General features: G+C 41.8%; 22 protein-coding genes and 6 non-coding genes across 31 annotated transcripts; 14 read left to right on the forward strand and 14 right to left on the reverse strand.

Moving 5' to 3' along the window:
• Positions 1-6,027: 6,027 nt before the first annotated feature.
• Positions 6,028-10,048, forward strand: LOC102701342 (DEAD-box ATP-dependent RNA helicase 24). Its single transcript, XM_006649908.3, has 5 exons — positions 6,028-6,778; positions 7,741-8,969; positions 9,180-9,216; positions 9,301-9,718; positions 9,830-10,048. The coding sequence occupies exons 1-5, from the start codon at positions 6,196-6,198 to the stop codon at positions 9,879-9,881; spliced, it is 2,319 nt and encodes a 772-aa protein (XP_006649971.3). The 5' UTR covers positions 6,028-6,195; the 3' UTR covers positions 9,882-10,048.
• A 768-nt stretch (positions 10,049-10,816) lies between these two features.
• On the forward strand, positions 10,817-12,017 carry LOC102701620. The gene is made up of 3 exons (XM_006649909.3): positions 10,817-11,042; positions 11,129-11,173; positions 11,315-12,017. The coding sequence occupies exons 1-3, from the start codon at positions 10,935-10,937 to the stop codon at positions 11,756-11,758; spliced, it is 597 nt and encodes a 198-aa protein (XP_006649972.2). The 5' UTR covers positions 10,817-10,934; the 3' UTR covers positions 11,759-12,017.
• A 662-nt stretch (positions 12,018-12,679) lies between these two features.
• On the forward strand, positions 12,680-14,372 carry LOC102702834 (formin-like protein 20). Its single transcript, XM_040522368.1, has 3 exons — positions 12,680-12,887; positions 13,028-13,072; positions 13,202-14,372. Exons 1-3 carry the CDS (start codon positions 12,774-12,776, stop codon positions 13,961-13,963), a joined length of 921 nt encoding a protein of 306 aa, XP_040378302.1. The 5' UTR covers positions 12,680-12,773; the 3' UTR covers positions 13,964-14,372.
• A 9-nt stretch (positions 14,373-14,381) lies between these two features.
• On the reverse strand, positions 14,382-19,802 carry LOC102703110 (protein high chlorophyll fluorescent 107). The gene is made up of 8 exons (XM_040522367.1): positions 19,341-19,802; positions 18,993-19,136; positions 17,739-18,044; positions 17,585-17,644; positions 17,007-17,252; positions 16,251-16,361; positions 15,451-15,627; positions 14,382-15,226 (listed from the first exon to the last, which is right to left on the reverse strand). The coding sequence occupies exons 1-8, from the start codon at positions 19,752-19,754 to the stop codon at positions 14,792-14,794; spliced, it is 1,893 nt and encodes a 630-aa protein (XP_040378301.1). The 5' UTR covers positions 19,755-19,802; the 3' UTR covers positions 14,382-14,791.
• An 821-nt stretch (positions 19,803-20,623) lies between these two features.
• On the reverse strand, positions 20,624-28,113 carry LOC111828502 (uncharacterized). Of its 2 annotated transcripts, none has more exons than XM_040521522.1 (9): positions 27,677-28,113; positions 27,268-27,389; positions 26,922-27,048; positions 26,768-26,824; positions 26,616-26,690; positions 26,431-26,529; positions 26,289-26,362; positions 24,532-26,182; positions 20,624-21,527 (listed from the first exon to the last, which is right to left on the reverse strand). In XM_040521522.1, exons 1-9 carry the CDS (start codon positions 28,085-28,087, stop codon positions 20,949-20,951), a joined length of 3,195 nt encoding a protein of 1,064 aa, XP_040377456.1. In that variant the 5' UTR covers positions 28,088-28,113; the 3' UTR covers positions 20,624-20,948. The 2 variants fall into 2 exon arrangements, with proteins under 2 accessions (XP_040377456.1, NP_001347134.1); NM_001360205.1 differs by having other exon boundaries at positions 24,532-26,188; positions 27,677-27,994.
• Positions 28,114-28,540: 427 nt separating this feature from the next.
• On the reverse strand, positions 28,541-32,706 carry LOC102703384 (uncharacterized). The gene is made up of 8 exons (NM_001360204.1): positions 32,557-32,706; positions 32,169-32,236; positions 31,582-31,648; positions 31,190-31,344; positions 31,031-31,101; positions 30,831-30,899; positions 30,192-30,292; positions 28,541-29,138 (listed from the first exon to the last, which is right to left on the reverse strand). Exons 2-8 carry the CDS (start codon positions 32,231-32,233, stop codon positions 28,839-28,841), a joined length of 828 nt encoding a protein of 275 aa, NP_001347133.1. The 5' UTR covers positions 32,234-32,236; positions 32,557-32,706; the 3' UTR covers positions 28,541-28,838.
• A 12,243-nt stretch (positions 32,707-44,949) lies between these two features.
• Positions 44,950-53,216, forward strand: LOC102703952 (phytochrome B). Of its 2 annotated transcripts, XR_005811339.1 has the most exons (5): positions 44,950-47,392; positions 47,767-48,574; positions 49,791-50,084; positions 52,079-52,485; positions 53,145-53,216. XR_005811339.1 is itself a non-coding variant. In XM_006651253.3 (4 exons), the coding sequence occupies exons 1-4, from the start codon at positions 45,217-45,219 to the stop codon at positions 52,299-52,301; spliced, it is 3,501 nt and encodes a 1,166-aa protein (XP_006651316.2). In that variant the 5' UTR covers positions 44,950-45,216; the 3' UTR covers positions 52,302-52,824. The 2 variants fall into 2 exon arrangements, 1 of the variants encoding a protein (XP_006651316.2); XM_006651253.3 differs by lacking the exon at positions 53,145-53,216 and having other exon boundaries at positions 52,079-52,824.
• Positions 53,217-59,391: 6,175 nt separating this feature from the next.
• LOC102704231 (glycine-rich cell wall structural protein-like) lies at positions 59,392-61,745 on the forward strand. Its single transcript, XM_040521559.1, has 2 exons — positions 59,392-60,574; positions 61,738-61,745. The coding sequence occupies exons 1-2, from the start codon at positions 59,392-59,394 to the stop codon at positions 61,743-61,745; spliced, it is 1,191 nt and encodes a 396-aa protein (XP_040377493.1).
• A 904-nt stretch (positions 61,746-62,649) lies between these two features.
• On the reverse strand, positions 62,650-64,335 carry LOC102701900 (probable pectinesterase 67). Its single transcript, XM_006649910.3, has 5 exons — positions 64,013-64,335; positions 63,755-63,917; positions 63,455-63,661; positions 63,114-63,358; positions 62,650-62,927 (listed from the first exon to the last, which is right to left on the reverse strand). Exons 1-5 carry the CDS (start codon positions 64,276-64,278, stop codon positions 62,765-62,767), a joined length of 1,044 nt encoding a protein of 347 aa, XP_006649973.1. The 5' UTR covers positions 64,279-64,335; the 3' UTR covers positions 62,650-62,764.
• A 10,268-nt stretch (positions 64,336-74,603) lies between these two features.
• On the forward strand, positions 74,604-77,363 carry LOC102702174 (GDSL esterase/lipase At4g16230-like). Its single transcript, XM_006649911.3, has 5 exons — positions 74,604-75,186; positions 75,467-75,597; positions 76,126-76,371; positions 76,524-76,779; positions 76,890-77,363. The coding sequence occupies exons 1-5, from the start codon at positions 74,940-74,942 to the stop codon at positions 77,114-77,116; spliced, it is 1,107 nt and encodes a 368-aa protein (XP_006649974.1). The 5' UTR covers positions 74,604-74,939; the 3' UTR covers positions 77,117-77,363.
• A 6,175-nt stretch (positions 77,364-83,538) lies between these two features.
• On the forward strand, positions 83,539-87,568 carry LOC102702452 (probable enoyl-CoA hydratase 1, peroxisomal). The gene is made up of 3 exons (XM_006649912.3): positions 83,539-84,107; positions 86,589-86,871; positions 87,243-87,568. The coding sequence occupies exons 1-3, from the start codon at positions 83,686-83,688 to the stop codon at positions 87,342-87,344; spliced, it is 807 nt and encodes a 268-aa protein (XP_006649975.1). The 5' UTR covers positions 83,539-83,685; the 3' UTR covers positions 87,345-87,568.
• A 1,096-nt stretch (positions 87,569-88,664) lies between these two features.
• Positions 88,665-99,025, forward strand: LOC102704504. The gene is made up of 16 exons (XM_006651255.3): positions 88,665-89,016; positions 89,599-89,793; positions 89,886-89,960; positions 90,053-90,217; positions 91,215-91,378; positions 92,784-93,002; positions 93,917-94,043; positions 95,545-95,733; positions 96,290-96,376; positions 96,489-96,643; positions 96,849-96,968; positions 97,077-97,302; positions 97,741-97,800; positions 97,897-98,070; positions 98,155-98,264; positions 98,433-99,025. The coding sequence occupies exons 1-16, from the start codon at positions 88,834-88,836 to the stop codon at positions 98,596-98,598; spliced, it is 2,415 nt and encodes an 804-aa protein (XP_006651318.1). The 5' UTR covers positions 88,665-88,833; the 3' UTR covers positions 98,599-99,025.
• Positions 99,026-99,291: 266 nt separating this feature from the next.
• On the reverse strand, positions 99,292-100,969 carry LOC102704787 (UPF0481 protein At3g47200-like). Its single transcript, XM_040521977.1, has one exon. It carries the CDS (start codon positions 100,831-100,833, stop codon positions 99,586-99,588), a length of 1,248 nt encoding a protein of 415 aa, XP_040377911.1. The 5' UTR covers positions 100,834-100,969; the 3' UTR covers positions 99,292-99,585.
• A 3,522-nt stretch (positions 100,970-104,491) lies between these two features.
• LOC121054057 lies at positions 104,492-104,580 on the reverse strand. Its single transcript, XR_005811524.1, has one exon. It is a non-coding gene; the product is annotated as a small nucleolar RNA snoR109 (small nucleolar RNA).
• A 195-nt stretch (positions 104,581-104,775) lies between these two features.
• Positions 104,776-104,864, reverse strand: LOC121054056. Its single transcript, XR_005811523.1, has one exon. It is a non-coding gene; the product is annotated as a small nucleolar RNA snoR109 (small nucleolar RNA).
• Positions 104,865-105,050: 186 nt separating this feature from the next.
• LOC121054068 lies at positions 105,051-105,138 on the reverse strand. The gene has a single exon (XR_005811533.1). It is a non-coding gene; the product is annotated as a small nucleolar RNA snoR118 (small nucleolar RNA).
• Positions 105,139-105,187: 49 nt separating this feature from the next.
• LOC121054037 lies at positions 105,188-105,265 on the reverse strand. The gene has a single exon (XR_005811504.1). It is a non-coding gene; the product is annotated as a small nucleolar RNA R66 (small nucleolar RNA).
• Positions 105,266-105,553: 288 nt separating this feature from the next.
• LOC121054067 lies at positions 105,554-105,640 on the reverse strand. The gene has a single exon (XR_005811532.1). It is a non-coding gene; the product is annotated as a small nucleolar RNA snoR118 (small nucleolar RNA).
• Positions 105,641-105,691: 51 nt separating this feature from the next.
• LOC121054036 lies at positions 105,692-105,769 on the reverse strand. The gene has a single exon (XR_005811503.1). It is a non-coding gene; the product is annotated as a small nucleolar RNA R66 (small nucleolar RNA).
• Positions 105,770-125,028: 19,259 nt separating this feature from the next.
• LOC102702735 (calcium-binding protein CP1) lies at positions 125,029-125,923 on the forward strand. The gene has a single exon (XM_006649913.3). It carries the CDS (start codon positions 125,111-125,113, stop codon positions 125,627-125,629), a length of 519 nt encoding a protein of 172 aa, XP_006649976.1. The 5' UTR covers positions 125,029-125,110; the 3' UTR covers positions 125,630-125,923.
• Positions 125,924-129,413: 3,490 nt separating this feature from the next.
• On the forward strand, positions 129,414-145,943 carry LOC102703017 (protein SUPPRESSOR OF QUENCHING 1, chloroplastic). Its single transcript, XM_015835376.2, has 28 exons — positions 129,414-129,866; positions 130,680-130,780; positions 130,862-130,918; positions 130,995-131,089; positions 131,794-131,893; positions 133,276-133,334; positions 133,842-133,969; positions 134,260-134,401; positions 134,712-134,799; positions 136,138-136,216; positions 136,611-136,671; positions 136,790-136,865; positions 136,972-137,082; positions 137,703-137,798; positions 137,926-138,048; positions 139,323-139,520; positions 139,645-139,746; positions 140,106-140,170; positions 140,420-140,513; positions 141,363-141,520; positions 141,855-141,904; positions 141,984-142,105; positions 142,246-142,353; positions 143,269-143,361; positions 143,583-143,619; positions 143,964-144,211; positions 144,757-144,906; positions 145,587-145,943. Exons 1-28 carry the CDS (start codon positions 129,473-129,475, stop codon positions 145,758-145,760), a joined length of 3,309 nt encoding a protein of 1,102 aa, XP_015690862.1. The 5' UTR covers positions 129,414-129,472; the 3' UTR covers positions 145,761-145,943.
• Positions 145,944-157,250: 11,307 nt separating this feature from the next.
• LOC102705059 (transcription factor bHLH149-like) lies at positions 157,251-158,358 on the forward strand. The gene has a single exon (XM_040522381.1). The coding sequence runs from the start codon at positions 157,432-157,434 to the stop codon at positions 158,050-158,052; it is 621 nt and encodes a 206-aa protein (XP_040378315.1). The 5' UTR covers positions 157,251-157,431; the 3' UTR covers positions 158,053-158,358.
• Positions 158,359-188,715: 30,357 nt separating this feature from the next.
• Positions 188,716-192,510, forward strand: LOC102705331 (GPN-loop GTPase QQT2). Of its 2 annotated transcripts, XM_006651258.3 has the most exons (7): positions 188,718-188,905; positions 189,005-189,152; positions 189,304-189,530; positions 190,456-190,746; positions 191,048-191,253; positions 191,346-191,617; positions 192,054-192,510. In XM_006651258.3, the coding sequence occupies exons 1-6, from the start codon at positions 188,843-188,845 to the stop codon at positions 191,599-191,601; spliced, it is 1,191 nt and encodes a 396-aa protein (XP_006651321.1). In that variant the 5' UTR covers positions 188,718-188,842; the 3' UTR covers positions 191,602-191,617; positions 192,054-192,510. The 2 variants fall into 2 exon arrangements, with proteins under 2 accessions (XP_015689702.1, XP_006651321.1); XM_015834216.2 differs by lacking the exon at positions 192,054-192,510 and having other exon boundaries at positions 188,716-188,905; positions 191,346-191,765.
• Positions 192,511-194,044: 1,534 nt separating this feature from the next.
• LOC102703290 (probable NADH dehydrogenase [ubiquinone] 1 alpha subcomplex subunit 5, mitochondrial) lies at positions 194,045-196,928 on the forward strand. Its single transcript, XM_006649915.2, has 2 exons — positions 194,045-194,500; positions 196,376-196,928. Exons 1-2 carry the CDS (start codon positions 194,164-194,166, stop codon positions 196,558-196,560), a joined length of 522 nt encoding a protein of 173 aa, XP_006649978.1. The 5' UTR covers positions 194,045-194,163; the 3' UTR covers positions 196,561-196,928.
• Positions 196,929-197,513: 585 nt separating this feature from the next.
• On the reverse strand, positions 197,514-204,505 carry LOC102705613 (AP2-like ethylene-responsive transcription factor AIL7). The gene is made up of 8 exons (XM_006651259.2): positions 204,117-204,505; positions 203,859-203,941; positions 199,685-199,693; positions 199,505-199,593; positions 198,927-199,000; positions 198,782-198,832; positions 198,620-198,696; positions 197,514-197,950 (listed from the first exon to the last, which is right to left on the reverse strand). The coding sequence occupies exons 1-8, from the start codon at positions 204,503-204,505 to the stop codon at positions 197,514-197,516; spliced, it is 1,209 nt and encodes a 402-aa protein (XP_006651322.2).
• A 9,639-nt stretch (positions 204,506-214,144) lies between these two features.
• LOC121053785 lies at positions 214,145-216,348 on the reverse strand. The gene is made up of 7 exons (XM_040521561.1): positions 216,190-216,348; positions 215,888-216,113; positions 215,391-215,820; positions 215,135-215,169; positions 214,825-215,060; positions 214,556-214,748; positions 214,145-214,467 (listed from the first exon to the last, which is right to left on the reverse strand). The coding sequence occupies exons 1-7, from the start codon at positions 216,346-216,348 to the stop codon at positions 214,145-214,147; spliced, it is 1,602 nt and encodes a 533-aa protein (XP_040377495.1).
• Positions 216,349-219,061: 2,713 nt separating this feature from the next.
• LOC102703565 (adenylosuccinate lyase-like) lies at positions 219,062-223,041 on the forward strand. Its single transcript, XM_006649916.3, has 10 exons — positions 219,062-219,360; positions 219,450-219,629; positions 219,794-220,009; positions 220,091-220,273; positions 220,406-220,627; positions 220,818-220,934; positions 221,058-221,201; positions 221,566-221,667; positions 222,152-222,220; positions 222,703-223,041. The coding sequence occupies exons 1-10, from the start codon at positions 219,208-219,210 to the stop codon at positions 222,934-222,936; spliced, it is 1,620 nt and encodes a 539-aa protein (XP_006649979.2). The 5' UTR covers positions 219,062-219,207; the 3' UTR covers positions 222,937-223,041.
• A 6,170-nt stretch (positions 223,042-229,211) lies between these two features.
• Positions 229,212-230,326, reverse strand: LOC121053924. Its single transcript, XM_040522487.1, has one exon. The coding sequence runs from the start codon at positions 230,205-230,207 to the stop codon at positions 229,923-229,925; it is 285 nt and encodes a 94-aa protein (XP_040378421.1). The 5' UTR covers positions 230,208-230,326; the 3' UTR covers positions 229,212-229,922.
• Positions 230,327-232,711: the final 2,385 nt, after the last annotated feature.

Raw genomic sequence — 232,711 nt, forward strand, 5'->3', positions numbered from 1 at the left:
CATCTGTTTATTTCGAGAATCAACTGTCTAAAATATTTTCTATTATAGTACTCCAAACTAATTTGATTCATCTGATTTGTATCTAGTGGTAATAGATGTAACTGTCAAAGTTACAGTTGCTGTACCAACTTCAGCTGAACCGGACCCGAATACAATAACTTAGGGGTGTTTGTTTACTAAACTTTTTTTAGTCCATGTCACATCGAATGTTTGCTAATTAGAAGTATTAAATATAATATTAATAAAATCCACCATATACTCTGGACTATTTCACGAGATGAATCTATTAAGCCTAATTAGTAATGTTCGATGTGATGTTTTGAGTAAACAAGGTCTTAAAATCTGCTTCTCATGCGATGGGACATCATGAGAGTGTACCGACAATATATTATATATGTTTTATACGGTAAAAATTGTTAGTTAGTTAATTGATTATATGATTTAGATATATATTTAGATTTATTGTTATCGCTATAAATCTAGACAATTTTAAAAAATCTTATGCTATAAAACAAAAGGCATGACAATAGACAAGGTCAAGGTATATAATAATGAGTACGAGAAAAAGTGCTCGACCGATGAGTGCCCAGAAGATGTCTTACGGTTGTGTCAATGTGGACATGAGAAGAAAGAGGGAGGTGCCACTCACACATGTAGAAGGCGGTGGTGGAATGGTGGCGGAACTGCTACGATGCGGAAGGTCATGACTCATGACCAGGCAAGGTAAATCGAAGCAGAAGAACGAGTAAAGTATGAGAGAGAATATGAGATATAGAATAAAGGAAAAGGGAATTGGGATTTTGAGCGTCTCATAAGTGGGAATCAGGAAGGAGGGTGTTTTGTAAAATAATTTTTATGTTTGTGATGTTTCGTGAAGGTCTTCAGCGCACGTTTGACCGGACGTTAGAAAGATTTTTTGAACACGAATAAAAAATAAATGTTATAGCCCGTCTGAAAACCATGAGATGAATCTTTTAAGTATAATTAATCTGTCATTAGCTTATATGGGTTAATATAACACTTATGTCTAATTATGGACTAATTAGATTAAAAAGATTGGTCTCATGATTTCTTTCCTAACTGTGCAATCAGTTTTTATTTTCATTAATGTTTAATACTTTATTTATTTCATTAATATTTAATACTTTATTTAGATGTCTAAAGATTCGACGTAATGTTTTCAGAAAACCGCTACCTCAACATGTCTTTATCATTTTGACACAGGTGTACGTTGATAAGTTTTTGTGATGAAGTAAAAATACAGGGGCTGAAAAGTAAATTTGATCATGGTCATTCAATGCGCCACAAATCACTAGTCGTTGCCTCGTTGAAACCAAAGAGCAATTCCATGTGCACAACTCCTCGTGTTATATCTTAGGTATATGCTTATAGTCAAAAACATAAATTTAATATTGATTTTAGATTTTAATCATAATTATTTTTAATTTTTACTTTTAAATTGTAAGTATATAAAAAATTCACCTACAAAATAATTTTTAATCGTTAATAAATGGTTCTGCTTATACTTATAATAAACAAAACAATAAACATACCGTTGACGGTTTTGCTTTTACTTATCTATAAAAATGAGCAGTGATTTGGTCACCACCACTGCCTCACTACAATTTAACAATTTAGCACTTAAATTTTTGATATTAAAAACCAGTTAAATATATATTGATATCTACATATAAATTTAAATTAAGGTGACTATTTCATATAAGAAAATTTAATAATACGTCATAAAATCCATAGCAAAGTATGGGTATTTAACTAGTAACAAACAAAACAATAAGCATACAGTTGCAAAGGGTAATCATGCGGAAGTTTTATTTCTTTCTACAAATCAAATGGTCGAGAATTTTCTAGCTCCGGCCCAATACACTAATATGGGCACACAGGGAGTCGTTTTAAGTTACTCGCCGAAAAAATAGTTTTATTTTTGAATACATTTGATCATTGCCCTTACATAATTATTAATTATTTTAATTTTAATTTATCGTCAAATATACATTAAACATGACTTATAAAATTACGTAATAACACATAAATTTTTAGTGAGACAACTAAAAATCTCTGACACCAAATAAAAAGCCAAATAGAATAATATTTGACTACACTTATTTCATAACTATGGTTATCTAAAAACGGATGCGATAAAACCATAAAAGTAGTGCTATTTGTGTGGAATTGTGGATATATACAACTTAGCAATACCATTAAATATTGCTATTTGATAGACCTCTGTGCAGGAGTGGAGTTGAAACTCGTGGGCTTCGAAGAGTTCCTTTTTTTTTGTCCTTAAGAATCTACAGTTACTTCGTTCATTAGATTAAGGCGCCATGGTGCATCCTGTATGACATTGGTAGTACCGTATATCGTTGACTTTTAGAATTACGTTTGACTATTCGTTTTATTCAAAATTTATATCTAAATATGCAAAACTATAATACATAATTAAAGTTTTTATAATAATAAATTATATTATAACAAAATAATTATATAATTTTTTTAATAAGACGAATGGTTAAACGTGGTTCTAAAAGTTAACGGTGTCATATAAAAAAAATATGGAGGGAGTAGTTAATTAGTTGCCGGTCACCCAGGTTTGATGCGTTACAGATGCTACATGCATGGTCGAATTATGTTGTTCAGTGTTTTGTCAGGACATTGGATTGTTTTAGTAATAGCTATGTTTTGTTTAATACTCCACTAGCTTCATCCTTCGTGGATTAGCTCGTGGAGCAAAGGACCTTGTTCTCTCTTTTACCATTTGCAACGAGGTAGAATAAAGTGTGCAGTTTAATTATATATACTGTACAGAATTTTCTTTGCTTGACTGCGAGCACGGGTTATTCAGCCTCATCTCTCGCACGGTTTCTGCAGACATTCTCAGCTCCTAGCGTCACTTAATCGGTGGTTTATAGGTCTTTAGGACACATAATTAATCGGTTTAATAATTTTGAAAAGGACATATAACGGCATGCTTGCCTGTTACGAGAGAGATGGCCTTTATGAAGAGGAATATGCGACATCCGGGCCCATTACATCCATGATTCATGATTAATTGGTACCTACTGTAACCTATATATGTGCGTGTTTTCTAAATTAGTTAAACATATGTTTTTTAAAATATATATATATAAGTTGCTTAAAAATTATATCAATTCATTTTCAAGTTATTATAACTATTAATTAATTAATTGCTAATCCGTGATTACGTTTTTCGTGTCGGTTCATATTCATTGTTTCGTTGATTACCTCTAAAATAATTCTCCCATCACATATTTATTGTTTCTTTCGTCGACGAAAGGAAGGGTCAAAGAAACAGGGAAATATATCCGCACATGCAAACAGAATAAGTAAACAAGTAAAGCAGGGAAGGGTAAGACTAGCTAGAAACAGTGAAATGTTTCCGTTATTTTTCTTTTGTGACAATAAGAAGTTGGTTGGATCATTTTGAATCATTCTCTAAGCCTACTACGCCTACAAAATTGACCCGTGTTTGATTCATGTAGCCAATTTTATGGCAAGGTCTTTTTATAGTCCCATATGTTATCAACTTAAAAAAAATATATGGAGCGGTTATTTGCTAGTTACTAAAACATGGCTCACTTTTTGTTAGCCACAACTTGAAGAATGAGTTCTCAGCAATATAAATACCAATGCGCTAATTGTAGAAGTTTCTGATAACCGTGGCTTCTCACAAAATCTACGAAAGTCAGAATATTCTATAACCAACTTTACATATTCTAGAAGGCCGATTTTTTAATAGTTGTTTCTCAGAAACTTAAACTCTCTAAACAGGACCCTGAATTTCTTGAAGGGGAGAGCATTGAATCAAAAGTTAGTCAGTCTAATCTGAGTCACCAGAAAGTTATAGCCATATCAGCCGATTATGGTCCCTAAATGTACTTTTCGTCTTATTGACAGGATTAGTCTGTGGGCTGGTAGATACCTCCTAAATATTGTACCCACTTTGGGGCCTGAACTAATATAAATATTCATGTCACTTTTTCACTCTACACATCTTTACGAACACCTTGATATCCTACATCCCATATATATGATAGTCGAGATCTCACTACTTGACAAATCTATATTTAGAGACACTAGTGAAACCCTGATGGGTGAAATCATGTAGCTACAACTCCACTGCAACATAAATGGTGTTTTCCAAGATGCGCTAAGTACACCAAATAACAATTAAGGCTTTCTCAACATGGAAAATACTACTTTAACCCTAAAGTACTTAGGTTGGTCTAACTAATCTCGTGAAGTATAAAACCATTTATTATATGCCTAAAGTATAGAATCCACTATAGTGGTTTTGTATGTGGTTTTGTCGTATAAATGATGACATATCGGGGGGCTTGGTGATATACACCATCAATGAAATAGTAACATGATAATAGACCCAGTAAAGAATTTCTTTGGAGAAACTACGAATTTGCTACTTGTTTGAATCAAAATTGTAAACATGCCACTAGAAAATTGCAACCACTAAATTTGTCATTATAATGGTATTTTTTGCAATATAGATAAACCAATAATAAAAATTTGTCAACTATAGTGGAATTTTTGCAATATAGATAAACCAATAATAAGTTTGCAGACGCCCCTATTTTTTTTACATGTGAATGCTTAAGAATAAAGCACGTTACTGCTACACACATTATTTTTAGACTTATGAGTCAGATAGTGAAAAAGAAATGGTTGGATCATCTTAGGTTTAATGAACTAATCAATTGCATGCAATCAATATGCTATCACATGATCATCTATACAACAAAACATCCTATAAAACAACATGGGGGTTATATGAACTACTAGGAGCTCTTATACTATCTTATTTCATACTCTAGGCGTTAAGTAGATCAGCCATAATAGTTCAGGCTTATAGAGAGTTTTCATTTTCACTATAATAGGTAATATTGTTCAGATGCTTTAACGACATATCATATTTTTTAAGGGAACATAGAAACCATGTCCTGGATTGGTTAGTTTGATGTTTTTAGAGGATCTGGATTTTCCAAAAGAGATTCTTTGGGATTCTTTTCGCATGAGATTGTTTAGCTCTTATTACAAGAGACGTCACACTTACCCGCCGACTGTGAGCAGGAGGTGGGCATAGAGATGGCAACGGGTACCCGCGACCCGAGACCCGATGGGTATTTACTCTGTTAGGGTATGTGTATGAGCTAAATATATTACCCGTGGGTAAATAATTGGACAAATACTTTTACCCGATGGTACGCGGGTATGAGAACGTTCTCATGATCCCCATACCTAATAAATACCCGCAAGTTTAAATGCATATCATGGCCTAATATCATATTAGCCTAGTCTAATTAACCAAAATTATAGGTATTTAAACCATCCATTCATTTTTCACCACACTATATGAATGTGTGATGCCCTAAGTATCTGACGTCTATGCATATACTATATGGAAAATATGATATTTAGATTGTTTTGAACTTTTGTGGTTATATGGGTAACCTGATGGGTAAGGTTTATCCAAGCGGGTATGGGTATGGGGAAATTTTCTTACCCGTGACGGGTATGGGTATTTTAATGGTACAAAATTTTACTAGTGTGTATGAGTATAGGATAGCAATACTCGATGAGTATTTACCCATTGCCATCCCTAGGTGGGCAACTATATTTTAACTTTAGAACTAACTCACTCTGACTTTTATTTATGAATTTAAACATTTTGGTCATTGCGTAACAATATTGTTTGGCCATGTGCGGGTTAGAAAACACACGCGTTAATTAGATTATTGCTATACCCATCATCCATGATGTGACACCGTTGTCTGACTCATCAGAGCGGTGTGATCGAAAGGTCTAGCTCGAGTAATAATAAAAGTTAAAAAAGTTATAAGACTTTAGTTTGAAAGTTAAAATATAAAAAGGTTCGAAAAGATAAACGAAAATTCGAAGTGTCCCAAATCCAGCGACCTCATGTTACAAGCCCGTTCTGCGACGGTCCGTCGGTCCGTCGTGAATCCGCAGACAAGGCCCAGCCCACCAGCGTGTAGCGAGTCCTCGACCCAACCGAAATTCTGCGCGCTGCCATGCCATCGTCTTCCTCGGTTCCTCCCTCTTCCTCTCGTCGCAAACCCTAGCTCGCGCGCTCCCAGCCCGACCCGCCCGCTGCCTCCGCCTCACCTCACCTACCACCCGGCCATGTCGAAGCGGCCCAAGCTCGAGGGGTTCAGCATCCCCCGCCCGACCTCCTACAGCTTCGAGCGCTCCCAGCCGGCTCAGCGCCTCTACGTCCCCGCCGATGACCCCGACCTCGACGACATCGCCTTCTCCGACGACGCCGCGGCCACGTCGGACGCGCCCTCAGCGGATGGCGCTGGGGCAGGCGAGGCAGCGGGGGATGATGAGGAGATCGACCCGCTCGACGCCTTCATGGCCGAGATCCAGGAGGAGATTCGGGCACCGACGCCGGCACCCAAGCCCGAGGCGCTCCGGCGCACGGACTCCGACGACGAGGACGACCCCGTGGAGAGCTTCCTTCGTGCCAAGAAGGACGCGGGGCTCACACTCGCCGCCGATGCCATGCACGCCGGGTACGACTCCGACGAGGAGGTTTACGCTGCTGCCAAGGCCGTCGACGCCGGCATGATGGAGTACGACTCCGATGACAACCCCATAGTGGTGGACAAGAAGAAAATCGAGCCCATTCCGCCGCTTGACCATTCAGCCATCGAGTATGAACCCTTCAACAAGGATTTCTACGAGGAGAAGCCCTCGGTTTCAGGTTAAGCACTTGACCCCCACATAATGACATACATATTGCATGCCTCACCGACCTTATGAATTACAATAACGTGGGTTTCTGCTTTTATGTTATAAAGGTTAAGCAGGTCTTACCTGTAGTTAGGAAACTTGAAATAGGATTGGAACCCTGTGCAATTTTAGCATTTCTTATATCTTGATCTTGATGATTTTATAATACCTTGATTATGATTTGGCGTTGGAGATTATGATAGATGCTGCCACTTTGTAATTTCGAGAAGCATACACTAGTTTATTACTTTTTGCAATTTCTATGGCTTGATGCATGCACTTGGCAATGAAGCATTTTTTCAGTACATCATTATCCATAACCCCTTTGTCAACTGGTACAATGTACTATACAATATAGTTCAATAGGTTTGTTGTTTGTTGATTCAGCACCAGGAGTTGAGTTACTTTGGCACTGTCCCAGACTGGCTTGTGAAGCTACCTGCTAGATTCAGGGGCGAAGCCAGGATTTTTTGATGGGGGGACAGCCAAAGAGATCACAAGGCTAATTATTAACCATTGACGTGTGTGTGTGTGTGTAGAGTCTAGCGACGGTGAGTCGTGACTCACAGCTGCTCCGTGAGTTAGGGTCCAAAAACATATCTAATCACCTCCAAATTTCGATTTTGTATTGTTGTACTTTAGGAGAATACTAGCTGGAAGGTTGAGTCTAACTAGTCATAGGGCAAATATCACTTTCCCTGTTTCAACGGAAAGAACATCATTATGCTAGTCATACTAGCTTAGCATTGTTTGTTTCCATCCTGTTCTGTACCCTCCTGTATTAACAGGTCAATGCAATTGGAGTTAGGTTCATATTTGCTCATGTTCGATGTGGTAATCACATATAGAGAGAACAATTGATCATGACATTTACGGTTTAATTTTTTTCCATTCTGCCTTATATGAAACTGAAACCTTACTGTTCTCTTGTAGGGATGGGTGAGCAAGAGGTGGCTGATTATATGAAAAGTCTGGCAATTCGAGTTTCAGGCTTTGACGTGCCAAGACCAATCAAAAGCTTTGTGGAATGTGGTTTTCCTGTACAACTAATGAATGCCATTTCCAAGCAGGGTTATGAAAAACCAACTACAATCCAGTGCCAGGCTTTACCAATTGTGCTTTCAGGCAGAGATATCATTGGCATTGCTAAAACTGGTTCTGGCAAAACTGCTGCTTTTGTACTCCCCATGATTGTTCACATTATGGATCAGCCTGAGCTTGAGAAAGAAGAAGGGCCGATAGGTGTGGTATGTGCTCCAACAAGAGAACTGGCACATCAGATATACCTTGAAGCTAAGAAGTTTGCTAAGCCTTACAATCTTCGAGTTGCTGCTGTATATGGCGGGGTTTCCAAATTTGATCAGTTCAAAGAACTAAAGGTAGGTTGTGAAATAGTCATTGCTACCCCAGGGAGACTAATAGACTTGCTTAAGATGAAGGCACTAAAGATGTTTAGGGCAACTTATTTGGTTCTTGATGAAGCTGATCGCATGTTTGATCTTGGGTTTGAGCCTCAGATAAGATCCATTGTTGGTCAAATTAGACCAGACCGACAAACCTTGCTTTTCTCAGCAACGATGCCATACAAAGTGGAACGCTTGGCTAGAGAAATTTTGACTGACCCTATTAGAGTTACAGTAGGTCAGGTTGGCAGTGCTAATGAAGACATTAAACAAGTTGTAAATGTACTCCCTTCTGATGCTGAGAAGATGCCTTGGCTTCTGGAAAAACTGCCTGGGATGATTGATGATGGAGACGTGCTCATATTTGCAGCTAAGAAGGCAAGAGTTGATGAGATTGAGAGTCAGTTGAATCAGAGAGGTTTCAGAATTGCAGCACTTCATGGTGACAAGGATCAAGCTTCTCGCATGGAGACACTGCAGAAGTTCAAATCTGGGGTTTATCATGTTCTGGTAGCAACTGACGTTGCTGCACGTGGTCTGGACATTAAGTCGATTAAAACAGTTGTTAATTTTGATATTGCAAAAGAAATGGATATGCATATTCACCGGATAGGAAGAACTGGCCGTGCTGGTGATAAAGATGGAACTGCATATACTCTGATTACACAGAAGGAGGTGCGTTTTGCTGGTGAATTGGTTCATTGTTTGATTGCGGCAGGGCAAAATGTGCCTAATGAACTTATGGATCTGGCAATGAAGGTGAGTTATTGCTAACTTATGCTGTTATTCATGAACATTTTGTATTCTGTATCTCTATGCAGAGTAAGCCTGCATTCAACTTTAGTTGAAACACAATGAATTTAATTGACAAGCTGCAACATGTTGCATGCTATCACTAACATTTCTCCTAGTCGCTCTTGCATGAACAACCTATGTCCTTTTCTGATCCATTGGTGATTTGAATTGCAGGATGGAAGATTCAGAGCAAACCGGGATTCAAGAAAAGGTATGTCTTGTTTATTTCATCACAGGACAGATGGTGCAGAACCCTTTGAAAGAGGATTGTACTGACAATAGTTATCCTCATCAGGTGGGAAGAAAAGTGGCAAAGGAAAAGGTGGCGGTGGAGGAGGCGGCGGTAGTGGTGCCCGTGGGCGGGGGCGTGGTGTACGTGGAGTTGATTTTGGTCTTGGCATAGGCTACAATGCTGAATCAGGGTCACAAGTGCCTGCTCCAAGATCTGCTGCGGTAAATTCATTGAAAACAGGGATGATGCAAAATTTTAAGAGCAGCTTTGTCTCTGCCTCTTCAAATACACCAAGCAACAGCGCACCTTCAAGAGGCGTACCTCCCTCCTTTGTAAGACCGGCACTCCGTGGTTTTGTTTCTGGTGGCACCATAGGAGGAGACGCAAACCCAGCACGGGCAGTACAACCTGCGCCCTCCTTTGTCCCTGCTTCCAGACCTGCAGAAAACACTACTGAAAATGCGAACCCAACCCCCGAGAGGTGCGTTCTCTTTCATAGCCCAGCTGATAATTTTGTTATTAGCGGTGACACGCCTGTTCAATGTTTGTGTATGCTAACCATCGGTCAAAATTCTTACGTATTGGATTGCAGCTCGAGAGATCGTCCGAGGGAGAGAAAGCGACCATCGGGGTGGGATCGCTAGGCCTTGGGAGCCCCCATTGTACCAATTTTTCTCCATTTTTGCTTTGCCCTAGTGAAACATATCGGCTGTAACCTGTTACCTGTAGATTACATGACGTGAATGATGTATGTTTCTGGCGATCGTTTTTTCAAGCTTGTTGTATACTTATATTGCCCATTGCTCGCTGTGGAGTGCCCTCCCACCAACTGTTCACGGACCGTTTGCACAGGGGGCGCGGGGGCGATTGATCGGTCTTTTTATGAAAAAATAAAAAACCAAATGATATATTTATAATCGAAAAATAATTTGTTAATAAAAATATATATATATTCTTAATGATCTAAAAATCCAAGTTGAAAAATAAACTTTAGTAAAAAATGCCTAAAATCAATTTTAAAATTAAGGTTAAAAATTTAAATTTTGATTTATAAGTTTAGCAGAAATGAAAATACACTGGTGATAGCGTATGCTGGTGCATTTGTAACAGGTTTCCTTCGGATTAGGTCTGGCCGTGTTACTTCCTTCGTCTTTTCTTATATTCTTATTTGTTTTTTATGCACATATTTTCTTTACGGTTAAACTATGTGTATTTTGTGAAATGATTTGTTTAATTTTTAATTTGTAGTAGTTATTTGTATTGCTTATGCAATTAAATGGTTATTATAAAAAAATTCAAAAAACCATTTATTTTTTATCATCCTTCAGGGATAAAGAACACAGCGAAGGATGCATCGGCAGCATCGCTTTGGTCGTCCGCGCAAAGGTGTTGTACCGGCCGCCCGTTTCGGGGATATCCAAGGAGCCACTGACATGCGGGGGTCATCAGTCCCAGCTGGCCGGCGGTGGGGCGGGATTGCGGGAAGGAGGTGCGAAAAGTTTTCGTGTCCGCTCTCCCCGGCTTGGTTTCCCGAGCTCGCAGAGTTGCCACGGCCAGCTATAAACGATCCCCTGCGGTGTGTTCCGTGTACCCACCTCCACTCACGGAGTCGCGGGGATAGCCGATAGCAGGCGGGAGGAAGGAAGGGGGAGATCACCGGAAGGAAAGGAAGGCGTCGTCCGTGTGGCAGATCGGCGATGACGAAGCTGCCGGTGGACCTGCGGCAGCGGCTGACCCTCGAGGACTACATCCTCTTCTTCACCACCCGCTCCGGCCACGGGATCAACATGGACCACCTCAACCAGGTACCCGCCCTCTCGCCCCCTCCTCCCAGCGCCGCGCCGCGCACGCAACTCGACTCATCGTCTTCCTGCTTCTGGCCGCGTCGCAGATCATCTTCATGCACGGCTTCGTCAAGTTACACCGCCATAACAAGGTACCAAAACTCCCACTCACCTCTCTCTCTCTCTCTCTCTCTCGCGCGCGCGCGGTCTCTCTCCTCCATTCAGGCTCGGTTCGGCAGCGGAACCTGACAAAACTCCGTTTCGCATCTGACGCGTCGATTGATCTGCTGCAGCCGGTGATCGTGGACGCGCTCAACAAGCTCGACCTCATGCGCCCGCGCCGCTCCACCGTCGGCATCAACGCGGCCGCGCCCCCGCCGGGGGCCTCCAAGCCGTCGGACGCGTTGCTCTCCACGGAGGAGGCCAGGGCCGACATGGAGGACCTCGGTTGGCGCGAGTGCCCCGTCGGCTCCCTCCTCTCCGTCCGCGCCGGCGAGTCGCGGCCCTCCGCCACCCACGTTCCGATCGCCGCCATCCGCCCTGGCTCCGCCGCCGTGGAGTGCATCTCCCCGCCGGGCATACTCAGCGCCTCCTCGCTCGCGTCTCCCATTCCCGCGGCGGCGAAGCGGAAGCGGTGCAGAAGGAGCCAGGGCAAGGCGGCCATGATGGGGAAGAAGAGGCGCGTCGTGCAGCTCCTCACGCTCCCGTCCGTCGAGGACATGGCGGCCACCGCCTAACGGTGGCGGGGCTCTTCCATCTGCAGGGCGGCGTCGGCATGGCCTCTGCTTGCTTCGTAATCACCACTACTACTAAGTTAGGTTGCATTAGTTTAGTTTGGGTCTGTGCTTAGTGTTCTGCATTTTGCTTTAATGTTGTCTGTAAAATTTCTCCGGCTAACGAGAATCTATCTGTGCTAAAGGATCAAAACTACTACTTCTAATATGTGCTTATTTGGTGGTTTCACTTTTACGTGCATTGGGCGATTCATTTCATATTTTTCACCAAGATCTGGCTTGCAACGTTCGTTGAATTTTTTTTAGAATTAACGTTATTTTAATAAAAAATCATCCATGAAAAATTATAAATTTAGAGTCACGTCAAACTGTCTTATTATGATAAGACCTCTATCAAACGGTCAGCAGTTAACAGGACCTGTCGAACGGGTGGCCTGTCTACTTTCAAAGTTAGAGGGGACCTATCAAACTTTGTAAGTTATACAAACCCTGACATTCGACAGGCCTGGCTGACTCCGTAGTTGAACGAACGATGGAACTTATCAAACGCCCATAAATTCGTGATTTCCTCTAATGACTTTTACTTTTACCTTTTTTTCATTAAAATAATATTAATTCTCAGAAAAAAAAATTCCGGTTCGATTGCTCTTACCCGTCGTTAGTGCTGTGGGATGTGGCCTGATCTGGTATGCCAATTACCAACGAGCTGCAGTGAGGTGTTTGGTAGAAAAAACGTTCTTCCCTTATCTCTTGGGACCGCACTTGCTGTTGCAGTCTGGCATTTACCCCAAGTTGTCAGATATTCGTCACGCACTACATCCGTCCTCCCCTGTTTAGGCCTTCAGGTGGGTCCCCGGCACGGCCCCACCAACGTCTTCTGCTCCTTTGTGCAGCGCAGGTAGCGGAAAGAAACAAAGAGGGAAAGCGTGGTAAAAGAGAACAGGAGAGAAACAGAGGGAAGGGAAGAAGAGGAGGGGGATCTGTCGAAGAGAGGCGGAGCGACCTAACCTAACCTACCATGGGGAGGGGCCAAGCGAGGGGAATGCAGGGAGGGCCCCTGACACTGGAGAAGTACCACCGCTTCTTCGTCGACCCCTGGGGCACCCGCGTCACCATCGACCATCTCAACCACGTACGTCGTCTCTTGCCCTGTCTGGCTGCGCCATCGAACTACACTGTGTTTTCGTTGTGATTGGGATTGATGTTCTTTTTTTTGTTTGGCTGTCATGTTCTGTGCGCGCGCGCGGGCGGATCGCCGGTGGCCGGCGTCAGATCATCTCCATGCACGGCTTCATCAAGCTCCACCGCTCCAACAAGGTACGCTGCGTTTTTTTTTTCCGTTGTTGCGTGGTCTTTCACCCGTCGACACGTTCGGGTTTCGTTTTTTCTTGTTCGAGTGTTGTATGACGAGGCGGAATTTGGTGCTCATGTCGCGCGAGGGAGTAGGGCGACATCATGGGTCGCCTGGTGGGGCAGGTCGACCTGCAGTCGCCGCGCCGCTCCACGCTGCACCACGCAGCGGGCCCGTCGTCCGCCGCCGCCATCACCGCCGACGTGGCCAGCGCCGACGTGGACGCCATCGGGTGGACGGAGTGCCCCATCGCCTCCGTGGCCGCCTTCGCCGCGTGCCCCGGTGACGCGCCGGAGCCGGCGGAGCCCGATCCCCGGCCGGCCGACTTCGTCGTCTCCGGGCGCCGGGCGCGGTCCAAGCGGAGCCGCAGCTCAGCCTACGGTCACAAGCCCAACAACGGTCAATCGCCGGCGAAGGAGGAAGACGGGGAGTGGTTGCCGCCACCGTCGACTCCCCCGCGGTGGATGCGTTCTCCAACTCCGCCTCCGCCGCCTCCCTCTCCACCACCACAGGAGACGGGGCCACCGCCTCCGCCTCCACCACCACCACCACACGAGACGGGGCCACCGCCTCCTGCACCGCATGCGATGGCGCCTCCTCCTCCCCGACCCGTACACTTCGGCGCGTCGCCTATAATTGTGCCATGGCTGTCGTGGGGCTTGCCGTTGCCGGCGGTGCCACAGCCACAGCCGCAGCCGCTGTGCCCTGGAACGCCTGCGTTCACGCAGCATCTCCCGCCGGGACAGCCTCCTTTGTGGAGATCGCCGACGGTGCCGCCGTGTTACCCGGCACCATTCTGGGGCGCGCCCTGTGCGCTGCCGCCTCCGCAGCAGTTCTGGGGTGGTCAACCTCCGTAGCCGCTGCCGCAGCAGCCACCACCACCCACCATGCAGCTGCAGCAGCATCCGCCGCCGCCGCTGGCGGGGGCTTTCTGGGGCAATCCGGTGTTTTAGAGAGCTATATTGCAATCTTTTGAGTCAACACTGTCACACAGATGTACGAGACTGTTGATGCTAATTGCTCTTTGCAATCACGTGTTCTAGTAAGAGGCGAAGCGAGTTAAAAATGGCGTCGGGGTCATCTCTATTGCATAGCATAGAAAAATATGAATTGTCTCTATTGCATTGCATGAAAAATATGGATCGAAACAGTGCTTTAGTAGAGATTTTAAGAATTTCGTCGAAAACGAGCCTGGCTCCACCCCTGGTTCCAGTTTCTGTTCTGCTGGTTCGTAGTTTCGACGTCCTGACATGCAGTGAGATGAACGGTGCGCACAATTGGTTAACATAGCTAGCATTTTCTAGTTTTACAATCGCCTTGTGCAGACTGAACTATAACATAAGATGGACTGAAGTTGAATGTGCAGACTGAAATTCTTCCTCGTGCGTAGGAGAAAGGTACTACATACAAATGACACGTTGGCTTATGTACACAGCTACACTGCTCCTGGAAACATGATAGAATTACATACACGCCCAGCGAAAAAAGAATTACATACACGGATACACCTTGGTGGATAACATACATGTGGCTTCTAATGGCAGCGACCGTCTTCTTCTAACAGATGTACACAGCAGAAATGTATGTACTAAAATACTACCCTTACCTGTTAGTGGTCGATGGTTTGCACTTTGCACGGTGGAGATGGCAAATGTCAAATGCACATTTGCTCAAAGTTGAAAATTTTATGGAACAGGGAGAAGAGGAAGGGGTTTCCTGGGCAACCGCTGCGTCCTCCTCCTAGAAACAACTCCCCTTGGATCAGAACCCTCAAGCACAGCATCCAGCTCTGCCGGATCCAGGCCTAGCCTCCTTTTGATGAAGCCGTCTACGTCAAAATCGCTTTCTGGAATCTCTGCAGCCTTATTGCTCTCCTTGTCATCTGCGTTTGCAAGGTCCGAAGCATCTGATCCTTCTTCTCTTGAACCACCAGGGAACTCTGCACCAGCAGAAGTCCTGATGGTAACATTGCTTGGCTCTCCTGCGCTTTTCAGTTTGTCTTGTGCGGCGGACCCCGAAGGCTGGTCTATGTTTAGGAGCTTCTTCACGCTGTCTAAGGCAGGATCAATGATGTCGAGGAAGCCCATGACCCAGGAGGCATCATCCACGACCTCGGTACGCTGTCAGGATGGATAATGATTAGGTAGAAACTCCAACAAAGATGATGCAAACACCAGCAATTTGTTTTTAACGCGCTATTTCATGGATGATGCAAAGTATATGCTATCGTAATCACAAAACAAGGAAAATAAGCCCACTTTACATAACTCAAAACATGATTGCGCAAGATGCTCACTCCCGAGTTACCCAGTATTCATATCTAAAATAGTTACTCAGGACTAACCTGCTGAAAATAGAGATTCCGTATTTCTTCAGCTCGAACTGGATCGCCTTGTTCTTCCTCTAGTGCAGCCCATGTCATCCATGTTACCTCACTCTGAGAATTTATATTCAGCGAAGACCTCAGCAATCTTCTGGCAGCTGTGTAGTTGCCAGCCCGCTGTTCTAGGACTCCCCAAGCCTATGAAAATAGGGAAGAATATGTTTTTAAGTCTACAGAAATATGGCTGGAAGGAATGCCAATTTGACCTTTGTTTGTTTATCACAAATGCAGAAATATGAGCCCCCCTTGGACATTCAGGATAGGAGAAAGACAGGATAAGAAAAACGCAGGAATGAAGTAACATGCTTTTCTAATCCTACAAGAATTGAAAACACAAAAAAAAGAAAGAGGATCCCTTTAGTTACACCACAGGAAAAGTTGAACCAAAAAAAAGTTTCCAAGAGGTGTAACCTCTTGCTTATTTTCCTTTGGAATTGGTCATAGGAGTATAGTTGTATGGAAAATTCCCTATCTTGTTCCTATGCATTGAAGGGGTCTATCAAACAATGGCAAAGGAACTTGAATCCACCGAAAATCCTTTGCCAACCCTCCATTTTGAAGGAGCCCGCCTTTTGATCACAAATGTGTACAGCGGTTCCAGTAAAGAAGATACTTCACACATATAAGCTTTCATCTTCCAAAACCATGAAACTCATATATTCAATAACATACTACCATGTGAGAGGAACACCTATATCTATTGACCAAGCCAAAAAAAAAAAAGTTCAACATGGGCCAAATCTCCACCGATAGATTATTACCTGAAGACATCGAGCAGCACATTCATTCGTTGAATTAACTGACATAGCTCTTTGATACAATGTCCTTGCTGTCCTGGCATTTCCTTCTTTCCATTCCATCCACCCCCAAGCCTATAACATGATCCATCTGTTAGAGCTAAGCTTCAAAGATAGCCCAAATAAAAGAGGCTTCATAAACAAATGCAAACGTAAACATTTGCGAGAAACAGAAGGACAGATCCATCTGGAGATTTCAAATTGGTTTACTAGATGTGCACACTTACCTACTAGCAGTTCATACCAAATCTTGTTTCTTTACTCTGGCCAGCGACATGCAATGCTGACATAATTGTGAGATATATAGTGCTTTACACAAGTCTAAATGAGTGCATTTTTTAGAAAAGAATCTAAAGGCAGTATTTAATGGAGCCTAGCAGTTCATCGTTGCATCTGTCCATGATTGCACTCATTTAGGTTGTTACATAAGATCTCATGTATAACACTACCTTGAAAGTCACTAAAACAACAGGAATTCTAGGTTGTTTAGAAGTAAGCAATACATTCAGTGGTTGGATAGATTGAGAAAGTATAACTCCAAAATCCATTATATTTGTGGATAAATGAAGTAGCCCAAAATCCCTTATAATTGTGGAAAGAGGGAGTACTTACTAATATAAAGCCTACAAATTAACATAATCAAACTACAGAAAGTGTTAAAAAAACACATGTGGCTCAAATGAGTTATTAGAAACAGAGATAAGCACAGAAAATACTTACTATCCAAACTGGCTGGTGCCTTGGATCAATCTGAGATGCCTTTCTAAATAATACACGAGCAATATTTGGAGATGAGTAATTGTATTCTAGTAGTGCAAGAGACTGAAGAATCACAGGGTCCCTAGGGTTCACAGCATGACCAATCTTAAGTAACTTCCTTGCTTTGTCGATGTTACCTTGTTCTGCCTCAAATAGTGCCCAGACATGCCACGAAAATCTGTTCTTAGGACTTGCCTGAACTGCTTTCTGCAAAGAAAATTGAAGTTATACTTCATACTCAGTATTGTGTTTCACCGAAACCATCCCATGCAGACATGCAGGTGTGAATGGACTATGTAGGGGATCGCATTGACAGTGTATTGGAAATTCAAAAACTGATTGCCACACTATTACATTAATACATGGTTGTAAAAATATTTTGAAAAGCAACGTTCTCTGGGCTGGATTAAAGATTATTCATCTCTACATGGAATTCTTTTCTGAATTTCCATGGGGGAATGGATGGATCTTTGTTTAATATTACAAGTATGTGTACCAACACAAACATCAATGAGAACAATTAGAAAATAAATATTTACCTCAAAGAGTTTCCTTGCCATGGCATTGTTTTCTGCACGAATTTCTACCTGAGCCCATGCCTACTAGAAATTGCCATACATAAGTTCACAGTTTGGACCAAAAGATTATGCAGTTTTTTGCATGAAAATAGACAGTTATGAAGAAAATACTTACTAGCCAACTTGCACAGCTTTTGGGATTGCATTGAGTAGCTTGTTGGAATAAAGTCCGTGCTTGTTCAAAGCGCTCTGCTCTAGCTTCAAGCAAAGCAAGAGTTTGATAAATGTACTCATTTCCTCCACAATATTTTAGACCTTTTGCAAGCAGATTTCGAGCTTTTTTAATGTTTCCTTGCTTGATTTCTAAAATAGCCCACCCATGCCAAGCTGCAATATGCTTTGCATCAGCCACAGTAGCAGCATCAAATAGCTCTCGTGCCCTTCGAATATTCCCACCTTTGCGTTCTAGGACTGCCCAACACTGTATATTCAAAGCAAAAGGACATCAGTGAATTCTGCTTTCTTTGGATTTGTTATTATAATACTGAATTTCTACGGAATACAGGATATTATCATGATAATGCAGTGGACTTGTACGGTCAGTGCGAAATCGAGGCTTGTGTAGATGGTTCCAGCCGGTGTATCGCGCGAAATTTATTTAGACATATAATCAGAAGAGCAATTTTACAGTCCAACAAAAAGTATCTCGAGGTACCGGTACCTTGCGGTACCAAGTCGTTTACGATCGTTGGATCTAACAGCGCACATCCTACTCAGCTAGATCCAATGGTGAGAAATAATTTGGTACCTCGAGGTATCGGTGCCTCGAGGTACTTTTTGTTGGACCGGAGCAAATCTCTATTCAGAAAGTCCAAGAGATCATGTTTGACATATGAGTTAAATACTTGGAAAAAGGTGGAAAATGGCCATGATTTGAGCTGTTTACGTCAGTCACACTGATGTTCCAGTGAACAAAGTGTGATGCACTACCTCTATATTCATGGTACATGCTAGCCTCGTCATTTTGCTTATGCTTATAAGCCAAAATTTAAATTTTAAAACTTAAATTTAAAGTTAATTTTAAGGTTCTTCATTATATTTTATTTTCAGTCTTTGCTTTTGGATCGTTAAGAACACATATATAAAAATTTTACCCCTACATTATTTTTAATCGTCAATAAGCTATTTCGCTTACTCTTACTATAAGCCAAAACATGACAAAGGCATAGTCATCCATTTGGAACACTTTGGAAATTGAAGAAAACCCATAAAAATGTGAATGAAGTAGAGTTGGAACATCTCCAAACCTAGAAAATGAATATTAACATATTTCAGGGAATGCAAAAGAAAGTACCTCATGCGTTATATTTTTGTGTGGTACGGTTTTTCAAGTAAATTTTACCAAATGGGTCAGTGATCAGTTGCAAACCTGCCAAATGTACGGGTTTTCACCCTGTGTCGCTTGGCAACCCCTTTCATAAGCCGCTCTAGCTTTGTCAAACCTCCCCTGTTTATTGTATAGCTTCCCAAGTGCCACATATGGACGCCCGTCTTCCGGCCAATACACGATGCACTGCATTAGATACGGGGCGCAGCACCCATCAACTATTAAACAGCTCAAATTACGTGTTAAACACTATATAGTCGATACAGGGGAAAATTTACTTAGTTCATTAGTTCAGCTATACGCATTATCAATTCGCTAAGTTGATATTCCTGTGTGTTCATCCGGTTTCATTACGAGATATCCCCAATTCTCTAGTAAGTAGTAACACACCTTGTTGAGGAGCTTCTCCGCGTCGGAGAACTCGTACTTCCTTGTGTGCACCTTCGCGCGGTAGAGCCAGAGCTCGAGGTTGATGGGCAGCGGCCGCTCGCCGGCGGCCGCCGCGGCGTCGCCCCTCGCCGGCTCGAAGAGAGGCACCTTCCTCGCGATCTCCGACATTCCCCTGTCGAACGACCCATTCTCCCCGCCTTCTTCCTCCACCTCGTACCCTCCCGAGACCCTCTCGGGGCCCCCCGCCGCCGCAGCGGCAGCAGCCGCCGCGGCGGAAGCAGCCACCCGCGCGCGGCGGAGGCGGAGGGCGAGGGAGAAGTGCACGGACGGTGGTGCCTTCGCACTCTGGCTCGGGAAGAGAGACCGAAGCGGCGGCGTCGGCGAGGACGAGGACGGGAAGATCCGCATCGCCATGGCCCCTCGACGGAGGTGTGCTCCGCTGCTTCAGCCGTAGCAGGAAGCCCGCAGCGAGGTGGAGGAGGGCGGAGGCACGCGAGGCGCGGCCCTTTTGTGAAGAGGGAGGAGGCGGTTGCTTGGATTTACGGGATTGCCCTTGCGGGTGCGGTGCCATTAATGCCGTACCCGCGGCTGCAGGGGTAGAAGCGGGAGGCGAGGATTGGGGGTGGTGCGGGTTGGAGACTTGGAGGCGCACAACCCGCCACGTCGGCGTGGGAAGGAGCCAGTTCGAATTGCGCTCGCCGACGGGTGGGGCCGGCCAGGTCGGGACTCGGAGAGGAGTTTGTTTCACGATATATTTTTTTTGTGTCGGTACTGGGTACGTGTGGCGTGTTTATGTTCCTGAAAGCGTTTCGTTTCTGTTTCTCCCCCCTTTTTTTCATTTTTATTTTCGTCAGAGAGTATGTGTTCGTTTTGGAGGTAGACGAGGCCGAATGCCCGTCTCGTGTTTTAGACAGAAAAATAGAAGAAATTACTACTCAATAGTCAATACTATTTGTACATGTGATGGTGACTGGAGATATATCGACACAACAGCTACCGCATGATATACAACAATACGAGTGCATATCAATGTTCTAAAGATGCAATACGGAGCTAAAAGCACGTTTTTAGAACTAGAAACGTCATACCAAACAAAGCTAAAAGCACGTTTGCTCAATATCAACAGCTCCAAAGCTTAGGATATCAACAGCGTCACTCAAATATCAGGACCCGGTGCACAAGCGTCTAACTGGACGACATAACAGGTGAAAAATATAAAGACTTAAGTAATTTGGAAATAAACACCGGAAAATTGCATGAGAAGCAGAAATGTAACAGCAGAGCCTCACCTAAAATTCTGTATAAATGCCCATGGAACAGTTCAGTTTCCAATACTTGGCAACAGTAAGTCAATACTCTGTTGGAACTTGGAAGGGAGCGATCCATTACAGACATGCATAAATTCCCGTCTTTTCCCTCTTCATTTTCTGCCTTATTACTATGAAGAACTATGCTATATAATGTAGACACTATATGTATTACATAGGCAAAATTTTGAATTTTGAATGCTTTGTATATTTTCCCCACATTCCAACCATTACAAAAAGGATCTACAGTTTCTGAACCTGAATAATGTTTGAGCTTTGTTCAAGGTTCTACTCTAGCCTCTTAACCACTACAACCCCAAAGCCGTTTCCTTGCAGGTCGTGGATTCTTCATATCATCTACACTATATGTCGCTGCCAACAATTCTTTCCCGTGTTCATCTTCCTCCTTTTGGGGTGCAATGGGCTCTTTGAACCTTTCCCTTCTTTTCTGCATCTTTTTCATTACCTCAAGTATATGTTTATCATCGCATTCTCTTGTAGCTCCGTTGCTGCAATCAGCATCTTTCGATGTTGCATTAACCATCCCTCCCTGACCTGCTGAGCTTGCTTCTATCACTGACCTTAGCACTACTTTGCTTCGTTGGTTAAACTTGCTTCTTGAAGCAGTATCATGATGATCCTGTTCAATCAGTTCTCCCTCCTCAATCTCTTCACATTCTTGATTGATGCTCACATGTTGCTGTTTTTGTTGTATTGATTTCTCCAAAATCTGATTGCGTGAGATACGGTAGCTTCTTGGTTTACGCACTTTCTGATGTACACTCTTAAGTTTGGAACTGTGCAAATCACTGTCAGCAGGAAGACACCCCTCACTATCACTTTCAACCTCACGCCTTATCTCAATTCCTTGTCGATTAAACTGCAATAAGATGATAATGTATAGCATTGAGGAACAAAAGTTTAGCAGATTATGGGAAGACACAAGCAATGATAAGGTAAAGTACACTTCTAGTCCTGAAATAGCCAATACAAACAAATAGTAACAGAGCAAGAAATGAAAATATTTTTTTCCATGACTGAACAAACAATTGCTCTTCAAGACATTTCAAGCTATGCCTAATTAACAGAGATGGCTATGGCACAACCAAAGGATTCTAATAACACAAGAGAAAACTGTAAGACAATACCATGCTTAGCAAATCAGTGTGGAGAGATACAGTTTCCGTAGTATCAATATGGAAAATTAGTTGACATTTCTCAGTAGTTAGTCCATCAAAAATCATATGAAGATAGATCACAGAACACTAGAAGAGAGTTACAGACAATACTAGATGCTATGAAGAAAGAAATTAGGAGTCGCAAAAGTTGTATCTGGTGATGCAGCATTACCAACCATAAAATTATGCACGCATGGTAAGCTTAAATTTTATGATAGCAATGGCATATGTTAAGACCCAAATGGGTATAACTATTTATGAACATATCTTTTGGTGAGCAGGAACATACTGCCTGCATTGAAGAGAAGAAATAAGAACTTTAACACAAATGTAAAACTAAAACAAATTTATAGTTGAACTTATGAATATCCTGTTGCTTTTGTAGTCCAACTAACTATAGAAATGCTGTCACCCATTCTAAGCCTAATTATTGTAATGCATTTCTCGGCACCTCGCCAAAACCAGGTTTGCAAGACATACAGGAAAAAAAATTATGCAAACAGAATACTGTGAGTAAATCAGGCTAGCTAAATATACAGCTCCTTTCAACCATTATTAATCACTGGGCAAAAATATTGACATTTGCAAATTGATTCATCCGAAAAAGAACAGAGAATGGCTCATGTTCAATGTGTATGAAACATACAGGAAAACAGAGAAACGGATAATGATACTTCACAAACTAACACACACATCTCATTGAGTATTTCAGCATACCAATTTTAAAGGAAAAATTATAGGAGTGTAAATCCATCTTGTGTTATCAAGACACCCGTTAACAACCAAGCCGCAGTACTTTCATTATGACCCATAATAATAATATATGAACAATAATAATAACATATAATGTGAAACTATTTTGGGAGACAAAATCCAATAGCATTGTAATTTAGTCAATATACTATTATTAACTGCCCTGATGATTAAAATTTCAAAATATTTACTCATGTAGATTCTCAGGGCGTATTGACTTGGGGAAAATGTGGGATAGGACTAGGGAAATGGAGTAGACTAACACTCACCCTTGATCTTTACTGTCAAGGGTTAGCTCAACTGATAACCCAATCCCTATTCCAGATTGTAACCTAAATCTAAACATTCCCTGATTGAATATCAAAAACAATTTAGAAACAAAAACATAATAGTCGATCCCTTTGAAGTGAGTCTGGGCTCAAGTCAGTGCTTATCGGTGTAGTTGTAACGTCCAAATATGGACTGTTGTGTTAAATCAGGTACAATACTGTCATAAATAAACAAGTCAGGAGGTGTATCTTATCACTTCTTAAGCTTGGATCTGTATGATTTAATATTTTTGTCAAGATGGTCAGACATGAGCATTTTCACCCACAGATAGAACGAGGGAAAGAAGGTAGTTGATGTGGCTACATGTACAACATGGCTGTAAATGTATATTAACTGAGGGGAGGAGATGACTGAAATGCAGATATGCTGGCATGCAAACAATTAGTTAGGTTTTCGGCACACATTGGACACCAAACACTCCATCAAGCATTGAAACGCAGCATGTTGATAAAGTGTTATTATTAAAAGTATCAACCAACAAACACAGACACATATGATGTTAGCAAATAGTGCGAGAATGCGAGTGCATAGTCCATAGAGTTCGATGCAGCTGTATTAAAAAGAAAATAAAATTCAACCTTTTAATAGCATGAACTGATAGTCAACCTAACATTTAATGTATGAATGGATAGAAACTTTGAACACAACACATTTCACGTGACAAAAATTATAAGTAAACACAGCATGTAACACCAAAGAAAGTTTAGATGATATTTATAGTTGTTTTGCTGATTATACTCATGGGCTTGTGGTAACTTGTTGACACACTAGGTACAACGGTCCTGTCCATGCCCATGCAATGCCTTTCTACCACAAAAAGAGGATTCATCTTGCTAAATACATGATGTGGGGAGTGGATGCAATAACTACAATCTTCCAGAATGTACAAACTACAAACTTTACCAAATGGAGACTAACTAGCAGCTCAGTGAGTACTGATATAAATCGATTCAATTACTCAGCGAACAGGAGTATGTCAAATTGTCAATGCTGCAACGTGAAATCATGGGGCAGGATATGATCTCCCCTTTTCTGAAAGAAAATATCAACACTGGAAAAGAAGATTGAAAGCTGGGAGCATGAAAGTGGTAATGGCTATTAACTAGCAAGAGAATATCATAGAGAATGTCACACAACAGGGCAGTCCAAGATGAGGATAACAGTATTAATATGGATAAAGGGTAAGATATATGTCCAGAATGCAGAGGCAGAATTTAATCAGGATTATTTAATTACGGCAGTTAACCGAGACAAATGTACACCGGAACCGAGCCATGTAGGATCTCACCGCATCATATAGAAACTGTAGTGCTTTAAAAAGAGTGGGATAGATAATAAGTGGTTAAATGCTCTATATAAAAAGGAAAACATAATCTGCAAACCAAACTGAGGGCCTGACTTGCAATTTTCTGCTGCTCCATTACTACTGCAGCTTTATAATGTCTGATTTAGTTATGGAGTTTCAGGAGGGGATTGAAGCACTGTCTTTTTGTTTTCTTTCATATGCATGTATTAGTTGAATTCATCACAAAAGGAACAATTTAAGGAAAGATGTAAAAGGGAATATCTATTGAAAATTATATGTATGTACAACAATACCGACATTGCCTCCTCGAAGTTTACCTTTCTCTTCCTATGGATCAAAAGCAAGTTATCTGCGTCACTGGGCTGCAAATTCATGATCTCATGCCTTTTCTTATCATAAATGTTTCGAATATTGTCGTTGTTTCTCATATCATTGAGACTACACATAGCTTCTACATCAATCTCCTTTGTATAATTGTGCATCTCAGCAACATATCTTTTTTTACCACTTATCATAGATCGATCATGCATCCATCTCCTTCCTTTTGGATATGATGGATTGAAAAGATCTTTATGGTTCATGGAACCTTGATCAGCATAAACCTTCCTCTTCACTGGTTGAATACATTGACCAGTCTCAGCAACAGAACCACTATACAAAGCAGGTCGTTGAATGCCGTCAACACCAAATCCAGAATGATGCAGTATTTTCTTTCCATAATATCCATCACAGTTGTATTTGATTTTACCATTTTGGATTCTTTTGTTATCAATGAATCTGTTTTTTGAGCTCATACAGTTTAGATTTGCAGAAGGCACGGGCCAACCCTTCTCAAATTTCCTGTGGCTGGCATTTGCCTGACAAGACAATATAAGCCGGTCAGGATGTGTGAAATGCTCAAACACAAGATGTTCGGAATGTCTGAAATGCTCATCACTACTTTCTGCAGATTGACTTCTGTATCCATGCCTATCCTGAGGATGCAGTACCTTGCCAAATCTGTAATCAGTGTAGTGGAAAAACTCATCATCCCCATTATGGTCATGTCTGACTTTTCTTGTTTCCAGGTATTGTCTTTCTCTGTACATCCGTCCATCAGTGTCATCACAAAACTCAGCTTTTGGCATCGAAGGAGATCTATGTACATGATCATGGTGTTGCTGCCATCTCCTGGTGGAATAGCACTCTAAAATATCTTCATTATCATCGATCTCATGCCAAGATCGCCTATGTCTTTGGCTAGAGTCATCATTGCGTTGTTCATCATGTCTCAAAGCTATTCTTTCCAGAGGCAAGTAGTCTTGCTTTTCACACAATTGAATGTGAACTCGATAATTGTTGCCAAGGAAATTTGAGCTAGATCTTTCATGTTTATGCTTTCGAGCATATCTACTGGAGTAGTTATCTGTTGTGTTTTCTTGTATCTCAAACAGGGCACGTTTCCCACCAGCTAAACTTTGCCTCTTCAGTTCTTCTGTTGATCTATATCCAGATTTATGGAGATGGCAATCATTTTGGCGGTTATTAAGAAATCGACTAGAAATCCCTGCTCCAGCTTCATCAGTCCTCCGACGTTCAGTTATCTTGTGATATCTGACATCAGTAGGAGAGGGGGCATATCTATGAATCTCACCCTTGCTATTTTCTTGGTCTGATTTACTTGAACGATGGCAAAAATCTGATAATACATGCTCATCGTTATGGACTGTTTCCACATAAAAAGCATTGGAATTTGATTTTCCACGCTTCCTCTTAAAATAGAGATCTTCTGTTGACTCTTCAGAAAGCATGTCAGAATTATCAGGACTAGAAGATTGGACCCCCGCACAAGCAGAATCTCGTAAAACTGGTTTGCTCCCAGTGTACTCTGAGGAACCTCTCTTGTGCACTTCTTTATCAACCATCCTGTCCACCACAGAGCTAGTTTCCTTCGGACATTCATCACCACCGTGATGGTTACTGGCTGGCCTGCATCTATTGTGATTGAGAAACAATCAGCTTATTGATAATTTTGCAAAATACATATGATAACTTCCTTAAAACAACACCAACATGTGATTTCAACTATACATACCTTTTGGTAGTGTCATTTACTGTTGACCTGCCATCTGAGCCGGAGTGATTTGATGGTGAAAGCATCATGCTTACCTGGATGATTAGATTAATTGTTAGAAGATATGTAACTGCAACATAATACAGACCTTGACGCCACATACCTGTATCACATCAGAATCCCTTCGTCTTGGAGGCCACATATCTGCTGATGGAAGACGCTCTTGCAAACCACCTTCAACATGGATTGCTCTACCCTTTGGCTAGATGAGCAATACAAGTTAGCCATGACAGACTGCACATGAAGCACATATTGATCCATTCACTCCAAAAGCGAACTTGATAATACCTTAGCAAGCTCATTTCTGGAATAAATCTCCGACTTTGGCACTGACTTACTCAATCCAAGATTGTAATGAAACTCCTGAATGCAGATATATGTAAAATTGTAAATAATTATTATTTTCCAAATAGAATGGTCGAATTTTCAAGTTAACTCACCTGTTCCAATCCTGACGATTCCTTTGCAAGTGTTCTGGTTCCATGTCTGAAGTTTCCCTACATGACAAAGGTAGCTCTATTACCATCTCTTGGCTTAAAAAATCCTAACATAAATGTTGACAGAACAATAAATTGATAACACAGCAAAACCTACCATGTCAAGACAATATTTTCTCCACCCTTCTTCATCCATGCCAAAGTTGAAGTAGTCCGTGAGATCCACACCATGCTGTCTCCAAGGCTTCTCTTGAAATGCTTCAATGTCTATGTCAAAAACTGTCCTGAAGTAACATGCCATAATGTCCAAATCAGAGATCAATTGCAATTGCACATTTTAATTATGGGATACACATAGATCGAGAGGCCAACTTATGCGATAAGTAGGCATAACAAATAACTCTGCTATTAGCAGGAATTTCTCATGCCAGAGAGATCATGACTTTATGTTGATCCAGAAAACTATAACGATAATTGTTCTTGGGCTAGAAGAGGAATGGCACCTGTTTCTTGGTAAGAAAAAACTGAATTCCTTTTGAAATGCATGCTGGTGGCCTCGATCACCTTGTCCTGTGATCGGTGCTGCTGTTTTCTCGAGAAGTCCCTTCTGGTGAAGCTCACCAAGCTGGAACACAGAATACCACAATAAAAGCAATATGTTAATAGAATCTCTCCCAGCAAAATAGAATACATAACTCAATGTGATATTATGATATACCATTCATCCAAATTAGTTGCAGAATACAGATATAGAAGAGTTTTGCAAACACTACCATAAAAAATGCATAATCTTTCTATGCATCGTGCAACAGACTAATGCCGACAATTCTGGAATTTCCCCGTCACTTCCAATTTCTAAAGTTCTCTACAATTTCTACGACTATGGATTATTCACCAATTCGTGAAGCATACCTTGCCCCGGTCGCCATCAGTAGACGGACCTTTCACACAGCTACCCGAAACTTCCCCCTCCTCGCTCACCTCTGCCCACCGGTCCTCGCATCGGCCAGCAGTGGGAGGCGGCGACGCGGTGCCATAATCGTTGAGCACGATATGGAGGTCATCTTCGCTCTCCTCGTCGCTGCTGATGTACCCCGCAGTCCCGTCGCCCAGGTCCACCGTCTCGTTGGCGTCGTCCACCGCGTTGTGGGCGCCCGGCGCCTCGGCCTCGCCGTCAGTGGCCGGGTTGGAGCCTCCGCTCTCCCCGGCGGCGGCAAGCGCGGCGGCCACCTGGTCGTCGAGGTCGGCGTAGAGGTCCTCGACGTCATCGTCATTCTCCGCAGTGACGGTGGCGGCGGCGGCGTCCTCCTCTGCGGCGGCCATGGGAGGAGCTTGATGGCTAAACCATTGGTGATGCCGGCTGCCGCGAAAACCTTGACACGCTGCTGCTACAAAACCTAAAACCCTAACCCCAGGGGGATGGTGAACGGTGATGGGGCCTTGCAACTGAACAGCTTCCGGGTTCTCTTCTCATGGGCCTCGTCCGCTGCATCGGTTTGGTTTCCTTTGGGCCTAGCGTTGACTAGGGGTCCTGTGAATATTTAGTTCCTAAAAAAATTTAGCTCAAAACTCCATACAATTTTATTTTTAATTTGTTTTAAACTCGACCCTTAAATTTTATAGGCAAGTTGAACCGATTACCACCACTAGCCCTAAAAAATGGTACGAGGCCACGCGCCTGCTTAATCACGTTTCCAAATTCAGTTAAATGATGATGGCAAGTAAATTTAAGCCAATCACATGATGAAACACCTTAACCTTTGACGAAATTTATCTATATCCAAACATAAGAGGTCGATAGTGAAAGTAGTAGCATGCTATCGATAACAACGCTAAAACACAGCAATTACATGTATACATGATACAACATTTACAGAAAATATACCGTACAAGTATAAAAATCAAAATATTTTAGTCTGAGTCGTATGTATTTTCAGTGTCCTACACTAGATTACAAGAATCCGTCGACGTCTAGGTGTTTGCACCAGCAGCAAAAAAAAGAGTCCCTTGTTGGCTTGTTGCATCACAAAAAAAGGAAGTCGAGTCCATCAAATTCTTTTCTCCATTGATCAAATTAGAGCTGCTCAAGTGGTGTAAATTGGACGCTGTTCTTGTTCTTAGAAACTCCGTAGCCCACAAAAACGGATATACAGATTGCTACTACCGAAAGTAGCAATGCAAAGGCAGTTGCAGCATCCCATGAACGATTTGGAGCAGGGTGGTAATGCGCAGCTTCCAAGGAAGGTTGAATATCAAGAACCAACCAGTCGCAGCTGGCCGAATAATGGTCGGACTTGCTCCATGGTTTGCCATCGTCTGGGTACCAGAATGCTACAGACATGCTATTGGGCCCACCTATTGTGAACTGTGCATCCTGCATAGCCAAAGGAACAATTAATGAGTTAAGTGCCAAATGTAGTAGAAGAAATGTGGTAGAGTTGGTAATGATCCAATAAGTCTTCAGGCTGTTATTTGAGACGCTGAATTTTGATGTATGTCATGCAGGCTCAAAGTAGACCAAAAAACTGACATCATAGAAATAGATCATCCCAAGTAGAATGCGCTCGTGTTAGACACTGCAACAGCTCCACACATATGGGCAACCTTTGTTTCTTCTTCTTTTTAGATAATGACAGCCTTTGTTTCTTAAAAACACAAATCTGCTTTGAAGGGTTGTGTGCCACTGTGCCTTATAAATTAATATGTCCATAACAATAAGAGTCGGAAGGAGCTATTCGCTAGGTCACATCACAATGTAGTGAGTATATAGCAATCGGCCTTCTAAATGGGTTATCAATTCAAGTTCTGGAGTAAGATATGTGTATGTCATTAAATCCCTTATCACAAAATTAATCCCCCCTTTAGCATCTTCCGCTAAATGTTTAGTTCCCTAACTGCCTTCTATCTAGCGAACCAGCAACCAAACCAAAAACTATCACATTAATCAATTGAAGCTTTTAGATACCAAGCAACAAAAGCTATCATGTGACAAAATTGACATGTATTGCCCTTATTTAAACACCTTGTAAATGCCTGATCAAGTAATCGCATGGTCAAAACAATTAACATGTGAGCTCTCAGTTTTACAAACTCATAAGTCATAAGCAAGGAGGTGACATCTTAGGAAGGTCAAGTAGACCAGTGTTTAGAACTTTGCAAACAGATCATAATGAGGTGCACACACCTTAGTAAGAACAAGATAAGCAGGATAATCACCCAACTGTGGAAATGTTATTTAGACAAAACTACACTCGCAATGCTTGCAATTGCAGACTAGCTATTGCTGCACCAGAAATATGCACAATTACTTGTTTACTCAGTAACTTTGGGGGAGGGGGGAGGGGTATATGCATTTATGCACATGTCTCTAGGCATGCTTGTGCTCACGGAACAGTGGAAAAGAACAGAAAGAATGCTAGATAACTACCTGCTGAAACCGATCCATTGTTCTTAGGGGCCTTGAAAATTCAAAATAATATGTACCCTTCTCATCTTGTTTTCCATAAGGACTGTCATCATCCACAAAGCCTGGAGTAGAAGCACATGACAGTCAGACAAAGTTTTATTGGGTAGATTTCCCTTTTCCATCACAGCTTATGCAATCACAAAAAAATTTATTTGTTGACTGTATGAAACTCTAAATGGTCTTAAAGATAAAGTTTCCATATGCATGGTCAAAATCCATTAAGCACTATATTTAATAGCATGCCAAAAAAAGGAGGAATCGAGAAATTACTCCTTCCTATGTTGTTTGCCTCTGTTTCTGTATATCAATGCCTTAACTCCTCTAGATACCATGTGGCATATGAGCAGGTTTATATATCATATTAAAGAGAGATAAATATGCTTAGAGGTACCTTCAGTTTAAGAAATATCAATGTCTGTGTTTGCAGGGCAATAGAGATACCTCAGTTTTAAAGAAATATCAGCCGTTGATGACTTTAAAGCAGCGTAAAATATCTAAGTTTAAGGTATGCAGCAATGGTGAATTTGATGAGAATATTCAACACTGAATAGCTTCAAGGACAAAACCTTGAAGAAAGTACAGGAGGGACTCATGGCTTACCTGAGTGAAAGGTCAGTGAGCTATGCCACCATGCCCCATGCCAATCATTCTGAGCATTTGAATCATTCTCTGAAACAAATCATGATTCAACATTAAGTCAGACATGGTCGACGCAGAAATAACCATAAATATCTTTAATATTCTCTAGTGAAAATAACAAATAAATGATGATATTTTCTGCATTTTTTAGGTAGAGCTACCTTTAGGACCAATCCCGTCAAGGTATCGACAATGTGGATTCCATGCATACAAATCAACAAGATGACCGAATCTGCATAACCAAAGACCAACAGCAACTTTTGGAATGCTATCACACATAACTGCACGAACACCAACAAGAAAGACATAGTTGAAATTACCTATCACCTCCATTTCCATCTGCATTATCTATGTGATTGCCACCATAAAGACGTCCAGGGATAGCGCTTCCAACAGAAAAGTGCATAATGTCAACCTCTTGACCTCTGCAACTTTTGCTTGTGCACGACCCAGGCAAATCTTTGCACCCTCCCATCTAAAAAGACATACATCTCGACATTTGAGATACATGATGTAGTAATAGAGCAGCAAAAGTAATGTAGCAATATCCATATATACTCAAAAAGATGCTCAGCAGTCAGCAAATTGTTAGAAATAAATCTAACTACTTTGTGATATTACAGTAGTGGCAAACTGATACATATGTTGGAGAGCGCTTAGCACAAACACTATGACTTGAGATTTGGGAATAATTACAGCAGTGCAAACTTACATTATAGTACGTGGCTTTTTCTCCAATTTGGAACATCAGAGCAACAGAAGGGCACTTCTTGTTTTCGCTGCAATATTCAAAAAACAATCAAAAGCACGGTTACTTGCTCAGGAGTCAGAGCCACACATCTGAAGAAGCAGAGCTACATGGCTACGCCCTGAATTATTTTCTCCAAATTGATCATGAGTATCTCAGTCAAATAAAATTCCATGAGGCCATAGAGAAGACCAAGGCAATAAGAGAAAGTTATGCCGTGACCACGAAATACAACTAACTGAGCCTAGTGCATAAATCCCTATGTCCCCATCACCCACATAGCTACCGTTTTAGTAGATTAAAATAGAAAAAAAAGCTTTGGATTAGAGAGAGAAACGCTAAGCACCATGGCAGTATGACACATTGCTCGTGAACTAGTGAACAAATCAACATGGCTGTCCAATTTATCCAATCTAATATAACATCACAACTAAAAGAATAAGCATAACGAGCACTACAACCTCCACTATCAGCCTGCCATGCAGACCAATAGCCACTATCCACGGTTCCACGCTAGTGTATATCCGTACAATGAAAGAAGGCGAAAGTACCCTTTAGTGTAGGTGTAATCCCCATCAACTTTCAGCATGAAGAAAATGTTGACGCCATCATGCATAGCCTGCACATGACAATCCAAAAGTTAAAACTGCAGCGGTGCCACCATTTACTATGCATCCACCACACAGATCGCATCTTCCTTTGCAAAAAACGCAACGCTAGAGGAAGCAACCTAAGTTCGATACTTGCTGACAAATCCAAGATTTACTACCCCAAATGCTACACGATCACGAAATTTGATGAGACGAGTTCGGCCATCACCATTTGTCCATTTCAACATCCAACATAGCTTCTATCCTTGATGATCGACCTGATTTCTCAAGATCCCGTATGCTCCTGGTGATCGAGGCATAGAGTAGACAGAGTAACAGGGGGGCACACCTTGACGGAAACCTTGCCGCCGGCGTAGGCTCTGTCCTCGTCGGGGTCAAGAGCCGGCAGCAGCGCGAACTCCGACGCCTCCACGCCGTCCCAGTCCGCGGGGTGCCCGTCCACGGTCACCTCCCCGGGGCGGAACTCCGCGAGCACGCGCCCGCCACCGCCGGCGCAGGTGGGCGCCTCGCCGTGGTGCTCGTGCGCGGTGGCAGCGGCGAGGAGGGCCGCGGCCGCCACGAGGAGCGCGAGGGTCCTCATGCGCGGCGGCGGATCGAGGCGAGGCCTGGGCGGCGCTCGGACGGCGAGAACCGCGAGCTCGGGTCCGAGGTTTGATTCTATTCGTCCTGGCCCACGCGGCGGCGGCGTGGAGAAGAAGGCGCCCGCCTCACATGAGAGTTGGTTGAACTTGGTTCGGTTGGGACTTGGAATTTTCGTTTGCTTCACCCGTGAAGGCCAGAAATGACGTGATTAGCCATGTAATTTTGTCCTCGGTGCCGCGCGGCCGCGGCACCTTGCCAGGAGTGATTTGGGTAATTCAGTATTCCACGCTGAGATCTGGCCGTTTGACCAATTTGGTGGATGGATCTGCGAGGTGGAAAGGCGGTTTCCCGGTCGCTGAAATGGTCGTCACGGCCTCACATGATCACATCCGACAGCTCACAGAACGCCTACGTTGCGAGAGAGTGGAGCACCAGAGCTGCCAGGATTTAACGAACTAATAAACGTTTTATAAAAATAAAATAGCGTTTAGATAAAAGTTGATCATCTTATTTTTATAATATAGTTTCTAATTTTATATTGATTAATTTTATCGGCTATCATAAAAAATAATTAATCTTTTATCTTTATTAAAAAGATGCAGTCCAAATGGCAGCTTAAGAAGCCGCCCGTCAGCTCTGGAAATATGGTGCGCATTGTACGAAAGAAGTCTGGGAAAAACACGCCACTGCACGCGTAAATTGTTTAGACAATTATCTAGCTATCGAGCTTGCTTCCACGGCCCTTCAAGAATTTAGTCTGGCCCATGTTAGCTAGTACTCTCACCATATTATACAAATGTTACACGTTGATTTTGAACTAACCAATGTTTTAGGGTGCGTTCGTTCGAACATTTTCCCAATATCTACTAATTGTTTTTTTCTAAACACGTTTAAAAATAGTAAACAATTATGTTTCTCTATTAAAATTTATATAGAAAATTTTCTTTTAAATTATATTAATGTTTTAAGTTTTTATAGATAATACTTAATTGATCACACAATAATCTGCGCTTTGTTTTGCCGGCCTCCCCAAATGAGTTGTGGGTTAAGGGTTTTGGGGGCAACAATGTGCTGAACCAAATTACTAGCGCAAGGTGAGTTAAGTTATTAGTGTATGATTAATTATATATTAATATTCTTAAGTTGGAAAATATGCTTATTTTTTGTTTTAAAGCAAATTTTCCATAGAAGTCTTTTGCAAAAACAATAATTAATTGTGTGATAGTGTATAGGATAGATAAAATAGTAGAAGAAAATTTTTGAAAAAACATTTTTTTTAAAAAATAACTGTAGAGCAAATAACGCTGTGATTAAGTAAAACGAACATGGTCAATACTCCGGTAGAAAAAACAAACAGGAAGGGCAGTTTGAGCTTCAATACAGATTGGAAATGAACTTCATTTTGGAATAGCTGAACTTGCAATGGCAGGCTTTTAAAGCTTTAAGCCCAAACAGCTACCAGTACTCCCAAATTCCTTCTACTATTCCTTTTACTTACCGTTCTCCGAATCATCACTATTTTTACTCATATATTTATTAAAAAAATCAATGAATTACAATGGATATTTTTCATCATAAATATCTCCATATCATTTTTCATATATCATCTTTTAATTTTTTTTATATAGCAGTGATTCCATATTTAGGGCATGTTTACTTTGCAGCCATAATCAACTATACCAAATTTCACAGCGCTAAAATTTCTCATATTTTGGCATAGTCAAATGTTCGTAGTGTTAGAGGTGTTCGGTTTGAAACAACACAAATTTTTGGTGATGTTTTATGAGATAAGCTTTTCGGAGCTACCAAATTTTGGCATGGTAGCGAGGTCAAGATACGTACGTTTAGGTTGTTGGTATTGTTAAAATGCAAAAGTAAACAAAGCCTTAATGTATATACATATTTAAGGGATCTATTTAAGAATCCAGAGAGTATCATGCTGCCAAACACATGTCGGCACTTGTAAACCATCCATGCTGCCATGCGTGAACCATCTTTATCGAGTACTACAACGAGACGCTATTAGAGCAAGTTCGATAGTATAGGTAACTAATACCTTCAATTTATCTATAGTTAATTTAATAGTCAATTCATACAATACCTAGCTATAAAACATATAATATCATGTTCCATATATCATACACATTGTACCTTAGAGTTTGTATGTAGCTAGCTACAAATTTTTAGTCCACTACTCTTCTCTCTTAGAGCATATACAATAGCAGGCTATAGGCCAACTGCAATTATATTTTAAAGAGACAAGAGAGGAGAGAAAATAAGTAAGCTACGAATTTATTCTAGCACGGACTCCAATACATAATGTATGTATGACATGTGAGACACGGGATTATATGTTTTGTAGGTAATTATTGTATGAATTTGCTATTAGGTTGATTATAGATGAATTGAAGCTATTAGTTAACTATATTATTGAACTTGCTCTTATCTACTTAAAATATATTTATAACTGATTTACACCCTTCTATTATACCTGCCCACAGAGAATAAGTAGTCGACTCACATCTGTATTGCTCAATAGTCCGATTCTCCCTGTCTCTACTTACCCCTCCAGTTTCCCACTTTGCAACTCGCAAGATAAGGTTAGACCGTACTAATTCAGTTATGCGCTAAATTCCGTGTGGTGCTCTCGCTCGTATCATTTTTTCGCATCCCCTATCTTGTTGATGTACATACTGATAGATATCTCCCAGTAGAATACTGGAATATATGAACGTCAAAGCCATGTGATGATGTGAGATGTGAGGTCCACGTGCGTTCTTTTTTCGAGATTGACATTCATCTGTAATTGAAGTAGCAGCATTCTTAACGGATATATATATATATATACACAGAGAGAGATTCATTATTATCTATATGGTTTTAGGAAAAATTTAAATATCTTATATAATAAAACGGAGATAATTGGGTTATCTCGAAATATTGGCAAACAAAAAATAATTTATGAATAAAACTTTTATATATGTGCTCTTAGGGATATAAAAGCCAAGACTGAAAAATAAATTATGATTAAAAAACCCTAAAATAAACTTTAAGTTTAAGTTTAAAAATTTAAATAATGACTTGTAAGAAAACAAAAATGAAAAAAATGAAGTTGGATACATCACACGGAGCAGCTTAAATTAAGATCTACAAATAGGGAAAATAGTATTTTAGCAGGTTTGGTTCAAGAAATGGAACAATGAATTCACATCGCCATGATATACCACACGCCATGTTTGATATTCCGAGATGAATAAGATAAATATCAAACATGTACCTAAAAGTTAATGTGTCAAATAAAATAAACGGATGGGGTACAATCTCCACTATACTTTAATATACTAATCCCTCCATTCCAAAATACAAACATTTATATGATTCAAATGTTATATCATAATATAATCATTTCACATGATTCCAATGCTTTTAATCATTCCAATATTCTAGAGTGAATCAAATACTTAGAAAGAAGATATAATCAATTCAGAATTTAAAAAAATTACCACTAAAGTAATTAAAAGTAAATAATAACTATTTAATGTATGCTAACAATCTATAAATACTACTACCATATTTCATAATGTAAGATGTTTGACTTTTTTGGTTGTAATGTTTGATCGTTCGTCTTATTTAAAAATTTAGTACAAATATAAAAAATGATAAGTCGTGTTTAAAGCTCTTTTGATAATAGAGTAAGTCACAAGCAAAATAAATGATATTTTCATAATTTTTTGAATAAGACAAACGATCAAACATTATAACAAAAAGTCAAACATCTTACATTATAAAATAGAGAGAGTAATATTTTAGAATATGTGATATATTATGGATGGCAATGTGCAGCTAAGCCTCGGTAATCAGTACACGTGGATCCTGGATCCAAAATGTCATTTTCCTACACATTTTCGTTGCAGCTTGCCTTCAATTGCTAGAGGTGGACAGGGATGGAAATGAGAGAAGAAGCTAGCTTATCCGGTTGTTCTTTTCCCTCTATTATTTATTTATTTGCCACTTATGTTCAAGTTAATTGCATCCTAGTCGTGTCATTGTTGGCCGGCATTGGGCAAGGAAAATGAAGATGTCTCAATCCAATACCACATGGTTGATGGCGAATATTGATGCAAATAACGATAGTGCTTAAAACGACGTCTTTGACATGATTCTGTTCAGTTCCAAAAGGCGTGTAATTCTCCGCGGTGGCTCCAGATAGCGAAATTATAAATCCGTCACTTCCAATTAGACTATGCCCGACGTAACAAAACTCTTAAATATACGCTCTCTTGGTGGGTCATCTTCAGGATTTTAAAAAGGAAAAAACAAACGATATATTTACAAACAAAACATATTTTGCTAATAAAACTTTTATATACGTATTTATGCTATTATTATCGTGCATTATCGTGGGATAGTCTGTCCGTTGCTCGTCGCTGGCGAGGAATTTCCAAGTGGGGATCGCTCTGGAACTGCACTCATACTTTAGCGGGGTGGGTGAGGGACCAGCCAGCAGCGGGTTGCGGGCGCACGCCAGCCACAGCCGAGCCGACCCGGGTGGGTGCACGCCCCTCATGGGCCGCGGCGCCACGATTGGCCCGTCCGGGTGCCCGCACGTGGGGGGGCGCGGCGCGGCAAAAGGCCCCACAACCCCACCACCCCACGGACGGGGGAGGAGGAGGAGGAGAACGTCACGTCTCAGGCCGACGCCAACCCGGTGGATGCGGACCTGCCGCCGCGCGCCGATCGATTGGAAGGACGGGGAATGCCGCTATAGGCTATAGCTGCGCCGTCGCGATCCGCCACGGCGGCTCTCGTCCTGCGCTGCTCCCCGGGGGGCCTGGCTTTCCCGAAAGCCTGAAACTGAAAGGAAATCCCCGATTCCCAATGGCTTGTACTTCGCCAATGGGTGAGAATTAAGGAGAGACAGAAACGGGTGATTAGTTTGTCCCCGGGCGCTAACACAAGCTTATATTACCTCCGTCCCATAATGATTTTATTTTTCGTTTCTCCGTGTCCAATGTTTGACCATTTGTTTTATTTTAAAATTTTGTATAAAAATTTTAAAAAATTAGTCACGTATAAAATAATATTCATATTTTATCATCTAGTAACAATAAAAATATTAATCGCAAAAAAATTCAAATAAGACGAATTGTTAGACGTTGACACGTAAAAACGAAAAATGAGGTTATTATGGGACGAAGGTAGTACTACCTCTATCCCATAATAACATTATTTTTCGATTTATGTATCCAACACTTTGAACATTTGTCTTATTTGAAATAATTATTAAAAAACTTAAAAAAATTAGTCACACATAAAGTACTATTCGTGTTTTATGGTCTAGTAACAATAAAAATATTAATCACAAAAAATTTCAAATAAGATGAAGAGCCAAAATATTATATTTAAAAACTGAAAAATGATCTGTACGTGCTATACCCCGCGTGCAGCCTATGGCGGCGAGTAAACACATGTTGTGTAGATCTCGTAGCCAACGTGTGGGATTATAGATATCTATATCTCCGGATGACAGGATAGAACGGGGAATCGACCTTGTACAACGGGCTAGTGCTCGTATTCGGATCAGATCACAGCACAAGTGGTCATACGAATAACGTTCGCTTTGGATCATACATATTGATGTATGCATGCAGAAATTTCCATTTGATAGATGAGATGGAGCTAGTACAATAGGCAACTTACTGTAATAGTTAATTTAGTACTCTAGCTACAAAATGACACAAAAATGATCATAGTTAGTAGCCGGCTACACGCCTACACTATTGTCTTGCTCTTAATTAATGAACTTTACATCGGAGACTTGGACTAGGACCGCAAGAATAGAACTCGAAACTTAAATGCAGAAGAGCTTTACACACCTCCAGGCTACCATTCGTTCATCAGTTAAAGTAAAGAGAAAAAAAGCATTCGTTGACTAGTATGAGAACATTATTCCATTTATCATTACATTTCTCTATAATAATTCTATTTTTAAACTCTAACTGTCCTTGGTTGAGAAATGCTACTAGAGATTAGCATGAATCTGATGGCATATTCAAGATACTAGAGCTCTCCATAATATTTAACACGTTAATTAGCTAATAATGATAGTCTTAATAACAGCATAAAAATAATAATTAAGCTGCTCACATAATGCAGATGGGGCCACTGTCATCCATCTTTCGTGTCTTCGTGCAACACCGTCTCTTCGCAAGACAGACAACTATCCCTTTCTCAATTATTTTGGCTCAAAGTAGAATTTCTCAGTGATTCTTACGAATGTAGACGGCCAGTGGTGTTAACACATCAGGTAAAATCACACGTAATTGCTTATATCACAGTCAGAATTGGCCATTTTGTAGTAGTAGTGACGAAGAGAGTCAGAGGCTCTAATTGTTATCTTTACCTATTTAGCTGCCCAAGACGTGCACAACATGAACATGTGGTTTTCAAGGATCGATGTCTGGAGGTGGACACCAGCAGTACGGCCAATATCATACTCAAATCACACATGTAAGTACTAGTTGGTATGCTATATATGAAGACGATGTTAAGTTCTGGGATAAAGTGCAGTTGTTATCGTGACCATATAGTAGCAACTGTAACAATCTTGGTCATTTGTTTTCTGATCCAACATATCCACATGACTACTACAGAAACACCCGAATGGCACATCGTAGCTGTAATATTTTGCAATAGTAACCAACTTATCTTGGTCTTCTATTGTAGATCATATGACGTACATAGAACTGCTTAGGTTCATAGGTTGTAGTCACAATAACACCTTCACAAGATCCTAATCCGGTTAGCATCCGGACAAGGATCCTAGCCTGGGTGCTAACCTAACATTTGTTTAATGTTTGGGATATGCATAAAGAAAATAAATACTCCATTCATAACATAGGATGTTTGACTTTTTTACTTGCAGTGTTTGACCATCTATCTTATTCAAAAAATTATAAAGATATTATTTATTTTGCTTGTGAATTACTTTATTATCAAAATCACTTTAAGCATGACTTATCATTTTTTTATATTTGTACTAAATTTTTGAATAAGATAAATAGTTAAATATTGCAATAAAAAAAATCAAATATCTTACGTTATGAAACGGAGGTAGTATTTCCTAGTGAAAATGGACCTAAGCCTTGCTCAATGCCTCTAAAAAACCACCGACCTCATTAGCATATGGTAAAAGGGTATAGATGCCACACTTCTGTATTTAATGACCCTAGAAATACTCTCTTCAGTGTGATAGTTTTTATCGTTTTGGATAATAAAACTTATCATTGACTATGATTTCATATTAAACTATATAAATTTTTTAAAAATTACTTTTATTAAAGGAAAATGTCTGAATTACCCACTGCATAGTCCAAATTACCCCCTAAACTACAAAACTAGACATTTAGGACCCCCATTTTTTTAACCGGATGAATTACTCCTCTAGGAATTGTTTGGAGTAGTTTTGGGCATGAGATTGCACACGTGATGTCAATTGTAAAAAAAATAAAAATAAAGATCAGATGTGTCAACGTGTTATATCTTCTATTGTTGAGCGTAGAGAGAGATTGAGGGGGTGGGGGTGGGGGAGGGAGGAATTCATCTGGATTGAAAAGTTAGAGGTGCTAAATGTCTGATATTGTTGTTCATGGGGTAATTCAGACCATTGCAATAATTTAGTGTGCAATTCGGTTTTTACTGTCATTAAAATACTTTTTAAGATTAATCTATATACATTGTCCTATTATTTTCAATTAAACATTTTAAATTTTATTAATAATCAAAGTTTTTAAAAGGTTAACCGTACTTGTTGCAAAACAACTGGAACTATGGAGCTATAGAGAGTAGCATGCTTTGTCAAGCTCTAGAGGCTCATATTTTGACTTTTTAGTGGAAAAATACAAACATATTCATAAATAAAAAATAATTTATGAATAAAACTTTATATATGTGTTCTTAGTGATATAAAAACAAGGTTAAAAAACTTGGATGGAAAACTCTACAGTCAACTTAAAGGGGAAAAATATCAAATTTTGGCTTATAAGCCTATGCAAAAGCAAAAAGATGAAGGTGCTAAAATGTTCGTGGTTTCGCGGAGAATTGATTTATAACTCAAATATAGTTTTAGCTCATGTACTATGTCAGTTTTTAAACTGCTTGACACTTAAGACCACACTATTAAGTTTGTCATGTGACCATTGTATACCCATCTATCTATAAATTTGCTTTTACATAAAGGAACAAAGTTTACAGAGTGAAGTTTGAAATGGTGTTGCATTTAGTGTAATAATCCGACTAAAAAGTCATATATATTGAGTTAAAGTGGATTTGACTATACATTTTGTCATCTGATATTTGTAAGTTTTTGGACGGTTAGCATTTTAAGATTCATGCATAATCTCCTATATTAAATACCCTTCTCTACCACCTCCAAATCCCCAATCTAACCATCACTAGTAATGCACATCAACGTGAGCTTATGCAACACTTCTTTCCATCTAGCTTATGAGGGCACTCACAGTGCAGACCCAAGAGTAGTTTTTATCTGTATTTATTGCTATGCCACGTAAACAATTTACTGATATGATAGATTATTTATTGAAGAGAAATACAAAAATGAAGAAACTGGTTCTAGATTAAGACCCAATGTCTTCATGTAAAACAAGACTGTCTGTGAGAAAGACAAGTGTGCCATGTGACGATAAGATACAAAAGTTGCATTGGGTAACATAGTTTCTTGACATGATGTCTTAGAGTATAGAAACCATGGTAGTTTCTAGCAATATGAGTGCCCTCATAAGTGTTAATGCCAACAACATTGAGCCCCATTGGCTGCAAACTCCATGCCTTCTTCTTCACCTTCTCCTCATTGTCTTTCATTCCGTTATCTTCACCTGTCTTCATCAATTCCAATGATTCCCCCTTCGTGCTTCTCCTTTCCCATCACCACTGGTTGCAGCTGTTATCTTATATCACGTCTAAAAACTTAACTAATTTTTGAATAATAGCATGTATTAAATTATGGTCTAGGAACATCCAAAGTACACACTATGACAAACTAATACAATTACATCATCTTATAAAACAAATAAAGAACAAGTCTTAACAACGCAACGAAAAGAAAACTAGAAAGTGGACAACAACTGACAAAACAATTCTCAAGCGTAGCTACTCACCTAATCCTCCGATTGATCTTCATCAGAAGCAGCTCTGGCTTCCGGAGGAAAAGAGGGTAAATTTGTAAGGTTGAGTAAAACACTGTACTCAAACAAGCCACATGAGACAAATGCAATAATAATACATAGGGAATACAACGAAAACATTTATAAAGTATTTTTGATTTAGCATAAACGAAACATAGATAATTATTAATCAAAACTAAAGTAATCAGTGGTAGGTAGTACACCACACCGCACCAGGCCCAACCAACATTAATATTATGCTAAACCACACAATATCAACACCACTGATACAATGATAAACCATACAGTACTAGCTCCATTAATATCATACTAAACCACACACTAGCAACTTCATCCATCTTTACTAGCAAATTATTAACCATGTTTACTTAATTATAAAAATAGTGAAATTAATGCGAATCTTGATCAATCGCCTATAATCGTGGCATGTCTGTTCGAACAAATTTACTCTGATCAGAGGTGTACAACCCACAAGACATAACCCCATGTACGTAGCAATATGCCTCCATATCACTACGATATACTACGAGAAGGCTATGACAAGACCGCCCACATAACCCATTAATGACTCCTGCCGGGAACATGGTTCACGACTGTCGCTGTGTTAATCTTGACAATGGAGTAGAACAACTTGCAACGGCTAAGAATGACTGTCAGCAAAACACGATTACTGACTTACTTACGAGTACCAAATTTGCATGACGACACATTAACGACTTGCAGGGACAATGACAAAACTCACAAGAATTGAAACATGGGTTTGCATAGATGAAACTCATAAGAATTGAAACTGGAGAGGGACAGCCGACTCACATGAGAAGGATAGGGAGACGCATAAACAACCCGCAAGGCTGCTTAAATAGGTGGGAGAATGGATTAGATGGGAAATTTGGTGGGGACAAGTAATCTCGACAAAGTAGAAAACCTATCCTCGTATGAAAGAAAATGTATGGATAAAAAGGAAAAGAAATTGTATGAAAAAAGGAAACACTTGACCGACAAAAAATGAAGGGGGTGAGGAAAGGGCGGCGATGGCTAGAAGTGATCCGACCGACCAACGGCTAGGGTGGCCATGACTGCGGTTTGGCCTCGGCACATGCGCGTGAAAACCGACTTGGCCCCCAAAAGGAAGATAATGCCCACGGCCAAGGGAAAAGAGAGAAAAAGAAAAAAAGGTAGCTAGAATTTAACTAAACTTTGAATGACTTTTATGCATTGAAATTTTAATCCATTTTCTCTGCAAATTCCATTGCAAATCTCGTTAATCAATTTCGCACAACGAATACAATAAAAATATTCACAGCCTTTAGGTCCATTTAATTAGATAATTTTATTTTCACTCAGTTAGAAAAAATAATTTGTTTAGTTCTTTTCAATTATAATTCAAGCTTAGAAAAAAACTCAGGCAGTTACAACTTACCTATGTCTTCCGATGCTGTCAACCCATCCACTGTCCTCCTCCATAGTGGCGGAACTAAACCTGGGGCAATTAGGAATTAAGCCCTAGGCCTAGGTCCAAAACATCATTAAAATTATATAACATTATCATATAAATTTTATATATCACTAAGACCATGTTAGCTCAGCCCTAAGTTTCAATATTTTTTAGTTCTACCCCTGCTCCTCCATCCTTTGTGTTCCGTCTTGTGGACTGCTCATCTTCACTATCCATTTGTCAGTCCTTCGTCATCCTGACCCTCTCCAAAGCCATCATCGCGCCATCTACCTTTCTACTACTACCACCAATCCTGAAACCTAAATCATCGGTAAAGTTTTTTGGGTTTGGATGTCATCGGTGTTAGAGCAGCTCCAGTTTGAGCTAAGAGCAGGTACAATAGTAGACTATAGGCCAACTATAGATATATTTTAAAAAGATAAGAGATGAGAGAAAAGAGCATTGAGTTACAGATTTGTAGCCAGCTGCAACATAGACTCTAAGACATAATGTGTGTATGACATGTGAGATGAGATAGTATATGTTTTGTAGGTAGCTATTATATGAATTGACTATAGATAAATTGGAGCTAGAAGTTGACTGTAGTATTGAACTTGCTCTAAAATCGAACCATGCATATAAAAACAACGCACATTGTAGCAGTTTGATGATATGTATTGGGGATAAAAGCGACCTCCAAAGTTCACCATTTGGATATGTGCACAAATATTTCTCTAAGTTCACCATATCACTTTTCTAAATTATATTTTCAACTTTATAATAATTAATTTTATCTTTTATACCATTACATATCAATCGTAAAAATAAGAAAAATCCTAGTCAGTCTGCTCAAAAGAATCTAGTCTTAGGCCCCGTTCTAAACAACTTTTAAGCTGGAGCTTTTTTTGACATGTAAAACAAAAAAAATGCCATTGGTATATGTTCCATATATTTTTCCCTCAAAATATATCGTTTAGTTAAAAAATATGTGCTTAGCGAAAAAGGTGTATTAGCTCAGCCAATAAGCTGTATTGAACGCAGCAGTCATCGCCATATCCCTCTCATGTCTAGCCGAGTTCTCGCCGTCTCGGTCCGTCCCATGTCTAGCGGGAGATAGAAGACATTGCTCGGACCATCGGATGAACATTTGATGACATTCATAGAGGGAGTTGCTCCTGCTAAAAAATAACTGTCGTATCTGTTCGGTGTGCAAACGAGATTCAGTGACATTGTACCATGATATTCTGTTACGGATGTATAGGTACAAACACATACGAGTTTCTGTATCACCGAAAATATTATAAAACAATGTCCCTGAATCCGGATCATCGGATTAGGAATAGGCCGACTCGACCGATCCGTACGTGATCCAACAAAATCCAAGCGAAAAAAGAAAAAAAAGATTCACGGCGACCCGACCTCAACTTTGGCCTGCCCAATCGCAGTTCGTCGTCATCTTCAGCGCGAGTATACTCTTCTTTTTCTATCCCCTGATCCCTCCCCTTCCCTTTCCAGCCATCGCATCGTCATCGGCTCATCTCTCGTCTTAACGCAGCAGCAGCGCGCGACTGGGCGGCGTCCCACGCCCTCACCTCCCTCCGTTACTGCCTCTGCCTTGCTCCCCAACCCCAGCAGCAAGCAAGTCCACAGCGATGGCTCCGATAACCGCAAGGCCGGTGAGGTGAGGCGAGGCGAGGAAAAAAAATCGGACGCACCCGAGCGAGCGGACGCGGCCACCTAATCCGCAACAATCCACCGCGTCGGCGCCATGGCTTCGGGTAGCGGCGCCACGCCCACGCGCTCCCCCTCCTCGGCGCGGCCCGCGGCGCCGCGGCACCACCACCACCACTCGCAGTCCTCGGGCGGGAGCACGTCCCGCGCGGGAGGGGGTGGCGGGGGCGGGGGCGGCGCGGCCGCCGCGGAGTCGGTGTCCAAGGCCGTGGCGCAGTACACCCTGGACGCGCGCCTCCACGCCGTGTTTGAGCAGTCGGGCGCGTCGGGCCGCAGCTTCGACTACACGCAGTCGCTGCGCGCGCCGCCCACCCCGTCCTCCGAGCAGCAGATCGCCGCCTACCTCTCCCGCATCCAGCGCGGCGGGCACATCCAGCCCTTCGGCTGCACGCTCGCCGTCGCCGACGACTCCTCCTTCCGCCTCCTCGCCTTCTCCGAGAACGCCGCCGACCTGCTCGACCTGTCGCCCCACCACTCCGTCCCCTCTCTCGACTCCTCCGCGCCTCCTCCCGTTTCGCTGGGTGCAGACGCGCGCCTCCTCTTCTCCCCCTCGTCCGCCGTCCTCCTCGAGCGTGCCTTCGCCGCGCGCGAGATCTCGCTGCTCAACCCGCTCTGGATCCACTCCAGGGTCTCCTCTAAACCCTTCTACGCCATCCTCCACCGCATCGATGTCGGCGTCGTCATCGACCTCGAGCCCGCCCGCACCGAGGATCCTGCACTCTCCATCGCTGGCGCAGTCCAGTCCCAGAAGCTCGCCGTCCGTGCCATCTCCCGCCTCCAGGCGCTTCCTGGCGGTGACGTCAAGCTCCTTTGTGACACCGTTGTTGAGCACGTCCGAGAGCTCACAGGTTACGACCGTGTTATGGTGTACAGGTTCCATGAGGACGAGCATGGGGAAGTCGTTGCGGAGAGCCGGCGCAGTAACCTTGAGCCATATATTGGGTTGCATTATCCTGCTACAGATATCCCACAGGCATCGCGCTTCCTGTTCCGGCAGAACCGTGTGAGGATGATTGCTGATTGCCATGCTGCGCCGGTGAGGGTCATCCAGGATCCTGCACTACAACAGCCACTGTGCTTGGTTGGGTCCACGCTGCGTGCACCACATGGTTGCCATGCGCAGTATATGGCGAACATGGGTTCCATTGCATCTCTTGTTATGGCAGTGATCATCAGTAGTGCTGGCGAAGATGATCACAACATTGCACGGGGCGGGATCCCGTCAGCAATGAAGTTGTGGGGGCTGGTAGTGTGCCACCACACCTCTCCACGGTGCATCCCTTTCCCACTACGGTATGCATGCGAGTTCCTCATGCAGGCCTTCGGATTGCAGCTCAACATGGAGTTGCAGCTTGCACACCAACTGTCAGAGAAACACATTCTGCGGACGCAGACGCTGCTGTGTGACATGCTACTCCGGGATTCACCAACTGGCATTGTCACACAAAGCCCCAGCATCATGGACCTTGTGAAGTGTGATGGTGCTGCTCTGTATTATCATGGGAAGTACTACCCTCTTGGTGTCACTCCTACAGAGGCTCAGATTAAGGACATCATTGAATGGTTGACTGTGTGCCATGGAGACTCGACCGGGCTCAGCACAGATAGCCTTGCTGATGCAGGCTACCCTGGTGCTGCTGCACTAGGAGATGCAGTGAGTGGAATGGCGGTAGCATATATCACACCAAGTGATTATTTGTTTTGGTTCCGGTCACACACAGCTAAGGAGATAAAGTGGGGTGGTGCAAAGCATCATCCAGAGGATAAGGATGATGGACAACGAATGCACCCACGGTCATCGTTCAAGGCATTTCTTGAAGTTGTGAAGAGCAGGAGCTTACCATGGGAGAATGCAGAGATGGATGCAATACATTCCTTGCAGCTCATATTGCGGGACTCTTTCAGAGATTCTGCAGAGGGCACGAGTAACTCAAAAGCAATAGTCAATGGCCAGGTTCAGGTCGGGGAGCTAGAATTACGCGGAATAGATGAGCTTAGTTCGGTAGCAAGGGAGATGGTTCGGTTGATCGAGACAGCAACAGTACCCATCTTTGCAGTTGATACTGATGGATGTGTAAATGGTTGGAATGCAAAGGTTGCTGAGCTGACAGGCCTCTCTGTTGAGGAAGCAATGGGCAAATCATTGGTAAATGATCTCATCTTCCAGGAATCTGAGGAAATAGTAAATAAGCTACTCTCACGAGCTTTAAGAGGTACCTCTCACTTGTCATGTTAATTTGGTTGTTCTTCCCTTTCATGTTTATTTGAATAATGAGCAAAATATTTTTTACTCGATATCCTTTAATTACTTGCACCCCTCACTTGTCATGTTAATTTAGTGCTTACCTTTCATGTTTGATATGAATAATGCACACAATACTATTTATTCAATATTCTTTAATGACTTGACATTGAAATATATTTGATAATATATATTTCAATACCCAACACTGACAAAGCATATAAAGCTCATTTAGTACTTATATTATTCTAAATTACTTGTTCAATGCACCATAGTGAATTTATATTATCACAAGGGGAAATGGTAGGATTGGATTCATGATTTGTGAATTTGTTGCTCATGCAGGTGATGAAGACAAAAATGTAGAGATAAAGTTGAAGACATTCGGTTCCGAAAAATCTAAAGGGCCAATATTCGTTATTGTGAATGCTTGCTCTAGCAGGGATTACACAAAAAATATTGTGGGGGTTTGTTTTGTTGGCCAGGACGTCACCGGAGAAAAGGTGGTCATGGATAAATTTGTCAACATACAAGGGGATTACAAGGCTATCGTACACAACCCTAATCCTCTCATACCCCCAATATTTGGTTCAGATGAGAATACTTGTTGTTCGGAGTGGAACACGGCAATGGAAAAACTCACAGGATGGCCAAGAGGGGAAGTTATTGGCAAGCTTCTGGTCGGTGAGGTCTTCGGTAATTGTTGCCGACTCAAGGGCCCAGATGCATTAACGAAGTTCATGATTGTCCTACACAATGCTTTAGGAGGGCAGGATTGTGAAAAATTCCCCTTTTCATTTTTTAACAAGAATGGGAAATATGTGCAGGCCTTATTAACTGCAAACACGAGGAGCAAAATGGATGGTGAGGCTGTAGGGGCCTTCTGTTTCTTGCAGATTGCAAGTCCTGAATTACAGCAAGCCTTCGAGATTCAGAGACACCATGAAAAGAAGTGTTATGCAAGGATGAAGGAATTGGCTTACATCTATCAGGAAATAAAGAACCCTCTCAACGGTATCCGATTTACAAACTCGTTATTGGAGATGACTGATCTAAAGGATGACCAGAGGCAGTTTCTTGAAACCAGCACTGCTTGTGAGAAACAGATGTCCAAAATTGTTAGGGACGCTAGTCTCCAAAGTATTGAGGATGGGTTAGTATTCTGATCTTATCTTTTTTTAACTTGACTGACCCACACTTATGTCTGTGTGTTTGCAAATATCCAAGTATGGCATATGATGTCCTACTGTACTCTTGAAAAATGTATGTTTTGTGACCCTCTTACTTGACTTGTGCTAAGACTAGGTGTAATTTGATGTTTCAGTTGGCACTAATATTTGACCTAAGCATGGATGGAAAATAAGGAATGAAAGAAGTCCATTAGACCAACAGCTCTGATTGACTGTATTCATTTATCTGAAAAGTTCTCTTCTTTCCATGCTAGTTATCTTTTTAGATGAATACATGTGTTCTGAGCATATAGGCCTTTTGTTGGAATTTGGTATATTGTCACAACTCCTCTTGTCATTTTAGATATGATCTGCAACTAATTGCCCAAGTAGATCTCAAGCATAAGATTCATGCTATATTGTTATTATCCTAAGTAGATTGCTCTCCTCAACAGCTCAACCTTTTGGGCAACTGTTTGTTGCATGAAAGTCAACATCAAGCAGCTTACTCTAAAAATGCCATTGCCACCATTTAGTCCTTTTTCATAAATATGGTAACTATTTGTTTATAAATGCTGGTGTATCTTTTACTTGTTCAAAATTCCAAAGATCATTCTGATTGCCTTGCACTAGGGCCACGTTCGTTTGAGGGCCCGGTAAGTTAACTTACCCCGGCGCGGAAACCATAGTAATAGATTAGTACATGATTAATTAATTATTAATTATTAAAAAATATAAAATATATTAATATGATTTTTTAAAACAACTTTCCTATAGAAATTTTTTGCAAAAAATATATCATTTAGCAGTTTGGGAAGCGTGTCCGTGGAAAACGAGGGAGACAAGTTAACTTAGTGGGGGAGCCGTACATGGCCTTGATCAACTCCTCTCAGCTGCATTTGTAGCCAATGGGTGGCAAGTGCTTTTACCCTGAGGAAGTCACTAACTAATGCCACACATAAGCTTTTCATGACATTTATTAAGTCCAAGCACAGCATAATCTACCATAGTTCCAATTATGAACTCATGGCTTTGCTGTTCTTGTGTCATCTGGTGTTATTTCATTCTAGGGTAGAAGCACTATGTGTCGTTTTCATGTGCTGAGACATTTTACCTCCTTTATTGTTAAATTTGACCTCTTATAACTATTTTAACCAATGATTAGCTGAAAATTTATTTATTTTTGTGTTTATTAAACAGCTCTTTGGTGCTTGAGAAAGGTGAATTTTCACTAGGTAGTGTTATGAATGCTGTTGTAAGCCAAGTGATGATACAGCTGAGAGAAAGAGATTTACAACTTATTCGAGATATCCCTGATGAAATCAAAGAAGCCTCTGCATATGGTGACCAATATAGAATTCAACAAGTTTTATGTGATTTTTTGCTAAGCATGGTGAGGTTTGCTCCAGCTGAGAATGGCTGGGTGGAGATACAAGTCAGACCAAATATAAAACAAAATTCTGATGGAACAGACACAATGCTTTTCCTCTTCAGGTAAGCTACCTATCTTCATTTTCAATGTACTAGAAGGCAATACATATTTTTACCCAGGAATTTCTTGTATTGAATTTGGTAGAGGACAAGTTAAATATTGGGTTAAATTTATAGTCGCAATCACATTTGCTGTAGCATTGGAGGCAATATTTATTTATCAGGAACTACTGATACTCTACCTACATGCACTACAAAAATTAGATATCCTAAATAAAGTCTAGATATCTAACATCTGTATTATCCTTGTACATGGGTGACAGACTGAAGACCCCACGTCCCCACCTATTTAAGTTTAAAGCACACTTACCCATTTGGTTTTATCAACACTGACGTTTCGTGGGTTGGTCGGGTATGGTCTGAGGTCTGATAATAAACTTGGTTTGCTTTCTTTGAGTAAATTTCAGAACCCAGCTTTTGTGGCCTAAGTAACAGAAAACCTCAGGGCTTGCAATTTATGTCAAAGAGCCTTAGTTTTGAGGCAAAAATGCTTTATAAAGCCCTAGATTTATATGCAAAATACTTACACGCCATTATAATAAACCACATTTCAACAATATACTCACATAAATAGGATCAAAATTACACATTCCTACCATCTAATCTATTTCCTTACTACTGCACGAATGCAAAATGGCAAACTCCAAGACATGTGAACTGTAACTGGTTACATAAATGCACAAACAGTTATGCTGTCAGCAATGATACTTGTTGAGAAGGTGTCTAATGTGTGTATCTACTGAAAGAAAATACCCATACCATTTTGTACAAGTATTATGCATAAATACCATAGCCAACTGGTGGATATAGACATTAAATTTGTGGTTTTGTGAAACATTTGGGCCCAAAACCTGGGAATTAATTGAAATAAATGGCCAAAATCTGGGGTTTTATGTCACTAGTTCACCAAAAGCTGAGGATTTGCGAGTATTCCTTGTGTGTAATTAGCCTCCTAGGCTCCTAGCAACCGCTGCTAACAAAACAGTAAAGATATGATTCTAAAACTGGGTACTCATAAGATGTTTTTAAACCTACCTAGATTTATTCATGGATTAATGAATATATTTTATATGTGTCTAGATTTATTAGCATCCATATGATTCTAGGGAGGATAAGGAAATTGTATAACATGGAATGGAGGTAATAGCAATTACTAAGAATAAGGAAACTAAAATGATAGGGTCAATTAAACCTGGTCGTAATCCGTTGAAGATGGTTTTGGAGCTTTATCTTGTTAAATAGTGTCCCACATTGATTGTGAAAGGATAAAAAAACTAAGATATAAGTGAAGGAACCCCTTACCTCAATGGTTAGCTTTTAAGGTGGGAAAGGCCTTTTGCGATCCTACAATTAGTATCAGAGTCTAACTAGTTTAACATCTCTAGCCCGATGGACACAGGATGTGAAGATCTGATGGACTGTGGGTGCCTGCGGGGCCTGTATATCTGACAGACCATAGGCCTGTGGGGCCCATATACGGTGAAGGATCGAGGGACACCAATGTGTAGAGGGAGAGATTGTTGAATAGTTCCATATTAGTTGTGGAAGGGCAAATGGCCTAAGATAATAAGTGGAGAAGACCCTCACCTTAATAGCTAGCTTTTTGGGTGGAAAAAACCCTTTACGATCCTACATATCTTCGTGATGCTAGCCAAGAAGCCTTCATGCCCGTGCTAGGTGTGACGGTATGGTACTGTTCACCAGTGGCCATGGCTAGTAGTCTAGCACACCCTCATGGTTTACCAAAAAAGGTTATGTTATTGCAACAATGTACCTTTGTTGTAACATCGTAGTAAATAATAAAATTCAATAATTATTTCTTGATATTCGGGGAGCATTAAGCAAGGTATCATGATTGGCCGGCAAGGTGAATGATGCTTAAAATTTTGAATTTCTCAATTGTCTGTACTACTTTGTGCTGCTGCCTATATTGTAGAACCTAATGGCTCGGTGGGGAGGACCTCAAACTGACGCTTATCATCTTTCTGGTTCTGCAGATTTGCCTGTCCTGGCGAAGGCCTTCCCCCAGAGGTTGTGCAAGACATGTTTAGTAACTCCCGCTGGACAACCCAAGAGGGTATTGGCCTAAGCATATGCAGGAAGATCCTCAAATTGATGGGTGGTGAGGTCCAATATATCAGGGAGTCAGAGCGGAGTTTCTTCCATATCGTCCTTGAGCTGCCCCAGCCTCACCAAGCAGCAAGTAGGGAGACAAGCTGATATGGTTTAAGCTCGCTGCTAACCTTGCATAACTATTTGGTCAACCAGGTGACCTGATATCTTCTGATAGAGAACCCAGTTTATGAGAGTTCCAGAAATCAACATTTCATCTAAACTTTGGAGCTTCATCCGTGGTTCTCGGTGTCGAGGCCTGGTCACTCCTGTCCCCTGACATGCCCCAACTGTAAGTTCAGCTTTGGACGATGTTGTTCTATTAGAGTTCTATTATGGCGGCAAGTAATGCACACTGACTGTAATGTAACTCGTAGCATAGGCCCACTACCACTTGGTTGAAGTACATATATTCTACTAATGCTGCCATGTATATACATCGGGTTATATATGTACTATGCATAAGGAGAGCCGTGCAGCTCCCAGAGGGGTATTTTGTAGGGCTTCCCAAGCCTACGGAATCTTACTTGCTCAAAAAAAAAAAAAAGCCTACGGCATCTTATTAATTCTTATTAATCTTAACATATGTCTTCCAATTTTGATCATACCGTTGCTCGTAAGACCATTTTCAACAGCTTATCCAAATTTTATCATTCATATTGTCATTTAGATGACTATCTAAAATAATAGATTCTCTATTCATATTATGCATCACTCTAACAAGAGATCCATATTTCATCGTCTATATATATTTTATTAATATTTTATAATCACCTCCGCTCATGTTGACATTACTCTCTCCTTTTATGATTGGATGTTAAAATATGGATGGAGAAGAGAGAACATCTATGTTTTGAATATTTCCTTTTTAATATGGATGATACTATAATTTAGATGATGGGATAGATGATTTGCTGAAATCATTTTTTTTCTTACATCATATATTTTCAGATCGGATTATAGGATAGAAGATATGCTGCTTCCCTTTGAAGAGGGAACCGTGCGTATAGGACCGGTCCTGACTTTTTAGGGGCCTGATGTAAAACTAAACATAGAGGCCCCTATCATACTGTATGATTATATATATATATATATATATATATATATATATATATATATATATATATATATATATATATACACACACACTCGTGTGTATCTATGTGTGAATTATTGTTGTAAATATTTAAATTGTATTTAGAAATAATATTTATATAAAAAACATGGTACATGTTATCTAAAAATTTCTTCTGACGTTTTTAGATGTAAAATCATTGATAATGGCACCAATATCAATCTCATCTAATAATTTCTTCTCGATGCATAAAGATAAAACTAAATGATAGATGAATAAAGAAATTTTAAAATATATCGGTCTACGTAGTGGTAGGGGGCCTTGGGATTTGGGGGGCCAGGGTGGCTGCACCTCCAGCACCCCCCTCAGGGGTTGGCCCTGCCCACGTGTTTGCGAGCGTGTGCCATCTTTGCTTTTGTGACTTGTGAGATCCATCCGACTTACCTTCGGTTTTGGGCTAACTCTATCCATCCGACTTAAAATAATATTATATTTGTTTTTCTTGTTTATTTTAAATAAATTTATTTTAATTAATATTGTATTGGAGCTTGTAAAAGCTGGGAATCAATGCATTGAAATTATATAAGATGAAAGATGATTGCACGGGATTTTAGATAATTGGATTGAGATTTGTTAAAACGAAGATTATATTAGTCTTTTTGCTTTTAAGTTGGTAAATGTGATATTGGTGAAAAATAGGAGTAAGTCTTATTTAGGACTGCGGGAGTGTACTGTAAGCGCGAGCCGGTCCGCATGTGCAGCGGGCTTTGGTGAGACGGTGATGGCTTCAATCGAATCGATTTGACTGATCGGCTATATTCTGTATGTTTTGTGTGGCGAAACCGCGAAATGATTCCAAAACGAGAAAGGAGAAACGGTTGGGAGTTGGGACACCACGGATTCAGGTCCTCAGGAGCACGCTCTTGGACAACCGGCGTTTATAGTCGGTATCGTTTTCGATCCAGCTCGCCCCTCCTGTACCTACAGGCCATAGCCCTGTTTCTTGCTTGGGATATATAGTTTGGCCCTGTTTAGTTCGTGAAAATAGAACTTTAGTGTGTCATGTTAGATGTTTGACTGAATGTTAAAAAGGGTTTTTGACATGAATGAAAAAACAAATTTCACAGCTCGTCTGAAAACCATGAGACATCTTTTGAGCCTAATTAATCCGTTATTCACATGTGGACGCACTTGTGGCTGATCATGCACTAAGGCCGCGTTCCGTTGGAGTGGGAGGTAAGTTAGTTATCCGATACGGAAAATATAGTAATAAATTAGTATGTGATTATTTAATTATTAATTATTACAAAATATAAAATAAATTAATATGACTTTTTAAAACAACTTTCTTATAGAAAATTCTCGCAAAAAATACACAGTTTAATAGTTTGGGAAGCGTGTGCGCGGAAAACAAGAGGATTAGATAACTTGCTGGGGTGGCGAACATGGCCTAAGTAGGCTCAAAAGATTATCTCACAATTTCCCTCTTTACTGTGCAATTAGTTTTTTCATCTATATTTAATGCTCTATTTAGGTGTTCAAAGATACGATGTGATGTTTTTGAAAAAAAAATTAGGAACTAAACAGGTCATTTGTTCATGACCGTCGAAAGCGGTAAGACCACCGAGCGGTCTTTAGGAAGAGCATAGAATCGTCTTTTTTTTAGTTTTTATGTGCACGCTATTGGGGGGCTCCATCCTTGAGGGAACCTAGGGTGTGCGGGGAGATGAGGGCATTTATAGAACATATGCCACGTCTGATGTTGATTGTTAGGAAAATTAGATGCACAACAAAGATATTTTAGAAAATAACAATAACTGGCCACACCCTTTCCATGCAGATTACAATAGATATATAAAGAGAAAATCTAAGAAACCTAACAGAAAAAATAAAGCCTTATTAGAAAACTCCAATATCATAATCTGAATATATTACATATACATTGAAAATTTGGATCATATATCTAACAATCTTCTTAAGACTAATTTTCTTTGTAGCATAAAAATCATTAATCACAACTAGCTAATGTAGATAAAATCACCATGCACCCAAAACACAAATCCAAGCTTGAGGACACACTTATACTGAACATGGGCATAATATTATACTTCAAATTCACAACAGGAATAAAATGTTCAATCTATCATATGAATTGGTAAACTCTAACACAAATGTGAACACAAAATGAAGTACTTTGATCTCCTGATGAACCCCATGGTAGATTGGTCATGTGCTTGTAGCAATTCCTTTGGAATCATGTCACCAGAACTATCGCAGTGGATTACACTTCAAAACTCATCATGGGAATTGAATAATGAATTTGCTGGTGTGAAGTTATGGAACCCTCATAGAAATACAAAATGGAATATGCAGATCTCCTGGTATAAAGATGTGTGGTTGTAGAAAAATTCACGTGAATTTTTTTTGATAGTTGGTGCCTCCTGTGAGGCATGTCTTCGGCAGAGGAAGAGAGGAGGCACAACTCAAGGAATGTGTTGGGCAGATGCATACTACTGGCACGGGCAGAGTAGTGCCTCATGCTTACCTTGACGGGGAGGATTGCTCGCCACCAAGAGGGAGAGAAGTAGGTGAAGAGCATGGTAGCACAACTCCAAATCCACTCGATTCATAGATGCAGGGGGAACGACGACATACCAACTTTGGCTAGAGGACCACAATTCCCGCTACCTCCATGGGTCACTTCCTACCATTGTCGTTGCTGTCGCTAGAAGGTCATCTGTTGCGCCGCAACTCCCCACTCCTATCAGTGCACACTGTCAGGAGCTCGTTGACGATATCGCCGCCTAGAGCTTATTGACTAGTTGCCTCGATCTACAACGAGAAGGGGATGAAGGAAGGCCCTCTGCCTCGATCTAAGCCAAGGGGATGAGAGGGCTTGGGTGTGCAATGGTCGCTGGAGAAGGAGAGACGGGAGATGCCACCGACTGCGGAGCTTCTTATCCCCATGGTGTGAAGGAGAGGAGAGGTTGGCCGATGATGAATCGATGGCAGGGTCGGTGAGACAATGATGGAGAGGAAACGAGAATATGGAAATTGTAGTTTTTTATATTTGTTTCGGATCTTAGGGGTTGGGTGCAAATTTTAGACTTATTTGAAGCTGAAGTTAGTTGCACTGCAAAAAGGTAAATTTTTAGACGAGTGATTTTAGCTTATGTGACACTTGAGATCACTCTACTCAACCGAAGGTGTTTGCGCTATGAATGCCCTAATGCTCCATAGAGTTACACATAGAAACCTACATATATGTTATCGTAAGTGGTAGGCTCCATCAAAATTCAAACCGAAGATTTAGTCCCTGCAGTGTCTTTTTAGACTTTCTCAGCTGTTCCTTAGAAGACTACTAATTAAGGCCGTGTTTGAGACGACAAGATAGGAAAAAACTCTCCTCATTTTCATGATCGTGTTTCTTAAACTACTAAATAGTGCATATTTTTCTCAAATATAAAGTTGTTTGAAAATATTATTAATCTAATTTTCAAGTTTAAAATAATTAACATTCAATTAATGGTAAAGACTCACCTTGTTCTACGTATCTTATTCTTTCACTCCCTATCAATCTCATCAAAGATACCTGTTCGGTTTTATATAAAAGAACTTTAGAAATTTCATAAGAAAAACCATTCAAAATCCTTGTATCTGGTAAAATTACTATATGTTTGATTTTTTTTTTATCAAAACTACTGTCTTATGCGTAAGTGACTCACAATGCATTCATAACCATTGGTGGGTGGGTGCATAAAGATAAGAGGGTTTCTAGAGCAAGTGACTGTAAATGCTTGTAGCATATGCATGTTCAGCACCGAGGCACAGGCCTACTATTCTAGTTTTGTGTTCATGATCTGTATCATGGATTAATACTGATATATAAATGTTCATCTTATCATGCAAACAGCACTCAGCTAGCTGCATGTGGGGAGATTAAATGCTTTGCTGCAAATGGTGTGCAACCTTTTCTCCCTGTGCAGCTCATGCTTGGTTGCTTCCACATGGTAGTTCAGCCCAAGGCGTGGATTCATGCTCGTCATCTTCAACGATCATTGATGGGCATATGCTCGATTGGACCCATCAATCGGACCCAAACCGGAGTTGCAACAAATGCTCGGCTTTCTCATCGGACTCCAAAGGGGACAAATTTAAAAGATCGATCGCTACGTGGTCCAGTGTGCCGGGAGCATGCATGTGCCCCCCTGCAATTGCTAGGAAAACCACACAACCTGATCGGCCTTTACATGATTGCATTACTGAACATTTAACCAAATCTGCAAACTGAACGTATGTATATATACGCAACCCAGGTAATAACTACTACTCAGTATACTAGTAAAAAGGCCGCTCACGGTGGCTTGAGAATGTTCAAAGCTGGGCCATCATGGCCTGCTAAGCTAGCTGCTCAATCTCAAATTAAACTTCATATCGTCAACCTTAGTAGTTAACTCCTACTAGCTAGCTACCCTCCTGACCTGAATGCCGTCCTCACCTGCTATCCATACGGTTGTGATTGTGAATGACATAATGGCCGCATGCACCAGACGACCAGTTGCGCGAGTATATATGCATATGCATTCTTTTTTTTGTGAACACCATATATATGTGCACTCTGAAATTTAACTATCCGAGCTCATCAGACATATACAAACTCATAATTAAGCTGCACGCACCGTTTCCCGGCCGTCCTGCCGGCAGCACATATTAGGCCCTGTTTAGTTCCAAAATTTTTTCCCAAAAACATCACATCGAATATTTGAACACATAAATGAAGCATTAAACATACATGAACATTAAAACTAATTATACAGTTATGGGAAAAATCATGAGACGAATCTTTTGAGCCTAATTAGAATGTGATTAGCCATAAGTGCTACAGTAACCAACATATACTAATGATGGATTAATTAGACTCAAAAGATTCGTCTTGCAGTTTCCAGGCGGAATCTGAAATTTGTTTTGTAATTAGACTACGTTTAATACTTCAAATGTATGTTTAAAAACTCGATGTGATGTTTTTTCAAAATAATTTTGCAAACTAAACAACCCCTTATTGTCTCTGCCTCACCTCTGCATTCCACACAATGTAACACAGCTCGGGGCATTAGACGTGTTCTTTTTCCAAACAAAATATGTACAGAAATTACTAAAACAAAAGTCAAACAAATTTACTTCTTCAGTTTATAATAGTTAACATATGATTATCTTTTCTGTTAATTAATGGAAATGGAAGGGGTTGTTACCCTTCTTTCTCAAAAAAGAAAAGAGTTTATAATAGCTAACGATTAATTAGTCCTGTTCTAATGACTTTTTTCTTAGCCTGTGGCTCATAAAGATCACTCCAATATATAACATCTGATTTAAACAATACCTGCAGAGACCTACGTACAGCTCCATGCATTGCGCATTTACGTTACGTACGTACGTACTTCCCGTACTTTTCCGAACCATGCGTGCACATGCAGGCATGCACACAGCTGCTTGCAATCACTGGCAAACGCTAACCGATTAGTAATTGAAGTTGCCGTGAAATCGATCGATCGTGTGCGTGTGCGCCGGATGAATGCACGTACCCGTAAAGCATCCCGCGGGCGTGCGTTGCCTGCAGGCTAGCTGAAGACCTGCACTGTGGAAGAACGTGCATCTGCCCGGCGGAAGGACTCGCGCGAGCAGGCTGCATGCAGCAGGATAGTTCGGCGACGCGTGAACATAAATGCACCGGCGCGCCGCGCCGCGCCGCGCCGCACCTTCTCCGACCCGAACCCAAAATCGACGGCCCACCTCGCACGCGCAATCCCTGTTCATCTCTCTCGTCCTCGCTGGCTCTGTGTTTGGTCTGTCGAAGCTGAAACCGCCATAGTTGAGAGCGTCGTTGCTGTACAAAGCTCTGGTCCGCTGGAGTCTGGACAGTGGCTATGCTTCTCCCAACTACCTGCAATAACTCCACGCACACAGGATAGGCACTCTCTCCTTTGTCCACTCGGCCACTTGAATACTTGACCAGCTCGTATCAAAGGATCATCATGACCAGCTGCTTGCTGCTAGAGCTAGCTATAAAAGCGCGCGAACGTTCTTCAATTCGCTTCAAGCATCGGAGCAGCATCAACAGCTCAGCTCATGGGGAGAGCGGCGAGGCGTGCGCGGGCCTTGGCGCTCGCGGCATTGGTCGCGGTGCTGGTTGTAGTGGCATGTACAGAGGCGCGGCTACTGGAGAAGGAGACGTTGGGCGGTGGAGGAGGTTTCGGTGGTGGGGGTGGCTTTGGCGGTGGTGCTGGGCTCGGAGGAGGCGGTGGAGCAGGTGGTGGGTTCGGTGGAGGGCTTGGTCATGGTGGAGGTCTTGGTGGTGGGTTTGGAGGAGGTAAAGGTGGTGGCCTAGGTGGTGGTCTTGGCGGTGGTGGCGGTGCAGGTGGTGGTTTTGGTGGAGGGCTTGGCCATGGTGGAGGTCTTGGACACAGTGGTGGCCTTGGAGGTGGGTTTGGTGGTGGGAAGGGCGGTGGCCTCGGTGGTGGAGCTGGCGGAGGAGGCGGGCTAGGTGGTGGAGCTGGGGGTGGTCTTGGTGGTGGTGTAGGTGGAGGTGGAGGACTTACTGGTGGTGCCGGTGGAGGTGGTGGGCTTGGCGGTGGTGCGGGAGGTGGACTTGGTGGCGGTGGTGCCGGTGGAGGCGGCGGTCTTGGTGGAGGTGCCGGTGGAGGTAGTGGCGGTGCAGGAGGCGGGCTTGGTGGTGGTGCCGGTGGAGGCGGCGGGCTTGGCGGCGGTGCCGGAGGTGGGCTTAGTGGTGGTGCCGGTGCAGGAGGAGGCCTGGGTGGTGGTGCCGGTGGAGGCGGCGGGCTAGGCGGTGGGGCTGGAGGCGAGCTTGGTGGTGGTGCCGGTGCAGGAGGAGGCCTGGGAGGTGGTGCCGGTGGAGGTGGCGGGCTTGGTGGTGGTGTTGGTGGAGGCGGTGGGCTTGGTGGTGGTGCCGGTGCAGGAGGAGGCCTGGGTGGTGGTGCCGGTGGAGGCGGCGGGCTTGGCGGTGGTGCAGGAGGCGGGCTTGGTGGCGGTGCTGGTGGAGGCGGTGGACTTGGTAGTGGTGAAGGAGGAGGCCTAGGTGGAGGTGCTGGAGGTGGGTTTGGTGATGGTGCCGGTGCTGGTGGAGGTGGTGGACTCGGTGGTGGTGCTGGAGGGGGTGGTGGCGTAGGAGCTGGAGGTGGTTTTGGGGGTGGCAAAGGTGGTGGCTTTGGCGGCGGCCTCGGTGGTGGTGGTGGCATTGGTGCTGGTGGAGGAGCCGGAGGTGGTGCTGGTGCTGGCTTTGGCGGAGGCGCTGGTGCGGGTGGCGGTGGAGGCCTGGGCGGCGGAGGCGGTGGAGGTTTTGGTGGCGGTGGCGGTGGCGGTATTGGTGGAGGGATGTGAGGACATGCATGCGCACTTGGTTGCACGGTGCATATAGATGGGAGTATATATGATTGGCTAAGCTTGAGCTAATTTTGTACTAAGTTTTAATAATCTTGTTGATTTATGTTTATGATTTACCTATTGTTCTCTTATTTATAAAGGAATAAATAAATTGTTGCTAAGATAGTACATTTGCACTTTGTTCTAAGTTTTTGTCATTATTCGTGGTTTGCTTGCTTGTTATTTGGGTGGGTTGGGGTATAGGAGTTTATTTGTTAGGAACTTACTATGCATTGTGACTTATCTTTTGCGTGTTGCCTAAATAAGAATATATAATTATAGAATAATTTCATAGCATAGATTATAACGTTATATATCACTTCACAAACATACAACACTATATTTGATAGATACAAGTCATAAAAAACACGAATTCATATTAAACTTGTATGTTTTTAGGGATTGATTTTCATCTCTCAGACGAACATGTGCTCCCTTCTTATATATCACCTAAATAATTATAAAAAAATGATAATATGGATTAATATGAGATACATCACTTCTCAAGTTTAAATTCAAATTCTATATGTTGTAACAAAAAATAAAACTAGTATACACACATTCACAATTAATTTTTTATTTTGTTATTATTTGTATAAGTTAAATTTGAATTTGCATGTCTGTGAAGTGATATATCGTATATTAATCTACCTTATTATTTTTTTAAGAATTATTTGTAGGTGACATGCAGTTAAGAAGTATACCAATCTAAACAGTGATGCACATACTTTCCCATGGTTTTCTGGTGACATATCCCGTGGCGGAGAGCCAGGATTTGGCCGATGGGATGCAAAGTTAAGTGATGTCAGCTAGCATAACTTAAGCGAGAGTACGATGCAATGAAAGACTAATATAGTTTAATGGTGTAATTAAATGTTAAAATCTAGATGGGATATAATAGACATTTACTTGCTTTAGTACAAGTTTACACAAGGATCACCGAATATGAGGATATTTTCACAGGATGATCCATCGTGCATTGATTAATGGCAATGTTATCTAGCTAAATGACTTGCGCCTTTGCTCTTGATTTAGCTTATTGAGTTAAGTGTAACAGCAATGTACAAGAGTACAAGCAGATGATTAGCGGCCAGGTTATCTAGCTAAGTCATTGACTATAATTTTCATGGCAATATATATGGAAGAAGATAACCGAAAGTTCTGTTGCGCGAATGTTCGCGCGGGGCGCCTCCACGCGAATCCTTTTCTTTTTCTGGCTTTACCTAGATAGTTTTCTTTTATATTTTTTAACTGGTTAAGTGGGTCCAAGATACGTGACACTTTTTATAGTGTATAAGGTTAATTTTGGTGATTGATCAATTAGCTGGTTATTATATAGTAGTTTAGCCGATAAGGTATATTTATAATTGATCATCATAAATTCCTTCAAAGCCCAGGGATGCCATTCATCGGGTGTGGTCTAAAAACGATACCGGTTATCAAGCCAATAGAGTATTTTAGTGTTAATATTTTCTTGTATATTTAAATCTTGTTAGTTGTAGGGTCAAATTAACTGACACACCTATTTTTTAGTTATAATTTTAAGAATTTAGGTATTGCACTAAAACGATCTAGGAGTCTTATAAACCTTTGTGTGTGACACATCACAAATCAACTTTTGACGTCAATGTTATGAATTTTGTCATAAATCAAAATATTTTCACATAGGCTATTATAAAGTAATTCCATAGTTGAACTGACCCTTAGGTATGCTACTTCAAGTTAGTACATTGTCATTTCATATCCTACAACGCCCTTTAGACTAGCAATTTGCTTGTTATCAGGGCCAAATACATTATATTATGACTTATGATACATGCGCAAATTAATTTGTGATGTTGCACTGGACAATCAGACAACGTGCAGGATGCCTTAGTAATTAACTTCTCAGCCATAAAATGAGCAAATAAAGTTCAAGCCTAGAATCAATAAGCTAAATATGTCACATTTTTACTGCAAAACACCAAATCCTTCAATTGATTAGAAAATTGACACCATGGATACAACTAGCCCACGGCATGCATGAACATACATGTTGCTATGTGTTCTTTTAGTTGGCTGGTCAGTAGTAGAACGCCGGAAGCCACTCCTTGCCATTGATGAAGTCAACGGTTATGAACTTGTCAGCCTCCTCCTTGGTGAACTTTCGTGCCCATGGTACACGCTCCGACGACGCATCGGCAGCGCCCGGCCCAGTGCAGTTGTACTCCCCGAGTACCATGTGGCTGCAATGCACGCAACAATTAATAGCGCGCCACTGTTATACATGCATGATTGATCACTGTTGATGATTTCTTATCAAGCAATTTTATCATCCTCAAAGAGGTGTACTAAATTTTATATAGAAAATAGTCGTACGGTACCTTATAGTACCCTCTTTAGGATAGGAAAAATATTTTTTTAGCACTTACTCAGTCGGTCCATTGTAGCCGTAGTTGGTCCAACCGGCCGGGTTGATAGTCTTGGAGAGGTAGGTGTCAGCAAAGATGACACGCGAGTAGGCCTCATTGGCACGGCCTAGGTACACCTGGCCTACGCCGTACACCTTGCCCTTGATGAAGACAAAGCCGCTGCCATCTTCTTCCTTGCGGTCCTGTGCTGTGATGGACCCCTTGATCTCCGTCCGCCGGTCAGGCTTCACAAAGATCTCCGGGCACTACATGTGTGTGTTTGCTGATTATTCATAGTTGAAGAATGACATGAAAAATTCTTTACATGTATCATGTGTGCATGTACATATGGGATCTATTACCTGGAAGATAGACTGGCCGCCGCCAAAGATGAAGTCGATGTTACCCTGAATGTAGCAACTCTCGTAATAGTGGCGACCGATGTCGTCGAAGAGGGTATGGTGTGGGCTATAGAACGCACAGTGGTAGAAGGCCACCTTATCGCCGCTAACCATGGTAGACACCGCGCGTATCTCCGGGGTATTGGGCAGCCCAGCACGCGCGCTGTTCTGTGATCATTCAACCGATGTGCGAATCGTGTCAAGATCATTCAAGATTTAGAATTTCAAATACAATGAGAGGATTAGAACATAGAGATGGACCCTGAAGCTAATTCCAAAGACAATGACGTTGTTTGCGTGCACGGCGAATGCGGCAGACTCGGCATTGTGGGAAGAGGTTGATTCGTGGGTGATGGAGGTTCGGCCCTTGCCATTGCCCCTCATGAAGATGAACGGCTTTGTCTCTGGGATCACAACTTTCTCCCTGTACGCATTCATGCAAACCCTTTGTTATTCCAAAGCTAGACGGTGCAAAGAAACTTAATTAGGCGCATGAAAGCATACAATATCAATGCACACCTGTAGATGCCGGAGCGGAGATGGACGATGACCCACTCGGCATTCCCGACAGGCACAGCGTCAATGGCTGCCTGCACGGTTTTGAACTCGTCCTCGGGGCCAACGATCAATGTACGCTTGGCATTGATTTTGGAGGTGAGAAGGGGGCCATTGACGATGTCGTCGCTCTTCTTGGCTGTCTTAGCAAGTGTGCGGCCAAACGGCGAGACGAGCACCGCCACGGTGGCAACTAGGAAAGGGAGGAGGAGGAGATGCAGTCGGGCCATCGCTGTGGGTGTTTCACCGATCGAGAATGGTTAGGCACAGGTTAGTTTTCCTATGCAGTGCAGAGGATCGAGAGGGTGCCTCTTTAGAGGGTGCTCTATTTCTGGCCGCTCGCTGGCTTGGCTCGGGGAAAGGTTAGGAGGGAATGGCGGACAGGAGATGTTTCGCTTTTTTTGGTTTGGAAAACAGCTAGTTTGGTTGAAACGTCGTTGAAAACAACGCGACGTGACTACGGTGTTGGGCGCCAGCTTTTTCAGTGTGTTTACTACTCTTTTTTGTCCTACGCTCGATTTAGCATGCAATGATGTAATCCCTTCTCTCTCTACACCTCTGCACACAACTTATAGTACTCCCACACCTATCTCCATGCATACATGCATGTAAAGTTTGAAGCAAACTTTGATTATTTTCCTCCTAAATTACATATTTAATATTCTATAATCCAAGCACACCATCGTATTTATTGTAATAAAAAAATTCCGAAATATAGGATGATGTTTCACCTCAAATAAAATTGTTCCATCACTTAGTTATTTTTTTTAACTCACCTTATGAAATGTTTCAAGTAGACGCAACATAAAAAAATATTCTCTAACACTAATGACATCTACATTAAACATTGGGTTGCAACGAGTGAAATATTGAAAATATCACATCCAAATATATTTGCAAACATACATGATTTTTTGAAACATTTTTATACCATGTACTATGAGATATTGAGCTGTATCCATGGAAATATCATAAAGTATTTGCTGAATAAACATGAAACACCCCAAGAATGAACCATTTTTATATCATGTACGAGATATCGAATTGTAACCATTGAAATATCATAAAGGGCTTGCTAAAACATCAAAGAATAGTGTGCAACATTTGTAAATGAGTTAGTGGAACATCTAAGAAAACTTGTTGAAACAGTGAATTAACAATATGTGCAACATTTAAAAAGAACCATTAAAAAACTTAACATAAATTTTATCATAATATAATCATGTAAGATATTACTGTAAAGATTTTTAACGGTTACAAACTGAACGGTATTGGATCATATTTTCAAGATGAATCCTCGTTCTATATCTGTTGGCGCACGCATGCCATTTTCTTTATCCTCGGCATCTCCTCTCGTGCAGCCGTTCGCCCGGAACGCCGTTGAACCGAACCGCCCCTGGAATGCCATTCCGCTAACGCCGTGAGCGCCATTCGGTCGCTAGTCCGGCCGCCTCGGCCCACTTTGAGCCAGGCCGTTGCGCCATCTGTATCGCTTCGCCCTCCTACTCGAAGGCGAAGCCCCTTGAGAACCACCCCGTCTGAATCAGCACCGAGAAGGAAGAACGATGTCGTCAGCTCCAAGTCCGGTGACCCACAGCTGCACGCCGCCGCCTCCGAAAATTAGAGCAAACCGGTAAGTCCTAGTTTGATTCTTCGAGCAAAGACTATCCCTGGGATCATTGGATAAAAAAAGGTTTGACAGCCAGATCAAGTCTTCACTTTGAACCTGAAATTTTTCCTTCCACCGCTGCCGTGTTTCACCATTACCGCCGCCCACCGGAAACAATCCACCCATGGGAATCATATGGGTAATAATCAGTACACCTTCTTGAGTCAGGTGCATGCAGTAACAAACTACTATAACAAGTTTTTTAGCACACGGTGTCTATACACCCGTTACTTATATGTTATCTAAATAGTCAATACGTCTTTTAGAGTCGGGTGTATGTAGTAATAAACTACTGTAAGAAGTTTTTTTAGCACACGGGTGTCTATATACCCGTTGCTTGTATGTCATCTAAATAGTCATCAAAAAATATGAAAAAAAATTGATGAGATAGCTTGATATGAGTTATATCACTCCACCAACATGCAAGTTTAAATTTAACTTTTATAAGTTGTAGCAAAAATTACAAAAACAATTATGAATATGCGTATACTTAGTTTTAGTTTTGTTTATTTTTTTGCTACAACTTGTAGGAGTCGAATTTAAACTTGCATGTTTGTGAAGTGATATAACTCATATTAATCTTTCTTATCAAATTTTTTTATATTTTTTTGACTATTTAGATGACATGCAAGCACACGGATGTATATACACCCGTATGCTAAAAACTATTTCCCAACTACTATCCACACATCCCTCTACCAAGTAAACGGTTCCGCCACCCGCGCCGCCATCCTGCACAGCTCCGGCCATCTCTAGAGGTCATGCAACAGTCGGTAGTCATCGCCACCAAGCTCGCCCGCGCCGCTCAGCCAGCCACCTGCTTTGCCCTCCCCTGTTTCCTATCACTGCCAGCTGGGGTCCACCTGTAAGTAAAACGGCAAAAGTAAAATAAAAGAATAAACTGTTTTCTGTTGAACTGAGAATTAAACAAACTTGTGATATGCATAAAAAATAAATAGAACTCCATATAAGGTGAAGTTATGTAGTGCCCTAAAATCACCAAAGTTTAAAACATTGTTTAATCCGAATTTCGAGAAATTTTAAAAGATGAAGGAAGCCTCCAACAATTAAAAATGACCAATACTGAACTCAAATGGGCTCGTGGGTATTTTTAATAAGTTCCCCATGCCTCAAAGTATGTAAGTAATTTTTACTGGAATTTTCAGAGCACTCTAGCTAATTTTAATGCAACAAAAACCATTAAAATAGTATACTAAAAAGAAAAATTAATTTAAATCTCTCTCCCTCAACTTGGGCTGAAAGTTGGCCCAAGTCCTCCCACCCCTCCCCTCTATGGGCCCTCTCTCCTAGCTGGCGGCCCAGCTCTCCCTTCCCCTTATTCTCTCCCTCTTGGGCCTTTTTCCGGCCCACTCCGCCTCCTTCCGGTGCCACCCGGCCCAGCTAGCCCATGGGGAAACGCAGCACGCACGTGGTCGTCTTCTACCTCCAGACCGGCGTCGACGTCTCTCTCCCGTGAACCCTAACCAGCGCCGCCGCCTGGTTCACCTCGGCGGTTTCCCTCCAAAATAAATAGAAAAACGGAATCCCCACCTCGCCCTCTTAATTTCCCCCTTAATTCCTCACTTAATTGTGACTTAAATTGCCGGTTTTCCTCACTCTTTATCTCGCCGGCGTTTTCATGGACACAGTGAAGAAGCTGCTGGCGTTTCACCTCTCCCGCGACCTTCCACCTTCCGGGACCCTATAAAATGGAACCCCCTCGTCCTCCTCCTCCATTTGCTAGCCCTGGCCCGAGCTCTCCTCTGCCCTCCCACCACCATCTTCCTCCCTCCTCTCCCCGACGAACTTGGCGGGCCTTTGCCGCTGCTCTGGACGGCTTTGGAGGACGCCGTCTGCACCGTTGAGTTCGTGTGATTGAGGAGAACACCGGCCAACCCTCCGTTCGCTGGAACAACAACTTTCCCCGAGAACCCGTCAAGCCACCAATCGTCGTCTTTTTCGTGCTAAGCCGACGATTTATCACCCATCATGGTTACTGTTGCAGCGACCATCCCTTTCTCTCTTTATCGATTACTTATTATCCAAAATAAAAAGTCTAAAGTAACGAATTCGCAAATTGTTCACCCGAACAACATATAAAATGCAAATAGTTTTTCTTGGCTATTTGAACTTCGAATAGGATCCGTTAAAATCACTAATCCCCTCCAACGAATTAAAGAACCCACTTTTGTATTGTTTGGTTCTTAATTTTATCGTTGTCTTAGCCTTTTTGCTTCCTTTTGTCATTGGTCGTGTAGATTCCGTTGTTCCAGAAGACCCTCTCTTCGTAGCTGTGGAAGCAGAAGAATTTTGGAGCGACCAAGGCAAGTCAATCATCCCTTGAACATATTGATCCCAATATTGCGAAAATCTATGTTGTTTTAATCCCTATGCATTGCTTTATGAAATTATATAACGTTCACTGTTTTATTTAGTTATTATTCCTATAATCTTTGCTTTATAGCCAATTTGATATTGTTTGTCTATACCTTGTGAACCTTAGTAAAATTGTAAAATAACTAGTTTGACTCCCTATATGATGGACTCACTAGTTGCTTTTAGGTTGGCTTATCCATGCTTAGATTCAACATAGAATCACTCTTTTATATTTAAAATGTGGTAATAACTAAAATGTGGTTTAGATAATAAGTTTATGGCTGGTATAGTCAGAACTTGATGAATCCCTATTCAAAATTCTGAAAATTGTTTTTGGGTGGGGCACGAGGTGTATGGTTGTGTTAGAAGCACCTCGGCCGATATAAGGACCGGTCTTCGAGTCTCTGTTGCGAAGCATATCAGTACAACCACATGTCTAATGGGTAAGGCCTGACCGGAATGGTAGATCATCTCAAAACATAGGCCATTGGTACGATGAGTCTGGGGCCAGGGTTGGCTGATTCTGACTCGGCGCAAGAGGGGGCATGTCTCGTCCCGGGGATCCGGCAATGGTTTAATTGTTGGGAACCGGCGGGCTGCGAAACCTCAGCGGGTCCTTGTTTTGGGATGATATGCTTGAAAGGTCTTGTCACAACTTCTATCTAGGCACCGTGGTGGTGTTTGGCGCGTGGTAACACGTGTTGAATGTTGTGTCTTGTGGGTAAAGTTGTACACCTCTGGTCAGAGTTAAAAACTATTCGAATAGCCGCGCCCGCGGTCATGGGCAAACCTAGCAATGTACCCAAGTTAGATTTCTCTCTCTAAATAAAATGAATGGATGGAATTCTTGGTGTAGTAAACATGTGGTTTACCTAGGGCAGGTGGTTTAACCTGAGGTTTAAGGCCGGCAATGCGTGGTTTAGCGCAACCGTGGTAAAATTGCTTAGACATAAGTCTGGTTTTATAAATGGCTTTAAAATATTAAAATATTACAAACTTAGCTTTGTGCAAAAATGTCAATCATACTATGTCTTTCCTTTGTTTCCCAATGCATTTATATCATTTTTTCGATTGACTTGTTGAGTACGGTGGTGTGTACTCACCCTTGCTCCAAAAATCCCCAGAAGTTGGACCAAAAGAAGGTGACGGCTTTGGTTCCTAGTTCGCTCCGGCGTCAAGTGCCTGTGGCTGCCGTTGTTTAGCCTTTCGCTGTTTTATTTGTTTATCTTTGGTTGTAAGGGCGTAAGGTCGCCCATTTTAAGTACTCTATTTACGCTTCCGCAAAGTTTGGCTTGTAATAATCAACTATGTCTTTGTATACCTCGCCTTTCCTGGGACGAGGATTAATGCACTAAGCGTTCTGGAAAATGGTTCATTTCCGGGCGTGACAAGTTAATATTGTTGGATTTATATATGTGTGCAGAAAACTACAGTAATACAAAAGATGACAGGTTCTGTTCGGAAATTGCAGCTAATAACTATGCTTTAGGACGACAATTTTGTAATAGGAGGAAAATTCTTTATATATTATAGAATTCATAAGAATTACACCTTAACTCCAAAAAAATGACCAAACCGATTTTGCTTAACTCGGAAAAAGTTCCAACTTCATCTGGATGGACAAGTTCACATATAAAAGGCGCCTGATATGCATACTACTATAAGTGATAAAGTATAAATGTTAGGGTAAGTGTATAATAGATTCTAAGGTTTCATACCTAGGCCATTATGTAAGAAAATAGGATATTAAACTCAAAAAACTCTCTTTAATACTAAATGGTAAAATGTATAGGACATATGGGAGTATACATATAACAAACAGATTCTCTAGTATATGAAATTTTGTGTACAATGAAATAACTAAGGAAATGAATGTGGACTTCAACTAAACAAATTAAGTTAGTGAACTTGAGAGATTTCATAGTGTAATAATACATGTGGAACCATAGCACATGTATATTACAAAAATATTTTATAGACTAGTACTATAAAATTATTAAAGTTAGATATCAGTATACTTGCAAATGGGTAAAATTTATCAGAAGTGAATGATACTTTCTTTTTATATAACTCAAACATTCAGTAAACACATACGAGCTTGAACTCTGCTACAACACACTATAGCCTAGCACAGTAGTGAATAGATGATAGGAATTGAGCAGGTGTGATTTGAGTCATTGGGGTACGCATTGCTTAATACCTTGGGGTGTTTGATATGCGTATGACAAGACTTACTGGCAATCCTACTCATTTTTGTCTCATTTATGCTCTTCTTGGTTGCCTAGTTGTTATATTGAAAGGTGACAATTCATAGGCAGTGCAATACAGGATGTGGCAGATGGCTATTATGCATGTATGGATCTCATCTGCCTAAATCCGTATGGTATCCATGACGGTCACTATTGGAATATAGCTTTTGGGTAGCCAACAAAATTGTTTTACTAAGACCCATTTGGAAGGGAAATTTTTCCAATTTGAATAATGCACTGATTTGTGCAAAATTCCTGTAGAGCCAAACCAGAATTCTTGTGTTCTAAGAAGAGCCTAAGTTTTCTTTTCTAAATTCTTAATCAGGACCCCAATCCCACTTGTGTGCAATTCAAGGAATTTCTATTATTGTCTCATGTTGTTCATTAGAAAAGCTTATGAGTTATGATGATAAGTTGTGTGACTTCTCTCGAAGACTAAAAATTTCATTCGGGATCATCCTATCAATATAACCTGGATGCCTAGAAGACTCAACATAGTAGCAGACCAAATGTCTAAGCAATGCAGAAGGAGGCCATCACAAGATCCTACAAGAAGAGATTGTCAAGATCCTACAAGAAGAGATTGTTACAACCTCGCACATATATTTACGCTCAATCATATCCGTCGATTTCTAGAATCGACACCCTCACCCTTCCAGGGTTTAAAGATATATCATGCACTTTGCATGTAAACTTTTTTTATCATTAATAAAGGGCATGAGTTGTCAAAAAAACTTACATGGTTGCCTATTGCCCATGAATTTTACATGAAATAATCTATACTATAATTGAAAATCAAGGAAAATTATATTCCAAACATAGGACTAACTATATGTGGTGTAGTTGTGAAGAGTAGGACTAAATCTTAAGAAATCCTGAACAACAGAGAAAGTCATTTTAATCTTTAAGGGATATTCCCTTATTAATTATTTGCATGGCACATTAATAGTCCCAAAAACTCTTCAAAAAATTAATAATATAGATCATTGTATGATATATCAGTACATAAACATACAAGATTAAAATTGGATGTATAAAATTTAAAATAGAATAATAAATCTAACTATAAGTAGTGCTCATACTACTATGTACTTAGAGTTTAATGCTGTTATATTTTGTTTATCCATATTTAGATCAAATTGCAATTGAGTTCTTGTATGATGATAAATAGCTATTGTGTACCAATGTCATCAAAAAAGTTGAGACGTTTTTATAACTATTTTATTGATACTTGAGAAATAAACATGGGGACTCCCTCTTGAGGAACAAGAAAAAAAACAGTTCCCAATACTAAATTAAGTGCTCGCAAAAGAATGGCATGCAGTTTCGGTCATCTAGTTTGGCGATCAACCGTTCAGATCTAAACGTTGGTACATTAATATGGACCGTTAGATTTGCATCTAATGATGAATACAACATGTCAATTACAGGCACAATAGTGACTATAGCTTTTTCTTAATAGAGGAGATATTTTTATTGACACAAGACGTGGTAAATCCTCGGTCTTTTTTCTACGAGCATTTAGTCCTAACATTTAGATACAAGTGAAAAAAGAGTAGGTACAAATTTCCTTCAAACTCTGAAAACCACATTATAAAGAACAGAGCCTTAGCCTAGTTTGCCACCCAAACCGGATAAACAACCCCCTAGTTACTAACTCCATTCTTGTGACTTCGCTGGTAAAGGTGCGTTGGACTTTTTGACGTTGCATATTTGTCCAGATATGCAGCCAATTGTTAAAGATGAAATAAACTTACAGAGGGTTAGATAACTATTTTTTATTAAAAACAATATCATTTCAATATAACCTGATTGCCTAGATGAAGAACCAAACACGTTAAAATGGTGGGAGTTGTTTTTTCTATACCTACAACCATGACCGACAAATAAGCAATGCTACAAAGGGAGAAGCGATACTAAAAGAAATGCGAGTAATTCTTCTAAGATACTTACCCATCTCACATTTAAAATAGTGACTATGTATGATCTAGATCCTTGCTAAGAGCATGATTAGCAGCAACACTATAGTGTCCTCCACCCTAAATATATTGCATTGGTCAGAAAAGGCAACCTTCAACAGCAATGCACAATTACGGACGCCTAAATTGGATGTCCTCCATTCTGCATCCCACACACGCCAAATTTGGTGGTTCTCTCTCCTCACGCCATCCTTCAACTAGCCACATCCACACTAGGAATGCGATCCACCCTGGCCAATGAGTGGAGGTGGAGACTAGGAATGCTAAATACTTACCATACCGTCGTGCCACTTATTGTTCATCTCTACTTGTGCTTTCTCGTTCGTCGTGTACCACCCATTGGCCAAGATGCTATGGCACCTATGGGACTCCTCCACCACAGCCACCCCCTCCCCCTCTTCTTCTTCCTCCTACTCTTCTTTCCCCTCCTCTCTCTCTCTCCCTATTATCCACAGGGATCCATCATGTAGGGGGTTGAAGCTCCCACCCTTCAGAACAGGTATTGATATAAGCAAACTATAACGATTGTCCCCTTGAATTTATAATGAATTACCGAGAGAGGAGGATAGAGAATAAATGGGCTGCAAATCTGTAGCTAATTGCGTCATGTGCTCCTATGAGCTTTCGGAGAGAATGGAGCGGGCTAGGGTATTTATGATTTAACATGTAACCAAAGTTAACTATTGTATAAGTGAGCTATTGAATTGGTTATCGACGATGTGACATGTTTTATAGCCAACAATATGTTATACTATTAAGGTCTTGTACAGTTTAGACGAATTTTAACTATAGGAATAGAAAATGTGAAGAAATGGAATGCAGATACTTACCAACCTGTACAAAATTTTCCAAGAGGTTTAAGTAGATGCAAAATTTCTTAAATTTTCTGTACAACTTGTAGAAAAGAAAAAAATTTGATAGTTTTTTGTTCTTCATTTCCTACAAACCTAATCGCACTCAGAAAAATTATTCTTGCCAATCCAAAATATTTGTTGTTAATCTAAACCGAATGAGCCCTAAATTTGTACTTAGGCCATCCTAATGGGAGGTTTTATTTTTTATTTCCAAAACTGTCACAAGCAACATGATATTTAGTATTTTAGTTGATGGTTGAAATAGTTCATATGTTTCATTTTGTTGTCTCATAGGCAATATATATGAGAGAAAAACTACACTGGCCTCTCTTATTAACTCATTTGTCACATTATAAAAATATTCTGATATGATACCCTTAACAAAAATAAAACTCTCATGGGCAATGGTCTTAGAGGTCGAAACTTGATTGCAAGAAGATCGCGATCTAACAATCAATTGTGTCCTAATGACCTTAGATTTGGGGGCAGGCAGCTGTTGCAATTTATAGCTAGGGAATGGACAGTATAGGTTAATGGTTAATCATCGACATCATTCTTTTTACTTGTATTATGTTTATAAACTAATATTTGAATTTTAAAACTTTTTTGAGTTGATTTTAGATTTTTTTTCATCACAGTTTATTTTCAAGTCTTTAGATCACTAGGAGATGTATATAAAATTTTTATTAAAAAATAATTAGTAATAAGTAATTTTGATTATACTTAACTTAAGCGAAAATAACGCCGGACATCGGTTCGGAAGTCAGACGGATCAACGTACCGTGGACCATACCTCCACAACTTGTGGTCCATCGAAGCCGTCAGACCGAGGCCGTAAATACTGCTAGTAATTGTCATCTCTGCAAGATTCATAGCACTGTACGAGCGCATGTTTCATTTCCAAGGACACGTATAGTAAATGAAATTTGCAGTGCTCAGATCTACGAAGAGACGCCTATAGCCAACTGCTCCTTCAGATCTTGTTGAGGCCACAGGTGACGTTTCCTGGTATGATGCACGGTACGCTTCTGATGTCCTAAGAAGGACAAAAGCCCACAAAATTGAAGGCACTCCATCGCAAAGAATCTGATGTGATGCTATGCACTATGTAAGTAGATCGATTTTCTGCCCAAAAATAGGGCAGTGGGTGGCACGTAGATCCGTCTCTTCCTAAACGTGAAATTCTGTCACCTTTCCAGTGAAGTGAGTTCACGGGTAGTTGATGAAGGCTTCAAGAATGAGTAAACCATTCAATTCCAAATGCTAAAGTGAGTAACCTGACCAATAGGTTTATACAAGAACAACGCTAAGTGAGTTTTATAGTACATCATCCTCAACGACCTTCACAGATCACACGATCTTTTCTCCTCGTCATTCTTGCTTCTTGGCCGCTTTGTTTGCTCCTCCAACCCTTGTTTGTTCTTTATAAATTCAGAGTTTCAGACTTCGTCCGTGTGATTCACTGAATCAATCGACCTCTTTTGCTTTGTCCATTCCACGCATTTAATTTCTCCAATATTATCCCATCTAACTGTTTTTCTTTTGTACCCTCTCACATTCGGTTTTCCCTGGTTATAAATAAGTAGGCGGAGCTTCTCATCACTCTCCACCTCCACTGAAAACATCCATTCAGTAACAAGTAGGGTCAAGTGAGCTAGCCAACACTTCGACGGCAGAGACTTGGAGAGGAGGAGATACATTGTCTCGTCCTCTCTCGACAGTGCCCTCTCGTCATTGAGACGAGCACACGAGCGGCAACCCAAAATGGTATTGGTTCGTCTTACTATGCTGGTCTTTCTCGCCGTCCTCCTTGCCGGCGCTTGCCTTGTCGTCGTTACCGGCGATGGTATGCCGGCCACCTTCGTCTTCGGTGACTCGCTCGTCGACGCCGGCAACAACAACTACCTCGTCTCCCTGTCCAAGGCCAACTACCCACCCAATGGCATAGACTTCGACGGCCACCAGCCCACCGGCCGGTACACAAACGGCCGCACCATCGTCGACATACTAGGTGAAATACATTTGCTTTAACATGAACTGCACTGTTCCATTGTCTCTATTTTTTTAGATAAAAAGGAATATGCAGAAGACTTGCTCATAGTTCTATTAAGATCACCTAGAAGGCTAGAAACAGGAGATCTACGCAAAGCTAAATCTCAGAATAAACTCTGCGATCTTGCGAACAGCGTTCACCCAGAGAAATTAAGTCTCCATGCGTTCTCTGTTCAGTGCCGGAATAGACATGGCTAACTGGGCTCATAACTCAAAAGTCGTAAACTTTGATGTTTCAGGGAAGGAGATGGGGATGGGAGGATTTGTACCGCCCTACCTGGCGCCGGAGACCGCCGGCGACGTCCTGCTTAAAGGCGTCAACTACGCGTCCGGCGGCGGAGGCATTCTGAACCAAACCGGCAGCATCTTCGTCAGTACACTAAACTCGTCATTTTTGCGTGTGAAATTATCCTTCTCCATTTTTCGTTTCAAAAAAAAATAATTCTAGTCTGTTCTGTTTTGATGCACTTTTTCGGTTGTTCCCGCGTAAGTTCAGAAGCAGCTTCTCCGTGAGGCGCTTCTTCCGTAGCCTCTCTTTTGCGTGAGTACGCAACTAACAGCAACGGATCAGAATACTGCCAGTTGCATTGCACCATATTTCACTGCTGTACTCTTCAGCTGCTACAGTTTTCTGTTTTGCTTTGGTGTGGTTCATCCGTGAACTTTTGCGGTTGCTACCTCCGTTTTATATTATAAGATTTTTCAGTATTATTTAAATTTATCGGTGGATGAATATATATAATTTATATATATGTTTAGATTTATTAGCATCCATATGAATCTAGATAAAACTAAAAGTTTTATATCGTGAAACAGAGGGAGAGTAATTAACGTTTTTTATCGACCTGCTGACTGAAAACACAGCTAGCGTATTTATACGTGCGGTCTGTTTTGGTAGGGTGGTCGCATAAATCTGGACGCCCAGATCGACAACTACGCCAACAACCGGCACGACCTGATCACGCGGCACGGGGAGGTGGCGGCGGTGAGCCTTCTCCGGGGCGCGCTCTTCTCCATCACGATGGGATCCAATGACTTCATCAACAACTACCTCACCCCCATATTCTCCGTGCCGGAGCGCGCCGTGACACCACCGGAGGCCTTCATCGACTCCATGATCTCCAAGTTCCGGGAGCAGCTCATAGTAAGTGCATGCCATAACCACAGCATGTGCACGGACAATGAGTATGCCGTGTGTGTGTTGGGCTCGAGGCGGCGAGCTTTTTTTTTTTTGTTGTTGGCGCTAGTAATTACTATTTACTTACCCTGTGGGCGCGTGCGATTCAATGTGGGCAGAGGCTGTACCTGCTCGACGCCCGTAAGATCGTGGTGGCGAACGTCGGGCCGATCGGCTGCATCCCGTACCTGAGGGACACGACGCCGTCGGCCGGCGCGGCGTGCGCCGAGTTCCCGAACCAGATGGCCCGCTCGTTCAACCGCAAGCTACGTGGCCTGGTGGACGAGCTGAGCACCAACCTCACCGGCTCCCGCTTCCTGTACGCCGACGTCTACCGCATCTTCGCCGACATCATCGCCAACCACAAGTCGCACGGTAACAAATTAATCCACGCAGACGACGCGGCTCGGTGTAAGGTTGATGCGTGGTGGATCGATCAGCGCGCGTGTAGATGATTTCGATCGCCGTGTTGGATGTTGTCGCAGGGTTTGAGGTGGCGGACTCGGCGTGCTGCTACGTGAGCGGGCGGTTCGGCGGGCTGCTGCCGTGCGGGCCGACGTCGCAGTACTGCGCGGACAGGTCCAAGTACGTGTTCTGGGACCCGTACCACCCCAGCGACGCCGCGAACGCTCTCATCGCCCGCCGCATCATCGACGGCGACCCGGCGGACATCTCCCCGATCAACGTGCGCCAGCTGATCACGAGCTCCTGAGATCCCGTAATAGAATTCACTTTGTAGGAACCTCGCTAGCTAGCTATTGATTTCTGTCCGTTCGACGCGTATTTTGGGGAGAGGGAGACGCACTTAATCGTCATGGATATTTGCAAGTGATCGATGTCGTTGGTGGACTGCTCCATCCACTCTCGTCAGTCGTTTGATCTGGACTCGCGCGTCACGCTCCGGTGATGGCGTGACCTGGGGCTGGCGATTGAAACAAATTATATCGATGATTCTTGGAAGGACTAATATGTTTAATCTGTTTCATACAGTAAGATATTTTTATTTTTAAAATTATATTTTTAAATTTGATTAAATTTTGTTAAAAAAAACCTTAGCAATATTTCTAACACCAAACAAATGTACCATCAAATCTATGATATAGTATACCGACTACATTTACTTATCGGACATATCGGACAAATCCTAGGATTCAAAACCATTTGTCGTAATCCAATTGTCTCGATCATCTTCTATTAAGAAAGTTTTTATAAAGATAAAAATATAGACTTTACAATAAAATGATTTCAATACATTAGAAATTATTTTATCAATTACAGAGTTTTCATATGTTAGAAATTATTTTTCTAACTAAAAGCAAGACAATCATTTTCTATATATTAGAGATCTATCTATCTATTATTCTATCTATTATTATAATATAAAGACAGCCCGAAAAGGAGTCTCCACGTTCGCTCTGGAGGCTAGAAATTACCACGTTAATCGAAGAAAAAGAAAAAAAAATATATACCATTAGATCATGGTGAGTCTAGATTATAACGGTATAGATTGATATCTGTAATTATATAAGAAGTAAAATCTATTATCTATATACCTATCGTAAAATCGAAAAGTCCACCGAACAGTCCCGAACTGGAGGGTCTGAGTTCGATTCCAACTAGAAGCAACACGCAACATTACTAATTTTTGTCATCATGCTAGCTAGCATGGTCCGGGGCAGACTAATAATTAATTAAAATTTATATTTAAGTCTTAATTTAAAGTGTTGTTTTCTATATTTTTATTATGAAATATATCAAACAATAGATTGCAAATTTAAATAAATTCTCAAATTAAATCATCAAGAATCCATGTACGGATACAATTTATACATATTTTAATTCTGATTAAGAAATAAAATTCCTATTTTTATGTTCTTAAAACGATAAAACACGGTAGCTCTAAAAGGTCTGGAAATTCCTATTTTTATTGGAGAAATAAAAGTATACTAAATATTGCCAATAATTCAATATTATAAGATATTTTAGCTATAACTAGATTCATAATTGGATCAATAAATATACTTTGTAAATGTGTCCAAATTCATCAGTATCCATATGAATCTTTGAATAACCACAAGAAGCAGTTCTAATATTAACTAACTATAAAGGGTTTGCCAGCTACGTCAGACAAATATGAAAATTAAGTGAACAATAAATAAAACAAAAACGAGGCAATCTGTACACTCTAATGAAAGAAAAGGAGAAAAAGTACACCATTAGATTATAATAGATATATTTTAGCAGTTGAGATTTAATGAAAACTATATAAAATTTTGATTCGGTTTTCTCCTTTCTAATTTGGAAAGTTATATAACTGTTGACTCGGACACCCCCAAAACTTTTGAGCATAGCAATAAAATCTGACAAGTGGACATTTACCATCATGACAACATAGCCTAATCAAAAGCAAGCTGTGAAATTTAATTGTCCAGACGAGGCAAAGGCTAAAGTCATGTCTATACAGGAATAGAGATCATTAATGTACACGTTTGCTCTGGAGATATAAAAAGATAAATATGAGTAAAACATATAAATAGAATCATTTCGTTTATCAGATAAATATGAGTAAAACATATAAATAGATCTCACATGTAACATCATAGCAAGATTAATATACTTAAAGAATCAATACAAATAGATAAAATATTCAATAGAATTATACTGAAATAGACAATAATTAAGAGAGGTAAACAATAACACGTTGTAGAGTTTAAAGATCAAAAGAGATGAGTAAAACATATAAGTGACTTAAATCTAGCCGCGCAAATACACAGGTCAAACTGCTAGTTGTATATAAAGATAAAGATATTAATTTTCCAACTATAAATTATCTCTAAATATGCATTATGAACCATTCGAGTCATATCTAACTATAGCATCAGCGTGGCTGGCACAGTAGCATAAACCGGTACGAAACACCATTAGAATACTATCAAGGACATCAAGACAATGAAATTTGTATTCATCACTATGCTGCATATGTGCTCTTTGTTAGATTGATCAAGGTTGTAAGCAACTAGTATTAGAGGCCCAGATGACCAGATCACTAACAATAACATCAAATAAATTTCTCATAAATAGGAACATCTATTTGGGTTTCTCGGAATATTGTATTGTCACTCTCTTTTTAGTGAAATAAGTAAACTCCTTAATCTGTCAATGATGTGTCGCTACCAGATATTTTAATCATTAAAGAATATGTACACATCTCTAGATAATAATAAATGAAAAACACAACCAATAGAAACATCAGTGATAATTTCACTTTGTTAAAAATTATGTGGTATATTTGTTGGCTGAAAAGAACTGACATGATAAATATTTGTTATATATCGTACGGTCAATTAATATACAAACATGTATACACTAGTATTTTTAAAAAATATTTCATAACCGTTTCATTTATGCTTGTTACAAGCGAAACTACAAGGTAATCCAGTTCGTCACGGCAGAGCATTGACAAGTCGTTTTTTTCCGAAGGAGAAAAGACAAAAGATTTTGATTTTTTATAGCTATTTAATGGTATAAATAATCTAATTAACTACTTCCACAATTAAAAAATTAAAATTTTACTTTACAAATATGAGATTATGAATTTATAAATATAAACTTTAGTAGTTCAAGAAACATATGGGCAAAAGCCGAGTAAAAAGCTAAGAATAAGCTAGAGAGGATATTGCGTTCTTTTGTTAATGATCGATGAAAGTTGAAAGATTATATATGTGTGTTATTAAAAATCACATAATAAAAAATTATAGAGAAGATCAATTTTCAATTTGATAGCAATGCCCTCTACCCAACAATTTTTACTATATTTTTGAACTTCATATTTGGATAATCCTATGCAAATTAAAACAATTTCTACTAAAAAAACTAAAAGTTCATATTCAAATACCTTATACATAAAATATTTTATCCATAAAGTTTATATATAAAAGTATCATTTAGAGACTTTGTAAATAAATAAAAAAATATATTCATAACCTTTATACATAATAAATAGAAAATATATTCATAAACTTTGTACATAAATAAAATATCTATTGATAAACTTTATTCATATATAATCATATTAATAAACTTTCTTCATAAATAAAAATATCAAAAAAATTATACCATAAAAGCATTATTGACTATATTTGTAGAATTTATTTAGGTGATAACAAGAGTGAGGATTAAAATTTATGATCTATTGTCCAACATATTTGTTGTTAAAAATATAAGTAATCACCCTCAATATTAGTCAGTGACAGGTTTACTAAATTGATGTGTTAATCATGGCGCTTAATCACATAGATGCGAGTTGCATGCCCATCGGAGCCGGAGGGAAACGGAAGCAAATAGGAAACGGTTTGCACGCGAAAGTTCGCGAAACAAGTCTCTTATTCTGACGGGTGGATGATCGCGCATCAGTAGCACGCGCGAATGCAACGGTAGAACAAAAACCAGCTTCCTCTCTCCCAGTCTTAAAATAGCATACTGAATACCCAGCGCATTACCGCGGAAGAACCGTGTGGTAATTTATATATATATATATATATATATATATATATATATATATATATATATATATATATATATCGAATCCTCTCTCCCAGTCTTAAAATAGCATACTGAATACCCAGCGCATTACCGCGGAAGAACCGTGTGGTAATTTATATATATATATATATATATATATATATATATATATATATATATGTATGTATATATATATATGTATGTATATATATATGATATAAATTCTAAAGATTTTTCTTACCTGCTATATGATTTTTTATATATTTATATATTTTTATGTCTTTATCAATTATTCATAGATTATAAATGGTTAGATTATATGGTGTGTCTTTTGAAGTAAGAGATGCAATTTACACTCTCGATAAATTATCTAAAGGTTAAAAACAGTTGAGATGATGTAAAGATATGCAATTTACACAATCATCCTAAGGCTAAAAATAATTGAGATTATGTGACTTAATTTATATCCTTATATATCATTCTAAGGCTAAAATCAATTAAAATGATGTGACTTAATTTACACTCTTAATATGTTATCATAAGGTTAAAAATAATTAAGACGATGTTTCTTTGTTTTTACGAGAAAAGAAAGAATGACACAGAGTAGTGTTGTGTTATTGGGTGTCTCTTCGTCCGCATAATTTTAGCCTAGCAAACAACGATTCAGCCTGTAACAAAATTCATACTAAACCTTTACCTAAGAGTATATATGTATAAACATTATATATATAAACTTTTTAGGCAAAATGGCATATATATATATATATAATATTTTTAATGTGTAGTAATTTTTTATATAGTATATATATATATATCATAAACTTTATACATAAAAAATTTGTAGAATGATGAATTTCAAACAAAATTTAAAAAAATTGAACTAGCCCAAGTATAAAGTCAAGAAGTATTTGTAATATAAATTTTGAAGCAAGGTATTATTATAAAATGTTTTAATTTGAAAAAAATAATCCAGTCTCATGTTTTGCATCTAAAATTATAAATCATATAAAAATATCTAAACATGCAACTAATTTTCTAAGCTTGACAATAATCACCATATGAAGAAAGGTACTGATCACAAAAGCGCTGATCATGGCTAGCAAGCCCATATTATTGGGATCTCAATCTAGAAAATGAAAATAAACAAGTTCACACTATATTAAAACAGTGTTCGCGCAAACATAGATCGCGTTCGGGAGTGGGGTGAGGATGGTTAGTTATCCAGCATGAAAAACATTTAGCAACTCGGCCATAATGAGCACGTATGTTCGCGCAACAGCCTTTCCATAAAAGATTTTGATTTCTTGATAACTATTTAATGGTATAAATAATATAATTAACTACTATAAAAGTTAAAAAGTTAGTTTAGGAATATAATATTATATATATACTTGTAAAAAATTATTATTTAATAATTTAGGAGATATATGGGTAAAAGCCAAGTAAAAACCTAAAAGTAAGTTAGGAGAAAGAACGAATGAATAACAAACGTTGAAAGATTATATGCTCTTTTATAACTATTTAATTTAACTAATATAGACTATGAAACTAACTATTATAATGTTAAACTATTCGATAAACTTTTATATAGAAATATTTTTTAAAAAACATACCGTAGAAATATTTTTATAAAACATGCCGTCTAAACAAGGAGAACACAGTTAGGCCTGCTAATGGGTTGGATGGCAATGGATTAAATGGGTCGGGTTTTAATTTGGATTGTCTTTGGTTGGGTACAAATGGATTGTTACTTCAAATAAATTGGATTGGGTTAGGTTATAGAGACAGATGGATTGATATGGACTGGGTTTGGTTAGGTGATTTTAGGTTTTTAAATGGATTTAACCCGTGAAGGGCAAATGGATTCTTTAATTGGGTAGCTAATGGATAAGAGAATGGACATACGTGGAACCCACACGTAAAAATTGATTAAACTTGCACAAAGTTGCTCTTACACATAATAAATCATCCCACCAAATTTTAATCAAATTTGATAATTTTTTATAGTGTGAACGCGAGTTTTAAAATTTTAGGTCCGAATTTATACATACCAAATAGGCGCATCCATTCTACTAAAGTGGGTTGGATCCATTTTAACTAAATGGTTTGGTACGGGTTGAACTAAAATTGAAGTTGGATTGGTTTGGATTGGATCCTAATAAAAAATAATTGGGGTGTGTTGGTTTGGTAGACTAGCTAGTAAAGGGATGGATTGGAGTGGGTTTAGATTGGGTCCAAATCCATTAGCAGGCATCATTTTTCTTTACGACAGAGAAATAACACGTCTTATATAAAATGGAAAGAAAAAATGATACGTAACTCGTAGCCATCCTTATCAACAGCAACCTACTATTCTGTGAAGCCAAAATGGGCTCGACTTTCGCACGCTGGCCTGTTGGGGAGTTTCTCTCGGTCTATCAGAAGTTGCTCTGAATAGTTCACGGTTTATAAGAATCTATAGTTACAAATTTAAAAAAATGAACTAAAAATTTCAGAAGATGAAAAATGTATGTTCTGGAGTTTTCCACATCGTTAGAGACGAGCTACCAACCCAGCAGTTTTGTTTGTCAGACTCTCAAATTCTCCGAACAGTCTCGCAGTGTATCTGTATCCCATCCCAGGTCAAAAGGTCTCTTGCAAAGAAAAGAAAAGAGACAAAATACAAAGCACGCAGCACGTAAAAGCTACTCCCATTCATCGGTAATTCTGAATCCCAAACCTAGAAGATCACCAATCCCCCGACGGCACCCACCTATCGCGATGGATGCCACATCGCCGGACTCCGGTGACCTCATCCTGGTCGAGCCGGCGAAGCCGGGGTCCCCGGTCGCCGTCGTGACCATCAACCGGCCCAAAGCGCTGAACGCGCTGACGCGGCCTATGATGGTGTCACTGGCGGCGGCGTTCCGGCGGCTGGATGCCGACGACGGGGTGGCGGCGGTGGTGCTGGCGGGGCGCGGGCGCGCGTTCTGCTCCGGCGTTGACCTGACTGCTGCGGAGGAGGTGTTCAAGGGGGACGTGAAGGATCCCGCCGCCGACCCCGTTGTACAGATGGAGCGCTGTCGTAAGCCCATCGTCGGCGCCATCGCCGGATTCGCCGTCACCGCTGGATTTGAGATCGCCCTCGCTTGCGACATTCTAGTCGCCGGCCGCTCCGCTAAGTTCATCGACACCCATGCTAAGTGAGTTCACCCCCTCCACAGTGCTCCACTTCTCAAGGCAACAGCTTATTCTTGCAAAAAAAAACAATTTGTTTCTCAATTATATCTTAGTCAATCAGGATGTAAAATCGAGGGATAGCTAGTTTTTTTTTTTGAATAAAACACCCCGGGGGGGGGGGGGGGGAATCCCCACCTGAATCGATTGCAATTAAAGAGGCAAGTCTGATTACATAATTTGGACGTTTGTCCTAAGGTTAACACAACAAAAGGTACAAAGGTTAGGACTAAGCTCCCGCTCCGAAGGCAGAAAATCATTCCGGCAGTCTGTGCCAGGCCTGATGTAAAATGTTTTTCCAAACTGGTACACTGTGTTGAGCGTCTTCATTCTTAAGTCTTTGTGCCCATAGATCGACTGTCTCCAGCCCTGTCTGGATGATCCAATGAATCGACGGATCTTTACTGTCGAAGATTATCCCATTTCTATGGAGCCAAAGTAACCAGAAGCAAAGGATAATGAAAACTCTGTAGGTCCTCTTTGGCAGAATGATGCGTCGTCTTGCCATGTATAGTTTGTCCATTGAGTGAATCCCGGGGTTTAGCTGTACTGCATTCCAGAAGCTAGAAGCGAAAGGGCAAAGGAGCAAGAGATGCACTGCTGTTTCTTCTTGCTGATTACAAGTTGCACATAGATTGGATTGGACTATCTTCTTTCTGAGTAAGTTTTGCCAGTGTTGGTAGCTGTTCTTTTGTTGCTAACCAGAGGAAAAAATGAGCCTTTAGGGGCGCCCTGTTCTTCCAGATAAAAGAGTACTTTTTGCATCCTTCTTCTTCACTCGAGAGGCTTTGGTATGCGTACCTAGCCGTTAGCTGTTTCCCATTGTTTGTTAGCCTTCCATCTTCCTCGTCGTCTTGCAGAAGCACCCCGGACAGTAAATGTTGAAGGTTACATAGTTCATCTGCTTCCTGTCGTGATAGTCGCGGTTGTAAATTTGCAGTTAGTCCTGTTGTCATGATCTCTTGGACAGTTGCAGATGGGTTCCTGGAATGGGAGAAAAGTGCTTGCATGGTCAGCATATAGTACGACATACTAGAGATATATCAACTGAGTATTTCCTGATAAAACACAATGCTCATATGACCAAAAGAAGAAGAAGAAGAAAAATGCTTTCTCCATATTAATTGCAGCTCCAACAAAAGCCTATGAACAAATTGATGTAGTCAACTTAGAGTGTGTTCCATATTTGAAACTTTAGGCATTGAAAACAAGAAACAATGAGGGAGCAATCATCCTGGCCTTCTTACATATGGTCTGATTACACTAATACTCTGTCCCAAAACAAGTGACCACATTAGGAGAGAGGATAATATATGAGAAGAGAAAAATGACCAATATACTCCTCATAAATAGTCCAAAACAAGTGACCACATTAGGAGAGAGGATAATATATGAGGAGAAAAATGACCAATATACTCCTCATAAATAAGAGATGCTTATAAGTAGGAGGGTAGTTGTGGATAAAATGGAGAGACATTTTAAGAAGTGTGGAAGGTGGGAGAAATAGTAATCACTTGTTTTGGGACAAGTTTTAAACCCAAAGTGGTAACTCATTTTGGGACGGAGAGGGTAACTAATTAGGCTCATTAATTGCTAATTAGAGGCAGGGCTGGCGGCCAACCAGCCCCAAGAGGTCAACAGTGGATCTCAGTTTTAAGTCCCCTGCTGGGAACTGCTAACCTTCATTCAACAGAAAATGCACCTGAAATCTTGCAGATTTTGAGCTACTGAATGTACTTCGTGGTTCATGCTCTAGTGCCCTTCTCCTCCAGCTTCATCGACCTCCTCTTCCCTGGTTGGGGTTGGGGTTGGGGGATGAGGGGGTTTTGTCCAAGCTTAGATGGATGAGCGTGGGTAGTTTGAGGTCCATTTGTTTGTCACATGATATGACAATAAGTAATCTCGTGCTCTATAGCGCGTAATGTACTAAAATCTTATTCTTGTGTGTAATCTACTAGAAAAGCCCTAGCTTTTGGATAACTTCTTTTATGCTCTACCAGTGTGGAACATGTGAAAAACATGGTAAAATTGGAATGATTAGATTATAGTTGTTTTCGTTTGGTAATATTGTTTGGACCATAAGGCCATGTAAAAGATACTGTCCTGCATTTTCGGATAGGTGGGAGTAGATATTAGAATTGAAGTTTCTACTTTGATTAGGCAGAGTTGTATATTGAAATCCTTCAAGTATCCTTACACTGTCTTCAAAATGCATATACCTGTACTATCTTCAAAATGCATGCATATATACTTTTACTATCGTGAAACAATGCATACCAATCATGTTTGGATTTATGTTCTTGCCACAACCTTTGGTGCTGTTTCCTGACCAGCTTTTGTTCAATACTCCTATATATCTTTGAATAGTATCTAATCATGTTTGGATTCGATGGCATGCCACAACCTTTGCTCTGTTTACTGATCTGCTTTTGTTCAATGTGATGTAGATTTGGGATATTCCCTTCTTGGGGTCTTTCGCAGAAGCTTTCTCGTATCGTTGGACCGAATAGAGCACGGGAAGTGTCATTAACTTGCATACCTATCACAGCTGAAATGGGGGAGAAGTGGGGGCTTGTTAACCATATTGTGGACGATAGCCAGGTGCTGAGTAAGGCAATAGAGGTCTGCGAGGCCATTGCAAGGAACAATCGCAACTTGGTTGTGTTGTACAAATCAGTTATAAATGATGGGCTCCAGCTGGACTTGGAACATGCTCGAGCTCTTGAAAAGGTTTGGCCTTACAAAATGTGGTTCTTGAACTATTTAACTTTTAGATCTTGGCAGAATTTGACAACAAAATGCTAAATGACAAACTAGGTAACTAGGTAGAGTTATTTTGATTCCCTCCATTAGTATTATAACATCTGATATCCTCCACATTCGCTACAGTTTTGAATACTTTATGGTGAATAAGCTTTGTAGTCCCCCTCTTTTTTTAGAAGTGGCAAACTTTATAGTTTTACGTTCTGTCTACCAATTGAATAAGGATATATTGTGGGTCTGCAAATAGAAATAGAAATAGGAAAATTGTGCTATCGCTGTTAGTATGTTCCAAAAATGCATCATCAATTCATCATGTTAGCATTGTTATGGGATTTCAGGAACGGGCTCATGACTATTACAATGGCATGACAAAGGAGCAATTCGCAAGTATGCAGAAATTTATACAGGGCCGGGGTTCGAAGCCACCATCAAAGCTGTAGATGATATGCTCTGTACCACTGTATGTATTGAAATATCAATGTACCGTATACATCCCCTAGTGAAAATGTTCGATAACCTGAAAAAAATAAACACTGCCAAGTGAAAATGTTGGATAACCTGAAAAAAAAATAAACACTGCCAATGCTGCATACACATGTACTTTCTTCGTATTTGCTACTGGATGAGTACTATCTTCACTACGATAAGCATAACCTATGCTGCATCCTGTTCTCTGCTTGTGATGGGCATGATGGCCTCGGAAATATCTTGTATGTTCATGTTTTCTCGCTCTTAACGCCTGTAATTTTGTTGTTAAATGGCATTCCAAACTGAATGGACTAAACTTTATCATGCTGGGTGATTTTGTGAGTAAGCGATCAAGTAGGTGGTAAAAATCGAATACCGCAACACTTTTAATCATGTCGGTGCTGGTGTTTGATTACAAGGAGACACAAGATCCTGATACTCGTTAAGTTCAATTGTTCGATGAAACTTCTCGCCATCAAACTGGGTGACTATTATATGTGTTGTCTCCTAACAATGCCAAGTAGCCCACGAGATTACAACTTATTGATCGTAGTGATGTACCGTAATTCTAATTTTAAGAATGCACACGTCTGACGTGTGTAATTGATGGTTAAATGTGTGTCGATGGACGATATGAAAGAGTTTTGGGTTACTTGGATCTCTCATCTCTGGTTGTACTAAGCCTACATTGAGATGGAGACCTAAGTTTTTATTATTATTTTTATTAAATAGAGTCTGAAATCTGTTTAACACAAGTACAATAATCTAATATTCTTGTAATATGCATACGGTGTGTATTGACAGTATGGCTTGTTTGGATAATGGGTTAGGATGGACAGTATTGGAGTAAGGAAATGTGTGAAGTGTATGAAATGAGATATGAATAATCAAGTACCAGGATTGGAAGATAGCTTAGGAGGTGGGAAAAAAATTCTCAATTCTCATTATCCAAACAAATTCTAGTCTATATCTTTTTCGCTTTTTTTGCTTATATTGTACACTAAAAATTAAATTTAAAGTTGATGGTATATTTTTAACACTGTTTATTTAATGACCTTTGTTTTTATATGATTAACAACACGCATATAAAAGTTTTATCTGTAAATTATTTTTTAATCAATAATTAGTCGTTTTGCTTATGTTGATAATAATAAGCAGAAAGATGGTACTGCAGGTTCGATGAATATATATAATCCAAACCTCACAGTTATTAGATATTCCAATATCGACCAGTCCAAGTAAGTCAAAACATCACCGATCTCAAAGCAACGGCCAATCCGGGGCAAGGAGTGCGCAACAAACGCACGCGCCGCCGTGGACCGTCGGTCCGCACTTCCGCCAGCCGCGCAGCCCGGTGCTCCGCCTCCCGACTACCTCGTAGGCGGCGGCGGCGGCGGTGGCGAAGCTTCCCGAAACCCCCAGGCCCTAGGGTTTCTCCTCTCCTCCCTTGCGCTGCCTCCCATGGGACCTCCCCTGCTCCTTCGCTTCCTCCTCCTAGCAGTCGCCGTGGCCACCTACGCGGCGGCCCGGCGGGAGGCGTTCCGCCGGGATCCCGGCCACCCGCAGTGGCACCACAGCGCTTTCCACGATGTCGAGGACAGCGTCCGCGCCGACGTTCGCCGCATGCTCCATACGCGCGCAGAGGTACGCATCGTTACTCAGCGCTCGTCTGCTCCCCCTCCGTTAAACCTCTCCTCCCGTCCCGCCCGCCCACGGACGGCGCACGTCTATAGTGGTGATCCGGTGATGTTGGGCTCGGATGGATGCGAACTTGGCAGTAGACTGCGATGCGATGAATTTTACTCTCTATGTGCGGGATCTGCAGGTGAATTTCTTTCTCTCTAGTGAGATCGACCGCTGTTTTGGTGTTGCAGGACGTGCAAAATTTGTAGATTCTAGAATTTCTATGCTTATAAGCTTCTTCCTCCGATCATGCCCAAGACGGTTTACATGTGCTAGTGTACTAGCGTTATGAGTGCCTGCGAGAAGGCACTGAGGGGGAAAAAAACTTGTGAGAAGTTTTGTGTTGTAATTGACTGTATGTTGTAACTTGTGCCCAAACCGATGCTCATACAACAAGAAAAAACAAACTATAGTAATCTTAACTTTGTATTACAGACATTCGTTGCTGCTGAGCTGCTCTACTATCTCATTTCTTCTAAAACATTTATTGTGCACATCTTTTAGGCTTCCAATATCCATTGACACACTAGGAGAATTTTGCAGGTTCCATTTCAGGTGCCTCTTGAGGTTAACGTTGTTCTTATTGGTTTCAATGGTGATGGAGGGTATAGATACTCCTTGGATGGACATAAGCTGGAAGAATTCCTAAAGACGAGCTTTCCACTCCATCGGCCCTCCTGTTTTGAGACAGGAGAGCCAATTGATATTGAGCATCATATTATGTATAATGTCATAGCAGTAAGGCTTCATTTAAGGTCACATAATTATTCTTTTAACAGTCATCTCGCTGCTATTTTCATCTTGTTCTATTGTAAAATACATTTAACTAGGCTGGACAACCAGAGCTGATTTCTCTTGAGAAGTCACTCAAGGAGGCAATGGTTCCTGCAGGAACTGCAAGAGAGGTAAGTAGAACTACATTGTTTTCTAAAAGTGTTTAGTGTCTGTTCAGATCATCATTGACACAAATCATGGCCCTAAATATTGTCCCTTCCAGAGTGAATATGGCAGGGAATTCCCTCTTTTTGAGGTAGATGCGACTCTGGTAGAGCCTATATTCCAGAGGCTGTACTCATTTATTTTTGACATGGATACTGGTTATTCGTCACCTGAGATGGATAGGCCTGCTCCTATTGCGATATTTATTGTTAATTTTGACAAGGTATGGTGACTTTTATCCGGCATTGTTCCTTTCTTATGTCATGTGTACATATATGCAAATTCTAGATATTAGAAAGTGCGGTCCTTCCTTCATGGTAATACTGGATTCAATGAGCATGTTGGTCTTGTTCATTTTCCTGCCTTTTACTTTTGAAGAAAATAGTAGTGGTGAACCCTACTGACATGTATTAATAAGCAACTGTACAAAGTTATTTAGAAAAGAAGGAAAAGAGAAGGAAGCTAATCGAAATAGTGAGAATTACACTGAAAAAACTCTAATCGTTTGATCTACAACTGATCAGCTGTAGAAAAATGAACGAAACAACCGAAAATAATGAGAAAACTTCAGAAAACTGCAATACTTTGTCAAAATTATCACCTTACTACAACTTTAGATTGATATTTCACAAAACTGCAATGATAGCAAACAATTATATCATAAAACTGCAACTTTGCCCCCTTCTTGTGTATGACATGTGAGCCCAACTTACATCAGCATGTGTGTATGGCATGTGGGTCCAAAACTTTTCAAACAAATAAAGTTGCAGCTTTCTGATAAATTCATACACTATTGTTGCAATTTTCTGAAATGTCTAGCTAAAGTTGCAGCAAACTGATAATTTTTCCAAAATAGTTGCAGTTATATGATATTTACTCATAGGTAGGTAAAACTTTTATATTTGTGTTTTTAGAGATTTAAAAGCCAATGCCGAAAAATAAACTATGATGAAAAACCTTAAAACCAACTATAAGATTAAGTTTCAAAATTCAAATTTTGGCTACAGCTGACAAGCAGATGATGGTAGGCTTTGTCAGACCAGAGTCTAAACCAGTTTGTCCATCTAAACAAGCAAATAATCGTCCAACTTTTGTTTCTTGGTAACACATTCAATTAGTATTTGACTTAACAGACAGGTGAAATAAAGTGCTCTCATTGTCCGTCTTTACCATTGCAATTGAGGGTGGCTTTGAATGCTGATATGAGTTTTCCTTGGCAGGTAAGAATGGATCCTCGGAACAAAGAAGCTGATCTTGATAGTTTAATGTATGGTGCAATAGGAAGACTAACAGAACAAGAGCTAAAAAAACAAGAAGCAGATTACATCTACCGATATCGTTACAATGGTGGTGGTGCAACTCAAGTTTGGCTGAGTTCTGGAAGGTGATAGTTCTCCTAAGTTCCAATTCTCTTTTCTTGTTACAAGGTAGCTTTGCAACTTCTATCAAGATTCGAGATGCCACATTATTAGCAGACACTAAAAATGACAATATCAACCCCATCTTGCCAGATGATCAGTAGTCTGTAGAAAAAGACATACGGACATTATAAGCTATTGGCTATTGCAATTCATTATAAACATTGCAGCAAACCATTCCATATAGAGCACTTGTTTCTTTTTGTCAGTTCATTTTTTGATAACCTGTTTGTACCATTAATTTATGTGCTAGCGCTATTAGCTACTCTTCTAAAAGTAGGATTTGGGTGTTCTACATCTAGGTTGCTAATTGATCTCATGTGGCCATTTATACAGTTTTTAGATATGAATATAATTTTTTTTTTTTTTGCATTTTGTTTCAATCTATTTATTTGCCATCTAAGGGCACTATTCTAGTCTAGATTTTTGCATGCATTGACAATCAATGTATAACAATCTTTTCGTCCAAATCTTGGCAAGTGCTCCCTCCGTCCCAAAATATACCAATCTTTTACTTTTTACCTACAATGTTTGACTATTCGTCTTATTCAAAAAAAATTACGATTAACATTTTTGTTTTTATTAGATGATAAATCATGAATAGTACTTTATGTGTGACTAATTTTTTTCAATTTCTTGAAAAATTTTCAAATAAAACGAATGGTTAAACGCTAGACACGGAAACCAAAAGTTTGCCTTATTTAGGGATGGAGGGAGTACATGAATAAATATATCTCCTAGTTTTCTATCAGTGGAAGCAATATGCTGTAACAGATAAGATTGAATCTAATCTACAATATATATAAATATACTCCTAGCTGTATGTAAATATGTTCTGAGCTGCATTTCTCCAGTAAGATAGCTACTGCCAAAATTTTACTTTGTAGTGTAATTGGTATTCAAACTGTCTCTCTTCAGCGTTGTTTCAGAAAAGCAACACATCTTTTATGTTTTATATTTTATTATCAGTTGTGAATAGGGTTGCAGATCCCGAAAGGAACCAATTAGTTCCACTTGAATTGGTATTAGACTTGTTTTGTATTCAGATTTATTGTGCAATTTTGGATGTAATGCCCAGCTAAGAAATGTTGATAGACAAATGGAAAAAATAAGTTGTTGTCGAAAAAACAACAGGTCTCTGGATTAGTTGGGCGAACTGAAAGATCAAACCGTGATTGAGGTGATTTTTGAAATACATGTATCATCTCGTGCGCATGGTTCGATCCATATCTAGCTGTCATATTTTACTCTTAATATTTCCATGTTGGATGGTTTTTTTCCCCTTTACTCTACACTGGAGTTGTTTGTGGAATTGTAACTAAGCTTTGTATGTTGATATGCTCTAAACCACCGCTGTATTGGTCCTTGCAGATTTGTTGTAATAGATCTGTCAGCAGGCCCTTGTACATATGGAAAAATAGAAACTGAAGAGGGCAGTGTGAGTTATAGGTCAGTGCCTCGGCTATTAAATATAATCTTCCCAAGAGGGCTTGCTGCTCCCAGTGCTAGTTCAACACAAGATATTTTTATTGGGCAGCTTGGTGGGTTAATTTCAACTACCATTGAGCATGTTATAGCTCCTGACGTCAGGTATTGCTTGAAATTTATTATTTGGATCAAAGTTGCTCCTTAGTTTGATGCATGAAACCATTCAGATGGTTTATCATCTGACAGTTAATTCGTAGTTTAAAATGATTATCTAAGCTAGTATTTACTTCTCAGAATATTTAGTGAGTTGAACCAAGTTTTTAGGTATATTCAAGTTGAAACGCCTCACTGGCCAACCATTCATTTCTGTTAGTCATTAACATGTTTGTCTTATTATTTGGTGAATGTGACATAAGCTATCTTTACATGGAAATTCGTTTTTATTGTTGTACATCCAGGTTGTATGGATATTAGCAAGCAAAATCATTAAAATATAATCCCTCTCAAAATATAGCTACTTCTAGCATTCAGATCTCTCAGAGTATAGCTACTTCTCCGACTACCTCATCATCTCAAGTTCTCGAACAATCACAACCATCCCTTATTTAATTTCACCCCATTCCTTAACCTCTCCAAGAAAGGGCAAAGGCATAGTATATATTATGAGACAGAGGGAGTATGTAATTTAATATTTGGCATACAGCATTACAATTAAGATGCGGCAAGAAAATTGCAGTATGCCAAAATAGTTTTGCTATTCAAATTCTTCTCTGCTGCTTATTTTCTGTTTCAACAACTAAGTTAATCTGCAAAACAGACAAACAGATTAACCATCTGTAAATGAAGTACAATTGTAACTATTAAACATGTCGTTAAACAAAACTTCACTACATTTTAAAAATTAATAATTCTCCTCTTGAATACGTGTCAAACTCTCCAAGCCTTGTATGGATGATATTGTCCATTAGGCAGATGATTTCTGTTGGAACATATGGTACATTTGTTCTTTTAAATATATATTATGTGCCCCCTTTATTTTACTTTTATTTAATATTATTGTTTCCTACCAAATTTAGGTTTGAAACTGTTGATATGGCAGTGAGGTTGCTCGTACCTATAATTGTGCTACAGAATCACAATCGGTACAACATTCTTCAAGCAGGTCACAACTACAGCATAGATGTTCAAGCTATTGAAAGAGAGGTTTGTTGACTTTGTTGCATGAATACATCTGTTAGTTGCTGAGGTCACTGTAATTTGTAGTGATCTTACTGGTTTGTATTACTTCACGCACTAGTTAGGAGCATTTATTTTGGAGCACCTTGTAGGCATAGAAAATTATATTGGGCAAAAAGATACAACCCACACAATATGCAAATGAGTGTCAGAATGTCTCAAATGCAATCTGAGCTAGTCGGGCAGCAGATTAGTGCCACCATAACTTCCAATTTGGTTGGATTAAGGCCGCGTTAGTTTGGGGTGGTTATCCGGCGCGGAAAACGTAGAAATACATTAGTACATGATTAATTAATTATTAGTTATAAAAAATTAAAAATAAATTAATATGATTTTTTAAAGCAACTTTTCTATAGAAATTTTTTGTAAAAAACACACCGTTTAATAATTCGGGAAGCATGCCCGCGGAAAACGAGGGAATCTGGGTTATTTAGGGGGATAGCCGAATGCGGCCTAAGTGTGCTATGCAGTTAGGTGGGATAATTGGCTATGCAGGGATATGCGGGAGGGTGGCACCTGTTTCCTAGGTATGTGAGGTGGGAGACTTTGGTTGTACTGTAAATGATGCCCTATGTGGGCATTGCAAGGAGGAAATTTTGGTATGGAAGGCGGCAGGTTTCTTCAGGGTGCCGCAAGGAATAGGCTAACTCCTCCCTTAGCCTCTCTGTCTCTGCTTCTTTTCTTTTGGTTTTTGGTTTCAGTTTAGCTTACCCACTGCTGCACCTCCGCAGCAGCTAACCTCTATGTATAACTGTAAATTCCTAACTTAATGAAAATCAGGGGACCTACTTGGGCCGCTCCCAGCAAAAGAAAAAAGAAAGATGCTGTAACATCACAACTCCCAATAGCCCTGGAATGCTAAAATACAATTTAGAGTTTGGATGTATTTTCGTTCCTTAAATGTGAAACAGCGCTGTAGATATTCCACCGTATTGAATGTGCACTTTTATGAAATGGAAACATTGAATATGCATATTCCAGTGACAAAGTAGCATTTAATGGCACACAAGCAAAGGTTTTGGCAGCATTGTGAGTTGCGACTGTTCATTGCTGCTACATGCAAATGGAATATCATCACCAATGCAACTTTGTGTGATGTTATAGTAATAAGTATCTGCAGCAAGTTCCACTAAGTTGTTTTCTTCTGTATATTTTGGGCTGATCCTTATAGGACAATTAAAAGCAAGTAGAGAGCAATGACTTATCGTGCAGCGACTGCAGTCTTATTGGAAGCTCTGCTATAGATATTATGACGCCAATCAAACTGTTCAATTTAGGAGGCAGAGTGTCATCACTGTTCAATGTTAGTTAAATAATAACATCATTGCCCTTAAATGGGCTAATCTAATGTTTGCCTGATGTATGTTCCAAATGAAAATGTGTTTCTTCTGGCCATGTATAATTATGAAATGCACATAGTTATTTGAAATATGGTTCACCCTGATTCTCTAAATTTCATATTTTCCAGGTTAAAAGAATGGTTCATACTGGACAGGAGGTAATAATTATTTCTGGTTCACATGCGCTGCATCAGCATGAAAAGTTAGCTGTTGCAGTTTCCAAAGCAATGCGCAGCCATTCTATTCATGAAACAAAGACTGATGGTCGATTTCATGTTCGTACCAAAACATACTTGGATGGAGCAATACTCAAAGAGGTTTGTTGGATAGCTGAATCTTGCTTTATCCAAATACTCCCATGTTTGAATTGCAAGCTCACATTGGTGAATTGCCATTATGAGTTGGTTAGTAGATCTGCAGGTATTGAATGAATCATAAATGCTTCAGCTAGGCGTTTGAAGGCCACTTTATGTATTTATATACGTATAGTAGACACAATATCATCCTATTTCCATGTTTAAGCAAACAGGCTGCTGCATCCTGCATGTGAGCAGTATAGATGGAATCATGGATTCTCACCTAACTTGTTGAAGTGCATCAACTAGTGCAATGTTATGATTCATAATTTTCATGGGATTTTCACTTATTTGTTTTCGTAATGAAAAAAAATGCTAAATCAATTGTAAAGTAAGTCAACTAATAGATGTCTCACACAGCAGTCTCGATCATATTTGATATTATTTTTCTTAGATTTGTGATGAAGCCCTGAAGCACATGAAGATATCACCAATTAGAATGAAGTTATATTTATGGATCCAAATTTTTTGTCTTATGAAATCCAACATCACGGTTATATGCTATTAACTGGTACAGGAAATGGAACGCTCTGCTGATGTGCTGTCTGCTGGTTTATTAGAGGTTGCAAATCCTTCCCTCTCAAGTAGGTTCTTCCTGAAGCAGGTGTGCAACACTTTCTAAATGATGTCCTGCAATTTGGCTTCAGTCTCCATGTCTGATGCAATTTTTATTTTTAATTCATGATGTAAGTAGTTTCTACTCTTTTTAACAACAGCATTGGTTGAATGAGCAAGACGACACACATGATTCCATCAAACATAGGCCTATATGGGAATCTTACATGCCCAGAAATAAGAAAGAAAAAAGAGGAACTGGAAAGAAGAAACATGGAGATATGTACCGAACTTATGGAACTAGAGTGATTCCAGTGTAAGCAACTCTCCTCTCTCCCTCAACATGTACTTGCCTAAAAACCAACCCTCACTCACTTGATATACAGTTTGAGGCTCAAAATGTAACTTACCAATCAAGGAATGTCATTTAGGTTGAGCAATACAACTATTTCACAATACAGTTGAAAAGATAAAAGGTATATCACTGCTGTTGCTAATATTTTAAAAACATAAATTGACAGCTTTGTATTGTCGTTGGCTGATGTTGATGCTGAACTTCTGATGGAAGAAGAAAATCTTGTTTGGACAAGTAAAGATGTTGTCATTGTACTTGAGCATAACAATGAAAAGATTCCTCTAAGGTATGCAAATATTCATACAGGTCTACAGGCATTATTCTTCTATGGCTTCTGACATGGCTACATGTGTTCAAGTGCTGCTGTGCTTATAACATTTATTTCACATTGCAGTTATGTGTCAGAAACAACTAGGCAGTTTGCTTTTCCGTCTCTAGCACAGCGTCATATCTTGGCAGGTTTAGCTTCAGCAGTTGGAGGTCTGAGTGCACCATATGAAAGAGCATCACATATTCATGAAAGACCTGTTGTGAATTGGTTGTGGGCTGCTGGATGCCATCCCTTTGGACCATTCTCAAACTCCTCTAAGATCAGTCAAATCCTTCAGGATATTGCACTGGTAATGTTATCCAATGATTATATTTTTCCTGAACATAAAACATTTTTGTTCACCAGTGTGAGACGTCAATGGAATGCACAAAACATGTTTATGTATCATGATGAGACATCAATAGGTTCTACCTTCTATGGTTTGTAGAGAGCATGGGAGTGGAGGCTGTCATAAATTGAGCTCATGCTATGCTTCCATTGCTTCTAGCTTCTTTTACCAATTTCAGACTATTGTTCTCTGGCTAAAATGATCTTAGCATTGGTATTTATTTCTCTAATTAATTGTTATAAATTGTAGTCTATGTGGCTATATCTAGAAAATCTTGATATTATGCATCATCACAACAGCATGGCCAGGATTTTGTAATAACCTATGTAAATTTTGGTTCCTTCAGCTGTTACATATTCATTTGCAACAAATCTAATATATGTTTTTAAATATTTGTAGAGGACTACAATTTATGCTCAAGTTGATGCTGCCCTTCACAAAATAAGAGACACATCGGAGGTCCTCTGGAATTCAACTGAACCTCCTTTCATTTTCTTTTATTATTAGTATTATTTAACATACGCTAGAACTGTAACTGCTGTCTGCTTGGTGCAGTCTGTTCAATCCTTTGCATCAGAGCATCTCAAGACACCATTAGGAGAACCTGTTAAAGGTAATAAGAACAAGTCCAGCACTGAGTTATGGGTAGAGAAATTCTATAAGAAGGTGACAACCATGCCAGAACCTTTCCCCCATGAACTTGTTGAACGTTTGGAAGAGTACCTTGATGTAAGTATTCATATTTACTGCAGCAGTTTATTTCTAATTCAAAGTTCTATTTGCATCTGATACTTTCTTTTGGCCCCATTTCAGAGGCTTGAAGAACAACTTGTGGATTTATCCTCCTTGCTCTATGACCACCGTCTAGTTGATGCTTATAAAAACAGCTCTGATATCCTGCAGAGCACTATATTTACGCAGCAGTATGTACTTTTCTGAGAGCAAGATTGCCAAGTAGCTATCTTTTGCATTTGTTCTGACCTAAGCATCAAATATTTCCCACTTTCCACTTTCCTTTGTGTTTTTTTGTGATTAACTGTTTGATATTCACTATTTTCTTATAGTCATTGTTGACACCTTTGATTTGACAGGTACGTAGAACGTGTATTGTCTGCGGAAAGAGATAAGATGAAATGCTGCACTATTGAATATATTCACCCCAAGCAGTCATCCCAAGCATTTGTATACGGAGGGATCCTTCTGGCGGGGTTTCTTGTCTATTCTTTGGTTATTTTCTTCTCGTCACCAGTCCGCTAATTCACATTACTACAGAGTACAGATGAAGGTAACCCTGAATTCTCGCTAGTATGACAAGATGGCTAAGCATGATAGCACTGCGGTATGCAAGGTGCGCCTGGGCTCATAAGGATGTCAATCAGCATTCAGCCATGACTTGACAATCCGTTGTATACATTGGGGGCTATCTCGGCAAAGTTGTCTATGAGAATTTTTGCTTTTTAATACCTACAGGTAGCCCCATAGCATACAGTGATTCATTCGTCCATCATAAATGGCCGATATAATCTAGAGGGGAGTTCAGGTATGGTCTGATGGAGGGCATTTACGGTTTTCCCCTTTGCCAGTATGTTGCTGCACGAAAAAACCTGGTATGTCAATAAAATCCACAATCTGCAAACAATCGTTTTCCTTTCTTTATGTTCTGACAATTGGTTTTATTCTAGTATATTCTACGCTCTTTTTGTAGTTCTTTTGGTTCACTGCAACTACACTAAAATTGTGCAGTTATGGCCTGTGGAACTGCAGTAAAAATTTCAGTTCTTGATCAAGTCTCACTCGTAACTCGTAAGAACATGTCCATGTGCAGTTCTATGAAACAAAAGGCTAACTGTGCAGTTCTTTAATCGTTTTGTCAATAACAATTAGGAATCATTTTGAGAATTTGGCTCTGGTCATTGCATAGTAAGCAAATGGTCATTTTGTCAGGAAAGCACGCATCAGAAGAGAGCTGCCTATTTGGTCCGTAGTTTAAGTTTGAATTGGGAACGACCAGCATCCTCAACATGAATTATTCCATTCAATATTGTTAGTAAACATGCATGAATGACTGCCATTTTTGTTTTACTGCATTAGATAGCGTTTTTGTTTGACTACATTAAATAACAGTAAGAGTGCAAGAGTAGCATGTACTAAAAGGCAAAATGTGGTCGAGGTGTCGTCCAGTAAAAATCTATGAAGACCATCGTATAGCAAACAGCCAAGCAGCATTTGGATGAAACACCCAAATCATCTGTTCCAGTGGCAGTGCTCCCGGATGTCTCGGAACAGGCAAGCGAGCAGGTGCCGGTCGTAGTCCATGGTCGTGTACTGCACCACGTGGCTGAAGTACGCCACGGCTTCCTCGTCGGTGATCATGCAGTGCAGGATCCCGCTGCGGCGGAGCACCTCCACGTCCCGCCGCGCGTTCACCAGCGACCCCACTAGCGCCACGAACCCCGTCATCAGGTTGCCCCCGTCCAGCTTCCTCGCCGCGCGGCCGCCGCCCTGCTCGAACGCCACCAGGTTCGCGAGGAGCACCTTGACGCTCTCGTCCACCACGAACGCCGGCATGTGCAGCACGCCGTACCGGAAGCTCACGTCGAACACGTCGCGCGGGGTAGCCCTCCGCTTGAACGTGACGCCGGCCTCCTCCATCTTTGCCGCCGGCGGGATCATCGACGTCATCCGCCCTTTCACCGCGCCGTCGCCGCCGGAGCGCGGTGACGGGACGGGCGGCTGCTTCCAGATGGCCAGCGATGACGCGCCGCCGTTGGCTTCCCCGCCGTTACGCGCCTTCTCGCTGTCCACGGCCGGGTTGCGGACGTTGCACTCGTAGTGCAGGTGCAGCAGGTGGTGGATGGTCTTGTCGCTCGCCGGCCGTATGATGCGGCTCGAAGGCAGGTCGCCGGCGAACGCCTTGCAGAAGATGTCGAGGAGCGCGTCCCGGTCGGGTCCATCCTCGCCGGCGAAGGCGACGCCGTGCATCTTCTCGACGACGAGGAACGGGATCTGATTCTCCAGGAGGAGGACATCGTGGTACATGTGTTGCCACGCCCACTTGGCGCCCCCGGGCGCCGCGAGCTGCCCCTCGCTCTTCCTCAGGAAGAATTCGAGCAAAAAGCAGCCGTCGAGCACCAGCATCTCAGCAAACTCATCGGCGCCCATGTCGAACCCCTCAGCGTAGCACCGGCGCGCCTCGGCCTCGACCTCCCGCGCGGCACGCACGTAGGCCCCGAGCCCGGCGGCGGCGCTCCGCGACAGGAAGTCGCGGAGGAGGCGCCACTTGTGCCGCTGCGCGGCGCCGAGCCCGTTGCTGCCGTGGTAGTACGGCCCCACGGACACGACCTTGGGCTCGTACAGGTCGCGGTGCCGCTCGCGCACGGCCGCGGGGAGGCGGAAGATGGTGTGCGGGTCGTCGTCCCCCGGCGGCACAGCGTCGAGTAGCCGCCGCATGGACTCCACCACCCGCGCGTCGCTGCCGCCGTCCTCCTCCATGACGCGGGTGACGCGCGCAAGGTGATCAGGCCAACACGGCGCGGGGCTTTTGAAGAAGCCGGGAAAGAGCAAGCGCGCCGCTTGGCTTGAGACGCCGCGGCCGCGCCTCAACTCGACGTGGGACGCTTAAACGAGGAGGCGTTGCGTGGGACGGAGTTGACCTGGCTCGGTTGGCCTGGCCGGGCAAGTCCACGTCCTATTCGTTCAGTCGTGCTCTTCAGTCTTCACTGCGTTTTATTTCCGTATTTTCCATGACTTTGATCGCTTGGCTGACGAGAACGCAAGCGAAAAAGGGGTGCACCCGCTCGGCGCTAGTCGCGCGTGCCGTATCTTCTACACCGGGAAATACAAGTTGTGGACAACAGGCTGGAAAATCTATTCTGACCTGGTATAAACTTGCCCCAATTTGGGTTTTACGGATGGGACATAAATGCCAGGTATCTGTTTTCCAAACATGGAGATGTTTCTTTTGTAATAATTCGCATTAAACAAATGGCCTCCAAAAATAGGAGGGAATTGGTTTTTGGGGGGAATTGGTTGTGGTTTACCGCGAAACATATATTAGATGGCAAAATAAGAATGCGTATTCGCCGGTCACCGTCAGTTACATACGAAAAAAGAGTTTATAAGCCCAGTGAGAGATCGTCAGTATTTGCAAGGAATTGGTCTAGGCAAAGCACGGATGGGCGCATGGCAACGGATGAGCCAAGCAAGACGGAGTAAGAGATGCTTTATGGTTGGCCCAGACCCGAGCACCGCCTCGACAAACCGTAAGGAAGCTGACATTTCCAAGCATTCGGCCGAGGCGCCGAGCTTGCAAATTTGCATTGCTTGTCACGACGACTTACGCACAGCACTAACTGGGTCGCACGTCAAGCAGACCACACCATACGCGTTACATCATGGTCGGCACTCATCTATACAACGAGAAACACAGCTCATGGCCATGAAAATGTAGACATGAGCAAATTCTAGAAAATTCCTGGATGGGGTGTATTCACGTATTTTCCCTAAAAAGAAAAGGAAAAGGTGAATTCACGTACGCAAGTTATCGTTGTCAACGTGCATTTTAATTAGCTTGGAACTATCCATTTGATAGATAGAAATATCTCATATACACACCGTAAGAAAGCATGCTGCAATTCCGTTTGTTAGAAGCATCTCATATGCACGCCATTGGAATTCTTTTTACGCCATTGGAATTATTTCTCTACTGTAATTTGGCTTGTCCCGCGTACTCTTCTTTTGTTCTAAACACACGGCCCACGTATTTTTGTCCCTAGTTGAACTAACAATAAAGTATTGTATTACCTGTTCCGTAAGTCACTTTGCATTAGTTAAAGCAAAATCTCTTTAAATTTGACTAATTTAATTAAGGGTTAATTCGTTCTATGCCACTGCAAATATAGTTATTCAGAAAAATGTCATTACAATTCGTATATTTGGATGGGTGCCAACACTATTTTTCTAATTAGATCCATGCCACTGCTATGACTTTTTCCATCCATCTGTCTTCTTCCTTCCGTTTTTCTCCCTCTCCTTATTCTCTGTCGGACTCATAACCACCTCAGCAACCGTGAAGATGACAACGAAGTCGGCGACCGGCAAAATGGGCAGCGTTGTAGCAACATCGGAAACCGATCTTAATGGATGGCAGCCGCGGTGGACCGCGCCATCAACCTCGAGCCGACCACCGCTGCCACCACCACTTCCATCGCTAGTGTGGAGGAGGGGGAAGACGAGGTCATCGTCGTCATCAATTTCCCGGTGCGGCGACATGAAGGGAGGAGATGACAGCGATGAGGAAGATGACGGAGTGGATGAAAAAGGTCACAGCAGTGGCATGGATCTAATTTAAGAAAATAGTGGTGACACTTATCCAAATACACAAATTGTAATAACATTTTTGTAAATAGACATTTGTAGTGGCATGGATAATTAACCATTTCATTAAATCTCTTTAAATTTGACTAGATCTACAATACCAAAATGTTTTATTAAATCTACCATTAAACATACTTTTTATATGTTGCTATACTTTTATAAATTTAGTCAAACTTGGAAACTTTTAAATTAGAACAAACACAAGGTGACCTATAATACAAAGTAGGAGTATTTAATCCCATATAAATCCATCCCAATAACTAAAACATTAATCCGACATTGGCAACTCATTTCTCGTTGCAATGTTGAATTAATATTAGTATGTACTAGGATATACGCTTCCTCCTTATTAAAATTACTTCATATTTTTTAGATAGGAGTAGCGCTAAACAAAGGACATGTTGGCTTCGTGGACACTCGATTCCAGGCTTCAAGCTTTGCGCATATGGCTAGCACACATCTTTTCGCTTATGTTTTATCAGTCAAATTTTAAATTTTAAAATTTAAATTTAGAGTTGATTTTAGAGTTTTTCATCCTACTATATACTCCATCGTTCCAAAATATAAGCATGCAAAACATTTGAATCTTGTCCTAAAATATAATTATTTCTAACACTATTCATATTCATACTTGTTCCTCTTATTGAATATTCTTCAGATTTTTTGCACCTATTTTTTCTCAACCTTAATAATAAATATAGAAATACTTATATTTTCAGACAAAAGGCATAGATTACTGAGAATACACATAAAAAATATATTCATAAATTATTAGTTAGTTGTTAGTAAACAATCTCTTATGCTTATTAGCACATTCAAACCCAAAAGTCTTAACTATTGATCTCAACCCATGAGACCAGCAGAAAACCGGGCATCCCCAACAAGCAATCTCAATTGATAAGACCATACTAAAGCAGGGTGATCTCAGCTGAGCCGAAGAAAAAATTCATATGACCATTACATCTCACACAAATTAAATTAAATTGTAGTTTCCTATCTGAGGGCGCTCGAAACATTGAAGCTTCACAAAGCTCAGCAAAGCCTCGCAAGATCATAGTCCATACTCCATAGTCCTCACAGCCACATCAGCTGCAACGAGAGATGGCCACTAGCCACCCATGGAATGTTGAACAAAAAGGAGCAAACCACTGAGGCATGGTCACTAGCCGAATATGCTTGTTACAGTTAGATCATCTCTGCATTACTGCTTACTAACATATAAACCTCACAGCAATGAACTGTCAATTGGACATTCATGTGCTTTAATCTAAATACAGTGTAGCTTGTAGACATCCAAAGCGCTCCATGGTTTAGTCCAAATAACTTTTGTAGTTGACTGAGTTATTAAAACCAATTTTATGGACAACGTTACAAAGAAAAACGTGATTCAGGTTTATTGTTATTCGACAACCTGTTTGTATCGGATTAATTACTCATTTGTTAATGCCAGGTTCATGAACAAAGAAACATATGTAGAACATCAATGACGCAGCCTGCGACGATAACCTCAGGCTGCCCGGATGACGAACCGTCCGCCACCACCTTTCTCGCAGGATTTGAAACGACAGAAACGGAGTTAAGAGCATCCCCAACAAATCATCAAAAAGAGGAGAGACGGCGGCAGGAACTTGGGTGTACTAAGAATGGCGGACACATGAACGATTCCCCTCCACTACCCCTCTCAGTAGAAAAAAGGACAAATTGACGAAAACAAGGTTGTGACTTTGTGACAGTTCAATAAAACAGAGTGAACAGGGTGATGAGAGATTGAGTGGAATATGGGAAGTTCGGTAAGCGGAATGCCCATGGAGTAAATTGGCAACCCGACCAGTTTTACTTCCCTTGTTGATTTGGCTACAGCCTATTTTGGCAATCAAGACGAGGGCAAATGTACAACCCTAATCTTGGTACAATGCAGCCATTTGGTTCAAGAGGGTGTACTAAGGATGGCGGACACATGAACCATTCCCCTCCACTACCCCTCCCTCTCAGTAGAAAATGTGACTTTTGTGACAAGTTCAACAAAACAGAGTGAACAGGGTGGAGATAGATTGAGTGGAATATGGGAAGTTCGGTAAGCGGAATGCCCATGGAGTCAATTGGCAACCCGACCAGTTTTACTTCCCATGTTGATTTGGCTACAGCCTATTTTGGCAATCAAGACGAGGGCAAGGGTACAACCCTAATCTTGGTACAATGCAGCCATTTGGTTTGGTGAGTTGTATTTCATTATAAGAAAAACATGTTCAAATCAAATTTTCAATACAAGAAAAAATAAAAATATTAAACGATGCTGATATTGGATAAAGGCTGTGCTGATATTGCATAGTAAAGTGTCAGGCAATGCTTTCTAGGCAACGCATCTCCATCAAAAACGCAGCGATTTTCACTGCTCGGAGCCCAGTGCATTTCATCATTCATCATAGCATAACAAAAACACAGAGACATAAACAGGAAACAAATAGGTTTGGCCCTCAGGGATCTTGCTTGTGATTTTTCATCAGGGAAGAAAATTCTCAGGTCTCAAAGATTGCATGCCATCACGGGGCAGCCATACCAAATAAACCCAGTAAAATGCGGGGTAATCTTGGAGGATGTAATTCGCTGCGCCTCACAGATGAAAGTAAGCGAAGCGACTCAATATCTCCGGAATCTAGCCCCTACGGAAAATTCGAGCCCCGGAGAGAAAGTTCTGAGGGATCGACTCATCAAGGGGCTGGAGCCTCTTACAACTTTCCGTAACCACGTGACAAGAGCAGATCAAAAGGCAAACACAAATTTTTCAATACAGGAAAGAATAAAAATTATTAAACGATGCTGATATTGCATAGTGAAAGTATCAGACAATGCTTTCTAGGCAACGCATTTCCATCAAAACGCAGCGATTTTCACTGCTCGGAGCCCAGTGCATTTCATCATTCCATCATACCATAACAAAAACACAGAGACGTCTAACATGAAAGAAATAGCTTTAGCCCTCAGGGATCTTGCTTGTGATTTTTCATCAAGGAAGAAAATTCTCAGGTCTCAAAGATTCCATGCCATCACGGGGCAGCCATACCAAATAAACCCAGTAAAACAATACAAACATCGCGGGATAATCTTGTAGAACTTTACAAAAAATCGCGGGGGTAATCTTGTCGAGGGCGGCCGGCAGCAGCGTTGAGGGGTCTGCGTGAGGTGAGGAGGGCGGCGGCGTCGTGAGGAGGAAGGAGGCAGGCAGGCAGGAGGGGAGGGTGGGTGGGGGCAGAAATAGGGTTTGAGATACTTGGGCTTATATAGGATGCTTCTGGCGGGCTAATTGGGCCTTAAAACTGAAAATTGATGATGGGCTATTTGGCATATTGGGTCCCATTGGGGATTGCCGCAGGGATGAAGTCTGCTCCGCCCCCGTTGGGGCGCATCCCAGCCCCGACCGGGAATTTTGCCACCCCGACACGACTATGAAATCAACGATCGAATCCTACCAGTGGCGGCGGTGTGGTGGCCGGCGGAGGGTGTAGGAGTGCTCCCGTGGCAGGGATGAAATCTGTTGAGATTGAACCAACCTATTTATAATCATGTTTGGTTTAGAGATGGGTTGGACTATAAAGAGAAATATTACTCTCAGATGCGGATCCAACTCATCCAAGCGACGCGTTGGATGAGCATGTGCTACCGGTGATATAATCTTTTTTCGGGATACATAAAAGATTTACGCGTCTATATTTAATGGTGAATTGTCTGTTCCATTTATTAATGTTAAAATATATTTTATTTATTAAATTTATTTTAAATATATTACTTGTATAAATATATATATATTATTTTAGTTTATTCACATATTAATCCTAATACCTCGTAATTTTATTCGAGAGATGAAAGGTAACCTCACCAACTAATCGTAGAAAGGTAACCACATCTACGCATCTAGCCATCTCACATCCATCTCTCAAATCAAACATGCGATGTGTTCACTTCATCCCATCTCACCTTACAACCAAACAGAAAACAATGTCTAACTCATCCATCTAACTAAACAGAAAAATAAGACCAATCCATCTCACAATTCAGGGATGGATCTGACACATCTCACTTCGATCACGAATCGAACATATCATAAGAGATATATGGCGGCTAGGGTTTTCGTGGTTGTCAGTGATGGGTCTGGTTATATTTTTGACTGATTTTGGGATGGCGATGGACTAGTAAAATCTTGTCAGGAGCCCACGTTTACGTTTATATACATGTAATATATGGGAAGTGATTTTTCGTTTTTATGAAAAAAATTAAACAGTATATTTATAAATAAAATTTTTATATATGTAATCCTAGTGATCTAAAGATCTAAAGGTAAAAGGTTAAGACCGAAAAAATAAGCAGAAGCTAAGTATCCTGCCCCTAAACAACTTGTATTCTGCTTGTCAATTGCTGGGTTGCTGCCTTGCAGAAGTGCGCACATATTCGGTTCGTCTCCATCTGGAGTCTGACGGGGGCCGTCTCCTAGCAAAGGGCGGGTCCGGTGTACGTGGTCCGCAAACCGCACGATAGCATAGGGCGCATAGCGAGGTAGCGAGAAGTGATCCCGGTGCCACGTTTCGTCGTTCTCGTCCAGGCAATATATGCGCGGCGCGGAGCGCGAGCCCGCGAGAGCTGTGTTGTGGCCATGTTGCAGGGGGTAGGCCGGCTACGTGTGGCCAGCCAACGATGCCCCTCAGAGCATGCACTATGTTAGCTCGCCACGTAGGAGCTAGTTCGTCCCATCGGCGTGCACCGTGTCTCTGTAGGGGGTGCACGCTCTCTCACAGAGATCCGGTGGCTTCAGCCCAAAGTGAGAGAGAGGAGAGAGAAACCGGGGAAGGAAGAGAGAGGGACCGACGCCGGCGACGACACCCCCGCCCTGACGCTGGCGAGCTCCGCCTGGATGCGCCAGCGACGACGCCCCCGCCCCGACGCTGGCGAGCTCCACCTGTCGCCTGGATCTGCCGCCGCCCTGGATGCGCTGCCACGGGGACGTGGCTAGCGACCGGATCCGCCGCCCCTGCCCCGATGCCACCTGGATCCGCCACCACCCGACGACTCACCGCCGCCCGACGCGCCGCCGCTCCCCAAATCCACCGCGTCGCCGCGAGGACGCGGCCGCCGCGCCGCCGGAGTCCGCCGCCTGCCTGCTCGCCGCGCCACCAAGCTGCTCTATCGGCCGCCGCCGTCGGGAGAGGGGAGGGAGGGGAGAGCTAGGAGGAAGAGAGAGAGACGGGAGAAAGAAGAGGGAGGTGAGAGAGAGGGGTAAGAAAAAATAAAAAATAAAAGATAAGACCCACTCGAAGCTCTATGCACTGTGGGGTGTGTAGCTGTCACGCCCAGAAATTCCTCACACGAATTTCTGAACTTAATTGTGTATTAAATCCCTGTCCAGGACCAGCCAGGGTACACAAAAAGACAATGTTGATTACATAACCATCGTTCTTAGAAACAACTGAAAATTACACTTATTCTAGCGGAAATGCAGCGGAAAGAAAAACAAAGGGGTAGACTAGCTCCAGCGGGTACGGCTCCAGTCCACAGGCAACACTTCGACGGCGGAACAGCTCACTCCTGAGAGGCACCTCCATCGGACTCTGCTTCTAGCTCTGGGTTGGGAAAGTTAAGCAAGGCTGAGTACAAACCACCGTACTCAACAAGTAACACGGACAAGGGGAAAACAAATGATGCATAGGGATTAACAAGGACAGGCTAGGGTTAGTTGCGATAAAGCAGCAATTTAAATAAATAACAGAGCTTAAAGAATAAAGGTAATTAAATACAGTGAAGCATAAATAGGTAAACAGTTGTAAAATTCCACAACACTGTCCAACGTTACACCACGTTGCGACAGGCCCAACCACTACTCAACGTTACACCACGTTGCAGTAGTCCCAAGTGATACCAGATTTTACTCAAGTTATTAGGGTTCACTAATCACAGTGAAGCTGGGAGTTCGCCCGTAACCGTGGGCACGGCTATTCGAATAGTTTATACTCTGATCAGAGGTGTACTACTGTACCCACAAGACACGACTCCACTACACTTGAACGTGCGCCGACATACCACCACGGCATACCGGAAAGGAGACCGTGATAGGACCCGTTACACAACCCTCCCTATTTAATCGTACCACACTTCAGGTTTCACCCCCTCCTTTACACCAAGTCGGGCGGTCCCCTCTTGTGCCTCAGTAGATCCGGAAGCAGGAGAAGCTTTCGTTACACCACGATTGCCCGTCCATACTCCATCACGCCTACCCTTGCCTGGGTACGTCAAATAGTTCGAAGTCATGCTTCAAATCCCACCTTACCCATTTCGGCATGTGGTTAGCACTTATTTACTTCCAGGGTTTCCCGTGAACCGGTCCTTAATTACCATGGGTGCGACTCTCGAAACCATGCACCCACAGCCCACCATTATCAATATTTTAGTTGACATTAACCCGAACCGGGTAGTGAATCATTATCTCGGCTATCCAGAATTAAGCATAATTATATGTGATCCCATGAGCTATTTGTTCTAAGCATGGCTAAGCATTAACCTAGGCCTGACTCTAATCAAGTTACCCCTGGTCCAGCAACGAACAAAGTTGGATAAACAACGGCATAATAACAAGGTTTACCCGAAAATAGCATAAAGTAAGTATTTTAATTAAAACAATGCATATTTGAAATAATAAAGCGGGGAATTTGCAATAATGGGTTCAATATGTTCAAGGATGAGTGTCACTTGCCTTACTCTGGCCCTTGGGGAACTTCGGCGACGATCTCGAAGTAAACCGGCTCTTCGGCGGGGTCCGAATCTAAGCGACAAAGCACAAAAATAAATAAAACAGGCACAAACTCTACTGAAACAGCAAAAGAAACTATTTTTAATGGATTCTTGATAATTTTATGAATTTAATGAAATTTGAATGGACCTAAACGGAGACTAGATGAATTACTTATGAATTTTAGAAGTTTTCTGGGTTTTTAACTAAACAGAAAAGTCCTAAATCAATTATTGCGCAATTAATGGGGCTGCTGACGTCAGCGAGGAGAGAGGGTACTGACGGCTGACAGGTGGGGACCACCTGTCGGTGAGAGAGAGAGGGAATGGGCGGCTGACACGCGGGCCCGGGGAGCGACTGACGAGTGGGACCCACTCGTCAGCGAGAGGGAACAGAGAGAGCGCGGCTCGGCGGACGGCGGCGACCGGCGGGAGCGGCGGCAGCGCGGCACGCGCGGGCGCAAGAGACGGCGGCCAGGCGTCGGCGACGCGGAGGCGACGACGACCACGGTGGCCGACGGGAGCGGCGGGCTTCGGCCTCGTCCGGCGACGGCACGCGACTCGGCGGCGGTGGCCGGAAAGGGGGAAGAAAGAGGGGAGGTGGGTGCGGAGGCTCACCGGCGGCGGCGAGGGCGCGGACGGGTCGGCGAGACCGAGGCGAAGGTGGCGACGCGGGCGGGTGCGGGAGATCGGTGGTGGCGGTGGAGATCGATCGGCGGCAGCGACGGGCGAGACGCGGCGGCGGCCGGGCGACGAGGGAACGCGCGGCGCCGAGGAGGCTCCCTGGTGACGGCGAGGGTGGCAACAAGCCGGCGACAGAGGGACGGAGGTGGTGACGCGGCTAGGCGGCGACGACCGGTGACTGGTGGCGAGATTGCGCGGCGGCGGCGAACGGCGGCAGCGCGGCGGCGACTTGAGCGACGATGGTAAGCGAGCGACGGCGCGCGGCGACTCGGGATTTATAGGGTGGCGGCGACCGGCTAGGGCGGGCGGAGGTTGGAGACCGAGTCGGCGACGACGCGGTCCCGGCGGCGGCAGTTGCGGCAGCGGCGGTTGCGGCGCGGCGGCGGACGGAGTCGGACTCGGCGCGGGCGCGGGCGCGGCGCGGCGAACGGTCACTGACAGGTGGGCCCCACCTGTCAGTGGCGCGGGAGAGAGGAGGAGGCGGCGCGGACTTCGCGGTGCGGCGAGCGGGCGAGCTGGCGACGGGCCGAGGCCGCGGCCCAGGCGGGGGCGCGCGCGGCGGGCGGAGGGAGGCCGGCTCGGCTGGGCCGGCCGAGCGGGAAGACGGGCCGGCTCGGCTGGGCCGGCCCGGGAAGGAAAAGAAAAAGAAAAAGAAAAAGGAAAAAGAGAGAGGGAGGAAAATTGGACTTCGGCCCAATTTGAGAAGGAAGGGAAAAAGAAAGGAAAAGGAGAGAAAAAGGAAAACCCCACTTTTGCCGAGTTTTAAATTAATTTGTTTGGCCGAATTTTATACTTCTGTAATTTGAATTTAAATCCTGTTAGTCGATTTGCGAGCCACGATTTAATTGAGTTAATTCCTTTTAGAGGGATTTTTCCTGAGTTAATTAAGCCAATTGTTATTTACGGATTTCTTTTTACGACTTAGGCTTAGGACGAAACTCCGGGTGTGACAAACCTACCCCCCTTAAACGGAATCTCGTCCCCGAGATTCGGAGGCACTGGCGAAGAGGTGCGGATGGGCGGCCTTGAGCTCATCTTCTCTTTCCCATGTTGCTTCTTCTTCTGAGTGGTGACTCCACTGAACCCTGCAGAATCTGATCACACGGTTTCGAGTCTTCCTTTCACTAGTTTCTAGAATCCGTGCTGGCTTCTCCACATAAGTTAGATCTTCCTGCAGATCGATGTGCTCGGAGTTGGTCTGTTCCTCAGGCACACGGAGACACTTCTTGAGCTGCGACACATGGAACACGTCATGGATTCCGGCCATGTTAGCGGGGAGTTCCAACTGATACGCAACCTCTCCCCTGCGTTCCACTATCCGGTATGGTCCCACGAAACGTGGTGCCAATTTTCCTTTGGTCTGAAACCGGTGCACTCCTCGCAAAGGTGTGACGCGGAGGTACACATAGTCTCCTGCTTCGAAGGCTAAGTCCCTTCGACGATTATCCGCATAACTCTTCTGTCTGGTTTGGGCCGTTTTCAACCTTTCACGGATTATTCTGACCTTTTCTTCCGCTTGGCTTAAAACTTCAGTCCCAAAAACTTGACGTTCTCCTGTTTGATCCCAGAAGAGGGGTGTACGACACTTTCGCCCATACAATGCTTCAAAAGGTGCCATCTGCAGACTGGCTTGATAACTGTTGTTGTATGAGAACTCTGCATACGGTAGATTCTTATCCCAAGTTCCACCAAAGTCGAGAGCGCAAGCTCTGAGCATATCTTCAAGAATCTGATTTACCCTCTCTGTCTGACCATCTGTCTGGGGATGATAAGCTGTACTGAAGTTCAGTCGGGTTCCCAATTCTTCCTGTAGCTTCTGCCAAAACTTTGAAGTAAACTGACTCCCACGGTCAGAAACGATCTTCTTCGGTACTCCATGTAAACACATGATCCTAGCCAAGTAAATCTCGGCTAATCTTTTCCCTGAGTAGGTAGTGTGAACCGGTATGAAATGAGCGACCTTTGTCAATCGATCAACAATTACCCAAATCGAGTCATGACCAGCGGCAGTTCTTGGTAAACCAGTGATGAAATCCATCCCGATTTCTTCCCATTTCCATTCTGGAATTTGGAGAGGTTGCAATAGTCCTGCTGGCCTTTGGTGTTCTGCTTTGACTCGTTGACAAACATCGCACAAGGCGACGTATTCTGCAATCTCTCTCTTCATACTAACCCACCAAAACTTTTCTTTGAGGTCCTGATACATCTTAGTACTCCCAGGGTGAATAGAGTACTGGGTTTGATGAGCTTCTTGGAGTATCAACTCCTGCAACTCCTTGTTATCTGGTACGCACAACCTGTTTCCCATCCAGATTGTTCCATGTTCATCTTCCGAAAAATCTCGAGCCTTACCAACTCGCATATTTTTCTTTAGTTCGGCTATCTCCGGGTCATTTGCTTGGGATTGGCGTACTTGATCCACCAAAGTGGGCTGCGCTTCTAGGGCTGCCACAAAACCTTCTTCGACTAAACCCAAATTTAGTCGTTCAAACTCCTGCTGCAACTGCTCACAAACTTCTGTTGACATCGCAGCGTTGCAGTAATTCTTCCAGCTCAAGGCATCTGCAACCACATTCGCTTTGCCTGGATGGTAGTGGATACTTAGATCATAATCCTTGATCAATTCCAACCATCTTCGCTGACGGAGATTCAAATCCGGTTGTGTAAAGATATACTTCAAACTCTTATGATCCGTATACACTTCACACTTGTTACCGATCAAGTAGTGTCGCCAAATCTTTAGGGCATGCACTACAGCTGCTAATTCCATGTCGTGAGTCGGGTAGTTACCCTCATGTGGTCTCAACTGACGAGAGGCGTAAGCAACCACCTTTCCTTCTTGCATTAGCACACATCCCAGTCCTGATCTGGATGCGTCACAGTAAACCTGGAAGTCCTTCGCTTGATCCGGCAAAACCAACACGGGAGCCGAAACCAACCTTTGCTTGAGCTCTTCAAAACTCCTATCGCACTCTCTTGACCACTTGAACTTCTCTTCCTTTTTCAACAACTGTGTCATTGGCTTGGCTATCTTTGAGAAATTCTCAATGAACCGGCGGTAATAGCTCGCAAGTCCTAAGAAACTCCTGATTTGGGAAACCGTCTTAGGCGGGGTCCACTTGATCACTGACTCCACATTACTGGGGTCTACGGCTACACCTTGGGCATTGATCACATGGCCAAGGAACTTCACTTCATGCAGCCAAAAATCACACTTGCTAAACTTGGCGTACAACTGGTGTTCCCTTAGCTTTTCTAGCACAATCCGCAAATGTTGCTCGTGCTCTTCTTCTGACTTGGAGTAGACAAGAATGTCGTCGATGAAGACAACCACAAACTTATCCAGGTATTCCATGAACACCTTATTCATGAGATTCATGAAGAATGCCGGGGCATTGGTAAGTCCAAACGACATTACCGTACACTCATACAAGCCATAGCGAGTAATGAATGCCGTCTTAGGGATATCTTCTTCCCGAATTCTCAACTGGTGATACCCTGATCTCAAATCGATCTTGGAGAAAACTCTGGCTCTCTTCAACTGATCAAATAGGTCATCAATCCTTGGCAGAGGATACTTATTCTTGATAGTGACATCGTTCAAAGCACGATAGTCCACACACATTCTCTTAGTTTTGTCCTTCTTCTCAACAAAAATAACCGGGGCACCCCAAGGCGAGGTACTCGGTCGGATGTAACCTTTCTGAAGCTGTTCATCCACTTGCTTCTTCACTTCTGCCATCTCATTGGCGGCCATCCTATAGGGTCTCTTATAGATCGGAGCGGTTCCGGGTACCAAGTCGATACGGAACTCGATCTCTCTTTCTGGCGGCATCGTTGTGAGATCATCTGGAAACACCTCCGGGTACTCACAAACCACTGGTATGTCTTCCAACTGCTTTGGGTCTTTGTCTTTTTCCGAGGGTTGTTCTTCGGCTTCCATCTGATTTAAACAAGTCCTGGTTGACACTGACTCCAGCGACTGATAAGTCACCACTTTACCCTCTTCACTGGTCAAGGTGATTGTACGCTTGGCACAATCAATCACTCCTTGATGCTTGGTAAGCCAGTCCATTCCCAAAATGACATCTAGGTCTTTAGATTCGAGGAGGATGAGATTGGCTAGAAAGGGTGTCCCTTGGATTTCTATGGGCACAACAGGGCTATAAAGGTCCGAAAACATACTATGCCCTGGAGTATTAACCCGCATCGGGTCTCTTAACTTTTCCCTTTTTAACCCAAGCATTCCCACAAACTTCCTTGAAATAAAAGAGTGTGTAGCACCAGAATCAAAAAGTACTGTAGCAGGTACGGAGTTGACAGGAAACGTACCCAGTATTACTTCTGGCGCAGCCTGTGCTTCTTCGGCGGTGACGTGATTCACGCGAGCTTGCACAAACCTTTGCCCACTGCGCTTCGGCTTCGGGCACTTGTCAGCAAAGTGACCTGGGTCGCCACAGTTGTAGCACACCCCAGGCTTTGCACCCGCATCCTTCCTGGCTGGAGGAGGTTGAGCTGTCGGTGGAGGAGCATTCTGTTGCCGGGGAGCTGGGGCAGGAAGAGCGCGTTGAGGTGGAGCACACTGGGACGAAGCACTGGAGAAGTTGTTGGGGTTGTAAGGACGATGTTGGCGGACAATGAAGGTTGATTGCCCGTGTTGCTGATTCTGAGGATAGGGACCGGTGTGGAATCGGGGCTTCTGAGGAGGCGGCTGGTTAGACCTGAACTGCGAAGCCTTCCTCTTCTTGTCCATCTGGAGGTGCTGGTCCTCTTGGCGGATGGCCTTGTCCACTAGTTTCTCAAAATCAGCATAGTCGCCCGAAAGCAACTGCTTCTTCAGTTCATCATCCAAACCTCCAAGGAATTTTTCTTGCCTTTCGGCGTCGGTGCGAACATCCTCGGCGGCGTATCGCGCTAGGCGATTGAACTCATGAAGGTACTCTGTCACTGTCTTGGTACCTTGCTGCAAAGCGCGGAACTCACGCTTCTTCTGGGTGACTATCCCGTCGGGAATATGGGCCTTGCGGAAGTTAAGACAGAACTCCGCCCAAGTCACTTCTGTGGTAGCAGTGCGGGTAGCCAGGAAATTATCCCACCAAGCAGAGGCGGGACCCATCAGTTGATGTGCGGCGAAGGAAACCTTCTCTTGGTCAGTGCACTGCAATAAGTTGAGCTTCTTCTCGATAGCATGGAGCCAATCACTTGCCTCCATGGGGTTGGTGGTGCTTGAGAAAGTTGGGGGACGGACGCGGAGGAACTCCGGCAACTTGGACTGCACTGGGGGTGGTCCCTGCTGTTGCTGGTTATTCTGACTTTGATTTAGAAGTTGCTGTAGCAGTTGTTGGTGTTGCTGCTGTTGCTGTTGCATCTGCTGCATCATCCAAGAGAGCATCTGCGTCTGGTTAGCAAGAACCTGGGCAAGCGACGGGTTCTCTGGTGGGGACGGCGGGGGCGGCGGGGGCGGTCCTCCGGTGCTGGACTGGTCGGTGTCGCGGTTGCCGTGGCGGGTGTTCACCATCTGCGGGGCGGGAGGACAGAAAGAGAAAGAAGAAAAAGAAACGACTAAGCAAACAGGGGCTTTATTTAATTAGTGAACTGTAATTGTCTTGCTTAAGAAACACACTTAAAAACCACACAACTCCTGGCGGCACAACCATAACCCCACTACTGCTATGGTTCACCACTAGCCCCAAGCGAAGCAAACCTAACACACCAAAACTAGCACACAACGACTAAAACGAAGCTAAGGGCGGCGTCTAGGGCACGGAAGGAGAGCGACGATCGACGACAGGGGACGGATCTTCTTCCTCGTCTTCAGAGTGGCTTCTTGAGTTGCTAGGGAGACCATCTTCGTCTTCACCAGAAGCGGACTCACTGCTGCTGGAGACCGTGACGACCCTGTTGCGGTTCCTTGTTGCGTTGAACGGGGAGACACCTTCCTCGGGCACTGGGGTCGGAGAGGTTGGCACTATCTGCATCAGGGGTCCTGATCCATCCGGGGCACCGGGGTAGGACTGAACTCTGGGCGGTCCACGGGTTCGCTTCCTTGCCGTCGTGCGACACCTTGCACCTCCGGGCTCTGGGAGTCCTTTGAGCCTGGCATTCTCCTTCTTCAAGCGGTCGACCTCATCTTGCAGACGAGCGATCTGAGTGAGCTTGGCGTCGTTCAGAGCCTTGGACGCTTCGTGGAGGTCGTGATGCATCTGGTCGAGGCCCTGCAGCACCGTGCACATCCTACCGAAGGTAGGGTCTTGCTCACTTCGGGCAGACCGAAACCTACTGACCATGGAATTGGATCCACGACCAGGGTGATACCGATAAGCCGAATGCCGAAACGTCAGGTCATGCCTGGCCCTGAGCGTTGTCATCAGACTGTAGGCAGCTTCCTGGCAGGCATGCTCATGCGAACCTCCAGCTCCTTCTGCTTCCAAGTTAGGGAGGAAACCGGGGATTCCATGTAGCTCCAATCTTACTCGGTGGGGAAACTCGCCTTCAAGAGGATGGATCGTGGTGTACTCCGGCTCATAGGGGTATCCTGCGGTGAACGAGACTCTTGCCAACTCTGCCACGAATCCAGTCATCCCGTTTCCACGGTGGTACAAAGGGTGGTCAGCCATCTAAAGAACACAAGGATTTGGAATCAATAGATGCAAAATTTTATTTCAAGATAAATAAATCATAAAAGAAAGAAAGTAAATAAAGTTTTACCCGTAAATCGATTTACTCACGCTTTTCAACAAAAGGGGTTTTGTCTTTTTAAATCACTCACGCTTTTGAAAAGCACTAACCCATTTTCCAAACACTCCCACTTTCGCAAACTATGCACAAACATGAAAAGCAGAGGGCTCTTAGGGTTTCCATTGGGCTGATCCTACGGTCAAAGGAGGCTCTGATACCAACTTGTCACGCCCAGAAATTCCTCACACGAATTTCTGAACTTAATTGTGTATTAAATCCCTGTCCAGGACCAGCCAGGGTACACAAAAAGACAATGTTGATTACATAACCATCGTTCTTAGAAACAACTGAAAATTACACTTATTCTAGCGGAAATGCAGCGGAAAGAAAAACAAAGGGGTAGACTAGCTCCAGCGGGTACGGCTCCAGTCCACAGGCAACACTTCGACGGCGGAACAGCTCACTCCTGAGAGGCACCTCCATCGGACTCTGCTTCTCGCTCTGGGTTGGGAAAGTTAAGCAAGGCTGAGTACAAACCACCGTACTCAACAAGTAACACGGACAAGGGGAAAACAAATGATGCATAGGGATTAACAAGGACAGGCTAGGGTTAGTTGCGATAAAGCAGCAATTTAAATAAATAACAGAGCTTAAAGAATAAAGGTAATTAAATACAGTGAAGCATAAATAGGTAAACAGTTGTAAAATTCCACAACACTGTCCAACGTTACACCACGTTGCGACAGGCCCAACCACTACTCAACGTTACACCACGTTGCAGTAGTCCCAAGTGATACCAGATTTTACTCAAGTTATTAGGGTTCACTAATCACAGTGAAGCTGGGAGTTCGCCCGTAACCGTGGGCACGGCTATTCGAATAGTTTATACTCTGATCAGAGGTGTACTACTGTACCCACAAGACACGACTCCACTACACTTGAACGTGCGCCGACATACCACCACGGCATACCGGAAAGGAGACCGTGATAGGACCCGTTACACAACCCTCCCTATTTAATCGTACCACACTTCAGGTTTCACCCCCTCCTTTACACCAAGTCGGGCGGTCCCCTCTTGTGCCTCAGTAGATCCGGAAGCAGGAGAAGCTTTCGTTACACCACGATTGCCCGTCCATACTCCATCACGCCTACCATTGCCTGGGTACGTCAAATAGTTCGAAGTCATGCTTCAAATCCCACCTTACCCATTTCGGCATGTGGTTAGCACTTATTTACTTCCAGGGTTTCCCGTGAACCGGTCCTTAATTACCATGGGTGCGACTCTCGAAACCATGCACCCACAGCCCACCATTATCAATATTTTAGTTGACATTAACCCGAACCGGGTAGTGAATCATTATCTCGGCTATCCAGAATTAAGCATAATTATATGTGATCCCATGAGCTATTTGTTCTAAGCATGGCTAAGCATTAACCTAGGCCTGACTCTAATCAAGTTACCCCTGTTCCAGCAACGAACAAAGTTGGATAAACAACGGCATAATAACAAGGTTTACCCGAAAATAGCATAAAGTAAGTATTTTAATTAAAACAATGCATATTTGAAATAATAAAGCGGGGAATTTGCAATAATGGGTTCAATATGTTCAAGGATGAGTGTCACTTGCCTTGCTCTGGCCCTTGGGGAACTTCGGCGACGATCTCGAAGTAAACCGGCTCTTCGGCGGGGTCCGAATCTAAGCGACAAAGCACAAAAATAAATAAAACAGGCACAAACTCTACTGAAACAGCAAAAGAAACTATTTTTAATGGATTCTTGATAATTTTATGAATTTAATGAAATTTGAATGGACCTAAACGGAGACTAGATGAATTACTTATGAATTTTAGAAGTTTTCTGGGTTTTTAACTAAACAGAAAAGTCCTAAATCAATTATTGCGCAATTAATGGGGCTGCTGACGTCAGCGAGGAGAGAGGGTACTGACGGCTGACAGGTGGGGACCACCTGTCGGTGAGAGAGAGAGGGAATGGGCGGCTGACACGCGGGCCCGGGGAGCGACTGACGAGTGGGACCCACTCGTCAGCGAGAGGGAACAGAGAGAGCGCGGCTCGGCGGACGGCGGCGACCGGCGGGAGCGGCGGCAGCGCGGCACGCGCGGGCGCAAGAGACGGCGGCCAGGCGTCGGCGACGCGGAGGCGACGACGACCACGGTGGCCGACGGGAGCGGCGGGCTTCGGCCTCGTCCGGCGACGGCACGCGACTCGGCGGCGGTGGCCGGAAAGGGGGAAGAAAGAGGGGAGGTGGGTGCGGAGGCTCACCGGCGGCGGCGAGGGCGCGGACGGGTCGGCGAGACCGAGGCGAAGGTGGCGACGCGGGCGGGTGCGGGAGATCGGTGGTGGCGGTGGAGATCGATCGGCGGCAGCGACGGGCGAGACGCGGCGGCGGCCGGGCGACGAGGGAACGCGCGGCGCCGAGGAGGCTCCCTGGTGACGGCGAGGGTGGCAACAAGCCGGCGACAGAGGGACGGAGGTGGTGACGCGGCTAGGCGGCGACGACCGGTGACTGGTGGCGAGATTGCGCGGCGGCGGCGAACGGCGGCAGCGCGGCGGCGACTTGAGCGACGATGGTAAGCGAGCGACGGCGCGCGGCGACTCGGGATTTATAGGGTGGCGGCGACCGGCTAGGGCGGGCGGAGGTTGGAGACCGAGTCGGCGACGACGCGGTCCCGGCGGCGGCAGTTGCGGCAGCGGCGGTTGCGGCGCGGCGGCGGACGGAGTCGGACTCGGCGCGGGCGCGGGCGCGGCGCGGCGAACGGTCACTGACAGGTGGGCCCCACCTGTCAGTGGCGCGGGAGAGAGGAGGAGGCGGCGCGGACTTCGCGGTGCGGCGAGCGGGCGAGCTGGCGACGGGCCGAGGCCGCGGCCCAGGCGGGGGCGCGCGCGGCGGGCGGAGGGAGGCCGGCTCGGCTGGGCCGGCCGAGCGGGAAGACGGGCCGGCTCGGCTGGGCCGGCCCGGGAAGGAAAAGAAAAAGAAAAAGAAAAAGGAAAAAGAGAGAGGGAGGAAAATTGGACTTCGGCCCAATTTGAGAAGGAAGGGAAAAAGAAAGGAAAAGGAGAGAAAAAGGAAAACCCCACTTTTGCCGAGTTTTAAATTAATTTGTTTGGCCGAATTTTATACTTCTGTAATTTGAATTTAAATCCTGTTAGTCGATTTGCGAGCCACGATTTAATTGAGTTAATTCCTTTTAGAGGGATTTTTCCTGAGTTAATTAAGCCAATTGTTATTTACGGATTTCTTTTTACGACTTAGGCTTGGGACGAAACTCCGGGTGTGACAGTAGCTCCATCCTACGTGTCTCCTATCTTTTTCCTCGGGGAGTGGCCTGCACAGTGCATGCCCTCAACCTACAGGGCACATGCGCCAGAATTTCCCCCTCTCATCATCTCAAAGACTCGTCGATTGTCATGTTGACATATATATTGTATTCCCCTTTACGGTGAGACGGTGAGAATCTTCTTTTTATTTGTGACCGTCGGTTGCGCGGCATGAGATTCCACCTCCACAAAAAAAATGGAGTCCGGACGAGACGTTTCTTTCTTCCGCACGCTAATAATTACTTCCTTAGTCCCAAAACAAATTAATTTTTAGTTATTAGATACAATATTTAACTCTTTATCTTATTAAAAAATTTACGATTAATAATTTTATTTTTATTAGATGATAAAACATGAATAATATTTTATATGTGACAATTTTTTTTAAAATTTTTAAAAAAATTTTCAAATAAGACGGATAGTCAAATACTCGACAAAAAACCGAAAAGTTGTTTTCTGTGGGACGGAAGGAGTAAGATGCTTGGTTGGATTCACTAATATCTGCTACTAGCAATCTAGCATACACAAAAAAGATGTACTTACCGTTTATAACTGATGATTTTTATTAAGCGTGACGCGAAAATTTCCGTGTTCGGGTATCGGACGAAGTACACGGAGTCTAGCAACCAATTCGCATTTCGCACTCTCCGGCAACGAGAAGGGACATTAACTTTCGGCCAAAAAAAATTTAAAAAAAACATCGTTTGGGGTGGCAGATGCATCCACCGTCACGCGATTCCAGAAGTTGTCCGGGCTTCACGCACATACCGGTGAGAATGGACTTAACATTTTTACTATAAAAATTAATTATGGGATCTAAAATATGGTGGGATAAAGTTTTATAGATTTTTAAAGTAAAATTTTTAATGGTTAAGATACCGTTTGATTCAGCTTAGGATTATTATAATCTAGTTTATTAGTAGTAAGCAGAAACAAATAGACGAATTATTATAACATGTTATTATAATCTAAGGCCTATATTACTATAATCTGATAAGCTCATCCAAATATTAGTATTTTAGATTATTGGATGGTTTTAAACCCACCATCTTTGATACTTTAATAATAACACATAATTGCCAGTTCTTTCTACTTTAGCTTATAATAATTCTTTTTACAGTAATCTGACTCAATAACTCTATATTACAATAATCCCTAGCCGAAAGAAATAGAGTTGTGAAAGGTTCCATTAACACCCCATAGTGAAGGATTAATTAAAATTATCTATGGTTATATAAATTAAAATAGAGTTTTTCACGATAAATACTTCCTCTAATTTGATAATATAAAGATTCATAGATCACTTATTGTATTTGTTGCATCAACGACTTTGTATTTGAATCCTTAACATCTAACCCTCACTTTCACACTGTCGTGTATTTTATGGTCATTGAGTAACATTGATATAATTTTAACCTTACTGTCTACCAAATAAAACGAAATTATTGTCTTTTGGAAAATACTTTTGCCCTAGCTATAATATCCGATTTTGAGGAGAAAATATAATCTTTTTTGTGTGGATAAAGTATGAATTGCCCCTTAAACTGTCGTGGTAACTACCCCTATACTTGAAAATGGATAGTTCTTCACCCTCAACTATTTAGACTAGACAAATATCAGCCTAACCATTGTTTGGGCGGTCTTGGCAGGCCAACTGATATGGCATTCCAGCATGGCAAATAAATATTTAAAAGACAATGAGCCCATATGTAAGTCCTTCATCTCTTCGCTTTTCTTCTACCTTTCCCCCTCCATCCCTATCTGTGCCCCTAAACCAAGGATTAAGCAGGGAGGAGGCGGCAATGGCAGGACAAGGCAGCGGCCCAATACGATGATGTGGCAGAGGAACAACCTCTCCAAGCGACATAGGTGGAGCTCACTCGAGGAGGTAGGGGTGGAGCTCACGTGGAGGATGCCACAACATCGGTAGGACCGTAGGAGAGGCCAGAGTTCATGTGGTTAAGGTCATTTTTACTGCAAGATTTAAACCGTGTGGTTTTTAATAGTGATATATCATCAAAACATATTTGAGTGGATGAATAAAACTAAGTGCTCTCAATGCAAAATTTTACTTCATGGTTTCATGTCTTGCATTTCACTTAAATGTTACATCCAAATAACCAATATGAGTTGATTAAATATGTAGAGATAAAACGAGTTACTCTTAGTGGAGGAGATTTCAATCCAGTTTCATGGTCCAGATAACTTTGTACATCAAGTTTTATCTTCATGAGACTCAACTTTTTTCTATAATCATAAATTCCATGCACATCGTTGTTTTATCCATATCATTTAATAAGATTGAAACCCACATTGAGATTGGCCTAAGGAAGAGTCGAAGCTCACACAAGCGGTGGAAGCGATAGCGACGGCTAGAGAGTCGGAACTACTTGGAGGCTCTGCAAACCATCCCCTTCACTCTATTGACCCAACCTCCAAAACCTTCTCCTCCCAAGCTAGCATGGCATAGCTCACATGGAGGAGGCCGCAGCAGTGGCAGGGAGTTGGAGTTCATGCAGTGGCGGGAGAGCTAGGCACGCACAGAAGCGTGCGAGGGAGCCAAAGCTTGACTATAGGCGGTCGTGGCAATTGGGGAGCTGAGCTCACACATAACTCATAATTCCCTCCTCTTCCACCTTGAGTTCCACATCTCTCTGCTTTAGCTTGGGTTTCGCCACCATCACATGCTCCTTCCTTATGTCCATCAGTGCAAGGGACAACTACTTGATCTTGTAGCAAGCACAATGCCGACCGATAGTTCGAGAATATGTTGGAAGAAAAGTGAAGAGGAAGCAAAAAGAACATGAGGATGGCATGTGGGTCCTATTTTAACTTTTTTCATTTTTAGCAACCCATGCTAACTAAACCACCATGTATATGCCACATTAGATTGAAATTGCCAAGTGTAATGGTTGGGAGTAATTTGTTCGATTTAAAGTACTTCAGGTATAAAAATGTCTGGTATTTGAATGGAGAGGGTAATTCTTTTTTCCCCTTTTATGTTTGTGACTAATGAGGGTAGGACCACGGATCGGTAACTTTCAGCATCCCATCTTTTAGCTTCTGCTAATAAGCTAAAAATTTAAATTTTGAATCTTAAATTTTAAGTTGATTGTAAGATTTTTTTTATCGTAGTTTATTTTTTTCAGCATTAACTTTTAGATCGCTATAAATACATGTATAAAAGTTTTATTTATAAATTATTTTTCATTTAAAATATATCATTTATGTAGGATCGAACAAGATCAAACAAACCTACCAGAGGGGGGGTGAATGGTAGGGAAAAACAAAACCCAAAAATCTTTCGCGGAATAAAGGATTACCTCTGTCGAAGAAATTGACGAAGACTTGCTACCTTAATCACGTCGCTCCTGTGTCGCTGCTACCTTGATCGTGCCGCTCATGTGCCGTCGAGCAGATCATCGAATCGCGCCACTCCTATGACGTCGATCGGATCGTCGGAATCCAAAAAATCACCAGTAGATGAAAGTCGAAAACGTAGATTGAATGATCTTGACTTTATTGCATCAACTGGTATTTACAAAGTGCACCAACAGCACTCCTATCAAAATCGTCGATCTAGAATCAACAACTAAGTCTCACAAAAGCACATCGGGGGCATACCCCTCGGTCTCTATTTATATCGAAAAGTCTATCACCAAATAGGAGTAGGACTCCTTATACTAATATGGCTCATCTCTTAGTTTTCCTAATTAAATCCAACATGCCAAAATCAGGCGTGCTACAGTAGTCCGACTGCTACAGTACCCGCCGCGCTACAGTAATCCGGGTCCGCTACAGTAATCCGATCCGGTTGCTACAGTTCCGCGCGCTCTACAGTGTCCGAACCTGTAGCAAATTCCTTTTCTTTTCTCATCCAGTTTTGATCCAATTTACTTCCCGATTTTTTCGGCGCTTACACATACAACATGTGAAGCCCGTTACGATTCCATCCCACACGGTGTTGCTCCACCATGTGCCAACTCGTATTCAATATCGTCACCTGGCATCCTCGATCGTCCGGACCTCAGCTCCTCCCTGAGCCTAGTCACGATCCCACCGCCATTGACCGATATTGACTTCAAGTCACCTGCACAACTAGAGACAAACCAACCGTTTCCGAGCACAGATATCGCAACCTGACTCACATTAGTTACACACACTCGCACCAACACCTTAATTGTTTCCAAACCAAATTCAATTTATAAACCAAATGGCAAGCCAATTGTTCATCAGAAAATATTAATCATGCTTATGATCTTACAATTTACTCTTTCCTCGAAAAATTGAAAAAAAATTGACCCCTGGATGTCTTAAAAGGTTCAAGCATTCACGTGCATGCTTGCTACCATAGTACAGTACACCTCACGTTTCGAAAAGCTCCAAACTCATGGCAGAGCCAGCGGCCCAGCACCACACGTCTACACCACACGGGCTCAGAAAGAATCGCATGCTCGATACCTGCCTTCGCCTCCGCTGACGCCACGAAATATCGAACCGGGAAAGCGACTCCCCCTCCTCCTGCCTGACCGATGACGTCACCCAACACGTATTCCGGTTTGTACCGGTCCACCCCACCGCGACCCCAACGCGTGCTCCGTGCCCTCCAAGCTCTCTCGTTGACGAATGCGCGCGTCTCTCCATGCACCGCGCTCACCACCACATCAAACACCCGTGTCTCATTGGCATATGAAAAAGACGCACGTGGGCCATACCGTCGGTGTTATTATGCAGGTAATATGCACGTACACCGAGTCCAGGGATGGTGTCCTCGCTGGCCCGGTGAACCCGTCCTCTCTTCTATAAAAGGCGCCCACCCGAGCGGCCTCCACGAAGAGCCAGAGATCCAAAATCCGTCGGGGCGCATAGAGATTGTTCGAGAGGTTTTCTCTTCTCCCTTTCAGGCCGAGCGCGAACGCGAGCATGTGTCCCGGAGGCAGGTACGCGGGCCTCGACGTCCCCGCCGCTTGCGGCCCCGGCGACCTGCGCCCGGCGTTCGACGTGCTGGACGTGGACCGCGACGGCCGCATCAGCCGGGAGGACCTCAAGTCCTTCTACGCCGGAGCGGCCACCAGCGAGCGGTTCGACGACGAGGACATCGCCGCCATGATCGCCGCCGCCGACGCCGACAACGACGGGTTCGTGCAGTACGACGAGTTCGAGCGCCTGCTGGGGCGCGCCGCCGCGGGAGCCGGGTGCCGGCCCGCGATGGAGGACGTGCTCCGGATGATGGACCGCGACGGGGACGGCAAGGTGGGGTTCGATGACCTTAAGGCGTACCTTGGCTGGGCCGGGATGCCGGCGGCAGACGAGGAGATCCGCGCCATGATACGCGTGGCCGGCGGCGGCGACGGTGACGGTTGCGTGGGGCTCGAGGAGCTCGCCGTCGTCCTCGGCTGCTCGCCCAAAAATTGGAACGGATCCTCTCTAACTCTGCATTGATTGGAGACTTTCTTTTTTTGGCTGGTTAGTGAACGCTGGTAACGTGGCGATGTGATTGTTGAGCTATTCTCGAGAAACGTGATGGTTGTTTGTATCGTAATTGCTCCTGAAAATAGGAGTATTAAAAAGCCCCCGATGCAGCTTTTGTGAAAAAAAAAATAGTTAAAAGTTTTGTTTTATACTCGTTTGATTGGTGTGAGATGGGGATAGGTTCTATTTTTCTTCTCAATCTGAACGGAGAAAATTGTGAAAGATCATTGCGAAAGACGGAAAGAGGAGGAACCCCATTCTATTTTTTTAGTCTGGACTTAAAAGTTAGCCTTGGACAGCTGTATGAAAATTCAGGTGCAACTACTCGCGTCGCGTTTGCAGAAGAGGACGACATGACTGTCTGTTGCTGCATCCTAGTACTACGGGAGTCCAAACATCGAACAGCTCCTTTCTTGTTTGGTTGTTCCCTCCCTCTGCCTTTCCGTAAGAGCAAGTTCAATAGTATTGCTAACTACTAGCTTCAATTTATCTATAGTCAATCTAATAGTCAATTCATATAATAATTACCTATAAACATCAATATATGGTCATACATGTCATACACACATGTTGGCTATAAATTAGTAGTCCATATCTTTTCTCTTTTCTCTCTTCCCTCTTATCTCTTTAAAATATGCTTATACCTGACTTATAGCCTGCTATTATACCTGCTCTAAGGTCTTGTTCGGTTGGAGGGGGATTGGGTGGGATTGGGCTACAACCCCTATAGATTTCTCCCCCGCAGAATAAATCCTGGCCCTAGAAAAATCACCGTTCGGTTAAGCCCAATCAGGGTTCTAGCCCGGTCCATCCCAAGACTTTTCTATTGTCTTGGCCGGGGAATTAATCCTCTCTATCGGTGGTGTGGAAAATATTCCGCCATATTATGTGATAATGTGTAAAATTTCAACATGCTACTTTTTGTAAATCTTTGCCAAAACGAAGGATGTTTTTATGAAATGGATTATATGAAAGTTAGGGACTCAAATCACATATGGATTGGATGACATGGGAGGAGTTCACCCAATTCCCCTAGGAATAGATTCATCTTGGGGATTAAATCCCAACTAATAACCGAATAAGGCCTAAACTCTCCATGATACCATGTATCCCGTAGGAGAACCTAAGGCTTCCTGATTTTCTAAGGTGCCTTGTGCTGATTAGCACATACAAAACAAAAAACATTATTAGCATATGATTGATTGACTATTAGTTATTAAAAACTTAAAATTAATTTATTTGACTTCTATGTAACTTTAATATTATAATTTTTTGCACGAAAAACACCGTTACTGATGATTATCTAAGCTTAACCGCTAAAAAGAACGAGCCTTAAGTCTTAGAATATGGTAACATATGTTCATTTTTTCTTAAAAAATAAGCAATAATTTCACTTATTTACTTATATAACCCAACTAAAATCATTCCTCGTTCTGTAGCAAAACTTCAGTATTCAAAATTTTGATTGAAGATGTATGTACTTCTCCATCTACTTAGACCAACGCTAGTAGCCTAGCGAAATTTCATGATGCATAATCATATGGCTAGCTAGCAATATGATTAAATATCTATATTTCTCTTGCATTATATAATAGGCTTTCCATTTTCATTCTCCAATGCAATGCAATGATGGGGTGTAGTCCATTTCCCTTTGTTCTCCCCTATCACAAATAACAATGTTGCATATGCGGGATACATGAGGCAAGCAGAGTCTCAGTTGCTGCCAACCGGAGGGGGAGGCATCAGTGCTAGGATGACTTCACGACGGTGTTGCGGCCATGAGCAGAAGGAGGAGGTATCATTTTTTCTGCTGTTGTAAAGTCGGAGGGGTTGTCGATGCTAGGACATCAGGGCAACAACATTACGAGCTCGGGGATGCAACACCTTGAGTTGATGTTCATAATACGAGACGAAAAAGAGGATGATACGTGGATATAGGAGGTAGCAGCCCACCACACCTTTAGCAGGTTGAAGCAAAGTCAACGTGAGGAAGACGTGATAGGTGACGCCAGATGATAGTTAGGGGCTATGGCATACGATTGATGAAACATACGATAGATAGTGCGAGTTACGAGCCTACGACGAGGAGACTGTGAAGAAGAGCGAAGGAAGTGGGACCTATATATGTCTAATGGTTTTATGTAGCTAATTTTTGACTAGTGTAGGGAGGAGTTTGGCTAGCCACACCTTTATTTTTCACTTATATTTATGTTTATAAGCCAAATTTTAAATTTTAACTCTAAATTTAGAGTTGACTTTGTTTATTTTTATCGCTGTTTATTTTTCAGCCTTGTTTTTTAATCACTAGGAACACGTATATATATAGACTTTTCTCACAAATTATTTTTCATTTGTAAATATATTGCTTCGTTTTTTCTCAAATAAGCCAAAATATGGAAACCTTACCATTCCAATATAGAGCCTATTGGAGCATGGCATTTTACTATGTAAATTTGGGTAGAGAGTAGATGGAGAGGTTATTGCATATGTTCTTATCATAACTTTAATTTATATACATACATATTCTTCTAGGATAATTATGGTGGGTTCTTATTTAATTACATCCCTCTATAATATTCATGATCTTTTAAAAAAGTATATATATTTTGGAACTATGCCCTTATCTCAACCTAGAGGTGGTGCCAAATTGGTGCATATGGCAGCATGAGTCTCTGCGTGGACCAGAATTGAAATTGTTTGCTTCAACTGCTGAGCCGTGCTGTACACGTCTACATACGCACTACATAGTCGAGTACCATAAAATGCACTGCCCGTAGGTTTTCATTAGGGGGGAAAAAACACTACACGAGGTTTGCCCTTTTTCATTATTTATTTTTGAAGCACGAAAATACCAAGTTAACAACCAGCTCAAGTCAAATGCATCGTACTTGTCAGCGGATATGCTCAGAACCGGTCAATGAATATATAATTATACATGCACCCGGCTGTTTTGTTGTAGCCTCGAAAGTATTATCATGATGTTATAAGTAAATGGGTTATTGGCTTCGTCTTAAAATACAAATACTATTAAATCAGGTAGCTAATTGCTGTCTAAATATCTGTGTTTGTTACTGATTGTTGGTTTGCTCCGATTGTTATAGCACAAATAAAGTATCATGTGAGTTGTTACAAGAATTTTGCATGGTAATAAATTATTTTGTTTGTTAAATTAGTTTTATGGTGAACTTTTGTATAAGCTACATATAAATTAATCATACAAGTGCATACATGTTAAGTTTGGTTTGGTAAATATAAGACCAATTTTGGTCTCAAACTAAATCAATCATTATACAAAACAGATGAATTATACGAAATGACATTCTAACGTTTATACAGTCTTGTCAAGTTAAACCAATATCTTAATTAAAATCATGATACGAGAAAACAATCAGAAACAATATCATTTTAATATTATATTTTTTGAAATAATCAAGAATATGTAATTTCTATATTACTTTCAAGAAACGATACCAACACTTTGGTAAATTTGTAGTGTATCATTTACACCTCTTACACATGTGCTAATACTGTACTCGAGCGTATGAATGTGCCATAGGCATACCGATGTTGAATTTCGCAAGTAATTCATTTCGTGATTCATTTTGTGTGACTGGGGTCGATCAAGCCAAGATAAGGCCACACGGCTAGACGTGTCCGCCGCAGGCCAGCAGAGCCGCAGCAACGCACCGCGTCCATCCACTCGTGCGCCGCACATAAACCGTCCGTCCGTTCCCAGCTAACCGCCACACAATACTCGAGTACTCGAGCTCGCGAGCCCCAAGCCCGACAGCCGCACGGCCAGGCAGCGACGCCATGGCGCGGCACCTCGCGCGACCAGGAAGCTTCCACCGCCTCCTCGCCTCCCGGCACTACCCGCCCTCCTCCCCGGTGCCACCCCCGCGGCCTCTCCCTCTCCTCCTGCTCCCTAGAACCCTAATACCGTCCTCCGCCGCCGCCGCCGCCGCAGCAACAATGGGATTTCCTCGTCGAGGGCGACGCGACGTCGCAGCCGCCTCCGCCCCGGCGTCCTCCTCGTCGGGGACGGAGGTAGCGCCGGGGGCCTGGGGCAAGGTCTCCGCCGTGCTCTTTGACATGGACGGCGTGCTCTGCAACAGCGAGGAGCCCTCCCGCCGCGCGGGCGTCGACGTGTTCGCAGAGATGGGCGTCGACGTTACTGTGGATGACTTTGTTCCTTTCATGGGCACAGGTAAACCGTCTCGGCAACCAACTGGTACTCGGAATCAATAATGTAGCTCGTGAGTTTTTTTTTCACTATCTCGGTCGCTCATAGTTCATGATTTGTGAGCGTAGTATCCTATGCTTTCTGATAAACTTGGTCTTAGGCTGTTCAAGTCGCGTGTAATTCGGTAATTAGCAATTGCTAGCTTCCTATGCCATAGCAGTAGTCATAATAGCTCCTGGGATCTTCCCTTGACGCTGTTGGTTTCATATCTCCACCACCTGCCAAACTCTAAATGTATTATTGCATCGGAATACCTGTAAGTGACAGTGTAATAGTTGCCACAACAGTTTTGAATCCATGCTCACATCCCCTGATACTGTATGTTTTTAAAAGTGAATGCGCTAATATGCATGCCTTATGCTCAGGCCCACCATTGCTGCGATCTCTTGGCAAGTGTAGTAATTGCTAAATTCTATGCTGATTAGATGGTAATATAAAACCACCATTTTTTTTAACATTAGAATGCTCCTGACACCCATATAGAATATATTGTTGCATCAGAGTGCTTGTGAGGATATGCTACTTTCCTACTTTTAGTTACAACCAGATAAGGGCCAAGAACCCCCCCCCCCCCCCCCCCCCCCCTTTTTTTTTTAACATGAAAGTCGAGAACTATTGAGGCTATGTCTAAACAGAAGTGCTATTACTCTCTTGTTGGATGTCAGGCATATTGCCATATAGATAGTTGCATTTCTATAACATGATAACATCTACAAATATAGCTACTTTCAGTTTGTTGGTTGTAATTTGTTTGGAATGTTGAAAATTATGGTTTAGGTGAGGCCAATTTCCTTGGAGGTGTAGCGAGGGTGAAAGGAGTGAAAGATTTCAACACTGAAAGTGCCAAGAAGCGTTTTTTTGAGATATATCTTGACAAGGTTAGTTTATCATACCATCTCTCCCATTTATTCTCATTGTAGTTTGATGGCATCATTTTAGAATTATATTCTGCTCTGTAGTATGCAAAACCAAATTCTGGCATTGGATTCCCTGGGGCTCTGGATCTCATAATGGAGGTATTGTGTGCCTGAGTTAAAGTATGTACTCATTTAGTACTTTAAAGTGAATAATGGCTCATTCCTGTCAATACAGTGCAAAAATGCAGGTTTAAAGGTTGCTGTTGCATCTAGTGCTGATAGAATTAAGGTTGATGCAAATCTGGCTGCAGCTGGTTTGCCTATATCGCTGTAGGTGTTTCTTGTTCCTTTGCATTCCAAGCAATTGCTCACTAATGACTTCATTATTTACGTGTTCCATGATTTTATTTGCTATTCATAGCATTTTAAATATCATACTCTGCATTCTTTCAATATTTTCCATAGTCTATCATCTGCTCTGTATATTTTTTGGGAGAATCTTGTTACAATGCTATTACCAGGTACATATTTACCAAAAAAACATATATAGTTTGCCCCATGTTTGTCTTTGAAAAAAAAATTCCGTGTGACATTTATTGGAGACAAGGAAAATTATCTAGGAAAGTAGAACAAAGAAACCACAAATTTTGTTGCTATTATGGTATTGAACTGTACTAGGTTTAAGATACGAGCTTTTGTATCAAGACTTCAAGAGGTACCAATTAATACTAGTAGTTCTCTTTTACCTCCCCATACTTCCAATGGAACATAAAAAAAATCTTGTTCCATTGTTCTTTGGAATCTTATGCTTGAGAATCTCCATGACATCCTTTATTTATCAGTGAAGAGCTCATTTAACTGAAAGAAATTAAAACATAATTCTGTCCCAGAGAGTGTGCCATGTTGGCAATTTCCAAATACGTTTCAAACACCATTGTGACTGACTTATGATAGTTCTGAAGATATAATTTCGCTCTAACTTAATATATCAACCACTTGCTATTTAGTTATGATGTAGCTCTTGGAAATTTCAGATTCGATGCCATTGTTTCTGCTGATGCATTTGAAAATTTGAAGCCTGCTCCAGACATTTTCTTGGCAGCATCTAAAAACTTAGATGTTGATACAGATGAGGTAATTGTCTTGCAAATTATTATGGATACTAGAGCCAATTTATGTATGAAAAGATGAGCTGCTTAATCCATTAGCTATGGAAAATATCTACTTTCTTCTTGAAAAAAAAAACCCTATCTTTTGGTTCTATGTTGTGTTCAACTGAGCAATACTGGTAAATCTTCATTCTGATCTGAACCTCAATGCTGCAAACACTTTATGATGTAAGATAGAGTTCACAAAAAGCCTTTTGGGGAATGGAGAAATACGTACTAAACCAAACAGATGACAAAAGAAGGCTTGATTAGATTTTCATTTTATTTCTGGTGTTCCTTTTTTTTTTCTGATCTGAATTAGCTATCAGTATTTATAGCTTCCGAATGATTTATGATTATGATGAGCAGTGCTATTCTGATACTATGGAAGACTATCATACATATGAAAGAGATGCCTTATCCCCTGTATTGCCACTTGGAGCATAATCAGAAAGTGCCTCATTGCTGGCAATAATAATTAGAAAGTTCATTCTATTCTCTCAAACTATTTGATTGGATCACTTAACCCATTAAACCATTCAAAATGGTTCACTTTACTCCCTGACAACATTTCTCCTTTTGTATCTCTTTGTATAAACTGCAGTTTTGTAGAGCCGTAGATTTTCAATCCTTTTCATGACAATTTTGCTTGAACTTTAAAATTTCGATGTTTAAATCTGTCTTAGGTGGTTCCAACCTATGTAAACAATGATAAAAAGTCTAAAAAAGAGACGTAAGTTGTAATACATCTATCATCATCATACCAAATTTCAATGCAAAATACAACTTGTATAGGGAGAAACAAAAGAGAGAAATACAGCTAGGAAGTAAAGTGAATCGTTATCAATAGTTTGGGGGTGTAAAATGATCTGAGAAATAGTTTAGGGGGCCAAGTGCTCCTGGCAAAATAGTTCGAGGGAGTAAAATCGACCTTTTTCTAATAAATATGCTCTTTCCCGACTTATATGTATAATGTTTATGGTCAATCCTGGTGGTAGCTGCAGTGTTTTTGTTGTTACAAGCCAGAAGATGTAGGAGTGAGATGTAATGTCAAGTGGTAGATGTTGAGTGCTGTTCTACCACTTGTACAATTGTACTAGTTCCCCTATAGCTGCTCCCTGCTCGATCTTATGATTTCGGATGTCAATAAACTAATACACACTACCTCCGTCTCAAAATATTACTACCTTTATAGTTCAGCTAACTACAAAGGTAGTCATATTTTGAGAGTGAGGTAGTATTTATTTTTAATGATTGATGTGACTAGATCCGCTTGTCTTAAAATTTTACTACTTTACTTGATACATTCCTTCCATTCTTTCTGGACATTTTTAATGGTGGTGTGATGAGTTTGCGGTGTTGTACCAGTGCATTGTGATAGAAGACGCACTCGCTGGAGTTCAAGCTGCAAAAGCTGCAGAAATGAGGTCTGTTCTGGATTGCTATCCTTGTATTTATTGTCTTTCTTGTTTTGGCTACTTCACAGATTTGAATACTTTTAGTTGATTCTGATCAGAGTTTTTTTATGGACTTCCTCAGAAAATGAGATTTAGTAGCATATGGCCAAAGTGACATGACAATGATACAAGTATTTAAGTTCTAAGCATCTTGATATCTCCCATGAGGCGATAGTATAGTGTATTATTTTGGTTTATGTACCAGTAGATTCCATGAGCTGTTCAGTAAGTAATCAATTATTTGATCTGTGCAATAAACCATGTAGTTCAAAAGTGTCATGTAATATATCTTTTCAATAAACCATGCAATTCAAAAGTGTCATGCAATATATCTTTTCAATGAAATGTTATAGTGTTATTCTTTTCCTTTTAATCGAGGAACAATAGGTTAGCCCTTTTGATTTTGATTAAATTGAGAAATATGTAAAAAGAGGAGGAGCTTTAGCTAAATAGTTATTTTGTTTACAAATATTTCAGATGTATTGCTGTGACAACTACTTTGGAGGAAGATGCATTACAGCAAGCCAGTCCCTCGCTCATACGGAAGAACATCGGAGATATTTCAATTAGAGATATTTTGTATGGTGGTTCCAATGCTTACCACAGTATGTAGTTCAAACAAATTTTATTTCAACAAAATAATGCATCTCCTGTATTTGAAACTGGAAAGAACCAATATCTTGTGCAAAATTCCTTTCTTTTTTGTTTCATTGGCTTGAATAGGCACATATCCCATTTCCTTGAATTTGTGTTGAACTTTTTCAATTTTCTAAGTAGTTAAATTGGTCAGTGCTGAAATTACACTATTTATCTTCTTGTTTTGTCTCCTTGATGCTGGAGTTAGAAACATTTGCTATTGGTTGTACTAGAGTACTTGGTGCTGATTAATAAAAAGTTGGTGCAGATGAACGAACAGAAAATATTGAGAATATTAGTTCCTTAGGCAAATCTTCACCTGAGATTCTGAATGGAGCAACTAATTCTGAATCTGCTCTGAGCACAAATTCTCCAAGCTCGAATGATCATTCCCGTGAAGGGTAAGGTCAGTTTCTGAAAAGGGCTTCAAACTATAGCACAGCATCTTAGCTATTGTGCTACCTGCATGTACTAAACTCCCAGTTTATTCCAATCTGGTTCTAGGAACTTGTTGTTTACACTCAAATTTCGTTGTTGAAGGAAATACCATAAGAATTATTTCTCTTTCCTGTATATAATGGTGTTTCTCATGGTAAAAAAAAAAGAAGGAAAGAAAATGCAATGGTGTCCTAATACATGAATTACTGTGTAGTTTGGACTGTATATAACTATATGTGTAGTTGATTGACACCCAGAAAAGAAATTCTGCAGGTTGTTAGGTTCTCGTCGAGACATAATAAGATATGGAAGTCTTGGAATAGCTGTTTCCTGTCTTATCTACACAATCAGAAATTGGAAGGTACCATTGCTATACTACAAAGCTGTTTCACTGTTTTCTTCTTTGCTTGAGTTGGACGCCTTGATGCATACGTGAGCAAATGGTTATGTGCTGTATGCCTTTGAACTTTTACACATCTGGGCTACACACCCTTTATTTGAAAGGGTAAAAGAAGAGTTATGCAGAATTTGATTTTAATGTGCAATGTCCATTTCAAAAGGTACAAGCAGCCTAATAATAGGTGATTTGATGATTTGCGAATATATGGTTTGAGGTTAGTAGGACATAGTAAGGTTACAGCCTAATCATCATCTGAGTTCTAGCACCTTGAGCCTGGAGTACTAGTAGGTAAATACAAGTCTCATCTGTGCAGAAAACTGTGAGTTTTAAACCATTTGGGAAGTTATAAAGTACTCTATATTTTGGGATGGAGGGAGTACTTTAGAATGAAGGCCTTGTTAGCACATGGTGGAATTTCTACTGTTTTATTTTTGATTTCACAAAACCTCAGTTTTGTTTTTACCTTTAATGGTTAAATATTTTGTTGAGTAAGTACTACCAAATAAATGATTGCAAATGTGTTTCAGCGATACTGATTCAAAATAATAGCACCTCTGCATGCAAGGTGAGGATCTTTCACATCCTTAGTCTTAGAATGCTAGCTATAAGCCTATACCATCCTTTAGCGACTTAACTGGAATTTAGTACTACCACAGTTCACACCATTCCTGGTTTTAACGTTACACTTAAGCCACTTTACTCAGGCCCATATGATTGTCTTTTGTATACTGTCCATAGTATGAGCCTGGTATACCAACTGCTTGTAGTTCTCAAATGAAAGAACTTTCTGAGAAAAAAAAACATTCTTATCATAGTGGGTGATGGCATGAGTTGAAGAAACCTAATGGTGCCATATTTCACGTTACCAAGGTCTGGTCCATACAAGGGTCCATATTTCACGGTGCTACATTTATGTGGGTATTAAGAAAGTTGGTGGAATTAAATGGGGGAGAGGTTGTGATTGGCTGAGAAGGGACAGTAGGTGGGGAAATTTAGTGGTGGAAGCTTGTGATTGGTTGAAAAGAGTGTATAGGTGTTGTGGAAGCTTGTGATTGATTGAAAAGAGAATATAGGTGTAGAAGTTATTTTATGGACAAACTTTGAATGCTAGAAGTTGCTATATTTTGGGGTAGAGGGATTAACTCATAGCAATTTCTGAATTTATTTTAATATAACTTGCAATTTTTGTTTCATACTCATAATGTCCACCTTATGTTAGTAAATTCTTTTGTTCACCAATATTTCGGGCATTCAATTTTGTTGAAATCAGTTTGCCGAGTTTTTATTTTATTTATTCAGGCCATGCAGTTTGTATCTCCCAAAGGGCTGTTTAATTATTTGACAGGTGGCGATAGTTCGATATTTGCTAATAATGAAGGTAAGAATGCCTATTTATGTTTTACAAGTTCATCATTATGAATTATTTGAATTATCAATTAATGCTGACCTGTCAATGTGAGCAATTTGATTTGATTTGTGCTAAAAAAAGACCATGGAATGTTAGGTAAGATTTTTTAATAGAATGTTATTTAGGATTTGATGTTGCATGTTTTTAAATTCCATCAGGCATTATATGGTGGCTTCATTTTAGCCCATCGGACTAGATTTGTTTGGCAATGTTAGCAGTGGTTTTGGGCAGCACCTAGATAGACAGCTGAAAGTAGCTTGGAAGATATTGGATCCAACACTTTTTGAAGATTGGCCCCCATCTTTAGCTTGAAACTTCACAATCTGTAATGTTGCCTACTGCTCACTCTGCGTTGTTTCTGTAGGAAAACCACTCACATCAAGGATTCAACAAATTAAAAAGTATTTAGCTGATTTTGAAACTGGGTAGGTAGCTAACTGAGTATTCTTCAATTTTCAAGGTGCAATGCTAGAATATGCTTCATAGTGATGCGGATTTTATTTTTACTGAAGCACTAATGTACTTTTAAATTTGTTTCCTCAGAGGTTCTGCCACATATGTACCTGGGTTTCCAAGAAAGCTTGACTGGTTGAATACAGCGCCACTTCAGTTTGGAAGAGTAATTTAATTCATTTTAGGTTACTCTCAGTAGCTGCAGCTTTGCTTCAGTACTAGTGCTAGCATTATCACTCAAAGCATGGGTACATAATTTTTTTATGCACCAGGATTTAAGGGGAAGAGTGATCCTATTGGATTTCTGGACCTATTGCTGCATCAATTGCATGCATGTCTTGCCAGACCTGGAGTTTATAGAGAAGAAGTATAAAGATAAACCTGTGAGTTTCTGCCTCCTTCGCATGCAGGACTGTGTTTAATTTTCTTGCAAGAGCTTTAGGCTGAATTACAAATGATTTCTAGGCTTGCTACTTAACATTAGTTCTGAAATATTAGAATTGCGATGCTTCTGTGCCGTGAAATTTGACATCAGTTATCTTAATTTTATTTGTGATTAGTCATTTCCCTCTAGGCCTCTACCCTAGCTACTCTCTGTGGTGATCATATGGTGACTCGGAATCCTGAAACTGAGTCTCTTTCAAATATCGTACTGGCCTGAGCTGTGAACTTTACAATATATTATAATTCACTTCTATAAAAAATTCGACTTGTTAAGTTGGTAGCAGAATCCTCTCCTAATTAGCTCATATGTTTGTATTCATCCAATATTCTTAGTTCTTACATTGGTAAATTCTAAATTGAGGATATATATTTTCTGGAATTTAGATGGATCTGCTCGTGGTGCCTGTGTGCTGTGCAACATAATTCAAATATAAATATGTAACACTGCACGATCAAATCATAAAACGAAGTTTTGTTGCAACACTATCTCTCAATGATGAGACTGGTACGTTTGAAGGTAATAATGGATATTCACATAAAGTTGCTTGGTCCTGTGCAGTTCACTGTTATTGGTGTGCACTCTGCCAAATTTGATAATGAAAAAGATCTTGAAGCCATCAGAAACGCTGTTCTACGCTACAACATTACTCATCCGGTAATAAAGCTCTCACAGCCTGTGAAATGTTAAAGATAAAAACACCATCCATGTGCTTCTAACTGGCATCCATTCTACTGCTTTTTTACGGTGTTCTTAACTTTTATAAGCTGTGATCTTTGTTAAGGTTGTAAATGATGGGGACATGTACTTGTGGAGAGAACTTGGGGTGAACTCTTGGCCTACATTTGTTGTTATTGCTCCCAATGGAAAGGTTTTAGCACAGATATCTGGTGAAGGTCACAGAAAGGTTAACACATTTCTGTTCAAAAGAATTACCAAGTCCTAACTGTATATTATAACATATGTTCATGTATAAAATCTCTGTGTTTGCATCATATAATTCTGCAACAATTCTACTAGATGCATTTTAAGAGTTTAGGCTTCAGTTAGGACTTTAGGAGTAAAGTTTCAAAATGATATATATTACGTAATTTAAATGATGCTAAAAGGAGTCACAATGTTCACTGAGGGTAGAGTTCCTACATTAATCACAAGGAGGAAAATCCACAACGCTTATTTTGGTAAGTCCCAATTATAACAGCATGTAACAATTAGATATAAGATTGAATAATTTATTACTTACTCCATTAGAGTTTCATGTTTGAATACAATCTTTTGGCATAGCCATATTGTAATCTACAAAGCAATTACCTGGGGTTTGAAGCTAATTTCATTTTATTAGTGAACCAGGCAAATTAATATTTGTAATCTCCTATATCTGTGTTCTTTCGTATATGCCACAAATATGTTGTACCTGCCCTAACCCTCAAACAAACTTGGTATAGACCAGATGACGGTTGACGACTATGCTAATCTTAGAGCTTTATTGTACTAACATTCATTAAAACACACCAACTAAAGGGTTTCTTCACTATTGGTGTTTAAATGAAGCATTGAGAAAACACATCCCTGGCATGTCTGTGCTCATCTAGGAGTCTGAAACCTAATCATTCTCAAGAGAAGTTTTTGTTGTGACTTTTTGTTACATTGCAAATCATATATATGTATGGCACAATACACTGTAGTTTATGAATACAATACATGGTTAGTGGTTCTTTGCTTTTATTTTTTTTCCTGGGATTGATTCCAACAGATGAACATAAAACGTCAATTTGGTTCATGTTGAGACCCTTAGTTCACATCATGATAATTACCAAGGTCAGACCGTACAGCTAAACCTTTTCTTATTTTTTCTTGCTTGCTAATTAAAAATGGGCTATACACATCCTTTTATAGGTACTTAATCCTTTATCAACCCTAAGATTCTATCCTGATAAAAAAAACTCAATGTGATTCAGACTATTATCTCATGTCAACTGGATTCTACTTATCCTGAACATGGTCGACTCCTACTATCACTGATGTTGCCCATGTTGGAATTAGCCTCCTTTTGCTGGTCATTTAGAAGAGTGCTGGACCTTCTTGTTTTTTTCCCAGCATAGTTGCTCATCCATTTTCATGCTAGTTATCATGACAATGTCTTATTGCCTTGTCTATGTTACTTATTCATGTTATCTCCAGGACCTTGATGATGTGGTTGGTGCAGCACTTGAGTTTTATGAAGAAAGGAAATTGTTAAAAAATAATTCTCTTCCCTTGGCATTGGAGAAGGATAAGGATAATCGTTTACTAGCTTCACCTCTTAAGTTTCCTGGGAAACTTGCAGTAGATGTACTGAACAATCGATTGTTTATATCAGACAGCAATCATAACCGAATTGTGAGTGGTCGTTGTTTTCCATAGTAATATAGCATTTCATTGGCTACGCTAATTTGCTTCACATATATGAAATCTACTTCTTGCCTGATATAGCTGTTTACTCTTTCTCGTTTCCATGATTAAGGTGGTCACCAACCTGGAGGGAGAATTTTTATGTCAAATTGGAAGTTCTGAAGAAGGACTACTTGATGGTTCATTTGATACCGCCTCATTTAATCGTCCTCAAGTGAGGAAAATAACTATGTTTTGTCCTTATGATAAATTTATGCATTTGTAGCAACATGTTGGGAGTACCGTTTGAACTTTGGTAGTTGTAGATAGCTAGGATGCAACATTGCATATTCTTGCAGCCAGCGTGAGATAAACTGATATCTCCTTGGACAGAGGCTAAGCTATGAAGATGCATTGCTTATTTAAGTGGATTATTTGAAACAAAAGAATTTAACTCCAAGAATCGAACTCTTTTTTTAATTTTTTATGGCCTCATATCACTTGCCACCAATGTCAGTGTCCTGTGTAGGTGCATCCTTGAATTGAACTTCCTTTTGTTGTGCTTTTATATGCTAGACTTTCTATCAATTACAGGGTCTCGCATACAATGCCAAAAAGAATATCCTATATGTCGCAGATACTGAGAACCATGCACTGCGGTGAGTTCTTTCACTGATTTCAGTTAGGCTATTTCATTTCCTTTTACATACACAAGACTTGTTGGCAATCTTCTTTCGGCTTAGAGTAGTAATTAATCCTTTGCTATGAATGATGAACTAGTTTATTAGTTTTCATATATACATCGGGTTACGTAGTTTATTAGTTTATATGGTTAACTATGTCCTCATATCATTTCCTTATTTAACAAATTATTTTTTTTCCTTGACATGGACACCTTTCTTATCCAGAGAGATTGATTTTGTGAATGAGACTGTCAAAACACTAGCTGGAAACGGAACAAAAGGTTCTGATTACAAAGGAGGAGGTCAAGGAACTAATCAGGCATGCTCCATGGTTCTTTTATGTATCATCTACTATAGTTTAATGGTGAAATCAAGGCTCATTTACATGTCTATAGCCCCATACTGATGCCACTGCAGCCCTATGTTTGTTGCAAAAATTGCTATTTGTTGTTTTAAGAGAAATCAGAATGTTGGTCGAATTCCATGATCAAGCAACAGAGATCATGCTGCTACTCAGTTGTAACACTTGATTCTCACATAAGATGAAATCAAGATAGTTAGCTGAAAACCAGTTGGTTCAAGTCCTATCTTGCAGTGTCAGTAGTTCATTTTAACTGTGAGGAGCACATATAGTCCTTCAGACTACCTACATAGTCTTGGATTTATGTACCGCATTATTTTTTTCTCACCCTTGTGCAGCCTTACTTTTCAGCAACTAGATCCTTTCTTTGAGCGAAACCAATTTGAGCAAAGGAAACAAACAAACCAATAGTTTCATTTGTTCTGGAACATCTCACAGTATAATATCATTTAAATATATAACAAAGTCCTTTGAGCTTGTGAAAAATAGTGCATGTGCACCCAACATCTAGTTGTTTTCTCAAAAAAAAGAGAGAAACTCTTAGGCCTAGTAAAAGGGGAGTTTGCAACTGTTGTGCCATTTAAACATGATACAACCCCTTATATAAACTGTGGGTTGATGCAAGTTTGATATCCTGATGTTTATATTTTGTTGATCTGACAAATCAATGATTGAAAAGATGAATGGTAATATAATTAGTGCTGTCTCATCTGTACAGCATTTCTGGATTAATTACTACTATTAATGATAATATCATTTCAAACTTAATATGTAAAACAGTTAATTTGACTTGAAGTGTTTGTCTAGGTTCTAAATTCACCATGGGATGTCTGCTATGATTCTTCAAAAGATACTCTGTATATCGCAATGGCTGGTCAACACCAGATCTGGAAACACAACACAATGGCTGGTGTAACAGAAGTTCTCAGTGGTGATGGCTACGAGAGAAATTTGAATGGCTCGAGGTAATTATGTTTGTGGCATTTTCCTTGTTTTTTCCTTTGCTCCTATAAAAAATGTAACATTCAATTGCTTAACAACAAGTGGCCATATCTGATTCATTACATGATTGGTCCTAAATTGTTTCATAGTTATCTATTGTATATTTGTTGACATGTTGAATGATTTATGTTTTATTCTATTTTCGACAGAGATTGAATTAGAGCCATATTTCTAGTTTGAACCATGAAACTGTTCTTTACCCCTTGATGTGCTACGGTTGGCAACACTTCGGTTCCCGCAGAACCTTGTGCTTGCATGTTGTTGGATCCATTTCTTAGAATAATTTTTATGTTGCAGCTCCACCAGGACATCGTTTGCACAACCATCAGGGATTTCGTTAGCTCCTGGTATTTCTGGTTGATTTTTTCTTTTCGTTGCTGTGCTCTTATGGCAGAGAGCACAGACTCACATGTACTATCGACACAGAATTGCAGGAGTTAATTGTTGCTGACAGTGAGAGCAGCTCCATTCGAGCTGTTAATTTGAAGTCTGGAGGCTCAAGATCTCTAGCTGGGGGAGATCCAATGATTGCAGAGAATTTGTTTAGGGTATTTATACATCCTGATACTGAAAGAGATTGCACCTTTCTCAACACTAATATGGCAAATGCTGAACATTTTAACTCGGATTTTTTTTTGGTTCTGAATTTATCTAAAGTACAAAGTTGACCTTATATATTCATCTGCAGTTTGGAGACCATGATGGGACTGGCTCAGATGTGTTACTTCAGCATCCATTAGGCGTTGTCTATGCTAGTGATAATCAAATATATGTTGCGGATTCTTACAATCACAAGGTAACCAACCACCATCTAACTGCTGTAACCCATCTACTCCCTCTGTCGTTTTTCTTATTTGACACCGTTGACTTTTGGATATATATTTGATCATTCATCTTATTTTTTTGTGCAAATATCAAAATTATAAATCATGCTTAAAGTTACTTTAGTAATAAATCAAATCATAAGAAAATAAGTAATAATTATGTAAAGTTTTTGAATAACAATAATGGTCAAACGTAGATCCAAAAGTCAATAACATCAATTAAAGAAAAGCAGAGAGAGTAGTATGTAAAATTTTCTGCAAAGAAAATTCAAAACTTTGTTCGGAGTTCATGATATTTACTTTCTGTCTTGAAGAATGTATTTTTACAGTGTTACTAGAAGAATAAATGGAAATGCGATATTCCTCGATAATTAATAACTCCTGCCTAGTTAAATATGGGAGTTAGAGTAAAACAACTGCCAGGTTATAAACAGCTGTAAATTGGTTCTGGCATGGGTCACTTTAGGAGCTGGATCCAGAACGGCCTTACAACATTTTAGCTGTGTGGTTGAGAACTCATGTACTCATGAATAATGAAGATATCATCTTTGCATAATTGGAAATTTAGTTTAATAAACAAATGGTCACAAAGCCATTCTGTATACTGTTGTATATGTACTTCAAGCTGAAGCGACTTATGCAAATTGAGTTCATCAAATTAATCGATGGGCTACTCAGGTAGGTTGAATAGATTATTCAATATCAGCAATCCCCAAACACAATAGTCTGAATCATGCAATTCATAAGGAAGCAACCTACATAGTTTTGTGGTGTGAATTGTGCTCGTGCAGTCATCCATGTTCTTATTTCCCCCTTTCTTTTTCAACTGAGCTTGCTTTTACTGCAAGTTGTACAAATGCTTCTCATGTCCTCATCTGACATCGCAGATAAAAAGGTTAGATCCTGTCACAAGGAAAGTTATGACAATTGCTGGCACAGGACGTGCAGGATACAAAGATGGTCCGGCCTTGTCAGCTCAAGTAAGCTACAACTTGACAAGTTCTTTTACCTTTGTATAAATTAATACTACCTCCGTCCCAAAATAATTATACTCTTGAAATTTGAACAAGAAGAGTGGACTTATTTTGGGACGGGTAACTTACAAGAACTATAGACTAAGGTTAACATGGTCCATAAGGTTGATAGAGTGTCTTCAGGGAACAGCTTTATGACATTAATTGTTTTGAATCTTTTGATGCAGCTATCTGAACCAGCAGGACTTGTTGAAGTTGGAGAAGGTAATCTTTTCCATGTCCCATCTTGTTTGCCTTCAAATTAACTGATGCACGAGATGTTAATAACTAGAATAGTTGGTATCGCAGAGTTAGATTTCTGAATACACGATTAGGTGATGAACATAATACCTCGTTGGAAAACCTTGCTGTAATTATCTAAGCTCATCTCTTTATACATTTCACTATTTGCACTTTTTAATGAACAACCCTACGTTAAAGTCTATTTCTTCACTTGTGTGTAAGCTACTTACATTAATCATGGTCAATAACAGAATAGGCAAATAATAATTGTTGTGTTGCAAGATGGAATATATGATGTCAACTATTGTTCTTCTGATATCTTGTAGGAAAGCTTCTTGTAGCAGATACAAACAATAGCACAATCAGATATATAGATCTCAATGAGAAAGGTGCTGAGGTGCGCACGCTAGATTTGATAGGAGTGAAGCCACCATCACCAAAACCAAAGGCATTGAGACGTCTAAGACGACGTCTATCAGCAGACACAAACGTTATTAACATTGACGGTGGTTCTTCCATGGAAGGATATCTTTCTCTTGCAATATCAGTCCCTGATGGTTATCATTTCTCCAAGGTCCTTAACCATTATTTCATCTTAGCTATCATGTTTTCATCATTTATTAGACTTTTATAGTTGCTTCTGGGGATTTTCTAGTCATTTATGCCTGTGATGGCATGTTGCCTTTTTAAATATAAATTTTACTCCGTTTTATGGTTTGTCAGCACTCTTTAACTGCACCCTCGCAGGACTATGGCCTCTTTGTTTCGTTTTGATGCTATAAGGTCTTTCCGGTTGCTTTCACCCTACTTTGAAATGTGTGGCATAACATTCATGCAATCAAAGTTCCATGCAATCTACTCATTAATCCATGTTCTTTCTGTTGAGCATGCTTAATTTTCTAAGGAGAAAGGGAAGAATAACTTAACAAACATGACTGATCTGTCCACACTACAGTAGTGGAAATGTGGAATGGTGATTACTCTCGGTATCATTGAGTTTTGTGGGCTCAATGTCACCTCAGTGCAAAATGTTTTAGATGGCTGTCAGTATGATTCATTTAGATGTTGTGCTTGCTTGTTTTTATCAAACTAAATCTACTTTCTTTTTCTGAGATTCAGGAAGCTCGCAGTAAATTTGATGTGGACATAGAGCCAGCTGATGCGGTTGAAATAGAGCCAGTTAATGGATTTCTAAATTCAGAGGGGCAGGCATCACTCAAGTACAAAAGGACATCTTCATCATCAACAACAGGAAGGATCAACTGCAAGGTAGTAATACATATTAATATTAAAGCAACACTTTTGTTTAACTTGTTGGATAATCCATAATAGGCTTAAGACTGGAAAAAATAAAAAGTAATGGGTAAACAAAAACAGTTTGGCAAAACTGGTTAAACTGGACTACTTTCTTTTTCCCTTTGAATACTATAGAAAAGCAGTGTATTACTGAATTCAGAAGAAATATAAGTACACTCAAGTCTCAATATATAACAAATGCACCTCCGCCAAAGACCCAAAGTAGAAAAAGTGACCAGAGACTGCTCTTCTAGTACTAGGATTGATTTACAGCCAGCAGCACCAAGCACTTGGCCCCATTCTGACCCCCAAAGTTGGGCTTCTCCAGCAATCTGCAACATCCTCTGAACATTGAGCCGGACTACTTCACCGGACTGCTTTTCCATTGCTTGTCCGCACCTCCTGCCAACCGGCACGCTAATTGACAAAAACCAGATTTGTTGATCCCTAGTATAAGATCATCCGGCCAACCTGCTCTTGGGTGAGGACATGTGCCGTCGTACTATTCTCATGCAGCTTACAAAAGATATATAAAGGAGAATTCTAATAGTCCTAATAGGAAAAGACTGTCTTAATAGGGAACTAATCCGAATATATTGAAGGCTGAAATTCGGATCATATATCTAACAAGTATGTTCTGTTCTGGTATTTAGGTTTACTACTGTAAAGAAGACGAAGTTTGTCTTTACCAATCTGTTGCTTTTGATGTCAAATTTCGAGAAGAGGCAATATCCAGTCCAGCTCAGATTACTCTTTCCTATACTGTGGTACCAAGAGATAATTCAAGTAGTGCATTAATAGCCGCTGGAAGGAACGGCAGGGTATAGTTAGATCTAGGAAGATTATTTATTACTGTTAGTTCCTTTCTGATTGTGAATTTGGCTTTAGTGCCACAAAGGTAAGCCCTTTTTTGAGGGTTCTAGAACTCCAACTGCCTTTGGATGGTGTATACTGTAATATATTTATGCATGACTTGCTGCCTCTACCCTAGATCCGTTCGTTATATATATCTGTATCGCCCCGTTGAGTGACAACACAACTGATGGTTTGGTATTTTGCCAGATCATTGATTGATTGGAATTCCGGTATCGAGTTTTGATTCCCTTTGTCATCCTATGGAACTCTGTTTATTTATCCAAACATTGGGTAACCTTGGATTACAGCCTTTCAGCATCGCAATATAGTGGCCTGCATATGTTCCAAAAAGGAGCATTTCTGCTGCTTAATCTTTTATTTTGGAGAAAATACGCGTATTGGTTTCGCAATCATCGTACTGATTAATCTGGCACATGGGAAACATGATCGATCATTTGATCAGTTCTACGATTAGCGAGAGTATACGTGTCACTGGGAAATTCAATTCTCCATCCAATAGTACAATAGTCCTAGGAATCCAACTTTAGGATACCTAAGAGTTGCGCTGGTGTTAATCAAACGAGGAGGGCATTTCAGCCTCAACAAATTTAGGCCCCCTTTGGAATGCACGAAGAAAAGAGCATATCGTGGAATACTCGGATATATGGTATCGTATGTACTATATGTATGTGTATAAAAAAGATTTTGAAATGTGATTAAAGTTGTAAAGATAGATTACCAGGTTGTCACGACTATAGATGAAGCCCAGGAAGACACGGACTCGGCTACTCGACGGCCCAAGCGTAACCGTCGGCCCAACTCCAAGTACTCGCATGACAGCTGGGATGTCCGACTTGGAGAGCGTAATAGTGAGCAGAGAGAGAAGGAGATATCATCTTTTTTGTAATGAAACCCGGCACTCAAGGGCGGATCCAGCGTGGGTGCTGGGGGCTCAAGCCCTCTTACCCGCTGGATCCCTATGAAAAATATAAAGGATGAAGGGAAGAAAAATAGAGAAAATATAAAGAGTAGGGGCTAAAGGAGGAAGAAGGCAATTAGCCCCTCCTAATTTGATGATCTGGATCTGCCCATGCCGGCACTCTATAATCTTCCTCTTCTCTACTCAATCCTCTCCAATCTCTCAGATTTCTCTACTTCTATCCTCTTCTTCCTTCCGATCGATGGATTGGGAACGTAATAACATAGGTGTTCTATGTCCGGGTTTCCATAACTAGTTGGGTATAAGTTAGCGATATAGGTTGGTTTAGGCTTAGTCGTATCAGATTAGATCTTTATCTGTGGTAACATTCCCTCGATATATAAAAGGAGACAAGAATCCCTTATAGGATACATAAGAGTCTATCAATGGTACATAAGAGTATAACAAATCATTGATAAGTCTGTTTTTGAGTTTTAGACAATCAATATTTATACAAGCATGAGTAGAATATTATCTTATATTGAGAGCCCAAACATGAGTAACTCATGTTCCTTTTGCATCATCGTACTTTCTGTTTCATGTGCCACCATTATATTATTGTTGATACCAAACATCGACACATGTGAATAGGAAAAACGTATGATTAAAAAACACTAGCGAAAAAATATGAAGCATGTTGTTTGGAACATAACAATAGAGTAAACACAACTTATTCTTTCTAAGCAAGCATAATACGCGTTTAAAACATGATTATTTACAACTAGATGCGTTGCTCTGCCTCGGGCTTCTCAAAGGAAAAGAAACAAAAGCTACTCATCGATACTGAAATTACTATATTTCATATGAAATCAAGGGCAAAGGAAAATTTCCTTCAAAATTACTATGCCTTCTTACTTCAATCCAAAGGGGTGAATAAAAACTAGTAAGTCCTATAGGAATTGAATCCTCTAGAAATTCTGCAATCCAAAGGAGGCCTTAGAGCATCCCAACAGCTCATCTATCCCATCCCCTATCATGAAAATAGAAGATGAAGACTATAAATTGAGCTCCAACAGAATAACTATCCTCTCATCTATTTTTAGACTTCATTCCTAATTAGGAGAGAACCTTCATATTTAGATGATCTCTCTCCATCCTAAAAAAGATATAGAGGTTGTCATATATGCATAATCTAGTGGAGTACAAAAAGATATGAAGGATGAAAGTAATTTAGATGATCATCCAAATGAAGATATGGATGATCAAATTTAGATGAACTGTTGGGGATGCTTTTAGAGCAAACCCAACAGCTCATACACATGTGGTCATCTATATGACAATTTGGATGAAAGATCCTCCATCCATATCACATTGTACTCTAAGAGATCATCTATATTTATTTTATTAATATTTTATAACCACATACTCTCATGTTGATATTACTCTCCTCTTGTGATTGGATGTTGAAATATGTATGAAGGAGAGAACATCTAAATTTAGATGATCCCTCTTTAATCTTTAATTTGGATGACCATCTATTTTTATGATAGGATGCATGATCTCTTAGAACCTATTTTTCTCTTTATATCATATATTTTCAATATGCATGATAGATGCCTAAGCCGTTGGGTTTGCTGTTATGTGCCATGGCCCTCCTGACATTTCCCTCCCACATTCCGTAACAGTAACTGTCTCCCTTTGGCGATGATTTTTTTTTTATTGGTATAGTTTTTCTCTCAGTTTAACTTGCAGTTATTCCCCATGTAAAAGAGATCAATGAGGATCAGATCGCATCGTTGGAATGTAATAACTCATGGGCCAGTTGGAGAGGATGGTAACCCATTTAAGTTTTCATATGATGCACGTTGAGTGTCAATTCTGAGCTGGCCAAAAGTTATCGCCGGAGCTTCTGCGATTCTGGGTTCAGATGATACGAGGCACTAGACGACACGTCTTGTTTGCCTTGCGTCTTCTACTACCGGTATGGTATTGGCTCCTACCTTTTCATAATCTGCTATGGCATCTGCCAAATGATTAAGATGATAGATTCAGGTCTGATTGGAATCCAGCAGAGAAGACTGAGATCAAGGCCTATTAATCCTAGTGGGAGACAGAGAGATGACCAGTTGACAGATTGTTAATGTTTCTGAAATGACCAGTTGCCAGATTGTTAACGTTACGTCTCTCTCGGTATCCATCCATGGTTTAGGCCCTAGCGCTGCCATGTGTTTGAACAGCGCCCATGGCTGCCATTTGCAAAGCCAGCGATACTGCTTCTGGCCATCATGCACCGCTGCTCCATCGGCAGTACAGCACAGTGCTGCTGCTGTTGGGATTGGTATCATTACATAACGTGAGAACCTGATAACCCATTAGTCACGGGCTGTATCGCCCGGACAAAAACGTCTTCGCGTTTCATGTGTTGCCGCTCCATGGAAAGCGAGGATTTTTTTTTTTTTTTTTTTTGCCCAGCCTGGCTAGCTAGACCGGATCTTGAGTGCGTCGCGCCTCCCCATACGTCCAGACGAAATCCGCGCCGTCCATGGAAAGCCCCAGAACGGACGGACGGCCGGCCAGTGATCTGGGGGTGCGTCGAGTGAGCCGTCCTGCAAGGTTTGTCAAGCACAGTGGCTCTGTTCAAACGACCTGTTCATCCACATGGTTTCATGGCATCTGCCGGCGGTGGCCCGGTCCCCCCTCTCCCTCTGCCTGCCTCCTCCTGGGGTCGAAAGCTTTGGAGTCAGGCAGGCGGTGTTGCCGCGCCCTGTAGATACTGAACTCGTGCTCCGCCTATCTCTCGTGTGCAGACGCGGACCAGAGGCTGCCCCTGTAAAATGGCACTGATGAAAACTCCAGTCTTTGCTGGCCAGATTGGCCTCATGGAGGGCCAGCAGCATGCGTATATTTCGCTCGGGCGCCTGACCGGTTTGTTTATTAGGCAGGGTAGATAAGTTGAAAGCAAAGCAAGTAGGTAGGTAGCCAGGTGCTGTATGGTTCATTTGCATCTGGGTCGATGGGTTCTGAGGCGTTTAAAACAGTGTTTTTTGTTTCACCTTTTGTTTCCTTGCAAAAATAAGAGTCGCGGGGAGTCCTGATTCGCGTCAGATCAAGAAACATCCAAAGATGACCACGCCTTGTTGGCTGTTGCAATCTAATAGTTGTAGACTATCGTGGTTCATCATTGGGCCCATTGCCCACGCAGAGAGGACTACTTAAAACTTCGGGTGATTGTTTTTTATCGAAAAAGTTAAACAACATATTTATAAATGAAAAATAATTTGTTAATAAAACTTTTATACATGTCTTAGTGATTTAAAAGTTAATACTATAAAATAAACTTCGGTAAAAACCCTAAAATCAACTTTAAATTTAATTTTAAAAGTTTAAATCCTGCGAAAAGACGTGACGGACATGTTCTTCCCCACTTGAAGATAAAGGATTTATCTATTTTTTATGATAGCTATTTAATGGTGTAAATAATATAAGTAACCACTATATATTTATTTATCTAATTTAGAAATATAAGATGATAAAATTATATATATATATACCTTTTTAAAAAAGGGCAATTTCGTTCTTGCCTAACTCAATCCACAAACTACCCCTCTTTTGGATGGAGCATACTAACTATGTTAAGTTAGCTGTTAACGTACCATTTTAACCTTTATTAGGAATTTTATTTTTATCATTGTATTCTTAATAGTGCTTCTATTGATGTATATATGCTAATGCGAATTAAAACGGAGGGCAAAACCGCAAATGATAAAAATAAAAGAATAAAAAAAATCGATAAAGGGTAAAATGATACTTTAACAGCTTTGTTAGTACCCTCCATCCAAAAGAGGGGTAGACTTTTGATTGAGTTAAAAAAAATAGGGGTAAAAATAAAAACCTTAAAAAAAGATAAAATCAAGAAAAAAAATATAAAAATAATGTAGCGAAAAGAAAGCAATAGACTGGCATTTGTATTCCCCGAACCGCAATACAAATCATTCAAACGATATTAGCGTTTGGATCTTGTAAAGGAATTTGTCATATACTGGCAGAACACCCTTTGATTGTTTAACCGTGCAGATGGTTGTTCAAACGCTGGAGTATCACTTACGCCGTAGATTGCCTCATTCACATGGCACAAAAAAAAAAGTTCATTCCAAATCCCAATATATCCTGCACAACAACGACGATACCAGTATACGTGCAGGATGCAGACCCCCAAAATCTGCACGGGTAAACAGGTTGCGCACCACCCACCGTCCACCGCCACCGCACTGAGCGGCTGGAGGAAGCAGCAGACCACGAACCAGGGTAAACTACACCAGGATCGGGGCAGAATCTGACGGAACATGGGCTGTCCGCCGGGCCGCGGCAGCGCGTGCTGTTCCCGCAGCCACCCGGGGATGCAATGGCACGTCTTTTCCCACGCCCAACCCAGGGAGAGCGCGCGCTCCCTGCACTGCACTGCCGCTGCACGCCCCTGCCTCCGCCCGCATCATGCCGTCGAGCCCGTGCCTGCGCGCGCGGAAATTGATATAAGTATGACTCAAAAACTTAAGTGCGACCCAATTAATTACTTTTTAATTTTCGACTGCTCGTTTTATTTAAAAAATTAAAAATATTATTTATTTTGTTTATTATTTTCTTTATTATTAAAAGTAGTTCAAGTATTACTTATAAAATTTTATATTTGCACTAAATTTTTAAATAAGATAAATGGTCAAAAATTATAAGTGAATAGCTAGAATCATCTATATTATGGGATAGAGATAGTAACAGTTATAGTATCACTTACTTTATTTCTTTTATCCAATCAAAGGTTACAGCGTTTTAGTTACGCAGCAATTAGATGTACGTACAGCGGAACTACACGCGCGCTCTTGGCTCGCTCGATCACCGCTTCGCCCCGCTGCCCGGCTGCCCCTCCGCGGGAGACACCTGTCTCCCTCTCGGACGTAACACCGGGCGCCGCGCGCGCTCGCTTGGCTCGTCGTCACGGCCACCATCAACGCCCGCACGCTGGGTCGAATTCGCTTACCGGATGCCTCAGGATCGATCGAGCGCGATCCCGTTCGCGGGCGCGTACCTTGTTATCGCTTGCCAACGTGCGTTACGTGCAGGTGGATGGAGAGGCATTAAAACGTCAGGGGTGGTGAGATGCATGCAAACGCAGGGCGGGCAGCGGAGGCGCGGAGCCATGCATGCATGTGTGCCTGTCCTCCTTTTATTTCAGATGGGAAAAGAGGTCTCTGCTGTTGCAAATTGCAACTCGCAGGGCTAGCTTAGCACATGCATATGCACGAGTCTGTACTTTCGGTTTTATGGTAGACCAGCTGCTGGTCCATAGCCATGTATTGCACGGTCTCTCCACGTGTTCGTGTAAAACCAGGGTCCAAACGCATCGATCCGTTTTTTCACAGCTGCAACCTGCAAACGCAAAGATTCCACCAGCTTGACCTTTCTCTACATACTAAACAGCGCACCGCTTTTCATGAATCGTAAACACAGCGTCGACGTTAAGCAGGCAAAAATTTCACATATCTAAAGTGAATCGTCTCATTTGTTGAATGAACAGTGAGTGATCTCGCAAATGTCGAGGCCGGGATGGGTAATCATTCTAGAGCTGGGCGGTCTATTGTTTTGGAATAATTACCGCACGGAGCACGCACGCACGTACGCGTACGCAAAAAGGAACGCGAGACGCGCCGGCGCCGGCCCAGCCTTTGGCTTCAGGACGGCAGCCGCGCGGCGCGCGCGTCCCGGCCACCACCAGACACCCTGCACGACCTGACCCGGCCCGCGCCCGTGCAGTGCAGCGCGCGCGCAGGCGCCGCTACCCCAGCTAGGCCCGCCCGCTAGCGTCCGCCCGCTCGGTGCCATGCACCCGCCGACCTCGCCGGTCGAGGCTATCACATGCACGTCTCCGCGTTGCGCTCGCTGCACCCGGCCGATCGTCTGCAGCTGTAAAGCCCGCGCGCGCGCGCTGTGCGCCCCCACACACGAAACGAGCAGAGAGCACAAGCATCGCGTTGGCCGGCCGTCCTCTTCGTGTCGATCAATCGCTCGTTCGTACGTACAGGTACAGCGAGCCAAAGCATATATAGCCGCATGCTTCGCATGCATGCATGACGCATCTGACGGACCCCCTCTCTCTTTCTTCTTACCACTTCTGTCTTACATTAAGCTTAGCTGGGGACGAAATGACGGTGCGTGCTGCGTGCATCGCCTTTACTTGACTCATGTGTTCCTGCAGCGTGCTGAATTATTACTGGCGTACTATCTAGTTACTGTGCGGGCGTTATCATGGCGTGTATGTGGGGGCGTCAAGGGGAATCTGTCCATCGATCTCTCTCTCTCTCCCTCTCTCGCCTGCTTGACTCTGATCCTACCAACCAATCGAGTGTACGTTTGATCGCTCACTGCATGCACATCTGCGCGGCGTGGACGCACGAACGCATTGTCAACTGTTGAACTGGCGGTGAGCGAGTGGTGCGTGCGTCAGCCCGTGCCTGCCTAATTAGGCACTTACTCCGCGTTGTCTCTGCCTCTCTCTCTCTCTGCGTTCGATCGGCACGTACCCAGCAGGCGTGCCGGCCCGTGGATTGATGATACACTACGATATCTCTGCCTGCTGCAGTCAACCGAGACACCGGTGGTTGCACATGCGGCCGCAGACCATAGGGAAAAGGCGCAGGTTTTTCTATTCGGTGCTTCTGATCGGGGCCGTTGGTTACACCATCAGACGACCCTGCCGGAGATACCATAATTGATTACAACAGCCTATCCCCGATTCACTGCAAGTGTGTGATAATGGAGCGAAAGAAATTAAAGGAGCACCACGCATTTACCATCGCCTCAGCTAGCGGTGGATCAAGCTGTCCCCCTGTTCGCGATGCATGTGCCACAGCACTTTTGTACTAGTCGTACTACCAATAAATACACGGTCTTGTCTTAATGCATAGTTTTATGATATAGTTATCAAAAATATAAACTAGTTAACCGAGTCAGATGAGTTTTATGGGGATGAAACTTCTCTCTCATTTTATAAAACTCGTTTATTTAATAACTCTGTCAAGTTATTAATTTTACTGATATAATATTTTATCTATATGTATGATACTCATGAAAGATTCATTAAGACTAGCCTAACTAAGAGGATAGCAGCGGCTTAACACGGAAGCAAACAAGCAAGCATGCAGTCTAAGTAGATAGGCTTTCAAATTTAAAACAAGGCCCCTGGCAGAGCACGCTAGCTGACGGATTAAAAAACAGTCGAATCGCGACGGCTACCTACGTACGCGCGGCTTGCTTTCAGTTTAGTTTACGCTTACCGAGACGAGCATTTGACTTTTGGCGGCCATTAAAAGGTTGGGCAGCCGCCTCATAAAACGGGGGCGAGCATCTGCCTCACGATACGGCCATGCACGCATCATTTTTACACGGACGATCATACCATACTCACGTTCTTCTAACCCAAAATTTGCTTTGCCCAATCGTCCGATCAAACCCAAAATTTTACTGCATGGCTTTGCAAGTGCTTGGACTTTTTGGACAGATAACAAGGACGTGTGTTGAGCAGTCTAGAGCATAAAAATTACACAGAATCACGTAGGAGTTTTATAGCAAACGGTTGGATTCCGTCCGAACCGAGTGCGTAAAAACGTGTTTGTTTCACTCGAACAAAACAAGCATGTGATCGATCTAACAGGATAAGCACGTCTTCGATAGGAGGAGTACCGGCATTATTTGAGGAGCAAAGGGGGCACAAATGATTTTAGCCCAGTTGAGGTCAGGTTGCTTGTGCCGAGCAACGTCCTTGCATGTGACCCTCTACCTGGCTCCATGTTAGTGTTATTAGTGGCTCATCACTGGATGACCATGAGGAACATGCTTGCTTGCTGCCTGTGCTAGCTTAATGCATAGTACTACTATGCTCGTAGTAGTACCGTGGCTGTGGCGGCCTGCGTGTGTACTGCCCTAATGATGGCCACTAGCATCGGATCACTCGCTCGCTGCCTAAGCAAAGTACTCGTAGCTTGGAGCTCCCCCTTTTTTAGTATACCTCACCTAAACCCCGGAAATGCGATGCCTAGGTTTTGTACTGGCGCTACCACTGAAGCTGTGGATCCGGGCACATCTAGCTCACAGTGAAATATTGTTATTTCAAAGGTTCATCGGCCACATCCATACACTTGATTATTCATAGTTCTAAAAAGAGACTATATTATTTGTTACATTATACTCAATCTGCTTTAAAATATAAGCATTTACATATTTTTTATACCATGTTCTAAATATTTCTACATTGATTCTTGTTATTTCAATAATTTCAATATTCCAGAGCTAGCCAAATGTTTGGATAGAGAATCTAATCAATTCAAAATTCAAAATATGATCACTGAAATGACTACTTTTTTGGCATCATCTTAGTTTATGCTAAATAATCTAAAAATAATTATATTTGAAATAGAGGCGGTACAATTGGCAAAAGCACAACACCCTCACCCCTTCATAACAAAGCACGTAGGGCATGAAATCGCAGCTAGTAACTGGTGGAGAATATCTCGCATAATTTTGCATAGATCAAGAACTCAAATAATAAATTTATTCTGATATACATCTCTTATACTATGTCTTTAACATATAGAATTGTATTTTTAGAAGTACAACTGGATTTCATATACTCTTGTACCGTGAATACCATTTTCTGCTTTTATTTCCAATTTTCCATACATATAATTATATCCTAGATACACTGATCTAAATGAATGACTCTTCTCCTTTTCCTTTGGTTAACGTGGTAATTTCTAGAATTTAAGGACAAATGTGTTGCTTCCATGATCTCTAATCATGTAGTAATTGGAGCATATGTGAACTCACACGAATGACAGCGGGTTAACTAAACTGAAAATGATTCTAGTTGCAACTTGCGAGTTATGCAGGGTCATCTTTAGGTGTTTAGAAGAAAAATGCAAACAATATATTTACAAACAGAAACTAATTTACGAATAAAACTTTTATATATGTGTTCATAGCGATCTAAAACCCAAAGAAGAAAAACAAACTTCGGTGAAAAAATCTCAAAATCATCTTTAATTTAAATTTAAGGTTAAAAATTTTAATTTTGGATTGTAACCCAAACCCAAAGGCAAAAGATCCCTGATGAATTTAAATACCAAAGTTAATAAAAAATTAAAATTGAGAGTTCAAGGCAAGTACAATTTTATACCGTGTGTTAGCTTGAAGTTTCCAAAGTATTGAGTTGGGGACAATAGAAAGAATCAACGTATAAATATAATTTAGAAGATCTAAAAAAATCCAAATTAAAAATAAATATTATGCATAAAACAATTTATGTACAACTATAGTTTAGAATACAAGTATAGATATACAAATTAAGAAATTAAAAATAAAAAAGTATACCAACGTTCAATTTTAATTAGATACATATATAAATTTCAAATTAAAAATTAAATAATCAATATCAAGATAAAAAACCATATATAAATATGGTTTATAACGATGTTAGCTCACGCAATATGCATGAGCCAAAATAAAAGAGAGTTCCAAAATACATACTATTTTGTAATTGATTACACAAGGTGAATCTGTAAAGCACTAATCATTAATATTAAAAATGCCGGTAATGGAATTAATTTTTTGTTCTTAGAACCTAATTGTAATAACCATATCCTTCATTTCTACTTATACTTATAAGTTAAAATTTAAAATTTTAATGTGTTTAGTTTTTTATTCTAGTTTATTTTTCAGCCTTTGTCTCTATATTGGTAGATATATATAAAAGTCTTATTTAAATAAATATAATGTTGTCTTTTTTCCTTAATAAAACGAAAAAGATAACCCCTGTATACATGCATTAATGTAGTGTATACACTACCTCCGTCCCGTAATAAATCTATTTTTCGTTTTTCCGTGTCCAACGTTTGAACATTCGTCTTATTTGAAAAATTTATAAAAAACTTTAAAAAATTAATCACGCACTCACGCATAAAATACTATTCATATTTTTATCATCTAATAAAAATAAAAATATTAATCATAAAAAATTTAAATAAGACGAAGAGTTAAAAAATTATATAAAAACTTAAAAAATAATCTTATTTCGGATACATAACCTGCCCACCTGCCCAGTAGAGGAAGTACTTGGTATTCCACGTTCATTCAGTTTGCTTCATAAGCTTTCGGTCGATGGGAACAGATATTGTCCGCTCTGCTTACACCCTTGCACCCTCTTGCCACCCTGAACCAACCGGTGGACACCGAGCGGAAAAAGTCCAAACCTGGTGGACCTCATAATTAGCTGGTTACTCCCAGTGTCACACATGCAAAATGAATAGAGCATAGGGATAAAAAAAATGTGACGCAGGAAATTTTCACTTAGATTAACTAACACAGCAGCAGAACAGATGGGCAAAAACTCGGAAAATCCAAAAGGATCACAGGACTAATGGGAGCACCATCAGTGTGGCCATTTGCACATGCCACCACCCCTTTATATTCCCCAACCTCCCAACTCCCCTCCTTCCCCATTCCATCCATCTCACCACCCATCTCCTCCTCACCTCCCCCTCCCAGACACCAGGCGTAAGAGCCAGCCACATGAGGAGGGAATCTTGAGGTCACAGATAGACTGATCCTGCTGCTGTTCTTTGGTGGTTTTCTGTGCTGTAAGTTGAGCTGCGGGCAAGAATTCTTTGCTGCGCGAGGCAATGGCGTCCACTTCGGGCTCCCCGGCGGTGGAGGAGACGAGGAATGAGCGGAAGCGGAAGCGTGGCGCGACGGGGGAGTCGGAGGGGCCGGAGGCGCAGCCTTCCAAGTGGCGGACGCGGCGGGTGCACGAGATCTACTCGTCGAAGCTCCTCGATGCCATCCGCCTCGTGCGTTCCGGGTCTCCCTCGGCCGCTTCGGCGGCGGCCCCGCCGCGCAGCAGGGCCGTGCGCGAGGCGGCCGACCGCGCGCTCGCCGTCTCGGCGCGGGGGCGGACGCGCTGGAGCCGCGCCATCCTCGCGTCCCACCACCGCCGCATTCAGGCCGCGCGTCGTGCGCGCCTCCGCGAGCCCACCTCCCCGCCATCGCGCCACCCGTCCTCGCCGTGCGCTAAGGGGCCGAAGGCCCCAGCGCTGGCGAGGAAGGCCAAGGTGCTCGGGCGGCTGGTGCCCGGCTGCCGCAAGCTCCCATTCCCGGCGCTCCTCGCCGAGGCCTCCGACTACATCGCCGCGCTCGAGATGCAGGTGCGCGCTATGACCGCGCTCGCCGAGGTCCTCTCCACTGTCTCCGCCTCCACCTCAGCAGCCTCAGACTCCTCCGGCGGCTCCTCTTCGCCGGCGTGACCCCAAGCCTCAAGATTCGTGCATTCGTTGTAAATTTGTTTTTTTTTCCTTCCATTTTTTCCTTGGGATTAGTTAGCCTCGAGCTGTCTGCTCTCTAGTTTGTCCTCTTCTTTTTCAATGAGCTGGGTGAGCGGTTATGGCGGCGGCGGCGGTGGTGGTGGTGATGGCATTCCGGTGATTAACTCGTGCTGTAATGCAGTAGGCCACACACTTTGTTTTGTTATCTTCTTTCTCCTCAGGATTCTTTTGTAGGATGCCTCGTTTGTTCTTCTTCGAATCTCTGATAAATGCACCATGAATTGTTCACATCACTTCGACCACTGTGTGTGCGAGGATGAATGTCTTTCCTGCTTCTGTGCACGAAAGGCTTAGTTAACCATTTGTAACTGTATATACAGGCTTCATTATGGTATCTAGTTGTATAACATCATCTCCTAATCATACTTTCGTGAATGGCAGAACCAGGCAGAACGGATGGCAAAACCATCCATTCTCCGCTATCATCTCGGTAAATGGGAACGGGGTATCGCAAATGTGGATCCCAAGTCTCGTAGTCTCTCCAACTATAATTAACGATACTAATCCTGTATTCCGTTCCGAGTATTTATGCTATTTAAATCTTATATTAAAAACTTAAAATTAAGGAATTTTAATATATTGATGACTTTTCATTTACAATTTCCTACGTCTTAATTCTTATTCATTCCTTGTTTAATCTTATTTATAATAGATATTATAGTTTTTTCTCAATCTTAGTTTATACTAAATAATCTCAAAATAATAATACATATGAAACGGTGTAGTACTAAATTTACTAGCTTTACGAAATGCCAGAAGGACATTTAGCCATCTCCTGCAAAAGATCGTAGAAGAGGATGTTTTAGCGAGACTACTCGAGTGTCTTGCTTCATCTCGAGCTGAGGCAGTAGTAACATGGAACGGGAAATGGGGCGATGTGCGTGGTGGGTTCAGCGGCACGTGGCCGATCTGATCTGAGCGGTGCGCCGGGTTAAAAACCGCGGGGCCCACGGTGCAGCCACGAACCGTGGGGCCGGCCAGCCGGACGGCCGTCCTTCGCACGCGGTAAAAAAAAAAAAAAAACCCAGCTCCCCTCTCCATCTCATCCCTGCGGTCTGCACGGTGCGGATGAGGGGAGCCCCGTGGTTTCCTTTTCTTCACCCACCGCGACGCTAGCGGCTAGCCCGGTCGCCGTCGTGCTACCATCGATCGGGCCAGCGTGACTGCGTGAGGGGGGGGGGGGGGGGGGTTTAATACGGTGCTTGCTGCCCCCGCGCTACGCGACACCGGGAGCGGGGGCGGCGCCGGTGATCCGTCACGCGGCCGCGGCCGGCGGGCGAGGCCGCCACCGGTGGTTCGGTCGGACACAGACGCCTGCCCTTGATTAAGCTCCCGCCTAGCTGTATCATAATGGAGGGGCGGTCCCACCTGTCAGCGAGAATTCGGGAGACCGGGAGAGCGAATGGCTCTTGGATCGGCGCGTTTCCTTTTGCTGATGAGGGCCGAGCCGACGGGGGGAGACCTCCACGTGGTCCGTACGAGATGTGGCCAGGGGGATGGACGGTGGTGATGTGGCGGGCATGATTGGCCCCCGTCGCCATCCGCGTTCAGGTGGGGTGTGCGTGCGCCGCTGCAACGCTAGGCTGTGCCTGCCTGCCCAGGCTACGCGACAAACCGTATGTATGCACTGGTATGTCGTAGTACGTATGCGCGGTTTGTATTTTGTATCATGGCGCGCGCGCGCGCGCGCCCTGTGCTTCTGTCCTTCTCATCTCCTGTATGAAGCGACCCGGTGATCTGTGTGATGCTGCTGTACCTGCCGTGTCGTGCCGTCCGTTTACCTGTTTCCTGACCTGAATCCTGACCTATAATTTGTGTACCGGCTAGGCGGCCATGGGTTAAGGGGATTGTTTATAGCGACTTATTTTTACTCTCTAATCAGATCGAATATTTGGATATTAATTTGAAGTATTAAATATAGACTAATAAAAACTAATTTCATAAATAAGAGCTAATCCGCGAGACAAATTTTTAAAGCCTAATTAATCCATAATTAGCAAATATTTACTGTAGCATCACATAGGCTAATCATGGATTAATTAGACTCATCAGATTCGTCTCGTGAATTAGTCCAAGATTATGGATTGATTTTATTAATAGTCTATATTTAATACTTCAAATTAGTGTCCAAACATCCGATGTGACATGGGGATAAAAAGTTTAACACCATCTAAACAACTCCATAATAAACTCAAACAAAATATTTATAAACAAAAGATAATTTGTAAATAAAATTAGTTTAGCTATCTAAAAGCCAAAAAATAAGCTTAGGTCAAAATGGTAAAATCAACTCTAAATTTAAATTTAAAATTCAAATTTTGAGAGCATATGGCTGAAAAGTTTGCTTCCTGCGCTCGGCTTCATCCAAGCACCAAGCGTTTTTTTCAGACCAGCGGTGAGGGTAGAATTGAACCTGGCGATTTCTCGTTTCCCCTCAATTTTCTTTGCCCCAATTGTTGGTCTGTTTATCCAGCTGAATAACTGAGATATCACAAACTGCCAAATTCCATGTCGTGTTTTTTTAATATGTTTTGGACAAAACCTTTTCGAGTAAACACCAAATTGTAACGTCGAGATATGAAACGGGAAATGGGCTCAGGAAGCCTCACTTCAACTAAAAAACTGCACTTACCGAAGGACCGGTTACTAGAGCTCCTAATCAGGGGCTGATCCTGAATCAGAGCAGCCGTGACCGTGATTGTCACATAATCTGCAACGGCCAGGGGCAGCAGCGGTAACCGGGGCCCTGGATTGTTTTCTTTAGTGCGACGGTTGGCCCCCCTCACGCATGAGTCCACGACGCAACGTGCCATGTGGGATGCCCATAAAAAAACGTGGGGTCCCGTCCAGTTCTACGTTCCCGCCCTTTTTTCGTCGGGTCGGCGTGGCGACGGCGACGTGGCATGGCATCGCGCCGCTTTTACTTTCGTCCGCTTTCTCCGTCGCTGCAGGTGGGGTCGCCATCCTCTGTTAGCTGTTTCTCCCGGTGTTTTTTTCCTTCCTAACGGTAACGGAAACCGGAACCGTGAAGCAGCCCAGCACGTGGGTGGATAATTTTCCCGGGCCCACTGGTGGGCCAGGTATAAAACGTCCGATGCTCTGGCGGCTTTCGCGGGTGACGTGGCCTCTCGTGCTCTCCTCTCGTTGGCGTCACTGGGATCAGGCGCCCAGATCTCCTCTCCTGATCTCTGGGCGCTGAAACGAACGGCAGATCAGGCGGGCGGCCATACTGGATTTCACCGGCTCGCCGCCGGTGGCTGGAGCAGGATGTTCAGGGTGGTGGTATTAATGGTGCGGAATTATGGTCTTTGCCTACCTAATCTCTTCCTCTGTTGTCGTCTCTGTCCTTCTGAGCACATATTCATTCTGGGCTTTTGTCCAGACAAGATTCAGCCCCGTAATCTGTGTTCGGATTACATGTCTCTCGCACTCATCAAATGCAGTTGCAGGTGCTCGTCCACAAGACCATAAGTACGTTACGTACAGCCGAGACGGTCCAGACCAGTTGCAAAGCCAGATGCGTCGGTCATGCACGCTGTCGGTCGTAGTTTGGTATGCGTGCGTACGTACGTGCGTGCCCACCCGTCCACCATCCGCCGATCTGGGACGTATCACGTAGTTAATTCTGTTGCACGTCGCGTGCATCCTTGATCCCTAATTAACTGAGCTGTTGCGAAGCCGCGGCGTGTTGCTTTCGCACGCACGTTGGATGTTGGCGACCCGCCGCAAGGGGGCCGGGCATGCAGGCATGCGCATGAAAGCTGGTACCGGTGCAATCATTGGTGTTCGCCGGCGAGAGCGACCACACATGGCGACGGCCGGCGGGCGTACGTACGTCGTCGTGTGCGTGCAGGTGCAGCGCGCGCAGGTCGATTTTACCCCCACCCCCTCGAGCTCTCTTCCTTGCGCTGTACGAGCCTCTTTTTATGCCTCGTGAATTCGCGACAGAGCGAGTGGGGGGAAGCGACGTGACACGGCTCGGAGCCGGTAATCATGGTGTCCGAGAGCGATCGGCGACGGCATTTTGTACTCGCCGGCCGGCTAGCCTAACGACCCGACGTACGCTTCGACGAAGGCCGGTGCAGTGCGCTGCTAGCTGTTTCTTCTTCGGTCGTCGATGCTATAGAGCTTGTCTAGTTTGAGAGCGAAGGGACATGGAATTCCGACAGTGATGGTGGGTCCGATATGAGACGAGGGCAACGGATGCCAGGTGCGTCAAGTGGTGGTGGCGCCAACTTGCCAAAAAAGAGCTCCAGCGGCAGTGAGGATTGACGACGAGCCATGTGGGATGGCTCATGGCTGCTACACGGTTGGGTCGGTTGCGTCGGTTACAAAGGCAGATCGAGTAATTGGCTGGCCCCACGTAGCCATGTATGGGCCGGAGGGGCGCATGCAGCCACTTCACGTAGGGTATATATGGCGGTGTGAGCTATTCATGGCCGGGCGGTTAAATTTTCCTCTTTGTGATTATTGTCTACCAGAAATATAAGGAACAAAGAAAAAGACAAACATTGTTGCCATGTTAGATTCTGCCATTCAGTGTGCCGGGGTTAATTTACCTCTCGCTATTTTTAGTGGAACCTTTTTGTGTGTTTTCTTTAGCTCGCTGTTGGTCTAGTTATTTGTCGGTACATGAAGACATCCAAGTGTTCTGAAACTATGCGTACTGTTGGAATTAGATGGTCACAAGATCTGCTTAGCCCAAATAGCTAAAACATTAGCTGCTGGCCTACCATAATCATTATGGTGTTTTTGTTTTTGAGTCAATAAAAAAGAAGAAACACAACGCAGGGGAATAACAACACATGGTAAAAAAAGTCATTTAATCATAAGAGAATATGGTTCTTCTACATGTCAATCAAGCGACATTCTAAAAATTCGTAACTCTGGCACCGCCAACTTAAACTGTGCAATGCCTTTATCGTCAATTGTGCCGACGGTTGAATATTTCCAAGTTTCCAACTGAAGGAAATAATTATGATTTATTCACATGATGAAGGCGTGTTTTTTTGTCTCGTACGTACCGCTTCTGCCTAGCTTTCCATCTCTAGCTGCAATCCTCCTAACTGATTTTAAATTCTAAGTATTTGCCGTCCAGTTATAATTATTCGTCTCCATATGTAATCCTCCTTAACAACAAATACCCCCATCCTTAAAATAAAACTAAAATTTTTAATCTTAAATTTAGAGTTAACTTTGGATTTTTCATTGTAGTTTATTTTACAGACTTAATTTTTAGATCGCTAAGAGCATGTACATAAAAGCTTTATTCATAAATTATTTTGTTTATAAATATAAAAAGCCAAATGATCACCCCTTTGATTTTTGGTCAGCGGATCCCGATCCCATGCCATTTTGTGCATAATATGTAGCAATGTGGCACTGGATGCAAATCCCTATGGTGGTCTTCTTCCCCCTCCTCCCTCAATTGTTTTCATCGCCTCTCCCTAGGTGATCAGTTTACTTAGGCTCTAGTAAGGTTTCACACGCTGGCTAGCCTCGCTATGTCAACAAGCTCCCTGTTCTACAAACACCACAGAGGTCCTCCATGCCTTCTCGAGTCGCTCGTACCAGCGAGTTCACCTCACCGGTAAACTCCCACTAATCTGCTGTCAACGGTAGGCTTGAACACCAGCATCGCCCCACATCTTGTTGTAGTGATCTGTTCGATACGTGTTGCTCTCTTATTGATGAACTCACTTCAATGACTGATTTTTGTTGCTAGCGTGTTTGCTTGCCCAGGAGGGCAACATCAACTTGATGCCTTTACCATCTTTCTTGCCCTCCTACCGACTGCCGAACTCTTGCCCCTGCCCCAAACTAGAGAATGAGGCAAACTTGTTCCTAAGTCCTGGTATGGCCCCCAAGTCGACCAGGGCCCATAGCCCCGAACTAAATCAACATTGCAAGTGCGACAACGAGGGTGGTTGTTGGACGACAACAACAATGATTGCTAGGCGACGTCAAGGGTGGGGTCCAGGTGGTCGGTGTCGACGATGGAGGCTAGGCTCGAATGGTGGAGTGGAGGATGAGGGCCGAGTGACGGAGTACAAGACTAGAGGATGGGATCGGGCGGTCAGCATCTACGATGGGGAATGGGCTTGTACAACCGGTGTACATGATGGAGGTTGGCGATTGGAGTGGAGGGAGATCCCTTGGTCGTCGGCTTGAGCGTGCCACGAGATGCTACCAATGCATGCACTGTCTCCACCTCCTAAGTCCGGCCGATGCTAGAAACAACATTGGGGATATAGGGTTAGGTTTCCTTATTTATAATGTTCTCTTGTCCCCGACGATTATCAGGCCCCAACCCTAGCCCCATCGGTGCAGGCCCCATGGAAAAAAATGCCAACCCTATGCCGTCCCCGTGCATACGCCCCAATGTCATATCTTTCTTGGGGTGAGCGAGCTTGCATGTGTCATGCTTGGTGTGGTGGCTGTAGACGAAGAGACGATGACAGAGTGAACGTCGTAGGATCTATATCTCGCAGTGACCCATCCTCCATGTCGCAGCTGCCCCACAGGGCTTCATGTCACCTCAAATAGCATGAGTGAATAGTGTGCGGGGACATTGTGGCAAACAAAATTTTAAAAGTCAGGTAAGGATAACATTTGGAAATACGTCATTGAAACTGGGTGGCAAATGCTAAAAACCAATCGCAACCACACAACAACAACACATTCGTATTTTACGGCAATAATTTATATTTCTACATACGCAAAAGACAATAATAATGAACAAGAAGAGCGGAACAAATAGTATTCAAACGCTACTAACGGAGAAGTCATGCACTTTTTGCAGTTAGGCTACTGTTTCAATCCGATAATCCTATATAATGGACATTTTCCGTTAATATACGATAAATCTCAACAGAAATTAGAATAGAACTCTCACGTACCATGCTGGCAGATGAATCGCCCTCGAAGTCAACCAGGAGTAGCTGATATAGCTGCTAATGCCTGTTTTTATTTGACATTATTAACTTTTTTTATTTTTATTTAGCTGATCGTCTTATTTAAATTTCTGGTGCAAAATTATAAAATTATAAGTTATGATTAAAGTTCATTTAATAATAAATCAAATCGTAATAAAATAATTAATAATTATTTAATTTTTTGATAAAACAAACGATCAAATATAGACATAAAAATTAACGGTGTTAAAGAATAAAGAAAAAACAGAGGAATTATCCAGCTAGGCACTAGAACAAAGTAGTTGTCTGTGCATTAAAAGCGAGAGGAGCTAATATAACGCACTGTGTTCTGCGAAAAGGAAAAAAAATTATCATCGAACGGTTAGTTTTCTCACAGTCAAGTCAAATAAAAAAATTTCGTATAACAAAATTAAATGACCACAGTTTGGGTGCTAACTATAAGTTGATCATATGGACATTCCGAGGGGGGAATTCTGTACGTGTAATTGAGCATTATTTGCTTCTTACTGAACTGGCCATTAAACAAACTTTTAGGGTTGATACTGAAACAGTATATCAAGGCTTAGAGGAGGGTGTATAGGCGATTTAAAAAATTAAACCTAAAAAGTAAAAGCTGAGACTTTCGAAAGTTCCGGTCAGTGGCTTCGGAACTTCCGGCCTTCGGAAGTTCCGTGGATCTTCGGAACTTCCGACAGCACCAGATCTAGAACGAAAAAGGAGTAGATCTAGCCAACCAAACCTCAAATAAGCAAACCATCTCCAAGCTTTGCACAAACAGTAACTAGAGTACGCGCGGCAATCAAAAGCAAAGCTTAAATAACAAGTTAGAGAGATTTCACCACAAGTGTAGACTGAGACTTTTTACCGAAGTTCCAATCCTTGAAGGAATTGTACTCTCCGTTGAGGAGTTCAAACTTGAGCCGGGTTCCACAACCCTTTCCTCGGGGTTACACTCGTGCACTCCCCCTTACTCGAGTTACTCGAGGTATCTCTTCCCTTTCGGAGGTGAGATCCAATCTTCACAAACATTTTCCCGGCGCACCACAAGAGCTTCGGTGGCTCGAGGAACGACGCCTAGCCTTCTAGGTGTCCTCAACCACCAAGAGTAACAAGCTAGCAAGAAGATCTTGGAATGAATCTAATGCTCATGAAATTTTTCACAAAGTCAACACCAAGCAATCAAACCAACTCTCGCACACACAAAATCCAAATCACTTAGATCCGTGGGGAGGAGGAAATGAGAAAGCAAGGCTCAAAGTGAATCTCAAGAAAATCAAGCCAAGGGCATAGAGATGAACATGTGAAGCAGCAACCCTAGATTGAGGGGTTGGGGGTATTTATACCCCCTCTCAATTTCTGCCAGTTGGGGGCAAAAGATTCCTTCTTCGGAACTTCCGGAGGTCTCCTTCGGAACTTCCGGTCAGTTCAAAATAGCAGTCCCCAACACTTAGAAAATTCAAAGTCTACTGTGAAAAGTCAAGTCAACGGAAGTTTTGATCAAGACCTTCGGAACTTCCGTGAATCTTACAGAACCAATTTTGGGTCCTTCGGAACTTCCGTCAAACATATAGAACTAATTCTGACCCATTCAAAACCTCCGAAGGTCTCTTTCGGAACTTTCGTCAAACATACAGAACCAATTCTGACCCCTTCGGAACTCCCGAAGGTCTTCTTCGGAACTTCCGTCAAACATACAATACAGAACCAATTCTGACTCCTTCGGAAGTTCCGACAGTACCTTCGGAACTTCCGTAAATTCCAGCACAACTTCAAAAAGATAGCAAAAGATGCACTTCAAAATAATTTCCGAACACCGGATTCATTCCTAGATTTCATTTAAACACCTCTCTTTATAGTACGGCATTCCTAGTTGACTCAAATTCAAAGTAAATACACACGCCAACATGAATATACCGACTTTACTTCTCTTTTCACGTGGGCGGCGCAACAACAACTTTTTCATGACGACTATTTATACCTTCATATTCTCACACACGTCATTAGTCCTCATCATTTGATTATCATTAATTATCTAAACAAATTAGGGGTCTAGATGCACTTTCAGATACCACGTGCAATAATTGGGTGTCACGTCTATCAATTTTTCGCATGGAAGAAATATGCATCATCATATACCGTATACGTCATATGGTTGGGAGCTAGACACATATATGGCAGCCAGAAAGCTAGGCACGAATTGAAAAAGGCCAATTAGGTGGAAAGAATGTCTTTTAACACGTGAGGTGGTCACGCAATTGAAAAATGCGTGAGCAAGCAAGCGATATGAGGGACTGCCACGACGGCTCCTAGAGAAAAGGAGAGCTGCATAACTTAGCCTTATGAAAGCATGCATGCATGTGGCTTCCTGGACCGAAAAGACTCGCAAATAATGGGGGCAGAGTCACCATGCAACCTTGCCGGCACAGGGTTTGGACTGACCGGCCGGACGGCTCTAGCCACGAGCACGATCTATGATCGATCATGGATCCAGTATATATTCATATTCAGGGGTCAAAGCCACTGCTGGCAGACACTGATGATTAGCTAATTACTACTGGATCTTGTCCGTCGATGGTGGACGTCGTTGATTTTTCGATATATGTTTGACCGTTCGTTTTATTTAATTTTTTTTAAAAAATATGTAAAGTTATATATATGTATAAAAGTATTTTAATAATAAATGAAATAATATAAAAATAATTAATAATTATGTAAATTTTTTGAATAAAAAAATAATCAAACATATATAAAAAGGTTAATGACATCAGAAACGGAGGAAGTATATGCATACCAGCGTATCATGCTCTTTTGATCGGTACGATTTTTTTCTTCTAGTGTGGGCCTCGGATAGCCCACAAGAAATGTGTCACACCATCCATGGAGACTTATAGGACACGAATTTTTATTTAAATACAAAAAATAATATAAGATATATTAGGTCATGTTTGATTCAACTTAATATTATTATAATCTAGCTTATTATTAGTAAGATGAAACAAACAGATGAATTGTTGTAGCAGATTATTATAATCTAGAGCTCATATTACTATAATCTATAAACTTATCCAGATGTGCTTATTTTAGATTATTGAGTGGTTTTAGATCCACTACCCTTGGATACTTTAAAATAATAACACACCTTTATCATTCCTTTCTACTCCATCCGTCCCATATTATAAGGAATTTTGACTTTCTGTTTATAATGTTTGACTACTCGTCTTATTAAAAAAAATGAAAGTACTATTTATTTTGTTTATTATTAAAACTAGTTTAAGTATTACTTATAAATTTTTATATTTGCACTAAATTTTTGAATAAGATGAATTGTCAAAAATTATAAGTGAATAGTTAGATATTATGGGATAGAGGTAGTACTATAGCTAATAATAATCCAACCTACACTAATCTGACTCAATAATCCAAATTACTTTACTCCGTAAACATGCAAATTCAAATTTGACTTCTACGTGTCGTATAAAACAAATTGAACTGAAACAAGTTGCGAACATCCATAGATTAATTTTTTCTATTTTTGTTATAACTTATAGAAGATGTATATTTCTGAAGTGTCTATCTCATATTAATATATCTTATAAAAAATCAATTTTTAATAACATTTTAGGTGACATGTAAAAAGGTAAATATTTAACCAAGCAATAAAAATACTCTTCGAGATATATGGTACATCCATCCTTAAGTAATTGAGATGACATATATGAATATAAACAAATATACCTATATAACGTAGAATCTCATATATTTAATTAGAATCTAAATAAATATATAGTACATCATGAGTCATACTAATATGCTAGATGTACACTACTCCTTCGGTCCTATAATAAGTCCAATTTTGCACATTTATGTTTCACGTTTGATCTTACTAGTTTTATTATTATGGGATGATTAACCATGAATAATAGTTTATGTGTGACTATTTTTATTTTTTTTTAATTTTTTTAAATAAGACATACAACCAAAACTTAAATATAGAAATCCATAAATATAGTTATATTGGGACTGAGGCAGTACATCGTAAAATCTCACGTATCTAGATTCATTTATGAAACCCTTACATCCTATACGAAGTAGAGAGTATACGCTCATATGCATGCGTGCTCTATCTGCACGCAGCGGTGGTTTCGAGTTCACTCTCGAGAAATGACAGCCATCACTCCATCAACGTTTGTCATGCATGTAGATTCAACACACTAGCAAGTCCTCAGCGGTCATGATTGAGAAATAATTGGAGGGCATAACTGCATGCGGTTCGTACGTAGAGACGGGATAGTATGGAGACGCAGCGTATGGTGTAAGGTCTCACACAGTCACGTCGACGCCTTCATTTATACGGCAGGCTGGCCCAGACGAGAGGAGAGGAGGGAGAGGTAGATAGCCCCGGAGTTGCACATGGGGATGGGGGGACACGACGGGACACACACACGGCTCGTCGCGCGAGGAAACCACAGCAAACTACGTACCGCTCCTCCGCGCACCAAGATGACAAAGCAAATGGGCTCGCAAACGCAAAAACCGAGCTAGGAAGGGAGCCGGAGCCGGCCGGGCCGATCCAGCCATCGATCGGGATGTGTACTTGCTATGCACTGTGACAGTAGTAGTATCTCGGTTCGTTTTGCATCGCTCACATGCACGCTGAACCATGCTGCAGCCCGGGGCGGGCGGGCGCCCTGCAAAGTGCTCTGGCCGGTCGGGCCGTACGTACGATCCCGACGAGTTTATCTCTGCGCGCGTCTCCCTCATGCGACGTGTACGGCGCTAGGCCGGTCGCCCTGCCTGACGCAGTGCCACGCGCGCGCGCGGTGGTGGCGTGGCGATCGATCGCGGAGCGGAGCGAAAGCCCCTCCTCCCTCTGCTGCAGCGCAGGCGCAGCATGCATGTGGCATGTCCGGCCATCCGTTGCGGTAGCTAGCTAACCAACGGGACACAACGCGGTCGAGCCAGCGCGCGCGGTCGATTGGCTTCGCTAGCGCTGGCTCTGGCTGGAGACACAACTAGTTACTGCTGGAGCTGGACAGAGCGTGAATTCTAAGCACTCAAAAGAGGATATCCTTCGTCGATTTGTATGTTATTTAAATAGTCATTAAAAATAAATAGTCATTAAAAATATAAAAAAATTATAAAGATAGATAAATATATGATAACTCACTACACATAGTTAAAATATGACTTCTACAATTCATAACAAAATAACAAATTGAACCGTGAATAGTATACACATACTCACAATCATATATTTGTTATTTTTGCTATCGATTATAAAAGTCATATTTTAACTTGCATGTTTGTCTAGTGATATATCACATATTAATCTATCTTCATAGTTTTTTTAATATTTTTAATGACTATTTAGATAACATGCAATAGATGAGGGGACTTTCACTCGAGAACTTAAAATAGTTTCCCATTGCTGGAGCTGGACCACCAATAATAGGCGCGCGCGTTGCTGCTGCTGCTGCCGGCTGCGTGCGCTGAGTCGATCGATCGGTTGCGCGGCGCGCGCGAGGGGGGCTTTTGCACGGCGTCGGCACATGCGCGTGCTCGCTCTCCGGCAGGGCCCTACGATCCAGCCGGACACTGGGAGCAGCATGCAGCTTTGTTGGAGCGAGCCAACCAACCCAAGCCAACCCGGCCTGGCCTCCCAGAGCGTACGGATGCAGACTGCCGCAGCGCTCGTGGATTCCCCCCGTGTGGAAGGGACATATCGCCAAACGCAACGCTGCGTTTTCCACTTTGCCTGCATGCATGCCACATGCGTTTGGCAGGTCTCCCACTCTCGATCGCGGGCATGCCCATGTATGCTTTTGATTGTTTTAGCTTTCACCGTTTTAATATCCGTCCCCGATTTATTAAAACAAATAGCTAGTGAGAAAAAAGTTCCGCTATACGTGATGGATCTCAGCCGCTGAGCAGGAAAAAAAATGTTATGCATCACTATTTTCATTTTAAAATGTAAGCATTTCTATGCCATGTACAAATAACTCCCATTCTCTTCTAAAAATCAATATTTTCTTTGATGCCAGATTCTATAAAAATAACATGTTATAAATTCATTTTCGCTATTATGTAAAATACTTAATATAGACAAAAAAATCCCCCTCTTCTCTTTCACAAATTGTATTGTTTTTCTTAAATTTTAGTAACATCGACATATTAATATATCATAACTTATTTTTATTTAAAAAAACTTAACCTGCGAGGAGAGCATGGTCTTCCCTCCCATCCCCAAATTCTATGAATAATTAAGTTTTCTAGGAATAAAAATAAATTAGCCAAAATAAATATGGTACATTGATTTGTCTTGCAGCAAATCAATAGTAGTTGAAGAAGAACAACAAGTTTTTGTGTGGGAGAGGTTGGGGGCAAATCGACAAACACTGATGTTATGTCCCGGTGTTGATTTATTTTGGCGCCAATTCATTCAACCTCAACGTCAACTAGTATAGCGCCAAGCTAGGGATCCATATCGATCTAGAATAAATAAGTTTTTAGTGATCTATTTATAATATGTGTTCTTAAAAGGACTAAAATGTTTAAAGTCAGACATTTGGAGGGCAACTGCCACAGTGCCACGGACAGCTGGGAATGTGGTTACTGTAGAGTTCTGGGCCTAAGCCCAAATAGAGATTCTGAACTGTACGATGAGCTTAACAGTCCAGGTAATACGTGATCCACGCACGGTGCAATAAAAAAAATTAAAAAGAGAACATTATTGTAAGGCTATCCTCAACGTAAGTTTCATAAACACGATTATAGGAATGACATAAGTTTCATAAACACGATTATAGGAGTGACATGTTATCTAAAAAGTTTGAAGCTACGATAAAACACCCCTTTTACTGCATAGTTTCATTTATTGTTTATTTCTAGGTTACATGTAACACATAAGCTATCTAGATAACAGTGAATAGAAGGTTTTATCTTCATAAAACTCATTTTATCTCTATCTTCATTAATACTTTATCACATCATTAAAAATATCTATATGACATCGTAAGACCGCACTCTCGATCCTCTCTCATTCATTCCTAGCCTAAAACAAGTAAGCGACAAATGTTCAACGTGGAATGACAGCAACAAGTGGACACACCCCCAGTCAAGTCGATCCGTTGATCGATAGTAGAACGTACGCTACGATGGAGCTATGGATGGCCCGACCCACCGAGGCCACGTTCGTTTCGAGGTGTGAGTAAGTTAACTTATTTTGCGCGAAAAACGTAATAATAAATTAGTATATGATTAATTAATTATTAATTATTAAAAATATAAAAACAAATTAATATAATTTTTTAAAATAATACGGTTTAGCTGTTCAGAAAGCATACGTGTGAAAAACGAGAGAATAAGTTAACTAACTGCAGGAAACGAATGCGGCCCGAGAACAATTTCCTCTATCGTCAGACATCTGCCGGCCAGGCCTTTCGCAATCGAAGAACAAACAAACAAACCAACCTGGCCTTTCGCCAGGCCTTTTGCAAACGAGAAGACACCGGAGAAGATTCGCGACTCCACGAGAGAGCCGGAGAGCAAAAGATCGCATACGCGACACCGATCACCGACGAGTTTGACGCCTCCCGCTGTGGTCGACGAGATTAGCCCTGTTAATGGGGTTTGTTCGTTTGGTTAGGTGTAAATGGATTATAACTTCAAATGGTCTGGGTTAGATTGGATTATAGAGACAAATAAATTGGTATGGACTGGATTTGGTTAGGTTATTTTAGGTTCTAGATGGATTTAACCCGTGGAGGGTAAAATAGATCTTTAATTGGATAGCTAATAGATAAGATAATAGATATACGTGGGGCCCATAGAAAACGATTAAAATTTACACAAAGTTGCTTTTATACATAAAAGATCATCCCACTAAATTTTAGTCAAATTTGATAAACTTTTATAGTGTGAACGCGAGTTTTAAAATTTTATGTCCGAGTTTATACGTATCAAATGATGCATCCATTTTGCATGAGTGGGTTGAATCCATTTTAACCAAATAAGTTGGTGCGGGTTAGGCTAAAATCAAAGTTGAATTGATTTGGATTGGATCCTAATGAATAATAATTGGTGTGGGTTGATTTGATAGAGTAATTAGTAAAGAAATAGATTGAAGCGGATTTGTATTGGATTACAGTCACCAACAGGCTTAGACGCGATTGATAGATAGTAGATAGCTCGGCAGATAAAGCGGCCACGTACTAGTAGTACGTAGGTAGGTGCTCCCGAAACAGGGCAGGCACACGCACGCTCGCACGCACTAGTGCACTATACTGGAGTACAGTTGACGGGGCACCCGATGGATGGGGACACACACGCATGCTCCTGCCTGCATCCTGTCGATGCAGTGGCTGTTTGGATTCACAGTTTTTTTATAGTCTCTTGTCATATTGAATGTTTGGACATTAATTAGGAGTATTAAATATAGACGGATAACAAAATTAATTGTATAAATAAATGCTATTTTATTAGATAATTTTTTTAATCCTAATTAATCTACGATTAGCAAATGTTTACTATAGCATCACATTCGCTAATTATGGACTAATTAGGCTCAATAGATTCGTCTTATAAAATAGTCTAGAGTGTGGAGTGAGTTTTATTAATAGTCTATATTTAATACTTCTAATTAGTGTCCAAATATTCGATGTGACAGATATTAGAAAAAAGTTTGGGGATCCATGGCAGTTACTCGCACATGCAAGGGATTTTCATGGAGGGGGAGAAACGACAGCTAGCCAGAGGAGGAGGTGAGTTGGGCAAGCATGGTGGACAAAGGTGCCAGGCTTAGCTCAGGCTGCAAGGTGTGCAATTCTCTGGCCCAGTTTTTGTTTTGCATGTTCGCGCACGAATTTCTGCCGGACAAAACTTGTTAGTGCTCATTTGATCCACTGGACAAGGAAGGCCTTTTTTTTTTCGACAGATCCTTTGTAAATTTCAGGCGATGCAAGTTATTGGTTTCATGGGTCACGGATGACCAGAAAAAACTATACATGGACAAGTTTTTGGGCCATTGCCAATTTGCCATCCGATTTTCCCAGATCAAGGCTCGGTTCCGGCTATTGGTGGTGCTAATAGCTTTCTTTGCTGCTGCTAATTAATGATCACCGATTATTGATACACACACCATCCGTTTCATCATTTGTCTTTTGTGTTTGACTTTTTTATCGTAATGTTTGATCATTTGTCTTATTGTAAAAAACTATAAAAATATCATTTATTTTGATTGTGATTTACTTTATTATAAAAAAATTTTAAGCACGACTTATCATTTTTTATATTTGTACTAAATTTTTGAATAAGGCGAATGGTCCAACGTTGTAAAAAAAATAAACATATGCATTATGAAACGGAGTTAGTATTTGTTTTTCCGATCTTTCCCTAGCACGTTTTGTTTTCTTTTTCTGTATGTTCTTTCCTCTTTTTTTTCTATTGGTGTAACTTGTGTTTGATGTATACAAACCCATATCTCTTAACATAAAAGATGTATAGTTCTCAAGCGCATTCTAAAAAAAACTCTAAGTTCAGCTTCGCACTCCTATATGCTACTATATGGGTAGACACTCAGGAATGGTGATGATCGCAAATTAAAATCCAACTCAGGAGTATCATATATGCATTAATGCAGAGCATGACAATGATGAGGACACCACATGACAGGCCGCTCGAGTATACGCAGTTTTTTTTTGAATGAGAGTATACGCAGTTTAGTTCAGACTTCAGAGAAAAAGAAGAGGGTGTTAACTCTGCAGAAAAGAGAAGAAACAGATACTATAGTGGGTAAACAAAGTAACACATTAATTTATTTTGTTCATTTGAATATGACTACAGATGGAAGTTCCGAAATTCAAAGTAATTTTATTATATTTTATACTTAAAACAAATACATGATTGGTTTAAACTTTTAAATTCTGGATATGTGAAAGAAAAATGAAATATAATTCAAAACATTAAATTTTTATAACTTTACAAAAAAATGCTTTATATCTGAATTATTATATTGTAATATCAAAATTGAATTTTATGAGATTTTTTATCAGAGTTTTAATTTTACTCATATTCTTTTATTTTATTCATATTCAATGTAGTTGACCTATATGTATACGCTACTGAATTTAAAAACACATTTTTACATGTAATCCAAATACGAAATAAGGCAAGTAAAAACCTTTTCATTCATACTATTTTTTTATAAACAGCAATTTTTTATAGCAGATTCAATAGAATTTATTTATTTCCTATTTTATGATCTATTACCTCTCATGTAATGTAAATATCAACCATTAGATTTGGATTGATGATGGGCAATGAACGGAAAAAAAGAACGTGAAGTACTCTAAAATTTCCCATAATATATACAGGTTAGGCTTGTGCTTAGAGACTCTAATTGACCCCTACAACAATAATATGATGAATGCTAATAATGGTTAGGCCGGCCTAATACTCTCCTGTCTCCTCTCTTAAACGGCTTAATTGCGCTGGAAGAAGATACGTGCGGGCCACTCCAGTGCTCAATTTATTACTCTTTTTTCATAATGATGTTTTGACTTTTTTTATTACAATATTTGACTATTTATTTTATTTAAAAAATTATGCAAACATCATTTATCTTGCTTGTGACTCAAGAACTTTAAGCACGATTTGTTATTTTTTATATTTATACTAATTTTTTAAATAAGATGAATGATCAAACGTTACAACTAAAAAAGTCAAACATCTGTATTATGAAATGGAGGTAGTATAGTTTTGCTGCCATGGACGATGCACGTGGGATCATGATGCAAAGGCGACACCTAGCTAGCTTGTTCTATTGATGCCGCCTCTTGAACTCTTAACTAAACTATATTTTCGTTGCGACGAGATGATCAGTACCCACCCACATCCTTATCCTAGCAATCAGAATCTAGGTATTATATAAATCTGCAGCTTTTGTTTACGTAGACATATTGACAAGCTCGCACGCGCATGTACATGCAAGGGGGCATCATTGGAGCATAATGATATGCTACTTGATCATGGTTTCTTGCAGGGAAGCACCAACATCCATCTCTCGTACAAAGGATAATGATATATATTATAGCTCGAAAGCTATAACATGCACTGAACAGCTTGGTATTTTGGGTGACCCTTAGAAAACATTCTTATATAATAGTATTTGTTTTAGTCCAGCAAAAAATTAATTTGCAATGTATCTTTCAATTGGCAATGATGTATGTAGTTCTGTATGAAGGTTTTTTTTTTTTCTGTTTTCGGGTTTTCTTTTCTGATGCTATTGAAATTTGATCCATAACCCTCTAGTGGTCGATTTAAAACTCTTATTACCAATAGTTCCATTGGACACATGTTTTTATTATTATACGTTATAACATACATATCGATGAGGACATGGATATCTTTTAAATAGAGAATCGACAAACAAAAGCTTGGTACTTATTGGATGAGTCCCATAAGTTCATGTACAATCATTCATTTGTATGTTGACCATAATATTGCTAGGTGTCAGCTAGCTGACCTTTTGATGATGCTGACCTTTTGATGATGCGGAGAAGGGAGGGGAGATAAGAGATGACTTTGGGCCTAACATCGACTCTTGCCAACAAATATATAAATGAAAATAAAGAGGAGATAGAAATAGGATAAGGGCAAAAGACTAGAAGGTAGATTAATTGCTAGACCTATTAGAATGGGATTGCTGACATGCATGAAATGCATGCCTAGGACATTGGATCACGCTCAAGTGTATTCACACTAAAATTTAATCCCAAACAAATAAAGTTATCCACCCCTTCCACACAACTAAGAGGGCACTTTCCTCTGTCTTTATATGCTGAATTTGAGGGCACGTACAACGCACATCTTTAAACCGTCTGTATGTTACGAATTCCATTTAATAGACGACCACAACGTCTCTTCGCGAAGAGACGGCAGGGGTGCGTGCTCCAATGTAAACCGACACCGCTAGCACTGTTGTACGTCGCGTCTCGTCTATTCGCTAGCACCATTGATTACCTTGATTTATGTGTCAAAGGATAAATTAAATGTTTTGCAGATAAACAAATAGACAAGTCATTGTACAAGTTGTCTATTTAGTTGTCTGTGTATGTCAAATAGACAACAACCGTCTACACTGTTGTACTTGTCCTTATGCCATAGTTGTTTCTAATCTATAAAAAGTTGGAGCTTTGTAAGGCTACAATATCGCTTGTAAATATTCTCCCTTCGTCCAAAGAGTGTATATATGTGATCAAAACTTGGATCTTATTGAGTCGTTAGATTAAATTACATACAAACTAGAGGGTCCCGTAACACGTAAATCATCACCACTGTATCCCCATTACATAAATATAACATTATTATCAGCATTCGTTCGACATAATTTAAGCCATTTCTGATGAATTTTGTATATCTTCGTGCTGCGCACCTCTAACTCCTCCAACTTCATCGAGTTGCAACAACAACTTTGAGGTGATGATGGTCCAGACCAATTAGGGTTTAGGGTTGAGATCAGGGTAGAGGAGGACGGAGCGGGAAGAGGGGATTCCCCAAGAACATAGAGGGGTAGGTGTGGTGACGGTTGATCGGTGGGTGGACGTTCACGAATGAGCATCAAGGCAATAGCTGCCTTATCAAAGTTGAGAGGTTGGAGGAGAGGAATGGGCCAGCGTTGGAGGCTAGGATGAGGGAAAAGAGAGGGGTTATGGGGGTGGGGCAACGATGGTGTCTTTGAAGATGAGGGAGCCACCGAAGACAAAGAACACAATAAGACGAGGACACATCGTTATTGTTTGGCTTGAAAAGAAGAAGAGGAGGCTGACCAGGTAAGTCTTACTGGTGCCATTAGTGGCACGGCGAGGTCAAGGGTGGCACACATAGGACACCGATGATCAAGGTTCTTGCCTCGTTTTTCTCGAGCATGTGCGCGTGGAGAATAATAAAGATGAACATGTTTAAGGTTATTGTTTATGCATGATCTCAACACGATTCTATTCACCGAAAAGTTAAATTAATAACAGGTTTTTCTATCAAATGTTATATATATATATACACACACACATAATCCCTATAAATAATAGTTACCTCCTTTCCATTGAGACCGCAAACCATTGATATATTCCATGCCGATGCTTATATCGTTCCTTTGTCAGTTGAGAATCACCCAAAAATCAGGGCCCAAATGATTATGATCAACGCAACCACCGGCTTCCTTTTTCCGAACATAACATGATGATTCCAAAACTTAACTTATATTAGCAGTATGTTTAGAGTTTGCCGGAAGGTGAGCATAGATGATGTTCAATAATACACAACAAAGTTAATTGGCCAGCTCATATAACCACCTCCATCTCTCTTTCTTTCGTTGCAGCAAGAGACCTATCTCGCTAAAAATGCACTACATGCATGAGTACACGCATGCATGGTGAGCTGGAATGACGGTGTGTCATATGAGAGCTGGCTGATTAGGAGCCCATCCCAAGGCTAGCTTCTTCTTCTTCTTCGATCTTCTTCGTAACGTGCTAAAATATACTCGATCGGTGCAAGGAACAGAAAGGTGCAGCAGCCGAGAGCGAATAATCCAGGGTGTTCCCAATGACGAAAGGGCGCCACGTACGGACACTCGCTAGTTAGGCACACAGAGGCATGCGATTGACAGACACCATATGCATGCCTGCACTCATTCATATGCCTGAGTTGGTGTTCGGTTTGTTGGCCCGGCGTGGCGTAGCCCGAATCATGTGGGTGCATGTGCAGAGAGACCTCTCGTTGCAACCGCAACGCCAAGCGAATTAAAACTGGTGGCTACCTATGCACTACGCTACAAAGCCTAGCAGCTACACCCAGGGGATGCATCGAGGCATATATGCATGAATCGTCTACACATCTCCCTGCAGCTGCAGGTTGTTGATTGATCTATTTATCCATTAATTCTAGCTAGGCATGCAGCAAGCCACCGAGACGACATGCATGTAGCAACAGTGATACTGATGGTAGTGGCAGTAGTGTACTACGCAAGTGCAAGCCAGCCGGCCGGCCAGCTAGTTGCTGCTTAGCTTCCGCGAAGGCGCGCCGGGCTCGGCCGATCGACGGATCGAGAGAGAGTGTGCGGCGGGGAGCAATATAGAATGCTGCTTGCCGCGCCTAGGATCGGCGGTGTCTGGCCAACCGCAGCAACGGCGCCATTAGAATAAGCCAGGCTCGTATCCTTTTGTAGGTGGTTCGCGGTGACGGCCACGGACATGCGCATATGGAGGCGCACCGGCAACCGCCATGATTGATCATCATCATCATCATCGATCCGTCGCTAACCCCCTCCCTGCACGTTCTGTCAATCCACCGTGCGTATATCCAAACCAAGATCGCGGCTATATATGGGCACACTCATTGCAGGATGCTCCCTCGCTCGCTGGGCGAGAGAAGAGAAGTACAATTGAAGAATCAAGGTGCATACGAGCAGATCGATTGAGCTGAGGACGAGGAGGAGCTAGGATGAAAGGGCGGCACAGCGGCGCGGGCGGCGGCGGCGGCGTGGAGGATCCTAGGCTGGTGAAGCAGGTGCGGGAGCTGATGAGGCTCGTGCCCTGCCGCCGCGAGCCATGCGGGCTCGGCGAGCTGTTCCAGGACGCGGCGAGCCACATCGAGGACCTGCAGATGCAGGTGAAACTCATGCGGATGCTGCTCGAGAAGCTCTCCGAGGACTGATCGAAGAGATAACCAATCCGGCGTCGCCGCGTCAGCGCTGTGTTGGCTTACACGACATTGCATGCATACGCGGGTCGTGATTAGTTCTGTCCATGCATGAATCGACCGGCCGGCAGGAAAACAAACTCGTATATATAGTACAACCCAATTCATCCAGATATACCAGATTATTTCAGAGTGCGAAAATTACTTTTATTTGTTGGTGATGCTGTATTGTTGTTTGATTCATTTATGCATTTTTCTTCTCTCGAACAATGTATATGTGTGTTCATTATTTAATTGCATTATATTGTGGTGGTGGAAGTACTATAAAACACGAATAGATGCTTAATTACAAGACGAGTATGGCAAGTTACTTGTCCTGGGGCTTATCCTGAGATTATCAGATGTCTAACTTATTGCAGGCTTTGTAAAGCCTTGTCGGGCCTTATGTCACACTGGGCTTCCAAGCAGGTCCGAACTCCGAAGTGAAGGAGAAAAAAAAAGTGAAACAATGTTTATTTGTTGAGAATTTTTGATCTATAGCATAGAAAAAAGACTGATACCAAAAATAGCACAAAAATTTCCCACCTTTCAACCAGAAGCATAGGCCATTAGTTTTTTCTTCGATTTGTAAACCGCCGACAATCCTCAAGAGTTGTCGCCGACGAAGCCCATGAAGTTTGTTAGGTCTATCTAGATCAAAGTGTATACAGTATACTGGAGGTAGAAACGGTGCTTCAGCGCCTTTTGTAGTCAGTGACCGTGCATTTCAATAAGATATTGAGTTATCACTGCATAATGTTTTATGAGTATTAAAAATGGTTCAGTGCTAGCATCTCGAGCAGAAACTAAAGATATTTTTTTCCTTCAGATTAGAGGAAATACTGTGTGGCAGGAAAGGAAGAGAGAGGATGAACAATTATCCTTTTAAGAAACTAATACAAAGTTAAGAGAGATATATAAGTCACCGTTTAGTTTGTCGTATAACCTAACCTACTTTGTTGTTCTATATATAAACAAAGTAGGTCAAACTAAAAAATTGTTTATTTAATAAAATAAATATCTTATAATATAAAATAGATAGAAATTTAGTTAATTAAGCACTAATGATTTTTCCACGTGCGACTCATTAGATCAGCCAATAGCTCTCCCGAGTATGAATAGTAAGGCCCTGTGAGCATTTTCAATAAACTTGCTAAATAACTTTTCAAGCCAAAATTTAGCCATTCTCACTAAAAATTGGACTCTAATAGAATGGCCAACCGGATGGCTTGGCCATCGGGCTGGCCAAACTCCTCCTCCCATTGGCTAAATTTGGCCAGCTAAGAGCATCTTCAACAGTCTCTCTAAATTTAACTCTTCAAATGTCTATTTGACCAACTCTCTATTTTATTTGTTAAATTTTTTTTACTCCAACAGTCTCTCCATCTATCATCTTTAATTTAAGTCTATAACAACAGGACTGACATGTCAGCCTCTGTACCTATTTTTCTTCCTCTCCCTCTTCCTCTTTCTCTCCATCCAGCGGACGGGCTCTCGGTGCTTTATCTCCGGCTAGCAACCACGAGCACACACACGATCAAAGCATCGCATCACCAGCAAGCACCAGCTAGCACACGGTGGCCAAAGAACGGACTAGTGGACTGATCGATCGACCTCACCAATCGACCGGCGAGTCAAGGTAAAGACGTGAGGAGCATCGTCGACCAGCCCCCCAACCGCCCGTCGTCACGGCAAAGCCCAACATGCGAGCGGGCAAGGAAGCGAGCGTCGGGGCAAGTCGGCGCGGCTGCAGCTGCTCTCGGTCGCCCGGGTGGGGTCGCTTCTCCGGCGAGGCCCGGGCGACGAGCTCCTCCTGCTTGCTGGCCCACGACGCGATGCTCATCTTGCCCATCTGCATCCCGAGGACGGCGATCTCACGACGTGTCCTGATCTGCAGCTCCCGCTCCGACGACGACGATGCGGCGGTGGCGTTGCTGCATCCCCTCGGGCTCGACTGAACTGAGTAGAGCGGACGTCGGCGGGGCGGCTTCGGTGGTCGCCGGTGGCGGGTTGGGGCCGCGGCGGTGCGCGCGCTAGCGGACGAGAATCGGGGACCTGGGCGGCCGGACTTCGACGGCGGCAGCGACTACCTCGCTACCACGAGGCGGCGGCACCGGTGTAGAAGCCGACTGGAGAGGGGAGCGGCGGTGGCACGGCCGGATCTAGATGGCGGCGACGATGTCCTTGCCGGACGGTGGTGGGAGGAGGGGTTCGCAAGACGGTAGCTGGGGCGCCGATCCGAGCGCCGCCGGCTTTGAGCGTCACTGTCTCGCTCGAGCGTGGAGAGGGACGCTCGAGCGTGGAGAAGTGGAGAGGACGCTGATGCAGTACGATACTGCTCGGCTGAGAGGAGGGATGGAGGGGTACATCGTGGGCCCCACACGGATGGCGAGTCAATCTGGTTGGTCAAATTTGGCAAGTTTGGGGGCAGTCTGTTGGAGTGCTCATTTTCATCAAAATGGTCAAATTTTAGCTTGGAGAGTTTACTAGCCATGCTGTTGGGATGCTCTAAAACATACTTGTCAAACGTGGGTCCTACATATGGGCCCACAAACAGTACCAGTACTACTTCTACACTACTACTACAGTAAGCAACAGTGTCACCCGTCGCCGGGGGGCCGTCACCGCATCCCAGCTCGCCGCCTCCGTGACCAAATCCGGCTGCCGCCGGCTCGCCGCCTCTCGCCGTGGGGCCACCGCGGCCTCCAGCGCTGCTCGGCCTCCCCGCGCCGCGCTGCCTCCTCGCCGCCACCGCGCCGGTCGGCCTCCCGCCCCGCTTGCTCCGCCGCCTGTATGTTGGAGAGAGAGAAAGAGAGAGGGAGGGAGAAAGATTGAGTAATAGGGAGAGAAAAAGACATGGAAGAGGATGACATGCGGCCCCCGGTTGTCATAGATTCAAAATAGAGATGGTGGATGGAGAGACAGTTGGTGTAAAAAATGAATTTGAGTGACCAAATGAATGGAAAGTGACCAAATAGATATTTGGAGAGTCTAATTTAGATTGTCTGTTAGAGATGCTCTTAGATCTTCAAAATGGCAAAAGTTTTATCATTTTGAAGTATTTTTTAGTAAAATAGATCTAAACAGTAGGGTAAGAAAATGATAACTTTGCATTTGGCATTTGGCAGTCTGGATTAGCAAATTTCGTCAAAAAGTACATAGGGACGCGGGCCACCTCTCACTTTTGCAAAAAAAATGGCAACTTTTACATACCTCTAAACACCAACTTAAAAAATACAATATCAAAACTTTTGACACCAAAACTTTTGCCATTTGCTATTTACTATTCCAAATGTCTAAAAAAAGGCCTAACTGGTATGAGTATAAGTGAAATATTTCGATGCTCGTTTGTTCACTCACGTGCACAGCCGTCAGTACACATGTTTGTCTGTTTTATTCACAGTTAGTTGTAGCATGGTAAGAACACATACGGCTTTTTATTTATTCTTTTCAATGTGAAATTACACGTCAACACACCTTTTTGGGAGATTTAACGCGCATTACACTCAAATGTACACCCATGCATTAACTGGTGCACACCAATAGTGTATATATATTACGAGAAATGCTAAACAATGGGAAATTGTTCGAAATTTATAGAACGGTATAGACTATTCCAGCCTGCACGTGGTACCACCATCATCGCTTATACGATGGGAACTAATGTAGATTGCAACTCTGCAGTGCTATACATGTGTCATATACGTGCGTACTCTTAACACTGTTTTCTAATTTGAAAATCTAGAAATTGTTGCACCACACATGTTGTTGGAGACCTAACAATTTGCTAGTAAAGCGACTATTCAGTCTGTTACCTAGGTTGGATTTTTTTATTTATCTTATCATTTTTTCAACTATTCTTTGTTATTAGATTTTTAAAGTATCATTTATGGCTATTGCTAGGACCATCTTATTATCAGTCGTTACTGATAGAGTATTAGCTGATACACTGTAGTATCAATTGGTACAAATTGAGTATTAGCTAGTACCGTGCAGTATCAGTGTATACCAATATAGTATCAAATGTAATATCGTGAGATATCATATTTAGTATATCATAGAAATCATTTCGTTTTAAAACAGTATATCGTACCATATATGACTCCCTCATGTGAATTATTATATATATATGGAAGGACGCGTTGTGCGGGACATAATCATTTAGAATGTGTTTGGTTCCAAGGATATTATGGGTTAGGTAGTGTCACGCCCAGAAATTTACACCAAATTTCTGAACAATAGCATGTATTAATCTCGGTCCAGGAATCAGCCCGAGTACATACTCACAGTTCCACGACTTAAAAACAAATAAAAACAATTATCTATCGAAATGCAGCGGAAAAAGAAAAACAAGACTAGACCATCTAATCTTCAGCTTCAGCTGGCGATGACGGCTCCACACCACAGGCATTCTCGACGGCGGACTGAACCTCACTTCAACCTTGGGAACAACCTTCTTCTGACTTCTGCCTCAGGCTCTAGCACTTGCTCTGGTGGGGGAAAATTAAGCAAGGCTGAGTACAAACCACCGTACTCAACAAGTAGCACCCACAAGAGGGGAGAACAATGAATGCAATTGGATAACAAGGATAGGCTAAGGTTAAATTGCACAAAGCTGCCGTAATTTAGCAAAACAATAGATAAAATAGACTGAAATAAAAGTAAAGTAACATTTAAAATAATCATCCACTGTTCAACGTTACATCACATTGCAACAGGCCCAGACCGCTGTCGAACGTTACACCACGTAGCGACAGGGTCAACCCTAAACCACGTTGCGACAGACCCAAACCACTGCCAACGTTACACACGTTGCGCAGGGTCAAACTGGTTCCAAGATTAATCCAATTATAAAAGGTTCAACTAATCCCAGTGAATCTGTCGGTTCGCTCAATAACCACGGGCACGACTATTCGAATAGTTTTACTCTGCAGAGGTGTACAACTTTACCCACAAGACATGGCTCCCAAGCATGTTACCATGCCCCAACGTATCACCACGGTACCTCAGTACGGAAACCATGATAAGACCTTTCACCTAACCCTCTCTAGATAATCGCACAGCACTTCAGGTTTCACCCCCTCCTTTACACCAAGTCGGGCAGTCCCCTCTTGTGCCTTGGTGAATCCGGAAGCAGCAGAGGCTTTCGTTACACCACGATTGCCCGTCCATACTCCATCACGCTCACCCTTGCCTTGGTACGTCGAATAGGGACAAGCTAGATTACGAGTCTTGCCGTTGCCCATTCTAGCTTGTGGTTAGTACGTGTAAGACTTTCAGGGTTTCCTGAGAACCGGTCCTTAATTGCTATGGGCACGACTCTCAAAACCATGCACCCACAGCCCACCATAAGCAATATTTTAGTTGTATTAATCCTCAATGGGATATTAATAATGATTACAACCATTAAAAATCTATCAAAGTTTAATCAATAATCAAATAATAATTGGTGAGCTAGTTGAACTAAGCATGGCTAAGCATTGACTAACCCTGATTCTAGTCAAATTAACCCTGGGATGACAATAATAATGAGTGGCAATCAACGGATATATTGGTAAATGCCCAATAGATAAATAAAGTAAATACATTTGAATACAATGCATGTTTGAACGTAAAAGCGGGGGATTTTATAATCATAGGTTCAATATGATCAAAGAAGGGTGCCACTTGCCTTGCTTAGACCCACGAGGAACTTCTGCAATGACTTCGGGAACAGACGGCGCTGCGACGGGGAAAAACCTACTACAAAGAAGGCAAAACAAACAAAACAGGCTATAAAACTACTGAAACAGAGAAAGAAACTATTTTTAATGGATTCTTGACATTTTTCTAGATTTAATGAAACTTGAATGGACCTAAACGGAGACTAAATGAATTACTTATGAATTTTAGAAGCTTTCTGGGTTTTTTTTAACTAAACAGAAAAGTCTTAAATCAATTATTGCGCAATTAAATGGGGTGCTGACATCAGCGGAAAGGAGGTGGCGCGCCGACAAGTGGGGTCCACCTGTCGGTGAGAGAGAGGGGTGGTGGGTGGATGACAGGTGGGTCCCAGGGAGGAGAGAGAGGAAGGGGCGACCGGCTGACGGGTGGGACCCGTAGGTCGAGAGAGAGGGAGGGAAGAGGAGGTGTGGCCGGCGGGTGGGGCCCATCGGTCAGAGAGAGAGCAGGGGAGCTGGGAGGGGAGATGCTCGGCCAACGGCGGCAACCGGCGGGCGGCGACAGCGGCGGCGCACGGCGACGGCGCGCGGCGCGGCGGTGACGGCGTGACGACAACCGGCGACCGGCGACCGACGACGACTCACGGCTGGCGGCGACAAGCGCGGCGTACCGTAGCGGCGCGACGAGGATGCTGGCGGCGGCGCACGGGAGCGGAAGGTGATGACGAGCGTCGGCAGCGGCGGCACGGCGATCGCATGGCGACGGCGACGACGGGAATGCGGCGAATTTGCCCGACGACGACGCGGGTGGGAGGAGGCTCGGCGGCGACGGTGAAAAAAGAGACAGAGGAGAGGGGAGGGCTCACCGGCGGCGGCGGAGGTGGCGACGAGTCGGCGAGGAAGAGGGACAGGTGACGGTGAGCGGAACGGAGGCGGCGACGACCGGGGCACGGACAACGGCGCGTGGGTGACGACGTCGAGCGCGGCGGTGAAGAGGGCGAGGAGGCGGCGAGGACGCTCGGGTGCCCACCGACAGTGACGGAAGCCGACGGGAGATCGGCGAGGAGGAAACGGTGGTGGTGACGCGGATCCACGGCGACGTCTGACGGTAGACGGCGAGATCGGCGGCGGACGGCGACGACGATCGGAGCGCGCGAGGGCACGGCGGTGGCACCGGCTCGGCGTCCACGGGTGGAGAGGAAGAGAGAGAGGACGACAACGGCTTACCGGCGATGGGGACGGCGACGACAAGTCGGCGAGGGCCGGGGACAGGTGGTGACGGCCGGCGACGAAGTGGATCGGCGGCGGTGACTTGCGCGAGGGGATTTTAAAGGGGGAAAGGCGTTGGCTAGGGCGGGACGGCCGGTGGAGAGGAGACTGAGTCGGCGTCGGCCGGAATCGGCGGCGAAGGTTGCGGGCGGCGGGCAGAGTCCGACTCGGTGGCGAGGAGGACTCGGCGCGGCCGGCGCAGCGGGGTGTGGTCGCTGACAGGCGGGCCCCGCCTGTCAGTGGCGCGAGGAAGGAGGGAGGATGGACTCCGCGGGCGGGCGCGGCGCGCGGGCGAGCAGGCGAGCTGGGCCGAGGCGGCTGGCGGCCCAGGCGGAGGGGGAAGGGGAGGCGCGCGCGGGCGGGAAGGCCGGCTCGGCTGTGTCGGCCTGGAGGGAGAGGTGGGCCGGCTCGGCTAGGCTGGCCCGAGAAGGGAGAGGGAAAAGAGAAAGGAAAAAGAAAAAGAGAGAGGAGGAAAATTGGACTTCGGCCCAATTTGAGAAGGAAGGGAAAAAGAAAGGAAATGGAAGGGAAAAAGGAAAACCCCACTTTTGCCGAATTTTAAATTAATTTGTTTGGCCAAATTTTATAGTCTGCAATTGAAGTTTAAATCCCGTTAATCGATTTGCGAACCTCGATTTAATTAAATTAATTCCTTTAGAGGGATTTTTCCCTGAGTTAATTAAGCCAATTCTTATTTATGAATTTATTTTACGAATTTAGGCTTAGGATAAAACTCAGGGCGTGACAGGCAGCCAATCCATTTCTGGCATATTTGGTTTTGGGATAGGTTGAATGGGTTGACCCCTAGTACGGAATATTCCTCTTACATCTGGGTCCAACCCATCCCTCCAAATAAGAGAGATCAACTCATCCCAAGGACGTGTTGGAGGAGCATGTGCTACCAGGTGATATAATTTTTTTTATCGGAAATACACAAAATATTTGCGCGTCTATATTTAATGGTGGATTGCCTATTCCATTTATTAACCGAAAAAATATACATTCTATTTATTAAATTTATTTTAGATATATTACTTGTATAAATATACATAAAAATTACTTTGGGTTTTTCACATATTAATCCTAATACATCGTAATTTTATTTGAGTGATTGAAGGTAACCTCAACAATTCAGTGTAGAAGATTATCACATCTAACAATCCTACATCTATCACTCGAATCAATATGTGACATGTTCACTCTATCTCATCTCATCTCTCCAATCAAAGAGAGAACAATGTCTAATTCATCTCTCTAACCAAATAGAAAAATAAGACCAACTCATCCTGAAATCCAATGATGGATCTGAACTATCTCGCCTCATTCACGAAACAAACACATCTTATTAGGGTCAGGGCCTATTGGACTGGAAATATGAAACATGTCTGTTTTGGACCTGTTTGGGGAGCTTTAGATTCTGAGAAGCAGCTGCTTGGTAGCCAGTTTCTAAGGATCTAAAAAAACTACTATACCTAGCTTCTCCAGCTTCTGAATTCTTAGTTCATTTTACAGAATCTGTAACTACAGATTCTTAGAAGCTATAGACCATTTAGAACAGCTTTTGGTAGAAACAACTTTTGGAAAAAGCTACAACTGGGGGAAGCTTCCCCAAACATACCTTTGTGCCAGTTTGGGGAGTTTTAGATTCTGAGAAGCAGCTGCTTGGTAACCAGCTTCTGAGAATTTGGAAAAGCTCCTAAAACCTAGCTTCTTCAGATTCTGAATTCTTAGTTTATTTTCCAGAATCTGTAACTATAGATTCTTAGAAGCTGTAGACCGTTTGGGGCAACTTCTGATAAAAGCTATAGCCGGGAGAAACTCCCCAAACACAGACCATTTATTTTCTTTTGACTAGATGGGCCGGTCATTCCATTATGGGCCTAGTGGGCTAACGTTCCCGCATGCCGCCAACCCGAAAATTCCCCACGGCGACCCCTCCAGAATCCGTACCCTCTCCGCTCCGTTCCCATCTCCATCCGTTCTCCATTCCCTCCTGTCTGTAGCTTTCCTCTCAACTCCGCTGGCAGTCGAAAGTCTAGGGTTTTAGCGGCTGGTTGCCTTTGCCCCTACCCTACCCGGCGCGTGGCCGCCGCCTTCTCCCTAGAGCAGCCGCCGCCGATGGACGTAGACTCCGACCCGGCCGCCGAGGGCAAGCCCACACAGATGGACCTCGAGGACCAGGCACGCCATCGCCGCCGCCCGACTCGTCTCCACGGGGATTTTTTCCCTTTTGGTTTTTGATTGTGACTGCCTTTTGCCCTTGATGCTGGACGTGTGCAGACGGACACCAAGGGGAAGGGAAAGGCAGAGGATGAGGGGAAGGGGAAGGGCGAGGAGCTCGCGGACTCCATCGGGAGCCTCTCCATCGGCCCCGAGCGCACCAACTTCAAGAAGAAGCCTGTGATCATCATCGTCATCGGCATGGCCGGTGTGTTGATTTTGCTTGCTGAAAAATTGTTCATCGTTCATGTTTTAGTAGGGATCGCCTGACGACCAATCTGTCATACTTCAAGGTCTTGTTGAGAAATTTTGGGATTGGGAGCTTAAGGGTGTCGGTTTTCTACTGTGATGTGATATAGGGACGGGGAAGACAACCTTTATGCACCGACTGGTGTGCCACACCCAGGCTTCAAACATGAGAGGCTACGTGCTCAACCTTGACCCTGCGGTGATGACGCTGCCGTTCGGGGCCAACATAGATATCCGTGATACTGTGCGGTACAAGGAGGTGATGAAGGAGTATGGTCTTGGCCCCAATGGCGGCATCCTCACCTCTCTCAACCTATTCTCCACCAAGTTTGACGAGGTGTGCTTTTGGACTATGATGTATTTGATCTCTGTATACATGTGTGTATATGTTTGGATCAAGTGGTTGTTAGGAACTTAGGATTGGTCTGCTTGAATGCACATTATCATGTTCTGAGATTTTAACTTTATTGGGCAAGAAACCAGGAAACACTTCATCAATACCAAGTTAGGTTGTTTAATCACTTCAATGGTAATATGCTATTTATATGCAACAATAGTTATTAAGGGAGAAACAGAAATGGACAGAGTTAAGCGATGAGTTGTTGGCTGTTCAGTTGATAGTTTCTAAATCTAAATTGTTCAGGACTTCACAACTAAACTGGGATAATATTCAACTTAGAAGTCTTATTGTTATGCAGCACCATAGAGATTCCCAAGTGAAATCACCTAGATTGGGTTTTGTTCTCTTAAAAGATACAATGTAATTTATGCTATTTTAATTTGGTTTACAGGAAGATTATCGTGTATGTATGCTACTAATTATTTTTGTATAGGTAACTTTTCAATCCAACATGCCTGGAGATGCATGCACACTGTCTAGTTATTGTTGTAATTGTAGTATGGAATTTGTGTAAGGAATTACTGAATAGTGATCATCATTTCTCAAGATACTAGCGCATTGTATTGTTGTGATATTGATGCTGTTGGATGACCAACATAATATAAAATTATAATATTTAACAAATGTCATTAATGATACACTACAAAATAAACAGATGCATGGGTTGATGACTAATCTAGTAAATTTACTAAAGGAATACAATCTGCTTCTCATGTTGATTGGACAAAATTTCCATAATTCCATGTAAAGTAGCCCTGAAAGCAAGATCGGTTTGCTTACTGCAGAGTACCGATAAATGTGGTTGACCCATGATACAATTCAACTAATGAACTCATGTAACACCTAATAATTGTCCTTACAGGTTATATCTGTAATTGAAAGACGAGCTGACCAGCTGGATTATGTGCTGGTGGACACTCCTGGGCAGATTGAAATATTCACTTGGTCGGCTTCAGGAGCTATCATAACAGAAGCTTTCGCATCAACATTTCCAACAGTCATTGCATATGTTGTTGACACTCCCAGATCATCGAGCCCTGCAACTTTCATGAGCAACATGCTTTATGCCTGCAGTATTCTGTACAAGACCCGTCTACCTCTGGTTTTGACATTTAATAAGGTTGATGTTGCCAAGCATGAGTTTGCTCTTGAGGTATGTGTGCCATTCATGAATATTTCAATTCCTCTATTGTTGATTCTCTACACTATTAAGTATCAAATTTCAGTAAAGCAGTATTAGCTGTTATGCAATAGCTCTCTTTGGTATTGCTGTTACTTGTCAATAAAGTTGGAACCGTGGCGTATGCCATAGGATATTTGATTTTTCGTATGAAAAATTCATCCTCCATGGTGGGCATGATTGACATTTCCCCAGATTTTATTGGGTTTATTAATTGTCTTGTTAGTTTTTACCCCACATCTTATGTAACCAGAGATTATGTTTATTTTAACAGTGGATGGAAGACTTTGAGGCATTTCAAACTTCCTTGGAATCTGACTCGTCATACTCCTCTACATTTACCCGAAGCCTCTCTCTTGTCCTGGATGAGTTCTACAAAAATTTGCGGTCAGTTGGAGTATCTGCTGTATCTGGTGCTGGAGTCAATGCCTTTTTTGAAGCTATAGAAGCAAGCGCCAAGGAATACATGGAGAATTATAGGTGCTTGAACTTACGATATTGTGATGGACTCCCTGAATGATTTATAGATAGAAAGATCTCTTTAAGTAGTTGCTATTAAAAAAACTTTTCAGGGCTGATCTCGACAAAAGGATTGCTGAAAAAGAGAGGTTAGAGGCTGAGCGTAGGAAGGAGAACATGGAAAGGTTGCAGAGAGACATGGAGAAGTCCAAAGGACAAACTGTTGTGCTCAGCACTGGTTTAAAGGACAAAAATCGTGCTTCAGAAATGATGGATGACGCTGACGAGGAGGAAGAGGAGGCATTGGAAGATATCAGGATTTCTGATGATGATGAAGATGAAGATGATGGAGAAGATGAAGAAGTGTAGCATTTTGCATTATAAGGTATTAAAATATTTCTTCATTGGAATTTGAGTTACCCTAATGTACTCACCTGCAGAGTTCTATTGAACTTTGTTAGTATGAGAGTGTTATTTCACTGTTCCAGATACTTGAATGACATCACTTTGAATGTGAACCGCTGTTACCATCTGGTCATTCATTTTAACCAGTGTTTATAGTTTTTAAGCAACAGATGGTGTTGGCGTGTTGCATAGATATGGAATGTTTCATGTTTGACATTTCCCATGAAAAAGCTTATGCACTCATCTAATCTACAGATAGTTTCTTGCACTTAATATGTAATTTTGTTGCACATTTGAAATTTCCTTGTAGGAGCATCCATTGCTATTTTGATACTGCAGCAAGCGTCATTAACTACCATAATTGTAGTTTCTAAGATTCTTTTGTTCCATCTGATGTTTTTAGTCTTTCTTGACAGGTGACTGTTTACCGGACGGTGCTTAGGAAAGCCTAGTCATACCTCAGCTGGTGTTTCTTTCCAGGTTATTACAGTGGAAATGAAATTGTCAATATTACTAGGTGGCTGATTGCCTTTAGCCTGTACATCGACTCTTTTCACTGGGTCATACCTCCTATGCGGGTGTTGCCACTTGCCAGTGTACGCCGCGAATCTAGAAACTTGATACTGAACTTTGATGGTTTCCTACAAGCTCTGTGATGGTGGGGGGAAACGAAAAGCTCAAAATCTGTTTGGCTGTTAGAGTAACCTTGTTGCCTTGAGAACCGATTGGGAGAGAACAACCACTAGGCACCAGCAGAATACTTATCTGTGAGAATCTGAGTTTGTGTTCACTCTATCTGTGATAATTTGACGAGAGTTTGTTCACTGAATTTGGTTGGACCTATAGCGTACTAAAGGGACATGCAGTCCTGTCCAATTATTCTACTAGTAAGTACTGTAGAACGAAGCGGATCGGTGATATAGTTACCGAAAGGAGCGAGATTAGCCCTTCTTGTCCGACCATGCCGCTCGGAGGTCGGAGGGATAAATTACTAATCGCAATTTCCATATAAACCAAGGATTCTCTTTTCTCGTTTTTCTAAAATACTACATTGATCATTGACGTACTACTATTTTATGAACTGAAAGTAACTCCAGTAAATACTCTATAGAAGTCTCCACTTTGAAGTAATTTCTCCATCTCAAAATAAGTTATTACTTTAGTTAATTTTACACAAGTTAGTACTCTTAAATTACCTATATAAAATATCTTTTTGGTAATAAATATATAAAAGCAATATACTCGTGCTAACGCTACGGCCTGGTTTAATAATCTTATTAGATATTATAAACTCTTTTTAATGCAATTGTATATAAACCAAACATTTGAATTTGTTTATCTATCAAGTATTTGTTATTTGATTATTTAAACAAACTCTAACAAAATAGTAGCAAATCACCGGTTAACGGTGACTATTATAGTTTCGCATAATTAATTATAGGCTGGACTGCATGGTAATAAATTAAGAGACGTAATAGCAAAACTTGTAAAACCATGTTTATATACTAATGCCAAAAACATTGCAATAACAAATTGATACACTAATTTCAGAATCACTACAATACCAAGTTCACATATTACCAGGATAATTTTAATTAAACAGTTTATTCATATTATCTGATATTACAATAACATTTAAACTCTATCTATTCCTTGTTTATTAAGGTCACTATGGTCTTTTCTTCTCAAAGTCAATATTCTTGCTTATATTTCCGATGGAGGACGGAGGTAGTAAGTCCTAAACTAGTTATTACTTGTTTTGGGATAAATCTTTTTGGTAAACACGATCACTTGTTTTGGGACCCAAGAAGTAGGTTAATACTATCTCTATTTTCATTTCTTATTGCAAGACTTTTTAAAGCTAATATTCATCCATTAATCAATTATATTATTTAGATATATATATATGAAATGGATGTGCTCTCTCCGTTTTATAATGTAAGATGTTTGATTTTTTTTATCATTTATTTTATTCAAAAAAATTTAGTGTGACTTACTTTATTATCAGAAGAAATTTAAGCATGACATATCATTTTTTATATTTGTACTAAATTTTTAAATAAGACGAATGGTTAAAAATTACAATAAAAAAATCAAATATCTTGCATTATGAAATGGAGGTAGTATTATTTTATTAGTCAACGATTATCAATTTGATTATAGAGAAAAAATAAATATGTTAGTAATAAATTTAATAATTCTGAATACTGTATTTTTATTTTGAGAATACGTATTTCTTGAGGAGTGAAATACGTAAAACGTAATCGACAACAACGATCCAGGGAAGTAGTTGAAAGGAACGGAGCAAATTCTTAATTCGCTCGACGAGTGCTGTACTCTTGGGCTTTGAACATTCTGGCCTGCCGTTTCTGAAGCCCACGGCCCACCACGTACACCACCATCCATCTGCTTCTCCCCAGTCGCACGTACCAGACCGGCAGCCTCGCACGCTCGCGACCCCACCTGACCTCACCTCACCAGGCAGGAGGGTGAGAGAGAGACGACGGCAGCGGCGGCGGCGGCAGGATGTTCCTGCGGCGGATCCTGAGCGGCGGGGGCGGGCTGGCGGCGCTGCGGGCGGCGCGCGCCGTGAAGGAGACGACGGGGATCGTGGGGCTCGAGGTGGTGCCCAACGCGCGGGAGGTGCTCATCGGCCTCTACGGCCGCACCCTCAAGGAGATCGAGGCCGTCCCCAAGGACGAGGGCTACCGCAAGGCCGTCGAGTCCTTCACCCGCCACCGCCTCCAGATCTGCCAGGAGGAGGACGACTGGAAGCGCATTGAGGACCGCATCGGCTGCGGCCAAGTCGAGGAGCTCATCGAGGAGGCCCAGGACGAGCTCAAGCTCATCGCCAAGATGATCGGTCCGCATCCCCCCCCCTCTCCTCCATTTCAACTAGGCTTCCTCCATTCCTGTCACTTATTTAGTTAATGCTATTAATTTCTTAGATATGTCGACAAGAATCAGGGTAGTTGATGTGTAGATGTGGCCATTGGCTACCCATTCCTTTGATTCAACTAGTTATTTGATACGATATGCAGCTGATCCATGGACAGTAACATCGTAGAAATTAATATCTTTTTTTTTTTTTTGCTCCCTCGAATAGTTGCTGGTTGGACTTTAGCCTATGGGACTGGTTGCAAATTGACATCACCGAGAATATAGTGTTTCCCAATTTGTTGGTGACATTGGCTTGCTGGTTCGGGAGAAATTGAATGTTTTGTAGGCTGCCTGCTGCTTGTAAGAAATGCCTTAATTGATTCAGTGCCCATGTTAAGGATGATGGAGCAGTTAATATAAGATGTTCAATTAAAATTTTTGATCACCAACCTAAGTTATTTTATTTTGAATTGACTGGTGGTTCACTTAACCAGCGTGTTCATTAGTGTATCGCCATATTTTAGCTTTGTGTATATCTAGTGTCATGGTGTCTGGCAGCTTGTATGTAAAATCTGGCTGGCGAGGAATCTAGTTCAGGAGCTGGGCTGGTGGTATGCATTGCATTGAGTGATGCATTGGTTTGTTACTTCAGTGATGTAGTTTTACTTCTTTCCAGTATCCCAATGAGTTTTTCTAATGTTTGTTTTGTGAAAATTGAGATGAAATACAGGGAAGGAATTAGGAATATGGTGATGTTACCAGTATAAGAAAAGCATTTGATGCTCCACAAGCTCCTTAATCGTAGAGTATATATCTGCTACCACAAGTCTCATCATCACACCTAAATGAAATCAACTTTCCAAATCCCATCCTGCAGCGCAGAAAGACTAGAAAAGAAAATGCTGAACCAAATATTCTCCTGCCCATGCACATCTCACCTGTCCAGTACTCATTCTGTCAGCAACCAATCCTCTCTCAAATATCAATATAATGGAATGTTTTTTTTTTGTATGGAACTATGAATAGTGAAATTATCTATTATATTTCATTGCATGTCATGAGCAACCTAATAGTGATTAAGAAAAGTTCACATAACCAAGTATTATGCTTTACTCTGAGTATCTAACAAGATTACAACATAAGGTGCACAAGTGTGTCCATCTACATCAGTCATTTTGCTGCCATTAGCAACTGAGATGTGTTTTGTGCATGTGTTAAGCTCTTGGTGAAGCAGTTTTTGGTGATATTTTGAGCTTTTGTATAATATGCATGGTTCAGTTTGTTTTCTAGTGACCCAACTCACCAGTATGAAGGACATTGAGAATTGTAGCATATAGACTTTGGTCAGTCAACTGAATGATGTGCAGTAGAAATACATTTAGTTATGAGGAATAGTTAGTTTGGTGATTGTAATGTGTATTGCAAACGCTATCTTGTGTATTTCAATCTATCATCCATATGTTTGTTTTGGAACTGCCGGAGTCTTAAATTCTTTTAAATTTGATGTAATGAAATAGGCACTGTTTGGTTAAAAACATGATATTCAAAATGTAATTCTACTATCATTTTATTTCTTTAACCAATAGCTTGCTAGCACTAGATTGGCATCCTTAATTAACTTAACATCTATTCCGAAAAGCTGATGCCTTGCCAAGTTAGTAAAATTTTAACATGATTAAGATCTCTGACAGTGTGTTTAACACTGTAAATATTGCAGACAGCGCTGCATTTCCTTTATGGGGATGCTTTTTAGTCTTTTATTTCCAATATTATAAACATGTGGCTATATATTTGTTTGTTGATATACATTCGTACAGATTTAATCTTAGTATACTTACAACGTTTTCATTCATGGCAGAATGGGACCCATGGGGTGTTCCTGATGACTACGAATGCGAGGTGATTGAAGATGACACACCTATCCCTAAACATGTTCCGCAGCACCGGCCTGTTGCTCTCCCTGAGGAGTTCTTCAAGACATTAGATGCTGTCAAATCCGATCCTGCTCTGCAGGGCGAGTCTCCTCCTCAAGTGAAGGCATAAAAGGGCGAATTCTCCAAGATCTATCATTTGCACCTTTTGCTGCGTGGAGTAGACCATAGATTAGTTTCATGTGTCCTTTGCCAGCAATATGCTTGGTTGTTCCAAGCAGAATAAAGTTCTAGCGAATACTATAAAGAATGTTTTTAAACTTAGTGCTCCCACACAGCAAAATGTGTGATATTTGATACTATGAATATTTTTTGTATTAATCCATGATGACGAAAACCTGAACATCCGCCGGTTTTCTACAGACTGCTTGATGCGATCTGAAAACCGTGCATCACCTTGTGATTGTCTTGTGCTGTGTATTAGTTGAGCATGAATCACACTCTTTTCCTGTACTTCTAATTTGCAGTACAGTCCGGGCACGTTTTGACGCGTTGATGCTCAGATTGGTTTCTCATTAACAGCCAGTGCGAATGAAACACTGGCCTTTTGGTCAACATTTCCCTGGTCGGCCAGGCTCCGGCTAATAGAGCAAAATCAGGTCTGCTAGGAGAAGCGACCAGGGATAGGTTGGTCCATAGATGAGCAGGTCAACGCCATCGGAGTATTGATTTTACTCTGCAGCGAGACACAGGGAACCTAAACACAGAGAAGACGTTCTACTACCCGGTGTTGTAGAATCGCTCTCGGCTTAAAAAGACAAAACATAGCAGAAAGCTAGAGCAACTGAAGCAATGAACCACTTTTGTTCAAAATAACACATTAATTAACAACCTAACATATCTGGGGCATACCACAAGCTCATTTTGAGCTTAGACCTACTGTTGTTGTAAGTACCAGCATCTAGTCGAGTTCGCTAGTTGTTATCTATGTTCAGTCTGTCAGTCCATGGCAAAAGTAAAAAGCCAAAAGACCCACGTCCCTCCCTCCAGTATATGCACCCAAAATCTCCTCGCTGGGATCTCCACGACCAGACCACAACACCAGCATATTTTCAGACGCTGTGGTCAGTTTGCAGCATTGCCCAGATGAAGCAAGAAGCCATTAGCCATTTCAACCTTGCTGTTGAGCTGCACCTTCTGCTCTCCATCGCCGAAGGGCCAGCAGAAGCCGGGCTCTGCGTAGCTGTATCCTGGCAGCGGAAGAGCCTGTGGGGGACCACATGGCTGGAACTGCAGGAGGTTGTGGAGGAGACAAGGCGCCGCGCTGCCGCTGTTGCTCGACTGCTGGGAGATCGGAGGGCTGCTCAGAGTGATGTGGCCTTCTGCTTCTGGCGCTGGCTTATTGCTGCTGTTCTGCCGCCTTCCGGATATGCTGATCGGAAGGTCGCTCTGAGAGATTGCTTCCAGGTTGTATCGGCTTGGCTCGAAGTTGGTGACAGCGTTGACACCCCTGAACTTCAGCGCTGCAATGTCATACGCCTCCGCTGCCTCTTCCTCGGTCGCTGCAAGGAGTATGAAAGTATTTTGGCTAGTACAGTATGCATCATGGAGTGCAAAATATAATAGTTTCTCTTTCTGAATGTCATCACAGAATTAGAGCTTTAAGATTATCTGTAAAAACACATACGAATGGTATGGTACATAAGGATAACTTTTTTCCTTCCTATCTTAATTACATTGAATGACCTCCTTCAGTCATTACAGCAAAAAAAAAAAGGATAACAGTCCATGCACAGACCCACAGATGCTTTATTGAAAGGGAAAAATAAAGGATTAGCAGCACTTGCCTCAATCAAACTTTAAGTTCCATATATTGCCACAAGAAACAGTAAGGCGTCTATGACTATTCTGCTCCGTATCAAATAACTAATAATTGTCACACAGAAAAAAAAGTCGAAGGAAATACCAATATGACCACTTGTCCATATATGCCCATGAGCATATTTCTTTAAAGAAAAGACTATAGGCATACTGATGTACCCACTCCATTTCATAATGAAAGACTTTCAGTCTTGCCTATATGCATATAAATACTAACGAATCTAGACAAATACATAAGTTATATGCACTCATTAATAGATGAATCTAGGCAAGACTAAAAAGTTTGACAATATAAAACGGAGGGAGTACTACTTTTCAAATATATGGACATCAAAACTATATGATCTTACCAAATGTGCCGAGATACAAGTCCTTGTTGCCTGCAACACGACCAATCCTTGCTTGCCAGCGGCCATGTTGGTGGTGCCTGGGGAATCATATCAGGAAGTTGAGCAGACTGTGACTGACAAAGAAGATGATATTGGTTGATTGATTCTTGTAGTTGAAATTACCTTGTTACACCTCTGTAGATCGATGCACCTCTAGAGAAACCACTGCTCTTCCTGCAGATTTGCACGAGAAAGTTGTAAGCACGCATATAAGCCTGAACATCCTGTGGTTGTAGCACAGCAGAAGTTCGTGGTTATAAATAGGAACCTCCTCAGTGAGGCTACAAGCTCCTGCTTGCTCATGTTTTGCATCTCCTCAATCTCTTTGATGTAACTTTGTTTCTAAGAAGAGAAAAAGCTCCATTTCAGTCACATCATAATCAACTATACCAATACAAGATAAAGTTCTGAATGCGTCGTAAAATAAACAGAATAAACTAAACACACAGCTCCACAAGAAAAAGGTGAACACATATATAGTGGTGTATTTTTTGTGAGGATACTGATTTATATATATTCTATTAAAAATATATGTCTAAGTTCACAACCAGCATAAATGAATCCAAAAGAACAGTTTAGGCTTGACAAAGATCTCAAACTTTAAGGCTATAGATAAACTGTAAATGAAATAAGACTTTAGAAGTACACTACGAACACTACAATAAGAAGTGCAAGATAAGGGCACACATTTTGGGAGGCATAAAATAATGTTTATATGACTTCACTAGGAGGCTACAACAGATGTTAAGAGATTGAGAAAAGGTGATGATACCATTTATTAGTTTGCTTGCTATTTGGAGTAACTATGCTGGACTGTTTAGGAAATCAGGAAAGCCTAACACTTACAGGGAAGTTAGTGGTAGCACTAGCACCCCAATATTTCAGAGCAGCAAGGTCATATGCCCTAGCAGCCTTATCTTCTATGTCATAGCCACCTGCAATGTACCAGGCATGTTTATTTAGCTTTTATTTACACCAGAAAAGGCATATAAAGTGATACATAAGGCAGGGCTTAGTTGCTCATACCCAAGTAAACTGAAGAAAGGTTCCAATGCAGTTGGCAGGATAACAAGCACATAAACCATGTTAGTTCAAACAAATAGACAAGATTAAATAAAATAGGGAGAACATATCACACAACTTCCTGACTAAGAAAATATTCACTATGTATTAATGTATCGCCTTCCATTCATACGTGGAGAGATATCGTAACAAAAGATTGATCCAAAACTGAATGCAGAGCAGCATGATGTTACTATATCACTATTATGGAACAAATATATTTGGTTCGGAAACAGATTTATCATCCCATTTACATCAAATGCAAAGATAATTATTTCTTTTAAAAAAAACATAGAGTTGTTTTATGATGGTCTCTATTAGTAGTAAAACCAATCTAAACTGTCTATATTCCCTAATCAAATGGATCATATCTATTTATACAACCATGTTAAGTTTTGGAAGTAGAAAAAAATTCATTATGTTGTAGAACTTATAAATCAATGATTTATATCACTTCTACTAGTGATAATACCAGTGGCCAAGCCACCGTGAGAAAAGACGCGACAAGATAATCCTAGCTTACATAACTCGACAGCAATGGCTCCCTCTACACAACATGCCATCAACATTTTTTATTTTTTTTGCAAAACTTCCTCAATATTTCTATTCACATAATGCATCCTGACAATCTATTATTTCCCAAACGCAAATATATGTATAGCATCCTTTTGTTTGGGAAGGGATATGTATGACATCTTTAACTACATGCAAGGGTTCATACTTCGTAGTACTATCCTTCATCTAATTCACTGCAAGATTTGTCCACGGTAATCAACCCGGTGATTGATGGTGCCAACAGAAGCAGCAAACCAAAACAAGAAGATGAAAGAACAACAGAAGAACAGGAAAAAATAAGAGGAAGAAGAACCAGCGGCTCTAATGGCTTCAATTCACTCTGGTCAGTTTTCCACCAGATTTCGCATAAGAATTAGAATTTGTGATCATGTGTTCAGGCTTAGCCTATTAGATCCTGAGATCAGAACTTAACAGCACTATGCATGTGATTTTAGAGCAGCAACTCTGGATCAACCAATCGGTTCTTTTTACTGAAAGGCCAATAATGTTCTACTAACATATATGTACCATATCACAGTAAAATTTATCATCTGATGCTCTCATAGGCTATACAGAAGGTGATATGTCGAATTACGATAGGCTAATATTGACATGCAGCTAGCCCGACATGCATGATCCATGACAGTCAACACCTCTCCTTACATGCATGATCTTCGTCCCTTGACACCTCTCTATTGCGCAAAAGTCTAACGGGCAAACGCCCACACACCCATTAATCCACGCGAGCATATTATATGTACCAAATTTCTATGTATATAGACTTTCTATATACAAGCTTTATATATATAATTTTTAGTGTATAATATTTATAGATACAACTTTCTAATATGATATTTTTAAAATATATTTTTTCTATTATATATTTATATACAAGTTGTATCTATAAATATATGACATTTTCCATATACAAGTTTTATTTGTTTCTATATATGATTTTTTTGATATATAATTTTTCTATGTATAAAGATGAAACTTTATATGTACAAACACAAAGTATAAAACTTTTGTAGGTATATACTTTTTAATCATAAAAAGTGTTTGCCTAGATTAACGGCACGCGGGTGTTCGCCAATTAGACCTGACTCCTCTATTACTTGGCCCACAATAACCACATAGGGAAGAATTCGTTTCGAATAGTTTCCAGGATCTGAACAATTGTTCGGTAATGCTGAATGGATATTCTCAAGGCAATCTCAAAAACAAAAACGATTATAGTCAGGCTAGTATCTAGCGAAATTCAGATTCGGAAGGAAATTATCCGGATATTTGTCTAGATAGTTATTCTGGTAATTCCAAAAAAACAATGGTCCATTACATACTAACTTATACTTTAGGCCCATAGATATAGCACAATTCATTTATCAATTTTTTATCTTAAAATATTGTATCTTAATACAAAACTACAAGTAATGCACTAGCATTATATGTGTGTGTTATTTAATAATTGAATTAAAAAATACTAATTTGTGTTTTTAAGCTGGAGACAACTTCATATTTGTTAATTGTAAATTTGAAATTGATTATTTTTGGAAAAACAAACAAAAATCTATGGTCGTAAAAACTGAAGAGTCATGCTATTTATGATTTATTTTACAAAATTTTAAATAGGAACTTCTAGAACAATAATATAATATAGTTATAGTAACTAGATACTCCATTCGTTTTATATTGTAAAATTTTCAGTCTTGTCTACATTCATCAATTAATCAATGTACATAATTTGTATATATATGTGTAGATTCATTAGTATCCATATGAATCTAAGTAATACTAAAAAGTCTTATATTGTGAAACAGATAGAATATTTCTTTGCATGAAGGCAAGTAACTCTATGAGTTTGTAGTCCCTCCATTCCAACATAATTGCAATCCTCTAGTTTATGTTTGAACCAAAAGGTTGCGCTATTTTGAGACAACGTCAATATTTGTCTATGTGTTATATCCATATGTATATACGATTGCTAAAATTTAAACAACATTATCTTTCCTTTGATACACAATAAGTTTATAAGTCTCTGCTGATTTGAGGAGTTAGTTGTTATAAGAGGCTTTTATATTCCGATAAATATCTGTTACCATATCAATACTGATACATATTCGATCCATATTTGTATTTGATGATATTCAATTATATTTTCGTATTCTGGGTTTTTGATTCCAAGAAAATATGGAAACGAATAGGATAGAGCTAGTTTACATCTATTTCCAAACCATTTGCATCACTATAACCACACGTCTGCACTATCGGTTGAAGCTACTCCCATTAGTAATGGTAGTAATACCAATTGTCGCTTTGCTATTTCAGCACTAGTCTGGAACTGCTTTGGTTCGAGACCACGACGTCTGGAACAGTGGAACAACAGTAGCACTCATGTATACTTGTGCAACAGTGGCGAAGCTGCTTGAAGGAACCCCCTTCGGAAAAAAAAATTTAACTAAAGTTTATGAATTTTCACCGTATATTTATTTCTCCGATCCAAATTCAAATACCCGTGACACCCTCTCTCTCTATTTCGCTGTAGCTTCACCCCTATTGTGCAAGGGTATGGAGTAAAGTACAAAAGTTTGTTGCCAATCAACAATGATAGTATAAACAATTCTAATACTACTGGAGCAGTAAATGGGAAAGCAAAAATTCAACCGAACGTTCCAAGATCACTTTTGGTCGCACCGTACCTGTGAGTACAAAACTGGTTGCGTTGCAAAGTTGTGACTGTAATATTTTTTTTAAAAAAAACTGCAATGTACTAGTAGTAGAACAAAACAAAAAGGAGAAAAAAGAAAGAAAGAATAAAGGCTTGCAGGAGAAGGAAGAAAGAAACTGACCAAATTAAACCATCGACATGCAACATGCAGTGCAGCACGCATGAACTAAAAACTTGGAAACGAAACCATGAGGGGAAAAAAAAAGCAAAAGCTGCATGCACCGCAGCAGTACCGCCATGGCAAGCTGTCATAGTGTCATACACGACGTCACTCTACCAACCACCGGACCAGTTTAATCGCCACGCCTACAGGATTAACCAACCTTGCCAATCAAATTGCTCCAGGCGATTGCATTACTCGGAAAGATTGCCATTAGGAGTAGCCACAGAACGGGAAAGAAAAAGAAAGAAGCCACAGAACAGAACAGAAAAAAAAATGTACTACTCCTACTAGTAGTAGTGTAGTAGGCTGCAGCTGCTCATCTCTACGATTGCACGGTCAAAGAGGGTGACCCACGGGGGCCCGGCTCCGCAGAGAAACCGGGAACTGTTGCGGGTTGCGGACCGGCCGCAGTCTCCCCTCGTCATCATCATTAACCCAGATGCTAATGTCACCTCACGTTGATGCAGCAAGACACGGCCGACGCGACCCTTCTCTCTCTTTTTCCCCTCCTTTCCCGAAACGGCGGCATCCCATCCCATCACGACGAACTCGCCGTCCCCCCGCCGCGAAGGCAAGAGAGATCCGGCGACGGCAAAAGTCGCGTCACGTCGCAGCGGCGCCACCGGTGATTCTTAGCAATCGTTAATACTACTAGAAAGCAAGTGGCCGGTAATGGTGGTTAGAAGGGTAATTACCTTGGCGCCCCTTGCGCTTCTGGCCTTCTCGCCGGCACGTGTTGTCCCACAGGTGCGCCTCGTACCGCCCCGTCCACCTGTGCCTGCGCCACACGTGCGCTCCTCGGTGGTTAGCGCTAATGATAAGTTCTCTTGTGGGTAGAATCACGTGAGGATCAGTCGCTAATCGCCGCTCCCTAACCATGCACTTATCACTACTCTCTACGTGCGCCGCGCCCGCGCGCGTAAGTAGTAGTAGTAGTAGTAGTAGTATGATACCTGGTCACGCCGCGGTAGCAGGACGTCCTCTGGCCGGTGCCCTGCACCAGCGGCAGCGCCGGCGACGGCGAGCGCACGGCCCGGGCGGAGGAGCCGCCGCCGCCGCCGCCGCTGCCCCAGCTGATGATGGGGGTCACCTCGGTGGAGGCCGACGTGCGCGCCGCTACGGCGCCCATGCCGCTGCTCGCGTGCTCGCTGTTGCCGGAGGACGGCGGGAGGAAGAGGAGGGGCGCGGGGTCGGGGAGCAGAGGCTGCGGGGCGGCGATGGAAGCAGGAAGGGCGAAGTCGTCGCACGAGAGGCCGTCGAACGGGAAGAGCAGCGCGTCCGACAGCGGGCCGCCCATGTGCAGGAACGCGAGCGAGACGGCGCCGTTCGTCGGCGGCAACATAGCCGGAGCCCGGAGGTATCTATCTATCTATCTGCCCTCCCCGACCGATCACCGGCACGCGCGCGGCGGAAGAAGGTTGGGGGGGCGGCGCGGCGGCGGAGTGGAGATCGAAGAACGAGAGAGGAGACCGGGGCGAGGTGGGAGGGTATTTATAAGGGAGCGTGGTGATAACGATGGCGATCGAGAGCGCGAAGGTGTCGCACTTCTCTGGTGATCTGGTCTCCGCTTCGCTTCGGCGCGGGGTGGGGGGGGGGGGGGGGGGGGGGGGGGATGGGGGTGGGACTCATGGAAATGGAATGTAATGGTGGGGTAGGTGGGTCAGGCGGTGGGGCCCGGCCGCCTTTGTCCGCTTGTCCTACGGACGTCGCTGCCCCCAGTGTTTCCTCTTCTATTCTTCTCCAGTTCCAACAGGGTGGCATTCGATGTGGATTCTTTTTTAATAAACGGCACTGTTAATATTTTAAATACGTGTTTAACTATATGTTTCATTAAAAACCTTATGTAATTGCTAATTATTTTATTTTGATTAGAATTATTGAAAATTGTGTTTTAATTATGGCTTAGATTTTACATATTTGTGTAATTGTATATAAAATATATGATAAAAAGTTAACAGTGTAATTTATTAAAATACAGAGCACTACTGTAAACAGTTCTCCATTTGAAAATAGAATTGGAAGAGCCTGACAGTGGATATGTATTTTTAAAAGGGAGAAAGCTCGGCCTCGGCATGTCTTACAGCTGAAGGAAAAGAGCAAAGACATTTCTCGAGAAGAAAATTTGATGGAAAATGCAGCTGCATTTTTTTGCCTAGAATGACGAAAATGTCCCCAGCAGGAGCGGCACGTTTTCTTGACCCGTGATGGACAAAATAGGTATCGAGCGTTGCATCCGTAACCGTTCATGCAAAGTATTTTTAAATCCCGAATAGTGGTCAAACTAGTGTAAACAAAAATGAAGGGAGCAGCATCGAATACAGCTCTGAGTTTGTTGTCGTTGCTCAGACTGCATGATCTCATGGTCGACGACTTGACGATTCTATACACAAAACAAAAGTCTTACCTATTGAGAAGTTACTGCGCATATTTATTTTCGTGATTGTTTTGTTTCCGTTACAATTTAGGGGTGTATAATTAGGGAAATCAAAATTGTTGGGTGTTATATCAGACGTTTAACTGAATGTCGGAAGAGGTTTTCAGACACGAATGAAAAAGCGAATTTCACGCGTAGAAACCGTGAAATGAATCTTTTGAGTCTAATCAATTCATCATTAGTGCATGTGGATTACTGTAGCACTTATGACTAATCATGGGCTAATTAGGCTTAAAAGATTCGTCTCATGATTTCTCACATAACTGTGCAATTAGTTTTTCGCTTTATCTATGTTTAATGCTCTATTTAGGTATCCAAAGATTCGATGTGATGTGTTTTGGAGAGAAATTTTTGAAAACTACACAGGGCCTTATAATGATTGCACTCGTGTACTCACTGGACTTGTTGAATTTATTTAGATTTATCTAAATAGAAATAACCCAGGAGATAAGGCATTGCAGGATGTCATGAGTTTTATTCTGGCCCTAGCTCGTGGTTATTTCTGTATTAGCCATTGAATTGGCAGGATTATATTTTTTTCTTTTGAATAGATATTACCCTTAATCACCCTGAACTTATGACCGAATTTATGTTGATTTTATACGGTGGCCTCAATGAAGCCAACTGGCTTTGTAAGACCTGACGTTGGATCCCTTGCATTAAAAAATATTGTGCCATTAAATGTAGTAGCGGACTATTTTGCATTTTCTTTTTCTTTTTGTTTGCAAACTGTTCCCCCAGACGCACAATCAACTTTTCAACTATATTTGGCATTGCACTATACGATACATCAAAGTTTTACATTAGTAACCTTTTTCTACAGTTTTTATGCCTGCCTCGGATTGAGTCGATTGACATCAAAACTACACTGAATTTTGAGACCCACACCAGGTTCACATCTAACATCAGTCCAAGGACGTATTTAGCTTAGAGAAATTTTAATGCATAAAAATAGAAAAGGTGCAGCAATATAAATGCATGTCCACAACAATCCATAAGAAAGATGGCTTGAGTGGATATAAATTTTCTTATGTTTTCTCTATAATATGTAGAAAAAGAAATTTTCTTTGCTTTTTTATACTTCGTTCCTACTAACCAAATGGTTTTTATATGAATCTAATTCTTAAAAATCTAATCACGTGTTTTCTCTCCGAAACAAATAGGTCCTAACTGTTTGTTTCTCCTGATAGTGTCATGAACAGTGTGGCGTCTTGCCCAGACAAAAACAATGGGCCCGATGGTCATCTTAAATGAATGAGTCCATGGCTATGGACTTTATAATTCACTGAATACAGCCCACGGCACAGATGTTGTTTCTTTAATTCGTGTGTCAAGAAACAATCAAACCACTCTGTTGCCATATATTTCCATTATACCGAGTATAAAGCAATGAAAATGTTTTAGTTTTTATGAGTATATTAGCATTATTCAGTAAAAACATTGAAAAACACAAGTTGTTTTGGCTTTGAGGTATATGACTGTGGTGTGTTCTTTTCTCTCATTTCAACTTATATTTTTCTTGTTTTTCATATGCATGTTTTTTGAACTATCCAACGTGTGTTTTGTAAAAGTTTATATAGAAAGTTGCTTTATAATATCGTGTTAATGAATTCCAAACTTTTTTTAGCTAATATTATGTTCAGTGATATGAGAACTAGAGTTCCCATACCAATCATTTCACGATGCTCAAGCACTCTTATGCATCCCAGCCGAGAGGGGTCGGTCACCCTAATGCCCCCACTCAAGGAGTAAAGTGGTGTCAAGACATTTCGACACCCGTAAATATGGCATTTTAGTTTGAGCCAAGGGAGAGTACCCTTGCAAATGAATTCTTCGAGGGAAGGGACCCTCCACCTACCATCTTTAATGTCCGGTGCACGTAGCAGATGTGTTCATGTTTATCTCTCTTCGACATATTCTCGTAATCCGAACGTAAAACTACGAAGTTCTTAAGTTGTATCTCATAATTTTAAGCTTTACCATCAATCATATGAGATACTTAATTGCTTGCCACTTTTAAAAATAATAATTTTCCAACTACCATTGTTATGTTCGTCTCTACAAAATGGTTGCCAGCTGTATTTTTTTGGCATGCAAAATAAAATATTGTTAGTATATATTTAATTAAGTATTATATGTTATAAATTTTAAAAATATATTTATTTTACTATTTTAAAATATTTTATAATTTTTTTCTAAAATATATTGTTTAGTAGTTTGAAAAACATAAGACAAAAGACATCGTAACAGCTTAAGCCACGAGCTGCATGTTTATAACGTGGCCACACCCCCTCCACATTGGCACGTCTCATGTGAGTTCCATGCTAACGAAACTGACAAATTGTTGAGGCTCCGTGGCAATTTTGTAGGGATAGATTTAACTGTGGCATTTGCCTATCCGGAGAGTTGCCCATTCGTAGAGGGATAAATAGTTAATTACACCTTTTTTTTTTGGCCATGCTAGTAGTATTTTTTTTTTGCTGCTTTGTTTCAAACAGAACCTCAGGAGGCCAAAACTCATTTTTCGTCGCCTTGTCGGAGCTAACCACGTTTGTCAGCTCAGTTGTCGTACACAGACCAGACGGACGTACGTGTACGTGCACCACGGGCGCCCGAGGGATTCGGGGGTTCTCTCCGTTCTCCTGCTGCCGTGCACGTACTCGCCGCTAGGCGCAGGCGCAGGCCAGCGTAGCGTCGTAGGCGTCATGATGCAACCCACCCCCGCGCCCGCGCCCCCGCGCGCGCACGGCACGACCGGCCCACCCCCCGTATCCGCCGTCGCTCGAGCTCGCTCGACCCGTCCCCTCCGCCGTCGTCGATTGATGGCGGCCGCACGCCGACAGGGAGGCCTCGTCAGTGAGATGCGCGGCTGCAGCCGCGACGACGTGACCGAGGGTTTCATAAACATCACATCGAATTTTTAGACACTTAAATAAAATATTAAACATAGATAAATCAAAAAACTAATTGCACAGCTATGAAAGAAATCTTGAGACGAATCTTTTGAGTCTAATTAGTCCATGATTAGCCATAAGTGCTACAGTAACCAACATGTGCTAATGATGGATTAATTAGGCTCAAAAAATTCGCCTCGCGGTTTCTAGGCTAGTCGTGAAATTCGTTTTTTCATTCGTGTTAAAAACCCCTTTCAAATGTTTTTAACAAAAAATTTTGGCAACTAAACAAGGAGAGAGATCGTACGTGCTGCTCCTCCTTACTACAGTGCTTGCTGCTACTGGAGTCACGACTACTACACGTACTCCTCGCTTCGGACGCACAGGCACAGCGGTAGCGGCCGGCGGGTAGCATGCTTTCTTCTCCCTCCCAGAGCAAAGGGCCACTCGATCCAGCCGGCCGGCCGCCTTTCTTTTCTTCTTCCTTTTCATTACTTCCCCTCTCTCCTCCTCTCCTGCCGTTCTCTAGGGCTTTTGGATTTGTTGTTTCGCACGTGACGTGAGTTTGCTCTTCTTCACTGGATGCAGACTGGCGGCGATTCACTGTGTTTCAGGCCAGACATTGCACTGCGCTTCAGAAGTCAGATAGTGTGGTCGTGATTTTGGCTTTTGGAGGAAAAAACAGAACAATATATTTATAAACAAAAAATATAATTTGTGAATAAATTTTATATAAGTGCTCTTAGTGATCTAAAAGTAAAGATTAGAAAATAAATTGAAATAAAAAATGTTAAATAAAGTCCAAATTTAATGCTAAAATTTTAAATTTTGTCTTATAAATATAAACAGTAGCGATAAAAATAAACTATGTGTTCCTTTCTAGCCAAAGAGGAAAGACTATCTATTTTTCTATGAAATAATGTAAAAAATAGAATTAACTATTATAAATTAAAAATCAACTTTTTTAAAAAATAATGCATCCCGGTTAGAGAAACCCAGTAGCTCATGTATCTTATTATCCATATTGAAAATAGATTTTTAACAATAAATATAATATTTAACTGTTTAAAAAGTGTGTGAGCAAAATCTAAATAATATGGAGAAAGAATGCATCCCGCATAGAGCAAACCCAGCAGCTCATGCATCTTTATCATCCATATTAAAAATAGATGATATGAAGAGAAAACGGGATCTAACAGATCATGCATCTCACCATGCAAAAATAGATGACCATCCAAATTAGAGAGAAGTCATCCAAATTTGGATGATGGATGACTCTCTCTTACATTCATATTTCAACATCCAACCATAAGAGGAGAGAGCAATATCAACATAAGACATAAGAGTAGGTGATTATAAAATATTAATAAATATAAATATAAATGATGTATTATGGATGATCTCTTAGAGTATAAGATTATATGGATGAGAAAATTTTTTATGCATGAGCTGTTGAATTTGTTCTTAGGAAAAGAATCACAAGGGACAGAAATGTTCTCTTTATGTCACTTACTCCCTCCATTTATTTTTAGATATGGACATACCTATATCAACGAATATTTGCAATACGAAACGAAGCAAATAATATTTAGGTTCTTTTAAAATATACAATTTCCAATGGACAAAAATATATATAAAAAAAGCACCCGAAACTCGAACGGGCCTTTGCCTATGCTTGGGTGGCATCTCGCTCGAGCTCTCCTCTGCTCGGATGGCACCTCACTCCAGATAGATCTTACCCCCTCTCAACTACGATCTCAGGCAGGCGCTTTACTCATCCCTCTTCCCCGAAAGAAAAAAGCAACCCATCAAACCTGATTAAACGCATAGTTGATCTCTGCCTCGCAGACAGAGATTGAAAAAAACACGGGATTGAAATGCCACCAACTAGGCCCTTAAAATTACATGGCAGTTTATTAGATAAAGCAAGGCGAGAGAAAGACACAAGTTACATTAGAAGTTTAGAACTCTCAAAGGAATTTGAAAACATGAGTGTAGACATTGTGTTAAAATTCCTCCAAAATGTGGTGAAAATTTTCCTTTCCCATTATTTCCTTTTAAAGCAATTCTTCAAACCAAATAACAACATAGGAGCCGTTCCTTTGCACTACATTCCTTTGTTTTCCCTCCAATAAATCTTCCATCCAAAGAAGCCCTTACAAAAGCCCAAAATCAATATGTAAACTTTAAACTTGAACCTGTTTACCCTATATTTTCGATATTGTTTACTTACATATAAAATTCAGGGATGAAAAGTGCCAAAATTTTAGGCTTAACTAAATTTAAGGTTGTAAATACAATAAGTTTTGGCAATCAAGCTAGCAGGTTTTTATGTTGACGCAAACCTTTGAGTTGGTTTGGTTGGTAGAATATCACTGTATTTATTTTTTTTATATGAGCATTGTATTTGGTTTAGTACCAATTACAAGAGTTGTAGTTATAAAAATTGAAACTACAAAAAATTTGATACAACTTGTGTTTGGTTTGAACAAACGCAATACTAAGAAATAAGCCTTACCAAATTTTGATCAGCATTCATAGTTAGCCATTAGAATTACCCGTTAGGCGCAGCCGATGCTAACATCACACCATACGTACCTCTATCTTATGATGTAGTTATAGCTGCACATATCTTCTCGTCCCTTTTTTTTTTTCCAAAACAGAGCGCATATCCACGGATTATAAACTTGGCCACCATATGGGCTATGGCATATCTCGTCTACAACCACAAAACACATGTAGACAAAAACAGTCCATTCGGTGCCATCAAGGCTAACATCATATAGAACGCACTTCCTATACATAATGCTAGTTGTCTTGACGAAACATTATTTTTTGTTGAGTCGGGAGTAAAAAATATATTATACGTTTGTAATCACATGATACTAGGACGAACCCACACATGGGTGTGTACGGGGGTAAGTTCAATGTATGTGTGCGCCTTTTACTTTTATTTATAAAAAATATTAAATAAAGAGAAATCCTATGATCTATGGTATATTACACTGACACTTATGAGTATATGTATAGTGTATATAAGAGATGGATACTTAGAGTACACGAAAAATATTCTATCGCAATTCTCTATTATTTTATCTTTATGTCTAGATATTCTATCGGACTATGTTATCTCTAATATTATATATATATATATATATATATATATATATTATCTCTAGCATTTCCCTCAGTCGTGACGGGAGCGAAACGAACGACTGCGACTGGATTTGAAATCTTATGTTTTTACCGTGTTCCCTCCTTTGTTCCACCATCATCAATCACATCTCTGATAGACAGTCCTTCATCTTGGTGACTGTTTCAACCACCCTTCGGTAATATCGTTGAATTCTCAAACTCACTTTCAATTTAATATGTATGTAGTTCATTTCTAAAATAAATTACTAATTTGGAGTCTTCCGACCGACCGCTACCGATATGTTTCCAATTGAACAATTCTATTTTCAATATACCAATATTTCCGCTACCGTTGTCATTTCTTACCGTTTCCAATTCCGTTCCTGAGAAATAATACAGATGTGAAAATGATTTGACAGTCTGCCGACCATTTTCGTCCCTATTGACAAGTAAGAAAACAATGTTGGTATACTTTTTTATGAAAATAATGACATGCATTCTTTTGTGATGTTGAATATTTGCTACCTATGGACAAAATTACAAAAAAAAGGCACGTCATAAATGTAGCCATTTATGTCCAGATAGATTGCAGTTACTCTTGACAAAGATGAAGATATGAATGAATAATCCATTTACTGTAAAAAGATACGAACATGGTTTTTTATGTACAAAATATGATACACGGATTAATACAAAGACAAATGATGATTTCCAATTTATTAAATGTGTTATTTATGTTCAGGCATAGTTATCAATGTCTGCTATTTATAGTCAAAGTCATAAAAAAGCATTTGATAAATGTTGCCATTTATTTAGAGATAGATTGAAGTTACTCATTATGGAGATGAAGATATGAATAATAATCCATTATGAAAAAGATACATATAAAATATTTATATACAAAACAAGATACAAGAGTTACAGTATAATAAAGGTAGAGAACCATTTCTCACTAATAAATGTAGTCATTTACATCCCGATGCATTTGCATTTATCCAGTGTGTATGTGTATGGCCAAATACAAATTGATCTGTGCATGATAAGATACAATTCTGAAATTATAATCTTGATAGTTGATACACGAGTACACGACGAGATGCAGCCCACGAAAATGTTACAATAATTTCCAGTACGTCCTCCATAAAGAAACAGTACATTGATTTGTCACATTCAAAGAAAAGATAGATCCTTCTACAAGATAGGCAAGATTTAATATTGAATAAAAAAACAGCACAAAAAACTAGAAGCTTGATTGTTTCGCTAAAATTAAACATAAACAAAATGGTTAATCAACGATTGAAAATATTTTGTGAGTAATACTTTTATATTAGTGTTTTTAACGATGTAAAAGTAAATGCTAGAAAATAAACTATGATAAAAGTCTTAAAATTAACTTAAAATTTAAAATCCGAATTTTAGATTCTAAACATAAGTATAAGTAGTGATTAACTCATCACCAAAACATAATGGGTGTGTTTGGTTGCTTGATCCATCCTAGCCTGGCCCATCTCTCTAATCCAGGCTGAGTTTGCCATGTTTCTGTACATGCAGATGCGCTTGTTTGGTTGTCTGTATTGAATGAGCCCGGATATGGTTAGATGTTGTTTGGTTGCCTGTAGTAAAAGATTGCATGTAGGAGATGCTGTTTGGTTGGATTAGACATGTGCTGAGTGTAAATATCTTCTCTTGTATATTGAGATTTATCCTATGCCTTACAATAAAAATCATGTGTATATGTCCAAATTGAAATTGGGTCACGCTTTTTCATGCACGTTCATCATCAACGTGAGAACATGCATGAATTAAATCTGATTTTGGCTTGACACAGATTTTGGCTTGAAATGCAAATCTCACCATAACCACTGCTGCACTCTCCTCATCTACTGTTGACACACCAAATTTATTAATTGACTAGCTGCATGTCCCAACGTTATCAGTGAATGTATATATAAAATTTTTGATGCAACACAACAGTTCCTGCATAATTCCAAAAGAAGAGCTATTAGAACTAAGAAGCAATTGTTGATTCAAATCTCAGTGCATCTATGGCAGCATACCGAAGAATCTATTCAGATTGCTTCACACCGTAAGGTCACAACCATAGTCGAGAAGGTTCAGACCTGTAAGTGCAAACGCACAGTACGAAAAAGAATGAGTGTTGTAGCTGCATCTAAACACCCTTGGCAATAACAAGTGCAACTAAAATCTGCTCACATCAGTCAACAAGAGATGACAGTAAATGGTAAGAACAATAAAACAAGCCTGGGATCATATCTCAAATAATAAAACAAAGCTGAAATGAAATAAGCATAATCTGAAAAATATGACATCCATTTCCACCTTAGCCAACATGTGACCATATTCACTACAAAAGAGTATTTGTCCACTACCACCTTAAAGTTTAGCCATATCTCCCTACCAAATATACTTGGTATCACTGCCACCTTTAACAGTAGTTAACTTAGATTACATAGTATGGTATCTAGGTACCACCTCTTCATAATAGTTAGCTAAATAGTTAGATCACATCATCAGGGAGATGTTCCTCTAGGTACTTCTTAACCCAGCGAGCACGACGCTCCTCGTTCTTCTGAATGTATACAAGACTTGTTGCCTTGTTGTTAGTCAGATAAGTTAGAACAAGCTCTAGCTGATCCTCTGTAAAACCAGGAAGATTTAGCATTGAATCAGACAGCTCAGGGTGCACCTCCGTATGAGCAGTAGCACGTATTGCTGCAGCCACCTCACGCACAGATTCTGTCATGTTGGTGATAAGAGCAGCCTCACCTTCGTTAACAGCATGGGTTCTCTTTCTCTTCCTATCTGAGCTAGATCCTCTTCCTGTGAGGTCATTCGGGGAATAAATCCGTCACGAGCAGGCCTAACTCAACTCCTTGAGCAGTGGTGCCACATTTAGGACCAGCCATACCTCCAGCAATACCATCCCCAATAGTCCCATCAAGAGGACCAAGATCACTTTCAGCCATGTCAGCAAGTTTTCCGAGAGCTTCATTTGACCCCATGGCATACTTTCCTGTAGCTTGCCCATTGGAAAAAATGGCTGTCATTTGTGTATAGTTCTCAAGGGGCACATTGAGAAACTCGGCATCCTTAGGGTGATCCTGTAGGAACAAATTAAATGGTTAGAGTAAAGTGAGATACAGACTTAACAAATTAAATGGCTAGTTAGACACAGACCTTGACATGTCCCATGTAGTGCTCATCTTCTAGGACAATTGTTGAGTTTTGATCATCCCACAGAGCCCCACTAATGTCTTTAAGCCTAGTGATACGCACCCACCGTTGACGCCATTTGCGAAGATGGTTATAAACCTGGGTTCCACTAATGTTAAGGCCATAGTGATCAGATAAAGATCTAGCCACTTGGTTCAGGTGAACTTCCTTGAACCCCTTGTCAGTCCTTACACCCTCTGCTATAAGTTCAACAATTTTTTTAGCATAAAGCTTGACATGTAGCTTGTCCAACGCAAGGCTACCTGGTGTCTACCTTGGCCACCATTCCCACTACCAGCCTCAGCCATCCTACACATGAATTAAATTCAAAAACACGGATCTGAATAGAAAAGGCATATGTAACAGAAATTCAAAAATATGCTTGAATAGAAAGGTACACATCAATATATAGTACTTACACATCATTATTCAATACAATCATGCAAGAATAGAAAATGGTACAACACCATAAATAGTACATACATAGGAAGGTACACATCAATAGCTAATTAAATCAAATTCTAGATGACCCTCTATTATTCCACATATCAGTGGCTATGTCATCTCTAATTTGTGCCATTCCCCTATTGTCTTCCTCTATGTCACCCAGGACATCTTCATCCCTATCATTGGCACGCCATTCAGCCTCTAATGGCACATGCTGATCGTTCCCAAACTGAAGTATCCAATTATGAAGTATGCAGCACGCAAGAACTAACTTGACTTGGGTCTTGTATGGATGGAAAGGCTTGCTATATAGTATCTTGAAGCGGTTTTTGAGGGCGCCAAATGCTCGCTCGATTGTGACCCTTAAAGAGGAATGTCTTAGATTAAACAACTCTCTCGAATTGCGAGGATAGTTTCTGCTATCAAACTCCTTCAAATGGTATCTAGTGCCACGGTATGGTGGAAGAAACCCCGGTCTAGCAGCATATCCAGCGTCAACGAGATAGTATTTCCCTAGAAGACAAAAGGTATGAGTGCAATCGTCATATTTGCTGATCTAAAGCTAAGACATCTCTATTACCTGCTAGGACACTAAGACCATCATCCCTTTCCAAGGCATCTGCAAGTATGAGGGCATCATGTGCAGATCCTTCCCACCCAGCAAGTACATAGGTAAATCTAAGGCCAAAATCCACTGCAGCCATTACATTCTGGGTTGTTTCCTTCTTCCTACCCCTAAAGGCAGTAGACATTGCAGCTGGTACTCGAGCAAGCACATGAGTCCCGTCTATTGCACCAATGCAATCCTAATGATCAGTGGAGAATATTAGGATGCGATTGTAAATAGAAAATATTTTTCAAGTTGCATATAATGAAAAATACCTTGAAATAAGGGTTGAATCTCCCATTGGATGAAATTTTCAAATTGGTCTCGGTTGGTGGTGGTTTTATCATCTCATTTCGTAGCTCACCAACAGCATATAATACCTCCTTGAAGTATCTACTAATAGTTTCAATTGACCTCCTAAATGTGGGCTGCATAGCTCTAAATCTATGATTGTGGCCTACAACAAGGAGAAACATGGCAACTTGTTCTTCCACTGAGCTATGTATACTGTCCTGCAATAGTTCTCTTTCTCGGAACAAGTTACACAGCCGAAAAAAAGGGGCTCTTCTCATTCTGAGTTGATTTAAACAATTTGTATCATCTGTATGATAGATGAAACGAAGGTTTGACTGCCTAGCTACGTCTCTTTCGGACATTGGGCCATATGAGATCCTAGGGATACTCATTCTAGCTCTTCATATAACAAAAATGGTGTAAGCATGCAACACTGCAACTAACCCAGCTGCTTTAGCAATTAAGGCCTCTCGAATACGTCGCATTTCTTTCATCTATGCCAATAAAATATATAATACATAGTCAAGACAGAAGAAAAATGGATGGTGCTGACAATGCCTACATCTATCAGTCAACCTAGTGCTACATCCAGTAGCACACAATCACTGACAATGGAAATAAAATAGACACCAAGGTTTTACTGTCATACCGAACACAACCATGGAGACAACAAATACAACTAACATTCATGCAAATCAAATTGAAAACTGACTAGATTTGGGTGAGACAATAAATAATCATACTAAATAACCGAGTACAAACATGCAGGTTCAAGTAGTGCAAGCCTTCAACATTTAATCCTCAAAAACCAACCCAAAAAATGGCAGCTTTTAATAGATCTAGAAGATTTAGTATGGGGAAATGCTCCTGGTCTGCTCACATGCCAGTAAATCAAGAGTAGATGAAAAAACATGAGGGGAAAGAATGAGCGTGTGTTTCACTTACCACTTACCAGAGTACAGCAAGAAGGGAGATGGAGGTGGCAGGCAGGAGAGACAGAGGCTGGCAGGAAGAGCTTGGCGGAGGAGGATCTGGTTGGAGGACGAGGACGACGATCGACGCGGAGCCCACACCAAGAGTGGGAGGAGAACGAGCGCGGGGGAGAACAGCGACCGGTGACAGACTTGCGCGAGCTCCGGCGACAACAGACAGGCGTGGACCGACGCGAGCTCGGGCGGCGGCGGACCGACGCGGGCTCCGGCGTGGACCGGTGCGGGCTCGGGCGGCGGCGGACCGTCGTGGACCGGCGCAGGCTCCGGCGGACTCCGAGGGCGGCGGATGGGCAACAGACCGGCTGTCTCTTCAAACCCTAGTTCTCGGGTGTGGGGAGGAACATGAGAGGGAGGTAAGTGGGAGGGGTGGAGGGGGTTCAGCGAGTCTTGCACGGGCGGGTGTGCGACTGCACAGGTGGGTGCAGCCCGTATGCATGCCTTCGGCCAGGCCGCGTGGATATGCTCGATTCCACCATTTCTGTAGAGCCTGGCCACGGGACCCTTTTTGCATCTGCTGGGCCTGGCTATCGTTCCCATCTGGCTAACCAAACATGTGTCTCTCTGCATGATAGATGTGAGCCAAGCCCCATATAGACAACCAATCAGCCCCAATGTAGACTGCAAGACGTAGCGGGCTCATACAAGAGAGACCAATAGAACCACCCTTGTTGGGCCGGTAGCTGCTAGAATTCTAGAAAGACCAGGCTTAGCATAGTTTAATCAAACATGCCAAGCCCAGAGCATAAAATCTGGAACTACTGGGCTGACCAGGCTGGAACAGAATAAGGGCTCCTTTGAAACAAACAAAATTTGGAAGAATTTTGAAGATTAGATTTAGTGAAAAAAATCGTATATGGTCATTTGGAACTGTCTCTAATTTCTATATTTTTCCTGTGCTCAATCCAAAAAACTATTCTCACAATTTTTCGTGTGTTTTTTCAGTCCATAAAATTTGAATAGATAGGCTCCAATCCTGCATTTTTTTCTGTTATTGTGTTTTGAGAATTCTTCACTTAGATAGAGCCAAGATTGGAATTTGGGAAGGTTACTATGTTCTTTTTTCTGATTAAAGTTTAAAGATTACCTAATTTTATAGTTATTTAATACTATAAACAATAAAATTAATTATATAAAACTAATAATCTACTCTATAAATATGAGATAATAAACTTATGTATAAAACTTTTTTATAAGAAATGCACTCTCTTTATGTTTTTATATGACAACGTTGATTTTATGTTTTGATCATTCATTATTAAAAATGTATATAATTATTAATTTTTTATAATTTGATTTATTATTATAGAAACTTTAAGTATGACTTATAATTTTATAATTTTAATGAAGTTTTTAAATAAAATGAATGATCACACGTAGATAAAATCTCGTATAAAAATACGAAGAGAGTACCATTTATCCGTTTAAGAGACATACTCCCTCCGTCCCAAAATAAACCAATTTTTTACTTTTTACCTTCAATTTTTAACTCTTCGTCTTATTTAATTTTTTTTATTAGATGATAAATCATGAATAGTACTTTATGTGTGACTAATTTTTTTCTAATTTCCTAAAATTTTTAAAATAAGAAGGATGGTCAAACGTTGGACACAGAAACCGAAGAATTTTTTTTTTTGACGGAGGGAGTACGTGGAAAAAAAAAAGAAGGAATAATAATCTGATTAAAAGAACCGAGCCGATGCGCACGGAGGAAAGAACGGTCATGGTGCTGCCGCCTGCCGCGGTGGCGCCCGGCCCCGACACGGAACGGAACGGAATCCGTCCTTTCGCCGTAATTTCCTCTAAAAAAAATCCCCTCCCCTTAAACCCTACTCCGCTCCTCCAAGTACGCTACGAAAATCGTTCGCTCTCTATCTCCTCCTGTACTATCCCTCCTTTCTTCTCCGGCCGCGCGCCGCCCGGCCCACCTGCAGCCAGCGAGCCCGGCCCGGTCCTTCTCGCTCTAGGGTTTTGGTTGCCACACAGAACCCGGCCGCGACTCCCCCAAGCATGTCGGCGCCGCCGCTGAAGGCTTCGGCCACCGCCGCCACCATCGTCGCGGCGGCGGCCGCGGCCCACCGTGCTACCGCCGCCGCCGTCCCGTGCGGCGCGCCCCGCGCCCCGCCGCGGCGCTTGCGCTGCTCTGCAACCGGCGCCGTCGAGGTGACCAGGGACCCTCCTCGTACAGACTCAGAGCTCCTGCCTAGGTAGTGGTCCGTCGCTTACGGGACATGCCTTGTCTGATTGCTTAGGTGCACGCTCCGATGGATTGGGGGACGAGGTCGCTGGAGGAGATGCAACGGGCAGAGGACTTCGAATCGTTCTGCCTGATGGGGCTTTCGCCGCTGGATGGGCGGTACGAGCGTTTCATCAGGGACCTGAAACCCTTCTTCAGTGAGTTCGGCCTCATCAGATATAGGGTCATCGTTGAGGTATTTTTTGTTTGGATTCCTTGCACTTTGTATTATTAGGAGTACATTTATCAACTCCTCATATAATCTAGGATGCTTGATTCATCTGTTGCATTCGGAAAATGGGGCATGCTGCTAGTGTTATAATCAATGTTGCTTATCTGAAGCGGCTTCTGGCTCTGCAGGTAAAGTGGCTACTGAAACTATCCCAAATCCCTGAGATTACTGAGGTGCCTCCATTCAGTGAGGAGGCCCAGTTATTCTTGAATGCGATTATCGAGGAATTCGGCATTGCTGATGCTAAGGAAGTGAAGAAAATTGAGAGAATAACCAACCATGATGTGAAAGCTGTTGAGTACTTCCTCAAGCAAAAATGCAGCTCAAATCCAGAGATTACAAAGGTATGGCAGCCTTCTGTCTAAATTAACATATGAACTTACTACTTTATTGTGACAAGCCAATATGTGCATCTTTATCCCCAGGTGTTGGAGTTCTTCCATTTTGGGTGTACTTCTGAAGATATCAACAATCTGTCACATGCATTAGCTCTAAAAGAGGGGGTAAATACAGTTATGTTCCCTGTTATGATCGACATATGCAAAGCTATGTGTTCCTTGGCAACACAAAATTCAACCATCCCCATGTTGTCTCGAACTCATGGACAGGTATGGAAACTGCCTCTCTGAAGTATATTCAGTAGCATATGCTTATACTGCTGTACATGTGTACACAAAACCACTGTAGTTGATGCCACATAGTTATAATACTATCTTAGATTTCCACTTTCCTGCTTGTAGCCAGCATCACCAACAACTCTGGGAAAAGAGATGGCAAATTTTGCCGCCAGACTGTCAACTATAGGAAAGAGTTTTTCTGAGGTCAAGATACTGGGGAAATTTGCTGGAGCTGTTGGAAATTACAATGCTGATGTGGTTGCATATCCGGAAGTTGACTGGCCTAAGGTTACGGAAGAGTTTGTTAGATCATTGGGCTTGGAGTTCAATCCTTATGTTACCCAGGTGGTTTATATTCTTTATTTTGTTATCCAATTGTTTCTTTAAGCAGTGCTTTATTGAGAGTTATTACACATCCCAGAATTTTCTTGAGCTATAGTGCTTTCCTACTAGTAACCTTTCCATTTAGCTCACTGCCTTGTAAATTTTAGGGTTAGATACTCTTTGGTCTGATACAGTTAACCTATTTTTACAGATTGAGCCTCATGACTATATATCAAAGCTCTTCAATCTATTTGTTCAGTTTAACAATGTTTTGACTGATTTCGACAGAGACATGTGGACCTATATATCACTAGGCTACTTCAAGCAGGTAATTCTATGTACAAAGGACTGTTCTTAGAAGTTTAGGTTGAATTCATTCAATACACAGAGGCTAAAACATAGTTCAAATATTCTGTTTGAACTTACTACATCCTTTCAAATGTTGTTCCAGATAGTAAAGGCTGGTGAAGTTGGATCTTCCACAATGCCTCACAAAGTCAATCCCATCGATTTTGAAAATAGTGATGGCAATTTGACTATAGCCAATGGTACATTGTCTTCTTTAAGCATGAAGTTACCAATATCTCGGATGCAGGTAATGATACCATGTGTACCTTCAGTTACCACTTTTACTATCTCAGTGGAAATAACGGTATATATTCATTATTGATGCACATGCAAGAACAGATACCTAACATCAAACAAATTGAGTTTGGCTTTATTAAGCTAGCCCATGGGTTTCCTTGAACTTGTGGCACTCTATAATTTCTTATAATCTTCTATGTACCATATGTTGGTCTCTTTTCTCAAAGCAACTGCAGTTGTGGTAAACAATGTGCTTGCTGAAAAACTGTAGCTTGCCACAGTTTTGACATAAAGTTGTGATAAAATACAGCAAGCAGTAAACACCTAACTATTATTTAAGATTGAACTAATGAGCAACCATATTTTTCTGTCAGCGCGATCTCACAGACTCAACTGTTTTGAGAAATTTGGGTGTTGGATTAGGGCATTCACTCTTGGCTTACAAAGCTACATTGCGAGGAATCAAGAAGGTTCAGGTAAGTGGCCCACAATTCTTTTTCTTGTCTGGTTAGGTTGTTTCTTGAATTATACTTGTATAGATTATTTTATCATTATCCAAGTATTGAACTGCAATTTGGCAGGTAACTCAATTTGATCTAGTATATTGTGTTTTTTATGCATGCTGCAATGCCGAAAGGTTTGATGGGCAATCATCCACACCCACCGGAAGCCTGTTCTCTTTATCTTTTTGGACTAAGAAAACTGTAGATTGGTGTAGGTGGCTAGGGTTTTTTGCCCAGCTATTATCTGTATCTACTCAATAGTTGCACCAAATTGATCTCAGCATGACATTTGGCATACTAGAAATAAGATATTCCCTTTTTTCACTGCACATAATTTATTTTTGGACTATTGGAGTTTTAGCAATTGTCTGCTTTGTAATTGACCTAACTTTGTCAAACGTTTACTAGTCATAATGTCGACCAATCATTGTTTTTCTACTGGATTGTCTGTTGTCAGGTGAATGAATTCCGGTTATCTGAAGACTTGGATCAAACATGGGAGGTCCTTGCAGAGCCAATACAGACAGTAAGACCATTCTTTTTGTCCTCTACTTGTGGTTGATTTCCTGATGCTATGCTTCCATGGAGAAGTTGTACTCTCTTATCCAAGAAATCTGAGTGCCTCTTGAGATATGCTTTTAAATTGTCAAAAGCAACTTGTTGGATGCATGGTTTGTGATTTTGCTTTGCTCTTAATACTTCATTATGATTTATGTGTTTAAGTGCATATTGGGAAAAATCAGTTGAAAGTGTGAGTTTGATAGCATTTGCTAGGTTTGAAAACGATATATTCTCCCTACATACAATCGTTTGAAAATCTGAGCTTTTAAGTTTGATTTTGGGGGTAATTTCACCTATTGGCATTTTCTGGTATACCCACTGTGTTCATCATCTTTAGACATAACAAACGAGGACATTTTTTAGTAGCCCTAGATCTCAAGGCCATACCAATTGTCTGCCATATTTCTAGATCAAATGCGTATCATATATTATTATTCATCTGTGTAGGTGATGCGAAGGTATGGAATCCCCGAACCATATGAGAAGCTGAAGGAAATAACCAGAGGGCAGGCTGTTACCAAAGACAGCATACGGCTATTCATTGAAGGTCTAGACCTGCCAGAGGTGGCACGATCGTCTCTTCTGAAGCTAACACCGCATTCTTACATCGGTGAGGCAGAAAAATTGGCCAGAAATATCGAGGAGTTGGTTGATCTAAAATCTGGATTTAAGATTGAGTGAGCTAGGTAATCCTCCCCCAATTTTTGACCAGAACAGGAAGAATAACGTGCCAAAAAAAACGGCTATGTTGAGGGTGAACACCCCAATTGTGTCGTGCACCTTTAAGGACTTTCTGTCACGCTAATTTAGCTCCTGCTGATTGGAAAGGCTTTGGGATGGACTGTGCCAGGCATGTTTCGAATAAATTCACAAGCAGAAAAAAAATATTACTCGTCCGTTGCAATCGCAAGCTACCATTACAGTCTTCTTCAACGCCGCATTCGCGTTGCATCGAGCCTGCGAATTCGAGACCGCATATTATCCTTCTGATTCCTTCGTAAACGTGATTCAGGTCGCAAAGCAATGACATGCGACGGCGACGCTTCGTCAATAAAGGAGTTCTAACTAGACGCTCAACGAAGCCGGGGACTCGCCCTTATCCGGCCCTCTCTGAGAAGAACGGATTCGTGGCGCACGGCACTGGAACACCGAGCCGAGTTGGCGGCTGACGCCACCGTGAGAGGTGAATTCGACTCGCGACCAAACAGTCCAATGGCGTTGGGTCCCGGCTCCGCGCTGCAGCTGTACATCCTAGCAGAGACGAGAGCGATCAGCGATGGCGCCTTGCGATATCCCAAGCGAGGACGTCCTTGCGAGCAAGGTTATAGTCAATATTTAATAATAATAATAATAAATATAACTAACAAGCTGGCTATAAGACTTTTTATAGTCTTCTCTTGGCTTTTAATAATTTATCATTAATACAAAACCCATATGTATTTCTCACGTAATTTCTTGGTTCATGTGTTCTCTACTCTCTCTCCTTCACATAAACATTTAGCTAGCTTACATCCTACCATTATACTTGCTCTTAGGCGTGTGACATGCTGGCCGGTGACCGAGGCGCTCTAGGGGTGGTTGTTTATATGTTTTATTAAAAAAATCAAACATTATATTTACAAAATAAAAAATAATTTATGAATAAAAATTATATATGTATTTTTTACCAATCTAAAAGCTAAGACTGTAATATAAATTTTAATAAAAAAACTCTTAAAATCAACTCTAAATTTAAGGATAAAAATTTAAATATTGGTTTATTAGCATAAGCATAAGTGAAAAGATGTGCTAATTGTTTTCTGACCGTGCACGGGCATCACAAGGTGCTGAGTGAGGGTCAGACGGCACTCCTCCTACGGGGTGGGTTGAAAAAAAACATCACTAAGGGGGTGTTTAGTTGGGGAAATAAAAAAATTCGAGTGTCACATCAAACGTTTGAATAGATATCGGATGGAGTTTTTGGACACGAATGAAAAAAAACAAATTTCACGGCTCGCCTAGTGTTGTGACCTCGCGTCACGAACACAAAAAAACATATATGCGACTAAAAAAAGTCAGTCGCACATATACACAAGAAGTTCAAGTAGACGATGTTCGAAATGCCTCGGCACTGTATATCTCATTAACCCTTGAGTTCTACAGGGTAGGGATACGTGCTTTTATAGCCCCGAAAAATCCCTTGTACAATGACCCAAATACCCCTGGATAGTTACTAATAGAACCTAAGGTTACGAGGTAAAATAAGTAGCTTCTTAGATACCACCACACTAGTTGTCTTCAGCACTCAAGTACACTTGAGAGCTGGTCCCAGGCATCTTGGCGAGAATATTCCTTGGAGTCGTGACGAGCAAACTTCTGTATTCTAACCTAGTCCAGATCGTCGAGGGGGTGTCGGTAGTACCTAAGTGTCTTACTCGAATACCAAGGCATCTTGGCCGAACATGCCACGGGGGGCATGATATTCGAATACCAAGGCATCTTGGCCGAACATGTCAGGGAGGCATAATACTCGAACACCAAGGCATCTTGGCCGAACATGCCACGGGAGACATGATAATTGAATACCAAGACATCTTGGCCGAGCATGCCATTGAGGCATGATACTTGAACACCAAGGCATCTTGGCCGAGCATGCCACTTTGAGGCTCGCTTCGGGGTGAATAGGATAGGAAGGAGGGGCCGATACCAACACCTAGAAACCGCGAGACGAATGTTTTGAGCATAATTAATCCGTCATTAGCGCATGCAGTTTACTGTAGCACTTATGGCTAATCATCGACTAATTAGGCTCAAAATATTCGTCTCACGATTTCCCACATAACCGTGCAATTAGTTTTTCGTTTCATTTATGTTTAATGCTCTATTTAGGTGTCCAAAGATTCGATATGATGTATTTAGATGAAAATTTTTGAAAACTAAACAGAACCTAAATCAGAAGAGCAAGATCGACCAACAAGACTGAACTGAGACATTCAGGTCCTATCTTTTCGCTTTTACTTATACTTATAAACTAAATTTTGAGTTTTTTACTTTAAATTTAAAGTTAATTTTAGGGTTGTTCATTCTTTTTTTAATCTCCATACACATATATAAAAGTTTTATTTACAAGTTATTTTATATTTGTCAATATATCGTTTTGCTTTTTAAAAAAAACAAGTGATGACACTGCTAGTTATCAACTCTGGGATAGATGGATTCCGTACTCAACCATACTATACAACCATACTATACGTACGTCCCGGCCATATAACCCACGTACGACTGGACGGACGCAACAACGGAGGGCAATGGGCAACGCTTGCATGTGGGACGGAAGGCAACCATGCAGCTGACGGAAGCTGCTGCGCCGTCCCGGTCATACACGGGTCGTATGGTCGGGATATATGCGTAGCATTTTCGTTCCGTAATTTCTTAATTATCATGCGGAAAACGTGGACATTAGATTTGTTATCTCGGTTCATAAGACACTAAGGGAAAAAATAATTATCTTCGTATTGGCTTAGTGATTTGAATTATCTATTTGATGATAACATCAATTATATGGTCATGAAGTATATAAATCTGGTTTAAGACAAAAGCTATTGGTGAATATGTTCTTTGAGGTGTCGAGTATGTGCCAGCTAAACAGTAATCCAATTTTACTTGACAAGACAACTATAATGATTGAAGAGAATGTGTAATAATCTTGTAGTTGGAGTCCAAAGTACGAAGTTATAACGATAGCATAATCTCTTGATGGCGATGGACTTAGCATATGTTCATCAGGCCGCTCGGCGTGAGATGCAAAAAGGAACCAAGTCTAGTTGAGGAACACGAAGGTTCATGTAAGTGACTGGTTTTTGAGATGTCCCCATGTCGCTCCTCCCCAGGGCGACACGGGCGAACCCCAAACCCTAGCCGCCGGGTCCGCCTCCCCTCCCCTCCCTGCCTCGCTGTCGCCTGAGCAGCCGCCGGCAAAGCCGGCCGGCTGCCATGACGGCGGCGGCGAGGCTTCCCCTGGCCAGACGGCTCTGGTTGGGGGACCTGGGTAGCAAAAGGGCGGGGTGGAGCGCGCAGCGGCGGCGGCAGGCCAGGGCGCGCGACGACGTCGGCTAGCCGGAGCGTGCGATGGAGTGGCAGGCCAGCACGCGTGCGGAGGCTGCGGCGGCAGATCTGCGCGAGTGCGCGCGGCGGCGGCGACGGCGGCGGTGGGCTAGGGCGCGCGGCGGCGTGGCGGGCCAGCGCACGCGGTGGCGGCCGACGGCCGGCCAGCGCGGAGGCTGCGGAGCCCGCGCTTGCTGGCGGCTGCTTGCAGGTCGACGGCAGCAGCCGGAGGCCCGGCAGTCGGAGGAGCATGGGGGCGAGGCTTTGATCTGCCGGCGGCCACGCCGGCAACGATGGGCTTGAGGGCAGGCAGCGCGGAAGGAGGAGGAGGAGCCGACGGCCAGTGGCCACGCCGGCGGTGGAGGGCCTGAAGGCAGGGAATGACAGCAGCGGGGAAGGAGGAGGAGCCGTTGGGGGCCGCTGATGACGCCGGAGTCTCGTGGCCTCCGCGACACGGCGCGCCGGAGCCAGAGCGGCAACTTCTCTGGCGTCCAGAGGGTTGTGTGAAGGGAGCTGGCGGCGGTGGGTCGTCTTCATCGTTGCCGGTTAGCACCCTCACCCTCTCCGCAGCTCCTCCCCTTCTCTGGGGGGAGTTTCTAGGTTGGGTTGAGGCGACAGCGGCTTGCAGCGGGGGAAGCCCAGGCCGCTGAAGGAATGTCATCCAATCCCAGGTTCTTCTTCGGTCAGATCTGGCGAGGAGGCCGGCGGGTGGTGGAACGGAGAGGTCCTGGGCCAGCTCTCAGGGGTGGTGGTTCGATGAAGCTGATCGACGAAGGGGCGTCAATCGGGTATGGCGGAAGCCATGTGTCGCCGATGTTTAGTTGGTGGTCTTGGATTGGGCGACGTAACGTGGTGGTAGGGATTCCAAGCGAAAGCTTAGTCCAATTCTTTGGGCCAACAGCGACTTCGCCTTCGGGCGTATTAACCCTCCTGAGGATACTGTTGAGGTATCCCTCCTCTGTTGGCAAGGAGCTCTGGGTGGAAACCTTGTCCAGTCTTTGAACGGATGACAACGGCGTCTTTTGGCGTCGCGAACCTCCTGAGGGCGTCGTTTTAGAGTCTTCGTGTCGTAGGGGTGTCGTTAGCTCAGTGGCGATCGATCTCGCATAGTGATGGCCGGTTCGGCGTTTGGCTTTCCTCTCTGTGATGTGTGTTTGAAGGATTGGCACATGGTTCAGGGCGTGTGCTCTGTACATATCCTTCCTCGACAACCATTTGTCGATGTAAAACCTTTTCTTGCAACTTTTATTTCTATCTTAATATTCAAGATATTTTGAATGTCCTCCTTCGGTCATTCCCGCAAAAAGGTTCATGTAAGTAGTAAATTCAAGCTAGCATGACATATTTAATAAGGTTGAATTTACTAGAGTTTATGTTGAATATGTGTACGTATTTTAGAGTTTATGTTGAATATGTGTACGTATTTAAGTACAATTTAGGATTTATAGTTGTAATAGGTGTTATGATAGTAGCAGGGCCGAACTCTACGGTAGGCTGTTTCAGTATCATTAACGATCAATGGCTATAGATATCCTGATACAGTCTGATATGCTAGATCGGAAAAGAGTGTTTGTAAGTTATATCAGGACCTATAGACAGTGTCCTAGGGATTAGGGCACGAATAAACCTTATTAATAAATATCGCGTCTCAGTGCTATCATGAAATTTAGATTTTATACGGTGTGTTTAAGGTGGATTTACATTGGATTCACATCGTTATGCCTGATTATATATGGGGAAGTTCTGGCAGTGACTCGGTCAATGATATAGCACTTTGCAGCAGTGCAAATGAGTAGGATGGGTACAAGTCGATCACAAATAATGAGTAGGATGGGTACAAGTCGATCACAAATAATTTGTTATTGGTTCTGATATAACTAAATAAACTAAGGTTTATTTTTAAGTTATTTTAAATAAAACTTAGTTTATTTTAAGTTAAACTAGAGTCGATCATAGATTATTCGTAGACGAACCATATCCATCCCTATGAATGTGGGATGTCATTCTTGTTTTCTTTTATGTGTGGACGATCACCCATTGTTTGTTTTTTCGGTTGAAAATTCAAATGACATATTTACAGATAAAAAATAATTTATAAATAAAAATTTTATACACATGTTTTTAGCAATATAAAAAATATTGGAAAATAAACTATGATAAAAAAACTCAAAATTAACACTAATTTTAAGGTAGAAAAAAAATCAAATCTTGGCTAATAAGCAAGAGCATTGGCCAAGACCCCATAAGAGCAAGTTAAATAGTATAGCCAATACTAGCTCCAATTCATCAATAATTCAGCTATAGTCAATCTAATAGCCAATTCATACAATAACTACCTATAAAACATATACTATCATGTCCCACCTGCCATACACATATTATATCTTGGAGTCCGTACTATAGCCGGCTATAAATCTATAGCTCATAGCTCTTCTGTCTTCTTTTTTTAAAATATGCTTATAGCTGATTTATAGTCTTATTGTATCTGCTCCAAGCGGATAGACGCTTCAATGCTACACGTGTGGTACTGGTTGCTAGCATCTGTCTGTTGGTGAGCTTTCGCTGACAAGGACTGGATTCCATTATAAACGTGGCCATTGCGGGCAGCAGATATTAGGGGGCTGATTAAAATTAATAAAGAGGATATCGTAATCTCGCGGAAATACACTATCTACATCAAGCGCCAAACAATCTGCAGTAATGGCAGTTAGCCCACGCAGAGCTCTTTAGCTTCAGAAAGACACCATTCCATTCGAACGATAGCAGTCGAAATAAATTTCAAAGCAGTGATCAATATGTTAGGAACATATGCACGTGTTGATGGCGCCAATTGCCTGTTGAAGCCAGGCTGCGTTGTGTGTGTGATGCTCAAAAGCATAGCAGCTCTCTGAACAAAAGTGCTAGTGAACTCAGGAATGAAGCCAGATTTTGGCCAGGCATAGGACTATCAATGTATTTTTTTTTAGGGGACACTATCAATGTTTTGTGAATGGTCCTGACTGCAACAGTTGCGGTACATGAGGCGCCCCGGGCCTAGGACAGCACGCGAGCACCAAAACTTGACATGCAATCAGTGACTCATCACTGCACTGTCTGACTACAAAAACCACTGGTATTATTAACTACTGCAAATAAGAATTTTATAGTAGTTTCATTGACTCCACTGCAAATAAGAACCATCAGATATTTCGAGGGTTGGACTCACCCCCGTTCCCACCACGCACCCACACCAACCAACCAGTCGCCTCCCTCAAATCCCCAAAAGCATTCGTCACTCAAAACAATAAACGGAAATCAATGGTGTTCACTGTTCGGTTGTTCTTGGAGTTTTCCTGCTCTTCGCAAAGCAAACATCTTTGGCAAATCTATGCACTAAGCACCACATAGTTTACCATGATGGCATCTTACCATCGTAGTACGATTAATTTTGCCGTGCAGTCAACGTGACAAACAAAGTGGAGGAGTATCATCTGAAGAGAACTAGTCAAAAACAGATGGGAGATTCGGAGCAGAGCTAGAGAAGCAATCATACACTTATTACATACTTACATGATATATATGGTGGGAGCGGCGGCGATCCACGGTCATAGCGTGCAGCCGCAGAAGAGGAAGAAGCAGCACACCATGGAGAGGAGCGCGACGGACTCGACGGCGGTGACGAGGCCCCAGAGCACGGCGTCCACCACGGGGGGCACGTCGGGCACCAGCTCGGGCCACCGCCGCGCCGCCGCGGCGAGCCGCTCGGGCCGCCACCAGCGGAGGGGCGCCGCCGCGTACGCGTAGCTGGCCGACGACGGCAGCAGCGCCGCGAGGCTCGGCACGCCGAGGTCCGGCGGCCACCGCAGCATGGACACCAGGCTGCCCCCCATCGTCCGATCCGACGCCGGCCGGGCGGTTAATTTGCCGAGTGCTGATACCTCGACGGCGGCTTCTGCGGTTGCGGCGTGGCTGGTGCCTTTGACGGGTAACCACAGTGGATGATGCCCGGTGCAAGTGCAATGTAACGTGTTGCTGCTGCCTGCTATGGCAGACTATGTCACCATAGCTAATTAGCACACATAAAACGAAAAAAACATTAACATATAATTAATTCAGTATTAATTTTTATAAACTTGAAAAATAGATTAATCTGATTTTTTAAAATAATTTTTATATAAAACTTTTTTTAAAAAATATAACGTTTAACAGTTGGGAAGTGTGCGCACGGAAAAAAAAATGTCGCTGGTTACTCGGTTTCGAACTAGGCCTATTTTAGCAGGTCGCGTGTAGAATGTAGCTGCACCCGCGCGTCTCGTCTCGTCTCGTCTCGTGTGCTCGTGCTGCACAGCACCGGTGCCGTCACGACGTGGCGGGGTCCTTTTTTTTTGAGTTGTAGGTCGTGCGAGGCACATGGCGGTGACCTTTGCCTCCATAATAATCGTTCAAACTTGAAAGTCGTTGGGCCAGCCAATTTGTAATTGCTAAAGACGCAGGATAATTCTTTGGAGAAAGTTTAAACGCCTCTCCTACGTGTGCTGAATTTTCTCACCTGCGCAACATCAGTGGCAGCGAAGTTAAACCTTACCCACCTCAGTGGCAGAAGTGCTCCAAAGTTTTAAGCACAAAAGCTAAGTCTTCCATCAAAGCAAATTAATAAAAGACTTGGTTGGATACAAAATGTGCAGAAGAAACGACTCTGTTGGTGAGCAGGTAGCGCTCCGGGCTACTCGGCAGAGGGGAACTTCTAAAACTGACAACGGTGCGCTGAAGGCCGACGGACCATGAGAAACTGTGCGCGCAACTAGAAGTCGCCGAAAAGTGCGGTAGATAAATTGACTTTGCGTGTGCAGGGGAAAGCGAAGAGATATAAGTGTCTGATTTATACAGTAGTTGTAGGGAGTAACTGATTTTTCCCTGATTATTTTCCTACTTCAGAAAACAAATTATTTAGGTCCCTTTATTTATAGGAAAAACATGGAAAATTGTAGAGTTTTGATCCTATTGAAAAAATGTGAATGTTTTTAATTCATGGTAGCATGAGGTTGTTATGATCTCATAAGTAAGAGTAGCTTTTATGATCTTTGATTGGTCTAAATCTGGAGGAACCAGTCCAGGTAGAGTGAAATATGACCTGAACATCTGGATTAGTTGATGGAGGATGTCACAGACCCTCGGCTACCTGTCGAAGGGCCTGTTTGGATAGATTTCTTTCGGCCGAAGCTTTTCCCAAAAACTGTTTCTATCAGAAGCTGCCCAAACGATTTATAACTTCTGAGAACCTGTAGTCATAAGTTCTGAAAAATAAACTAAAAATCCAGAAGCTGGCTACTAAACAACTGCTTCTCCTAATCTAAAACTCTTCCAAACAAACCCGAAGACTCATGAGCCACACCCGATAACCAAAACAAGGGCGTTGGTGAGGCAAAACAACATGTCTATAGAGCTAAGTTGCAAAAATTAAAAAATTACAAGTCAACGAGGAATTGAACACATGAGACACGATTTATGTTTTAAGATCGTTCACATGATACAAGTAAAATTAAAAATGATAAGTGCGTTTGCCGGGAGTTGGCGAGGCAAAACAACGTGTCTATAGAGCTAAGTTGCAAAAATAAAAAAAGTTACAAGTCAACGAGGAATTGAACACAGGAGACACGATTTATGTTTTAAGATCGTTCACATGATACAAGTAAAATTAAATTGCTTGGAAGGCAATTATCCTAACCGTTGGAGTACAAACGCAACTGTAAATCATTTCCAGAACAGCTAATTTATATGTCAAAATGAGAGATAGTTATTACAGTCTCAAAAATTGGTTTTATATGATATTTTAAAGGAACTTTGTATAAATGATTTTTTTTAAAAATAATATGTTATTAAGTAGTTTGTCAAGCACGTACGTGGAGAACAAGAGAAGTTTCCCCCCCCCCTATTCCTCTGTTTGTTGCATGAACCAGTGTACATTTTCCCCAATCACTGTGATATCTGTTTGGTATATGAATGTATGACATGTCCTAGTAAGAAAAGTTTGGAATATGAATGTATGACATGTGTGCATTTTTGGGATTTAGATTGATTTCATGTCAAATATTTTCATTCGGCAATAATCTAATTGGATGCTATATATAACTTTATGGGGTAATTTCGTTTTTACCCTTATTTCGATCACTAATACTAATTTTATCCTCTTTTTTAGGGTTTTCATTTTTATCCCTGGTTTTTTGAACTCAATCCACGTGTTGCCCCTCTTTTTGGATGAAGTATGCTAACGGTGCTAAGTTAGTCATTAAAATACTAGTTTGCCCTTTGTTGAGAATTTTATTTTTATCCATGTATTTTTAATAGTGCTTCTATTGATGTATATATACTGCTTGTGATTTAGAACGGGGGTAAA

Source organism: Oryza brachyantha, chromosome 3 (assembly GCF_000231095.2).
Source record: "Oryza brachyantha chromosome 3, ObraRS2, whole genome shotgun sequence".
Classification (NCBI taxonomy): Eukaryota; Viridiplantae; Streptophyta; class Magnoliopsida; order Poales; family Poaceae; genus Oryza; species Oryza brachyantha.

What these genes read in the sequence shown, in the direction of transcription:
- LOC102705059 (XM_040522381.1), top strand. Translation starts at nt 157,432, where the DNA reads ATGGCGTCCACTTCGGGCTCCCCGGCGGTGGAGGAGACGAGGAATGAG.
- LOC102704787 (XM_040521977.1), bottom strand. Translation starts at nt 100,833, where the DNA reads ATGGAGGAGGACGGCGGCAGCGACGCGCGGGTGGTGGAGTCCATGCGG.
- LOC102701342 (XM_006649908.3), top strand. Translation starts at nt 6,196, where the DNA reads ATGTCGAAGCGGCCCAAGCTCGAGGGGTTCAGCATCCCCCGCCCGACC. An exon ending in TTATGGATCTGGCAATGAAG is followed by an intron (nt 8,970 to 9,179) that starts GTGAGTTATTGC and finishes TTTGAATTGCAG; the next exon opens with GATGGAAGATTCAGAGCAAA. An exon ending in GCGAACCCAACCCCCGAGAG is followed by an intron (nt 9,719 to 9,829) that starts GTGCGTTCTCTT and finishes ATTGGATTGCAG; the next exon opens with CTCGAGAGATCGTCCGAGGG.
- LOC102702834 (XM_040522368.1), top strand. Translation starts at nt 12,774, where the DNA reads ATGGGGAGGGGCCAAGCGAGGGGAATGCAGGGAGGGCCCCTGACACTG. An exon ending in CCATCGACCATCTCAACCAC is followed by an intron (nt 12,888 to 13,027) that starts GTACGTCGTCTC and finishes GGCCGGCGTCAG; the next exon opens with ATCATCTCCATGCACGGCTT. An exon ending in AGCTCCACCGCTCCAACAAG is followed by an intron (nt 13,073 to 13,201) that starts GTACGCTGCGTT and finishes GCGAGGGAGTAG; the next exon opens with GGCGACATCATGGGTCGCCT.
- LOC102702452 (XM_006649912.3), top strand. Translation starts at nt 83,686, where the DNA reads ATGGATGCCACATCGCCGGACTCCGGTGACCTCATCCTGGTCGAGCCG. An exon ending in TTCATCGACACCCATGCTAA is followed by an intron (nt 84,108 to 86,588) that starts GTGAGTTCACCC and finishes AATGTGATGTAG; the next exon opens with ATTTGGGATATTCCCTTCTT. An exon ending in ATGCTCGAGCTCTTGAAAAG is followed by an intron (nt 86,872 to 87,242) that starts GTTTGGCCTTAC and finishes ATGGGATTTCAG; the next exon opens with GAACGGGCTCATGACTATTA.
- LOC102702735 (XM_006649913.3), top strand. Translation starts at nt 125,111, where the DNA reads ATGTGTCCCGGAGGCAGGTACGCGGGCCTCGACGTCCCCGCCGCTTGC.
- LOC102703952 (XM_006651253.3), top strand. Translation starts at nt 45,217, where the DNA reads ATGGCTTCGGGTAGCGGCGCCACGCCCACGCGCTCCCCCTCCTCGGCG. An exon ending in ACTCTCACGAGCTTTAAGAG is followed by an intron (nt 47,393 to 47,766) that starts GTACCTCTCACT and finishes TTGCTCATGCAG; the next exon opens with GTGATGAAGACAAAAATGTA. An exon ending in ACAATGCTTTTCCTCTTCAG is followed by an intron (nt 50,085 to 52,078) that starts GTAAGCTACCTA and finishes CTGGTTCTGCAG; the next exon opens with ATTTGCCTGTCCTGGCGAAG.
- LOC102703290 (XM_006649915.2), top strand. Translation starts at nt 194,164, where the DNA reads ATGTTCCTGCGGCGGATCCTGAGCGGCGGGGGCGGGCTGGCGGCGCTG. An exon ending in GCTCATCGCCAAGATGATCG is followed by an intron (nt 194,501 to 196,375) that starts GTCCGCATCCCC and finishes CATTCATGGCAG; the next exon opens with AATGGGACCCATGGGGTGTT.
- LOC121053785 (XM_040521561.1), bottom strand. Translation starts at nt 216,348, where the DNA reads ATGCAGCCCACATTTAGGAGGTCAATTGAAACTATTAGTAGATACTTC. An exon ending in GATTCAACCCTTATTTCAAG is followed by an intron (nt 216,114 to 216,189) that starts GTATTTTTCATT and finishes ACTGATCATTAG; the next exon opens with GATTGCATTGGTGCAATAGA. An exon ending in ACTACATGGGACATGTCAAG is followed by an intron (nt 214,749 to 214,824) that starts GTCTGTGTCTAA and finishes TTGTTCCTACAG; the next exon opens with GATCACCCTAAGGATGCCGA.
- LOC102704231 (XM_040521559.1), top strand. Translation starts at nt 59,392, where the DNA reads ATGGGGAGAGCGGCGAGGCGTGCGCGGGCCTTGGCGCTCGCGGCATTG.
- LOC102702174 (XM_006649911.3), top strand. Translation starts at nt 74,940, where the DNA reads ATGGTATTGGTTCGTCTTACTATGCTGGTCTTTCTCGCCGTCCTCCTT. An exon ending in CACCATCGTCGACATACTAG is followed by an intron (nt 75,187 to 75,466) that starts GTGAAATACATT and finishes TTGATGTTTCAG; the next exon opens with GGAAGGAGATGGGGATGGGA. An exon ending in ACCAAACCGGCAGCATCTTC is followed by an intron (nt 75,598 to 76,125) that starts GTCAGTACACTA and finishes CTGTTTTGGTAG; the next exon opens with GGTGGTCGCATAAATCTGGA.
- LOC102703384 (NM_001360204.1), bottom strand. Translation starts at nt 32,233, where the DNA reads ATGCATGATGGCGTCAACATTTTCTTCATGCTGAAAGTTGATGGGGAT. An exon ending in GATTACACCTACACTAAAGG is followed by an intron (nt 31,649 to 32,168) that starts GTACTTTCGCCT and finishes TGAATATTGCAG; the next exon opens with CGAAAACAAGAAGTGCCCTT. An exon ending in GATGGAAATGGAGGTGATAG is followed by an intron (nt 31,102 to 31,189) that starts GTAATTTCAACT and finishes TTGGTTATGCAG; the next exon opens with ATTCGGTCATCTTGTTGATT.
- LOC102705331 (XM_015834216.2), top strand. Translation starts at nt 188,843, where the DNA reads ATGGACGTAGACTCCGACCCGGCCGCCGAGGGCAAGCCCACACAGATG. An exon ending in TCTCCACCAAGTTTGACGAG is followed by an intron (nt 189,531 to 190,455) that starts GTGTGCTTTTGG and finishes TTGTCCTTACAG; the next exon opens with GTTATATCTGTAATTGAAAG. An exon ending in GAATACATGGAGAATTATAG is followed by an intron (nt 191,254 to 191,345) that starts GTGCTTGAACTT and finishes AAAACTTTTCAG; the next exon opens with GGCTGATCTCGACAAAAGGA.
- LOC102703110 (XM_040522367.1), bottom strand. Translation starts at nt 19,754, where the DNA reads ATGGCGATGCGGATCTTCCCGTCCTCGTCCTCGCCGACGCCGCCGCTT. An exon ending in CGGAGAAGCTCCTCAACAAG is followed by an intron (nt 19,137 to 19,340) that starts GTGTGTTACTAC and finishes TATCTAATGCAG; the next exon opens with TGCATCGTGTATTGGCCGGA. An exon ending in TGGCAAGGAAACTCTTTGAG is followed by an intron (nt 17,253 to 17,584) that starts GTAAATATTTAT and finishes TTTTCTTTGCAG; the next exon opens with AAAGCAGTTCAGGCAAGTCC.
- LOC102703565 (XM_006649916.3), top strand. Translation starts at nt 219,208, where the DNA reads ATGTCGGCGCCGCCGCTGAAGGCTTCGGCCACCGCCGCCACCATCGTC. An exon ending in CAAATCCAGAGATTACAAAG is followed by an intron (nt 220,010 to 220,090) that starts GTATGGCAGCCT and finishes CTTTATCCCCAG; the next exon opens with GTGTTGGAGTTCTTCCATTT. An exon ending in TACCAATATCTCGGATGCAG is followed by an intron (nt 221,202 to 221,565) that starts GTAATGATACCA and finishes TTTTTCTGTCAG; the next exon opens with CGCGATCTCACAGACTCAAC.
- LOC102703017 (XM_015835376.2), top strand. Translation starts at nt 129,473, where the DNA reads ATGGCGCGGCACCTCGCGCGACCAGGAAGCTTCCACCGCCTCCTCGCC. An exon ending in AGAAATTTGAATGGCTCGAG is followed by an intron (nt 141,521 to 141,854) that starts GTAATTATGTTT and finishes TTTATGTTGCAG; the next exon opens with CTCCACCAGGACATCGTTTG. An exon ending in GTCCGGCCTTGTCAGCTCAA is followed by an intron (nt 143,362 to 143,582) that starts GTAAGCTACAAC and finishes CTTTTGATGCAG; the next exon opens with CTATCTGAACCAGCAGGACT.
- LOC102701620 (XM_006649909.3), top strand. Translation starts at nt 10,935, where the DNA reads ATGACGAAGCTGCCGGTGGACCTGCGGCAGCGGCTGACCCTCGAGGAC. An exon ending in ACATGGACCACCTCAACCAG is followed by an intron (nt 11,043 to 11,128) that starts GTACCCGCCCTC and finishes GCCGCGTCGCAG; the next exon opens with ATCATCTTCATGCACGGCTT. An exon ending in AGTTACACCGCCATAACAAG is followed by an intron (nt 11,174 to 11,314) that starts GTACCAAAACTC and finishes GATCTGCTGCAG; the next exon opens with CCGGTGATCGTGGACGCGCT.
- LOC102705613 (XM_006651259.2), bottom strand. Translation starts at nt 204,505, where the DNA reads ATGTTGCCGCCGACGAACGGCGCCGTCTCGCTCGCGTTCCTGCACATG. An exon ending in TGCTACCGCGGCGTGACCAG is followed by an intron (nt 203,942 to 204,116) that starts GTATCATACTAC and finishes CGTGTGGCGCAG; the next exon opens with GCACAGGTGGACGGGGCGGT. An exon ending in GTGCTACCACTAACTTCCCT is followed by an intron (nt 199,001 to 199,504) that starts GTAAGTGTTAGG and finishes TTCTCTTCTTAG; the next exon opens with AAACAAAGTTACATCAAAGA.
- LOC121053924 (XM_040522487.1), bottom strand. Translation starts at nt 230,207, where the DNA reads ATGGGGGGCAGCCTGGTGTCCATGCTGCGGTGGCCGCCGGACCTCGGC.
- LOC111828502 (XM_040521522.1), bottom strand. Translation starts at nt 28,087, where the DNA reads ATGGCCGCCGCAGAGGAGGACGCCGCCGCCGCCACCGTCACTGCGGAG. An exon ending in AATCGTCAGGATTGGAACAG is followed by an intron (nt 26,691 to 26,767) that starts GTGAGTTAACTT and finishes ATCTGCATTCAG; the next exon opens with GAGTTTCATTACAATCTTGG. An exon ending in GTAAATGACACTACCAAAAG is followed by an intron (nt 26,183 to 26,288) that starts GTATGTATAGTT and finishes CAATAGATGCAG; the next exon opens with GCCAGCCAGTAACCATCACG.
- LOC102704504 (XM_006651255.3), top strand. Translation starts at nt 88,834, where the DNA reads ATGGGACCTCCCCTGCTCCTTCGCTTCCTCCTCCTAGCAGTCGCCGTG. An exon ending in AAATAAGAGACACATCGGAG is followed by an intron (nt 97,801 to 97,896) that starts GTCCTCTGGAAT and finishes TGCTTGGTGCAG; the next exon opens with TCTGTTCAATCCTTTGCATC. An exon ending in GTTTGGAAGAGTACCTTGAT is followed by an intron (nt 98,071 to 98,154) that starts GTAAGTATTCAT and finishes GCCCCATTTCAG; the next exon opens with AGGCTTGAAGAACAACTTGT.
- LOC102701900 (XM_006649910.3), bottom strand. Translation starts at nt 64,278, where the DNA reads ATGGCCCGACTGCATCTCCTCCTCCTCCCTTTCCTAGTTGCCACCGTG. An exon ending in GCGGCCAGTCTATCTTCCAG is followed by an intron (nt 63,359 to 63,454) that starts GTAATAGATCCC and finishes ACACACATGTAG; the next exon opens with TGCCCGGAGATCTTTGTGAA. An exon ending in GGCTACAATGGACCGACTGA is followed by an intron (nt 62,928 to 63,113) that starts GTAAGTGCTAAA and finishes CGTGCATTGCAG; the next exon opens with CCACATGGTACTCGGGGAGT.